Source organism: Dromiciops gliroides, chromosome 2 (genome assembly GCF_019393635.1).
Source record: "Dromiciops gliroides isolate mDroGli1 chromosome 2, mDroGli1.pri, whole genome shotgun sequence".
NCBI classification, from domain to species: Eukaryota; Metazoa; Chordata; class Mammalia; order Microbiotheria; family Microbiotheriidae; genus Dromiciops; species Dromiciops gliroides.
In genome coordinates this window covers 267438167-267726524 of record NC_057862.1, presented here as the reverse complement: position 1 = coordinate 267726524, position 288358 = coordinate 267438167, and the positions used below count along the sequence as shown (strand labels likewise).

At 37.7% G+C, this 288358-nt stretch overlaps 1 protein-coding gene and 1 pseudogene across 1 annotated transcript; one reads left to right on the top strand and one right to left on the bottom strand.

Annotated features, from left to right (window-relative positions):
* Window positions 1-76910: 76910 nt before the first annotated feature.
* On the bottom strand, window positions 76911-233430 carry LOC122738706 (annotated as a pseudogene).
* Window positions 233431-242087: 8657 nt separating this feature from the next.
* Window positions 242088-248838, top strand: BMP4 (bone morphogenetic protein 4). The gene is made up of 5 exons (XM_043986296.1): window positions 242088-242147; window positions 242267-242324; window positions 245152-245277; window positions 246410-246792; window positions 247788-248838. The coding sequence occupies exons 1-5, from the start codon at window positions 242141-242143 to the stop codon at window positions 248642-248644; spliced, it is 1431 nt and encodes a 476-aa protein (XP_043842231.1). The 5' UTR covers window positions 242088-242140; the 3' UTR covers window positions 248645-248838.
* Window positions 248839-288358: the final 39520 nt, after the last annotated feature.

The window sequence follows — 288358 nt, the reverse complement described above, 5'->3', positions numbered from 1 at the left end:
TTTCCTCTGGTTCAGGGCTATATTCTCATGGGGCATAAAATAATGCTTATTTGTAGTAATGTAAACAACACACAAACAGTTCCTATATGCAGTAGTACCATAGAAAAAAAAAAGAGATCTTTAATGACAAAGCACTGATTTTTGAGTTATAAACATTGTATTGAGGGAGTGAGGTAAATAACAGGCTCCCCTGGTCTGCTGTGGCTAGAATGCTGAGTCTGTACCCATGGCACTTTCAGGGAAATATATAACAAAACCAAAGGCCTTGTAGTTTTGGGATGATGTAGCAAACCCTGTATAGTTCCTTGGTCTACAGTTCTTGATATCTGGAGGGGAGGGAGGATATGTCAAAACTGCATCAGAGTGGATTTACCATTAAGCCAGGAGAAGAGACCCACTTAGGGAACTTTAAAATAGAGTGAGCCTCCCTTCTACCTCTCTCGTTTCATCTGCTGAGTTAGTTAATGCTAATTTGAATCTCATTTTGTAGGGATAGTGGAAATATTGATGCTCTTCTCTTCAGCAATATGGCAACTATTTATACAGAGCCTGGACTTTGGGCTGCCTCTTTTGATTTTTGTTTCTTCGCTTGATGACTGAACCAGCAATTCTGAGACCTTCCAGAAGACTAACTCAGTGCCATATTAGTTCCTGCATTCCTAAGTTGATGTTATCTATACTAAAGGAGATTATCCCAACAATTACTCTAGTAATCAGAGAAGGTGACCACCACTAGGAGGAAATGAGAAAACTCGGGCAAACAAGTTAAATGACTTGCTCAGGGTCATACAGCTAGTAAGTGTAAGTGTTTGAGACCATATTTGAACTCAGGTCTTCCTGAATCCAGACCCACCATTTTATCCAATATATCACCTACCTACAAAGGTGCTGAACAAAGATAGGTAGGTAGAAGTCACGGCAGCCTGAAATCACAGCAGGAAATAGGATGATACCAGTACTCAGGGAGCACAACAGCCAAGCAGGCATCTCGAGACACACTGTTAAGAGAGAAGGCTAGACCAACACCCAGTGTGGGTCCCAGGAAACCTTGTTAAGTCACAGCAGTTTACAGAATCAGACCCACACAGCCTAAGTCTAAGTCACAGAAGGTCAAGAGCCAGGTATCCTAGGCTTGAGTCCTAGCAGGAGAAAGGCCCAGGCAATATCTTAGGAGTAATGCACCTAGATCTTGCAGAAGGTCTGTCATCAATCAGTGCAGTTGACAAGTAGCCTAAGATTACAGTTAAGTTCAGAACCGTGCAAGAATTAAATAGAAAAGGTCAAAACCTAAGTTGAGTTACTATGAGACTGAGCAAAAATCCAGAAATTTCAATAGAGGGTAGGGACTAAATGTAGCTATCCCAGAACAAGCAGGATTGGCCTGCCCTATCTAAGAGTACAGGAAAGGACAGTCTGGCCCAAGAACAAAAGCCTAATGTATAAACTAAAGCTGGAAATATGAGTAAATGGAAGAAAATATTATACACAATGAAGAAATGCAAAGCATCTCACATGCTTTACTTCTAAAATAATGCCCTGAACTTTATTCTACTGCAACTCAGGCTTGGGATGTGTAGGTGCTGGTCTGGCATGGTGTCCTTCTGTGGGTTGAGCATAGGCTGCATACATCTGGTTCTGTCACTGGCTATGACTCAGGAAGTCTGCGTAGGGCCTGCACTGGGGTGCTGGTCCACCTATAAGGAGAAGTTTAAAAGGTAAACCCAGAAGGAATACAACTTTGTTAAAAGAAAAGAATGGTTTGAACACAAGGATTACAAGAGTACATAACAGAAATAAAGTAAAAGCTACAAAATATAATGTAATAATATGAGAGGTAAGAAGATAGAAGAAGGAGAATTAATAGTTTTGAATAGAAGGTGGTAAACTTTACCCAGGAAGTGAATAGAAATGGGGACTGGAACTATGATTTCATTGATATAGTGAGCTTCTGGATAAAGAAACTAACTTGCTCTACTTATGAACCTTCTCTGCAATTTTTACTCCTAGAGAAGTGACTTTCCCAGGAAACATAGTTGGCAAGTGTTACTAACAGTAGGAGTGGGGTTGCAGTGGACAGAGACTGAAAAAGGCCTCCTATAGAAGGCAGAGTTTGAGATGAGTCTTGAAGGAAGCCAGGATAGATAGGAATTGGGGGTGAGAAGGGAGAGCATTTCAAGCATTGTGGTCAGCTAATGAAAGACATTGAGCTGGGAAATGAAATATTATGTAGGAGGAACAGTGAGGTTAATGTCACTGGATTGTTGTAGAGATGAGTAAAGAATAGGAAGGATAGAAGAGTATAAAGGGACAAATTCAAAACAATATACTCCATGAGAAAACATGCACTATTAAAAGAATGAAAAAAGTAGATGGAGCATCTAGATGGCACTGAGGATAAATTGCTAGGCTTGAAGAACTGAGTTGAAATCTGGCCTCAGACATTTATTAGCTATATGACGCTAGGCAAGTCATGTATCCTCTGCTTCAGTCTCTACTTCTTGAGTGAGCTCCCGAACTCATGACATGATCGCTCCAAAAAACATCCAAATAACACCATAGGAAAATCCCTGGAGCAGCAAAACTCACATAAGAATGTGCTGAAATCATCTTCTAACCAAGAACAGCTCGGAAGGTCAGAAGAAGGGAGCTGCTGTGCTGATACAGGAGTTGAGCCCAACCCCACAGTCACCCTGACACAGATCCAGTCCCAGGAAGGCCTAACCAGAAAAGCAGACCCCCAGAGCCTCTGAATCAGCTGAAGCACCAGTGTCATCTGGAACTAAGCTCACAGTCTGGTGAGTTGGCTGAGCCCTGGGCAGGGGGGAGACTATAGGGGTCTATGCTGGTGCTAAGGCAGAACTTGGATTTTACACCCCTGCTGAGAACCAGGAGGTAGGCTCAAGTAGCAGTGGCCCAGGTGGGGGAGCGGCACAGGCTCATCAGAGCTAACAACCACAACACACAAAGCTGGTTGATTAGCAAGTTGGTCTGGGGTCATCTAAGGACCAGGGAACAGGCCAGGCAAGTAAAGAACCTGATTCTCCTTAAATCATACCACCTGGGACTTCTGAAGCTTGGGATACTGCTGCCTGGAAACAGTGCCCCACTTTAAGGAGCTAAAAGTCTAGTAAAAGAAAGGCAAGATGAGCAGACAGAGAAAGGTGAGGACCATAGAAAATTTCTTCAGTAACAAGGAAGACCAAGGGGCACCCTCAGAGGAAGATGTCAACATCAGGTCCCCTATATCTAAAGCTTCCAAGAAAAATATGAATTGGTCTCAGGCCATAGAGGTGCTCAAAAAGGACTTTGAAGATAAAGTTAGAGAGGTAGAGGAAAAAGTGGAAAGAGAAATGAGGGTGATGCAGGAAAGACATGAGAAAAAAGTCAACAGCTTGAAAAGTCAAATTGGCCAAATGATAAAGGAGGTACAAAAGCTCTCTGATGAAAATAATTGCCTAAGAATTAGGATTGAACAAATGGAAGCCAGTGACTTTATGAGAAACCAAGACACAGTAAAGCAAATCCAAATGAATAAAAAAATAAGAGGGCAATGTGAAATATCTTCTGGGAAAAACTGCTGACCTGGAAAATAGGTCCAGGAGCGATCATTTGAAAATTATTGGTCTACCTGAAAACCATGATCAAGGAAAAAGCTTAGACACCATCTTCCAAGATATTCTCAGGGGAAATTGCCCTGAAATTCTAGAAGAAGCTAAGATAGAAATTGAAAGAATCCTCCAATTACCTCCAGAAAGGGATCCCCAAAGGAAAACTCCTAGGAATATTATAGCCAAATTCCAGAGCTCTCAGCTCTGGAGAAAATATTGCAAGCTGCCAAAAAGAAAGAATTCAAGTACTGTGGATCCCCAGTCAGGATAGCACAAGATCTAGCAGCTTCTACATTAAAAGACCAGAGGGCATGGAATATGATATTCCAGAGGGCAAAGGAAATGGGATTACAACCAAGAATCACCTACCTAGCAAAACTCAGCATTATCTTTTAGCGAAAAAAATGGGACTTTAGTGAAAAAGAAGACTTTCAGATATTTGTGATGAAAAGACCTGAACTGAATGGCAAATTTGACTTTCAAATACAAGACCCTAGAGAACCATAAAAAATTGGAGTTGAGGGACATACCTGGGGTCGTACAGAGGGCAACTGTCTAGGCTGGGTTTTGGTTGGGATCCCCCTGGGTCCAGGGGTGATGCTTTGTCCACTGTGTCACCTAGCTAGGTGATGACATCTTTAAGGTTAAATTGAGGGTTGAAGGGAATGCACTGGGGGAGGGGAAAGGGCAGAAGTGAAATCCTACGTGAAAGTAACAGGAAAAGGCTCAAAGACCTTAAACTCATCAGAGCTGCCTCAAGGAGGGACTGCTCTGGGCAGTAAATGAGCCTAACACTCATCAGAATTGGTTCAAAGACTTCAATCTCATTAGAATTGGCTCAAGGAGGGAATAATGTACACATTCAATTGGGTGGAATAATCTCTCTAACCCTGCAGGAAAATAGGAGGGGAAGGGGATAAAGAGAGAGGGGCAAAAGAAGAAATGGCAGAGTGGGGGAGGGGACAGACAGAAGCAAATCCCTTTTGAAGAGTGATAGGATGAAAGAAGAAGGATAATAGAATAAGTATCATGGGGAAGGGATTAGGATGGAAGGGGAACAGTTAACAATAGTAATCATGAAAAAGAGAAAAGGGGGGGAAATTGTACAAAAAAATATTTATAGCAACTCTTGGTGGAGGCTAAGAATTGAGAATCAAGGGAATGTCCATCAATTGAGGAATGATGGAAAAAGCTGTGTTACATGATTGTAGTGGAATGGTCTTGTGCTACAGGAAATGACAAACAGGATGATCCCCGAAAAACCTGGAAAGACTGATGAACATCGATGTATAGTGAAGTGAGCAGAGCTGGGAGGACATTGTGTGTAGTGATAGCAGTATTGTTCAATGAGCAATTGTGAATGACTTAACTACTCTCAGCAGTGCAATGATCCAAGACAATCCCAAGGAACTAATGAGGAAGCTTACTATGCACCCCTATAGAAAGAACTGATAAAAAGAACATTTGTGGATTGTACATATATAACCTGATTGTGATTTTGTGGAGGGGGGGGAGAGGGAGGGAGGGAGAAAAATTTGGAACTCTAAATCCTATGTAAATGAATGTTGAAGACTACCCTTACATGTAACTGGAAAATAAAATAAATGTTTGTTGCTGAAAAAAAAAAAAAGATAACAAATCTGTCTCTGGGACCTGATTGTGCCCCTTGACAGAGCTTCCTGGTCTCTTAAGGGCATAAAAATTCAACCCAGAGGCCCTTTTAACTGTTGAATGTCTATAGACCACAGGAGTCATCATACTTTGTTCTGTTGACCAGATGTATGTTTCTGTATTTTTGTTGAATGTCCTTGCTGAGTCAGGCAAAGCAAATCTCCTTTTGTAACTATATAATGACTTATAAATGCCTAATTTTCCCCCAAAATCAAACCTGAATTAATAGGATGTTGGCATTAGGCCCACTCATAACAAACTGGATAAATATATCTGGGTACTATTTGCTTGGAGGAGGAGGAGGAGGAGAAGGAGGAGAATGGGAGGATGAGGAGGAATGGTCAGACAGATAAGAAGGGAACCAGAAGAGAGCAGTATCATGGAACCTTAGAGAGGAGGGCATATCCAGGAGGACATAGTGATTAACAAGAGTTAAATGCTACAGAAAATTCATGAAGGATTGGGATTCAGAAAGGTTACTAGATTATTGGATTATTGGATTAATGGATCATTGGGAGATAGAACAAAAATAGTAGAAATAAGTATAGCAAGTCCACTCCCCTGATCCCCAAGGGAAAACTTTTTTTTTTTAAACACCTACAAAGCATTGAAAGCTTTCAGATCTCCAGCCTGAGCTGTCTCTGAGATCCTGGAATAACACTCAATAGCCCAAGAAATAAGTAGCAAGATGAGCCCAAACATTCTCTCCAAAAGAGCTTGGTCATAATATAAAGTCTTAAGTCAGGAAGTGGGCTAGAAGAATGAGCAAACAAAAAAAAATTATCCCACCATAAAAAGCTAATTGGTGGGGCAGCTAGGTGGTGCAGTGGATAGAGCACTGGCCTTGGAGTCAGGAATACCTGGGTTCAAATCTGGCCTCAGACACTTAACACTTACTAGCTGTGTGACCCTGGGCAAGTCACTTAACCCCAATTGCCTCACTAAAAAAAACAAAAAAAACAAAAAACAAAACAAAACAAAAAAGCTAATTGCTGGGCAGCTAGGTGGCACAGTGGATAAAACACTGGCCCTGGATTCAAGAGGACCTGAGTTCAAATCTGGCCTCAGACACTTAACACTTACTAGCTGTGTGACCCTGGGCAAGTCACTTAACCCCCATTGCCCTGCAAAACAAAACAAAACAAACAAACAAAAAAGCTAATTGGTTACAGGAACACTCAAGACATGAACTGAAAAGAAGAAAATGACTCAAAATATCTACAAAAATCCTCCAATGATCCTCCTGTGTTTATAGGTTGGACACAAATTCAACTAGAATTGATGGAAGAGATAAAGCAAGAGGTTTGCATTTTTTGAGAGTTAAAGTTTTTGTTTTTTAAATTAATGAAATGACAGCACTAAAAGAATTTGAAAAGGAATTAACACCTTGGCACAAGAGGTATAAAACTTTGCTCAAGCAACAAACTCTGAAAATTTGAGTGGATCAGATAGAAATTAATGACTCCATGAGACACGGGAAATATTAAAATAAAGTCAAAATATTGAAAAAATAGAAGAAAAATTAAAATCCCTCATAACCAAAATAACTGACCTAGATAACATTTTTAAAAGAAAAACATTTGAGCACCATTTGATTATCTGAAAGTCATGACTAAAACCAAGTCTAAATATACTTCAGGAAGAGAAAAGAGAAAAAAAGGGGAAAAACCTAGAACTCTTAGAACACGAGGGTAAAGTAGAAATAGGAAAGATGCACTAGTTACCTACCTCCTGAAAGAAACTCCCAAATGAAAACTGCCAGGAACATGATTGCTGAAACTTGGAATTGTCAGAATAAGAAAAAATGCTATAAGCACCCAGATAGAAGAATTCAAGTAATAGGTCAGGATCACATGATTTAGTAGCAACCACTATAAAGGAAAGGAGAACTTGGAATATGATATTCTAGAGGGCAAAGGATGTAGGCTTACTTAGAGTAACCAAGAGTAATTTACCCAGAAAATAAAAAAATGAACATTTTATGAAATAGTGAACTTAAAAGCACTCCTGATTAAATGACCAGAGTTGTATTTTAGACTTTGAATTTCAGATACATGATCTAGAGAAAAAGTAAAAGAGATAAACATGAACAAATAATGATAAAGGAGAACTTAAACAAGGATAAACTGCTTATTTTCTAATATGAGGAAATGTTATGTGTTTCCTCTGAATTAAAAGATATAATTAAAAAAAAAAAAGACTAGTTCCAGTAAGGAGAGGTGGGTGATGCAGTGGACAGAGTGCCAGTCCTGGAGTCAGGAAAACCTGAGTTTAAATCTGACCTTAACTACTAACTGTGTGACCCTGGGCAAATTATATTTAACCTTGTTTGCCTCAGTTTCCTCATCTATAAAATGAGCTGGAGAAGGAAATAGCAAATAACATCTTTGCCAAGAAAACCCAAAATGAAGTCACAAAGAGTCAGAAATTACTGAAATGACTGAACAACAAGCAACAAGAAGTTCCAATAAACTAGAGTGCAAAATGTCTATAAGTTTCCACTATGTTCATATCAAGATGAATTTACCAGAACTCTGGTGCTACACATCTTGGTTTTCAAGCAATTATTTGGAAATGCGTTTCTTTGTTGAAAAAGTTGCCCAGAGCACATTTTGATTGGACTTCCAAAGCAGTCAGAGGATCAGAGTTAAAATTTTGCATAGAACATTCTTCTTTGATCAGATTGGGCCCCTTTTGGCCAGGTATCAGTTAGTCAGTCAATAAACATTATGTGCCAGGCACTGTGCTAAGTGGTGGGAATACAAAATTAGGTCAGAGGCAGTTTATGCTCTCAAGGAGTTCATAATCTAATGTGGGAGACAACATTAAAAAAAAACAACCAACGTACAAACAAGCTATATATGGGATAAACTGAAAAATTAACAGAGGGAAGACACTAGAATTAAAAGAATTGTGAGAGTCTTTTTGTACAAGGGGATTTTAGCTTGGACTTGAAAGAAGTTGGGGAAACCAGGAGACAGAAATGAGGATTAAGAACTTCTAGGCATGGGAAGCAGCCAGTGAAAATGTCTAGGATAGTGAAATGGGGTGTCTTGTTCATGGAAAAGCAAGGAGGCCAGTGGCACTGGATGGGAGAATACATGGGAGAGTGCAAGTGTGTAACAAGGCTGAAAAAGTAGGATGGGACCATCTTTTGAATGCTAAATGGGGGCAGGGGAACGGGTTATATTTGGTCCTGGATGTGATAGGTAGCCAGAGGAGTGTGTTCTGACTGTCCTGTCACTAAAAGAAATGCATGATCAAGAACTCTAGGTTTTAGTCCCTCAGTCCTTAAATTGGATGGCAGGCAGAGAGAAAAGAGTATGATTTCTTCTCTTTCCTCACTGGAAAATTAAAACCTCTTGAAATCACAAGGTAACTTGTAAGACTTTAAATATCCATCTCTGAAAGCTATTGTTCAGTCAACAATGCTTAGGGAAGAAATACAAAGCTAGCATCTTGACATCCAGTCCATAGACTCACCTAGGCCAGCATGCATATCATTTCTGTGCTTGAGTAGCTGTTATAGCTACTTCTGGGAGAGGAGAGAGAAGGGAAGAGAAATGCTCTCCTCCTATTGCTGGAAATCCAAGAGAGAGCTGTGTTTGTTTTTTTTTTTCCTTTTTGGTGAGGCAATTGGGGTTAAGTGACTTGCCCAGGGTTACACAGCTAGTAAGTGTCAAGTGTCTGAGGTCGGATTTGAACTCAGGTCCTTCTGAATCCAGGGCTGGTGCTTTATCCACTGCGCCACCTAGCTGCCCCGAGAGCTGTGCTCTATTCAAGAGTTTGCCACAAAAAAACAACAAAAAAACAACAACAACAACAACCAAAATGAGGAGATTTTCACTTCACTTATCTAGCTAACTGAGGGGATAGTTATCCTTAGCTCAATCACCAATATCTTTGATACAACATATCCACTCTCTCTTCCACCACCACTGCAAAGACCAAAGGAGTCTCTGATCAATATTTTGCCAGAAAGGTTCCAGCTCCAAAGGAGCTATGTAACCTCTCCGCCTCACTGTCCCTTCAGTTAAATATTTGATATCCCCAACAAATCAACTGAGGTGTTTGGGACACATTTATTTATATCTCCAAATCTGGTAAAAGTCTCTTTATCAGAACTGGGGGGATTCAGGGGGAGCACTCAAATCCTCTTGAGCACCTCCCCCAGTATCCTTCAATAAAGATTCTCAACAAAGTCCACGTGGCACAGCTTTTAATAATATGTTAAAGTCCCAGAAATTAATTCAGCACATCTTTTAGAAAATTCTAAAAATTTTGGTGTTTTTAAACTAATTTTAAACTAATTTATTTATTTAAAAAATTATTCAGCACTTTATAAGATTTCTAGTTTCAAATTTTTCTCCCTCCCTACATTCCCTGCCCCCTCCCCAAGAAAGCAAGCAATCTGATATAGGTTATATATGTGCAATCACATTAAACATATTTCTGCACTAGTCATGTTGTATAAGAAGAATCAGAGCAAAAAGGAAAAACCTCAAAAAAGAAAAACAAACAAACAAAAAGAAACAGTATGGTTCAATTGGCATCTAGATTCCATAGTTCTTTTTTTCTGTATTTGTAGAGCATTTTCCATCCATCATGAGTCCTTTGGAACTATCTTGGACCATTGTATTGCTGAGAAGAGTCAAGTCTATCACAGTTGATCAACACCCAATGTTGTTGATACTGTGTACAATGTTCTCCTGGTTCTGCTCATCTCACTCAGCATCAGTTTGTTTAAGTACAGTTTACTGTGTCCAAACTGAGAAGCTGCTTTGAAAGGGAATTTTCCTTGTTCCTTATCTAGTCCACTGTTATCAATTAATCTTTGACATATACCCACCACTTTGGGAAAATCAAGAGAGTTTCTGGTCATATATATACTTTAGCAAAGTAACAGAGCACATGTTTCATTGGAAGAGGCCAGGTTAAATCTAATCCAACATCCTGCTTCACTTCCAAAATCTCAATTGCAGGTATCAGTAGTAATACTAGCTGGAAGCAGTAGTAATTTGAGATCACCAATGGTCTGGGTATGTTTAGCAGAATAATTCTAAATCTGGAGGATAAATCAACAAATGAAGTTAATATGTGTTGACAAATTAACTGATCACCATTATTGATTGACAGCATCTATTGTTCCTATTATAATTGTAAATGTTGGCAATATATTGAGTACAGAATGTAACAAAAGAGCTGCTTTTCAAGGTCATAGCAAATACTAATTATGAGAGAGCACTTTATGCTACATCATTCACAGTGCTCTGTTGTAGAAATATTATGTAAATGTCACTTCAAGTGGAAGACAAAAAAAAAGCATAACCCCACCCAAGATGCACAAATTTCATAACCCTTCAGTATCCTCTCCCTCCTACCTTTCCAGTCTTCTTATACTTTACATCTCTCCATGGACTCTGTTTTAGTGACACTGGCCTCCTGGCTGTTCCACAAACAAGGCACTCCATCTCTTGACTTGGATATTTTCTCTGGTTGCGTCCCCCCCCCCCCCCCCCCCCCCCCCCCCCCCGCCCCATGAGGAAGGACATTCTCCCTCCTCAACTCCACCTACTAACTTCCCTGACTTTATGTTTCAACTGAAATCCCACCTTTTACAGGAAGCCTTTCCCAAATGATCTTAATTCTAGCACCTTTTCTTTCTTATTTCTCCTTATCCTGTATATAACTTGTTTATATGTATTTACAAGTTGTCTTCCCAATTAGATTGTGAGCTCATTGAGGACAGGGACTGTCTTTTGCTTCCTTTGGTATCTCTAGGGTTTAGCATAATACTTGGCACACAGTAGGCACTAAATAAATGATTATTGCTTGCTTGATTCTAAGTCAATTTACTACATGCCAATTGACCCCTTGCCAATACTGTGAGTATCCAGGAGTTTTAGTCCCAATTTATGGCCAGGCCAGTAGATACTCCATAGTAATTCATTGGTGGCAATAGTTCATATATTTTAAGCAGTTATTCAGTTCATATATTCTTGTAAGAAACATTAATATATGATTGAAGTCAAGGTGATTAAAAAGTAAATTCAGAAACATTAAACTCTCAAGTCCAAGTTTTATAATTCATTTCCTATCACTCCTAAATAGTGGAATATTTATTTCTAAGAGGGAATATTCTATTTAGTACTTGGGTGCTTTTCAATAACAAATCAGAAATCAGCCATATTAGATTTTTTGGGATTATTTGATGATGTTGAATTTTGTTTTCTTTAAATACTTGTTTTACACTTGGGATTACAAGGTGGTCTATTATTGAGAAATGCACAATAATCAGAAGTTCAAACCATGGAAATAGTCACAAAAAGGACATAGTCACAAAAATTCACATTCTACATTATTGGAGCCTAGTGATTTTGACTTTTATTGGCTGAACAACTCATCTTCCAAAGAGGGAAAATATGTTGATTTTAAAAGGGCAGTCAATTTTTAAGAATACACACATTCTTGCAAAGGCATAAGATCTTGTGTCTGGAATTTCTTATTTTTTCTTCTGATTGTATTTGTGCAAAAAAGGTTTTATCTCCTAACTCTCCTTCCCCACTTCCCCCCTTTAAATTCCTCCTCCTCAACCCACCCCCAGCAATAACATCTTTAGAACACTTTGTGTACATCAAGCTGACCTGAATTGCTTTCCTCATCAAAGCTGACAGGTGCTTAGAACATTCAAATTGTTTCTATTGTTCATAAAAACTTATTGCTTATGTTTCCATAACCCTGGTCTAGACTTCCTAGTACTCAGCATTTCTACTTTCTTCTAATGTATAACCATAAATTTCTGGAGAAGCAAGGATCCTTGAGTGAACTACAGTCTCACTGGTGCATGATGCTTAGACACTATGCCAGACACATAACAAAATAAGTTAATTTGCCATTGATTTGTGCTGAAAGAATTAGAGTATCATTTTCTCCAGGAAAATTTCATATTTTTAATTAGAGAAATATTTTCAACAATAATGTTTAAAGAAGTCAAATACATTTTTATATAGTTTTAAAATTTTCCTTCAAGATAAAGTTTTTTTTTTTTAGTGAGGCAATTGGGGTTAAGTGACTTGCCCAGGGTCACACAGCTAGTACGTGTTAGGTGTCTGAGGCTGGATTTGAACTCAGGTCCTCCTGAATCCAGGGCCGGTGCTCTATCCACTGCGCCACCTAGCTGCCCCCAAGATAAAGTTTTTAAAAAAGAAATCTCAAAGTTTTAAAAGAGATCTCAAAGTCAGAGATGAACTCTTCTTTAGTTTTACTCTTTGGAAATTCTCTCAGCAGCTAGTTATCCAATCTCTTAAAGCATAAACTGCCTTGACTTGTTATGTTGTTTCAAGTAAATACATTACAAGATAATGATTATATGAAATATAATTATATAACTATATAAACTGTGCAATTGAATATGAGCCAGAAATCTTCTGTGTAGCCTAGAGCCACAAAATGAGTGGAGGGAAGTTTTTTTTTATATGATTTCCCCAAATGGATAGTTTTTATAAAATAAGACTTTTTCTTTAGTATGAACTTATTGGCAAACTAATATTGTATATTAAAGGAGTTGTGATGTTTCCGTTGAAAATTAATTAAAATTAAAAATGATCTTCCTTGAAAAATATGGTTTCTTCAATCTGATCATTCCTCTATGAAGTTTACTGAAAGTGAAGCAAACTAGAATACAGAAAATGTTAATCACTTTTGATTGTGGTAGAATACAGAAACCTTTGAGAGATAGAATACAGAAACCACAAATGTTTAAGGAGACTTGTGATAGGTTAATGTAGCCCTCGTGGTGTGTCCAAACTTACAATAGAAACAAAGAATTAAGGCACTTAAAAGAGGAGTGATGTAGCATAAGGGATGCTGGACCTGCAGTCAGGTAAATATGAGTTCAGATACCACCTCTGATAATGGGCAAATCACTTGAGTTGTTTGAGAACTAACTCTATTAGCTAGATATTTCAGGGAAAATGGGGGTGTAGGTTGATATTGAATCCATAATTTTTTTTCACAGTAGATGGAATCATTGTGGTCCATGAATGTAATGGATGTAATGAATATTACTAAGCTGTAAGAAACAATGAATGTGATGAATACAGAGAAGCATGAAAAAGTCTACATGAAGTGGAGTGAAGAAGAACCAAGAAAACAATATACATGATGACTACAACAATGTAAATGGAAAGAACAAACACACACAGAAGTGTCATGGGGTGCAGAGCACCCCAGAAGTTTTCTGGGGCACATCAAGGAACCTTCTCCTTCAGAAACTAAACCAGAGGACAGATAACGCCTAGAGAGATAAGTGGAACCAAATCGGACTGAGTTAGCTTCAGATTCCCACCCTTCATTCTGGTCTCCCTTGCCCTGGGGAGATAAATTTGGGTGTGGCTGAGGCCTTTGTGTCCTGAAGAGAGATCCATAGCCACCCCTCACCCAATTCCTCCAGTAACTGCCAGTGGGGGATGGTCCTCCCTCACTAAAGGAACTTTCCACAGGCAGATGGTCTACCCCCATCAGTCCTCTATAAAAGTACCTTCCAATCTCCTGCTCGAGGAGATTGGTACCTCTGAGCCATGTGCTTTATGCCTATTTCCCCATGAGAAGTCCAAGGATTTCTTTCATGGTTTCCCTTCCCTCCCCCCTTCCCTTCCCTTGCCCATAAATAAACTACCATCTTATTCTAACTTTTTTGTGTGCAAGAGGGTGTTTCTTTAAAGAGGAATTCCTAAGAAACCCAACTCCTACCCCAAACCCATACCCCATTTTCCCCCATTACAGAAGTAAAAAATGAGTTTTGCAAAATTATAAAGAACAAGTATGGTTCTAAAGAAGAGATATTGAGAAAATGGTTCTAACCTACCTATTCACCGAGGTGTGAGGTCCATAGATATTACATAGATTCAGACTTTTTCAATGTATTGATTGGTTGGGCTAATTTTTCTTCTTCCTCTTCTTTTTTTCTTTAAAAAAGTACTATTTGTTGCAGAAATAAGTTTAATGTGATTGTACATATATAACCTATATCATATTTCTTTCTGTCTTGGGGATGGGAGAGGGAAGGAAGAAAGGGAGAAAAATTTGGAACTAAAAATGTTATAAAAACAAATGTTGAAAACTATTTACATGTTAAAATACTATTAAGATTTTTAAAAAGGACTATTTGTTTTGGGATGGCTCTTTGGGAGGGTGAAGAGAAGGGATACTTGGGAAAACTATGATGATCTAAAAAGAAAAAGACAATATGAAGTTAAAATATACTTATAGCATGATAGAAACAAATCTCTTTTTTTCTACTTTCTGTTTGATAAGAGAAAGTAGAATTGCTGAAAGAAGCATATAGCAGGAGCAGAAATAATATCAGACAGAAGATAGAATTTAGAATTGGAAAGGACTTTATAGCCTTTTATTTTATAGATGAAGAAACTGAAATCTGGAGACATTAAATGACTTATCCAAAGTTAAACAATGAATTGAGGTTGTTTGTCCTTCCTTTTGGAAGAGGACCATGACATTGGAGTGATGTCACAACTTGCAGTGAATTGCATTTAAGTGAGGGAAGATCACCAACCTCACTCTCTCCTCCAGATCCATCTGGGTCCAGTGGCAAGATATATATCAGGTTGACTGGCTCAAGATGTTTAAGGTGATTGGAGTTAAGTGATTTGCCCAGGGTCACACAGCTAGTAAGTGTCTGAGGTGAGATTTGAACTCACGTCCTCCTGACTCCAGGGCAGTGCTTTATCCACTGTACCACCTAGCTGCCCCAAATGAATTATTAACAGAGCTGAGATCCAGATCTATGTCCTCTAATTTAAAATATAGTTTCCCACAGTTGCCTCTGAAGTAAGGATGTTTTTTCTCTGTGAGCACACCCAGAACTTTTCAAGTTACATAAATCTACCTCCCCGTATGTTGCTTTTTTCATTCTTTCAAGCACAGAAGAAGAATATGTGAAATGCTGAAAATGACCCATCAGTTGCTAGCACATTCTCAGGTAGTTTATCTTTGTGTAGCCCATCTCCAGTATCACGTATTTTCAAAGCTTAATGATTAGTTAACCGTAAGAAGAAGGTTTATACTGAACTGTATTAGTCCCACTGAAAATGGACAGGAGCACATAAGGATCATATGATGATCTTGACAAACTCAGTTGACTGAGAACTGACTTAAGCTGCCCTGGTCTACATCCCCAGGCCAATGAATTGCCTGGGGCTGACCAGACTTCATCAATTCCAGCCCATGATTATTTTGTAGATCTCCCAAGCTCCCCCCTCCAGAGATTTCCAAACATTCTTTATGTACTTTTTCTTGTTATATAAAACAACTTACCTTGTGAAACTGTGAGAAACTTACTCTTCCCAAGGGCAGTCTCATAGCTCTCTTTGTTTTGGTACCTACCCCATATAAACCCCACCCCAGTTCCCTTTTTTGGGTATGCCAACACCTGCTGAATGGTACCATGAATTGCATCTCCTCTGCCCTGATTAAGGACTCTAATTTTGTTATATTGTTTGTTTTTGTTAATTTTCAGATTGACATATTGGCAGTACCACTGAGATTTGAAAACTCTGGGTCTGGCCAGTTGTAGTAGGGCATGGGATCCCAACCTGTAAGAAATCCTTAAACCTTGGACATTGAAACCAAAGAATCCACAAATGAAAAACAGCTTTGCTTTCCACCTCAGGAATGCGGTGTGGCCAAAGCACAAAGACCCTGGTATGGTGTAAAAGCTGGTAAGCATACCAAGGTCTGCAAGGAACAAAAGACAATATGCAAGTTCCATAGTTTGAGATGTGGGCCCCTTGTGCTGCATATCTTACTGACAGCAAACTCCAGGGATTGCCCCCCCCCCAGTTGTTTTGTAATTCCCTCCCAGGTATTTTGTAATACCCTCCCTAGTTGCTTTGTAATCTCCTTACTCCTAGCTTTCTTTCAACCCTTTTCTTAATCAGGGAAGAAGTCTCCTTGGTGACTCTGTCTCCCCACCATATATTCCTCTCTCCTAATAAATCTTTTTATTTTACAAGATTGGCTATGAGCCTCCGATTCTTTGGGTGAGTTAACCCTTCCAAACCAGGTGGACAATCCCTCCTTTATGACACCATTTTGACTTCAGACTCTTGGCACCAGCAGTAATCTTTTGTGTTCCAGTCTGGACTCAAACTTGGAGGCTCGGTCTAGGTGAGTAAGTCTCTCAACTCCAGAACTTGCATCTCTTTTCATGTGAGTTCCTAGAGCTCTTTAGTCAGGGGTCTGTTTATGTCTATGGATGACTTGGTAACTTTGGGTCCATTCAGACAGGTCCCCCTAAAAGGGGATGACTGCAATGTGTTGTTTTAGACCATATGTAGCCACTCTAACAGATCTCAGAAGGATGGTTGCCAGGCTCTGTTTTCAAATCATGGACCACATGATTGCTAGTACTTGGAAAATCGACAGAATTTAACTAAATCTGATACACAACACTTATGGCCACAATGGGGATCTCCTTTTTGAGTTTACAATTGATTCTGCTGACCCAAAGATTGAGGACCCTGAGTAGTATGCCATTTCCCAATGGCTCCCCCCTTCTCTGATAAGAGGCTCCCCCTCTAAAAATGACCACAGTCTTGCTCAAATTAATAGGGCTTTGAGAAGATAAAGGAGAACTTAATTTGTGCATGCTAAATTATTTAAGAATCTTTACCTCTATTGTTTATAATCTTTGTGTCTGTCCTTGTGGTGTACTATTTGTGTTAAAATGGTTTTGTGTGTGTGTGTGTATGTGTAAAAAGCATTCTTGGGTTTTTTTCCTCCCCCTTGCTGCCCAAGCCTAGGGAGGGGAGAAGAATATGGGGGCTTCTTGCCACCTTTCCCCCTCCCTACCAATTAATTTCAATAAGTCCTTTACCTTGCACTGAGTTATATAATTTCTCTTTGCCACTCAAAGAATTTTCAGAAAGGTAATTTGTACTTAGAGGCAGTTAAAGGGTGAGTACAGCTTGATTTTTTCTTTTACCTGCTTTTAAGAATTTGTTAAAACTTTAATTAGGAATTGATCTCAGGGGCAGCTAGGTGGTGCAGTGGATAAAGGCCCTCAATTCAGGAGGACCTGAGTTCAAATCCAGTTTCAGACACTTTACACTTACTATTTACACTAAACCCCATTGCCCCACAAGACAAAAACAAAACAAAACAAAACAACAACAACAAAAAGGGAATTGATCTCCAATATTAGAAATTTTAAATTCAGGTTGGCAGATCAGGTTCTATTTTAATCTGGGTAACTGTCTGGTTTCTCAGTCACCAGTTTTTATCACCATGTAAAAATTAGTTTATTGATAATAATTGTCTCATATTGAAATGTTAATAGTAGATGGGCCTTAGATAAATTGAGCATTATACCATTTGGGAATATAGATCCAGTTGTAATTGAATTTATTTTAGTTTTATTTTAACTGAAATATGTCTTCTAATAAGATGTTTTTAAAAAGTTAGGATTATTGTGATATTTGCACCGACAAAGTGTTTTAAAATTTCATGGATGTGGAAATTTGTTAAATACATGATCTTTAAACAAGTTACTTCAGTTTACTAATCTATAATGTGGATATTTGATAATTATAGATCAGTATTCTTTGGGGTTATAAATCATTATAGATTCAACTGTTAAAAGAATGATGTTGGGGACAGCTAGGTGGCGCAGTGGATAAAGCACCGGCCCTGGATTCAAGAGTACCTGAGTTCAAATTTGACCTCAGAACCTTGACACTTACTAGCTGTGTGACCCTGGGCAAGTCATTTAACCTTCATTGCCCCACAAATACAAAACAAAACAAAAACAAAACAAACAAAAACATGAATGATGCCAGGGCAGCTAGATGGCGCAGTGGATAAGCACTGGCCCTGGATTCAGGAGTACCTGAGTTCAAACCCGGCCTCAGACACTTACTAGCTGTGTGACCCTGGGCAAGTCACTTAACCCCAATTGCCTCACATACACACACAAAAAAGAATGATGCCAAAAATTGAAGCTGCTTATTTAGAAATGCAATAGATATTCACGTTTATATTGTGAATTCATAAAGAAGTGATTTCAAAGTCAGGAGCACCTGGGTTCAAGTATCCTCTCTGGGTTACTTCATCCAAATAATGAATGTGTAACCCTGAGGAAATCATTTCCCTTCTCCGTGAAAATAGCAAGAAAAATTAAAACAAGACAAAACAAAAACCCCCTGAAAACTGGAGGCTTCTTAGGCATGGGAAACTTGTTCCACTTAGCCTTCACGTTGTGTTTGACAATTTTTCTCAATAGCTCTGTTAAGTGGTTTTTCAATCTAAAGTCAGACCAATTACATAATATTGATGTATTTCACTCTAATAATGGTGTCATAGTTAAAAACAAACTTTACTATTGTCTTTTTTTTTTTTTGGTAAGCTTCACAGGTATTTCAAGTTTTCATGCTCCTAGCATTCCAATAGTATGATGGCTTTGTGTATCAAACCTTTTCATTGAAAAGTGCTTGAGTAGATTTTGTTTCATAATAGATAATTCATAATAGGGTATTCAACTGGAATTTGTTTTATTACCATCTGGTGTTTTTGTTAAAGCCTGTTTATGTTTTAACTTTTTTCTTTCCTTAATATTATTTTTTTTTCATTTCCAGGTTTACAAACTTCCATAGTATTCATCCACTTTTTAAATGTCCTAACTGCTACTATTTTTATTTTTAGGCAAATAGCATTTTCATACCAAGTGTGACTAATATCAGAGTCAACCTTAATGAGGTATCTTTTGGGGGTGGGGCATGGCAATGAGGGTTAAGTGACTTGCCCAGGATCACATAGCTAGCAAGTGTCAAGTGTCTGAGGCTGGATTTGAACTCAGGTCCTCCAGAATCCAGGGCTGGTGCTTTATCCACTGTACCACCTAGCTGCCCCCCAGATGTATCTTCTATCAACTTTTTTTTTCTTTCCTCCCTGAAAGGTATGGTTACTGTTAAAATTAATTTCTAATGAAAATGTAAAAAGATGGTATTAAAAGCATTTTGTACCTTTAAATCAAGATGACTGAGGTTAACTTTCATTACTGCTTTATGCACCTTAAAGATTCTACTCCCAATCCATTCCTTGACCTTAAAATTGCCTCTTGACATAGTAGTAAATGACCTTAGTAATGTACTGTTTGATAAACCCAAAGACTCCAGCTTCTGGGATAGGAACTCAGTATTTGACAAAAACTTCTGGGAAAACTGGAAGATAGTATGGCAGGAACATCTTATATCCAACATCTTACATCCTATACTAAAATAAGGTCAAAATGGGTACATGATTTAGACATAAAAGATGATATCATAGGTAAATCAGGAGAGGAAGGAATAGTTTACCTCTCAGATCTTTGGAAAGGACCAAACAAGAGATAGAGAATATTATGAAATGCAAAATGGATGATTTTGATTACATTAAATTAAAAAGGGTTTGTACAAACAGAAACAATGCATCCAAAATTAGAAGAGAGGCAGAAAGCTGAGAAACAATTTTTATAGCCAGTACTTCTGATAAAGGCCTCATTTCTAAAATTTATCGGGAACTAAATCAAATGTATAAGAATCCAAGTTATTCCCCAATTGAGAATTGGTCAAAGGATATGAACAGGCAGTTTTCTGATGAAGAAATCAAAGCTATCTATTGCCATGTGAAAAAATGCTCTAAAGAGAATTAGAGAAATGCAAATTAAAAACAACTCTGAGGTACCACCTGACACCTATCAGATGGCTAATATGACAAAAAAGGAAAATAATAAATGTTGGAGAAGCTGTGGAAAAATTAGAACACTAATGCATTGTTGGTGGAGCTGCAAAGTGATCCCAACCATTCTGGAGAACAATTGGAACTATACCCAAAGGGCTATAAAGCTGTGCATACCCTTTGACCCAGCAATACCACTATTAGGTCTTTTCCCCAAAGAGATCATAAAAAAGGGAAAAGAACCCACATATACAAAAATATTTATACTGCTCTTTTTGTAGTGGCAAGGAATTGAGGGGATGCCCATCAGTTGGGAAAGGCTGAACAAGTTGGGGTATATGAATGTAATGGAATACTATTGTGCTGTAAGAAATGATGAGCAGGAGGAGTTCAGAGAAATGTGGAATGACTTACATAAACTGATGCTGAGTGAGATGAGCAGAACCAGGAGAACATCGTACACAGTATCAACAACATTGGGTGTTGATCAATTGTGATAGACTTGACTCTTCTCAGCAATACAATGGTCCAAGATAGTTCCAAAGGACTCATGATGGAAAATGCTCTACAAATCCAGAAAAAAAGAATTGTGGAATCTAGATGCAGATTGAAGCATACTATTTCTATTTTTTTTCTTTTTTGAGGTTTTTCCTTTTTGCTCTAATTCTTCTTTCACAGCATGACTAATGCAGAAGTGTGTTTAATGTGATTATACATATATAACCTATATCAGATTACTTGCTATCTGGGGGAGGGGGGAGGGAGTGTAGGGAGGGAGAAAAATTTGAAACTAGAAATCTTATAAAAACAAATGTTGAAAACTATCTCTAAATGTAACTAGAAAATAATAAAATACTTTCTTTTATGATTTAAAAAAACAACTGCCTCTCATGTCCTCCAGGTACTGGTCACACTAACTACTTCCTTCCCTTCCATCTATTCATAGTAGAAAAGAAGGGGAATGGTCTTGGTGTTTTGTGTCAAAAACTTGGGGATAATTTCAGACCACTTGGGTACTACAGCAAGATTCTTAACCCAGTGGCCAGGGACCGCCCATGGTGTCTCAGAACTGTTGTTTGCAGTGGAATAAGCCCCTTCTGAACTCACATCACAAAAGTGTCTGCCAGATACTTTGCAGGATTGCTCTCTACTATGCAAATCTAATGTAACTATTTCAAAGTGTAGTACTCAGACCCTTTTATCCCTGACAAAGAAGATGGGAACCCAATTACACTCAGGATCATGATTGTTTTGAAATTGTTGACTTTATTTTAATCCCCTAACAAGACCTCCAAGAGACTGCAATAGAAAACCCAGATAATTCCTGATGCTTCCTGCCTCCAAAATGATTCTGATAAATTGACTTCTGGGCATGCTATCACCACTAATGAAGAAGTCATTGAGTCAGGACCCCTTCCTTTGGCTTCATTACAACAATCCCAACTTGAAATCCTTTCTCCAGCTTTTTAATTAGCAAAAGGAAAATGAGTGAACATTTACACAGATAGCAGGTATGCTTTTGGGGTGGCACATGGTTTTGGGATATTATAGAAGTGTCAAGGGTTCCTGATGTCCTCTGGCACTCCCATTAAGAATGGGATACAAGTCCAGACATTGCTTGACTTTTGTTGCCAGCAGCAGTGGCTATTATTAAAGTTCTAGGATACTCCAGAAAGACTCTTCCTATGTCCGGGATATTGCCCTTGCTGACCTGCAGGCCTAGCAGGCCGCTCTGAAGCCCCCAATCTCTATATGGCCATCTTCCTTTACATCTTCTGGGCCTACCATCAAATTAACAATGACCCCAGAAGAGCTTGCACCAAGGTTTCCCTTCTGTCCTACTACTGGGACTCAATCAAAACCTTTTGAGACCTTAACTGTCTTGTTTCTCAGTCATTTTCTAGGGACTAAATTCTCAATCAGTCTACCTTGCAGTTGGAAGTTTTGCAAGGTTTCCCTGCAGCCTAGGTGGAAAGGGCCCTACCAAGTCCTGCTGAACAATCCCTCTTCTGTGAAGTTGACAACTGGATATATCCCTCACCTAAAGAGGAGCTAAAATCCCCAAATTGATCTCCCAGTACCTGGAAGAAGTAGATGACAGCAAGCATAAACCACTTTCCAAGACACTGGAAATGGGCTGAGAATCCAGTGTTCCTTGCTCCAGCTTATATTAATTTAAAAACCTTTTCAACCTAAGTTCCTAGACCCTAATTGTTATTCTTTCTGTATTGTCTATACCCATGACCAAATTCTTTTTCAAAATTGGTAAATGTGTATAAAATCAACCCCCTTTATAAATGGTTAACTTTTGCAGCATACCTTGCTCCAACAAAACATTGGGTAATTGGCACTTCTTTTTTGGTCATTGATAGAATTCTAGAATTTGTCTCGACCAAAAAGAAGGAATGACAAACTCAGTTAATTGAGAACTGACTGAAGCTTCCTTGGTCTCCATTCTCAGGCCAATGAATTGCCTGGGGCTGACAAGACTTTGTCTATGATTTGGCTATGATTATTTTGTAGATCTCCCAAGCTCTTTCTCTCAAGGGCAGTCTTATAGCTCTCTCTGCTTTGGTACCCCATATAAATCTTGTCCTTAGTTCTCTTTTCTGGGAATTCCCAGCACCTGCTGAGCAGTACCATGAGTTGCAATTCCTCTGCCTTTAATTTTGTTACACTGACTGTTTTCATTAATTTTCAGATTGACAATCACTTATCTTGTCCCTGCTGATGCTACCTAAATATTTTGCTTTCCAAGCCTTGATTGTATCTGGCCTTTCCATTTTTTCTTTTCTTTTTTTTGATCAATTCTTTTTATTTTTCAAATATATAATATTTTACTTTTGCCAATTTTTAAACTTTTTTTTTGGTGGGGCAATGAGGATTAAGTGACTTGCTCAGGGTCACACAGCTAGTAAGTGTCAAGTTTCTGAGGCTGGATTTGAACTCAAGTCCTTCTGAATTCAGGGCTGGTGCTTTATCCACTGTGCCACCTAGCTGCCCCTCATTTTTTTAAGTTTTAAAAAAAGTTTTGAGTTCCAAATTCTATCCCTCCCTCTCTCCCAAAGATGGTAAGCAGCCAGATACAGCTTATAATATTCTATACCCCTTTCTCTACCTGTAAAGAGCTTCTCTATCAACATAAACATTTAAGGAACTGCTATTGTTTGTAAAATCAGGAAGAAATTTCCCTGAAACTAGGGTGCTAGGGCTCTTATCACAAAGTATTGATTTTCTTCTGGTCCAGTAAAATTGAAGAAAATCTTGATTATGTGGAACTGAGGGGAAAGATAGGAAATGGTATTCAATGTAAAGAGGGTAGATAGATAATACAGTGGATGAGATGAATTCAAATTAATATCACAATTGTCTTCTCAATTTATTCCCCACAGGGGGGAATGTAGTAATATTAAATTTTAGAGAATGTTTCGATTTTTTTGTTTTTATTATATGTTTCATGTATAACAACTAAGATTCTGAATTTCCTTAGACATGCTTTTGAGAACTCTCATTGTTTGATTTGATTATTGATTGACAAAGCTATTTTAAAGTTGTGTTAAACTCAATTTTGTAGGAAATTTTACTGGCTGATTACCAGCATCCACATGTCAACCCCTGAAAAGACTTCCAATCCATGACTACACCCAGAGGACATCCCAAGAATCATCTGAGAAAAGACTTCCAAAGACTTAATTATTTTTTACTGTTTCATCAAGGAAACACCCCATGTTTCTTGAGGAAACAAAGGGGGGAATGTGATAAAATAATGGGATTTAGCAGATACTCAAAGGCCCACCTGGAGATTAATCTAAACTGATTGAATTAAGTGAGAGTGATTGACTGCTGATTAGCCTACTTCAAATTAACTAGATTGTAATCACACCTGGCTAGCCCTTAAGAAGGTATTGTTCTCAGAAGCTAGACTTTGAACTTAACTTGAGACCCACTTTCAAGCCCAGTGACCAATGGATTTGAATGACGCTAACCAATCAGCTTGAAGCAGTGTGTAAGGACTGCCTATGCTCTGGACCAATAAATAAAAAGCTTCCACACTCAGTTCGAGGACAGTTCCTGATTGAAGCAGGCTAGTGGTGGAGGACTTGAGGAAGAACCTGACCAGGCTGGAACTCTAGGCTAGCTAGGCCTTTTCTTAACTTTCTGAACTCCATGTGAATACCTGGTGTGCTTTAATAAATGCTTAATGCCCAAAGATTGGTGCTAAAGCTTCTAATTTAAGGTGACCACAGAATTTAGATTTTAAACATCACAGAACTGAGGGGAAAGATAGGAAATGGTATTCAATGTAGAGAGGGCAGATAGATAATGCAATGGATGACCTGAATTCAAATATGCCTCAGACACTTACTAGCTATGTGTCCCTGGGAAAATCACTTAACCCTGTTTGTCTCAATTTCCTTATCTGTAAGATGAGCCAGAGAAGGGAATGGCAAATCACTACAGTATATTTGCCAAGAAAACCTCAAATGGGATCATAAAGAGGAATTGGGCATGACTGAACAACAACTCAATGTAGACCTATGCCAAAATAGTGAAATAGACAAAACTTGTCATTTACTTTATGCACCATTTCATATTCTTTTGCCTTCTGATGTGACCTTTCTTCTATGTCCTACAAGAGACAGTTGTAGTGAAATGGAAAACATACCAGATTTTGAGTCCTGATAGACCTAGACTTTGATCCTAGGCTTTTAATCCTTGGTGGTCCCTACTAGCTGTAAGATCAGGCAAATTAATATCTCTGAACCTCAGTTTTCTCAAATGTAACCTAACTGGTTGGGTTTTTTTGTTTTGTTTTGTTTTTTTGTTTTTCTAACTGGTTGTTGAGAGGATGTAATGAGATAATGTCAAGTACTTTGTAAACTTTAAGGTATACATGCATACACACTATTATTATTGTTGTTTTTACTACCTTTAGACTGTGCCAGGTCCCCCAGACCTGCCCTTCCTGGAAGAGATCTTATGGGTTGAATTTATTTCTTCATTCAGTTCCCTAAGATTCATAGGATTCAAGAGCTGAAAGAAACCTTAGAGGTCATCTGGTCCCAAACTTCTTAAACTGTGGGTCTTGGCCCCATATGTAACTGAATGTTGAGGGGTCATGAAAACTTTAGCAATGGTAAAAGGTTATGTATACCTATTTTATATGCCTATATACCTGGGATAGCATAAAAATTTCTTAGGTGAAAAGAGGTCACGAGTGGAAAAAGTTTAAGAAGTTCTATTCTAGTCTAAGCCCTTAATTTTACAGTTTATGAAATCAAGTCTCAGAGGGGATTAGTGACTTATTCAGATGTTACAAGTATTGTAATGTGTCATCATGACCCTTATTTGTTGTCTGAGACATTGGAGAAAATTTTTGCCAACATCAGTATAGATGTTATTGCCTTTTCCTAATGGTGATGGTGATGACATTAGTTTAGCTGTAGCTAGAAGTGATGGATATGACAAGGAGATGTGGGCAGCCCCGTTCTACCTTTTTAGTCTTCTTACATTTTATTCCCTTCCCTTTCCTGGACTTCATTCTCTCCAAAAACTCATCATTCTGCAAGATGAAATCAACTCAGAAACTCACACTGGTTACATGACTTCATTATACTCTCCCTGCCCCATTCCTCCCACCCAAATCTCCTACTTTTCAGCTTCTTTTTATGAGTGTGTCTTCTCCATTAGATTTCAAGCTCCTTGAAGGCAAGGACTGTCTATGCCTTCTATTGTATTCCCATTTCCTAACATGTAGTAGACACTTAATGAGTATTAATTGACTCTGACTCTCTGACCCCCGATTCCCTTCATGTATTCAATAATCTAGTGACAATGATTCTGCTGTTCTGTGCTCATGGCTTTCATCCTTTGGCTCTGTATCTTTTCACTGGCTGTTTTCCATACCTAGAATGCCCTCTTCATCTTCAACTTCTGGCTTTCTTTAGAACTCAGCCCCTTCATAACCCTAGCCTAATGATAACACTTTCCCTTAAAAATTACCTTCCCTCTACTCTGCATATATCTTATATATACATAGTAGTTTGGGCAGCTAGGTAGTACAGTGGATAAAGCACCAGCCCTGAGTCAGGAACACCTGAATTAAAATCTCATTTTGGATACTTACTAGCTGTGTGTCCCTGGGCAAGGCACTTAATCCCATTTGCCTTAAACATCTAGGGCCATCCCCACGTGTACAAAAATATTTAGTTGCTCTTTTTGTGGTGGCAAAGAATTGGAAATTGAAGGGATTCCCATCTATTGGGGAGTAGCTAAACAAGTTGTGGTTTATGAATGTAATGGAATACTATTATGTTATAAGAAATGATGAGCAGGCAGATTTCAGAGAAATGTGGAACGACTTACATGAACTGATGCTGAGTGAGATGAGCAAAACCAGGAGAACATTGTACACATTATCGACAACATTGTGTGCTGATCAACTGTGATCGACTTAACTCTTCTCAGCAATACAATGATCCAAGATAATTCCAAAGGACCTATGATGAAAATGCTCTTTACAATCCAAAAAAGGAACTGTGGAATCTGGATACAGATTGAACATACCGTTTCTACTTTTTTTTGTTTTTGTTTTTTTGAGGTTTTTCCCTTTTTTATCTTATTCTTCTTTTCATAACTAATGCAGAAATATGTTTAATATGATTGTACATATATAACCTATATCAGATTGCTTGCTGTCTTTGGGGAGGTGGGAGGGAAGGGTGTGAGAAAGAAAAATTTTGGAATGAGAAATACTTATAAAAACAAATGTTGAAAATTATCTCTACATGTAAACTAGAAAATTAATAAAATACTTTATGATAAAAAACAAACAAACAAACAAACCATCCAGGGCCATCTCTAGTTATCCTGATATATATCTTGCCACTGGACCTAGATGGCTCTGGAAGAGTGAAGTTGGTGACCTTGTACAGCTCTCCCTCACTTAAATCCAAGTCAGTGCAAGTCATGACATCACGCCGATGTCATGGTCCTCTTTTAGAAAAAAGGACAAACAACCAACAACAGCAACATAGTAGTTTGCATGTTTCTCTCCCATTAGGACATGAGCTCCCTGAATACAGGGACCATGTTTTTGCCTTCTTTGCACTCCCAAGTACTTGGCATAAAGGAAGCACCTCATTAATGCTTGTTGACTGACTGACTCAGTTCAGCTGAGCATAGGGGCAGCTTGTAAGCAGAACATGAGAAGCAGCCCAGTGGATTGACTACTTTGGCCAGTGTTAGTCAAGCACAACATGAATCAGATCTACTTAAGCCATGGGAACATCTGTTGAACCATGAAGCTATGCTCTTCAAAAAACTTTTTATGAATTTCCTAAGACAGAAAGAGTACACTGAAATCTGTAGTTCCATTAGTGTGAGTTAGCCCTGACCCCATGTACTCATGCTTGGGGAGTATGTGATCCTTTTTTCCACACACACAAGTGAAGAATATATGATTTAGTGGGAGAGTATAAGTGAGGGTTATGGTGAAATATTATGTAACTATTATGTGTTCTATTTGCTTTTTCTGGATGTATTTGGATTGAAATTGATCTGGTTGATTTGTTAATGGAAAAATACACCAGTCATCAGCTGTACTCTTGGGAGGACTGGTCACCTACAGGGATTATCGTAAGATCCTGAGAATTAGACTAGTAGAAATGTGAAAACCTCCTCTTATCCCCTACCCCAGATTCCCTTGGTACTATTTTAAGTTAAATTGACCTACATAAAAAATGCTGGGGGTAGGGAATGTGGGAGAAGGGAACACTATGATTTTTCTTGATTCTGGAATAATCCCACCTGTGATAACTTGAATTCCCATAATCCTTTCTAAGGATCAAATATCCTAGGGCTTAATGTATTCCATCCCTAATAAATGTTGCACACATATGAGGCACTTCATAAGTGTTAGAATAAAATTCATGAATCATTAATGTAATCAGTCTAAGTACATATATATATCTAACGATATAGATATATAGATGAATTCATGTGTATTTGCTAAAAGGCTCATAAATTCAAACAGAATAACCTAAATTAAAAGGGCATTTTATTACTAATAAGACAAAACAAACTGCTGATGTATCTGACCCAAAAGTAGCTCTAGACTTTTCCTGCTACCTCTTAAAATACCAGTACCCACAAAGGGTTTGTCCCAATATTTACTAAGTAAAATTTCAGTTAACCCTCAGAAAGGTAGTATAGCATAATGGAAAAAGAAATAGTTTTGGAGATAGAAAACAGAGTTCCAACTCTGTCACTTCCCCAACTATGTAGCTGGGCTAGTGGCAAGACTATGTGGCTGAGTTTGAGAAGATACAATGGAAAGAGCTTTGGGTTGAAATCTCAACTATATTCATTTGTTACCTATATGACCTTGGGGAAGTCATTAGAACTCTAATCTTTTCTTCATTTGGCCTAAGTAACCCTAAGGTTCTCTTCATACCTGCAAGTCTATGGATTTCAGTCACTTAACCTCTGTAAGCCTCAGTTTCCTCAACTATCAAATGAGAAACAATAATTATTGCAATACTCAACTCATAGGGGTTTGTAATGAAAGTCTTAAAATTCATGTGGGGTAGTGACATATCAAGGAATTTGGGACTATTAAAGTTTAAACTGGCCTACTAGCTAAAGGACAGACACACCTTGAGAAGTAAGAGAGATAAACCCATTACGTGTGGTTGCTGCCTGATCAGTGCCAGCAGACAGAGATAACTTCAGAATTCAGAACCACAACCTCTCATTCAAGCCTTTCCCCACCCCCAAAGGGAACTTTCCATTGTCAGATGGTCACCCCCTCTGTCCACCCCATATGCCATCTCTAAAAGCTTTTGCTCTCCTTCTGTTTGCTGGAGAAATGTGCCTCAGAAAATCATGTGATGTCTAAGCAATTTTCTCCCTCGGAGAGAAGTCTTTAACTTCTCTCTTGGTCTTTTTCTCTACGCACCTAACTAAAAGACTTTTTATTCTAACCAGATAGTGTACAAGAGGGTCTAATTCTTTAAAGAGGAATACCTAAGGACCCTCGCCACCTATTTCCCCTGTGTCAAAATGTTATATATTATTTTCCTAAGGTATATGCTAGGGAAAGAACACTGAACTAGAAGTTAACAGACCTGTATTCTAGTTCTCCCTCTGCCATGAACCATGGATCTTTCATTTTTCACCTCTCTGAACCTTAATGTCTTCATCAGTAGAGTAAGTGGGTTGGAGTTTAAGGTACTTTATAGGTCTAAATCCTGTGATCTTATGCTTTGATTTAAAATTAAATCCTTTGGAAATATAACTAACCCTTTCAATCTGGTGGTTCCCATTCAAGAGTTACTCTCTTAATTAGTTCTTGGTTTAGTTATTCAACAAGGAAAATATAATAGAGCAGGGAGGAGGAGATATACTAGCATAATTGGACTCCTTCTATAAAATAGACCAACCATTCTTATATCATGCCAATTCTACTCCTTCAACACAAAATAATATAAGAAGTGTAAGAAGCCTTTGAGAAGCCTAAGCAAAGTTTCATGTCAAGATTGGGCTCAATATGAATCCTATACTACAACAAAGTTGTTCCTTCAAATTCCTCTTTTCATCTTTTCTCAAGTCATTTTTTCTTACCTTGAATGCCTACTCCTCTATTTTCTTTTCAAAGTCTTTCTTATCTCAATTGAGCTAAGGCTCAATTCTCAATTCCTTCAGGAAACCTTTCCAGATCACAATAGCCTGCAGTGATCTTTTCCTCACTCTGAGTTTTTTAGCACTCATCTATCTTGTCTATATCATTCATTCTTATTATGTTTTATGTATATGTTTGTGTCTGTGTGTTATAAGGGGGTTCCTCAGTGTGACTTCAAAAAAACTCAATTTCTTTAGAATCTAATAAACACAGAAATTGAAAGACAGAAAGGGGGAGGGGGAGTCTTCACATGTAAAATAGGCATTTCCCATCCAAGGAAAAATGGGAGATGTGAATAACCTTAATTGAATAAAAAAAGACTAGCAAGACAATGAATATCCCTGTAAGTCATAGATTGAATTCTCACCTTTGTCCCTATACGCTCATTTACATAAGATTGCCCACAGACTATGGAATGAGAAAAACTGAACAAAAGTAACAACCTCAGTTAACAAGAAGTGGTTTATTAGGTGAGGGATTTTTGAGCCAAAAAGAATTTGAAAAAACCAAGGGCAGATTCCCTAGCTGAAAGAGTTCAGTTACATTCCAATTGAAGTTATTTCTAATACCAGTCAGTTCTCAAAAAAAAAAGTGAATTTTACATACGTACTTTTAAGTTTAATCTTCATTGCTTAAAATTCTCTCCAATTTTTAAAAAATCTGGACAATCAGTAAAATAATAAATCAAGGCCCTGATTATACTAATTGCTGATTTCCAAGGTGGTAAAAGCTCAACAATGAAATTTTAAACTCCAGATGTCTCCAGCACGTGCTTACTCCTAGGTAAACATTTGGGCAAAAGACTGCAGCTAATTATTGAAGACTAAGCTCAGGAAATCATTGAACTTGTGAGAAATTGTATTTAATAACTAATTTACTACCCCCACCCTCCTTTCTCTAGTTTTTTTCTTTCTTGATAAGATTAAATTAACTCCCTTTCATCTTGGTCAGTCCATCCCAAACTTTTAAAGAATTTAAAATGGTGAAGCTCATTGTGGACATGGGTGGAGACAGATCCTGAAGGCTGAGGTGGTCTGAGTAGAGGTGATTTCTCTGTCTAGGGGTGATTCCCATTGAAAGGGGTATATATTCTTTGATTCACAGTCTAAAGCTATGAATGGTCTGGCATAGCCCTTCATTTTAATATGGCCCACCCTTCTCTCCAAACTCCTTACCTGCCTTTGTTTAAACTGTATATGAACCTCTGCAATCTGCTATCCGCTGTCTTCTTCAGCATAGCTTGGATAATACCCATGCAGCATATTAAATTTTCTCCTGCTTAATAAAATCTTTTTTTAATATCACAGGCATTGTCTTTTTCTGTTTTCCTTCCCTTTTAGGAAGAAGGAGATTTAAATCTGCCAGAGATGGGAGAAGTGGCTTTCCAGTTTCCCTTTGGGGAAAGAAAGCTCTAAATTCCATTAAGAAAGCATTTGACTCAGTTTACAGACTTACATATTCTGCTAGGACTCTGGGCCTTAAGAACAATACATTTGGGGCAGCTAAGTGGTGCAGTGGATAGAGCACTGGCCCTGGAGTCAGGAGTACCTGAGTTCAAATCCAGCCTCAGACACTTAACACTTACTAGTTGTGTGACCCTGGGCAAGTCACTTACTTACACACACACACACACACACACAAAAGAACAATACATTTGAACAACTTGCAAAACCCATGCAATGGAGCTTGGGATGGGACTGGCACAAACCACTAAGTCATCTACCCAGTCCAATCTAGAAGACTGACCCATCCAACATACTGAACCGCAGAAGGGGCAAGCACAACTGAGAAACCAGTTCAGTGAAGACACTGAACCCTACAAAGAACCATGCTGTTAAAAAAGTCAGCCCAGATGAACAGTAAAGCAATTTACCATGAATAATTGTGAGGATTCCTCTGGAGAAAGAAAGGACATCAAAGCCCCCGTAGTACCAGAGTTGTGAGTTTCCTTGGTCTACACACTGTCTATGCCCATTCCTCCCCACTCAGGGACTTGGAATGTTTTTGTGTGAGAGTATGTTTCTGATTTTGGAGAAAAACTATGCCTTAGGATGACCAGATGACAGGACAGCTATATCGAGGAATTAAGGGACTATTATAGTTTAAACTGACCAGTTAGATTATCAGGACTGACACACCTAAGAAATAAGGGGAGATAAAATTCTACAGCAGGAAAGTCAATTAGTTGTGGCTACTACCTGACTGGAGCCAGGAGATAACTCCAGAGGTCAGGACCATCATTCCTAAAAATAATCTTCCTGAAACTCTCAGGAATGACAAGCATCCAAGTTTTCCTCACCCCACCCCAAAAAGGAACTTTCCATTTTCAGGTGGTCATCCCATCTATCCTTTATAAAACTTTTGCCTTCCTTCTGTTCTGGAAGGAGAATATTTGAGCCCTCCTCCCCAGGGGTAAAGTCCTTTGACTTACCCCTCAGTCACTTTCTCTAGTGCCAAATAAAAGACCATTTAAAATTCTAATTGGACTGAGAGTATAATTCTTTACATTGGAATACCAAGGACCCCACCTTTTCGCTGTGACATAACTATCCTTTATGATACTATTTGAAGACTTCCTTTGCTAAGAACTGAGTCCTATTGACTGATTAATGGGAAGCATGCTGGTGGGAGCTTATTAACACTCCCCTATTTTAAACCCTGGGAATGGTAACAACCACTCTTCTGGAGATCAGATGGCAGTGGGCTTTGGGGGTGGGTATGATGATATATTTTTAATGTTATATACAACATATTTGCTATATATGTTAAATATATATATGCTATATATGTTAAATATATATACATACATACACACACATATATACATATATATAAAATACATATAAGATAGAAAGAAAAAAGGTAGAAAGAAAGAAATTTTTGGTCTGTGCCTGATTTAGTCTTTATAAGGAACACCTATTGTAGAAACTCCTTCTACTAATGCAGATTAGCAACTCATCTGTAATTTATAATCTTGGAGTTGACTGAGGCACTGAGTGGTTAAATAGCTTTATCATCATGTAGCTACATTGTATCAGACACAAGACTTGAACCAAGGTATTTCAAACTCTAAGTTCAGGCCTACTTCATACTTGCTTATCAATATATAAGCCTTGTAGTGATATTTTCATGGAAATGTGTTATCTCTTCAAACAAGAACTTGGAATATATCTATCTCTATTTCTCTATCTCTTTGATAGCAAGGACTTCCACAGGATTCTTTTTTAGAGTTTAAGAAACTCTAAAAGGAACTCTGTTTGAAATCTAATGATTTTACATAAGAACTTTTCCTGCTTTGAGTTGCCCTAAAGATTTCATTCTCATAAGTAATAATTAAGAAGATTTAGTGCATAGGTTTTTATTCTTTAGGATTTACTCAATAAACTCCAGTGGCTCCCTATGGCCTCCTGAATGAAATAAAAAATCTCTGGCATTTAAAGCCCTTCATAGCCTAGCTTCCTCCTAACTTTCCTTTCTTTTTATACCTTATTCCCTGACATATACTGATATGCTCCAATTCTCTGTTCTGGGCATTTTCCTGTCCTCCTTGGCTTCCTTTAAGTCCCAACTAAGACTTTTTTTTTTTAAACTAGAATTCTTTTCTAGTCCTCCTTAATTCCATCTGTTAATCATCTCTTATTTATCCTGTATACAGCATTCTTTGTATATTTGTTTGCATTTTGTCTCAGACAACTTTAGATTGTAATTTTTTTGAGGGCAGGGGCTATCTTTTGCTTCTTTGTATCCTTTAGCACAGTGCCTTGGCACATAGGAGACACTTAATAAATGTTTGTTAATCGTTTGTTAAGAAAACAGTTTAATCACTCTTTAGTAGTTATATATTGATCTTGGTAGAGTATTAGGCAAAAATGGACTCTAGTTCCCTCCAAACTGAAACTGGAAACCTCAGAAATCCTTGTGGCATAAGGGTATTCAGAATTGGGCAATGATACAGAGCTTCATTGAGTTCACTAAGATCTTATAATAATTTGAACTTAAGACTTTTAGAATTCTCATTAAGGTGTAGTTATTTGAGTTAATTTCACATAGCACCATTGTAAGTAATTATTGTTCTTGTTTGTCCTTTGCTCTTGAAGAAGACCATGACACTAAGGAGGTGATGTCATGACTTGCAGTGAATTGGATTTAAGTGAGGCAGGGCTGGTGCACTTTCTCCTCCAGAGCATCTGGGTCCAGTGGCAAGATATAGATAGGATGACTGCAGATGGCCCCAGATACAGTCTTTCCCAGAATCCCAGTTTGTCTGAGTTAATGCTCATTCAGGATGTGGTAAAAATTATTTTTGGGTAAAGATTAATATTGCAGGTTTTTAGCCGACTCATTTGGGAGGGGCCACACCTGCCCACCCTGAGGTTATGTCATGTTACTGAGGTCAGAAGGAGAACTCTCCATAGGCGGTTTTTTGAAGGGGAGGCCCACTTTTATGGGTGGAAAAGATTGAATGCTCCCTGAAGGGAGGTGGAGGGTGCTTCCGGAAAGCTAGCATCTTCTAGAACAAGATCTCTCAATCTTCTCCCCTGGCACAGGTCCGAGTTCACTCTGTCTTGGGCAGCTGTTTTCCTTGGTAGCGTGAGCAAATGTAGACTGTCCAGGTGTTGGTGAGTTAATTACAGAAACCCTAATTCCTTTGAACTAGCTTAATTGAAACAGTCTGAGGATTGAATAGTTAAGTTTAGAGTAAGAGTATTTATCTGTATTTCTATTGTTCTATTTCCTTATCTTTGATTTGTATTAGTTTCACCTTTGTTGTTTAATTAATTCCCAATTAATAAAATCTGATCTTTTTGCGAATTAAAGCTTAAAGGCTCCTTTCTTATTAGCGTAGGAGAAATATCTACAAAGGGCAGTTCAGAGGGGAAGGTGAACCTGAAAGGTCCCTCATATTTCTAGGACCCCAATATTAAGGCAAGTCACCCAAATAATGCTCCATATATCAAATTTTTGGCCCTCACAGGACTAAGGCTAAGAAAGAAATGAAGCAAAAATGGCTCTTTTACCTAGTCAAAAAAAATCAATCTGGAGGGGAAGGCTCTTAGGGTTTCTGGCCAGAAGAGAAACAATTGCTATTTACAATCACTCTGAGCCATTTGAGAGCCCAAACAGTGACCAAAATAGTGTGAGATTAAAACTGGATATTAGATCATAAATCTACCCTACTTAACCTTTCCCTTAATTTATCTCCAGACTACTAAATGGAAGAAGCTTCTGGTTTTCTAGATAGAGCTTTTATTGTATGGTAGTCACCAAGGTGATGTTGATTAGAAGGATAGGAAAGTAGAAATACAATACAAATCGTCTTAAGTCTAGGCTTAGTCTATATGTCGTATAAAACTCACCAAAAGCGGAAGGCCACCTTTGGAGCGAGAGACCGAGTCAAGCGCATGCTGTTAACTGAGAGCCGGGCCGAGTCAAACTCCAGTCCACGTCTGTCTGTGCAGCGCAGCCAGGAGACCAGCGGAGCAGGAAAAAAGGCCCCACTTCCATTCTCTCCTTGCCTTTTAAGCTCGCACCCCGGAAGTTGAGTGCTCAGCAGGCAATCTGGTGTGCGTCGCAGGCGGACTGGTGTGCGTAGCTCATGCTGTTGGTCTCCTCCCCAAAAGGGTGGTCCTATCTAACCAACTGTTAAAACTTTTTACCACAATAGGTTTGGGCTGGGACCTATTGTTAGCCAATCAATGACAGCTAGAGTGATTTGGGTTTAAGGCATGGTCCATAAAAAAGGAAATCTAGCCTGTAAACCCCAAGATATCTTGCTAGGTTTCAGTAATCAAAATGTATATTCCTTTGGGCAGAGCACCTGCAGGTGAGGGTATGATTCCCTATGTGGACAAAGGGAAAGGAGGAATAGAGAGTAGGAGGCAAGAAGGGAAGGCAGGTCAAAAGTCAATGGTAACCTGAAAGAGTTAATGAAATTTCCATTGATAACTAACAAAATTGAAAATGATTTAGGCCTCAAAGTAATCGAGTATGATCCTTCTTCCACCCATATCTGGCTTCCCCACCTCAAAGGAATGAAACACTTTAGTCAAATCACCTGTTGTGATTAGGTACATAACAGTTAATAGTATTAGGTACTTAAGAGGCAGTTAATAGTATTTTTTGAATGAATAGCACAGAGCACTACTGGTTACTGCCACCACCTGGAATCAAAGTATTTCTATAAATGTATATCATTTACTAACGGCAGAAGTTTAGGGCTCCTACTACTATGATATGCTTAGATAATTTGAGCTAAAATGTTCAAATATCTGCTGTAGAGATGATTTTATTTCACATTTTTTCTATGCTTGTATCATTGCCTTATCCATTAGCAAATGTATATTCAGAAATAATAACTGCTAGTTTGCCTAAATATAAATAAGGATTTTAAAAGTTGATAAAAGGGTACAAATGGAACTGGGCATCCACTCTGATGCCTTTTTGTTGTTGACTTTTTATTTTTGTTGTCATTTGTCAACATTATTTCCTGCTCCATGTTCCAGACAAGAACTGACATGCAGTAAGTCAGGCTCCCATGATGTCTCAGTTTTAGCATCATCTTCTATCTACAGAAAATGTATGTGGGGGAATGGGTGTTGGATTTGGAAAACATTGTCCACTCTGATAATATGCTAACAGATATAGTTTACAATTACATAGGTTGTATGACACAAAACAAAAAAGGATGGGCACTGCTACCAAGTAGTTCCTATGGTGTTTAGGCATCTGAAAAATGGATGAGATTTCCTGAGTTATGTGGTGATTCCATTTCTCAAGGTGGAGGACCTTTCCAAGATTTAATTTAGGAGCTTGGAATAGAAAAATTTCATAATGGACTAGATTCACTTAGGGAGGATTTTTAATTTAAAAAAAATTATATTTTTGTGTACATTGAAATGAAGGTATAAAATCCACTCTGAAGGCTGATAAAGTCATATTAAGTACAAGGGCACCATTTACATATTGCATATGTAAATTACATAAATAAGTTGTTAGCTTTGGGCATGCCCATTTCTCCTAACATGGAGGCAATGTATATCTTTTATTTTTCCACAATGTGCCTCTATCGATTAGTTGCTTTTCTGGAACATTTGTCATGTTTAAAACTGACCAGATTGAGACAATCTCCTCTGCCACTCTCTTTATGCCTTGCTCTTTTTTTGATGCTTCTTTCTGCTGCTGTGGCTGGTAAAGAGTACAGTTTACCTATAGTAATTCTAAGAACTGAACCAGGAGGGCAGTTACCTCTCTCTTTCCTCTCTTTTACTCTGATTCTGAGATATGTGCCTGGGAGTATTTGTCTTACTCTGTTTGATTGTGCTTCTCGGTTTCAGGTACTGGTGGTGATTCTCACCAGTCCTAGAGTTCATTACCCTGAACTTGGAGCAGGATTGCTAGCAAGATGTTGTAGTCAGTTATCCCAGCAAAGAAACCTGGAGAAGTCAGGATACCCAGGATTCAGGTCTTGGGACTTGGGATTGTGATCTATAGGAACTGAATTAAGCTAAAAGCCTAATATCCTCTTCCTCTCCCCAGATAGTGAGGTGGTATGGGAATTAGGGTGTGGGAATTAAGTCTTACATGTGTTGGGAGAATAAGTTTGTGTATTTGTGATTATACTTTTGATGTAAATATTTTTTTTTGTAAAAGTTAATCTATCATATTGGTTTAATGGAACCAGGGTACAGGGGACTCCCCCTATACTTGGTAAAATTATCAGTGGGAGCTGGAGCCATTTGCAGAAAGCCTAGATACCTCAAAGGGACTAGAGAATCCTGGTGGTTATAACATATCTGGCCTTCAGGCAGTGGGGCAGGGTAATCAGTATTACAAATAAATAGCAAAATCTACAATGAAAAGCATTTAACTGTCCTAAGAACTGTATGTGTTTATTTTCAGGATGAATTAACCCAAAGGTTGTTAATCCTCTTTTAAAACTGTTTAAAATTGTTGTTGACTGGGGCAGCTAGGTGGCACAGTGGATAGAGCACAAGCCCTGGATTTGGGAGAACCTGAGTTCAAGTCTGGCCTCAGACACTTAACAATTACTAGCTGCGTGACTCTAGGCAAGTCACTTAACCCCAATTGCCTCACCAAAAAAAAAAACCACCCAAAAACCAAAAACCAAAAAATAAAAAATTGTTGTTGACTGACAAAAAGTTCTGAATTATATCAAAGACAATATGAGTCCTTTAGGAAATCCATATCAGTGGGAAAATATTTTTTGTGTCTGGTTGCCCAAGTGTGGAAAGGTTCAATATGTCAAACTGCAAAGTAATTTTTTTCAAATAATTCACTTTATTATTTTTCAAATAATTTACTAGATCACACAGTACCATTTTCTAAGTTGAATTACCAAAGGAGTAATGCATGATTCCTCTTATTATGTCTTCTTTACACAATACTCCATTGTACTGAAAGCAATATATACAACTATAGTAAAATATGGTATAGGACAAATTCATGTATTGGGATTTTTTCAGATATTCCAGGCTAGAATGAATAATTCTTCTAGATTTATAGAGCAAGGCTTCTGACACTTTTTCCAGTCATGACCCCTTTTTACCCAAGAAATTTTTACATGACCCCAGGTATATAGGGATATAAAATAGGTATACATATAAATATTTTGCTAGTGCCAAATTTTTCACAACTCCACATAGGGTTTCAACCTACAGTTTAAGAAGCTTTGTTATAGAGGAAGTGAGTCTTGCCCATGGTCCGTGACTAAGTGACCACATGCAAATACTGGTGGTTAGTGGTTGTTTTTCTCTTTTCAGCTGTCCACTTTGATGCCATTACACAATATCTAAATACCTTGATACATTCATTCTCCAGGGAGTTCTTGGTGGTAATGCATGCACCTTGTATATCCATGCATGATGGTTTCCCTTCCAACTCACAAATATTTCATTTCCAGCCTAATGCTTCAGAAGAATTGAAGAAAACATTTGTTTTTAGCAGAGTTTATTTAGAATATTCTGCGGCTAGTGTTATCTCATAGATTGGGCAAGTTCCATAAAAATAATTCTCAAACTATTTGTACTCAATTAGATGTTTATTTAAAATTTCCTTTTGGTTTAATGCTGTAAATGTATTGTTCATTTTTTACATACCAGGCTGTGTTGTTTAGTCTCAAGAGCATTCATTACTTGTTACAAATTTAACAACTGTGACATATTAAAAAACAGCATTTAGAGAAGAAATTAGGGTTGACAGGATATGACCAGATGTTTCCATGGTGTTTTGCCAAAATGTCACATAAATGCCAACAAGATTTTACTAGAGATTTTTTCACACTCCCTCTATCTCATGGGTTCTGCCTTCAAAATAATTCTACCATATTTTATCTGTGATGGCAGAAGTTTTTACATTTTATTTTTATATAGATTTCTTGAGAATGCCTAAAATATGTGAATTTTATTTTAATTGTCTAATAATGAAATCCCAAACACTCAAAACCAAAATAAAAATTGTCTTTAGAGCTAAATATGCTAAAAACATGAAATGCTAATACTTTTTGCTGCCTTATCTGTCAGTTCAATTCTTTGGGCCTTAGTTTCTTCAACTAAGAAAGGGGGTGAATAAATTATCTCTAAGCCTTTTTCAGTTCTAACAATTTAGTATTTTCTGATTGAGACCAAAAGTACTCAATGTCCAGGTCCCTACCTTGACCTGGAAGAGAGCTAAGAAAGTTATTTGACCTGTAGGCCCTCTTCACCTTTTTGGCTTAGCCTGCCAATTAGCACAGGAGAGAACTGCACAAATTCAAAGTAAACTATAAAAACAATTCATTGTTATTTCCAGATATATTAATTGATGGGTAGATCAGATCTTCTTAGAATGATTTCTGAATTGGAGGGTATTCAGCAAAGACCCACAAAGGAATAATTTTTATTCAACAACACATAAACTACAAATAAATCTTCAATGTAATTTTAAACCACTTCCTTGCAATACTTCAGACTTGGTTATTGTTCTTGTGCTGTGCCCACATTCCAACAGCACAGTCAGAGAATGGAATGTTTGGAATGTCTCCACCCTCTAAAATATTTTTGGATTAGGCTTTCCCTGAAAACTTTCTGTCAAACATCATTTGTCTAATGACTTTTATATTTGTATATGTTGTTGATCATGGACCAAATCATAGAAAACTGAGTGATTAATCACCAAGGGCCAAAGCCTATTGAATTAAGAGTATTGTTAAGCCCTTAAAAAATCTCATGGGGCAAGAAGGGTGATACTCAGAGTTATCCCCTCCTTTAGGTCTCTGCTTTGCTGAATTTACTACACACAGGAGATATTGAAGGCTGCATAATATTGTTGGCTCTTTATTCAGAGAACATTTAGTTCAGATTCTACCTCTGATACTACCTATGTGACCTTGGACAAGTCACTTCTCTAACATTTCTGTATTTTCTATCTGCAGGGATTGGCTTCTGTGGTCCTTTTTATCTCTGTAGCTATTATTTTTGCATGCTTCTTGTTTACAACCAGTCCCAAGTAAAGTCATTGTGCACAGAGACAAGGTGTGTGCATGTCTGGGCCCCCCTCTAAGAGGCCTGAAGCTTGCATTCCTTTTGGAACCACAGCAGAAGACAGGGCCATCTCCTGAAACCAGTGCAATTTCCAGTATTTGGTGATCCCAACTTGTAGTTAGTAATTACACATGGAAAATAAAGGACAAAAAGGGCCATGTAATCATGTGGAATGACCAAGAGGAGAAGCCAAGAAATAAGATAGGTTGGAGAGAGAAGCTGATTCCAGACTCCTCATTTAGAATTGTGTAGGTTTAGAGATGACAGAGGGAACAGCATCAAGCAGGGCTAAACCCTCCTATCCTATAGTAGAAAAGGTGTCTGAACCTGGCCCAGTGCAAAATTCCAATATAAAAACTGAGATTAAGTATAATCCTAAAAGGTAAAAAATGGATTTTTGATAGAATAGATGACTTTCCAGGTTCCTAATGAGAACAGTGTAGGGTAGAATCTTTAAAATGTAAACCAAAAGGTAAATACATCAGATAAACGAAGATGAAGTGCTAGCATTCCAATAGGAGAAGAGACAAGTGTTCTTTCCTATTGTTTTCTACTTCCCTTGTAATCTTGCTTACATTAGTTTTGTTTGTGCAAAAGCTTTTTAATTTTATGTAATCATTTTCTTTTAATCAAGTTTTCTTGTACAAAAGGACAAATATGGTAATGTTTTACATAATCATACATGTATAAGTCATATCTGATTGCCACCTCAGGGAGGAGGAAGGAGAGGGAAGGAAAGAAGGATAAAAATTGGAACCCCAAACTATAAATAAATGTTTATTATTTTTAAAAATCCTATTGTTTTCAAGGGCAACAGAAGGAGTAAGAAAGACAAACAGGGCTTGGTTGTTGTATGGCTTTGCTTTCTTGATCTTAAGAGAGGACAGAAAAGCATGAGGAAAAGGAATAATCTAGGGAAAATGTGGAAGGGGAAAAACTTCTTTCTCATGTAATAACGCTTTGCTCTTGCCCATCTATCTGGTGGTGAGGTCTGTTATATTTCACCCTTCCTCCATTGTTATCCAGTACCCTTAGGGCGATTAGGGAAATCTTTGTCTCTACCTTTAGTTATAGACCTTGCTGATTGTTTTTCTGCACCTTAGGGGTCAAAATACCCTAGTTCTATTGAACTACTAAGCATCAGATTTGCTTTTATTGTGGATTACTTACTTCAAAGGTATAATGAGCAGAGCAAACATAAATTGTTGCCAGTACCCTGGGGATTAATCCTCCCCTACACTACCTCAATCTCTGAGTAGGGGAGGGGGATTAAGTTTACAGCTAATTCAATTCTTATATATTCCCATATTCAAGTACAAAGTGCTCTCTCCCCTACTTGTGTCCTGGGATCCTAGCTTCTCAGGGCTTCTTTCTTGGGCTGTCTATAACATCTAATAGTGGAATTTAAAGTGGAATCTTTCAGAACTTTCCAGGTAACTTTCTATTTTCCATAGCAGCTCTGCTTGGTTTGGACTCCAGGGAACACTATACTTTTCTCAGGATAAAATGATCATTAGAAATGTCATCTATCATGCTGACTGACAATTTCTATCAGTGGCTCAGCTTAGTTTTAACTCTGTAACATCATGCTCTTACACATCATACTTCCTGTACTTCCCCTGCCCCTTTTATCTTCCTTTTGTTTTTTGTCTCCCACCCATTAAACTGTAAGCTCCTTAAGGGCTACAATAAGGGAGATTGGTAAAGGCTTTTTGTAGAAATAAGATTCTTAACAGGGACTTGAAGGAAGGCCTCCTAGTTAGGAGGCAGAGATCTCCAGGCATTGAAGACAGCCAATGAAAATGCATGGATTTAGAAGATGGAGTATCTTGTGTAAAGAGCCAGGAGGCCAGTGTCACACTGATTGTAGGGAGAATGTATAGGTAGGAGAGGGGCAGCTAGGTGGCACAGTGGATAAAGCACTGGTCCTGGATTCAAGAGGACCTGAGTTCAAATCCAGCCTCAGACACTTGACACTTACTAGCTGTGTGATCCTGGGCAAGTCACATAACCCTCACTGCCCCACCCCCCAAAGAATGTATAGGTTATGAAGAGCATTAAATGCCAAATAGATATTTAACATTCAATGCAATAAGGAACCACTGGAGTTTACTGAGTATGAGAGTACTTTAAATAGACTGTTTTGATAGTTAAAGAAAAGACGGATTCAAAAGGGGAGAAATTTGAGAAAAATGGACTAATCTGAAACTACTAATTAAAAAAAGAGGTGATGAGGGTCTTCATTAGGGTGGTAGTGTCAGAAGAGAGAGGGAGGTGTATACTAGAAATATTAGGAGAGTGACAGTGAGGTGGTACAGTGGATAGAGCATGGTCATGGAGTCAGAAAGCTCTGAGTTCAAATCCAGTCTCAGACACTAGCTGTATGACCCTGGGCAAGTCACCTCACTTCTCAGTCTGTTTTCTTAATTGCAAAATGGACATGGTAATAATAATAGTGCCTACCACTCAGGGATGTGGTGAGGATCAAATAATGTTTGTAAAATGCTTAGCATAGTGCCTAGCACATAATAGGCACTATATAAATGCTAGCTATTATTATAAGTAAAATTAATAGTAACTGCCAAAAGTTTGGATATGAGAGTGAGGAAGTGAAAAGTCAAAGATAACACCTAGGTTGTAAGCCCTTTATAAGTAACAGCAAAGTAAGTTCGTGCCTTTTATAAGTAACAGAAAAGTTAGGAAGATTGGAGGGCTTTGGGAGTGGGAGTGGGGGGTATGTGAACATAAAATTTTAATTTTGTATGTGTTGAGTTTAAGATGCATAAGTTTAAGATGGCTAATAAACTGTTTGAGACACCAGATTGAAGGTTAGGAGAGAGATTAAATCTGGATAAATGGATCTTAAAATCATCAGCATAGAGAAGATAATAAAATAATATCAATATTTCATATATCTACTCTGAAAGATATAGTACTAGGGGTAGCTAGATGGTGCAGCAGATAGAGCACTGGCCCTGGATTCAGGAGTACCTGAGTTCAAATCCTGTCTCACACACTTAACATTTACTAGCTGTGTGACCCTGGGCAAGTCACTTAACCCCAATTGCCTCACTAAAAAAAGAAAGAAAGAAAGATATAGCACTGAAATACCTAAATGAAAATCTTATTGAATTATGAGAACTAGCAAAAGCATAATAGTTGGGACTGTAACGATTGGAATAACGCCACCTGCTGGATACTTACTGTAGAAGAGTTCTGCCCATGAAGGGAAGGTCTTTGAGGGCAAGACCAGGAGTCTTTTCTTCAGGAGTCAGGAAGTGACGCGGACTAGTGGGAGGAGGAAGGAAGAGACTGGCGCTGACTCGGGCTCTTTCCTCTGGACTCTGGCGGCGAAGGGAGCTAGAAATGTGCTCTCCCTTTAATAGATAGGAATCTAGGCCTTTTTCTCTCTCTTTACCAAATTCTTATTCTCCTTAATAAATGCTTAAAAGTCTAACTCTTGCTAAAGCTTATAATTTATTGGCGACCACTCATTAGATATTTTAGACAGACTAGCTAGAATTTTAGCCCTTAACAGATGGCTGACCACGAAGAGGAAAGCTAACCCTCAGTCTTCTGATCTTCTGGTTGGGTAAGAAATTTCCCCTCCCTCTCCCTTTAACTGCTAAGTACTGGCGTACTGGCTGTGTTTTCCTTTAAATTTTTTCGAATGGACCTTTTAAACTCCCTAATTACCCTATTTTTGATTTTAGTCTGTTTAACCAGACAAATGGGAGATAAGATCATGTTAATGCTTTGTTTTTGTGGATTTTCTATTTTTCTTTTTCTTTTTGTTAAAAGAGCCAGCAACTTACTCACACAAGGAAATATCTCTCCCTCTCCCAACCATGCTTTTTCAGAGAAACCTGAAGAGATTCCTGCAGCTTTTCCCAGTTCTAACACTAATTGTTGCTTTAATTTTGCATGCCTGGAGGCAATGACCCACCCTCTAGAAGCTTTTAATCCCCTAGCACCTGGAGGCCAAGTGGGGGAAGAGGAATCCAGGCCTGAGTTCAAAATCAAGTCTGATTCTAATTGCTCTGGTCCCTCCCCTCCTCTCCAAACCCCACCCTCTACTCCTCCCATGGCCAAGCCCACTGCTTCCCTGGCCCGGGAAGTCCAAAGATCTAATGCGCATGCTCAACTTTCTCTAACTGCATTTGCAGCTTCAGGCTCACCCCTTCCCCAGCCTGGCTGTGCTTCTGAGACAACTTTAGAAAACCCTTTAAATTCCAGATATGCTCGTTTTGTTCATAATTTTGCTAACCTGCTTTTGTCTTTAATTAGTAATCTTATAAAGCATTTGTATGGTGAAAAGGCTGACAGACAATATAGAGGGGTTAAAGAAGAAAAACTTAAGCCGAATAAGAATGACAATCATCAACATAGTTCAAGACTCCGCTTCTTTTGCCATGGAAGGGTATATATTTTACAGAAATGTAGAAGTAAGCAGCAAGGTATTGATATGAGTATTGGGGATTTTAGATATCGGAATCAAAAGTGTTCTAAATTCACTCAGATTATTAATAGTATCAGTTCAGAGGTTACATAGGATTTCTATGCTATTACATATACATTTTGAAATTAATGGTATGGGTTTATTTTCATAGAGATTTTCATGCTTTTGAGATTGTGTCTTATACCTAGTTTCTAAAACAAGGAGAATATTTGTAAAAGCTTTTTATAGTCATGTGATCAAGTTTATATTTTATAATACTCTTATTGATATTAAGTTCATATTCATTTAGATTTCCTTAGTTTGAATTTCATTGTCTTTTATTGTTCCACCTGTATCTTCTTCTATTCATTCATCTATCTAATTTTGAAACATGGTTTTGATTTCATAATACAATGTTAATTCTAGGAGTATTGTGCTCCCATATTCTGAGTTATTTGTTTTTGTTATTTTTTCTCAACTGATTATTTGATCAAACTCTTTAAAGCATTTCCCTAGCAAATTGTTTGCCATGGCAAGTGTAAATTGATTCTAGAAGTATTATTTTTGATAAGCATATTCCAAAAAAAAAAAAAAAAGAGGGGAACATTTGTAAAAGTTGTCTTTGAGATTGTGTTGTGCTTTAACTTGTATTTAAATATGTTCAGATTTTTCAAAAAAGTAATTGTATGCTAAGTAAAAAAAAAGGTATTATTTGAAATTGTTGCATAATTATATATTATATTCTGAGTCAAGATGTATTCACATTTTTTGCAATCATTTATTATCCTCAATTTTTAAATCCATATGAGACTTGGATTATGGGAACTTATCATTTAAGACATTAATTGCCTTTATTCTGAGTTATCAGATGCCAGTTGGCCAAGGTGCCATCCAATCACAAGAGGAATACATGCAAGAGCAGACACTGAACTGTCACATGAGGGGAGACATGCATGAAGTCAAGGTATGGCTGAGAGAACGGCTTTTGACAAATGTTGAGGTTGGATTCTCTTGGTTTAATATTTTATTTTATTTTTCCCCACAATATTGTACAGATGGCTGGAAGTATTCATCCCACCCATCTCACTCCTACACCTGGCTTCTATGCTCCCTCCTATATGCCTGATGCCATGGACATCTTAATCCCATGGATCTGATTAAGTCTGACTCAGTTTCCTCCAATATGTTCGGTGGCATGGACGTATATTCCATCCACCTATTTTAAGCCTGGCATACTGTATGGGCAGTACATATTGCTCAAGTGTGGGAATGCTCATATCCCATCATTTCTCTGTTCTTTTATGGTAACCCCCATAATTATCTCAGGTGTCATGATAAATAACAGTGTTCAATTTGGCCTTGACACCTGTTACCAATTATATTAGATTTTCTAATTTCTCATAATGGCATGAGGATAATTAGGCAGATGATGCAAAAAGTGATGAAACAAAGATAAAAATTATTTTTAAAAATTAATATCGCAGCAATTGTCTTCTCAATTACTCTCCATAAGGGGGGACTATAATAATAATGTAATTTTAAAGAATGGTTCAATTTTTGTTTTATTGTATGTTTCACGTGTTAACAACTAAGATTCTGTATTCCCTTAGACATGTTTTTGAGAACTTTCATTGTTTGATTTGATTATTGACAAAGCTATTTTAAAGTTGTGTTAAGCTCAATTTTGTAGGAAGTTTTCCTGGCTGATTACCAGCATCTACACCTCAACCCCTGAAAAGACTTCCATTCCACGACTACACCTAGAGGACATCTGAGAAAAGACTTTCAGAGACTTTAAATGAACAATTTTGATTTGTTGTTTTTGTTGGTTTTTTTTCTCTTTCTGTTATAATATACACCATCTGTAACATGTATTCTCTGCAGAGGCCCTCCCTTTGCAAGACTAATGTCAAAGCGTCGGTTCATGAGGACAAAAAAAAAATCGCCCCTCTGGACAAAACCTTCCTCTCTTCCTTTTCTATATTGTTGTTCACATATTATTAGTTAGCAATAGTTATTATATTGTTTTTACTGTTCCGTCAAGGAAACATTTTGTTTCTTGAGGAACAACAGGGGGGACTGTAACGATTGGAATAACGCCACCTGCTGGATACTTACTGTAGAAGAGTTCTGCCCATGAAGGGAAGGTCTTTGAGGGCAAGACCAGGAGTCTTTTCTTCAGGAGTCAGGAAGTGACGCGGACTAGTGGGAGGAGGAAGGAAGAGACTGGCGCTGACTCGGGCTCTTTCCTCTGGACTCTGGCGGCGAAGGGAGCTAGAAATGTGCTCTCCCTTTAATAGATAGGAATCTAGGCCTTTTTCTCTCTCTTTACCAAATTCTTATTCTCCTTAATAAATGCTTAAAAGTCTAACTCTTGCTAAAGCTTATAATTTATTGGCGACCACTCATTAGATATTTTAGACAGACTAGCTAGAATTTTAGCCCTTAACAGAACCTTAAATGTGTCCTTTTTAGACCTAAACAAATTTAACAACAACAAAAAAGATAAACCAGGAAGAAGTTAAGAACCTGAATAAAACTTTTGAAAAATTAGACATGATAAGCCTCTGGTCATTAGTGAATAGTAATAAAAAAGGAACATATGTATTTTTTAGCCTTGAATGGTAAATACTATGTGCCAGACACTGTGCTAAGTGCTAGAGAAACAAAGAATTGTATAAGACATTCCTTGAGGGAACTCAAGGAGCTCACAATCTAATCTGGGAAAACAAAATATAAAAGAAGTTGAAAATGGGGTGGAGGGAGGCGAGAGATTATGGGAGCAAGATGAATTCCTATAGCTGGGGGGGGGGTGGGAAATGGTCTGAGGAGGTGTAAGTTTCTAAATTGCCTTTTTTTTTTTTTTTTTTTTTTGACTGGGCAATGAGGGTTAATTGACTTGCCAGGGTCACACAGTCTAAGTTGCTTTTGTCTTGCAAAATGATGAGTTTCTGGACATTATACTATCCAAGAAACCAATCAGGTATGAAATGCAGAAGATTAGGAAAGAACTCTCCTTCTGTCCTTTTCAATCAGAGGGAAGAAGAGGCTTCAGGGGGAAGGGATGCTGAGAAAGTGGGAGTTTCAGAGTTAATTTCATCTTGCAAAATGATGAGTTCCTGGAGAGCATGAAATCCATGAAATTCAGGGTGGGAAATGATGAGGTGAGTTCACTGGTTGCTCTCTTCAAACAACATCTAGGAATTCCTAGATATTCATTACCCCACCCTCTACAACCAGAGGGAAGGAAGGAGTGCTGAGATGTCAGGTTTGGAGTTGATTTTATCTTGAAGAATGATCATAAAATCCAGAAAATCATGTGGGAAATGATGAAATATTGATTAAAAAATGGGATATGGCAAAGAGTTACAGCAACAACCAGGCTAATTTTATACCAAGAATGCAGGGTAGGGGCAGCGAGGTGGCACAGTGGATAGAGCACCAGCCCTGGATTCAGGAGGACCTGAGTTCAAATCCGGCCTCAGACATTTTACACACTTACTAGCTGTGTGACCCTGGGCAAGCCTCACCAAAAAAAAAAGGAAAAAAAAAAGAATGCAGGGTTAGTTCAATATTGGGAAAAATATAAACAGCTAGATGGTACAGTGGATAGAGTGTTGACTCTGGAATCAGGAAAACTCCTCTACCTAAGTTCAAATCTGATGTCAGACTAGCTATGTGACCCTGGACAAGCCATCCTGTTTGTCTCAGTTTCTTCATCTGTAAAATGAGCTGGAGAAGGAAATGCCAAACTATTCCAGTGTCTTTTCCAAGAAAATCCCAAATGGGGCTGCAAAGAGTGGGATACGACTGAAATGACTGAACGACAATGAAAAAAACATAATAGCCTATATGAAGAACAAAAACAATAGAAGTCACGAAGTAATTAGATCAAGAAAAATCTTCTGACAAAATATAACACCAATTTATAGTTTTTTTTAAAGCATTAAAAAAGCACAGGATTAAATGGATATTTCCTTAATATGGGAAATAGTATCTACTCAAAACCATGGTAGACACCAAATGCTTTTACAATAAAATTGGGTTAAAGCAAGGATGTTTATTGTTACTGCTTTTGTTTGTTATAGTTGTCAAAAAGCCAGCTATCAAAAAAAAACAAGATAGGGGCAGCTAGGTGGCACAGTGGATAGAGCACTGGCCCTGGAGTCAGGAGTACCTGAGTTCAAATACGGCCTCAGACACTTAACACTTACTAGCTGTGTGACCCTGGGCAAGTCACTTAACCCCAACTGCCTCACTAAAAAAACAAAACAAAACAAAACAAAAAAAAACAAGATAAAGAAACTGAGGAAATAAGCATAAGCAAAGAAAAAACAAAACAATTTCCTTCTGCAACACATACAACACAATACAAAGAATACTTAGAGAATTCTACAGTCAACTAAAAAAATTGAAACATGAGACTTGGAATGAGACCTCCTGCTGGGAGGGACATTGTGAGCTCTGGCCTAAAAAGAAACCATGTGAGTTTGGCATCAGGAAGTGATGTCTGCTGCCCGTGGGTCCTGTCAATCAGTGTTACCAGCCAATTAGTTTGGAGCTGTGTGTGTGGATGGCCCTGTTTCTGGTTTCACAGGAGGCTTCTGGGAGAAGCTGCTTAGGAGTGAGGTCCTTTCGTTTCTGGACTTTCGTGTGGTGGGGGACTTCATGTAGGCTGCTAGGAAAGGAAGTTTTTTTGTCTCTGGCAATACCAAATAGATCTAAACTAGGATTTCCCATGCTATAAGGAATCTGTTCTCAATCTCTCTCGCTCTTCACTAACTTCTTCTTTTTTTTTTTTTCAGCAACAAACATTTATTTTTATTTTCCAGTTACATGTAAGGGTAGTCTTCAACATTCATTTCCATAAGATCTAGAGCTCCAAATTTTTCTCCCTCCCTCCCTCCCTTTCCTCCCCCCTCCACAAGATCACAATCAGGTTATATATGTACAATCCACAAGTGTTCTTTTTATCAGTTCTTTCTATAGGGGTGCATAGTAAGCTTCCTCATTAGTTCCTTGGGATTGTCCTGGATCATTGCACTGCTGAGAGTAGTTGTCATTCACAATTGCTTATTGAACAATACTGCTGTCGCTATGCACAATGTCCTCCCAGCTCTGCTCACTTCACTATACATCGATGTTCATCAGTCTTTCCAGGTTTTTCCTGTTTGTCATTTCCTGTAGCACAAGAACATTCCACTACAATCATATAACACAGCTTTTTCCATCATTCCTCAATTGATGGACATTCCCTTGATTCTCAATTCTTAGCCTCCACCAAGAGTTGCTATAAATATTTTTTGTACAATTTCTCCCCCCTTTTCTCTTTTCATGATTACTATAGTTAACTGTTTCCCTTCCATCCTATTCCCTTCCCCATGATATTTATTCTATTATCCATCTTCTTTCATCCTATCAGTCTTCAAAAGGGATTTACTTCTGTCTGTCCCCTCCCCCACTCTGCCCTTCCTTCCTTTGCCCCTCTCTCTTTATCCCCTTCCCCTCCTATTTTCCTGCAGGGTTAGAGAGATTACTCCACCCAATTGAGTGTGTACATTATTTCCTCCTTGAGCCAATTCTAATGAGATTGAGGTCTTTGAGCCAATTCTGATGAGTGTTAGTCTCATTTACTGCCCAGATTAAACAGATTACTACACCCAGTTGGGTGTGTCTATTAGTCCCTCCTTGAGGCAGCTCTGATGAGTTTAAGGTCTTTGTACCTTTTCTGATGAGTGTAAAATTCATTTACTGCCCTGCTCCTCTCCTATCTCTTCCCCCACTCCATAAGCCTTTTCCTGTTTCTTTCATGTAGGATTTCACCTCTACCCTTCCCCCTCCCCCAGTGCATTCCCTTCACCCCTCAATTTAACCCTAAAGATGTCATCACCTAGCTAAGTGACACAGTGGACAAAGCATCACCCCTGGACCCAGGGGGATCCCAGCCAAAATCTGGCCTCAAAAATAAGACAGTCCCCCACTGTACAACCCCAGGTATGTCCCCCAGCTCCAATTTTTTATGGTTCTCTAGGGTCTTGTATTTGAAAGTCAAATTTGCCATTCAGTTCAAGTATTTTCATTACAAATATCTGAAAGTCTTCTTTTCCATTAAAGTCCCATTTTTTCTACTGAAAGACGATGTTGAGTTTTGCTGGGTAGGTGATTCTTGGTTGTAATCCCATTTCCTTTGCCCTTTGGAATCATATTCCATGCCCTCTGGTCCTTTAATGTAGAAGCTGCTAGATCTTGTGCTATCCTGACTGGGGCTCCACAGTACTTGAATTCTTTCTTTTTGGCAGCTTGCAATATTTTCTCCTTGACCTGAGAGCTCTGGAATTTGGCTATAATATTCCTAGGAATTTTCCTTTTGGGATCTCTTTCTGGAGGTGATCAGCAGATTCTTTCAATTTCTATTTTAGCTTCTTCTTCTAGAATTTCAGGGCAATTTTCCCTGAGAATATCTTGGAAGATGGTGTCTAAGCTCTTTCCTTGATCATGATTTTCAGATAGACCAATAATTTTCAAATGATCTCTCCTGGACCTATTTTCCAGGTCAGCAGTTTTTCCCAGAAGATATTTCACATTGCCCTCTATTTTTTTATTCATTTGGATTTGCTTTATTGTGTCTTGGTTTCTCATAAAATCACTGGCTTCCATTTGTTCAGCCCTAATTCTTAGGCAATTGTTTTCATCAGAGAGCTTTTGTACCTCCTTTACCATTAGGCCAATTTGACTTTTCAAGCTGTTGACTTTTTTCTCATGTCTTTCCTGCATCACCCTCATTTCTCTTTCCATTTTTTCCTCTACCTCTCTAATTTTATCTTCAAAGTCTTTTGGCCTGAGACCAATTCGTATTTTTCTTTTTTTTGTTTTTGTTTTTGTTTTTTTTTGTTTGTTTTTTAAGTGAGACAATTGGGATTAATTGACTTGCCCAGGGTCACACAGCTAGTAAGTGTTAAGTGTCTGAGGCCGGATTTGAACTCAGGTACTCCTGAATCCAGGGCCGGTGCTTTATCCATTGCGCCACCTAGCCGCCCCCGTATTTTTCTTGGAAGCTTTAGGTATAGGGGCCCTGATGTTGACATCTTCCTCTGAGGGTGCCCCTTGGTCTTCCTTGTTACTGAAGAAACTTTCTATGATCCTCACCTTTCTCTGTCTGCTCATCTTGCCTTTCTTTTACTAGACTTTTATCTCCTTAAAGTGGGGCACTGTTTCCAGGCTGCAGTATCCTAAGCTTCAGAAGTCCCAGGTGGTATGATTTAAGAGAATCAGGTTCTTCACTTGCCTGGCCTGTTCTCTGGTCCTTAGATGGCCCCAGACCAACTTGCTTTGTGTGTTGTGGTTGTTAGCTCTGATGAGCCTGTGCCGCTCCCCCACCTGGGCCACTGCTACTTGAGCCTACCTCCTGGTTCTCAGCAGGGGTGTAAAATCCAAGTTCTGCCTTAGCACCAGCATAGAGCCCTGTAGTCTCCCCCCTGCCCAGGGCTCAGCCCACTCACCAGACTGTGAACTTAGTTCCAGATGACACTGGTGCTTCAGCTGATTCAGAGGCTCTGGGGGTCTGCTTTTCTGGTGAGGCCTTCCTGGGACTGGATCTGTGTCAGGGTGACTGTGGGGTTGGGCTTGACTCCTATATTAGCACAGCAGCTCCCTCCTTCTGACCTTCCAACTCATTCTTGGTTAGAAGATGATTTCAGCACATTCTTCTGTGAGTTTTGCTGCTCCAGGCATTTTTTTATGGCTTTATTTGGATGTTTTTTGGAGCTATCCTGTCATGAGTTCTCTTCACTAATTTCTAATGCATTTTAAATAAATACTCAAAAGGCTAAACTCTCACTAATGCTTCTAATTTAAGGTGACCATTCATTAGATTTTAGACATCACAGCTAGAATTTTAGGCCGTCACAAACAATAACTTCATTGAAGTAGCAGAGTACAAAATAAAGCACATATTCATTAGCATTTTTGACATACCAACAACATCTAGCTGGAAACTATTAAAAACCCCCAACTCCATTAAAAATAATAGTGTCTACCAAGAAAAACAGGAATTATTTGAATTCATCTATAAAAGTCTCAAATGAGAATACTTTTTTTTGCTTTCTAAATGCTTATTTATTTATTTATTTTTCATAAAAGTATTTTATTTTCCAGTTACATGTAGAGATAGTTTTCAACATTTGTTTTTATAAGGTCTGTATCTCAGAGATCATAAAAAAGGGAAAAGGACCCACATGTATAAAAATATTTATAGCTGCTCTTTTTTGTGGTGGCAAAGAATCGGAAACCGAGGGGATGCCCATCAATTGGAGAATGGCTAAACAAGTTGTGGTAGATGAATGTAATGGAATACTGTTATGCTGTAAGAAATGATGTGCAGGCAGATTTCAGAGAAACCTGGAAGGACTTACATGAACTGATGCTGAGTGAGATGAACAGAACCAGGAGAACATTGTACACAATATCAACAACATTATGTGCTCAACTGTGATAGACTTGATTCTTCTCAGCAAAACAATGGTTCAAGATAGTTCCAAAGGACTCATGATCAAAAATGCTCTCCAAATCCAGAAAAAAGAAAAAAAAATGTGAAATATAGATGCAAATTGAAGTATACTATTTCTATTGTTTTCGTTGTTGCTGTTTTTCTTTTTTGAGGTTTTTCTTTTTTGCTCTGATTCTTCCTTCACAGTATGACTAATGCAGAAATATGTTTAATGTGATTGTACATATATAACCTATATCAGATTACTTGCTGTCTAAGGAAGGCAGGAGGGAAGGGAGTGAGAAAAAAAAATTTGAAACTAGAAACCTTATAAAAACAAATGTTGAAAACTATCTCTACATGTAACTGGAAAATAAAATACTTTTATGAAAAATAAATAAATAAATAAGCATTTAGAAAGCAAAAAAAAGTATTCTCATTTGAGACTTTTATAGATGAATTCAAATAATTCCTGTTTTTCTTGGTAGACACTATTATTTTTAATGGAGTTGGGGGTTTTTAATAGTTTCCAGCTAGATGTTGTTGGTATGTCAAAAATGCTAATGAATATGTGCTTTATTTTGTACTCTGCTACTTCAATGAAGTTATTGTTTGTGACGGCCTAAAATTCTAGCTGTGATGTCTAAAATCTAATGAATGGTCACCTTAAATTAGAAGCATTAGTGAGAGTTTAGCCTTTTGAGTATTTATTTAAAATGCATTAGAAATTAGTGAAGAGAACTCATGACAGGATAGCTCCAAAAAACATTCAAATAAAGCCATAAAAAAATGCCTGGAGCAGCAAAACTCACAGAAGAATGTGCTGAAATCATCTTCTAACCAAGAATGCATTGTTGGGTATTGTGGGGTATGCACAGTTTTATAGCCCTTTGGGCATAATTCCAAATTGCTCTCCAGAATGGTTGGATCAGTTCACAGCTCCACCAACAATGCATTAATGTTCTAATTTTTCAACAGCTTCTCCAAACCTTTTTTGTCATATTAGCCAATCTGCTAGGGGTCAGGTGGTACCTCAGAGTTGTTCTAATTTGCATTTCTCTAATCAATAGTGATTTAGAGAATCTTTTCATATGGTAATAGATAGCTTTGATTTCTTCATCAGAAAACTGCCTGTTCATATCCTTTGACCATTTCTCAGTTTGGAAATGACTTGGATTCTTATAAATTTGATTTAGTTCCTGATATATTTTAGAAATGAGGCCTTTATCAGAAATACTGGCTATAAAAGTAGTTTCCAGCTTTCTGCTTCCCTTCTAATTTTGGATATATTGCTTCTCTTTGTACATACACTGTTTTTTAAAAAAAAAGTATTTTATTTTTTCCCCATTACATGTAGAGATAGTTCTCAACTTTTGTTTATACAAGCTTTTCAATTTCAGATTTTATTCCCTCCCTCCCCAACCTCCCTCCTCCCCTAGACAGCAGGTAATCTGATATAGGTTATATATACACACACACATAATAATGTTAAACATATTTCTGTATTAGTCATGTTATAAGAGAAAAATCAGAGCAATGATGAAAAACCTCAAAATAGAAAAAACAACAGCACCAAAAACAAAAGAAATAGTATGGTTCGTTCAGCATCTATACTCCACATTTCTTTTTTTCCCCCCTGTATTTGGAGATCCTCTTCTATCATGAGTTCCCTGGAACTCTTCTGTACCATTGCATTGGTGAGAAGAATATAGTCCATCACAGTAGATCAACACATAATGTTGATGATACTGTTGTACATACACTTTTTAATTTAATGTAATCAAAATCATCCATTTTGCATTTCATAATACTCTCTATCTCTTGTTTGGTCATAAACTGTTCTCCTGAGAGGTAAATTATTCCTTTCTCTCTATGGTATCACCTTTTATGTCTAAATCATATACCCATTTTGACCTTATTTTAGTACAAGGTGTAGGATGTTGGTCTATGCCTAGTTTCTGCCATACTATCTTCCAGTTTTCCCAGCAGTTTTTGTCAAATACTGAGTTCCTATCCCAGAAGCTGGAGTCTTTGGGTTTATCAAATAGTACATTACTAAAGCCATTTACTACTGTGTCTCCTGTTCCTAACCTATTCCATTGATCCTCCACTCTATTTCTTAGCCAGTCCCAAATAGTTTTGATAACTGCTACTTTATAATAAAACTTCAGATTTGGTACAGCTAACCTGTACCAAATGCACCTCCCTGTGCATTTCTTTTTCATTAGTTCCTTAGATATTCTTGACCTTTTGTTTTTCCAGATAAGCAATTGATATTTTTCCAATTATTTAGATATGATTTGATTTGTGTGAAAATTGTTTTGTAATTGTGTTCATAAAGTTCCTGGGTTTGTCTTGGCAAGTAGACTCCCAAGTATTTTCAAATGAGAATACTTACAGAATGGAAAGCTATTAATTGTGTGGTAAAAATTATTTGTGGTAAAGATTAATATCGGAAGTTTTAGCTGAATCATTTGAGAGATTGCGCATGCTACTGAAGCGGCTTTTGAAGGGGAGGAAAATGCGAGGAACTTCCTGGACGCCAATTTAAAAGTGAGGGCGGGAACGGAAGTTTGCTCTCTCTGGCGGTTGACTTAGCCATGGCGGCGCTCTGGTGAGAGGAGTTCGGAAGCATGTGTTTGGTGTTCAGTCTTTGGGTGTGCTGGTTCGCAGCCTGGTGGGAAGTTTGGGATTTGGTGAGTTTTATAAAGGAAAATTCTAAATTCCTTTAAACCAGCTTAATCTCTGGGATCAAATAGACTAAGCTTAGATCTAAAACTATTCATCTGTATTTCTACTTCCTTATTTCCCTAATTGGTTTCACCTTTGTTGTCTAATTAATTCCCAAGCAATAAAAACTGATTTCTCACAGATTAAAGCTCAGAGGCTCCTTTTCTTATTGGCCTGGGAGGTATATATATATGTGAAAGGGAAAGTTTAAAGGGGGAGATTAATGCTCCATATTTTGACTCTCACAATTGCTTATCAGTTGCTATGCTAATATGATAAAAATGGCCATACAATCTAAATTAATTTATAGATTTGGCTCTATACTATATCAATCAAACCACTAACTTTATAGAACAAGACAAAGTTATAGCAAAATTCATTTGGTGGTACAAACGATCAAGAATATAAAGGGAAATAATTTTTGAAGTGTGGGAAGTAAGACAGATTTCAAACTATACTATGAATTCTACTACAAAAATCATTTGGCAAGGGGTTAAACAATACAGAAGTTAATCAGTGAAACTGGTTTCCTAGAAGGAAACAAATATAATAGCTGAGTGTTCAACAAATCCAAGGACATTAAATACTTGGCTAAGGACTCTATTTCACAAAAAATAATGGAAAAACTAGAAAGCAGTCTGGGAAAAAGAAACATCTCATATAATTTGAATACATGAACTAAATATAAAAGATCATATCATAAACAAATTAGAGGAAAGAAAATACCTTTAAGAACTATGAATGAGGGCAGCTAGCTGGCCCAATAGATAGAGCACTGGCCCAATTGATAGAGCACTGGTTTAGGAGAACCTGAGTTCAAATCTGGCTTCAGACACTTACTAGCTGTGTGACCCTGGGCAAATCATTTAAGTCTGATTGCCCCGCCCCCCTAAAAAAAGAGTTATGGGTGAAGGAAAAGTTTTTTGATTAAACAAGAAATCAAGATAATAAAAAAAAAATAGACCACTTTGACCATATAAAATAGAAAAGCTTTTGAACAAACAAAATTCATGCATTTATAATTATAATATGAAATGGAAATATTTGCAGCATATTTCTCCAATAAAAGCAAGCTGTATAAAGGTAATTGATATGAATATGTAGGAACAAGAGCCATTCCCCAATAGAAAAATGGTAAAAGGATATAGACTATGTTTAAAAGCTATGCAAGCTATCAACAAACCAATATAAACATTCTCCAAATCAATAAAAAGAGAGGTGAAAACTTAAAACAATTCTGATATTTGACTTCACATACATCAGATTGTAAAGAAGACACAAAAAAAGAAAATGACAATTGTTGTAGAGGCTTTATTGTTATAGTTTTAAAGTATTCCCAAAATTTGAAAAAATCTCTCAAGAATCACTAAACTACTGATCTTGACCTAGTGATACTAGTCATATGCCCCAAAGTTGCCAAAGGCAGAAGGAAAGAACCCATATGTACAAAAATAATTATAAAAATATAACATAGGGGCAGCTAGGTGGTGCAATGGATAAAGCACCGGCCCTGGATTCAGGAGGACCTGAGTTCAAATCCAGTCTCAGACACTTGACACAGTCTAGCTGTGTGACCCTGGGCAGGTCACTTAACCCTTATTGCCCCACAAAACAAAACCAAAACCAAAATATAACGTATATTTTTTTGGTTAAGGCAAAGAATTAGAAATAGAATGGACACACCCCTCAAATTGAGAATAGTGGAACAAATTATGGTTTAGGAAGGTCATTATGCCATAAGAAATGATGATTGAGGGGGCAGCTAGGTGGCACAATGGGTAAAGCACCAGCCCTGGATTCAGGAGGATCTGAGTTCAAGTTTGGCCTCAGATGCTTGACACTTACTAGCTTTGTAACCCTGGGCAAGTCACTTAGCCCTCATTGTGCTGAAAAAAAGAAAGAAGCAAAGAACGAAAGGAAGGAAGGAAGAAAGAAAGAAAGAAAAAGAAAGAAATGATGAATAGGAAGAACTCAGAGAAACCTGAAGAAACTTGTATGAATTGATGTAGAATGAAGTGAATTTTCTGATGGTGATGTGGAATTAAGTGAAGACTTTATAATATGACAATAATGTAAAGGAAAACAACTTTAACAGACAAGAATACTAATTGATAAAATGATTAATTATAACTACAAAGTATTAATGATAAAGCATGTCTAACAATTTGACCCATTGTTGGTTCTAATTCCCACTGCTCTTTCACTAATGTCCAAGGCAATTAGGGACCTGATTCAGTCCTTGGTAATCTTTGCCTCTACTGAGAGATGTTAAGCTCCTTTAAAACAAACAAACAAACAAATACCCCTCTACCCTCCATGAAAAAACATCAGGAACATTTGCTGAAAATTGAGGTTTGGCTCATGACTAGGATCTCTCCAAAAGGAAGTTGAAAACTGTTCAGTGTATAATATGAATGAAGTGTGGGGTGGTTATTTATTTATTCAATACCAAAAAAAAAAAATCCAACCATATAGTCATAAGCACAGTTCAAAAAAGGATATAGTAACTAATAACAACTATTCTGCTCTTCCAGAAAGTTAATACCTAAAAGAACAAGACATGATGCAGTTTGTGAGACTGCTGAAGTGATTTTACATTTCACATTGACTCAGCATTGTCCAAACAGTTCCTTCCAGGTCCATTTCTTCTGGTAAGCCAGACCAAGGCTTTTGCTCATTCTCTAGTCATTGTTTCATTCTCTTCAAAAAAGTGCTATAAAATAGTATATATATATATATGTATATATATATATATATATATATATATATATATATATAGAGAGAGAGAGAGAGAGAGAGAGAGAGAGAGAAGTTGTATAAATAAATTCACTAGATTAATCAACTTCTGGTTGGCTTGTCAAAACTGTAGTGACCAAATTTTAATTGGGGAGTGTTAGCTAGGTGGTTCGCCACAATACTGGGGCAAGGAAGGAGACCAAGAGCCTCCATCAAAAACAGAACAGGATTTATTAACAAGAATGAACTTAAAACACAAGCAAGATCAGTAGAATTAAGGGAAAAGAAAAAAATGGGGGAAGGGAAATGATATGACCTGAATAACACCACTGCCCAGGGATCAGCTGAGAACACACGGCTGTGTCCTGTCACTTTCCAGCTTCAAGCTAGAATGGTGAAACTCCTCCCTTCTTCTTCCCAGCAGACCCCAGGCTGACCACACACAGCCCCAAGCCAATTGACTGGCAGCCCTGACTGAGAATCACATGACTGCCCTCACTGAGCTTCCAGTGTGGAGCACTGTGACATTTGTGGAGGTGCTGCGCCTGAGCTCCAGGTCAGTGCACGCTCTGGGGTTTTTAAAATTCTAGCCAAAAGATCGGGTCATAAAACCTCAAATAACAATTAATTCTTTACAGTTGCCTCCTGTGCTGACAGAGGACCCAGAATCCCCGGTCTTTCTGAAATTATATGGTAGCCTCCAGGGCTGGACATGTCCATCTTAGGACCATCTACACTCAAGAAAGAAACAAGAAACTGAAGAAACAACTAGAGTTAATGTCAAGCTTGCTTTAAGCAAGACATGCAATTTAACTGATATGGTAGAGAATAAGGTAAGGAAAGGGTAACAGGCCCCTTTCCTCCTTTTTTTTTTTTTTGAAGTGACAAAAGCTCTTTTATTTCCTTCTCTCGAAGAGGCACCCTAGTGTGCAGCTAAATGGGTGCCCAGAAAGGGGGCTCACAGGCCCTGTTTTCTACCCTAGTCCCTAATGCGAATGGACCTTCCCCTTTTTCATCACTGGTGGGGTTACAATCTATGCACAAAAACTAGCTAATTGGAACGCAGTATTCCCACCCCTCTTCCTTGTATGGGCATGACTCAGGAGTGGACCTTATACTTCCTTATATGGACAGAACTCTGGAGAGGACCTAATTGAGACCAGGGCTCCTTGAACCACGTGACCTTGCTAACCTGAGGGGGAAGAGGGGATCTGAGACCTCCATCCTACAAACAGGTCAGGAGGAGTATGACTGACTTGTTATATCCACATTGAGAGGAGACAACTACCCATTTCTCACAATCCCTCCTCTTTATTTTTGACTATTTGGCTCCTCTCATTCTATTTATTGAATATCTCCTCTGCCTTTTGGTCTAAATCTGTGAATTCTATGCTATCTAGGCAGATTAGAGCATCAGATGACCCTTTTTGCCCCTCTGGGCTGTGTTTCTTTCTTGATTTAGACTCAGATTTGGAGAAATGCTCAGATGCCATGGTAAAGGGGGTGACCAGCCACACCAACCCACAAGTCTTAGCCCAGTTAGGTCTTCCACCACAATACCACCATAGGTCAGCTCAGGGGAGGATCAAGCATGAAAAATGTTTGGACACAACTCATTTTGGCTTCCTGGTTGGCACTCCTGTCACCTACGGACTCTAACAGCCTGGCACCCTGGTTGGTGGGCCTGGCACCTTGGCACACCTGGTACCTATGGATTTTAACCGCCTGGCACCATGGCACACCCAAAACCAAGAAAGAGCTGCTGTCCTTTTTCCAAATCCCTGCAACTCTCACCCTTTGCCAACCCCTTCTGGTATAATTGAAGGAGACACCAGAACCCCTCCAGGCTAAAATCTGGACTTAGAGTATGGGCAGCTGGTCTTCCCAAAGCACTGACCCATTCCATCCGAGCATTTGAATTTCCAAACCCAGTCTCTGTCTCCACTGTCTGTCTCACATCCTTAACTTCACTGGCCTGTTGGGTTTCCTAATTTCCTTTCTAGACTTGAAGAGGTTATTTCTGGAGTCTTAAAAGGATAGGGGATGTAGGATCCATGAGATTTTCCTATGGGATCAGTTCCTCCTTCAGATGCCCATATAAAAAAATCCTTTTTGCTCCTCCACTACTTGTTTGCCTGAGCAGCTCCCACTACCCCAAAATGTTACCTCCCTTCCCGCTTTTTGTACCAGGCTTGGTATATTGTACATTAAAGTCTTTTTAAACTTCACCCTCAGTCGATCAGATTCCTTATTAACAGTCCATTGCTCATGTTTTGGCTCTGGTTTTTCTTCTGGAAAACGTGCCCCTTTTACTCGAGAGTAGTGAGTCCAGTTTTGCCCCTCAGTCCTCAGTGCAATGTCAGTGAAAAGTAATGCCAGTAACGGCTCTTCCCAATCAGGTTCCAGGTTCTTATCAATACCCAGTCTCCAGGCTTAAATTGCTGAGCTGGAAACTCAAGGAGTCTGGGCCAGAAGTCCCTTCTGTTGGAGTAAAGAAACAGAAGCAGAGAGGCCAGAAATATCTGAGAAATATGCTTTTCGTTTCTATTATTGGGAACTCTGTTTCCCTTCTCAAGTAAGGATCACATATACATTTAAGGCTTGGCATACCCGATTTTCATTACACCCAAATTTATGCAAAAAGACTGAACCTCCCTTGAGGGGAACCCCAGCCCATATTAGGCAACAATATTTTATCATTCTCTTCTTGCATTTTCCTCTATACTTCTCAAGCTTATCCCAAATATCTAATTTGTCTCCCAAAGTGCTGTCTTTGGGAATTTTAGGGAGGTGTACTTTCTTTTTTTTTTAATGTATAAGGTATTTTATTTTTTCCGTTACATGTAAAGATAGTTCTCAACTTTTGTTTATACAAGCTTTACAATTTCAGATTTTTCTCCCTCCCTCCCCTCCCTCCCCCCCCTCCCCTAGACAGCAGGCAATCTGATATAGGTTATATCTATATATCTATATAGATATAGATATAGATATAGATATAGATATAGATATAGATATAGATATATACAGGGAGGTGTACTTTCTTGCTTTTCTGTATCACTAGACATGGCATTCCTCATCTTTAATGAACCCTTTGAATTCTTGGCCCTTTCCTCCTTCTTAAGGGAGAGGTTTGGTAATCTTGAAAGGTCTTCTATTTTTTAACTGATGCAATACCCTAACCTCATTCTGCTATTATGAAGCAAGAAGGGAAGGACCAACTTAGGGTTTGTCAAGTCATCTCAAGCATAATTTTTTTTTTTGAGAGGAAGAATTTCCAAAGGGGAAAAGAATAAAAAGTGAGTGGGGGAAAAAAGGAAATAAAAGAGGGTAAATGAAACATACACAGAAGAGAAAAGAAGGAAGTTGAGAAAGAAACACATCAGAGCAGTTTTGTTATTCTGTTAATTTTAATACACACCTTAAAAACTATATAAATAGAAGTTCTCAGTTTCATATAGCAAAAAAAAATAGATTGTTAGAAGGAGTAGTTTTTTTTTTTTGCAGGACAGTGCAAATGATAGTGAAGCAATATTTTTCAAATATATCATTAACTGGATTACAATATTAGGTAAGATATAGAGTACTGTTTTAATTAAAATACCAATTACCACAGAATTTTAAGACTTATGCTATAGCTTCCATAAAGTTAATAAAACAAAATAAAATAAAAATAAAATTTTATTTACATTAGAAAAAAATCCATTGAAGAAATGTCTCTGTTCTCCAGTGCTCTTACCTGGGCTTACTTACCTCCATTCATTTGTCATCCTTCACATAGGTCTTTATTCTTGGTAGTACAATTTTCAAAGCCCTTTATAATCCTTCATTAATTTTTTCACGGAACACACCCACAACATGAGGTAGGTACAATTGTCTCCATTTTATAGGCAAGGAAATTGAGACAATATTTGAGCTACTTTTGAGAGTCAGTCACACAATGAGTCAGTTAATTAAACTGAATCAGAGGGGCAGCTAGATGGCACAGTGGATAAGCACCGGCCCTGGATTCAGGAGTACCTGAGTTCAAATCCGGCCTCAGACACTTACTAGCTGTGTGACCCTGGGCAAGTCACTTAACCCCAATTGCCTCACCAAAAAAAAAAAAAAAAAGATGATGCATTTTAAACTGAATCAGAACTGAGTTTCTGGGAATACCTTATGGACCATCAAAATGGAGTGGTTCTAAGGTCTTCAAAACCTTAGCAAAGGGATTAGAGGAAAAGTGAGATTCTTCATGATGGTCACTAATCTACTTTATGCTCTCTTGCTATCTGGCTTACATTTTACCTTATTAGAATATGTTCCTAAGAAGGTAATATGGAGTTTCTTCAGAGCACCCATATGAGTTTGATGGAACTATATTGTGAAACTGAAGAAGTCCTGAGGTATGAAAACATAAGGCTTTTAAGTTTTAAAATATTAGTCCATACACACATGTACATGTACACATAGTCATTATTGTCCCACTCCCCAACTCATTATACATTCAAATTATTTTCTGCTTTGGATAACCTGTGAAATTTACCAAGGTTCCTGCTTTTTGTGGCTCTCAATAATACAAATAGCAATAGAGAGAGAAAGTTTTAACAATTTTTAAAAACAATTTTGTGAACAATTTTATTTTAAGCCATTGATTTATAAACTTAAAAGCTTAATAAACTAGCAGAGAATGACACTTTTTAATCTCAAGAGACAAGTTTCAAAGGGTATTAGAGAATGTCATAAAATTTTATTTTTATACTCTTTTTCTTTAAAAGCCACAAATGTGATGTTTCTATGATACTTCATCAAAAGAGTGTCATCTAGATTTACAGACTGTCAAATAAATGGCCAGCTGATAATTGGCATGAAGCCCAGAAAATTCCCATGTTCTCAATCAAATTAAAATGTAATTGAGAAATGTTTAACAAAATAAATAAAAATACAACATAGATAATGTTAATTTGTGGTTATTGAAGGCAATAGGCAGCCTTCAGGCATAGATCCATTTCTACTTGACTTTGACACCACTGATTTATAGATTCTCAGCCACAAAGTAGGAAGGAAATGGTTAAAAGTTAAATGAAGAAACAAAGGACAGTTAAAATTTTATTGAGTTTTAATCTCTTATGCCACCCACCACACATATAAATCTCATATGTGTTCTGCATTTCTCACTCAATGATAAATTCTGGGTGCAGAATTATCTTATGTATCTAAAAATAATGTTTACTTAGGAAAAGGTGAAAAATCCTTAGGTAAAGCACAAAATACTTTTTCAAGTGACTTTTTCTTGTTGGTCATATATTTTCTAATCCTGAAATAATAGCATTAGTTTATCTTGATCACTATTTACCACAGGTAAATAACCCTGTTGTTCTGACTTTATCATGGATCTAGTCCATGCAGAATATACAATTAACCTACCAAGACATTGAGAGATTGTGATGCTTTTCATCTACCACTCTACATTGCAAGAGGATGACTTCAAATTAAAGGAGCAAGGAAAAATTACCTTTCAGATTTATGGATGGGAAAAAAGTTCATGATTGAACAAGGGATGAAGAGGATAACAGAAGAAAATTTAGACAATTTTGATTACATAAAATTTTAAAAATATATAAATAGAGTGATAGAGAAATGAGGAATTCCAGAAATAATTATACAAGACTTTCCCTCAACTACAAGATAGGAAAGGCATGTTTGGAATAAAATTAGAATATTGAAAGGAAAAGGAGAAAGATTTTTACCTAAGAATTATATTCCGCAAGGTTAAGTAGAGTCCTGTACAGAAAAAAAAGAACTATTAACAAAATTGATGACTTTCAAGCATGCCTGTTGATAAAACCAAAGCCTGACAGAGTATTTGAAAGGGAAACACCAAAGACAAAAGAAACTTCAATTAGTAAACAAATATGAAGGAAGCAATTGTATCTTGAAGGGGAGAGTTGAAACTCCTGTCCCTTTGGATTCCTACCAAATGTAAGGGAATAAAGAGAGATAAGTTAGGAGCTTAGATGAAAGAAAAAAAAGGAGGGAAGAGGGGGAATGAAAGGGGGAGGAAGAAAGAAAAAAGAGAAAGGAAGAAAAGAAAGGAAGAAAAGAGAAAAAGGAAAAAAAGAGAAAAAGAAAGACACACAGAGATAGCTGGAGGTTGCATTGGAGAACTTGGTTTTTGCTTTGTTGTTTGTCCTTTGTTCTTGAAGAGGACCATGACATCAGGGAGGTAATGTCATGACTTGCAGTGAATTGGATTTAAGTGAGGGAGGGCTGTGCAAGGTCACCAACCTCACTCTCTCTTCCAGAACCACCTGGGTCAAGTGGCAAGATATATATCAGGATGACTGGACATGGCCCTGGATTAAGTGACTTGTATAGGGTCACACAAGTCATGAGGCTCATCTAAATGACATTAATTCAATGACATATTCTCTTTAGTATGTGAAACTTCTGCAATGTGCAAGGCTTCTAAAAATAAAATCCATGTGTGTGTTTTAATTTTATTGTAGAGGCTAAAGATAATCACTCATCAGAATACTCAACACTGAGGACCTACAACACTTCCTGACCTAGCTACTATGATATGCCTGGGTTCATGTCTTTGGAGGCCTGTCTTCTAAATAGGTTGAGTAGGCTCCTTATTCTTATATTCATTGACTCATCACTTGTGCCCTCAAGTCCTGGGAAAAGTTGTTCATTAGAAAAGAAGGAGAAATTTTTTAAAATGGTACCCTGTGTACACACATGAATCAGGTGTGGAACAGGTCAAAATAAGCATAATATACAATACATAATTATAAGAATAGAATTTAGTATATTATAACTACTGTTGCAATCTACTAGAAGGTTAAGCCTCACCAAAACATGACACAGCAGCTAGGTGGTGCAGTGCCAGGACTGGAGTCAGGAAGACTTTACTTCTGGAATTAAAATTTGGCCTCAGACATTTACTGTATCACCTTGAGCAAACCACTTATTCCTGTTTGCCTCATTTTCCTTATCTGTAAAATGAGTTGGAGAAGGAAATGGTGAACCAGTCTTTTCCAAGAAAACCCCAAATGGGGTCATGAAGAGTTGAGTACTACTGAAAATAACTGAACAATACATAGCACAGTTTGATAGTTATATTAATTAGTCATTTCACTTTTGCAATGGAAATTGTCCAAACACATAAGTAGCCTTGACCTGATGCTATTTCAAACCATGCAGTAAATATGCTGTTGACCATTGTTTTTTGGAGGGAATTGCCTGACCTTGCTAATCAAACATATTGCTATTGTAATTTCTCCATTTGAGAATGGAATTTCTCCCTTTCAATGCTTACAAAATCAATGCTAAAAGAAGAAAACACAAGAGAGAGGTAAGGGTAGCTAAGGGTTCTGGAACAAGCTGAGTCTCTACTCCATACTTAGAGCAATAGCCTCTGCTGCCATTAGTCATAAAGAATTCCATCTTGTCACTTTGAAGGTTACATCCAAGAGGGTTGTCATACAAAATGTAACGATTGGAATGACGCCACCTGCTGGAGACTTACTGTAGAAGAGTTCTGCCCATGAAGCGAAGGTCTTTGAAGGCAAGACCAGGAGTCAGGAAGTGATGCGGGCTAGTGGGAGGAGGAAGGAAGAGACTGATGCTCGCTCTCGCGCTCTTTCCTTTGGACTCTGGTGGAGAGCGGAGCTAGAAATGTGCTCTCCCTTTAATAGATAGGAATCTAGGCCTTTTTCTCTCTCTTTACCAAATTCTTATTCTCCTTAATAAATGCTTAAAAGTTTAACTCTTGCTAAAGCTTATAATTTATTGGCGACCACTCATTAGATATTTTAGACAGTTTAGCTAGAATTTTAGCCCTTAACAGATGCTTCATGGGCAGAACTCTTCTACAGTAAGTCTCCAGCAGGTGGCGTCATTCCAATCGTTACAAAAAACAGCCTCTTCTATCAGATGTGGTAGAATTATTATAATTGGTGTCAATATCATTAGTTCTTTGACTTAGTGGTCAATTAGAAGATTCTCCACTCTACATGATGGGAAGCTGACACCATCTTACCCCCTAACTCCAAAGGTCTCGCTTAGTCCAACAAGAATGGACAGGGAATGGTGATGGTAGTGGTACATAAATTGAAGGAAATATTACATATGTAATTCTGTGGAGCTTTTACAAAGAAATATTTACTTCAAAAGGTATAATTACAGATAGCCATACTTACTTCCCCTAACATGTGGGAAGCATAATTCCCCTTCCTTCCTATTTCACCTCAGTTTCTTGCAAAAAGGGAGAGGAGTTGGTTCATAGAACCAAATTTTCCTTGATTTCCCTAGAGCATAGTCCTAGTTCTTAGTCCAAAACCTTCCTTGCACTTGAGTCCCAGGCACCCTGGCCCCTTGGGGCTGCAGTCCTGGCTCTAAAGTCAGCATGACTCAAAATCTGAAACTGAGGACGAACAATACAGACCCATTTCTCTGAGCTAGGGATAAAAGGGAGGTAATGAGGGGAAGGAAAAGGCTTTTCACTGGTTTAGTGAAGCAGACAGGTATCATTGAAAAGAGGGAAACCGGCTCAGTCCCTCCAGTTTTAAAGACTCAAGGAATCAATTAAAGGAGGTTACCTCTACCCAATAATAGGGGACACAGTGGGTTCTATGTTAACAAACTAGGCATGTGCAAACTGTGCTACACCTAAATTTAACCAAAGATTATATAACTTTCTGAAAACTTGAGGCTCTCATCTATTGTGGGTACCCTGGGCAGATCTGAACTGTTTGTCTTTTGGTGCAGTTATCCCAGAAACATGGATAAAATACTTAAGGAAATTCTGAGTTCATAGGATTAAAGGCAAAAAGGCGCTTAAATAGAATACTTCAAAGGATTGAAATGTTGCAATTCCCAATGAATTTCTAAACCCTGATCAGCCTGTTTGGATCACAAGGAAGTTTAATACAAATGAATAGGAGATCTTTGGAATTTCAAATGTTCTTAGTTGCTTACCAGCTGTTACTAAGAAGTAATTTCTCTGTGTCAAGATGCAGTGGTGTTCATTTTTCCACTCCTCTGCTTTGTTCCCTGGTTTCCTATTTGCTAGTTTCCCAAAGGTGCTAAGAGGATGACGACCGTGATGAAATCTCTTTGAGTTCCTGAAAGACTTCATTTTAGATGAAATTCCTTGGAATTTTTAGGGTTTGATACTTTTCTTTGTATCCATTTTCTTAGTTATGCCTATGTCACTTGAGGACTCTAAATGCACCTTTCTACCGAAGAATTCTAGTGGCAGTGGACTACTCAGAGCTAAAGCCAGAACTCTTTTGGTGATTCTATTCCAAAAGGAAGATTTTGACAATACAAAGGGGAAAAAAAGTGAAGATAGTACTTCTTTTGACAAGTGTACAGAAGCCCCATAGCTTCCTCAGTAGTAAGGGTTTGAGCCTGAATTTTCTCATTAGTTGTTTTTTACTCAGGTTTGTTTGTTTTTACTATCCTTTCCATATAGAGGTTTAGGTGAAATGGGGTATATTCTGACATTAAGCCATACTTGCACAAATTTTACACTCATGTAGATATTAAAAATGTTTTCATTTTCAAAACATATTATGAAATGGTGATATACATTACATTATAAATTACATATAACTATGTTACCTTATTACAGAATATTATAATGAAAAAGGATAAATATGAAGACAGAGAAATAAGTAAGACTGTATGTGTAGTGACTATCTACAGGAAGAATAGTTAGCATTTATATAGCAAGTTAAGGCTTACAAAGTACTAGAAATATTATCCTATTTATCTCTCTACTATTTCTTATAACAATCCTGTAAGGTAGAAAAAAAAAGAAAAGATGGAAAAAGAGGAGAAGGAGAAAAAGGAGAAGGAGGAGGACAATGATGAGGAGAAGGAAGGGAAGAAAAGTGGAAGGAAGAGAAGGAATGAAAGAAGGAAAGGAAGAAGGGCAGGGAAAAGCAGGAAGAGGGGAGGGAAAGGAGGGAAAAAGGGGAGAGAGAGAGAGAAAAGGGGAAGAAGAAAAGAAGTAGGGAAGAAGGAAGAGGAGGGAGGAAAGGACAGAGGAGAGAGATGTGAAGAAAAGAGACAGATTATAGTGTGTGTGTGTATGCATGAGAGAGGGAAAAAGACAGAGAGACAGAAAGTGGTAGAAAGTGGTCAAAAGTGATTGAATTCTGAATAGACCTGTAAAGGGGAAACAGAACAAAAAAATCTTATGATGGCCTTAATGCCTCTAGACCATATCCCATGCCTGTACTTTCAGGGAAACATCCTATTACAGGTAGGCCTCAGACCTGGGATGCTCATCTCCTGCTACAATTCTCCTGAATGGGGGGTTAATGTTACTTGATTGTCAACCAAGCTGTTCCTCCAGGATATAGGTTTATTTGTGGTCATTATATGCCCCCCCTGGCATCTTGAGCAGAGATGCCATTTTCTGTGCCAGGATGGTTTCCTGAGGACCTAACCACTTCTTGCCTCAGCCCCTACATCAATTATGGTCAGTGCACCTTGGGTTTTACAGATCCTCACGTATCCCTATATTAGAACTCTCTGAACCCTCTCCCTCCTGAGGAAAGGTATAGGTCAAAAAGGGGGTCTTGGGATGATTTCCTGTGGTGGATCCATAAAACTGCAGCCCTTGCCATTCCCTTGGTGGGGTACCCAGAACATGAAGTGATCCTGACTAATCTGACCTTAGCAATTGTAAAGACTTCTAACTAAATTGATTCGGACCTTGAGGATGTGTTTTTTAAATTATTGTGGCTAAACTGTACTTTCTGAAATTATTGGTACTTATATATTAGTGGCTATTGCACTTGTTTTGGCAATAAGAATTTATTATTAATTAATATAATACATACTAGTAAAGAATTGACCATGTGGCAGTTAGCACAGGCAGAAGAAAAGCTCCAGATCCAATTTGTCTCTTAGAGAGACAGAATGTGGTCTCAAGGCCTAAGAGGAAGAGTGTGCACCAAGAAACTGCATTCTTAGCCATGACTTTGAGCCAAGATGGTGACCCTCAAGTGATTAAGACTTTTTATCCTCTTTTGATAGAGGTGGATCATTATACATTGATCAAAGTTAATTGGTTAGCATTATTCAATTCCATTGGTTGATATGACTTAAGTGTGGTCCAAATTAAAATGAGCTCTACAGATGACATAAAGGGGAAGTGTGCAAAAGACCTGAAGAGCAAAGAGCAAAGTCTAGGTGTAGTATAATCCCATCAGTCCTTCAATGAGTTAGACAAAAGAATCTATCTCCATTTCTTCTGTTTTCTTGGACTGCCCCAAACAAGATTTGGGGTAGGGGGGGAGAGAAGGGATCTGTGGGTCCCCAAGAAATTCATTATTAATAATTATTCATAATAACTCATTATTAATAATTATCCACAATAACGCATTAGTATGAACAATTCATAATAATTAATTCATAATAATTATTTTCTCACAAAGACTTCTAAGAGTCCCTGGATTCTTTGGCCAATGTACTTGCTACCAAAGGTGGGGTATGCAAGGTTCAGACTACTTAGTGCTGCATGATACATGGCAGACACAATCAATTGTTCTCCAGTTCTCCATCCTGGACTTCATGGTTGTTTTCACTACTTGCTTCTTTTATACCTATAATTTTGATCATTGCATGCATCTTGCTGTGTAGACCTTGTATTTATAATACTGTCACTTCTCTAGTTTCTTCTAGGATCAAAGCTTTCACTGAAGTGACAGTACCCTTGCAACTCTTGGACCAGGCCCACAAAACCTTTTGCTCCCTCTCTCCTTGACAGGGACATCTCTACATCCCATTTTTTAGCCTTGAAGAAGCTACAGGAGATAGACCTTCGCCCCTTTCTCCCCAGAAATAACAGAGGGGGCAAATGTAGTGGAACCCCAAGAATTCCAAAAGATTCCAACCCCCTGGGCCAAGGGAAAAAACAGCTCTGTCTTCCACCTCAGGAATTAGGTGTGACAGAGCAGGACCCTGGTATACTGATAAGCAATACCAAGGTCTGCTAGATGATATGCAAGATATGGATGCCCCTTCTAGTTATCTGGTCCTTTTTGCATTTCATCTTGCTTTGTAATTCCTTCCTCTTTCTTTGTTTTGTAAAGTTAGGAAAGACCAGGTCTTCCTTCTCTTACTCCAGTGGGACAGTCACCATAGTGATCTTCCCCCAGGCCATATTCCTCTCTCCTAATAAATCTTTTTATTTTACCGGAAAACAAATAAACAACACCCCCACCCCCCCCAAAAAAATCTTATGGTTGTTTATAAATTCTTTTGTTTCTGCCTTGTTAAAGGCTAGGGAGAGTTTGTGCAAGAGTTTGTCTCATTTTATGTTTATTTGATTGTTTTTGCTGGCAGTTAAAAACACACATTATGATTAACAATTGTACGTTAACAAGCAACCTGAAATGGGTATTCTTGATGTTCCTTATATTGTATATCTTTATGTCTTTATGAATGCATACTAGTAACAGTACCTTCATACTGTAATGACCTATGATTTCATTGCTAGGGGTACTCCCTCCAAATATACAGCTGAGAATCTCTCCATGTGGTCTTTGAGAGGTTCCATGGCCCCAGAATTTATCACCTTGCCAATTTAGCTAGCCTTGACTTTAGACAACAAACTGCTCTTCTTTAAGGTTTTCCAACTTCACAAAAACTGTTTATAATTTACAGACATAGCCTTTGAGAACTTGCAGCCACTTCCATCCTATAATTACACATCAGAAAAGGATTCTAGAAAAGTACACACATGCATGTAGTTATGAATCCATATCATATTTTAAAATATTTTAAAATGATAGAATTATCATGTCATTTTGCCATTTGAGGATCCCTGGTTTTGAACAAGATAGTGGATTCAATGAAATGTACTATGAGGAAATCTATTTAAATTATACATTTAATTTAATAATTTAAATTATAAAAGTAACATTTTGTTTTATTTGGTTCTATTTAGAAGAGATAAAAGTTTTGAACTTTTTTTTTAGTGAGGCAATTGGGGTTAAGTGATTTGCCCAGGGTCACACAGCTAGTAAATGTTAAGTGTCTAAGGCCAGATTTGAACTCAGGTACTTCTGACTCCAGGGCCGGTGCTCTATCCACTGTGCCACCTAGCTGCCCTGAGTTTCGAACTTTTAAAGAAATTATGTGTTAAAATGAAGCAAAGAAAAATGTAGTAATAAATGCATTAGGAGTAACTGGAACCTGATAATTCTAATGAATATGCATGTAATGGAATATTATTACACAAAAAGAAACAACAAATGTGGGGAATTCAAAGAAACATGGGAACACTTGTATGAGCTGATACTGAGTGAACAGAAAGAAGGAAAAATGTACATGACTACATAGTGAACCATTTTCTAGTTATAATCACCACTATTTGTCCCCCAAGAAGAGATAGGGAAATGCACCTTCTACCTTGAAAAGCTACTGTGGTTTAGCTCTTTTAAGAAAATTGTTTAAAAGGGATATCTCATGAAGGATATTGTGTTTGTGTGTGTGTGGGGGGTTGCATTTGAAAATGACTATAAAAAGGGCATCAAATAAATGTTGATTTTAATAAATAAATTATGCAAGCCTAAAAAATCCTGCAATATAGAGGTACTTGGAGAAAAGAGAGAAAGTATAGGACTTTACAACTCTGGAGAATAGTACAAGTGGTTTAGGCTGGGTGACTGGAAAATTTTATTTGAAATAGTATGGTAAGTGAAAAGCTGCAAAATATTGAGGTAATTCACTTCCATATTGTAAATGAGTTGGGCAAAACCCAAAGCTTACAAAAGTTATTCATCGTAAGGAATTCATAGAAATGTTGAGAAACTTCTATGAACTGAAATAATTTGGCAATGATTAATGTTATAAACTCCATTCTCTATCCCCTACTGCCTTCTCCCTTATTCCCACCCCCTTTAAACCAAACCTCCTCAACAATGAAATCTAAAGCTACCCATTCTTTTCGCAGTGCTCTCTTGAATGTGTACTCCACAGGAAACAAACATTTCTATCTTAACTCTTTTCCTTTCCCACTCCTTTCCAGAACTGGCTGCATTTTTTTTTACTCATTCCTCTGCCAACTAACTCACTGATTAAGGTTGGGGAGTTGGAATACTCCCTGCTCTCCACTGACCCTTCCAACTTCTCAGCCTCTCCTTCTTTGAGGTTCAATCAGTATATCTTTCACTGATAGCTTTTGTCCGCTAACCTTCAGGATACTCCTCTTCTTTCTTCAAAGTGTTCTGTGCCTGATGCAGTTTTTCTTCCCCCAACTCCTTGCCCTCATACTAGGGAACTTCAATATACATATTCCCTCAAACACTCTAACTTTCTAGTTCCTCAGTGTTCTCATTCCCCATGACCTATTCCTCCATCCCACCTCAGTTACACACAGAAATGATCACGGGGCAGGTAGGTGGTGCAGTGGATAGAACACTGGCCCTGGAGTCAGGAGTACCTGAGTTCAAGTCTGGCCTCAGACACTTAACACTTACTAGCTGTGTGACCCTGGGCAAGTCACTTAACCCCATTTGCCTCACTAAAAAAAAAAAAAGAAATGATCACACTCTTTGATCTTGACACCACCCACAAATGCTCCACATCCACGTTTATGAACACTTTTTCCAACCTTCAATCCTGCTTTTCATCCTCACTATGTCCTTTAATTCCTTGACCTCTTACTTCTTTCCCAGGTCATCACCCCTCTTTTAACTACACTTTCCTCCTTTCCACATCTTGACCACTTGGTGAAATACTAGTTCAACTCTATGCAGCTTTCTTCTCTTGAACCTCTTGCCCCTTTAACCTGTTGCTGAACTTTCCCTGCCAAGCTTCATTCCTGGATTACTCCTAACATCTGTTGCTTTCCCTCCTACTCACATATTGTCAAATGAAACTGGAACACATCACAAAACTTTTCTGTTTGGATCCAGTACAAATTTATATAAGAGAATCTCAACTGGGCCCTCACTTTAGCAGGGCAATCTTTTTTTAACCCTTTTAACTTTCCCTGATTGATTCACTATTACATTCACCATAAAAATTCTTCCAAACATTTTCACTCTTCTTTAAACTCCCCATAAGTAACCTCCCTCACCCCTCCCTCCTCAGCTGAGAATCTTGCCTCATATTTCACTGAAAAAATTGAGGCCATTCCTCAAGACTTTTCTCTTTTCCTTTCCTCCTCAACTAATATCTCCCAAGTGCTTTCTGCCATTTTCTCCACCTTCACTCTTTACTCACATAATGAGGTAAACTTTTTTCTTGCCAAGACAAACTCCTCTATATACATAAGTGATCACATTTTACCTCGTCTTTCCCAGCAGATTACTCCCTCTATCACCTCTGCTCTGACTTATCTTTGATATTTCCTTGTCTATTGGCTGCTTCCTTACTTACTATAAAAACGTTCAAAACAAAATAAAAAACTTGATCCATTCATCCCCAGTAGGTATCATCTCATATCTCTCCTTCCTTTTGTATCTATGTTCCCTGAGAAGGTCATCTACAATAGGTGCCTCCACTTCCTTTCATCTCGCTCTCTTCTTAACTCTACACCTAACTTTAGAACTCTTCATCAAAGATCTCTTGATTGCCAAATTGCCTTTTCCTTATCCTTTTCTTATCCTTCTTGACTTCCCTTTGAATTACAACTATCACCCTTGTCTCTTTGATACTCTCTTCTTTGTATTGGGTTTTTGTTTGTTTGTTTTTAACAATACTCTTTCATGGTTTTCTTCCTTAAAAAGTCTTCTCAATCTCCTTTACCAGATCTTCAACCAGATCAAATATGCTAACCATAGGTGTCTCACAGGATTCTGTTCTGGGTCCTCTATACTATTTCTGTGGTGATCTCATTAGCCTCCCATCAATTCAATTGTTATTTCTATACTAATGATTCTCAAATCTATTCATCCAGTCCTAACTTCTCTGCTGACCTCCAGTCTCACATCTCCAACAGCCTACTGGATAACTCAAACTGGATGTCCTGTAGATGTCTTAAACTCATCATGTTCAAAGTGCAATTCATTATCTTTCCCCACAAACCCTCTCTTCTTTCTAACTTTCCTATTTCTGTTGAAGGTACCTTTATCCTCCTGTCACCCAGGCTGGCAACCTAGGTGTCATTCTTAACTTCTTACTCTCACCCCCATTTACCTAATCTCTTGCAAGGCCTGCTGATTTTCCCTGCCTAACATCTCTTGTATATGCCCCTCTTCTCTCTTCTGACACTGTCACCATCTTGTTGCCGGTTCTTATCACCTCATACCTGAACTATTACAACAGCCTGATGGTTGATCTCTGTGCCATATTTCTCTTCTCGCTCCAATCAATTCAGCTGTCAAATTGTTCTTTCTAAAGTGGAGGTCTGACTATGCCACCCCCTTCATGATAAACATCAAGGGTTCTCTATCACCTCCTGTGTTTGGCATTCAAAACCTTTCATAACCTGCCCCTTCTTTAGTCTTACATCTTATATCCCCTAAAGTTTCTCCCACATGAAACTCCATCTCTGAACTCTAAGAATGTCTCCTGGCTCTCTCCCATGCCTGGACTGCTCTCATCTGTGTTCCTTCTCTTACCTGTTTTCCTTTAAGTCCCAACTAAAATCCCACCTTCCAGAGGAAGCCTCTCCTGATCCCCCTTAATTCTAGTTCTTTCCTCTGTTAATTATCTTTAATTGTTCCTGTATATAAATTGTTTGTTCATAGCTGTTTGTATCTCCATTATTAGACTGAGTTCCTTTAAAACAGAGACTGGGGTTTTTTTTTTTTGCCTTTCTTTGTATTCCTAGTGTTTGCCTGACAGTAATTGGCACTTAAGAAATGTTGATTGACTGATACAGAGAGATGAACATGCAAGTTAAAGAACCTAAGTCTTGTAACAGCTAAATTTACACAGTTATTTAATTGGGACTTTATAATTTTTTCTTTTAATCTTTGTTCTAACTGAAGGAGAGGACATGACATTTTGTACTTTGTGAATTAAAAAAAAGTAAATGTCTAAATAGAGGCAGTTAAATGATGCAGTGGTTCAGTCTCTGGGCCTGGAGTCAGGAAGACCTGAGTTCAAATCAGTCCTCAGACACTTTCTAGCTGTGTGACCCATGGCAAGTCACAACTTCTGTTTTTCAATTTCCTTAACTGTAAAATGTAGGTAGAATCTACATCCCAAGGTTGTTGTGAGGATCAAATATCTATAAAGTGCCTAGCATAGTGCCTGACACATAGTAGGTGATTAATGCTTATTTCTTTCTTTTTCTTTCTTTCTTTCTTTTTTATATGTTATAGGTATGTTATATATAATTATGTTAAAACTTGCCAGTTCCTGAATATATCCCATGTGTTCCTGCCCTGGTACTTTCATTCATGCTGTTCCGTCTTCCTGAAATGCTCTTTCTCATCATCAAGTGATCAACAAGAATTTATCCTTATATGTATTTGTTTAACATGACTATTGAGTGACAGTTCCGTTACAACCTCAGTTTTCCATGAATGTAAAATGTAAAAGAACCTCTTGGCCCTGTGCTACCCTAAAGAGACATACTTTCTCAGTTGTGATAGCAGCCTGTCTTCATGCACAATTTGGAGAAAATTAAAAATGTTCACAGTAGTTGCCCTGAAATTTGCACTTTCTGATATCAGAAATGTCACACATGCTTTATTTTAAGGTTTATTTATTTTTCAACTGGCATTTGGTTTTGAGCAAAGATAATTCTTGTTGCCCAAGTAAATTGATGTTTATTGACTTGATATGCTTTAAATGACACTAAAACTTCAGCACAGAAATTCTTTTAAAAAGTTTTATTGATATGTTTTATTTTATTTTCTCATTAGAAACATTTATGGAATGCTTCCTCTCCGTAAAAAAGTCTCATTCTGCACCTTATATCCATCACCTCTGTCAAGGATAACATATTTCATCATCCTTTCTCAGAAATGGTTATCATGTTGATCATATTTCTTACAGCTTTCAAAGTTGGGGTTTTTTATAGTGTTGTTATCATTATAGAAATTGTTCTCCTGGTTCTGATAATTTTATTCATCATTTTATAAAAGTTCTCAAAATTGTTAACTTTTGTAATATTGATCTTATAGTATGACTTGTGCTTCTACTTCACTGTATCTTTCTATGTCTTTTGGGGGGAATTATCATGGATTTTAATAGTCAAAACAATGAAATTTCATACATATATTCACATGAATATATGCCTCTCTAAGAAAAGTGCAAGGGCAGAGAAAAAATTTTAGTTGAGAAATATCCAGATAAGTAGCCTTCTAGGAATCAGCATGCTGGACTAATATTTTGGTCTTTTGACCTCAACACCATCAGTCTTCATTTTCTGTTTCTCCCCCTCAGTAATTGCACTGATCTTTTCCCACCATTGATCAAGCTCTGCCTTGTCATTTGTTTCTTTGAAGCATCTGGTTTTCTGACCTTCTGACATCTTGATGCCATACTGGAATGCAGCTTTAGGCAAAGACTCATTGTTCATACACTCACTATACTCTTCTTGGGTGTCAAAGACCCATTACCCTGATGGTCCCTTCTTGCTACCTTGGTCCATTTTGATATAATTCATCTTCTAATCACTGTTCATATCCATGCCATCCATCATGGCTGTGCACAACTATTGGACATGCTAAAGAAATCTCCCAGCTACTTCTTATTGTCTGGTTTCTTCAGTGATTTGCCACTTTCCCCAATCACTAGAATCAGCAAACATTTCATTGATGGACTTTATCAACTCCTTGGCAGATTCTGGACCTTTGTTAATATCAATGGGCTTGTCATCCACTTCGGGTTTCTCAGAGTAGTTGTGTCACTTCTTTTCTTCCTTTTCCTGATCCCACTCTCTTTTTTGGTCTTTCTTCTGGTCCCATTCTCTTTCTCTCTCCCATTCTTAGTCCCTGTCCCAATCTTGGTCCCTTTCATGATATTGCTCCCATTATTTTTCCCTTGGAATCTTAGTTGTTGATGGTACATAATCTCCAATGTCTTCAAAAATGTTCATGTCACTCTCCGGAGGTTTCTTCTCATCCAGTTTTCTTTTACCTTTTTTCCTTATCTTCTTATTCTTGGTGCCCTGTCAAAAGTAGGAAAGGATCTGTGTCAGCTTGCTGATGATGATATCGTTTGTGGTCAGGGTGGTCTGGGCTTCCATGGTGAGACAATCAGCTTTGCTCTGTGTAGTAGGGATATATGTGTCTGCATACCTATTCAGATCTAGCTCATAGGTCATACAACCTGGCAAAAATAGCTCATTTCATTCATGAGCTTTGTTCTTGAAGAACATTTGGTAAACATTGTGGCCCAAATGTGTCTTAAATTCAATATTATTCTCAGGGTATTCATCTTTCTTTGTTTCCTCCTGAGGTTTCTCCATCATCTCTTCCTCTTTCTCTTTGCTGGCAATCTCAGTTCAAACTTTATGGAGAAAGGCAAAATCCAAGCCTTTCACCAAATTAATATGTTCCAAGTCACCACTAAGAACTTGGACTTTTGGATCAGCTGTCACCTCTTTTTGTCAGCCTCAGCAGTGGGTCCCACAGCCCTGTAATTAGCAGTAGTACTGATCTCTCTCTCTCTCTCTCTCTCTCTCTCTCTCTCTCTCTCTCTCTCTCTCGCTCTCTTTTTTGGTGAGACAATTGGGGTTAAGTGACTTGCTTGCTCAGGGTCACATAGCTATTAAGTGCCAAGTGTCTGAGGCCGAATTTGAACTCAGGTCCTCCTGATTCCAGGGCTGGTGCTCTATCCACTGTGCCACCTAGCTTCCCCAGTAGTACTGATCAATTCTGTTTTCTTATAATCCTTGTTCACACCATCTCTCCACTCTTTGACATGCCCCTGATACTTTTCTGCTAGCTCCCTTTCATGATTAATTTCTTGTCAATGGAGTTTGGCATAGTAGACTTCCTTTTTCTTCCTTCATGCTGCTGGATCTTCATCCTCATCCTTGTCCTCCCTTGGCATCTCATGATGGTGAGATTTGGATGGTGGGGCAGATGTTGGTGTAGCTCTCGGTGTCATAAAAAGCTTACTAAAGTCTTTCTATGTCTTTTTGAAATAATTTATTTCTTCATTTCTTATAACACATTATGTTCATATACCACAACTTATTCAGTCATTTTAAAATTGATGGGTATCCCATAAGTTGTTTTTTTTTGCTACCACAAACATAGCTGCTATAAATATTCAGCATAGAAATTCCAGCTTTTTAGGGTAATTTGCTATTAATGAGTAATTCACAAAATGATCAAGTGTAGTACTTTTCTGGGTTGTACAGATAGGATAAAAAGTTCTTCTTTTCCATTGCCATTCCCACCACCATAATTATTTCTTTGTTACCTATTTTCTGTATTATTACAACAGCCTTCTAACTCATCCAACCTATGTTTCACTGAGATTAATTTTCCTAGTTCTGGTTAAAACTTCTTTATAAAGCTATTATATGGTATCAATATTTCTGCTATTCATTTCTCTCTTTGACTGTCAATTACTTATTTAAATAGTTCAGGATTGAGTTGTTTCAATTTGTTCTCATTAATATTGTTTCTTCTTGCCTTTTACTAATCTTAATCTCAACTCTAAGAAATTGATGATCAGACTGTGTGCCGACAGTGGATTCAAGAATAACATCCACATAAATAACTCATTTTTCCTACCCATAAAATATAGTCCATTTTGTTTTTTTTACTGATACTATTTTTATGCTCACCATATTTAGTCCCTAGTAATATCTCTCTTTATCCTCATTTTCCTCACTTTTTCATTGAAGTCACCAAGTATTAGAATGTTTACTTGATACCAAGAATCTATATGTGATGCAGATATGAAACAAAATACAAACTCTTTTCTTAAGGAGCATATAAGGTTAGCGGTGAGGTGAAAGAAGGGGACAAGAATGACATATTTGTGCTAGAATATGATAGGTACAAAGGGAAAGGTCCATAGTGGCTATGAGAATCTTGATGAGAGAGAGATCACTTTTAACTGGGAAAGATTAGGGAAGACTCCATAGAAAAAGTGGCACCTGAGTTGAGCCTTGAAGGAAGGAGTTAATTTGTAGTTTGACAATTGGTTTTGGATTAAATGTATACTTGGTGGTACTGTAAAGCATTAACGCACAGCACATGGCTCATTGCTCTGCTTTCTGTAACCTACAGCTAAGCAATCTGACATTTAATTACCTAATTATCAGCTACAGAGTATAGTACATCATTCTGTCACCAGGTGGCCAATAGGGAATGAGAGTGAGGGGAGGAAATTAATTCCTGATATGGGCACAAGCACAGGGACAGTAGAGTACAACGTGATTATGGGGGTCAATGAGTAGTCCAATTTTGTTGAAATGTAGAATAAGTAAAAGGAGTATTTAAGCTAATGTTGGAAATGTAGTCAACAAGGTCTTGAGAACTGAGATAAGTAATTTGTATTTTGTTCACTAATCAGTAGGAGCCATTGAAAGTTTTTGAGTAGAAGAATGAGGTAATGAGATGTGATCACTTCTTTAGGAAGATTACATGGGCAATAGGATGGATAAAAGAGGGAAGAGATTAAAAGCAGGAAGCTAGGTGGGATGGCAATCTAAACAAGGGTAGTTGTAGTGGGAATGAGAAGGAAAGATCAGATTTGAGCAATACTTCAGATGTAAAATTAATAGGACTTGATGGGGGTGGACTATGAATAAGAGAGGAAGTATCAAAAGTGACTGAATTTTTGAGGCTTAGTGTCTGGGAGAATAGTATGCCATTAAAAGAATTAGAGAAGCTAGGAGTAGGCAGAGATTTCCAGAGGAAGATAATTCAATTTGGAACAATGTTGAATTTGAGGTACCCCAGCAGGTAGTTGGAAACTTAGACTGAAAAGAGTCAAGGATTGTGAAGAGGTACATTTGGAAATTATCTTTATGTAGATAGATAATTGAAACCATGAGAGTAGATGAAATCACCAAGGGAGAGAGTTTAGAGGACAAGAAGCCAACAAAAAAAGCATTCAGAGAAGTACAAAGAAACTAATGAGACTAAGGTGGCAAATACAGATAGGAAAGAAGACAAGAAAGGTGGACCATCAAGAAGAAAGGGATAATAAATAAGGCCAAATGCTGCCAGTTTGATTGACAAGAACCCTTCCCTCAGAATAAGAAGGCAGGACATAGATAAAATGTCTGAGAAGCACTTAAGTGCAACTTCTGAACACAAAGGAATTTGACTGATTTCTATGTTCATCCTTATCTAACTTACTCGTGATTAGTATATTCAAAGGTTCCTAAGGTAAGATTATCTTGCTTTGGCACATTTGCAAAGAACTTCAGTTCTTCAGATTCAGCCTGTGGTTTTAGGGAGGATTGCAAAATTTCATTTCCCAATACAAAAAGAAAGTAAGAAAGGAAAAGAAAAGAAAAGATTATAACCCAGATTATTACATTTTCTTGAATTGTGTGTGTGTGTGTGTGTGTGTGTGTGTGTGTGTACACCACTGATGGCCTATAATCATTATGGAATTCTAGATAAAAACAGAATTTTATGGAGCTATACCTCCATTCCTTGAATAGTCTTGTAAAGAGGTCGGCATTTTTATTAGAGTGGTGGTGATGGAAGCCAGAATGCAGGGGGGTGAAAAGTGAATGGATATGAAGAAGTGAAAGTAACAAGTACAAATTATTCTTTCTAGAGTTTAGTAATGAAAGAGATAGAATGATACCTTGATGTGGATAACAGAGACAAGAAAAGGTTTTTATAGGATGGGGAAATGTATGCATATTTGTAGGTTAAGGGAAAAGAACCAGTAGATTGGAAGAGATAGGATATTCATGAGAGTGTATTATTATTATTTTTTCTTTGTTTTGTTTTTTTTTGGTGAGGCAATTGGGGTTAAGTGACTTGCCAAGGGTCACACAGCTAGTAAGTGTCAAGTGTCTGAGGTCAGATTTGAACTCAGGAACTCCTGAATCCAGGGCTGGTGCTTTATCCATTGCGCCATCTAGCTGCCCCCATGAGAGTGTATTATTGATAGAGTAAGGTCATGAAAGAGAAAGGAAGATATTAGGTAAAAGACAAGAGATCCTGGTAAGAAGGATGGTCATATTTTCTTTTCAGAATTGAATAAAAAAGGACAAAATTACTGAATGTATTTATGATAGTGTCTGAGGAGAGTTAAGGGAGCTCATGCTAATCCAAATCTTTTCAGGTGGTAGGGATGAAGTCATCTGAAGAGAGTGAGGGAAGAGGTAGAATTCATTAGTTAAGGAAAAGACTGAAATCACTACCATGGAAAATGTCATAGGCAATGGGAGTTAAAAAGGATTTCTCAGTAACAATGTAAACTCAATTGAATTTCAATAAGACAAAGATATAGTGGATCCAGTTAGCATAATAGCATTCTATTAGTGCTTTGCCTCTTGGGAGTAGGAACAGAAGACATGGAGGAATTACTCAAGTGTGAGAGTTACTAAGACAGGAGAAGTGAAGGATATAATAGAAGCAACATTCACTCCATGTAAATGAGACTAATTTTCCCCTGAAAGCCAAAGCAAGACTTGCTTCCTGGTCACCTGTGTTTAAAAGTCCAGTTCATGCATGATGAGTTGGATACTTTTCAGACTTTATGGACTTACTGACTGGATCCAAATCATAGGGAGAAAGTAGAGCTGTGTCCAACCGAATGAACATTTTCATCTCTGTGGCATATTCTTTCCATTCTACTCCTAAGTAAACTTTGTGTTAAATGTTAAGTATTCTATGGATATTTCTTTCTTTATTCCAGGACTGAATGTAAACCATCAGATCAATTTGAGTTGTTCAGTCCAGAATATTTGGCATAACTAGCAAAATCAGTTCATAACGACCTCATGATTAACCTTGTGATTTGAAGTGTGGAAAGAACAATTTAGAGGAAGGGAATCCTCAGGATACTGGGTAGCCTCTTAGGAAAACCTTGCATCCTTTGACCCTATTTTTTCTGGCCACACACTTCAGGTCCTCTCTGTGGTTCAAGGAAGATTACACTCCCTGACCAGGAGGATGAAAAAGTAAGTTCTCCTTGCACATTCAGCAATTAGATGAGATGGATATGAATGTACTCTACCTTTAAAAAAGCATATTGTAAAGATGATCAATGCTATTTGTTAAATTTTGACAACTTTATATTGAAATAATTAGGATCTTCAGGTCAACCAGCTAGAGCTAAGCCTGTTCTGAATACTGTTCATTTTAGGATTGTCTAAGAAAGATGTTGAAAGACTTTTTGGGGACTCTGTATGACATTCAGAAAGCCATTAAGGACTGTGCCAACATAGACTTTTCTTCAGATTCTGATGCTATGAGAAAGGCACTGGAAATGGGAATGTTTGAGCCTCTCTAGGATTCCCCAATACTTAATTAATTGGGGCTAGACAAATGTGCCCTGACTGATTTGCTGAGGACACAAAGTATTATAGGGGGAAGAGTGTAATGGTAGTAAACAAATGAACCATTACTTCTAGGCTGTACCTGACTCAGGCCAATTTAGTTTGGCTTCATATTGATTTATTTGGGTAATATCAGACTTTATAATAATTATCAGTTTAGATCTGCTATTAGAGAAAATGAGATATTCATAGGTAATTTGACAGTTAACAAAAGGAGATTTACTTATCCATAACAAGAGAGGAATATTTAACAAGGATATTAATCAAGGACAACCTTGAGTTGATTTGTTTCAGTGAGGTTCCCTTGCCTCTAAGTTTCCCATGGTGGTATGCCAGCCAAACATGGCTGTTTGTCCTGAGGCAACCATGAAATCAAGTTTATAAAGCTTTAGTCCCCTTTAGTCTTTTTTTTTTTTCTTTTTTTTTTTTTTTTTTTTGGTGAGGCAATTGGGGTTAAGTGACTTGTCCAGGGTCACACAGCTAGTAAGTGTCAAGTGTCTGAGGTCAGATTTGAACTCAGGTAGGTCCTTCTGAATCTAGGGCCAGTGCTCTATCCACTGTGCCACCTAGCTGCCCCAGTCCCCTTAGTCTTGAGGATAGTTTCAATAACTTTTAAGATAAGCAAGATAAAACAAAACCTACCCTAACTTTTGGGGCAGGGTGTGGCATTAGAATATTGTTTTCACAACACTCCCCAATCCTGATTTGAGAAACCTTGGGGTACTTCTAGTGGACCTCATTTTGGGCTCAGTACTCAAGTATTTAGTGCTTTGGAATGATGTAGCAAGCATTGGAGATTTTGTTGTATCCTTTCCCATAGCAGGGGGATGGAGATGCTTCAATTAAAGGAGAAAGAGCTTCCACTCTCATTCTGGTATATATGTCTTGCTTACTTTCTCAGTCTCTTTTATCTTTGTCTCAGTCTTTGTCTTTGTTTCTATCTACCACCCTCCCCTCTGTCTCTCTGTCTCTCTGTCTCACTGTCTTATTCCTTCCATCTTTCCCTCCTTTCTGTCTCTTTTCCTGTTTCTCTGTCTCTGCTTTGCTTCTGACTCTCTCTCTTCCTCCTCCCTCTCTCTCTGTATTTGTCTCTGTCTCATCCTCCTTTTCTTCCCTCTTGTCTCTTTTTTGTCTCTCTGTTTTTCTCTTTGTTTCTCTCTATGCCTCTTTCTGTCTGTGTATTTCCCTTCCAGGGAGAGTTCTTCTTTCACTCCAGTAAGAATGGTGACTCCTTGCACATGGCTGCATGTACTGGGCTAGAAGAGAATTAAATTTAGTTCTCAAGTCTCTGGCTTCCTTTTTTGCTTTGTTTTTCTTTCCCTGAGCTTAGGTGAGTGAACAAAGATCCTGAGATTGTGTCTCTAGCTTTGTCAGCCTTGTGAGTTCAAGAGATTGGGGACTCTTGGGTCCCTTAGTCAGGTCTGATAGGTAGCAGGAGTTTCTACATAAGAGAAGATGAGTATCAAAATGAAGAGGAGCCCAAACTATATCTTGGATCACCAAACTGTCTGTAATTGTCTATATTATCCCATGTGGCCATTTCTGATCTCACAAGTGTGGTAGATCATTCAGGGGCAGTGATTCAGGGGCCTCTAGACAAACAACAGACCTTGATAGAGGAGGTCATCAAGGTAAACCTGAACTTGGAACAGTTGGGGTTGTAATATAGGCCTCAGGGAGTGGGAAGGAGTTTTACCTCCAACAGAGAGGGCAGTGACTCAGACACCAGCATGGAGAGTAGCACAGGCAGGTCCAGTATAACCCTTTGCTTATCATACTCTGGAATTGATCAGACCCTTCTGCATTGCTGCCACTTGGACCCTCTTCTCAGAGAGTCTGGGTGACTAAGTGGTGGAATTGTTGCTATCTTAAGCTATCTAATGACAGCCGAGGTGAAAATATTTCTGCATAACTATTCAACCCTCACAGAGACCTCTAATGGAACAAAATTTTGGTATTCTCTCATTGGGTTCTGAGGGAGAGGAATATTCTGGTTGGTGTGTTAGAGAATACTGAATGAATAGTGACATAATGAAATTTTGGTGCTGACTGAAGTCCCGACCTGTGGTGTGGCTTGGCCCTTTGGCCCCAGGGAATACATTGTGAATTGGTCCTGAAGTCAGCTCTACTACAAGGGCTGAATTCCTTCAGGAGGCTTATTATCTTTTTTGGGTTCTCCGTTTCTATCTCTGTCTCTGTCTCAGTCTCTCTCTCATATCTGTACTGAGCTCCTTCTTTTTTTTTAATCACTTCTTTTTATTTTTTGTGAGGCAATTGGGGTTAAGTGACTTGCCCAGGGTCACACAGCTAGTAAGTGTCAAGTGTCTGAGGTCGGATTTGAACTCAGCTCCTCCTGAGTCCAGGGCTAATGCTCTATTCACTGTGCCACCTAGCTGCCCTTTTTAATCACTTCTTATGCTTCTCTCAAGTGTCTGAGGATGAGGGTATCCAATAACAGCTATAAGGACATTCAAGTGTTAAGGGGTCCCCTAGAACTGAGGCATCAAATACATTGAGACCAGAACTAGATTAATATGTAATTGGGAAATATTTAACAAAATAAATAAGAAATATAATAAAATACATGTAACATTAGTATTTTTCTAACTCAATATGTGGCCCACGGGGAAACTTCTGTCTGGTTTAATGGCCCTTGTTTCTATTTGAGTTTAATGCTACTATCCTGGGAAGACTTTTAGACCCTTGCTACTCAGGGATAGGATGTGACAAGAGCAACATCTATTTCATGTAACCTAGGCTAGTTTCTTCCCCCCCAAAAGCTATGAATCTATCCTTAAGACTTAATTGGTTTAGGATCTCATTTCAATCTAATCCTGGTTTAGCATGGCTCAGACATGGCCCCAAACAAAGTTTAAAGGGACAAAAGGTTCAAAGATGGAAGACACTGAAACACTAACTTTTAGGTCAAGACTGGAATGAATGGGAAGAGAGGTCACAACAATGTTGGTAGATAAGCAGAATAGGGAAGGATTGATTGACTGAGGTCATGATGAGAAAGAAGGGGGTTATATACAAGTACCAAGGTGGAAGAAGTGGTAGGTTAGGACATTGTGATCAGGGAAGAGCCAAATAATTATAGTCATTTTCGTACTTTTCCTTCTACCTCTATTTAATTATAAGATTCTTTAGGGCAGGTAACTTATTTTGCCTGTCTTTGTATCTGCCACTTGACACTAAGCACATTTGCCCAGTATACAGTAGCCCCACAAATTCTTGTTTAAATACTTGATTTGAGTCAACAACTCAAAGAACAACAAACTTAAAGAAATTTTTGATCCCTTAGGCTATGGAAAACCATATGGAAGACTACATCAAAATGGCCATGGAGTCCTCTCAAATCACTAACCCTTCATCTTGTTTTTAAAAAAACAAAAGTGATCCTCCTCTCTCTTTGTGTTGTGCTTCAGAGCACTTTATAACTATTCAATTTTTATTGTTGAGGGGTTTCAGTTGTGTCCAACTCTTCATTGGACCCCATTTGGGGTTTTCTTGGCAAGGGTACTGGAATGGTTTGCCATTTCTCCCACTCATTTTACAGATGAGGAAACTGAGGCAAACAGGGTTGCAAATCTGAGGCCAGATTTGAACTCTGGGAGATGAGTTTTCCTGATTCCAAGCCCAGTGCTCCATCTACTGCATTACCTAGATGCCCTCCAATTGTTTAATTATGTACTGGCTATTGACAACTGTCATGGCTCTAATTTTTGTATACCAAATGCTCATCTGACCAATGAGGAAGCCAGTGACAATCTGCCCTACAAAGAACTCCTTTGCTTGTCTTTATTACTCCCTATTCAGCCAGTTTAACTAGATATTTTTCTCTTTTGCAATTAACTTAATTCAAACTTTTAATTTAATACTTTTAATAAAATATCTTCAAATGTAACCTCCTTCATGTAGTCCCTGATTGTGTAAGATATGTGATCTTTCCCCTTTTTTAGCTTACATAACACTTTGAGCCTCTCTTTTGAGGCTGTATCACATTCACCCCCTTCATAGATGAGGGACCATTTTTTATTCATTTTGTATCTCCTGAAGCACCTGGTATACTGTACCATGTAGTAGGCACTCAAACATTTGCCAAATTGAATTAGATTAATAAAATAATATGAATTCACCATTAAGAAATTCAAATATTCATTAGACTTCAAGGGCTCCTTCTATCTCTGAGATTCTCTGATTCTATGAAACCAATAGCCAAGAAAGTCCAAATATGTGCAATGGTAGGCACTCAATCCTCATTTTGTACATGAAGAAATTGAGACTAAGAGATATTAAATGATTTGCCCAAAGTCACAATGCTAGTAAATATTTGAGACAAGATTCATGTCTTCATTAGGCAGCCAGGTGGCATAGTGGATAGAGCAATGGACCTGGAATCAGGAAAATGTACCTACAGATTTGGCCTCAGATGATTATTAGTTGTGTGACCCTGGGCAAGCCACTTAACCTCTGTTTGTCTCAGTTTCATTGATTGTAAAATGAGGACAATAACAGCACTTACTTCTTAGAATTGATGTGAAGGTCAAATAAGATAATATTTGTAAAGTGCTTAGTATAAGTGCCTGGCACATAGTAGGTACTATAGAAACACTTATGGCTTTCTCTTCCCCCTTCCTAACTGCAAGTCATATAATTCATCAACTGGACCATCCAGCTACCCCTGAATTGTTTGTGAAAATCCCACTCAAAGTATATGAAAATCTCACAGTCAGAACTTTTCACTTTGCTTGTGCAGAAAGTCTAAGGAGAATCAAAGATAAGGAAAAACCTCAGGGGCCATTTAGTCCAACCCCCTAATTTTGCACACGAGGTAAGTGAGGTCTAGGAAAGTTGGGAGACTTGTTTAAGGTCACACATAGTAAGCAGCAGAAATGGGCATTAAACCCAACTCCTTTGCCTCCCGAGTCAGAGCCCTTTCCACGTTGTCAGGATGTACTGGTGTTCTGTCATTTCAATTTCTGCTCTTTCAAATCAGGAAATGTGATTACTTAATCTGACATTCATTTGCCATTCAAGTTTCCTGAACAACAAAGACTTGGTATGAACTCCCAAGTTATTACCATAGCTAGCAAAGCCAATGAAATGCCAGTAAAAGTGTTTTAAAAACATTTTAAAAATCTGTAAAAAATTTATACCACTGTCATGTAAACAATGTTGTCATAATATGAGTTACAACTTAAGAGCTGATGAGTCAAAGAGGTTGAAGCAAGCTTTGTTTTGAGTACAGGATTTTTCTGAATGGGTTGGTGGAGTTTCTCTGGGTCCCACAAGAGGAAAGAAATACCCAATAGACACTTGGTCCTTATTTGCAGCTATTTTGTTCTCAGAAAGATAGATTAATAGTTGCTATTCTGGTGGTCAAACTTTGAGTAACCTGTCATGCAATGGTTTCTTGTGATTCCCTTTCATTTAGTGAGTTTGTTAATGGAATACAGAACTCTAATTCAGAACTTTAATAATATAAATGAATCCTTGAAAATTTTCAAAACAATTGATCCCTGTTATAGTTTCTTCTCTGGGAAATTGGAAAGAAATTGGTGTAGAATGTTTAGTTTAGGAACTATGTAGATGTATGTAGATGATTTTAAAACATTATAGGACCCTGACCAAGTTGGCCAAACTTGTGGGCATCCTGAGGCAGATGTTTTTTGGATGTCTAAAACAGCTTAATTGCCATCCACCTAGATCATTTAAAGATTCTTGAGAACCTTCTAATATTTCCATGTGCAGTGGTTCTGGGGATTTCACTGAGGACAAGAAGGGAAAAAACCATTTACCAAAATGGATTGGTTTGGATAGACAATTTGCACAAATCTCATGGGCCCAGGCTGAACAAATAGAACCTCCCTTGCAGGTGGAATTCACTCTGTGCAGACTGGAGAGGTGTGGATGACCTTGGAACCAGAATAAAATGCAGAGGAGATGGCCGAGCTGGTTGATTTTACTAGGGTCTGGTTGGTAGGAAAAGCAAAATCCTTGCCAGACTGAGAGTTTATTTTAAGTGTAACTAAAAGGAACTAAGTACCAGTTACCATAAGCAAGGGTGATCTTTATCTTCTTTTTTTGGTCTGTGGGAATGGGAAGGAATCTTGAAAGATTCCAGCAGCTGCAGGCCTCCATAAAGAGAAACTCTCCCGCACATTTCTTAAGTGTCTTGGATTTTTCCACACTACCTTGCATTAGAAAAAATTAAGGAGAGAAGTTTAATACACATCTAAGTGTATTAACACCAAGTAGATGTTATAAAGTAGCCAACATTTAATAGTCAGCATTTTCTCCCCAGAAAATGTTTATGTGTACTAGGCAGTGATTGTTTTGCTAAGGCTCTGTGCTACCCTCCTTTACTTGTTTTTTCTTGTAAAAAATTCTGCCAGGGCACCTGTAAGCCTTCACTTTGAGAGATGGTTAATGTGTTAATTACCCAGAACCCAAAAATGTAAACTGTAAACAAACGAGAACTGCATTTACAATCAATCAGTTTTATGACCCTTCTGATGGTGAAAATATCAACACCGTTTACTCTGGGAGGCCTCACAACATTTCAAAACATCTGGGTTCTTAAGTTTCATTTGAAACCAAAGAAGATATGATTCATTATCAGAGCCTGTGTACTAAAGATCACTACCTCTGATAGCTGGCCTATCTTTGGATTTCTTCCCCCCTAAAGAAAATAATCTATATATCTATATATATCTTTAAATTGCAAAATTGTCCTGGAGGGTTTTAAAATGATCTATCATTTAGGAATTCCTGACTCCCTTCAAAATAATGAATTAGAATTGCTTTCTTTCTATAAATTATAACCAGTCTCTTTTTTTCTCTCTCTCCTCTCTTCCTCCTTTCTCTCTCTCTCTCTCTCTCTCTCTCTCTCTCTCTCTCTCTCTCTCCTCCCCCCTCCCCCTCCCTCTCTCCTTCCCCTCCCTGCCCCCCCTCTCCTTCCCTCCCCCCTTATCTCTATCCCTTCCTCTCTCCACCCTCTTTCTTCATTTCTCACTCCTCTTTCTATCCCCTTTCCTCAACATACTAGGAAGATCTAGGCCTAGACTGGCAGCTGTCAGGCTTGGCCCTTTTGTTAGCATGTGTTCTTTAGTAAATCATTCAATCCCACTTTACCTCGGTTTGTCTGCCTGAAAAATGGAGGGAAAATTATTTATCCACATTAGTTATTAGACTACTTTGTCATCATTAGATCCCAAAATATCAATGAAAAGCATAATTATAACAAAATGTGGTGAGATAAATGTTTACAGCAATCTGTGGTTTCTTTTCAAAGTCAATATTGCTGATCCTTTTGAATGAAAACTTCTGGCTCCACATGCAAAGTAACTAGCTTTGGTACCTAAAAAATATGATTTGTGACGGTATCAACAAAGACCAAAGGATCTCTAAAACCTGCTTATTTTGCAGAATTCTTTTCAAAATTCATTTTGCCAATATATTGCAATATAGGTACATGAAATCTGCATTCTGAGATTATTAACCATCTCACAGGATTTGTCAGTAAAATCTCAAAAACAGTTTGCCCCAAGTACCTTTCCCTTCATTATTATACTGGGAAAAATCAAAACCATGTGCTTTTCATTCATTTGCATGTTACTCATCAAAATGTGTATGTTATACATGAGTGTGTCATGCCAGTAATTTCCAAATTTTATGTAGCAAAGCCTAACATTTTATAAAAAATAATTCTTTACTTACCCCTCTTTTTATGACATAAACTATGCAATTAATTTTTCTTAGCTTGCATTTTATTCAAATAAAATTAATAATTTATTATAATTTTATAATACAAATTATTGGCATAAAATAAAATAGTGTGCATATGCATGTTTCATTATTGATAAAGATCCCTTTACCATTTTAATATTTTAACATAAAAAGAGAAGCCATATAATATTAGTAGTGTGCTAGATGGACTTATTTTTTGGTCTAAAGTTTTTCAAAATGTGTCATTTCTGATACTGCTACTCATAATCAAAATTGGTATTTGTAAGTTATAACAGAGACAGAAATAAAATGTTAAGTAGTAAAATTTCTCTGTTTAATAACTTTTATTTCCTGTAGTCAAAAAATACAAAAAAATTCAGTTCCAAATGCTTATTTAAAATACTATCATAAAACTAAATATTTATTTGTCTATGAGAAATGGGTTTCTTATCTAGTTTGTATAGAAATTGCTAGATCTTTAAAATGAGATGAGAATTGTATCTGTAGACTGTTTAAGTAACAAAAGACCTATTTTCTTCTATTTTATTAGCAAGTCAGTTATTTTTTGAGTAACAAAATATAATTTTATGAATTTTTTTTGTTGTGAGAAAATGGGTAATTATCTCCTCTCAATGAGGATATAACAGTCATTCATACTCCTCCTGACCTGTTTTTAAGAGAAAGGTCTCAGATCCTCTCCTCCCCCTCTGGCTAACAAAATCACATGTTTCAAGGAGCCCTGGTCTCAATAAGGTCCACTCCTGAGTGGTGTCCATATAAGGAAGAATTGATTAGGAATGGGAATACTGTGTTCTGATTAGCTAGTTTTTGAGTAATCAGACCAATGATGAAAAAGGGGAGGGTCCATTCATTTTAGGGACTAGGGTTTAAAAGAGGGCCTGCAAGCCCCCATTCTTGGCACCCACTAGCTGCATACTAGGGTGCCCCTTTCTCACAAGAAGGAAATAAATGAGCCTTTGTCACATTGCTGCTGAGTTCCCGAGAATTATTGGAAAGAGGATTGTTTTCCCTCACAATTTGAAGGCCCTTATATCTATAAGGAGCTGCAGGGTACCCTCCATGTTCCAGCACTCTTAGACAGGATCAGTAGTTGGGCAATTGTTGGAGCCTAGAAGCCCCCTCCCCCCCCCCCCGACCCCTGCCCTCCCAACTCCTGAGCCCAAGGAACTCAGCAAAGACATTGCAAATGCAGGGTGGAGCATGCTCACAAAGGGGGTAAGAATATATCAGAACAGGGGAGAAACTCAGATCCTAAAGGGGAGGAAAGGGCTGTTGAGTACTCCTTGGGTGGTTGTCCCAGGGAAAAAGGCATTGGGTGTACCAAGTGGTTTGAGTCCATAGGCATCTGATTGATGGAGCTATAGGGAAGGTGATTCCCAAGAATTCAAAGGGTTCATTAGAGACTGTGTAAAAGGAACTAAGTAAGATGGGGAATGCCACCTCTAGTGATACAGAAAAAGAAGAAAGTATATCTCCAGAAATTCCCAAAGACAGCCCTTTGGGAGACAAATTAGAAAGCTGAGATAAACTTGAGAGGGTATAGAGGAAATGCAAAAAGAGAATGATGAAATATTGTTGCCTAATATAGGCTGGGGTTCCCCTCAAGGGAGGTTCAGTCCTTTGGCCTAAATTTGGGTCTAGTGACAATCGGGTATAGTCAAGCCTTAAATGTATATGTAATATAAAAACCTCCAAAATCAAGAAGAAAGGGAATATGCTAAATCATGGCTGTCTGACACTAGTCTGTTTCCCCTATGGAATAAAGAAACTAAGGACATGGAGAATAGTTCAAAGTGGAATCCATTAGAGTACTTGACCCCTCCCCCCTATGCTCCCCCCACCCCAGTGATGGGAGCATCTGGAATACAAGAGGGGGGAGAGGGCCTTGAGTTCTATGGCATCCTCTGGAGCCTTTTCTAAACCACATGGAACTCTCCAGAGAGAGCTCTGCCAACTTCATAAGGATCCCTCTGGGATCAAAAGTAGAGGAACCCAGTGTCAGTCAATAAGAAAGATTGTCCCCATTAAGGGAAGTTCCATTAGGAGGGGTGAAATAGGTTATGTAGATGCTCCATTAACCAGCCTAGATATAAAACTTTAAGAAGGGACACCTAGGTGGCACAGTGGATAGAGCACTAGCCTTGGATTCAGGAGGCCATGAGTTCAAATCCAGCCTCAGACACTTAACAATTACTAGCTGTGTGACTCTGGGCAAGTCACCTTAACCCCAATTGCCTCACCAAAAAAAGAAGAAAGAAAGAAAGAAAGAAAGAAAGAAAGAAAGAAAGAAAGAAAGAAAGAAAGAAAAGAAAGAAAGCAAAGAAAAGAAAAAAAAGAGGAAACTTTAAGAAAGAATTGAGACCCTTATTGGAAGACCTCATTGGATTAGCAGAGCAGTTTGATCAATTTCTAGGTCCCAGTGTATATACCTGTAAGGAGTTAATGGCAATTATGAGCATCTATTTTCTGGGGAGGAAAGACAATAAATCAAAAGGGGCGGTAATGGAAAATTGGGAAAGGTGCTATGCACCTGGCCCTGGGAGTATCCCAGCTGATCAGAAATTCCCAAATGTAATCACTAGAATCATATGTGGGACTTAAGGGAATTGATAATACAGGGAATAAAAGAGTCAGTCCCTAAGAATCCAAATCTCAATAAAGCCTTTGAAATACAGCAAGGGAGGGATGAGTCCCCTTCTGTGTTTTTATAGAGACTGAGAGATCAGATAAGACAGTATGGAGGTATGGGACCCTGAAAGTCAACTAGCACAAGGAATGTTTAAATTAAACTTTGTAACCAAAGTCCTAGCCAGATATTAATAAGAAATTACAAAAAGTCAAGGGATGGAGTGAGAAGCCATTGGAGGAACTATTGAGGGTAGCACAAAAGGTGTTTGTAAGGAAGAGGAGAAACAGAAGCAAAAAGCTAGGATTATGATGTCTACCATGACTGAAATCATGAAATCATGCAAAAGCAGGAAATGAGTAGGGAAGCTAGCCATCCCCCAGGGGGATTTCCCAGGAGGTATCAAGGGAACTGTGACCAGTATGGGAGAAATAGTTCAAGGGAAGCAGGGCAGGGAAGCCCATGGAGGAGGGGCACTGAGAGAAAACCCCCTCATCTGCTTCATGTGTGGAAAAATTGGACACATGCAGAGGAACTGCCTAAGTAGTGAAGAGGAGGCCAAAGTGCTCTCCTTGATGAATTTGATGACTAGGGAAGTCAGGGGTTCTTTATTCTGGGCCCCTGCCCAGAACCCTTGATAAACGTAAGGGTGGTGCCAAGAGGGGAGGAGGTGGTTTTTCTGATACATACAGGGGCCACCCAATCCTCTTTAGCAGTCATTTCACCTGGAATGACTCTGACACAAGAGAAATTAATGATAGTGGCATTAAAAGGGGAAACCTTGGGGGCAGCTAAATGGTGCAGTGATAAAGCACCTGCTCTGGATTCAGGAGGACCTGAGTTCAAATCCGGCTCAGGACACTTGACACTTACTGGCTGTGTGACCCTGGGCAAGTCACTTTATCCTCATTGCCCTGCAAAAAAAAAAGGGGGGGGGAACCCTCCTGTGCCAGACTGGAATATAACAATAAAGAAATTTATGGGAGACTTCTGTACATCCCTGAAGCAGGGGTGAATCTCTTTGGGATAGATTTGATAGTAGAGATGGGAGTAAATCTTGAAACAAAATTGTGACTAGGCTATTAACTTTGAGGGAGGAAGACTAGAAGGATTTTCAATCTTCAATTCAATCTTCCATTGGGCAAGTGAGGGTAACAGGAGGAAGCTGCAGATTACCCCCATTAAGATTAATCTAAAAGATCCTTCCAAAGTAGTGAGGGTCTGGCAATATCCAATCTCACTTGAGGGAAGGAAAGGGTTGACCCCTGTAATAGGACTCATATGAAATGGTCTGTTAAAGCCATGTATGTCTCAATTCAATACCCCAATATTGCCCACTTGAAAATCAGATGGCTCCTATAGGTTGGTACAAGATTTAAGAGCTGTAAATAAAATAGTAGAAACCAAACACCCTGTAGTCCCAGACCCCTATACCCTACTGAGTAAAATCCCCTTTGAGAGTGAATGGTTTAGTGTAGTGGACTTGAAGGACACATTCTGGTCTTGCCCTCTAGATCCTGAAAGCAGGGATCTATTTGCATTTGAATGGGAAGATCCCCAGACTGGGAGAAAACAGCAGCTCAGGTGGATTGTACTCTGGCAAGGTCCCGAAACTTGTTTGGCCAGATTTTAGAAGAGTTACTCCAGGAGTTGAATTTATCCAGAGTCATAACTGAACTCCAATATCCTGATGATCTATTGATTGCTGGGTAGTAAAGGATGGAGGTAGAATATAGACTCAGGTAATGGGACCCACTTTACGGCTCAAACCCCTGCAATCAATAATGAGAGCTTTAGAAATAAGATGGGATTTTCACACTCCCTCCTCAGGGAAGGTAGAAAAGAATGAACCCAAATGTTAAAAAGCAAATATCTAAATTAATGCTTGAAACCAAGCTTCCATGGACTAAATAAATTTCATTAGCCCTAATTAAGATAAGAACCACCCCTAGGAAGGATTGTAAAAATATCCCCATATGAGATGTTATTTGGGTATCCTTACTTGGGAAGGGAAACAGAGTTCCCAAGAATAGAATGAAAGACATGTTTCTCAGAGAATATATGTCTGGCCTCTCTGCCTCTGTTTCTTTACTCTGACAGAAGGGACTTCTAGCCCAGACTCCTCCTCATCAAGTTTCCAGCTGACCCAATTTAAGGCCTGGAGACTGGGTATTGATAAGAGCCAGAAGAGCAACAGTTGGAATCTGATTGGGGAAGGGCCATTCCTGGTGTTACTTATCACTGACACTGCAGTGAGGATTGAGGGAGTAAAACCAGACTCATTACTCTCAATAAAAGGGATACCTTTTTCAGAAGAAAAAATTAGAGCCAAAGCATGAGCAGTAGACGGTGAATAAGGAATCTGATGAACTGAAGTTGAAGTTTAAAAGACTGTAATGAACACTGTTCATTGGAGTCAAGGAAGGGGGAGGTGGGTAGGATTCATAGGGTGGGTTGGGATTAATACTGTACTGTTTATCTATTATGATACACATAATTGCCTGATGGCATGCTATTAGGGAATGGGAGGACTTTAGTTTAAGGGTACCCATTGGAGATAATAGAGTAGAGGGTCAATATACCAAGCCTGGTACAAAAAAGGGGAACGAACTGTAACAATTGGAATGACGCCACCTGCTGGAGACTTACTGTAGAAGAGTTCTGCCCATGAAGCGAAGGTCTTTGAGGGCAAGACCAGGAGGTCTTTTCTTTGGCGTCAGGAAGTGACGCGGGCTAGTGGGAGGAGAAAGGAAGAGACTGGCACTCGGTCTCACACTTTTTCCTGAGGACTCCGGTGGAGAAGGGAGCTAGAAATGTGCTCTCCCTTTAATAGATAGGAATCTAGGCCTTTCTCTCTCTCTTTACCAAATTCTTATTCTCCTTAATAAACGCTTAAAAGTCTAACTCTTGCTAAAGCTTATAATTTATTGGCGACCACTCATTAGATATTTTAGACAGTTTAGCTAGAATTTTAGCCCTTAACAGGACGTAATATTTTGGGGTAGTGGGAGCTGCTCAGGCAAACAAGCAGTGGAGAAGCAAAGAGGAATGAGGACTTGTCCCTTGCCTGCTGGAAGGCACATGCACTCCTTTTTTTTACTACTCATCGGGGACCAGAATGGTGAATGGGTACTGTTATGCCCTTGAATCCATTCCAGTGCACCGCATCATTTTAAAATTTAATTTAATTTAAAAAAATTTTAGACTTTTATTTTCCAAATTACAAGTAAAAGCAAATTTTGACATTGATTTTTAAAAAATCTTTGTGTTCCAACTTCTCCTCCTCCCTCCCCTCCCACATTCCCACCCCAAGGACTCAAAAAACTCAACATAAATTATACATAAGTACTCATGGCAAATAATTCTACCTTATCTAGGTTGTGAGTACGAACAGATAAAAACAAAACTTCAGATTAAGGAATTGTTAAAAAATATATATATTTCAGTCTGCTTTCAGATAGCATCAGTTCTTTCTTTGTAGATGTACTGCAATTTTCCTAGGTTCTTCAGAGTTATATTGGATCATTGCCTTGCTGAAAATAACCATGTGCTTCCCAGCAGATCATCTTACAGTAATACTGTTATTTTGTATATCGTACATTTCTCTCTGATTCAGTTCATGTGGGTCTTTCCAGGTTTTTCTGATAGCATCCTGTTCATCACAATTTCTAAATAGGACCTTGAAGCTGACAGAGAATTTTTTTCACAATAGCCCAGCAGAGTAGGTATCATACATTTTGACCTTGTAGTCAATCAAGGTAACTATTTCCCTCCATCCCATTCCCTTCCAATGATATTTATTCCATTGTCTACCTGATTTTGCCCTAATCCTCCTCATAAGTGTTTTGCTACTGACTGCCCTCTCCCCCAATCTACCCTCCCTTCATTCACTCTTCCCTCCTTATCTTCTTCCCTTCCTACTTTCCCAAAGGGTTAAATAGATTACTCTTCCCTATTGGATGTGTGTGTTATTCCCTCCTTGCCTCAGATGAGGAAATCAACCACAGGGTTCCTACATCCAAAGCTTCCAAGAAAAATATGATCTGGTCTCAGGCCATGGAAGCTCTCAAAAGGGACTTTGAGAAGAAACAGGAGAGATAGAAGGAAGATATATAGAGAGGGAAAGAATTAGGATCGAACAAATGGAAGCTAGTGACCTATGGGAAACCAAGACATGGTAAAGCAAATCCCAATTGAATGAAAAAATAGAGGGAAAACAGCGACCTGGAAAATAAAGCCAGGAGATATCATTTGAAAATCATTGGACTACCTGAAAACCATGACCAAATAAGAGCTTAGACACCATCCTCCAAGAGAGTGTGAGGGAAAATTGCCCTGATATTCTAGAAGCAGAAGCTAAAATAGAAATTGAAAGAATCCACCAATCACCTCCTGAAGAGATCCCAAAAGGAAAAACCTCCAGGAATATTATAGCCAAATTCTAGAACTCCCAGGTTAAGGAGAAAATATTGCAAGCAGCCGAGAAAAAGAAATTCAAATACTGTGGAACTCCAATAATGATAAAGCAAGGTCTAGCAGCTTCTACATTAAAGGACTGAAGGGCAAGGAATATGATATTCCAGAGGGCAAAGGAACTGAGACTATGGCCAAAAATCACGTACACAGCAAAGCTGAACATAATTTTCAGGGGAAAAATGGAATTTTAATGACAAAGAGGACTTTCAGGCATTTGTGATGAAAAGACTTGAACTGAATAGAAAATTTGACTTTCAAATACAAGACCCTGGAGAATCATAAAAAGGTAAACAGGAAAAAGAATCATGAGGGACATTAAAAGATTAAACAGTCATACATGAGAAAATAATACTTCGAACTCATAAGAACTTTTTCAGAAGGAATACACAGAGGACACAGGTCTGAAATGAATATGAAGGGATGGTATTTGTAAAGCATTTATTTTTTGTATATCCTTGTTCTTTGTGGAGCAAACAAGGTGAGTCGTCTGGTGTCTGGGGCCGGATTTGGACTCTGGGCCTCTTGGGCCCTCGGCTGGTGCTTTGTCCACTGTGCCATCTAGCTAACCCATGATGACATCTTTAAAATAAGGGGGAGAGGTAGGAGGAATAGACTGGGGGAGGGGGAGGGGAGAAGGGGAATGGGGAGAAGTAGCTCATAGGAAGGAAACAAGAAAAAAGCCTATGGAGGGGAGGGGAAGAGGGGGAGTGAGTGAACTTCACTCAAAGAGGGAATAACATACATACTCAAGTGGGTATAGTAATATATTTTTTGCCCTGAGGAAAAGTGAGAGGAGAAGGATATGGGGGATGGGGAAAAGAGGGGAAGGAGGGAAGGGAAGTTTGGGGGAGGGAGCAGTAAAAAGCAAAACACTTTAGAGGAAGGTGAAGATGTTCTTCATAACACCATATGTATGACATATATTGAATCACTTGATTTTATAGGGAGAGTTGATGAGGAGGGAGGAGAAAAATTTATAAAACAGAATTAGCTCAGTGCACTGCATCATCACAAAAAGGAGTGTGTCAGTCTAAACAGTAGAATCTGATATTTGTAAGGTTGCCCTGTGTAACCATGATCTTGTGGTATAGCAGACGATTAGAGATTATGAGAGATACATGTGCCCAGAACCAATTTATAACACTAAGGGAAGTATCTAGGGAGATGAGTATCAAAAAGAACGATGTGGGGGGTGGCTAGGTGGTGCAGTGGATAAAGCACCAGCCCTGGATTCAGGAGTACCTGAGTTCAAATCTGGCCTCAGACACTTCACACTTACTAGCTGTGTGACCCTGGGCAAGTCATTTAACCCCCATTGCCCTGCCCAAAAAACAAAACAAAAAACAAAATCAAAAAAGAAATTAAAAAAAAAAAAAAAGAACGATGTGACCCAAGCAGCAAAACTCATAGAAGAATGTGCTGAAATCATCTTCTAGCTAAGAATGGCTTGGAAGGTCAGAAGGAGGGAGCTGCTGTGCTGAGACAGGAGTCAAGCCCAACCCCACAGTCGCCCTGACACAGATCCAGTCCCAGGAAGGCCTCACCAGAGAAGGAGACACCCAGAGCCTCTGAATCAGCTGAAGCACCAGTGTCACGTGAAACTAAGTTCACAGTTTGGTGAGAGGGCTGAGCCCTGGGCAGGGAGGAGACTACAGGGGTCTAGACTGGTGCTGAGGTAGAACTTGGGTTTTACACCCCTGCTGGGAACCAGGAGGCAGGCTTAAGTAGCAGTGGCCCAGGTGAGGGAGGGGCACAGGCTCATCAGAGCTAACAACCACAACACACAAAGCTGGTTGATTAGCAAGTTGGTCTGGGGTCATCTAAGGACCAGGGAACAGGCCAGGCAAGTGAAGAACCTGATCCTCCTTAATTCATACCACCTGGGACTTCTTAAGCTTGGGATACTGCAGTCTGGAAACAGTGCCCCACTTTAAGGAGCTAAAGAAAATTTAGTAAAAGAAGGCAAGATGAGCTGACAGAGAAAGGTGAGGACCATAGAAAGTTTCTTCAGTAACAAGGAAGACCAAGGGGCACCCTCAGAGAAAGATGTCAACATCAGGGCCCTTATACCTAAAGCTTCCAAGAAAAATACGAATTGGTCTCAGGCCATAGAGGGGCTCAAAAAGGACTTTGAAGATAAAGTTAGAGAGGTAGAGGAAAAAATGGAAAGAGAAATGAGGGAGATGCAGGAAAGACATGAGAAAAAAATCAACAGCTTGAAAAGTCAAATTGGCCAAATGGAAAAGGAGGTACAAAAGTTCTCTGATGAAAATAATTGCCTAAGAATTAGGATTGAACAAATGGAAGCTAGTAACTTTATGAGAAACCAAGACACAATAAAGCAAATCTGGGAAAAACTGCTGACCTGGAAAATAGGTCCAGGAGAGATCATTTGAAAATTGTTGGTCTACCTGAAAACCATGATCAAGGAAAGAGCTTAGACACCATCTTCCAAGATATCCTTAGGGAAAATTGCCCTGAAATTCTAGAAGAAGAAGCTAAAATAGAAATTGAAAGAATCCGCCAATCACCTCCAGAAAGATACCCCAAAAGGAAAGCTCCTAGGAATATTATAGCCAAATTCCAGAGCTTTCAGGTCAAGGAGAAAATATTGCAAGCTGCCCAAAAAGAAAGAATTCAAGTACTCTGGAGCCCCAGTCAGGATAGCACAAGATCTAGCAGCTTCTACATTAAAGGACCAGAGGGCATGGAATATGATATTCCAAAGGGCAAAGGAAATGGGATTACAACTAAGAATCACCTACCCAGCAAAACTCAGCATAATCTTTCAGTGGAAAAAATGGGACTTTAATGAAAAAGACTTTCAGATATTTGTGATGAAAAGACTTGAACTGAATGTCAAATTTGACTTTCAAATACAAGACCCTGGGGGAACTAGGTGGCGCAGTGTATAGAGCACCAGCCCTGGATTCAGGAGGACCTGAGTTCAAATCCAGGCTCGGACACTTGACACTTACTAGCTGTGTGACCCCCAGGCAAGTCACTTAACCCCAATTGCCTCACTAAAAACAAAAAACAAAACAAAACAAAACAAAAAAAAACCAAATACAAGACCCTAGAGAACCATAAAAAATTGGAGCTGGGGGACATACCTGGGGTTGTACAGTGGGCGACTATCTTGTGTCTGAGGCCAGGTTTTGGCTGGGATCCCCCTAGGTTCAGGGGTGATGCTTTGTCCACTGTGTCACTTAGCTAGGTGATGACATCTTTAGGGTTAAATTGAGGGGTGAAGGGAATTCACTGGGGGAGGGGGAAGGGCAGAAGTGAAATCCTACATGAAAGAAACAGGAAAAGGCTTATGGAGTGGGGGAAGAGATGGGAGAGGAGCAGGGTAGTAAATGAATTTTACACTCATCAGACTTTTTTTACTAGCTGTGTGACCCTGGGCAGGTCACTTAACCCCAATTGCCTCACTAAAAAAGAAAAAAAAAGAATTGGCTCAAGGAGGGAATAATGTACACACTCAATTGGGTGGAGTAATTTCTCTAACCCTGCAGGAAAATAGGAGGGGAAGGGGATAAAGAGAGAGGGGCAAAAGAAGGAAGGGGCAGAGTGAGGGAGGGGACAGACAGAATCAAATCCCTTTTGAAGAGGGATAGGATGAAAGAAGATGGATAATAGAATAAATATCATGGGGAAGGGAATAGGATGGAAGGGAAACAGTTAACGATAGTAATCATGAAAAAGAGAAAAGGGGGGAAAATTGTACAAAAAATATTTATAGCAACTCTTGGTGGAGGCTAAGAATTGAGAATCAAGGGAATGTCCATCAATTGAGGAATGATGGAAAAAGCTGTCTTATATGATTGTAGTGGAATGTTCTTGTGCCACAGGAAATGACAAACAGGATGATCCCCGAAAAACCTGGAAAGACTAATGAATATCAATGTATAGTGAAGTGAGCAGAGCTGGGAGGACATTGTGTGTAGTGATAGCAGTATTGTTCAATGAGCAATTGTGAATGACTTAACTACTCTCAGCAGTGCAATGATCCAGGACAATCCCAAGGAACTAATGAGGAAGCTTACTATGCACCCCTATAGAAAGAACTGATAAAAAGAACACTTATGGATTATACATATATAACCTGATTGCGATCTTGTGGAGGGGGGAGGAAAGGGAGGGAGAGAGGGAGAAAAAATTTGGAACTCTAAATCCTATGAAAATGAATGTTGAAAACTACCCTTACATGTAACTGGAAAATAAAATAAATGTTTGTTGCTAAAAAAAAAAAAAGAACAATGTGTACCAAATAGACTGACCTTTGTAACATATGGATTTGGTATATGGGCATCAGAAGGAAGAACAGACTCTGTGGGAAGAATAGGAATATCCTTTGAAAATCCCATGGACTCTATATCCCTCTATCCTTTTAAGACTCCAGAAATAACCTGAGTCCAGGGGGGAATTATGTAACCCTGAAACTCCTGAGTTACAGGCCAGTGAAGTTAAGGAGATTCACATGTTTAGATGGAATAGGTCAGTGCTTTGGGAAGATTGCCCATACTCTAAGCCTAGGATTTTAGCCTAGATGGGTTCGTGTGTCTCCTTCAATTATACCAGAAACGGTTTGGCAAAGGATGAGAGTTGCAGGGACTTGGAGCTACTCTTCCCTGTAAGAAAAAGGACAGCAGAAAAGATCATACCCACCTTTGTTGGAGTCCCAGGAAACCATCCCACCTCTCTCCCAAATGGGTGAGAGAAGGTTTTCTGTTCTTGGGTAATATGAGTTGTGTGCAAACATGGGAAGTAACCGAGAAACAACTAAGTAGATTTTTCATTCTTGATCTTCCCCCGAGCCAACTCTAACTGGGCTGGGACTTGTGGGACGGTGCGGCTGGCCACCCCCTTTACATTTGCATCTGAGCATTTTTCTGAATCCAAGTCTAAATCAAGAAAGAAACATAGCCCAGAGGGGCAAAAAGGGTCATCTGATGCTTCAATCTACCTAGCTAACATAGGAGTCCCATGGGGTGTGCCAGAATCTCTCCTATGGTGGGTAACCATAATTAAAAATGTAGATTGGAATCAGCAGAGGTTCATCAATTACACTAGGGATGTGGTACAACTGGCTGCAACTAGCAAAATGGCTTGGGAAAACAGAATAGCCCTTAGCAGAAAAAGTGGGACTGTGTGTCATCCTGGGCAGCCAATGCTGCACCTTTATCCCAAATAATACCACCCCTGATGGTTCAATAACTAGAGCCTTGAAAGGCTTAAGTACACTGCTGAGGAATTAGCAGAAAATTCAGGGGTTGACACCACCTGGATGGGATGGATGGAATCCTGGTTTGGGAAGTAAAAGGTTCCACTGCCTCAATCCTCACCACTCTCATTAAAGTGGCAGGAGTTTTATGCTGCAACCTTCCCTTCCTTTGAGGGTTAAATCAGAGGCTAATAGAGACTTCTCTCATAATGGTTACTCCATTTGGGAAAGTAAAGGCAAACACTCAAATGCTAATATTCACAGATTTAGACCAAGAGGCAGAGGAGATATTCAATAAATGGAATGAAAGGAGCCCAATAGTCAAAAATAAAGAGGAGGGATTGTGAGAAAATGGGTAATTGTCTACTCTCAATGGGGATATGTAAACAGTCAATCATACTCCTCCTGACCTGTTTTTAAGAGAAAGGTCTCAAGATCCTCTCCTCCCCCTCTGGCTAACAAAATCACATGGTTCAAGGAGCCCTGGTCTCAATAAGGTCCACTACTGAGTGGTGTCCATATAAGGAAGAATAAGGTCCACTCCTGAGTTATGCCCATATAAGGAAGAATTTGATTAGGGTTGGGAATACTTTTGTTCCAATTAGCTAGTTTTTGCCCATAGATTGTAACCCTGAGTAATCAGACCAATAATGAAAAAAGGGAGGGTCCATTCATTTTAGGGACTACGGTTTAAAACAGGGCCTGCAAGCTACCATTCTTGGCACCCACTAGCTGCACACTAGGGTGCCCCTTTTCTCATGAGGAGGAAATAAATGAACCTTTGTCCACATAGCTGCTGAGTTCCTGAGAATTATTGGAAAGAGGATTGTTTTCCCTCACAATTATCTATAGACAACATTTTCATAAATGCTTCCACTTTATCTTCCTAGATCCTAGTAAAATTTAAGAACCTTAAATTGATTTATTTAGAGTACTTTGGTTTTCAAAAATATTTACCAAATATTCAGCCTTATTATGAAATGAATTTATTTCATCTTTATTTTTGTCACTAAGAAAAATGTTAATTTCTTCTTTTGACTCAAATATGCCTCAAACTATTTTGGCATGAGAAAACAAGTGTGCTTTACAATAATATACTAAAGTTATTGTGCTCTGTCACAGAATTTTGCAAAAGCCTTCCTTCTAATGGATTAAAAAAAAGGTGATTGCTCTTGTAACAACTTGAAAAATCAATATATAGCTCCCCAATCATATCTTTTTTTCCCCTTTGTCTCAGACTCTTTAATAAAGAAATCATGTATCTGCTGGTTTAAATTCTTATTAAGTATCCAGGTCTGCTCTATAGTTGTTGGTTTTTTTTAATTATAAAAGTATTTATTATTTTCCAGTTACATGTAGAGATAGTGTTCAATATTTGTTTTTATAAGATTTCTAGTTTCAAATTTTTCTCCCTCCCTCTCCTCCCTTTCCCCTCCCCAAGACAGAAAGTAATCTGATATAGGTTATATGTATACAATCACATTAAACATATTTCTGCAATAGTCATGCTGTGAAAGAAGAATCAGAGCAAAAAGAAAAAACCTCAGAAAAGAAAAACAACAGCACCAAAACCAAGAGATAGTTTCTTTTGTTTTTGGTGCTATTGTTTTTCTTTTGGCTCTGATTCTTCTTTGGGCAAGTCAAGGTCTTTCTTGATCTCGATTTCCTTATTAGTAAAATAAGGGCATAATATTATATGTACTCTGTTTTTCGTTCATACTCCAAAACTACTGTCCTTGAAATTAAAGTAACATTTAACTACATTTGTAGCTACATTTCATTTACAATGAAAATAGAAAGGACAGTTAGGTGGCATAGGGGCAGCTAGGTGGTGCAGTGGATAAAGCACTGGTCTTGGATTCAGGAGGACCTGAGTTCAAATTCAGCCTCAGATGCTTGACACGTACTATGTGACCCTGGGCAAGTCATTTAACCCTCATTGCCCACCCCCACCCCCCCACCAAAAAAAAAAAAAGAGAAGGAAAAAAAGACAAATTTTAGTTTCTTAATTAAGTGTAAAGGTCTTTGGACTTATGGGAAATTCTCTTCCCCACCATAGTATTTACAGATGGAACTATTCAAAGTCACTTTGTTCCACCAAGCATTATTTTAACCATATAAATAGCTTCAGGTATCACCCCAATTTTTTCCCCTATGGAAGGAGGCTTTTTATACTCAGCAGTTATATAAGCAAATTTATACAAGGAATCCTTTTGATGTCACAGACATGGCTTTTGAAATCTTTTAGTTTTGTCTATTAAAATATTTAATTTTCTCTGGATAAATTCTATTAACTTGCCAGGATGTTCTAAAGGTACACTTTCAAGTTGTTATTTCGATTTGTTAAGATTGTCTTCAACTAGGAGCACCTAGGTGGCACAGTGGATAGAGCACCGGCCCTGGAGTCAGGAGTACCTGAGTTCCAATCCAGCCTCAGACACTTAACACTTACTAGCTGTGTGACCCTGGGCAAGTCACTTAACCCCAATTGCCTCGCTAAAAAAATTTTTTTTTAAATTGTCTTTAAAAAAAAGATTGTCTTCAACTAGAGCTAAGATGGGTAACTTGGAATTTATGTGTCAGAGAAGCTTAGATCGTGAGCAAATCATGTCTCCTCTCTGGGCCTCTATTAATTCATCTCTAAAATGAGAGAGTTGGATTAAAGGATTTCACAGGTCCCTTATAACAGTAACATTGTAGGTTTTAAAAAGATAATTCAATTCTTTTCTTTTTCAAATAAGAGTTAAAGGGACTGGCAGAGAATAGGGTTGATCCAGGTTGAGAAAGCTACAGGGACTAATGGATATTTTAAGGAGAGATTACAACTGAGACATGTTGTTGAGATGATGAGAAAACTGAGGACCCAGAGGTAATGTGTGATTTGTCCAGGGTCAGTTAACGAATGCCAGAGTTGAACCCCAGTCTTCTTGACTTTCAGGAAAAGGCTCTATCCACTATATCACACTGATATTAATATTGATGTAATACAAATATACTTGCTATCAATAATGTTTTATAACTATATAATATTGCACATAATGACTTAGCTTTTTGTAGGTAGCTTTTCCTTATAAAGATGAACTATGAACTTTTTGGTCACTTGCTATTGTGAGATTTAAAATTGGATATTAGATCATAAATCTCCCCTACTTAACTTTTCCCTTAATTTATCTCCCAGACTAGTAAATGGAAGAAGCTTCTGGTTTTCTAGATAGAGCCTTTATTGTATATAAGGTGTTGTTGATTAGAAGGATAGGAAAATAGAAATACAGTACAAATCGTCTTAAATCTAGGCTTAGTCTATATTCCTTATAAAAACTCACCAAACCAAAAAGGCCACCTTTGGAGTGAGGGAGACCGTCTGTGCCGCGCCGCCAGGAGTCCCGCCAAGCAGGCAAAAAGGCCTACTCTCGTTCTCTCCACCCCGGAAGTCAAAAAACCCGGCAGGCAGTCTGACATGCGCAGCAGGCGGACTGTACCTGGCAGGCAGTCTGACATGCGCAGCAGGCGGACTGTTCATCTCCTCCCCAAAAGGGTGGTCCTTGAAAAACTGGCGTCTTTCAGTTATCCTAACCGACTGTTAAAAACTTTCATATTTTACCACACTATGAAAGTATGATACTGTAGGATAAGTGACCCAAACATTTCCAGAAAAAAATTCCACTTGAGGTATGTATTTCTAAAATTTCATTTTTCTGACCTATTTCCTCTAAATAGTTCAAAAGGTTCAAGTGAACAAACTCAATTCAACAAACATTTATTAGCTATATGCCTTCCTATATTAGTCATAGTAGTAGTAGTCGCAGCAGAGAAGAAGAGTTATAATCATAGTAGTAATAGTTATAGTGGCAGTGACAGCAGTCATAGCAGTAGCATTATTGGTAGTGTTAAGGGCTAAAATTCTAGCTAGTCTGTCTAAAATATCTAATGAGTGGTCGCCAATAATTATAAGCTTTAGCAAGAGTTAGACTTTTAAGCATTTATTAAGGAAAAGAAGAATTTGGTAAAGAGAGAGAGAAAGGCCTAGATTCCTATCTATTAAGGGAGAGCACATTTCTAGCTCCGCTCTCCACCAGAGTCCAAAGGAAAGAGCGTGAGAGCGAGCGCCAGTCTCTTCCTTCCTCTCCCACAATCCCGCGTCACTTCCTGACGCCCGGTCCTTGCCCTCAAAGACCTTCGCTTCATGGGCAGAACAGAACAGTAAGTATCCAGCAGGTGGCGTCATTCCAATCGTTACAGTAGTAGCCATAGTAGTAGTAACAGTAATAGTAAGCAGGAAGGGTAATAGCAGTTATAATAGTAGCAGTTTTAGTAGTAGTATTCTTCATATTTATTTGTTTTGAGGTTTGTGAAGACCCTTCTTCCATCCCCTCAGCCACTTGTATCTCTTCTCATTTTTTTCTGTTAAACACAAAAAGGATTTCCTGTTATTCTGCCTCTCTTATTTACCACCTACTCTCTTAATCTATAATCAGACTTCCAACCTACCACTCAAATGAAACTACTCTACTCAAGGTTACTAATAATCTCTCAATTGCCAAATCCAATGATCTTTTCTTATTTTTCATCTTACTTTTTTTTTTTTGCTGGGCAATTGGGGTTAAGTGACTTGCCCAGGGTCACACAGCTAGTAAGTGTCCAGTGTCTGAGGCCAGATTTTAACTCAGGTCCTCCTGAATCCAGGGCCTGTGCTCTATCCACTCCTCCACCTAGCTGCCCCCATTTTTCATCTTCCTTAACTACTACTAGCATGACCATCTTCTCTTCCTGAAGACTGTTTACTTCCTTAGCTTCTTTGACATTACTCTTTTTTGGTTTTCCCTCCTACCAATGTGTATTTCAATCTCTAGTGTTCATCATCTGCCCCATAAGCTTAGGTGTCTTTGAAGGCACTGTCCTGAGCTCCCTTCTCCTTTCTACACTCTTTCCCTAGGTGGTCTCATCATCTCCCATGAGTCAATTATAATCTCTAAGAAGAGGTCTCTCAAAGCTATATACACATCTCGAATCTTTTTTCTAAAATCCACTCTTGCATTTCCAACTATCTACCTAGTTTCCCATATCTGGATGGCCTATCAGTATCTCGAATTCAATGTGTCCAGAACTCCTTGTCTTTCTCTTGAACTCTGACCTGCATCAAGATTTCCATATAATCGTCTACCACTTCCTGGTCAACCAGATTCACAACATTGGGGCTGTCTCAGACTCCTCTATCTTGCTTACTACCTCTATTCAACCAGTTACCAATTATTATGTATTCTGTCCCCTAATATTCTTTTATACATTCCTTCTTTTCACTTATACATTCTAGGTTCAGGTCTCTCATCACTTTACATTTTGACCCACCATAATAACCTCCTAAATTATCTCTTTGCTTCCAAACTTTTCTCATAATCTTTCATGAATCTGTCAAAATAATCTTCCATATGCAAAAGTCCTGATTATGTCACTCCCTTGCTCAAAGCCTTCAGTAGATTCCTACTCAGTCTAATATGTTTGACATACTTATTTTGTATTTTGTGTTACTCCACCTAATGGCATTGTTCCAGTAAAACCATGCTAGTTATTAGCTGAACTCAGCATCCCATCTCTGACCTCTGTGAATTTGAATAACTCATCCCCCATATCTGCAATATACTCCTATGCACCTTAGCCTCCTCCTATTAGAATCCTTAAGTTCCTTCAATATTCAGTTTAGGTGTAACTTTTGACTTGAAATTGTACTTAGTCACATAGTTATTAATATTCTTTCCCTCCCCATTTTACCTTGTATTTATTTATGTGTATATTATATCAGCTTCAATAGCTTCTACACAGACTATGATTGCTATTACTGAATCTTTAAGAGAAAATAGAATCTTGAATGGCAGTTTTAACTATGGTTTTATAGTTGCTTGTCATAGTTGGAAAGAGAATGAGTGAGAAATAGAGAGATAGGGCTATAAGAATTCAATTCTTGAGGGTCTGAATTCAACTTTTTTTTAGAAAAACATTATGAAGAGAATTTTTGAGAGATTTGGGTGGCTATTCTGAGAGACTGAATTCTGATATTGTATATCCATAATTGAAACAGGAGCAATAAATAACTGGTTAGAGGTAACCCTGTTGTCATCTTTTTCACAGCTGACCTATTATAATTATTTGCCATTATTTTACAATACAAACAAGAAATAAGTGTTAAGGGAGAGTGTGAACCTTCCTCTCTTGTGAACTAGTCAAAAGAGGGAAGAACACAAGAATAGAAATATATTTCACTCAGCAGGAAAATAGGGGAGAAGGGAAAAGAAGAAATGAGAGGAAGGGGTAAAGTAAGGGAAGGATTTTTTTTTTATTGTTTTTAGTTATGTCTGACTCTTCATGACCCCATTTGGGGTTTTCTTGGCAGAGATACTAGAGTCATTTTCCATTTCCTTCTCCAGCTCATTTTATAGATGAGGAATCTAGGGCACACAGGGCTGTGACTTGCTCAGGGTCACACAGCTAGTAAGTGTCTAAGGCTGGATTTGAACTCAGGTAGATGAGTCTTCTTGACTCCAGGCCTGACACTCTATCCATTGTACCACTTAAGCAAAACAAACTCTAAGGATATTAAAAAATATTTTATAGCTCTGTTTGAGATGGCAAAGAATGGGACTCTGAGAGTGTGTCCATCAGTCCAAAAGTAGATAAACAAATGATCGTATATAAAGGTTATAGGATAATATGCTATAAGAAATGATGAAAGAGATGATGTCAGAGATACCTGAAAAGACATGTGAACTGATATAGAGTGAAGTGAACAGAAGCAGAACAATTGATACAATGACAACAATTTGGTAAAGACAGACAAATTTGAAAAGAATTTGAAATTCCTGTTAAGACCAGTTATGATTCCAGAGGACTGTAAGGGCCAAATTTAGTAAGGGAAGAGTTAATTGGGTGGCTTGCCTTAATATTGAGGTAAGAAAAGAAACAGCCTCTTTCAAAAACAAACTAGGTTTATTAATGGGAACAAATTTAAAACAAAATTGAATCACACAAGTGAGATTAATAGAACTAGAAACAATGTATAAATCTCTGGGGTAAAAAGGCTCCAGGCACCCAAACCTGCCTCCAACCAAGAGCTAGCTCTGCCTAAAAACCCCCCACAAATTCACCAATACCTGAAATCTGTAGCTCTAAGGAGAATTAGTTGTGTAGTCTCTTCTGTTTTTGTCCAAAAGTCAAACACCAGCACCTCCTCTAATTGTCTGCCTTCCTTCCTTCCACATTTTCCCCAGAACCCTCTTTAACTGACTCTTCTTCTAAACCCCTAACTGCCTCCAACTGAATCTAACTGACTCCCCCACCAGAAGGGGAGGGGCGGTTCTTAGCCATGCTGAGTCTCCAATTGGCTCAGTATACCCACATGGGCTGTCCCCATTATAATTTTGCCAGGCCCATGTGGGTGTGGGAAAGGCTAGTTACTTAGTTTCAATAAATGTTCCCTATGGTCAGAGTTCCTCTTTGTTCAATTATCTTCCAAAGTATACACCCATCTTCTCTTAGGCTTTTAAGCTTACTTTTTTTTTTTCAGTCTGACCATAATAAAGCAAAGATAGACTTATGAATACCCCAAATCACAATTAATTCCTTAAATCCCCGACTTTGCTTCGTTAAGAAACATGGGGTATTTCCTTGATGAAACAATAAAAAATAACAGAATATCATAACCTATGCTAATAAACAATATGCTAATAACAATATAGGAAAGGGAGAAAGGGAAAATATTGTCCAGAGGGGCAGTCCCTCATGGACTCGTGCTTTGACAATGTCTACAGACGGAAAGCATTTGCAGAAGATACATATTACAGATGATTTATATAGTAACAGAAGGAAAAAACAAAAATGTTCATTTAAAGTCCTTGAAATCTTGTCTTTGTTGAATGTTAAGATGCCATCAGGGAGACTGGATTCTGGTTGTCTCTGTATGCTTTTATTTCTTTAGCTGTTAAACTGCTGGATTTCCACCAATCTTTAGTATAACATTGTCAGTGATCAAGTTAAACAGTGAGAGTTCTTCAAAATATAACTCATATAGAACAAATTTAAACTTGCCACATACAGCATATTACATTCCCTGCTGTGGAGGACATTTATACCCATATGAAATACAGAGTTGAGGCAGGTATGATATCAATAACGTTTTTTACCACCATGTGTCTGGATCAAGGCCAAATTTAGTAATGTGTCCATGATGACACCTGAAAATGTTATGGGAAGGTTACCATACCACATCTTGTGGTTTCGTAGACATCCAGTAATTGTGCTAGGTCCCAGGTGGATGGATTTTGACCATGCCACCAGATGGAGTGAAGAAGCAGAGTCAAGTTAAACCAGGTACATGTATTGGAACTTCCTTCACACCAGGCCATTTTAGGAAGGAGAGAGGAAGAAACTGAACTATGTCCAGCAACTGTGCTCTACATAGCCACTATCATCAGCAAACTATGGAGTTCCTGAATGTATTTGGATAAGGAATCCCACCTCCAGGTTTCACTGAATGGCTATTCTTTCAGCCTCCATCAGGGCATCTTACATGTACCTATTTCTCCTCCTGTTGTACATATATTCTCTTTAGGACCTGCATCGTGGAATTGAGCTATAGCTGTTAAGCTCAGTGTAAGAGCAACAGTCTCTGAAATGGTAAGTTTCCATAATTCATAAATCTCATATTAATTTCACCAAAGACAATGTGATGGTAAAAATGTATGTTATGATGCATAACTCAGGATATACTTGTAATATATATAATAATCCCAAACCAGGGATTAGGTGATGCAGAAGATAAAACACTAGCCCTGGATTCAGGAGGACCTGAGTTCAAATCTGGCTTTAGGCACTTGACACTAGCTGTGTGACCCTGGGCAAGTCACTTAACCCTTACTGCCCTGCCTCCCCCCAAAAAAAATCCCAAACCATACCCAGAGTATATATATATATATATATACACACACATATATATATAAATGAATATAAATGGCTGATAATATTAAACATTATTACAGAATCATCATTAAGCAAGTAAAACCACATCATCTTGTCCATGAATTCTCTATCTAGTATAATAAAAAATAACAGATACTTGAAGTGATAAACAATTTATCAAAAAGGAAATAAAACATTAGCAAGACTCAATATGTTCATTAATTGCCTTGCAAATCAAGCAATAACTTTCAATAACCCTTTCTAGAAGTCAGAACCATGTGTTCTTGGTGAAGAAGTTCTTTACCTGTAGGCAGAAAAGCTTATATTGCTAGAATTTGGGGTACACCACATTTTTTAAACTGGTTCCCCAATTCTCTGCATGCCAAAGTGGCAGGGGTTTCTGAATTATCACTCATTCTTCTAATGCTGTTATAATGATTGTTATGGTAGAAAATATGGAGTTCTTTAGCGTTGGCTTTGTCTGTGCCATAAATTTGCCATAGGGTTTATCCAGCTGATGAATGATTACATTCAGCTGGTTATGTTTTGCAAAGCCTACAATTGCATCGTTCCCAGCACAAGTACCAACTTTTTTCAAACCAGCAACATATTCTTCAAAGGGAATACCTTTTTCTATAAAAAGCTCAAAAATCTTCTTTATGACTGAACATATAATTAGCAGTTTCTTGTCTGTATTTGATATGGTTTTTCAAATGATCTTCTAACTGGTCTCCGAAGGCTCTAAAAAGACAATTTCCATCTTCTAATACCTTACGGAGTTTGAGTCCCAGGGTTTGCAATTGAGCGATAATATTTGTAAATTGAACTGTCTATTACCTCTAGGCTCCATTTGATTTCTTTGCTCTTTAGCAGCTGGTTGTTTTATCTGAAATTACTTTACCTACAAATGGTGCTGGTTTTACATGGGAACAATGAATCCAAGATTCTTTTCTCCAATTTTAATAGCAGTAGGAGTTGTCAATAATACTTGAAAAGGGGGGCAGCTAGGTGGCGCAGTGGATAGAGCACCGGCCCTGGATTCAGGAGTACCTGAGTTCAAATCTGGCCTCAGACACTTAACACTTACTAGCTGTGTGACCCTGGGCAAGTCACTTAACCCCAATTGCCTCACTAAAAAAAAAAATAATAATAATACTTGAAAAGGTCCCTCCCAAGTGGGTTGGGTCCCACTGGTCCACTGAAATTCTTAATATATACATCGTCTCCAGAACTTAAAATCATGCAAGGAAAAATCTAAAGGACTAGCTTGTACAGTGACTCCTGCCTCATGGAGTTCACGTAGCCTAGTCTGTAGTTCCTGCATATAAGAAGCAACAGAAGTATCACCAAAGCATGCCTACAGCATGGCATTACACCAAATGCATATCTTGAGTCAGTATAGATGTAGTGCTCTTCTCTTTGGCTATGTTACAGGCTTGCATGAAAGGCGCAACTTCAGCAGCTAAAATGTGAAGGCAGAGAAGCTGCCAAGATAATATCATAATCAGAAAACTACAGCAGCCCAGTGTAACGGGTGCTTTCTTTCACAAAAGAAGAACCATCTGAATAGAGCACAATATCAGGGTTCTATAAAGGTTTATCCAAAAGATCATCATGGGGTTTCTCAGCCATATCAACTAAAGAGGCACAGCCATGCAACAGCTCCCCCGAGAGTGGCAAGTTAGGAAGCAGTGTTGCTGGATTAAGGACTATACAGCATTTTGAAGTGATACTCTTATGACCTAACAGGGTTACTTAATACTTAGCCAGCCTGTTATCTGAAAAGGCTTGTGTTCTATGGTGTAGTAAGAGAATCTCTACTTTGTGAGGACATTGTATTGTAAGAGGATTACCTAGGACCAAATCAGAGGCTTTTTCTCTAAAAAGGGCTGTAACTGTCACTGCCCTGAGGCAAAGTGGTGCCCCAGAGGCCACAGAATCTAGTTGGTTGGAATAATAAGCTATTGGGCACTAGATAGGTCCTAAGGATTGAGTCAGGACCCCAGAAGCCATTCCCTTCTGTTCATGTACAAAAAGAGTAAAGACTTACTGTAGTCTGAGAGTTCTAGCACAGGTGCTGATAATAAAGCCTACTTCAGTTCTTTTAGAGTTGAAAGATGTTGGGGTTCTAGCTGCAAAGGCTCTGGAACATTTTTTTTCATTAAAGATATCAGGGGTTTAGTGAGCTCCCTGAAAGAACCCTGTAGCCCCCAAAATGGCTCTTAACTGTTTCTTAGTAGTGGGGGAAGAAAGTTGTTGAATAACCTGGACTCAGGAGAGATACAGCGAATTCCAGCAGCCAGAATGAAGCCTAAATATTGTACTTGAGGTAAGCACCATTGTACCTTTGACTTAGAGACCTTGTGGCCTCTCTTGTGTAGTTCTAATAATAAGTGGCAGCTGTCTTCCAGACATATTTCAGCATCAGGGAGGCTAAAAGTAAATCATCAACATACCACACTAAAGTGGAGCCTTTAAAAGTAATGGAAGCCAGGTCCTGCTGTAAAATTTGAGAAAACAATGTAGGACTATCTACAAATTCCTGTCAGAGGATAGTCCAGGTCCACTGCGTGTTTTTCCAAGTAAAGGCAAATAAATATTGGAAGTCTCATGCACTGGTATAGAGGAAAAAGCAGAGCAGAGGTCTACTATTGTGAAGCATGTAGCTTCACATGGGATTGAAGAAACTATGGCAGCAGAATTAGGGACTATGGCATGTCTAGGTATAACATAATTGTTAATCTCTCTAAGATCCTGTACAAAACGATAAACAGGTTTGCCATCTGGCCCAGGCTTGGGTTTTTTAACTGGAAAAATGGGAGTATTACATGGAGAATGATGGCATGGAACAATAATACCCTGGGTTTTCAGAGTCTCGATTATAGGGGTAATTTCTCTGTGGCTTCTTTAGACAATGGATACTGTGGAATGGATGGAGGTGGTCCCCCTTTTACTTTAATAGTAACAGGTAGAGCAGATTTAAGGAGCCCCACTTCAGTAGAGGAAGAAGCCCATAGGGACTCAGGAATATCAGAGGGGATCTTGGATGTATCCACCACTGTTCCTTGAGCATCTGCAATTAAAATTGGTAAAAAATGAACAGTATCCTCTGGCAACTGTAGGGAGACAGCCCCTTCTGGAGCACAAGATATGGTTGCTCTAAGTTGACAAAGGAGATCATGACCTAATAGATTTACAGGGGCATCAGGCATAAGTAAAAATGAATGTTCTACTGTTAAAGGCCCCATAGATACCATGCAAGGGTTTAATTCTGCCACTCTTTGGGCTTTTCCTGAGACTTCTACCATATTTAAAGGTCCAATAGCATTGCATCCAGGGTCTGGTTTACGCACTAAGACTGATGAGGCTCCTGTGTCTAATAAACAATCATAATAAGTGTCCCCAACCTTAAGGGTCACATGGGGTTTGTTACTCTGGGGAGGTGAAACAAAAATACAATAAGATTGGACATAAGCAGAATATTAACTTGTAAACAACAGAATCATGAGAAACCACAAAACACAAACTATCAAGAAATTCTAAAAAATGAATAATGAAATAAATTATTCCATTTCTGGATGTAATTTTTTAAAAGAGAGAAAAGAGAAAGACTGACTTACAAGTCAACAATTAGGAGTCATCAAGAGATGAAAAACTATACAAGAAGTAAGCAAAATTTAAAGAGAATACTCTCTCACCACTGTGAACCTCATAAATCCTTTCCACCTAAAACAGTATTTTGTGAAATAGAATTGCAGTGTGGAAATTTTCATAAGTGGGAAGGAGAGAAGTAGAGGATAGAGGAAGAATGTATGATGTCTATTATGATCAACACGGGTGAACAGAAAAGTCATGATAATAGCTAGAGTTTTGCAGAAAAGGAGGATGTGAGAGAATGGTAAGATGGTAAAAGGAAGAGGTTGAAATTGAGGGAATGAAAGGGGAGGTTGGAACTCAATAAAGGCATGTCTTTTACTAAAAATCACTCCCATGGGATAAGAGGTTTATTCTGGGGATAAGAAAGGGGCCTTAAAATGGATTTAATCTAGAAGATATAGGACTCTGGGAGATAACCTACTCAGATAGAGTGTTGTACATTAATGAAAAAAACCTACTGCCTCAGGAGAAGGGAATTGTAGCCTGTTAGTATTGTAAAACATGGAATCGGGGGGAGAGAGATTGGACCTTCTACAGTACGGCTAATGATTATGGGAAAGACAAGAAATAGAATTGGACCACACAATTTGTATGCAGACTAGTATGTGTGTTTTTAACAAATGAATAAATATTTATTAAGCACTTTCTATGTGTCAAGGATTCTGTTTAGTGCTGTGGATACAAATAAAAGCAACAACCACAACCACAGTCCCTGCTCTCAAAGAGCTAGTAGTTTAATAAGTGAGGGAACAGGTAGGAAACAATGTACACATATGATGATAAAATGGAAGTAATTTCAAGGGAAAGGCATAGCCTTAATGTAGTACTCGGGGAGAGGGAGAGAAGAAAATAATTAGTTCTTTTTGGACATGTTACTTAATTCAAGATGTCTAATACATGATTGGAGATTGGAGATTAGAGATTGGAGGTTAGAAGAGAGGTTAGGGTTGGATAAATAGATCTGAGAATCATCAGCATAAACATAATAATTGTATACACTGGGGCTGATGAGATCACCAAGTGGAATAGTATAGAGGGGGATAAAAGAGAACCCAGGATAGAATCCTAGAAGATATTCAAGGTCTATAGGCGTGAACCAAATAGATACAGCAGAGAATGAAAAGGGGGTAATCATACAGGTGAGAAGAAGGAGCAGGAGAAATCAATGCAGAACAATCTAGGGAGAAGAAAGCAGCAAGAAGAGGGTGTCCAGTGAAGGTTTTAAACAGTTTTCAAAGGCTAAAGAGAGATAAAGAAGTTTGAGGACTGAGAAAAGGGTCCTTAAATTAGGCAATTAAGAGATCATTAGTAATTTTGGAGAGAACAGTTTCTGTTAATAATGAGGTTAAAAGCCAGAATGTAAAGAGTTGAAAGAATGAGAGAAAAGGAAGTGGAAGCACTTGTAGACCTTCTTAAGAGTTTGGTCACAAATGAGAGGAGATATATGAGACAACAGCTAACAGGGATAGGTAGATTGAGTGAAAAGTGCTTGTTTTTTGTATTTGGAGAATAGGTTGTGCAGAAGGGAAGCAACGAGTAGATTGGGAATGATTAAAAATTAGTGAGAAAATAGGGATGATAGAGGGAGCAATCTTCTGGAGAAGAAGAAATACAATAGGATCCTTTGTGCAAAGAGAATGACCACATCTTCATGTGAGAAAGGGGTGAAAGAAGAGATAGTGGTGGAAGGCATCTGAGTGAGGTGAGATGAGGAGGAGGAGGGGAGAAGAGGAAACTTGGTGAATGACTCCAATTTTTCAGTGAAATATGAGGAAAGATTTTCAACTGAAAGGGTGGGGGGAATGGGACCCATGGGAGGTTTGAGGAGGGATGAAAAGGCATGGAAATGACACAGTGGTGAGTGGAATAGTAAGTCAATTAGGGAGGTATAAATGGATCACATTACTATAATGAAGGCCCAGTTGAGATTCTGTTACATAAATTTGTGGTGTACCTAGATAGTTTTTTCCCTCCTATTTCTTTCAGCAGCACATAAGTAGGAACAAAGGCAACATAGGATGGGAGTAATATAAGGCTGAAATTTAGCAAGGAAAGATTGGAAATAGGATAAAGGGTCACAGGGATGAGGACAGTATAGAATTGAACTGATTGACTAAAGAGTAAAGATGGGGAAAGGAGGAAAATATAGCCTGGGAAAGAACTGAGGGTGTAGGGACTGGAGGTCATGGTGAGGACAAAGAACAATGTTTGGGGTTGCAAAGAAGGGAGAGATAGATTGACAACAGATTGTGATGAAACACAGCTTTTATCCACATTGCTCCTTTTATGAATTGATACTTCTAAGAATGAGGCATAATAAAAAAAAAAGAGACAATGGAGCAAGAGCTATAAAGGTGATAACATAGAAATTGGTTAGAAGACTGAGTTCTAAACTACTACTTCAAGAAGCTTTAGCCCCATAAGAGATTATGAAGATAAGAGATTATAGAAGGAAAAAAGCAAGGGTATATACCATGAATCAGGAAATAAAAGTTCAGAGTAGACAGGAAGGGAAGAGAATTATTAAGACTACAAAGCAAAGAAATTCAACTTAGAAAAAAAGTGCAAAAAAGAAGCAAAGTAATTTGGGGGAAGAAAAAGAGAAGATTTTGGACTGACCAATGAAATTAGAAGAAATAAAAGAAGGGGGAAAGATGGAAAAAATTGATAACTAAAAAAGGAAAGAAATCAATTGTAAGTAAAAAAAAAACCCAAACTAAGGAAAGAGGCTAAAAAAGGAACAGGGATGGGGTAATATGGATTAGAGAGGTTATAGGAATTTGGTTATAATAAAGAATCATAGGATTTTACTTGGAAGAGGAATGGGGAAGAAGCTTTTTTAAAAAAAACAAACACCAATACTAGAGATGAAAAAGGAGAAAAACATAGACCTCTCATAACATTAAATAGATTAAACAATCCAATAAAAAGAAAGAATGTGATAGAATTGATAAGAAAACAAAACCCTATAATCCATTGCTTACAGGAAATTAATCTTTAACAAAGATATATTGAGAATAAAAAATGAGAGGTTGGAACAACATTTACTATGTATGAGTTATATACTATTTGTGGTGTTTTCCATAGAAATTACAATCATGCTATTAGACAAATCAAAATTAAAAATTCATGATGTCAGTAGGAAATCATATTATACCAAAAGGAAACATAAACCATGAACTAATATCATTATTAAATTTATATGAACCAAAAGGCAGTGTTTAAATTTTTATAGGAAAAAATAATTGAAATAGAAAAAGACATAGATAATAACACAATAATAGTAGGATTTATTGTTTCTCACCTTAGAACAGGACAAAAATAACAAAAAGATAAAAGGGATAATATGGAACTGAAAAAAAACTTTTGAGGCTAAAATATTTCTGACACCTCCTGAATGGGACTTTTACAGGATATACATATTACTTAGCACCACATGGCAGTTTTTCAAAAAGGGCTATGTGTTGAAGCACAGAATAATGGCAAATAAAATGTGAAAAAACACCATAAAAAAGCAAAAATGACAATTGATTCATGGAGCATGAGCAAAAGACAGCCCTAAATAGGGGCAGCTAGGTGGCGCAGTGGATAGAGCACCGGCCCTGGAGCCAGGAGTGCCTGAGTTCAAATCCGGCCTCAGACACTTAACAATTACTAGCTGTGTGATCCTGGGCAAGTCACTTAACCCCAATTGCCTCACTAAAAAAAAAAACAAAACAAAAAAACAGCCCTAAATGTAGATTTCATGAAGTCCTAAGCAAAATTTGATCAAATAATAAATCATAAAATTAATTATATGGAAGACAAAGAAAATTATGTTACAACAAACCAAACTTTCTGAGACTCTTCTAAACTAGTTCTCAGATAAAAAATTATATTCTTTTAAAAAGTATTAATGAAACAGAAAAAAATACTGATGAATGAATTACAGTTTTTAAAATTAGAAAAACAAAAAGTAAATTGACCTTAATGAACACAAAAGAGAAAATCTTGAAAATTACAGGAGAAAAGTAAATTGTAAACTGGTAAACAAGAGTAAAAATTGATAAACAAAAAAGTTCTTTAAAAAAACTAACAAAATCAATAAATGATTAGCAAAACTTATTTTATTGATCACCAAATTAATAAAGCTAAAATGAACTTAAAGAAATCAATTCAGTCTATTCACTGAAAAGTCAAATAGAGAAGCAGAAAATTAAATACTTTGGCCACATAATGACCCTGATGTTGGAAAAGATCAAAGGCAAAAGGAAAAGGGGACAGCAGAGAATGAGATAGGTAGCACCACGAAAACAATGATCATAAACTTGGACAGATTTCGAGAGACAGTGGAGGATGGAAAGACCTATGGTCCATTGGGTTATGATGAGTTAGACACAACTGAACAACAAAAATGAATAAGGTAAAAATTATAGCAGAACCAGATGAAATAAAAAGAATGATCAAAACATGTTTCTGTTAGCCAATAAATATTTATTAAGTACTTATGATGTGCTAGTTATTGTGTTAACCATTGGAGGTATAAAGAAAGTATAAAACATAATCCTTATCCTTAAGATTTAACTTTTTTTAAAATAAATTTTTATTAATATCTTTTATTTTTTACATCTTCAGAATTTCTCCCAGAATTCTTCCTCCCTCTCAGAGATCCATAACATAAAACAGATAATATTATTAAAGAAGAAAAAGAGACTTTAAAAATGAACAAAACTGACCAATACCTGGAAAAAAATCTGAAAGTATGTGCATCATACCTATAGACCTCCTACTTCTAAAAAGAAAGTTGTCTTCTTGTTTTTGTAATTTTGCAAGATTTACTTTTTTGTGTAGTTTCATTGGAATACAGACCTAATACTGATATTGCTGTGTCAAAGGGTATATGCATTTTAAAAGCCTTTTGAGTATAGTTCTAAGTTGCTCTCCAGAATGGTTGGATCAGTTCACAACTTCACCAACAATGCTTTGGTATCTCAAATTTTCCACATCCCTACCAATATTTGTCATTTTCCTTTTCTGTCATATTAGCCAATCTGAGAGATTGTTTCAGAGCTGTTTCAGTTTGCATTCCCTAACCAATAGTGATTTAGAGTATTTTTTTTTTTTTAGTGAGGCAATTGGGGTTAAGTGACTTGCCCAAGGTCACACAGCTAGTAAATGTTAAGTGTCTGAGGCCGGATTTGAACTCAGGTACTCCTGATTCCAGGGCTGGTGCTCTATCCACTGCACCACCTAGCTGCCCCTAGAGTATTTTTATATGACTATAGATAGCTCTTATCCTTTGATCATTTATCAACTGAAAAATGACTTGTATTCTTATAAATTTGATCCATTTTCTCTATATTTGAGAAATGAGGCCTTTATCAGAGAAACTTACGGTAATTTTTTTTCACAGTTATTATTACTAACTGTGCACTTCCCCCCACCCTCTATTTATCTTGTCTCTCTCCTTGTCCTTCCTCAGAAATGTTTTGCTGTTTTTAAATAGCTAAATACTCTGGAGGCAGAGCCAAGGTAGCAGAGAGAAACCAGCAAATTGCCTGATCTCTCACAAATTTCCCTTGGAAACATTAAATTAAGCCTCTAAAAGGATTCTGGAACTACAGAACCTACAAAAAAGATGGATGGAGTGAAACAATCTTCTGGCTTAAGATAACCTAGAGGACTTCAGGAAAGGTCTTTCTCACCCAGGTAAAGGGGGGGGGGTGCAGCTCAGTGCAGGGCATGTCTGGGCAAGCAAACGGAAGGCTCTGAGCCACAGCACAGATCAGCAGCTAAGGATCCTCAGTCTTACCTCAGCAAGCTAGTGGCATAGCAGGCCAGTTATGAGGTCTCCAGCTTCAATGCAGAAAGCAATTTGCCTGCTAAGGTATACACTACACAATAGGCACAACTAGGCTTGGCCACACCAGTGCAGTGAGCAATCTGAAAGCAGTTGAGGCCTCAGAGCAGAAAGTCAGTGATCGGGCCCTTGGTCCCAGCAAAGGAAGCTTGGGACAATGCACCCTGTACCCCAGGAGAAGAGCTCACCTTTAAAAGGTGGAAAATAGGCTAAAATATTAATAAGAAACAGAAAAGAACCATCACCGTAGAAAACTATTACGGTAATAGGGAAGACCAAAACAAAAAACTCAGAAGAGAACAACAACGTCAAAATACCTACATTAGAAATGTCAAAGGGTAAGAGGGAATTGGTCTCAAGACCAAAAAGCCTCCTTGGAAGAGCCCAAAAAGGATTTTATAAATCAGAGAAGCAAAAAAAAAATTGAGAAAAGAAATGAAAGTTATGCAAGAGAGAATCAATAGCTTATAAAAAGAAGGACAAAAATTGATGGACAGCCATCTGACCTGGTGTCCAGTAAAGCCCACAGGGCTTTTTGGCTCAGCTGAAGTGGAGGGGAAGGGGCACCAGCCCGTCCCACACAGAAAAAACCCTTGAGGGCCTAAGGCTTTTTAATCTCAGCCCAAAGGCAGGGTCCCCAAATCAAAATAAATTTCCACACTGTGAATGGGATGAACTCTCTCATAAAATGGAAGTCGATAGGGCAGTTAGGTGGCACAGTGGATAAAGCACTGGCCCTGCATTCAGAAGAACCTAAGTTCAAATCTAGCCTCAGACACTTGACACTTACCAGCTGTGTGACCCTGTGCAAGTCATAAGTCACTTAACCCTCATTGCCCCACAAAAAAAAAGGAAGTGGTTAGTAGAGTCAATTAAAAACCAGAATCCTACAATATGTTGTTACAAGAAACACATTTGAATCAGAGAGATATACACAGAATAAAGGGTAAAAGACAAACAGAATATATATTACACTTCAGCTGAAGTAATAAAAAGCAGGGCTAGCAATTCTTATCTCAAAGTAAAAGCAAAAATAGACCTAATTAAGAGAGATAATGAAAGAAGCTACATCTTGCTAAGAGATACAATAGACAATTAATATCAATACTAAACATGTGTGAACCAAGTGGTACCGTGTCTAAATTCTTAGAAAAGAAGTTGTGAGTTCAGGAAGAAATAGACAACAAAACTATGTTGGTGGGGGCCCTCAATCTCCTCTTCTCAAAACTAGATAAATCTAATGATAAAATAAAAAGAAAGAAGTTAAGGAGCGAATAGAATTTTAGAAAATTGAATGGAGAAGATTGAATGGGGATAGAAATGAATATACCTTTTTCTTTCTTTCTTCTTCTTCTTCTTTTTTTTTTTTTGGGCAGGCAATGAGGGTTAAGTGACTTTCCCAGGGTCACACAGCTAGTAAGTGTCAAGTGTCTGGGGCAGGATTTGAACTCAGGTCCTCCTGAATCCAGGGCCAGTGCTTTATCCACTGAGCCACCTAGCTGCCTCCGAATATACCTTTTTTCTTAGCAGTACATGGCACATACACAAAAACTGACCATGTATGAGGATATAAAAACCTCACAGTCAAATGCAGAAAGACAGGAATAACTAAATGCTTCCTTTTCAGATCATGGCACAGTAAAAACTGTGTGTAATAAAGGGACCATGGAAAGATAGACCAAAAATTAATTGGAAACTAAATAATTTCATCCTAAAGAACAAATCAAAGAAATAATCAATAATTTCATCAAAGGGAATGACAATAATGAGACAATATGCCAAAATTTATGGGATGCAGTCAAAGCAGTTCTTAGGGGAAATTTACTTTTCTAAATGTCTACATGAATAAAATAGAGAAAAAGGAGATCAATGAATTGGGCATGCAACTAAAAAAAAAACCTAGAAAAAGAATAAATAAAAAATCCTCAATTAAATACCAAATTAGAAATTCTGAAAAAGAAAGGAGATATTAATAAAATTAAAAGTAAGAAAACTATAGAATTAATAAATAAAATGAAGAGCTAGTTCTATGAAAAAACCAATAAAATAAATAAACCTTTGGTTAATTTGATTTTTAAAAAAAGAAAGAAAAAAGCAAATTACCAGCATAAAACATGAAAAGGGTGAATTCACCATCAATGAAGAAGAAATTAAAGCAATTTTAGGAGCTATTTTGCCCAATGTATGCCAATAAATTTGACAATCTAAATGAAATGGATGAATATTAACAAGAATACAAATTGTGCAGATTAACAGAAGAGGAAATAAAATCTTTAAATAAGCTAATTTTAGAAAAAAGACATTGAGCAAGCCATCAATGAACTCCCTAAGAAAAAATCTGCAGGACCAGATGGATTTACAATGGAATTCTACCAAACATTTAAAGAACTATTAATTCCAATACTATATAAACTATTTGGAAAAATAGGTGAAGAAAAATCTTACCAAATTCCTTTTATGAGATATTTGTCTCATGGCACTGATACCTCAATTTCCCTAATGATTATTGATACAAAAATTCTAAATAGAATATTAGCAAAGAGATTGCAATAATTTATGACTAGGTAGAATTTATACCAGGAATTCAGGGCTGGTTCAATATTAGAAAAACTATCAACAGAAATCATATGATTATCTCAATACATTTAGAGAAAGCTTTTGACAAAATACAGCACCCATTACTATTTAAAAAAAAATATTAGAGAGCATAGGAATAAATGGAGCGTTCCTTAAGATTATAAATATCTATCTAAAACCATCAGCAAGCATTATATGTAATGGGGATAAGTTAGAAGCATTCCCAATAAGATCATGGGTGAAACGAGGATGTCCATTATCACCACTATTATTCAATATTGTACTAGAAATGTTACCCTTATCAATATGAGAAAAAAATAAATTAAAGGAATTGGAATAGGTAAGGAAGAAACAAAACTATCATTCTTTGTAGATGATATTATGGTATGCTTGGAGAATCCTAAAGAAACAACTAAAAAACTATTTGAAACAATTAACAACTTTAGCAAAATTGCATGATGTAAAATAAATATCCTAAATGATCATCATTTCTATACATTACCAACAAAGGCCAACAGCAAGATATAGAAAGCAAATAACTGTAGACAACATAAAATATTTGGGAATCTTCCTGCCAAGGCAAACCCAGGAACTATGTGAACACAATTACAAAGCAGTTTTCACGCAAATAAAATCAGATCTCAACAAATGGAAAAATATAAATTGCTCATGGGTACACTGATCTAATATAATAAAAATGACAATTCTGTCTAAATTAATTTACTTAATCAGTACAATAACCACTCAAAGTACCAAAAAGTACTTCATAGAGCTAGAAAAAACAAGAACAAAATTCATATGGAAGAACAAAAAGTCAAGAATGTCCAGGGAATTAATGAAAAAAATGCAGAGGAAGGTGGCCTAGCTGTACTAGATCTAAAACTATATTATAAAGTATCAACTATCAAAAACATTTGGTACTGGCTAAGAAATAGAGTGGTGGATCAGTGGAATAGGTTAGGCACAAAAAACACAGTAGCAAACAAATATAGCAATATCCTATTTGATAAATCCAAAGACTCTAGCTTCCAGGATAAGAACTCACTATTTGACAAAAACTGCTGGGAAAACTAGGAAATAGTATGACAGAAACTCTGCATATACCAACACCTTACACCATATACCAAAATAAAGTCAAAATGGGTACAAGATCTAGACATAAAGGGTGACACCATAGGCAAATTAGAAAAGGAAGGAATAGTTAACTTGTCAGAACTGTGGAGAGGGGAAGAATATATGACTTAAGATAAGATAGAGAACATCATGAAATGTATAATGGATCATTTTGATTACATCAAATTAAAAGTTGTTGCACAAATAAAACTGATGCAAACAAGATTAGAAGGAAAGCAGAAATCTGGGAAAGAATATTTACAGCTAGTGTTTCTGATAAAGGCCTCATATCTAAAATATATAGAGAACAAAATCAAATATATAAGAATATAAGTAATTTCCCAATTGAGATATGGTCAAGGGATATGAACAGGCAGTTTTCAGGAGAAGAAATCAAAGCTATTTATTGCCATATAAAAAAAAATGTTCTCAATCGCTATTGATTAGAGAAATGCAAATTAAAACTACTTTGAGGTACCACCTCATACCTATCCAATTGGCTAATATGACAAAAAAGGAAAATGATGAATATTGGGGAAGATGTGGGAAAATTGGAACACTAATGCACTGTTGGTGGAGCGGTGAACTGATCCAACCATTTTGGAAAGCCATTTGGAACCATGCCCAAATGGCTTTAAAACTGTGCATACCCTTTGACCCAGAAATACCACTATTAGGTCTATATCTCAAAGAGATCATAAGAAAGGGAAAAGGACCAACATGTACAAAAATATTCATAGGTGCTCTTTTTGTAGTAGCAAAGAATTGGAAATTCAGGGAATGCCTATCATTTGGGGAATGGTTGAACAAGTTGTGGTAGATGAATGTAATGGAATACTATTGTGTTTTAAGAAATGATAAGCAGATGGATTTCAGAAAAACCTTGAAAGACTTACATGAATTGATGCTGAGTGAAATGAGCAGAACCAAGAGAACATTGTACACAGTATCAACAACATTTTGTGATGATCAGCTGTTATAAACTTAACTCTTCTCAGCAATACAATGATCCAAGACAATGCCAAAAGAGTTATGGTGGAAAATGCTCTCCACATTCAGAAAAAGAACTATGGAGTCTGAATGCAGACTGAAGCAAACTATTTTCACTTTTACTGTTGCTTTTTTGTTATTGTTCTTATTTATTCTATCTTGTATTTTTTCTTCCTTTTGCTCTGATTAATGTGGAAATATATTTAAAATTATTGCAATGTATAACTATATCAAATTACTTGCTGTCCTCAGGAGGGGGGAGGGAAGGAAGGGTAGGAGAAAAATGTGGAAGTCAAAAAATATCTTTACATGTAATTTAGAAAAATTAAAAATAATAATAAAATGAAAGAGAAAATAAGTTATTTGGATGGGAATTCAGGAGAACTCAAACAAGGCCCTGCCTTTACTCCACCATTTTTGCTCAACTTCCATATTACTTTTTTCTAAAGAAATTCTTTTTCTCTTTTCATTCTCTTCTCTTTCTCTCAATGCTCTTTAATTCATAGTCCTTTATGTTTCTTTATTCTTTATTCTTTCTTTAGCTCTTTATATTCTCATTGGAATCAAAGCTTCTAAGGTACTTATTTTGGGCTCCCTTTTCTAAAAAATTTCTAGAGAAGGAAGTGATGGAGTCTAAATACAGATAAAAACACACTACTTTCATTTAAAAAAATGTTTTCCCTTTTGGTCTGTTTATTCTTTCATAATATAAAACTCTGTTTTATGTGATTAAGCATCTATAACCTATATAAAATTGCTTAACATTTTAGGGATGAGACAGGGAGAAAAATTTGGAACTCAAAATTAAAAAAAAATGAATGTTAAAAAGTTTCTATTTTGCCTTACTCTTTAAAATATTAGTTCTTACAGGAGGTAGAGGTTTTAGAATTATTGCCTGATGGTAAAATTTTTTCTCTGTTCTTGATTGTATGGTTCATTACATTACTATATTCTGTCCTCCCCAAGATAATTTCCTCCCTAAGGAGGAAATTTTCCATGGAATCTTCTTCTGGACCCTTGCTCTTCCTACCCTTTCTGGTCTCAATTGCCCCCCCCCCCCAAACTCTATTTCCTCTTTTCCTGATCTTTTCCATGGAGTCATAACTCTGTCTCTGTCTGTCTCTCTCTCTGTCTCTGTCTGTCTCTCTCTCTCTCTCTCTTAGGTAGTTATATTTTTAAGGACCAAATAACCACAGATTATGCTCATTGTATATCCTTGTTAAGGATTATTTCTCTCCACTCATGGGAGTATTCTTTTTTGAGTTCCCTTCCCACCATTGAATTAAGATTTTTATCTTCCTATCCCATTTTGCTCATTTTCCCATAGCTTCTCTTCTTTCTCAGACACTATGCGAATTATTTTCCCATTGTTGTTTCCCATTGATGTTATTAGGGTACATCATCCATTTCTCTCCTTATTTTCTTCATTCCCCTCTCACCTTCTTTGCACCTGTGATAAAATAATGGGATTTCGCAGTCACCCAGGGGCCCCACCTGAAGACTGATTTAGAATTGTTTGAATTGGGTGAGACTGAGAAACTGACTAAATACCTACTTAAGAATGATTAAATCGGGGCAGCTAGGTGATGCAGTGGATAGAACACTGGCCCTGGAGTCAGGAGTACCTGAGTTCAAATCTGGTTTCAGACACTTACCACTTACTAGCTTTGTGACCCTGGGCAAGTCACTTAACCCCAATTGCCTCACTAAAAAAAAAAAAAAAAAGAATGATTAAATTGAGACCATGCCTGGTTGGCCCTGAGGCTGTGGACTACTGACCTCAGCAGGAGATGATCCTCAACTAATCAGCTTGAAGGACCTCCCCTTTTGGGGAAGGAGATAGGAAGTAGAAGGTGAGGTTCACTTGCTGAATAGGCATCTTTTCATTCAGAACTGGCTTGGTGGCAGGAGACAAAGAACAGGAGGGGTCTCCTTTCTGTCCAGGACTTCGGCATGGTGAGGGACTTCATGTGGACCACTAGGAAAAGCAAGAGTTTCTCTCTGACTTGTGGAAATTTATTGTGATTTGGGGACCCTACCTTTAGGCTGAGATTAGAAAGCCTTAGGCCCTCAGGGTCTCTCCCCCTCCTCCTCAGCTTCAGCTGAGCGAAAAAGCCCCGTGGGCTATACAAGATGCCAGGTCAGACAGCTGGGGGGGGGGAAGCCCCCAGCTCCCTCTGACCTGAGAGGAGCTATCTGAAAGATAACCTGTGCTGAGGCATGTGAAGTGGGAGTGCGCCCCCCCCCCAAACCAGCCGCAGCCCTGGCTGGCGGATTAGCTTGGTCTGTGGGGGTGAAGGAAGCCCCAAGACTTGAGTAGAGAGAAGAAAAGGTATATATAGACCTGGGAGTTAGACAGGAAAAAAAAAAGCAAGGACAGACGAGGAGAGGGGCTGACTAGGAGAGGACGGACTAGAAAGACTAGAGGGGAGCGTGGACAAGGACAGAGGAGAATTGGGTTTGGAAAAGGAGAGACAGAGTTGACAAGGTTACAGGCCTTAATACAAACCAGGGAAAGTGTAACGTGCTCTGAGGCTGGAGGCGGCTAAGGCCCTTATTGTATTCAAGAAGTTCAAAGCGCAGCAGGTGGGAAAGAGACGCAGTGGAAAGAGACCTCAGGAAAGCAGTCAGGTTGTACATTTTATTTCCCTGTATTCTTAATTTTAAATAGTATCTCATAAATAAACTCTGCTTTGATTATTTGGTTAAGAGGCTTCTTAATCTTTAGTCTATCAGTTTGGGAGCAGTGTGGTGGAACTTTATAAACAGCCCACATTAAATTAACAGCAGTCAGATAGCTAATAGTCAAAAGTCCCCAGATTAGTCCTCTAGTCAGATTAGCTCCCCAAATTAGGCTAGTCAGTCAAAAATATTTAACAGACTATACCAACTCTCTCTTCACTAACTTCTAATATACTTTAATAAATCCTTAAAAGCTTAAACTCTTGCTAAATTTATCAGTGATTTTAGCCAGCTTCCCCCCAAAAACTGGGGGGACAGGTTAGGACCCACATTTAGATTTTAAACATCACACACCCTTTCATTTTTGTTTGGTCTTATAAAAATATTGATTTATGTATAGCTAGGGTTCTTTGAAATTTAGTATATTATAGTTCAAGCCTGTTTCTTCATCATCACTTCCTTGATTTATTTAAACACCACATTTCTTCTTGCTCCTTTGTGTACTTTTAAAAATGACTCTCTTGATTTTCTCACTGTTGTTTTTATTGTTGTTTTAACCCCATAGGTATGTTTCTCTTTCTAAGTTTTCTCCCTTTTCATGGGGTAATTAATTTTCTTCCTTGTGCCTTCCTCAGATGTTATATTGGTTTAATTTTCCTTTGTTTCTGTTGTCTGAGATGACAATTTGATCACGTCTCTTTTCTTTTTTTGTAAGAATGTTTCAAATTTTTTATTGTACATTCCATTTCCCTACTCCCCTCAATGTTTAGTTTCAAGTATGCAGGGTACGCAATTTTGTGTTGCATTTTGAGATGTTTAGCTATTCAGAATGCATTATACCATTTCCTTTTGTGGTTTCTGGTGGTTAGAGGAGAATCTTGTGTTACATAAAACTTCTTTCCCCTTATATTTGCAGGTCTTTCTTCTAGTAGAATTTATTATTTGTTGTTGAAATTTCTACATTTAATCATCATGTTTCTTGGAATTTGCAGCATAATTATTTGCAGTCCGGTTGAAGAGATGATCTGTGGATCTTTTCAATTGGCAGTTTATTTTTTACATTCAAGAGTTCTGAGCAGATTTCTTGTATTTCTTCTTGCATTATAATATTTAAGGCTTTTAAACTATTATGTTCTTTTGGAAAAACTGATTCTTAAATTGTGTCTACACATTGATTTTCCAAGATTTTGCTTGTATAGTACTTCGGTTCTTTTAACATTATAGCTTTTTTTCTTTTATTCTCTCAGATTTTCCTTTCCTTCTATATTTCTAATTTATTGTTCCCCCTTTTTTTCCTTTGGAAGTATTTACCATAGTAGATTTTAGTTTTCTGTAATGTCAATTATTTCTGTTGCATAGGTCATAAATTCTGCTCTTGCAATTTTTATTTCTTTATTGAATAATTGAGGAACACCCTGCTATGAATCTGTGTTCTCCCAGGAACACAGAGGATCTTCTGCCTCATCAAGTATTGATTCATTTTGCTTTGCAATACAAAATTTATTCAGATATGTTTTGACTCATTTAGATGTACTGCAGTTCTTTCTTTTTGTTGTTAATTTCTTTCCTGTTGTTTTATCTGTTTGTGCCCAAGTTTCTTAATTGACTTTTCTTCCTCCCAATATGTTTAGTAATTTCAGACTTTTTTCCCCCTCATGATATAGGACCAAGAATTTCCTTACATAACTTCTCTGACTCTGACATAGCTTCCTCCCCTCATGTAACTTAAATAGTTCCAACTTTTCTGATTCATGTTTCTGGTCTGGGGACATAAAAGGTTCTACTCTTCTGCAGTCAGGGCATCTCAGATTTGGTGGATACCCCAAATCATGTGAATATCTTGATGACTGATTAGATGTGTTTCCAGATGGAGACAATGGGGGCTGTGTCCAGAGAAACTAATGCCTTGTTACATATTCTAGCTGTTATTTCCTCATACCTCCTCCTTTGTTATAGATTTAGTGACTTAAAAATGCCTCATTTCATCCTAATGTTGAACCTGAACTAAGAATTTAGAACCATTTCTATAATAGTTCATATTCTTCTATTGCTCACTTTCTGACTCCTTTCCTTTTTTTTTTAGTGAGGCAATTGGGTTTAAGTGACTTGCCCAAGGTCACACAGCTAGTAAGTGTCAAGTGTCTAAGGCCGGATTTGAACTCAGGTACTCCTGACTCCAGGGCTGGTGCTCCATCCACTGTACCACCCAGCTGCCCCCTGACTCCTTTCCTTTTAATGGTAGTTTCTCAAAATGGCTGGATCTCAAAGCTGTTTCTGCTACAGCTCTCTCTCTCTCTCTCTCTCTCTCTCTCTCTCTCTCTGGCAGACTTGAGTTTTGTTGCTTGTTTCCAAACAATGGTGGAATGATGGCATGGGCCAAAAGAAGGGCAAAGACTGCAGTAACAAGGGGAATACTGATTGGATATCTGAACATAAGCCTATACTGTGCAGGCCTTCATGACTGAGAATATGGTGAAAATAATAGCTCTTCACAGAACTAGAAAAGCTCATGTGAGGGGAAAGTTTGACATGGGATGTGGAAAAGCAGATAAGTTCTGTTTTATACATGTGGAGACTGAACTGCCTATGAGAAGCGAAAGAAAAAGTATTTATTAAACATCTATGATGACTTAGGCCCAGTGCTAAGTGCTTTACAAATATCTCATTTGATGGCAAAGTTAAAAATTTGATGACTGGAGGTTAGGAGAAAAGTTAGGGCTGAGTAAATAGATCTGAATAAATAAAATAAATATCATCTCCATAGAGGTAATAATTGATCTGCTGGGAGATGATGAGATCACCAAGTAAGCAGTATAGATAGAGAAAAGGAGAGAGCTTGCCCTCAGGCCACACCTAGCATTAGTTGATATGACCTAAAGGAAAATGCATCAAAGAGTCTGAGAAGGAGCAGTTAGAAGGTGAGAAGAACTGAGCAAGAACTATGTTATAAAAGAGAGTATTCAGGAGGGGATGTCACCTAGTTGAATGAAGAAATTAATGATAGGAAATGGTAAGAAATTAAAGATAGGAAAAGAGACAAAAATATTCCTGTTTTCTCATGACACAATGGTTTATTTAAAATATCCTAGGGAACCAGCAATTCATAGATTCAGTAAAGTTTCAGGCTACAAAATTACCCCACAAAGTCAACAGAATTTCTACATAATAATGATAAAATCCAAGAGGCAATAAATAATATAAATGGAATCAAATTTGAAATAACCTAAAAATTCATAAGATACTGGGTTATCAATCTTTCAGAATATGCTCAATACCTATAAAGAAACAGTTGCAAAATGCTTCTTTTTTTCGGCAACAAACATTTATTTTATTTTCCAGTTACATGTAAGGGTACTTTTCTTTTCTTTTTTTTTTTTTTAGGCAATGGGGGTTAAGTGACTTGCCCAGAGTCACACAGCTAGTAAGTGTCAAGTGTCTGAGGCCGGATTTGAACTCAGGTACTCCTGAATCCAGGGCCGGTGCTTTAACCATTGCGCCATCTAGCTGCCCCAAGGGTACTTTTCAACATTCATTTTCATAAGATTTAGAGTTCCAAATTTTTCTCCCTCCCACTGTACAACCCCAGGTATGACCCTAGCTCCAATTCTTTATGGTTCTCTAAGGTCTTGTATTTGAAAGTCAAATTTGCCATTCAGTTCAGGTCTTTTCATCACAAATATCTGAAAGCCTCCTTTTTCACTAAAGTCCCATTTTTTTCCTCTGACAGATTATGATGAGTTTTGCTGGGTAGGTGATTCTTGGTTGTAATCCCATTTCCTTTGCCCTTTGGAATATCATATTCCATACCCTCCAGTCCTTTAATGTAGAAGCTGATGGATTTTGTGCTATCCTGACTGGGGTTTCACAGTACTTGAATTCTTTCTTTTTGGCAGCTCGAAATATTTTCTCCTTGACCTGAGAGCTCTGGAATTTGGCTATAATATTCCTAGGAGTTTTCCTTTTGGGATCTCTTTCTGGAGGTTATCGGCAGATTCTTTCAATTTCTTCTAGAGTTTTAGGGCAATTTTCCCTGAGGATATCTTGGAAGATGGTGTCTAAGCTGTTCCTTGATCATGGTTTTCAGGTAGAACAATAATTTTCAAATGATCTCTCCTGGACCTATTTTCCAGGTCGGCAGTTTTTCCCAGAAGATATTTCACATTGCCCTCTATTTTTTTATTCATTTGGATTTGCTTTATTGTGTCTTGGTTTCTCATAAAGTCATTGGCTTCCATTTGTTCAATCCTCACTCTTAGGAAATTATTTTCATCAGAGAGCTTTTGTATTTCCTTTTCCATTTGGCCAATTTGACTTTTCAAGCTGTTGACTTTTTTCTCATGTCTTTCCTGCATCCCCCTCATTTCTCTTTCCATTTTTTCCTCTACCTCTCTAACTTTATCTTCAAAGTCCTTTTTGAGCACCTCTATGGCCTGAGACCAATTCATATTTTTCTTGGAAGCTTTAGATATAGGGGCCCTGATGTTGACAACTTCCTCTGAGGGTGCCCCTTGGTCTTCCTTGTTACTGAAGAAACTTTCTATGGTTCTCACCTTTCTCTGTCTGCTCATCTTGCCTTTCTTTTACTTGACTTTTAGCTCCTTAAAGTGGGGCACTGTTTCCAGGCTGCAGTATCCTGAGCTTCAGAAGTCCCAGGTGGTATGATTTAAGGAGAATCAGGTTCTTCACTTGCCTGGCCTGTTCTCTGGTCCTTAGATGACCCCAGACCAACTTGCTTTGTGTGTTGTGGTTGTTAGCTCTGATGAGGCTGTGCCCCTCCCCCACCTGGGCCACTGCTACTCAAGCCTACCTCCTGGTTCTCAGCAGGGGTGTAAAATCTAAGTTCTGCCTTAGCACCAGCATACAGCCCTGTAGTCTCCCCCCTGCCCAGGGCTCAGCCCACTCACCAGACTGTGAGCTTAGTTCCAGATGACACTGGCACTTCAGCTGATTCAGAGGCTCTGGGGGTCTGCTTTTCTGGTGAGGCCTTCCTGGGACTGGATCTGTGTCAGGGTGACTGTGGGGTTGGACACAGCAGCTCCCTCCTTCTGACCTTCCAAGCTGTTCTTGGTTAGAAGATGATTTCAGGGGGCAGCTAGGTGGCGCAGTGGATAAAGCACCGGCCCTGGATTCAGGAGTTCCTGAGTTCAAATCCGGCCTCAGACACTTGACACTTACTAGCTGTGTGACCCTGGGCAAGTCACTTAACCCCCATTGCCCCGCAAAAAAAAAAAAAAAAAAAAGAAGATGATTTCAGCACATTCTTCTGTGAGTTGTGCTGCTCCTGGCATTTTCCTATGGCATTATTTGGATGTTTTTTGGAGCAATCCTGTCATGAGTTCAGGAGCTCACTCTAAATCTCACTCTCAGGTGGTGCTTGCAAAATGCTTCTTAAAAGAAATTAATAACAACTTAAATGGCTTGAAAATTAGTGGTACTAATATAATAAAAGTGGCAATTCAACTAAAGTTAATTTATACTTACATAAAGGACAGAGTTGTCAAGAATTTGAGAGAAAAGAGAACTTGGTTTCTGACTTCTAGAGAGAAGAATAATCTTATTCCTTTAACAAAATTCCCAGAGCAGAGGCAAGAAAGAAAAAAAGCATGAATTTGCCTGAGCTCTCCTAAGTTTCTTCTCCAAACAACTTTAAATAACATCTCAAGGTACTAGATCTCAAACTGTATTATAAAGTGGTAATTATCAAAATAATCTAGTACTGATTAAGAAATAAAGAAGTGAATCAGTGGAATAGAATTGATACAAATTACACTATAGTAAATGATTATAATAATCCAGTATATGATAAACCCAAAGATCCAAGCTTCTGGAACAAAAACCCATTATTTGACAAAAACTGTTGGGAAAACTAGAAAACATTATGGCAGGAACTAAGTGTAGACCAACAACTTGCACCATATACTAAAATAAAGTCAAAATGGATACATGATTTACACATAAAGAGCGATACCATGAGCAAATTAAGAGAGCATGGAATAGTTCATCTGTAAGATTTATAGACAGGGGAAGCATTTAGGACCAAAGAAGATCTAGAGAGCAATACAAACTGTAAAATAGATAACTTTGATTATATAAAATTAAAAGGCTTTTGCACAAACAAAACCAATACAATCATAATTATAAGGAAAACAGAAAATGGGGAAAGAATTTTTGAAACAACTGTTTCTGATAAAGACCTCATTTCTTATGTTTATATATGTGTATATACATAAATATATATATGAGATTTTTATAAATTTGATTTGATTTGACTCAGTCATATACATGAATGAATGAATATATATCTATACCTATACCTATACATACACATACACACATACATACATATATATATATAAACTGAGTCAAATTTATAAAAATGCAAGTCATTCCCCAATTCATAAATGATCAAAGGATATGAACAGGCAGTTTTAAGCCAAAGAAATCAAAGCTATCTATAGTCATATGAAAAAATGCTCTAAATCACTATTGATTAGAGAAATGCAAATTAAAATAATTCTGAGGTATCACTTCACACCTATCAGAGTGGCAAATATTAAAACAAAGGAAAATGTTGGATATTGGAGGGGATGTGGGAAAACTAGGATGCTAATCCACTGTTGGTAGAGTTGTGAACAGATCCAACTACTTTGGAGAGCAATTTGGAACTATGCCCTAAGGGCTATAAAACTCTGCATACGTGCCCTTTGATTCAGCAGTACCACTGCTAGGTTTATATCCCAAAGATATCCTCAAAAAGAGAAAAAGACCTATTTGTACAAAAATATTTATAGCAGCTCTTTCTGTGGTGGCTAAGAATTGGAAATTGTAAGGGGCTAAAAGTCTAGCTATACTATCTAAAATCTAATGAGTGGTTGCCAATAAATTACAAGCTTTAGCAAGAGTATTTAAGTGTTTAAGTATTTATGAAAGAGCATTAGGAAAGATAAAAATCTAACTATTTTTAAGAGACCCCATCATCTGACCCACCATGGCGAGGTCAGGAACCAAAAGAGGAAAAAGCCCTCTCCCAGTGTCCACTTCCTACTTCGTATCCTCCTCCCTGAAATGGGAGGCTCCTCAAGTTAATTGGCTGGTAGCCTTGATAGACAGTACCCATGAGCAAATGTCACTTCCTGATGCCAAGGACCTTGACTGCAAGGCTTGCCCTCAGAGGCCTTCTCCTCATGGCGGAGCTTTCCTACAGTAAGTCTCCAGCAGGTGGCATCATTCCAATCATTACAAAATCAAAGGAATGCCCATAAATTGGGGAATGGCTAAACAAGCTGTAGTATATGATTGTGACAAAATATTATTGTGCTATAAGAAATAACAAACACGATGATTTCAGAAAGTCTTAGAAAGATTTCTATGAACTGCAGTATAGTGAAATGAGGAGAAAGCACAGTGGAAGCACTATTTTTTGTTTGTTTTTGTTTTTATTTTTTGGTGAGGCAATTGCAGTTAAAGAAAGCAATATTTTTTGATGAATAACTGTGAATTACTTATTATTGTGAATTATTCTCAAGGTGTTGACTTTTTTATTCACGAGTTTCCTGCATCTCTCTTATTTCTCTTTTCATTTTTTCCTCTACCTCTATTTTCAAAGTCCTTTCTGAGCTCTTCTATGAACTGAGACTAATTCATATAGTTCTTGGAAATTTAGGATGTAGGAGCTCTGACTTTGCTATCCTCTTCTGAGGGTGCACCTTGATCTTCCTTGTCACCATAGAAACTTTCTAGGGTCAGCATTTTTTTTCTGTCTGCTCATTTTCCTAGCCTATTTCAGTGGGGCCATGAGGGCCCCAGCTTGCTCAGTATCACACAGCTAGCAAGTGTCAAGTGTCTGAGGCTGGATTTGAACTCAGGTCCTCCTGAATTCAGGGCCGGTGCTTTATCTGCTGCACCATCTAGCTGCTCCCCCTAGCCTATTTCTTTACTTTTAACTCCACCTTAAAGTGGGATACTGTTTCCAGAATACAATTGACCCACGTTTCAGGGGGTCCAAGGTGGTATGATTTAAGGAGAACCATGTTCACCACTCTCCTGGCCTGTGCTCTGGTCTGCAAAGCTGTGCATTGATTATATAGATGAGAATATATACTAGACAATAAACATAGTGAAAGAGCTCAATCCAGAAAGTGAAACCAAGATCTTACTGAAAGGGGAAACTTGTTCTTTACTACTACAAAAAGTGCTGCTATAAATATTTTGATGCATATGGAGCCCTTTTTGTCATTGACTCCTTGATGGATATTTCTAACAGTGGAATTTCTGGGTCAAAGGTTATAAACATTTTAGTCATTTTGTTTGCATAATTCCATATCGTTTTCTTGGTAATGAATAAAACAAAAAAGTAAAGAATAATTAAGGGAGATAATGAAAAAATTGAAAAGGGGACTTAGTAGCACTAGATATCAAACCACATTTTGCAAAACAACAACCATAAAGTTCACAACTATTTGGTATTACGTAAATAATTTTAAATATATCAGTGGTACAGATTAAGTAATTATGATTCAGAACCAACCAAATATATTTATATAATGTCAAACACAGAGACATCAAATGTTGTGGTATCATTTTTCTATATGATTAAATCTTCTGGAAAAATTGTAGTCAGTCAGAAATTAAGTTTAGACTAATATCTCAAACCACAAACCATAATATGCTCTGGATGAATTCATGAGCTAAATATAAGGAGTCATATCATAAATTAGTGAGGAATGGAAGGAGATTATTTAACGAACTATGAATAGGAGGAGAGTTTTGAGATGAGCATTTGAAGAATGGACAATTTTGATTATATAAAAAATTGAAAATAATTTGCACAAAAATGATCAATGCAGTTGTAAATTAGAAGGGGAATAGTTAATGGGGAAAATTCTGCAGCATACTTCTCTGATAAAGGTCTTATGTTCAAGATATATAGGGAATCAGGTCAGCTAGGTGGCATAGTGGATTCATCGGCCCTGGATTCAGGAGGACCTGAGTTCAAATCTGGCCTTAGACACTTAACACTTACTAGCTGTGTGACCTTGGGCAAGTCACTTAACCCCAAATGCCTCACCAAAAAAAAAAAAAAGATATAATCAAAGATGATAAGATATTTAGGTGTTAACAAGGTATTAGTAACCTGTATGCTCTTAGGAAATGTGAATACCTTTCTCTAACAGAACTAGAGAAACCTGGAAATTGAATACCAAACAAATTGACCATGCCTTTAGAGTTTAACTAGCTAAACTCTGTAAATGGTTCAGAGATGAATAGTTCCAGCAGTCTGAGAGTTGGAGAAAATAAAAAAGATATATATAGTGAATATAGAGAAGAATGGAGAGATCTTCTTGAACAAAAGCAGAATGAAGTAAGCAGAGCCAAGAAAACAACATGTGCAATGACTTTTCTTGAATTGTTTCAGACATGTCCAACAACTCTTCAGCACCCTTTTTGTGGTGTTGTGGGGGTTTTTTTGGCAAAGATATTGGAGTAGTTTCTCATTTCCTTCTCCAGTTCATTTTACAGATGAGGAAACTGAGACAAACAGGGTTATGTGACCTGCCTATGGCCATACAGCCTAGTAAGTGTTTGAGGGCCAGATTGGAACGTAATGAAGGTGAGCCTTCTTGATTCCAAACCCAGGGCTCTATCCAACATGCCACCTACCTGCCCCAGGCACAATAACTATAACATTGTGAATGTAAAGAATAACCATACACACACACACACACACACACACACACACACACACACACACACACACACCAGAAGTTAATGTTGCAAAGTTATAAGGAATAAGAATGGTTTTAAAGGAAGAAATTTGAGAAGACATTCCTCTTTGGAGAGGTAGAGGTCCATAAGTTTTGCGCATATTTTCAACCTTTTTTTTAATGTATTGATCAGTTATGCTGATTTTTCTTCTGCTTTTCCTTTTCCTTTTTTTGTTCTTAAAAGTACTATTTGTTATATAGGTTGGATTTATGGGAGAAGGAGAGGAAAAGGAAGAGATACTTGGGGGAAACTATGTCGATGAAAAAAAAAAGACCTTAATAAAATCTCATTTTTTAAAAACTGGGGGAAGAACTCAGTTCTTTCCTTCTTCTCCTTCCTCAAATCAGTCAAGGGTCATGGCATCTAGCAGAGTAGCCCCCCAGAGTATTTCCTTTATAAATCAGACCATTTTCTTTCTGATAACATCTACAAGGTTCACTGCTTGTTTACCGATATCTGTTATCTGTGTCTATTATGACTATAGTAGTGATAGGAATAATTTGGATATTGCATCCCTAGAACACTGGTTCCTAAAATTTTTCATAGACCACACTGTTGGAATTCATGCATATTCATTTTTTCTACTTTTAAGCAAAACTAGGTAACTTGTCTTTTTGTGGTATGACTTCAGACAAAGACCCTTATAAGTTATAAATACATAAGATATAGTTTGTGACAGCCTAGAATTTCTGAGTAATAAACTCTGAGTGCTTAGTCCCTCCTTGGATATTTTCTGATTTTATTTGCCTTTTAACTAAGGAATCTTTTCAAACTTCCTTTTGGATTGCTTTATGTTTTACAGGTGTTCATAAGGGAATTTTTCTGATGTTCTTTTGCAGCAAGGACTTACTAGTTTTTTGTTTGGATCTCTGGTTGAAATTCTCTGTTTTGGATGGATCCCTGGAGAAATTTTGGATTCCTTATGTGTTGCAGGGTCCTTTTTACTTTATTTATTTTTTTTGCGGGGCAATGAAGGTAAAGTGACTTGCCCAGGGTCACACAGCTAGTAAGTGTCAAGTGGCTAAGGCCGGATTTGAACTCAGGTCCTCCTGAATCCAGGGCTGCCCCCAGCGGTCCCTTTTTTTTTTTTTTTTTTAGCAGCCACCAAGTCCATAATACTCATGGGGAGAGCCTCTATATTTGAGGAGCTTTGTAAGGACTTGCCCACTGTGGGGGAAAAGCTGGATTTTCCTTTTCCCTCCTTCTTCCCTTTCACCTTCTTCTTCCTCTTTTTTCCTCTTTCCTTTATAGTCTTTAGATTGGGGAAGCCTTTTGCAAACACCAAAATAGGTGGGAAGCTATGATAACTTTGTAAACTGATGTGTGCTTTAAATATTATGCAATAATGATTTTGGAAGTGATTCTAATTCCCAGGTCCCCTAGCTATGGTAGGCTTATATACTTGTGGAAAAATGAAAATTTCCAGATTGTTTGTGAATTGTGCTACATGGACTTTACCAAAAAAATCCAGATATATTCACTGAAGACAGCAAATATTTAAGTAGAAAGTGTAGTGTATGTATGTGTGTGGGGGGGGTTCATTAGGTTTCCCCCATAGTTGGCTGATGTAGTCATTGATATAATCATAAATGACAAGGTGTTAATTCCTTAACAAGGTGTTAAGACTCTGTGATTCATTTACAATGTGTGAACACCTTTCTCTGATGGAATTAAAGAGAGCCTGGCAATTGGATTAGCAAACAAATTGGCCATGCCCCTGGGGGCTTTAAATAGTTAAGCCCTGGACTCAGTAGGAGAGTTAGAATTCCAGAGTTGGAAATAGTTGAAGGGAGAACCAGTAGTTAGGTAAGAACTCAGCTCTTTACATATGGGGAGGAAAGGGGATTTTTCTCTCTTCCTCAACTCTCTACTGGTCATGACATCTAGCAAAAAGGGTCATACAAATATACTGAACAATTACTGTAGCAGAAGGATTAACAAAAGGTAAATATGCTAAGAAACCTGGGAAGACTTTAAGAACTGATACAGAGTAAAATGAGAAGAACTAGGAAAAGAGTTTAGACAGTAACTATAATCACGTAAAGGAATGTTCTTAGACAATGTATGGTTCTTCCCTATGATGTGAACCTTAATGGTTTGAATTACCATTTATGGATTTATTAATCCTAAATTTACCCAAACCATTTTTGAATCATTGAAGTTCCTTGAGTTCCAGGCTTCACTTTTCATGAGCCCATTAAGATTATATAGGATTTGGAGATGAAAGGCATCTCAGAGGTCATCTAGTCTAACATCTTGTTTTCCACATGAGGAAATGAAAGCCTAGAGAATTGAAAGAATTTTCCTAAGGTCAATCAAATAGTAAATAGCAGAGCTGAGATCTGAACTTTTGGTTCTCTAACCTCTCATACATTTTTTTTTTTACTTTCCATTGCGCTACATATTAAATGTCTTTTTCTTCTGTTCCCTAGTGCTTATTGCCCTTGCTATATACTGTATATTAAATGGTACCTGACTAAAATAACTGTTGGTTCTTTGTATTAATGGCTGTTTTCTTTCTAAGAAACTAAACAGTCATCTCAACATTCTTTTTTTTTTTTCAGGGCAATGAGGGTTAAGTGACTTGCCCAGGGTCACACAGCTAGTGAGTGTCAAGTGTCTGAGGTCAAATTTGAACTCAGGTCCTTCTGAATCCAAGGCCCATGCATTATACACTGCACTACCTAGCTACCCCCAACATTCTTGATCTTGGATACAGCTTTCTTTAATTGTTATTTTTCTGAGACTCTCAAAAATATTTCTTCTTCTATAATTCTGTTATGGGGGTTTGATGAATACTTAGATCACCTAAGATAGTATCACTCTTGTGGAGGATGCTCAGGGACTTGTTTATGGGGGATTGGAGAACTGGTGCATGTATGGACAGTATGTGAACCAAGTGTTTGGAAGCAGCCTTTGTCCATGGGCTGCATAACCAGAATGGCCTTCATTTTGTCATGGGGTGCAGAGCACCCCAGAAGTTCTCTGGGGCACACCAAGGAATCTTCTCCTTGAGAAACTAAACCAGAGGACAGATAACGCCTAGAGAGATAAACTGAACCAAACCGAACTGAGCTAGCTTCGGATTCCTACCCTTCATTCTGGTCTCCCTTACCCTGGGGAGATAAATTTGGGTGTGGCTTTGGCCTTTGTGTTCTGAAGAGGGATCCTTAGCCACCCTTCACCCAATTCCCCCAGCTACCACCAGTGGGGATGGTCCTCTCTCACTAAAGGAACTTTTCACGGGCAGATGGTCCACCCCCATCAGTCCTCTATAAAAGTACCTTCCAGTCTCCTGTTCGAGGAGATTTGGTACCTCTGAGCCATGTGTTTTATGCCAAATCTCCCCATGAAAAATCCAAGGATTTCTTTCACGGTTTCCCTCCCCCCACCCTTCCCTTCCCTTGTTCCTCAATAAACTATCACCTTATTCTAACTATGTTTTGTGTGCAAGAGGGTGTAATTCTTTAAAGAGGAATTCCTAAGAACCCCAACCTGTACCCCATTTCCCACCATAACAATTTTTTAAAACTCACCAACTGAGAATTGTCAGGACTTTTTCTTGTATTTATAACTGAGGGTGAAAGAGTGATTCCTTCACTCATAGAAGGTGACAATATGAGGTCAAGTGGAGAAAGGCCTAAAGGCTTAGTCTATGTTTTCCTGAAAAATGAGCCAGGGGTTCTGGCCTTTTCCTTTAAACCTTTCCATTCTAGGTGCAGAACGTAGTCACTTATCCAATATGGAAGTGATAGCCATAGAAAGCTGGGAATCCAAAAGTCCAGGTCAATCCAGCAGCAAAGCTTTGAGAATCAAAGGTCTGGAAAATAGCCTACCTGAATTTTGGACTTGAAGTTGATGGACCTAATGCAGTATAAGAATTGCGCTAAATTGTGGGCCTCAACCCCTCCCTTCCCTAGAGGTCGAGATGGTATAGGTGGGGGGTAAATGATGCCTACAAATGTTGGAGAAATGTTTATGTATTAATTCTTGCTTTATCTTTGAAGTAAACATGCCTTTGTAAAAGCTAATTCTATGTTAAGTGGCTTAATAGAACTGGGGTGCTAGTCATAGGGATCCTAAAATAAAAGGAACACAGTTGATGGAGTCTTAAGCTAATGACAATGAAGAGAAACTTGCCAACATCCTTAGGGTACCAAAGAATCTGGGAGCAATAAAATTGCAGCAAGTTTGACTGGGAGAATGAGGCCAGAGTAACCATATTACAGTTCTTTCTACCATAATATTATTGTTCCCAGTTATATTGATTACACTTTATAAATCTTGGACCAAACACAACAAAAAAACCTGATCACTCCTTAGCATATTACTAAGCCATTGTTAGGGATATTCAAACAACTCATGGAAAAGAAAGATATTGTAGAACTGAATAAGTACAAATATTGCCTGAATTTTCAGAAGTGGGAAGAGAATCTAGTCTGTCAAGTGAATTTGACTTTAGTTCCTAGAAAAATTCTAGAACAGATCATTAAAGAGTTGGTTAATGAATATCTAGTAACAGAATTAATAATTACAAATAACCACCATGGATTCATCAAGGACAGGTCAAGCCAGATTAATCTTATTTTCCAAGGAATGTGATTATAGCAACAGTGACTTGGGGCACCCCTGATTATATCGCTCTTCTTTTTCTGTACTGAAGCAATTACCATAGAATTGGACATGTGCTCTAGTCTTCTGCTGATGGATATGATCTGTGCCAAGATGACACTCCTAATTGTTTCTATATGACTGAAGAGTTGCAGTCAAAAGAACCCTTCCTCACTCCACCCTATGGGCTATATATAAGAACTGTAGAAATATCTGTGATTCTGAAAACTCCCTTCCTTTTAGATTTCTAACAGGTGGGTGAGTAGGAGATTCCCCTCCCACCCAGTACCAATGACAGCTTGTAGTAAAAACATAAGGAAATCTGAAATGAATTTCAAGTTCCTGGTTGCCTTCTTCTATCATTTTGTTTCTTTACACAGATCAGTGACTAGAGATCCTGAAAACTGCACATTTCCAATCCTATGATTACTGGGTGGTTCATGATTTCCTGGGTTCAGGATTTGAGCTTCAGCTGATCAGAGGTGGGAGGACTTTCTTAATAAGTCACTTCTTAGAGAAAACTACCACAAGGATCATTACATATCTGAAGGACTAAAAAATCTATACCCTGGCTAGCCAAGGTGTCTGGATCTTGGTATAGACAGAGGAGGTCCAGATTGAAAGTAAAATATCTGTTTGGCAGTCCCATAAAGTTTGTTAATTTGGAGGAGGGGGATATTATGAGTCTAATAGCTAAGTTATTATTTTGTTTCCTATATTTGATCTTCAAGTCTTTTGTGTCTTAAGCATTTTCTATGGTAGAGGAAATAAAAAAACTGTTCTATACTTGATACCCATATTATACAATGAGTACTCTTTCTTGAAAGAACTCCACTGATCACATTTTGAAGAGATCCTACAAATGAATCATCATTAAGTTTTGTTTTAGAGATTTCCCTGGAGTTATTCAAAGGTGATAGCAGAACTCAAGAATGAACCTGGCTTTTTGTTGTTTTCCATTTTTATCAATGACATAGGCAAAAGAATAGATGATACACTAATCAAATTTTCAGCTAACACATGGCTTCAAGGATTAGGACAGTCAAGATCCAAAAAGATCTAGGTATGCTAGAGCATTGGACTGACTCTAATAAAACAAAATTTAATATGGATAACTGTTATGTCTTATGCTTGGGTTAAGAAAATCAACTCATCAATTATTACCTTTTGGTTGATTTCCCTGTCTTAAGTTTTTCCCTACTCCAGTCCATCCTCCATTCAACTTCTTAAAGGGCAGTTCTGAACATGTCACTCCCATATTCAGTAAACTCCAGTAGCTCCCTATCATGTTCAGGTTCCATAAACTCCTCCATCTGGCATTCAAAGCCCTTCACAATCTTGCCCCTCTTGCCTTTTCTATCTTCTTATGCCTTACTCTCCTCCTCTACCCCAAATTAGTCTTCAATCCAGTGATAGTGGCTTCCTTGATGTTTCATGAACAAAAGACTCCATTTCCTGACTGGGTATTTTCATGAATTTTCCCTCCTCATCTGGTTTCCTTGATTTCCATCAAGTCTGAGTTTCTATAGCAGTTCTACAATTCTTTTTTTTTTTTGTGGGGCAATGGGGGTTAAGTGACTTACCCAGGATCACACAGCTAGTAAATGTCAAGTGTCTGAGACTGGATTTGAACTCAGGTCCTCCTGAATCCAGGGCCGGTGCTTTATCCACTGTGCCACCTAGCTGCCCCCTACAATTCTATATTCTACAAGCCTTTCTCACTCTCCCTTAATGTTGTCTTCTTCCTGCTATTCATCATCTCCAACTTATGCTATAGATATCTTTTTGTACATAGTTGTTTGCATATTGTCTCCCACATTAGACTCTCAGCTCCTGATATAAGCCAGTCATTGCCAACAAGGAGCTGAGAGTCTAACGTGGGAGGAACTTTAAACATACTTATTGACTAGCTGATTTAATGAACAACTTCAATATGAGTTAGCAATATAGAATGAGGCAGGCAAAAAAAACCCCCAACAACCCCAAAACATACTTGATCTTATACTATTAAGAAATTATACTTATACATTAAGAAAGCCATAGCTTTCAGAAATAAGGTTATGGAAATAAAAAATAAGATCCAGGTGTACTCTGAACTTGGTCAGATAACATCTAGAATATTGCTCTCTATTGGGTAGCAGAGTTTAAGTATATTAAGTATATATATATACACACACACACACACACATATATATATATATATATATATATATGTAGGGGAAGGGAAACCAGAGAAGAGAAACCTGGATATCAAGGACCTTGAATCATACAGAGTAGTGATGGTTAGCCTGAAAAAAAGAAAATTCAGGGGAAGTCTTGATAGCGATATTCAAACATCTGAGAGATTGTGTAGAAAGATTGCATTTGTTCTCTTTGGTCTCAAAAAGGAATGTGAAAAAGTATGGAAGTTATAAAAGGCAAATTAGAGTTCATGAAAGGAAAAACTTCATAAAAATCAGAGGTATTCAAAAGAAGAGTGGATTGTCTCCAGATAATAGTGATTTACTCCTCCTTGGAGGTCTTCAAGTAGAGGGAATACTTATACTTTTGGGGGTATGTTATGTTGGAGATACCTTTTAAGTTTTGATAGATTAGGTGGCTACATAAAATCCTTTATAACTCTAAAATTACCTTGTTCTGTGATTTTATGATTGGAAGAGCTGTTCAGAAAGATTAACAATGAAAAGTATGATTTGTATCAGGTTTTTAAATTAGGCTCAAGCTAGTCATTACTTCCAATCCATTTGCTCAATTTCTCTTCCTTTGGGTAACTTAGTCTCATTTCCCAAAGGATGTGTACCCCTACCAAAAACTAACCAAAGTGTTTATTTGTGGATAGACTGTCTTATGTGAGAATACAAAAATTAAATCAGTTTGTGTGTTTGTGTGTGTGTGTGTGTATTTGTAGAAGGCATATGCTTTTAAAGAAAAAGCTGGGACACATACTTCCTTATATTGTATGGAGAGATGACTATCATTCCTAGTGAAATACCCTTAATAAGTATAGATCCCATCACCAGTCATGAAGGAAAAATGCCAACTAGTTTACTTTTTCTGTATCAGTCTTTAAGGAAAACATTCACTACAAATGTCATTACTTCTACCCATCCAATGAAATCACTCATATTCTAACTTAAGAAGTGTTTTGTATATAAAAGCAAGCAAGTTCGCCAAATATTCTCTGTCTTCTGTTACTTCAGAGACAAGCAACTACAATTATCAAAGAGAAAGAAGATTGTTTTAATGACTTGTACCTAATAGGCACTATAGATGTTTGTTGAACAAATTGGAATTCTTTAGTCTGGAAAGGAAGACGCTTCTATAATACAATGCATTGTGGGTGTTTTAGAAATATGAATCAGTACAGACTTGAAATACAAGCCCAGTGCCCATTGCTTAGCACAGTGCTAGGCACATAGTAAGTACTTAATAAATGTTGATTTATTGATTATAATAGATTCCCAAAAGGCTTAAGTTGCAAGTTATTATGGTAACTGAGGATATTTCAAGTTAAAACTCTAATATAGTTTTTGACATATGTATCAAGTCCTGTGTTTGACATAGGATTTAAATTTAGTTTTTATTATCTGATTAAGATAAAATTTGGGAAGTCACTATTTTATACATACATATGTAATACATACATATGCTAGCATAGTCATGTTTGTGTATACATATGTAGATATCTACTGACCTGTATAGATATCTATGTTAATATTTTCACATAAACATTTATTTTTTCACTTACCTAATTAAGTTTCAGAAACAGGACTTGAACCTAGGTCCTCATAACTGCAAGACAAGTGCTCCCTCTCCACTATGCAACACTGTCTTTTATATATAGTTATAAAAATATCAAATGTAACAGAGACTAAATTCTTCTCATGGAAACTTTGATAATACTTAACAAAACTTAACAAAATTGAACCATTTCTGAAGAACTTTTTTATATCTCTGCTCAATAATGACATCTTGAAGTAGTGAGTAGCCATGCTGCAATAAATTACTCCTAAACCCTTATCTGTGTGCTTCCCTTTTAAACAAATTAGCCAAGATGATACCTTTAACTTTTAATTATGAAAAATTCACTACACAGAAGGGAATATAAGAATGATCATTGTATATCAGTATGTCCATAAACCTCACTCTACTATCAATGAACAAAGTATTTGTGGAGAAGAGTAGACACATGCTTTTGGTCGACACCTGGTAAAAAGTCCTGGAGTCTGTACACTAGATTCAAACTGGTTTCCTATTTCATCATACAAACTCTCTTTCCTTTTCTCTCCTCCCCTCCCCTCTCCTCTCCCTCCTTTTTCTTTCCCGTGACCAAGACTAGTTACGTATGTTATTATAGCCTTTGAATACCTCAGCAACTTGTTCTAGGCTAACTGCACCTACTTTTTCATATTTTACTGTTCTCTTTACTAGTCTCTGTAGTTGACTGTGCACTCAAGTTACAAACTCAAAGGTTCTTTGCCCCTCCCCAAAAGTCAAATTGTATCCCTCCTTCCTCGCTCCTCTCTCCCCAATACCATTAATTTTCTTTTTTTGGTGGGGCAATGAGGGTTAAGTGACTTGCCCAGGATCACACAGCTAGTAAGTACTTGTCAAGTGTTTGAGGCCAGATTTGAACTCAGGTCCTGAATCCAGGGCTGGTACTTTACCCACTGCACCACCTAGCTACCCCGACCATTAACTCTTTTTTTGTTTATTTGTTTGTGTTTTTGTTTTGCAGGGCAGTGAAGTTTAAGTGACTTGCCCAGGGTCACACAGCTAGTGTCAAGTGTCTGAGGCTGGATTTGAACTCAGGTCCTCCTGAATCCAAGGCCAGTGCTTTATCCACTGTGCCACCTAGCTGCCCCAACCATTAACTCTTAATCACAAAACATTTACTACGGAGAATGCAAACCCAGAATAATTGTAACAGTCTACTCTTTTTTTTTTTTTTGGCGGGCAATGGGGGTTAAGTGACTTGCCCAGGGTCACACAGCTAGTGAGTGTCTGAGGACAGATTTGAACTCAGGTACTCCTGAATCCAAGGCCGGTGCTTTATCCACTGCACCACCTAGCCACCCCCAACAGTCTACTCTTAAACAATATAAATCCACTTAGAAGAGTTGGTACAAACATAAATAATCTCAGCCAGAAAACACATGCATAGGGAAACTCATGTATCCAGAGCAACTTGTGACTATACTTAAGACCTTGATATTCTTGGTCTCTGTTAGGTGGGGTCAACTCACCACTGACTTTTACTCAAATTATTCCTTAGTTAGGCTTTAAGGCACTGTTATACTCTTTTAAGAGAAGCAGTATCCTGAAGCCTTCAGAATGATTTGAATCAGTTAACTTGGTTGGACTCTGAGGAGTTTCTTTCTCTCAAATCATAAGTGGAAGTAAAGGGGGAAGGCATGTTCTGTCCAGGAGCATCCCACAAAGATCATCCCAGCACCCAGAGACTAAAAGAGGACTGAAGCTTTGCTTAAGGGAAATATAAGATCCTACACCCAAACTGGGGCACCATGACTTCATGCAGGGAGTGTAAACAGGTACCCACTGACAGCTTAGTCACTCACTACCCAGATCTGTGTCACACAAAATGGGCTGAGGAGGAAATCTCAACCTAGGAGTGGTGTTCCAGTATAGGAAGAGGTCAAGGGCCCTAGACTGTATAATGAGCAAGGAACAATTTCAGAGACAAGCAGCAGCTGTGTGGCTCTGCTCGCAGGAGCAGAGCTGGGCCTCTGCCCCAGTCTCCAGTCCACTCTGATGCTTACAGCAAAATAACTTGGGCAGGAATCCCAGACCAAAGGGAAGTCTTTGGTTCTGTCATTCTGAAGCTTCAAAGTTTGCCAGCTAGCTGATAATGGCTGAGATCAGTGGAACTTCCAATCAGGGACAGGTCTATAGGAATGTTACTCTGACCTATACTTGGGTCATGAACTTGGTAAACTCAAGACAGGAGGGCAATGATAAGACTTTGCCCTGGATGAGACCAAAATGTAGAGAGCCTCATCCTGAGGTGTACCTGAGACTCTAAACAAACATAATATTCACCGCCCCTCCCCCCCCAAGAAAACAATAGAAGGACTGAAGAGGAAACAAGTTCAGGCCAGATATTCCTCCTCAGAAAAGCACAGGTTCCAGTCAACAAAGGGTTGGCTGGAATAATAAGCAAAAAAACCCAAAAAAGAATCCCACCATAAAAAAATTACTATAGTGACAAGGAAACCCAAGATGTGAATTCAAAAGAGAAGAATGTTTAAAAAAAAAACAAACTATAGGCAAAGACTGGAAAAAAAAAAAAAAGCTGGACACAAGTCCAGTCAGAATATCTGGAAGAGATAAAGAACTAAGAGAAAAAGCTAAAACTATTTTAAAAATCAAATTAAAGTATTATAGGAAAAAATGAGAAAAGAAATAAGTGCTATGGAAGAAATATTTGGAGAGAAATAACAGCTTGAAAGAAGATAAAACCTTACCTAAGAATAAGTTATCTAAAAATTAAAATTAGAATTGACCAAGGGGAAACAATAGATTACATGAGACAATTAGAAATAATAAAACTAAGTCAAAGGACTGGAAAAAAATAGAAGAAAATTTAAAGAAAACAAAAGGCAAAAATAAGTAACCTGGGGGCAGCTAGGTGGCGCAGTGGATAGAGCACCGGCCCTGGAGTCAGGAGTACCTGAGTTCAAATCTGGCCTCAGATACTTAACATACACTTACTAGCTGTGTAACCCTGGGCAAGTCACTTAACCCCAATTGCCTCACTAAAAAAAAAAAAAAATAAGTAACCTGGAAAACAAATCAAGGAAAGATAACATGAGAATCATCGTATGACCTGAATGAAAGCTTTGACCAAAAGCCGAAAAGGACCTAGATATCCAAACTTCAAAAAATTATAAAGTGAAACTACCCATATTTCTTAGACTGGAAATACAAAGTTGGAAAATAAAGAACCCATGCAATGTTCTGAAAGAAACCACAAAATGAAAATTCTTTGGAGTATAACAGCTAAAATCTAAATCTTTTGCGTCAAAGAAAAAATACTGCAAGTAGCCAGAAAGGAAGAATTCAAATATTGAATTGAACAGGCAGGAGCACACACAATTTGGCAGCCATAGTAATAAAGAAATGGAGAGATTTGAATACAATATTCCAGAAGCAAAAGACCTAGGCTTACAATGATAAATAGCTTACCCAGAAAAACTAAGTATAATATTATAGTAAAGAAATAGAACTTAATAAAATAGAGAACTTCTAAGCATTCCTGATGAAAAGACCAGAGCTAGGTAGGAATTTTGACATATAAACAGAAGAGTCAAAAAAAGCATAAATGAGGAAAAACTGTTTATATTTTAACATAGGGAGATGATACATGTATCTCTTCAGAACTTTATCATCAGGGATCATAGAGGAAGCTTAATTAGACAGAGGACCTGGGAGTGGTTTTGTTATGTCTTGATTGCTCTTAAGAAAGGGTAAGGGAAGGGAAAATGAATATACTGGGTTGGGAAGAGAAGAAAGAAGGAGGAAGGGGAAATTATCTCACATAATTGGGGTGTGGAAAAAGAAGCTCACACAAACAAGGATGAGGGGTTTAGGGGTAGGTATTGAGCAATACTTGAACCTTACTCTTATCTGAACTAGTCAAAGGAGGGAATAATGCACACACAAAAAACATTTCGCTCAACAGGGAAACAAGAAGGAAAGGAGAGGTGAAAAATGGAAGAATAAGAGGAAGAGTAGATTAAAGGAGAGATTAGTTTTAAGTAAAACAAACTCTTGAAGAGGGGTTGGAAAACAAAGAAGAAAAAGTATGAGAACAGGATGGAGCAGAAATATAAACCATAACAATAACATTTGAATAGGATGAACTCACAATAAATCAGTAAACATTTATTAAATGTCTATTATGTGCCGGCACTGTGCTAAGTGCTGGGGATATAAAAAAGAGGAAAAAGATAGTACCTGCCATTAAGAAGCTTACTTACAAAAATGCAAGCAAATATATACATGGTAAGCTATGTACAGGATAAATAAGAAATAATCAGCAGAGGGAAGGCACTGGAATTAAGCAGGGTTGGAGAAGGCATCTAGTAAAATATAGGATTTTAGGTAGGGAGTGAGGGAAAAAAGGGGACAGATCTGAGGTATGAGGAAGCATGGGAGCATGGGAGATAGCCAGGGAAATGGAGCTGAGAGACAGAAAAATAGCAGGAATAGCAATCATTATCTTTGACCAAGCAACAGCATAAATGGACCTATTAAAAGAGAACCAGAAAACTACATTTTGCTGAAAAGTATCTTAGATAATGAATTAATATCAATACTAAATATATGCACCAAGTGGCATAGAATCTAGTCAAATGAGTTATAATGTGAAATACTAATAAAACTAATAGTGGAAAACCTCACTTTATACTTCTTAAATGAATATAATGAAAGAAAGAAAGAAAGAAAGAAAGAAAGAAAGAAAGAAAGAAAGAAAGAAAGAAAGAAAGAAAGAAAGAAAGAAAAAGAAAGAAACATGAAGCACCTGAACAAAATTTTAGAAATGTTAGAGAAGATAGAGAATAGTTAGTGGGAATAATAGAGAAGTATACATATTTCTCCACTATGCATGACATGTTTACAAAAATTGACCATATATTAGGACATAAAAACAACCAAATGGGGGCAGCTAGGTGGCGCAATGGATAAGGCACTAGCCTTGGATTCAGGAGGACCTGAGTTCAAACCCAGCCTCAGAAACTTACTTGCTGTGTGACCCTGGGCAAGTCACTTAAACCCCATTGCCCTGCAAAACAAAAACAAAACAACCAAATGCTGAAAAGCAGAAATATTAAATCCAAATGAACCCAAACTCCTTTCTATCAAAATAGGTACTATCAAACTTCTTCTATGACACAGATATGGTCTTGATACCTAAGCCAGGGACAGTTAAAACAGAAAGAAAATTATGGATTAATATCCTTAATGAATATTGAAGCAAAAATTTTAAATAAAACATTAACAAAGCAACATATCACAAATTTTAAATAAAATATTAACAGTTTCATATCACTAATATAGGACTGGATTTCTATTCTAGAAATGCAGGGCTGTTAGGTAAATTGTGAATATCATTAACTACATCAATAAAAGCAAAAATTATATGCTTATATCAATAGGTGGAAAAAAATTTCTAAAGATACTACAGGAGGGGGGTGGAACCAAGGTGGCAGAGAAAAGGCATGAAGTGCTCAGAGCTCCTGACACAATTACTCCAAAAGATTCCAAACACAGCCATAAGACAACCCCTGAAGCAACAGAACCCACAAAAAGATAGGCTGAGATTATTTTCCAGCTTATATTAATACCTTGCTGTTCACTTCTACATTTTTGCAAAATATGTCCCCGTTTATGGCAGTAGAAGCAGATTCTTTAAATATGATGGTGATTGTCTTGTACATTTTTATTCAGCTTAAGTTTCTCTTGTTTCCCTTTATTTTCTCTGTTGGTCCTTTCATAATACAAATGCTTTATAAGGTTACTAATTAAAGACAAAAGCAGGTTAACAAAATGATTATGAACAAAATGAGGATATCTGGAATTTAAAGGGTTTTCTAAGGTTGGTTTGGGGGAATTACAACTTGGCTGGGGTAGGGCTAAGCCTGGTTGCTCTGGTAAGGGAGTAGAATCTGGGAGTGCAGGTAATTTGGAAAAATAAAATTCTAAATAAATAAAAAAGGAAAAAAAAGAAAAGTCAAGGACTCGCTTGAGCTCTCCCAAATTCCTCTCCAAATAACCTTAAATAGTGCTTCAAGACAAATTCTGAAGCTACAGAACCCACAGGGGGACAGGGTGAAGCATTTTTCTAGCCTATAACAACTTAGAAAGTCTGTAGAAAAGATCTGGTACACCACATTGAGAGTGAAGCACAGTCCAGTGGAGGTGAAGACTGGGCCCTAGCAAACCACCAGCAGGCCCTTGAATCAACAGCAGCAGTTGTGACTTTCAGTGTTTTCAGTCCACAGATGGTAAGGGAATCAGACAATTGAGTCAGAAGGAGATTACAAGGGTTCCTTTACTGGCACTGGGGACAGCTGATTTGGGTTTTAGGTTGCAGTTCCAAAATGAAAAGGAGCACTAGCACACCAGAGTTTGCCTCCAAAAGGGAGTGGGGACCCTTGTCACAGTTTCATGGCAGAAAAGAGTACCTGTGTTCACTCACAGACCAGAGCATAGGTCAGGAAGGTTGTAAGCACACCTCTCCTTAGATCAAACCACCTTGGAAGAACTGAAGACTTACAGACTTCTAGAACTAGCTCTGAAAATAGCTGCATGAAAACTCCCCAAAGCTTGGTTTCTTGCTTTACCCCAAGGGCAGAGCCAATTTAACATATCAAGTTGAGTCAAGTAATAGGCTAGAAAAAAGAACGAACAACAAAAAAGGAATTTGGCCATAGAAAATTACTATGGTGACAGAGAAGATAGCACAATCTGAGAAGAAGACAACAAAGTCAAAACAGCTCCATCCAAAGCCCCACAAAGAAAAATGTGACTTGTTCTCAGGCCCAAAAAGAATTGCTGGAAGAGCCCAAAAAGGATGGTAAAAATCAAATAAGAGAGGTAGAGGGAGAAAATGGGGAAAGAAATGACAGTGATACAAGAAAATAATGATAAAAGAGTTGACATATAGTAAAGGAAGCACAAAAAAATACTGGAAAAAAAACCACTTTAAAAACCAGAATAGGCTAAATGATAAAAGAGACATAAAAATCCACTAAAGAGAAGAATGCCTTAAACATCAGAAATGGTCAAATAGAAAAAGACACATAAAAATCCACTAAAGAGAAGAACTCCTTAAAAAGTAGAATTGGCCAAATTGAAAAGGAGGTACAAAAACTCACTGAAGAAAATAATTTCCTAAAAATTAGAATTGGGCAAATGAAAGCTTCCAGGTAGTCAATTAATTCTTAAATTATTTTTTGGGGGGCAGCTAGGTGGCACAGTGGATAAAGCACTGGCCCTGGATTCAGGAGTACCTGAGTTCAAATCCGGCCTCAGACACTTGACACTTACTAGCTATGTGACCCTGGGCAAGTTACTTAACCCCCATTGCCCTGCAAAAATATATTTTTTTTTCATGAGACATCAAGAAGCATAATAAAACAAAATCAAAAGAATGAAAAAATAGAAGAAAATGTGAAATATCTCTTTAGAAAAATAGCTGACTTAAAAATAGATCAAAGAGAGATAATTTAAGAATTATTGACTACCTGAAAGTTAGGATAAAGAAAAAAGAGCCTCAACATTATCTTTCAAGAAATTATCAAAGAAAACTTCCCTGATATTCTAGAACCAGATAGTAAAATAGAAATTGAAAGAATTCTCCAATCACTTCCTTAAAGAGATTACAAAGTAAAAACTCCTAGTATTATTGCTAAATTCCAGAGTTCCTAGGTCAAGAAAAAAATACTTCAAGCAGCCAGAAAGAAACCATTCAAATATCATGGAGCCAGTCAGGATAACACAAGATTTAGTAGTTTCTGTGCTAAATTATTTGAGGCTGGAATATGATATCCTGGAAGGCAAGGGAGCTAGGATTACAACCAAGAATTACCTACCCACCAAATCTGAGTATAAATCATTAGGAGAAAAAATGGATATTCAATAAAATAAAGGACTTTTAAGCATTCCTGATGAAAAGACCAGAACTGAATAGAAAATTTGATTTTCAAATATAAGACTCAAGAGAAGCATAAAAAAGTAAATAGGAAAGAGAAATCATAAGGGATTCAATAAGGTTAAACTGTCTACATTTCTTCATGGGTAGATAATACTTGTAACTCTTAAGACTTTCTCATTGTTTCAAGACAATTCCAAAGAATTAATGATGGAAAATGCTCTCCACATCCAGAAAAAGAACAATGGAATCTGAATGAAGATTGAACCATATTATTTTCACTTTTTTTTTCTTTCTTGAGGATTTTCCCTTTTGTTTTGACTCTTCTTTCACAACATGACTAATGTGGAAATACATTTAAGATGATTGTACATATAACCTAGATCAGATTGTCTTGTGGAGGGGGGAGTGAAGGGAGAAAAATTTGAAACTCAAAATCTTATAAAATTTAATGTTGAAAACTACCTTTACATGTTATTGGCAAAAATAAAATACTATTAAGATTGAAAAAGGAAGACTTTCTCATTGTTAGGGCAGTTAAAAGAAGTATTCATAGAGGACACAGGTATGAGTTGAATATGAAGGGATGATATCTAAAAAATAAAATTAAGGGGTGAGAAAGAAATGCAATGGAAGAATTGGAAAGGGAGAGGTAGAATGAGGTAAATTACCTCACATAAAAAGGGAACAAAACACCTTTTACAGTGAAGGAGAAGATGAGAGGAATAGAAGCAAGAGTTTGAACCTTACTCTCATTGGAATTGGCTCAAAGAGGGAATAACACACACTCAGTTGGGTATAGAAATTCATCTTATTCTACAGGAAAATAGAAAGGGAAGGGAATTAGAAAAGAAGGTGAGGGCTGATAGAAGGGAGGGTGGATTGGGGGAGGTGGTAGTCAGGAGCAAAATACCTTTGAGGCTGGATAGGATAAAAGGAGAGAGAGAGAGAATAAATGGGATGTGGGGGTGGAATATGATGGAGCCAAATATACAATTAATAAGCATAATTTTAAAAAATTGTTACAGCAAGTGTTGCTGATAAAGGCATATAAATGTGTGTGTATATATACATATATATACATATACATACACACATATATAAATGAAGTCAAACTTATAAAAAATAGAGGCATTCCCCTATTGATAAATGGTCAAAGGATATGAACAGGCAGTTTTCACACAAAGTAATCAAAGCTATCCAAAGTCATAAAAAATGCTTTAAATCACTATTAATTAGAGCAATGCCCATTAAAACAACTCCACACCTATCAGATAGGCTAATATGACAGAAAAGTAAAACAACACATATTGGAGGGGATATAGGAAAATTGCAACACTAATGCATTGCTGGTAGAGTATACTGATCCAACTGTTTTAGTGAGCAATTTGGAACTATACCCAAGGGGCTATAAAATCAGGCATACCTTTTGATCCAGCAATATCATTACTAGGTCTGTTGCCCAAAGAGATAAAAAAGGAAAAGTATATATATATATATATATATGTATATATAAAAACATTTGTAGCAGCTCTTTTAGTGGTGGCAAAGAATTAGAAATTAAGGGGATGTTCATCAATTGGGGAATGGCTGACCAAATTGTGGTATATGATTAATGGAATAATATTGTTCTTTAAAAATGATGAGCAGAATACTCTCAGAAAAACCTGGAAAGACTTACCATGAACTGATGTAAAGTGAAATGAGCAGAACCAGGAGAATGTACACAGTAACAGCAATATTGTATGATGAACAACCATGCATGATTTAGCTATTCTCAGTAACACAATGATCCATGGTAATTTTGAAGAACTTATGAAGAAAAATGCTATTCATCTCCAGAGGAAGAACTAATGGAATCTAAATGCAGACTGAAGCATACTTTTAACATTTTTCTTTCACATTTCTCACAACATGACTGATATGGAAATATGTTTTGTTTGACTATACATGTATAACCAACAAGGGGGTAGGGAAAGGAGGAAGGGAGAAAATTTAGAACTCAAAATTTTTTAAATGTTAAATTTTTTTTCACAGACCTGGAGAAAATATTAAATAAGAAAAATAAAGATACTGCATCTATTTGTGTTAAAAAATTTTAAAAGGACTAAATGGAGATTTCCTTTGTATGATAAATTTTTTTTTTGGTGAGGCAATTGGGGTTAAGTGACTTGCCCAGGGTCACACAGCTAGTAAGTGTTAAGTGTCTGAGGCCGGATTTGAACTCAGGTACTCCTGAATCCAGGGCTGGTGCTCTATCCACTGCGCTGCCTAGCTGCCCCTTGTAAGATAAATTAAGTCTATCTTAACCCAAATGCTGATATTATCTCTAATGGCAATAAACTAGAGGCCTTTTGAATAAAATCTGGGGTAAAGTCATCCTTTGTCACCATTACTATTCAATGTAGTGTTAGAAATTCTAGCTATGAAAATAAGACAAGAAAAAGAAATTAATAGAATCGGTACAGGCAAAGATGACTTAGAAGGTTGGGAAGAAAGGTCTGTTGTACTTGGGTGAGAGTGGAGTGCAGCACAGCTCAGGCCACACCAGCATAGATCCAACCTCAGCACAGACCTAGCCCAAGCAAACCAGGTGTAGGCCTCAGGGGCCTCTGAATCAGCAGCAGAGCTCAGCCCACAGATGGTAAGAGAATCAAACAACTCCAGAAGTAGGTTTCAGGGGTCTTTTTGCTAGCACTGAGGCAATACTCTGTTGTTTTGCCCATACTCGGATCTAGGTAACAGTCTTGGGTGGCAGTCCCAGGTCGGGGAGGAGCACGAGCACACAAGCACTTGCAGCCATAGTGGAGCAGGCTTCATAGTTCCAGGGCAGAAAATCTGACCTTTGGTTGCTTGCAGACCAGAACACAGGGCAGGAGAGTGGTAAACATAACTTTCCTTAAATCATACCACCTTGGAAGAACTAAGGACTTACAGATTCCTAGAAGTATCTCAGAGAATAGCTGCTCAAGCCCCCCTGAAGCTCGAGACAGTGTGTCCTCCCTAGAGTAGTGCTACACTTTAACAAAGAGTTCAAAGTCAAAAAATGGGCTGGGAAAATGAGCAAACATAAAAAAAAAGCTGACCCTAGAAAGTTTCTGTGGTGACAAGAAAGATCAAAATACACCCTTAGAAGATGATAACAAAGTCAAAGCTTCTACATTCAAAACTTCCAAGAAAAATATGAATTGTCTGAGGCCATAGGAGGGCTCAAAAAGGAATTTTAAAATAAAGTAAGAGAAGTAGAGGGGAAAATGGAAATAAAAATAAAAATGATGCAAGAAAATCATGAGAAAAAGTCAAGAGCTTGGTAAAGGAGACACAAAAATACTGAATAAAATAACACCTTAAAAACTGACTTGGGGAGAGGGGGCATCTAGGTGGTGCAGTGCATAAACCACTGGCCCTGAATTCAAGAGGATCAGAGTTCAAATCCAGCCTGGGACACTTTACAATTACTAGCTGTGTGACCCTGGGCAAGTCACTCATTGCACAACAAAAAACAAAAACAAAACCCCCAAAACAAAAACAAACAAACAAAAAAATAATAAAACAACAGACTGGGCCAAATGGTAAAAGAGGTACAAAAAGCCAATGAGGAAAAGAATGCCTCAAAAAGCCAAACTGACCAAATGGAAAAGGAGGTACAAAAGCTCTCTAAAGAAAATAATTCTTTAAAAATTAGGATTGAGCAAATGAAAGTTAATGACTTTATGAGAAATAAAAAAACAATAAAGCAAAACCAAAAGAATGAAAAATAGAAGGCAATGTGAAATATCTCACTGGAAAAATAACTGACTTGGAAAATAGATCCAGAAAAGATAATTTGAAAATTATTGGACTACCTGAAAGCCATGATCAAAAAAAGAATCTGGACATCATCTTTCAATATTCTAGAACCAGAAGGTAAAATAGAAATTGAAAGAATATACCAATCACCTCTTGAAAGAGATTCCAAAATGAAAAATTCCAGGAATATTATAACCAAATTCCAGAGCTCTCAGGTCAAGGAGGAAATATTGTAAGCAGCCAGAAAGAAACAACTCAAGTACTGTGGAACCACAGTCAGGATAACACAAGATCTAGCAGCTTCTACATTAAAGGATCAGAGGTTTTGGAACATGATATTCCAGAGGGCAAAGGAACTGGGATTACAACCAAGAATCACCTAACCAGAAAAACTGAGCAAAGCTTTAGGGGGAAAATGGGAATTCAATAAAAGAGAGGACTTTTAGGCATTCCTTTTTTTTTTTTTTTAGTGCTTTACTCTCTTTATTTATTTTATTTTCCAATTAAATGTAAGGGTACTTTTCAACATTCATTTTCATAAGATTTAGAGTTCCAAATTTTTCTCCCTCCCTTCCTCCCTTTCCTCCCCCCTCCAAAAGATTGCAACCAGGTTATATATGTACAATCCACAAGTGTTCTTTTTATCAGTTCTTTCCATAGGGGTGCATAGTAAGCTTCCTCATTAGTTCCTTGGGATTGTCTTGGATCATTGCATTGCTGAGAGTAGTTAAGTCATTCACAATTGCTCATTGAACAATACTGCTGTCACTATGCACAATGTCCTCCCAGCTCTGCTCACTTCACTATACATTGATGTTCATTAGTCTTTCCAGGTTTTTCTGGGACCATCCTGTTTGTCATTTCCTGTAGCACAAGACCATTCCACTACAATCATATAGCACAGCATTTTCCATCATTCCTCAATTGATGGACATTCCCTTGATTCTCAATTCTTAGCCTCCACCAAGAGTTGCTATAAATATTTCTTGTGCAATTCCCCCCCCCCTTTTCTCTTTTTCATGATTACTATCATTAACTGTTTCCCTTCCATCCTATTCCCTTCCCCTTGATATTTATTCTATTATCCATCTTCTTTCATCCTATCACTTTTCAAAGGTATTTGCTTCTGTCTGTCCACTCCTCCACTCTGCCCTTCCTTCTTTTGCCCCACTCTCTTTATCCCCTTCCCCTCCTATTTCCTGCAGGGTTAGAGAGATTACTTCACCCAATTGAGTGTGTATATTATTCCCTCCTTGAGCCAATTCTAATGAGATTGAGGTCTTTGAGCCAATTCTGATGAGTGTTAGGCTCATTTACTGCCCAGATTAAATAGATTAATCCACCCAGTTGGGTGTATCTGTTAGTCCCTCCTTGAGGCAGCTCTGATGAATTTAAGGTCTTTGAGCCTTTTCTGATGAGTGTAAAATTCATTTACTGCCCTGCTCCTCTCCCATCTCTTCCCCTACTCCATAAGCCTTTTCCTGTTTCTTTCATGTAGGATTTAACCTCTGCCCTTCTCCCTTCCCCAGTGAATTCCCTTCACCCCTCAATTTAACCCTAAAGATGTCATCACCTAGCTAAGTGACACAGTGGACAAAGCATCACCCCTGGACCCAGGGGAATCCCAGCCAAAACCTGGCCTCAAAAATAAGACAGTCCCCCACTGTATGACCCCAGGTATGTCTCTCAGCTCCAATTTTTTATGGTTCTCTAGGGTCTTGTATTTGAAAGTCAAATTTGCCATTCAGTTCAGGTCTTTTCATCACAAATAGCTGAAAGTCTTCTTTTTTCATTAAAGTCCCATTTTTTCTACTGAAAGACTATGCTGAGTTTAATGCTGGGTAGGTGATTCTTGGTTGTAATCCCATTTCCTTTGCCCTTTGGAATATCATATTCCATGCCCTCCAGTCCTTTAAAGTAGGAGCTGCTGGATTTTGTGCTATCCTGACTGGGGTTCCACAGTACTTGAATTCTTTCTTTTTGGCAGCTTGAAATATTTTCTCCTTGACCTGAGAGCTCTGGAATTTGGCTATAATATTCCTAGGAGTTTTCCTTTTGGGATCTCTTTCTGGAGGTGATCGGCAGATTCTTTCAATTTCTATTTTAGCTTCTTCTTCTAGAATTTCAGGGCAATTTTCCCTGAGGATATCTTGGAAGATGGTGTCTAAGCTCTTTCCTTGATCAGATAGACCAATAATTTTCAAATTATCTCTCCTGGACCTATTTTCCAGGTCAGCAGTTTTTCCCAGAAGATATTTCACATTGCCCTCTATTTTTTTTATTCATTTGGATTTGCTTTATTGTGTCTTGGTTTCTCATAAAGTCACTGGCTTCCATTTGTTCAATCCTAATTCTTAGGCATTATTTTCATCAGAGAGCTTTTGTACCTCCTTTTCCATTTGGCCCAATTTGACTTTTCAAGCTGTGACTTTTTTCTTGTGTCTTTCCTGCATCACCCCTCCATTTCTCTTTCCACTTTTTCCTCTACCTCTCTAACTTTATCTTCAAAGTCCTTTTTGAGCACCTCTATGGCCTGAGACCCAATTCATATTTTTCTTGGAAGCTTTAGATATAGGGGCCCTGATGTTGACAACTTCCTTGAGGGTGCCCCTTGGTCTTCCTTGTTACTGAAGAAACTTTCTATGGTTCTCACCTTTCTCTGTCTGCTCATCTTGCCTTTCTTTTACTTGACTTTTAGCTCCTTAAAGTGGGGCACTGTTTCCAGGCTGCAGTATCCTGAGCTTCAGAAGTCCCAGGTGGTATGATTTAAGGAGAATCAGGTTCTTTACTCACCTGGCCTGTTCCCTGATCCTAGATGACCCCAGACCAACTTGCTAATCAACCAGCTTTGTGTGTTATAGTTGTTAGCTCAGATGAGCTTGTGCCCCTCTCCCACCTGGGCCACTGCTACTCAAGCCTACCTCCTGGTTCTCAGCAGGGGTGTAAAATCCAACTTCTGCCTTAGCACCAGCATAGACCCCTGTAGTCTCCCCCCTGCCCAGGGCTCAGCCCACTCACCAGACTGTGAGCTTAGTTCCAGATGACACTGGTGCTTCAGCTGATTCAGAGGCTCTGGGGGTCTGCTTCTCTGGTGAGGCCTTCCTGGGACTGGATCTGTGACAGAGGGACTGTGGGATTGGGGGCTCGACTCCTGTCTCAGCACAGCAGCTCCCTTCTTCTGACCTTCCAACTCATTCTTGGTTAGAAGATGATTTCAGCACATTCTTCTGTGAGTTTTGCTCCTCTGGGCATTTTCCTGTGGTGTTATTTGGATGTTTTTTGGAGCAATCATGTCATGAGTTCAGGAGCTCACTGCCTTTCCCAGGCATTCTTGATGAAAAAATCTGAGTTGAACAGAAAATATGACTTTCAAATATAAGAACTTAGAGAAGCATAAAGGTAACAGGAAAAAGACAAGAGGCACAGAGTAGTGAGTTTGAAATATGAAGGGATGAATCTCTTAAAAAAAATAAAGTAAGGGTGATAGGAATGCACTGGGAAAGAAGAAAGGGAGAGTGGAAGGGGGTAAAGTAATAACTAAGTGTCTGAATTCAGACACTTAGTTGTGTGATCCTGGGCAAGTCACTTACTCTGTTTTTTTGTTAGTTCCTCATTCTAAAGTTTTTTGTCTGTTTTCTTTCATAACCTGACTAATGTGGAAATGTTTGGCATGACTGCACATGTATAACATATTACATTGCTTGAGTTCTTAAGGGGTGTGGGGAGGAAGGGAGGAAGAGAATTTGGAACACAAAGGTTTAAAATAGATGTGAAAATTTGTCCCACAAAAAATTTTTTTAAATAATTTAAAAATGCTTTAAAGATATCATCCCTTCATATTCAACTCACACCTGTGCCCTCTGTCTAAGTATACTCTACCCAGCTGCCCTAATAATGAGAAAGTTCTTATGAATTACAAGTATCATTTTTCCATGTAGGAATGTAAACAGTTTTATCTTTTAATATCCCTTATGATTCGTTTACCTTTTTATGCTTCTCCAAGGGTCTTGAATTTGAAAGTCAAGTTTTCTGTTCAACTTAGGTCTTTTCATCAAGAATGCCTGAAAGTCCTTTCTTTTATTGAATTCCCATTTTTTCAGTTTTGCTGGGTAGGTGATTCTTGGTTGTAATCCCAGTTCCTTTGCCCTCTGTAATATCATATTTCAAGCCCTATGATCCTTTAATGTAGAAGCTACTAGATCTTGTGTTATCCTGACTGTGGCTCCACAATATTTGAAGTGTTTCTTTTTGGCTGCTTGCAATATTTTCCCCTTGACCTGAGAGCTCTGGAATTTGACTATAATATTCCTGGAAGTTTTCATTTTGGGATCTCTTTCTGGAGGTGATCAGTGGATTCTTTGAATTTCTATTTTACCTTCTGGTTCTAGAATATCAGGACAGTTTCCCCTGACTATTTCTTGGAAGATTATGTCTGTTTTTTTTTTTTATCATGGTTTTCAGGTAGTCCAATTATTTTCAAATTGTCTCTCCTGGATCTATTTTCCAGATCCTTTGTTTTTTCCAATGAAATATTTCACATTGCCTTCTATTTTTCCATTATTTTGGTTTTGCTTTTCTGTGTCTTGATTTCTTATAAAATCATTGGCTTCCATTTTCTCAATCCTAATTTTTAAGGACTTATTGTCTTCAGAAAGCTTTTGTGCCTCCTTTTCCATTTGGACAATTTGGCTTTTCAAACTGTTGACTTTTTTCCATGACTTCCCTGCATGTGTCTCATTTCTCTTTCCATTTTTTCCTCTACCTCTCTTACTTCATTTTCAAAGTCCTTTTTGAGCCCTTCTATGGCCTGAAAGCAATTCATATTTTTCTTGGAAGCTTTGGATGTAGCAGCTTTTACTTTGTTATCTTCTTTTGATCTTCCGTATCACCAAAAAAGCTTTCTAGGGTCAGCATTTTTTTAATGTCTGCTCATTTTTGCCAGCCTATTTCTTGACTTTTAACTCCTTCTTAAAGTTGGGCACTGCTTCCAGGATGCACTGTCCCATGCTTCAGGGGGTCCCAGGTGGTACAATTTAAGGAGAGGCACCTTCTACACTCCCCTGGTTTGTGCTCTGGTTTGTAATTAACCACAGGCCTGCTTGCTCTTTAACCCAGGATACAATTCAGTTTCATTGTGGTTACAAGCTTGGGCATGCCTGGGCCCCTCCCCTCCCCCTTGGTCTGCCAACCAAGACTGCTTCCTGATTCCAAATATGGGCAAAATAACAGAGTTCCACCTCAGTGCCAGCAGAGACCCCTTCAATCTTCCCCTGGCTAACCACTTGACCTTCTCACTGGTCTGTGAACTGAATTCCAGAAGTAGCCACTACTGCAGCTGATTCAGAAGCCTGTTTCCCAGGTCTGGGCTCCACTCTCACCCCATTACATCAGACATTTCCTGCTGACCCTCTAAGCCATCTTTGGCTGGAGAATGATCTCACATCATCCTTTTGTGGGTTCTGCTGCTTCGGGAATTGTCCTATGCCATTATTTGAAGATATTTGGACAGATCATGAGGAGAACTCAGGAAGGTCACTGCCTTTCCTCCACTGTCTTGGCTCCATCTGCTTCCTACCTCTTGACAGAAAAGTGATTAACTGGAGGTATAGAATGAAACAGAAGGGCAACCAGATGATGTAGTGGATAGAGCACTTGGCCCTGAAGTTGGGAGGACCTGAGTTCGACTCTCATCTTGGATACTTAGTAGCTATGACCCTGGGAAAGTCACTTAAACCCCAATTGCCTTAAACATCTAGGGCCATTTCCAGTTGTCCTGATATTTATCTTGCCACTGGACCTACATGGCTCTGGAGGAGTCAGGTTGGTGACCTTGCATAGCCTTCTCTCTCTTAAATCTAATTCAGTACAAGTCATGACATCATCCTGATGTCATGGTCCTCTTCAGGAACAAGGGACAAACAACAAGAATGAAATAGACATTTTCAAATATACATAATTTATATCTTTGTTTTTTGAGATTAAATTTATTTGCTACAAGGGAGGGCTTTTTATTTTTTCTCTTAATGTGGGAAACTAGGGAAAATTTTCAGATAATTATAATAATGTGAAAAGAAAGAAAGAAAAGAGCATAAATGATTAATTAAAACCCAACAGAAAAGAACTGAAAGAAGTTTAGAAGGGGATATGCTGCAGGCTGATGTTGGAACAACTATGGTAAAGTTGGAATATACCAAAAGTATAGGCCACACACCTACACACACACACACACACACACACACACACAGAGTATATCTGTGTGTAGCCTCTCTCTCTTTATATATATACATACATGTGCATATATATGTGTATTGTGCCTGTACATAGAAGAAATTTATAGTTTAATATACAACCCCCTTCATTTTTATTTGTACATTGAAATGTTTGTGTTTGTTAATGTTCATTAATTTCACAATAAAAAAGAAATTAAATATAAACATATACAAGACATTCTGGAGATCATGCCATAATGGGAATGAGTGTGAGGAAGTTCAAGCACTCTGCCAGACCAGTGAGGAAGATGTTTTGGGTCAGGGGGTAGCTAGGTGGCTCAGTGGATAAAGCACTGGTCCTGGATTCAGGAGGACCTGAGTTCAAATCCAGCCTCAGACACTTGACACTTACTAGCTGTGTGACTGTGAGCAAGTCACTTAACCCTCATTGCCCTACCAAAAAGACCAAAAAAAAGATATTTTGGGTCAAGGAGGTCTTTTGTTTTTGTTTTTGTTTTTTTTTGCAGGGCAATGAGGGTTAAGTGACTTGCCCAGGGTCACACAGCTAGTTAAGTGTCTGAGGCTGGATTTGAACTCAGGTCCTCCTGAATCCAAGGCCAGTGCTTTATCCACTGTGCCACCTAGCTGCCCCCAAGGAGGTCTTTTGTATGTTTATAGAGAAAGGCTCATTTACTCTCATATGCTACTTTTTTTCTGGAGAGAGAAATCTTGTACCTACATCTTCACATATGTAAAAATTGCTTCTTAGTGATGTCCTGAGCTAGGCAGAAATTTAAACTTCCTCATATAACTTCCATTTACATTTTTTCCCTTTAACCCTAAAGGTACAGGTCATGGAATTTTCCTCCTAGGAATCAAATGTTGTAATTCTATGCAAGGTAGGTTTTGTTTTATTTTTAAACTCATTATAACTACCAGGTGGAAGAAGAAGGAGAGAAGCTGGGTAGAATGTAACTAGTAAGTGGGTGAAGGAGTCCTAGATTAGAAGAGGATAGACATAAGACAGAAAGGCAAGGGCAGCTAGGTGGCACAGTGGATAGAGCACAGGCCCTGGAGTCAGGAGTACCTGAGTTCAAATCCGGCCTCAGACACTTAATACTTACTGGGCAAGTCACTTAACCCCAATTGCCTCACTTAAAAAAAAAAAAGACAGAAAGGCAAGAAGTATATCTTGTCATCCCCAAAATCATGTGGGATTATTGCTTCAAGATTTCCTTAAACCATCTATTACATTACATATATTACAGATAGTGTATTTTTGTGCTTTGTTTTCATGATTATGTTTTTACCAAGCTAAAATTGTTGATGAAATTCTTAGTAGTATCATTTTGGGGATATTTTTTCAAGTTGGCATATTAAAAAGTCTAAGAAAAGAGTACCATTTTCTCCTTTTTAGGGAGTTTACTTGATAATCAAATTAGCCTGAGGGGAAATAGGAAAATCACAGCATTGCCCTATCTGGGCTCCTGAGAAAAGCTCACACAATAGACTGTGGTTAATTTTATACAAGCAACTCATGGACTTCTCTCCTAAGATATTTCTTATTGATGGAATCTTTCTTCATAGGCTGTATAAAATGCATAAATCTATTGAGCTAGATGTCTACCCAGAATAATATTTCAAAAGTAAAGGCTCTCAAATGCCTATTTGCTCACATATATGTGTATGTATATGTGTTAAAATAATAACAATATTTATAATAACCCTTTGCAATTCTAGACTCTTTCATCTGTTGATCTTGGAATGTTTTATAAACATTAATTAATTCCAACAACACTCCTCTGAGGTAGGTAAAAATTGTTATTATCCACTTTACAGATGAAGCAACTGAGGCAGATAAATGACTTGCCCAAGGCCAGCCAACAGCTGTGGGAGGGCTGAGATTAAAAGTTTGGAGTTCCTAGAGATATATATTAGAACAGTCAAAACAATCATATAACACACACGTCCCATGGGCAAGTGGAAGGGAATCTTTTGTCCTCGGAAAGAAGTATCTACTATTTTGAAAAAGTTGAGAGCATACTTTCTTTTGCCTTTGGGACTTAACTAAGCCAAAGCATCTGTTTGCTTTATTAGTTCCTATTGGTTTATCCTTCACTTTGCTCTCATAGTCACTGATGCTCAGAGAGAAAGTCTGAGCTGTGTAAACATTTCTAGATCTAGAAAATAAATGGATTTCTGTTTGTACAACTGGAGAGTTTGTAAACCTTAAAGCTCTATATAAATAAAAGTTATTATTGTTGTTATTATTATGATTACTATGTATGCTACGATATGAAAATTCTGATTTGTTTGCTTATTTACTTTTATGCTTTGTCATATTTTCAATGCATGTAATTTAGCCTGACTCCTCCACTGGCACAAAACAAGAAAATAAACAGAATATTTCCTGACACCAATATATTTCCAACTGTGCTGCCAGCATAGTGCCAAAGAGCTTAGAGAAGAATGTTAAATTAATTAAATTCCACTCTAACACTATTCCTGTTTAGAGTTATGAAGCTCTTAGGAGCTGCATTCAGACCTGAGACTGTCATAATTCTGATTTTAGTAAAGACAGACTATCTCCCATGTCCTAAGCATTAGGATCTGCTATAGAGACCCAAGCCAGAATAGAACTGGACACTCCAGGAGAGTGTGGAACTGTTGACCTGAAATGAAATGAAACTCATTGCAGAGATCTGCTATATATTGCAGCCCTGTCACTGGTCCAGGTCAAGTGACAAGATGACTTCACTCTTGAGTCAGAAAGTTGGATGAGGAAAAAAATATTATATTTTTATTTTCACTAACTGCTAATTGAAATTTGGTATTTTCTTCCATTATTTAAAAATATTTTTCTTAAAAGGGGTCCATGGGCTTCACCAGACTGCCAAAGGCATCCGTGATGCAAAAAAATCCCTATGAGTCCCTGCTCCAAGGGCACTGGGTGGACTGCTCTCAAGAACAAGATAATAAGCCATGGTATACTTGGCACTAAAACCAGATTAAGACAATCAATGCAAAAAAGACTTCTTCTGTCCTTAGAATTCTAGCTAAGAACCTGATTTTTTTAGAAAGGTTCATTACATAAATTAGATAAATAAAACCAAATTTTAATCATATTACAATAATCTTAAAATCATATTTCTCTTGGAGAAATGTGAACTGCTTTATAAAAGTCAGCAGGTGATTATACAGGAATCTAAACCCACCTGACCTGCTTGTTTTGTTTGAATTCTTTTATAATTACTGTAGTTGAGATTCCCTTCCATTCTCCTGAACTTTCACCTCTGTCCATACCCTCTCCAGACCCTCTAGCTCCCACCATTCTATTATAGTCTATATGTATCTGTTAAAAAACAAAACCTATATTTATTGTTGATTGTGGATAGGCACACTGCCTTACATAGTAGGCATTGCAAAATAGAGATCAATTTATTGTCATATCATGTATACACATGACAAATTAAAAAATAATAACACATAATGCTTTAAGGTTTACAAAGCAATTGCCTACATCATCTCATTGGGTCCTCACAACAAAAAAATAGGTGGCATTATCTCTGTAGATGAGATAGAGATAGATGAGATAAGAAAGGAGAACCAGGTGAGAAAAATGAGACCCAGAAAAGTTAAGTGATTGATATACTCAGTATCACACAGCTAGTAAATATCTGAGGAGGGCATTAGAATCATTTGTGAATGACAGAAATTCACAAATCCACCAAGCCCCCAAATACAAGAGTATGTAGTTTCACACATATTAATATATGTGTGTGTGTGTGTGTGTGTGTATATAATTACATTTGTGTATTTATGTGTACACACATATAATCATGGTCTGCAGGTTTATCTTGTTGCTGTTCAGTCATTTCAGTTATGTCTGACCCAGGGTTTTCTTGGCGAAGATACTGTAGTACTTTGCCATTTCCTTATTCAGCTCATTTTACTGATAAGGAACTGAGGTAAATAGGGTTAAGTGACTTGCTCAGGGCCACATACCTAGTAAATGTCTGAGTCCAGATTTGACCTGAGGAAGGTGATCTTCCTGACCACAGGCCTGGCACTCTATCCACTCTACTACCTGGCTGCCCCTCTACATGTATATACGAGTTTATATAGACATATGTTATATATGCATTTGACAGAAGACCTGTATTCAAGTCCTGTCTCCTGGCATATGCTTATGATGACTAAGATAGGCAGGTTATTTAAGACTATTTGATTTGGTGGAGCTTTTGCCCTTGAAACTTTCTACACTGCAGGTAAACCAGCAAAGCAACAACAAAAGAGATAGAAGAAAAGGATAAGTGAGGGGAGATGACTAAGTATTAAAATAGGGAATTAAGTTAAAATAGGGTTGTTAGATGGCTATATTGAGAACACCCCAAGTGCTTAGGCCCTCTATATTGCTTAAGAATGCTTGAGACCCACCAAAATCACATCAGACATTTTCTAAAATGAAAAATTTTGGCTGCTTAGGACTGAAAAAAATAACAAAAATCTAGAATCCTGGGACTGAACTAAAACTACATAATTTATCAGAGTAGGAAATTCTTCAACACACTAACAAGTCTGACTTCTTTCTGACTTTCCAAGTCATAGATTTATGCTTCTGTTAGAGTTTGACCTGCCAATTAGAGGGAAGAAAAAACTAATATTCATTTCTTATTACCATATAAATACTTTTGAAAAGTGGTAAGTGGAGGACAGTGTTAGTAGTGGGACCTGAATGTCATCCTTTTCAGGATAGCATGGCCATACACCTGCTTTAAATACAAAGTCATCTATGTAAAGCCCAGAGAACAAAATGGTGTGCAGCCTAGGCTGAACTTGCATGTTGATGCTTAACAAAATAATCATTAAAGAACAGAAAACTCCTTTTAATCCTGCCCCATAGGACAACATGTGAATGCTAGCATATTTGAACTGCTTCACATTCCTTCTTGCCTACTTTTGAGAACATACTACATTTTAAAACTTGTTAGGTTCTTTCATGTTTTATTTGACCCTATGTAATTGCATTCCTGAAGGAATAACAGGCTCTCCCAGTGATTTATACCCTGTATTAAATGTCAGATTTGAAGAGACACAGTTAACAGTTTGGTTTAACCTTCTGCCTTCTCTCTCAAAGTTCAAAATTGAAGTAGGACCATGTAGTTCTAAAGATTTTTAGAGAGTGGTATTTGAGGATGGGGGAAGAGATAAAAAATGAACTGAAGGAAGAGTAATAATTGAAGAAAATTTCTTAGTGTTCATCCAGTCCACCTAAAGGCTGTCACCAGTTGAAACTATAAAGACTAGCTTTTCTTATTGCAATTTGTAATGTCAATTCTACCACAGCACAGTTATGAAGGCTGTAAATCAGCACCACATTCTGGAATTGCTGGGATTTTGCTTCATGTTGCCTCCTACTGCTCTAGCCGTGGGGACTCCCACAATAGCCCATCAAATGTGTTTTCCCCTCTGCACAAATTGATGAGCTGTGGGTTTGGTATCCACTACAGTGAGACTAAGAAAAAGAAATCTCTGTTCTTGTAATTTAGTTACTTTCTTTTGTTTTCAGGCACTTTGCTCCTATGATATTTGAGTTGAAAATACTTGATTTCCCTTTGTATATTTATTTATAACATATTTAACAACTGTTTAATCACCTGTTCTGAGCTAATTATAAGGAAAACAGTTAAATAAACTTGATGTAATGGCATAATACCTTATGGGTGCATCTGTGCATATATAAGTCTGAATCCGTATTTAAATTTTGAAGTAAAAGCAGTCATATCATGGCTTAGTATATAACTGAAGTAGTCATTATTTCCTGCAGAGACTCCTTTTAGTTGGTCCTTCCTTTGCAAAGAGGACCAATGACATCAGGAGGGTGATGTCTTGACTTGCAAGTGAATTGGATTTAAGTGAAATAAGACTATACAAACTCATCAACCTTGCTCTCTCCTCCAGGGTCATTTGATGACTGGAGATGGTCCCAGATGCAATGGGAGATCCTGGTCTCTTAAGCTAAGGTCCTTTCAAGGTCTGTTTGTCTGAGACAATACCCGTTCAGTGATTTAAGGTTAGATGAGAATTAAGGCAAAAGATGGCCTATTTTAACTTCACAAAAGAAACAGTCTGGGAGGGGAAGACCCTTAAGGTTTCTGACTGGAACAGAAACAACTGCTATTTATACTCATTTTGTGCCATGAAAACTCAAACAATGAGCAAGTGAGACTTGGACTGGGACCTATTATTGGCCAACCAATGAGAGCCAGAGTGATTTGGGTTTAAAGCCATAGTCAAGTAGCTCCATTTGAATCCCAATGGGCTTTATCAAAGCCTGGTTTTCCAGAGCTCTATTTCAAGAAATCATAAATGAAATCACATAGGACAAAAGAATTAATTGTCCCAGTTTTTAAAAAATAGAATAAATAGAGAAGAGAAAAAAATCTAGCCCCCAAACCATAAGATATTTGTGAGGTTTCAGCAATTAAAATTGATATTCCTTTGGCAGGACACCCACAAGTAAAAGTATGTGGACAGAGGGAAGGAGGGAGGGAAGAAGGAAGGAAAGAAGGAAGGAAGGAAGGAAGGAAGGAAGGAAGGAAGGAAGGAAGGAAGGAAGGAAGGAAGGAAGGAAGGAAGGAAGGAAGGAAGGAAGGAAAGAAGAGAGGGTCACAGGGACAGGTGGTAGTCCTTAAAGAATTACACTCTCACATATAGTCCAATTAGAATTAAAGTGGACTTTCATTTGGTGCTAGAGAAAGTGACTGAGTGGAAGCTCAAAGACTTCATCCCTCAGGGAGGAGGGCTTAGAAACATTCTCCTCCTAGAACAGATGGAAGGCTAAAGCTTTTATAGAGGATAGATGAAGTGATCACTTGAAAACTGGAAAGTTCCTTTTTGGGGTGAGGTGGGGAAAGCTTGGATGCTTGTGATATTCCTGAGAGTCGAAGGGTTTTTTTTTTAAATGATGGTCCTGACTTTGGGGGTTATCTCTGTTTCCTAGCTCTAGTCAGGTAGTAGCCATACCTAATTGACTTTCCTACTATAAAAATTTATTTCCCCTTACTTCTTAGATATGTCTGTCCAGATATCTAGTTGGTCAACCTAAACGTTAATAGTCCCTTGATTGCTCGATATGTTTGTTTTGTTATCTGGTCATCTTTGGTTTTGCTTCTCACAGGAGAAACTCCTTCTGATTTATCCTAATCCCCATGTCAAAAGGAAGGAAGGAAGGAAGGAAGGAAGGAAGGAAGGAAGGAAGGAAGGAAGGAAGGAAGGAAGGAAGGAAGGAAGGAAGGAAGGAAGAAAGGAAGGAAGGAAGGAAAGAAGAAAGGAAGCAAAGGAAGGGAGGGAGGAAGCAAGGGAGGTAGTGTTACCCAACTGGAACTGGCCAGTTGGGTCCCTCATAGGGCAGCTACTACTACTCACAGATTGTTTTTGTCCTTTATTCTTGAAGAGGACTAATGACATCAGGATATATGGAGGCATTATGATATAGAGGAACAAGCACAAGACTTTATTTATTTATTTATTTTCCCGTTACATGTAAAGATAGTTCTCAACTTTTGTTTATACAAGCTTTACAATTTCAGATTTTTCTCCCTCCCTCCCCTCCCTCCCCGCTCCCCTAGACAGCAGGTAATCTGATATAGGTTACATATATATACACATAATAACATTAATCCTATTTCTGCATTAGTCATGTTATAAGAGAAAAATCAGAGCAATGATGAAAAACCTCAAAATAGAAAAAACAACAGCACCAAAAACAAAAGAATCAGTATGGCCCACTCAGCATCTATACTCCACATTTCTTTTTTTTTTTTCTTTCCTGGATTTGGAGATCCTCTTCTATCATGAGTTCCCTGGAACTCTTCTGTACCATTGCATTGGTGAGAAGAATATAGTCCATCACAGTAGATCAGCACTCAGTGTTGATGATACTGTGTACAATGTTCTTCTGGTTCTGCTCATCTCACTCATCATCAGCCCACGCAAGACCCTCCAGGTTTCTCTGAACTCCTCCTGCTCATCATTTCTTACAGTACAATAGTATTCCATTGTATTCATATTCCACAACTTGTCCAGCCATGCCCCAATTAATGGACATCCCCTCAACTTCCAATTCCTTGCCACCACATAAAGAGCAGCTATAAATATTTTTGTACATGTGGGTCCCTTTCCCCTTTCCATGATTTCTTTGGGGAAAAGACCCAAAAGTGGCATTCCTGGGTCAAAGGGTATGGACAGCTTTATCGCCCTTTGGGCATAATTCCAAATTGCTCTCCAGAATGGTTGGATCAGTTCACAGTTCCACCAACAATGCATTAGTGTTCCAATTTTCCCATAGCTTCTCCAACATTTATTATTTTCCTTTTTTGTAACTTTAGCCAATCTGATAGGTGTCAGGTGGTACCTCAGAGTTGTTTTAATTTGCATCTCTCTAATCAATAGTGATTTAGAGCATTTTTTCATATGGGAATAGATAGCTTTGGTTTCTTCATCAGAAAACTGCCTGTTCATATCCTTTGACCATTTCTCAATTGGGGAATGACTTGGATTCTTATAAATTTGATTTAATTCCCTATATATTTTAGAGATGAGGCCTTTATCAGAAGTACTGGCCACAAAAATTGTTTGCCAGCTTTCTGCCTCCCTTCTAATTTTGGATGCATTGCTTCTGTTTGTACAAAAATTTTTTTTAATTTAATGTAATCAAAATCATCCATTTTGCATTTTATAATATACTCTATCTCTTGTTTGGTCATAAACTGTTTTCCTTTCCAAAGATCTGATAGGTAGACTATTCCTTTCTCTCCTAATTTACCTATGGTATCACCTCTTATGTCTAAATTGTGTATCCATTTTGACCTTATTTTAGTATAAGGTATAAGATGTTGGTCTATGCCTAATTTCTGCCATACTATCTTCCAGTTTTCCCAGCAGTTTTTGTCAAATACTGAGTTCCTATCCCAGAAGCTGGAGTCTTTGGGTTTATCAAACACTATATTACTAGTGTCATTTACTACTGCATTTCCTGAGCCTAGCCTATTCCATTGATCTACCACTCTATTTTTTAGCCAGTACCAGATAGTTTTGATGACTGCCGCTTTATAGTAAAGCTCCAGGTTTGGTACCGCTAACCCACCTTCCTGTGGATTTTTTTTTCATTATTTCCCTGGATATTCTTGATTTTTTGTTTTTCTAGATGAATTTTATTATTATTTTTTCTAGCTCTATAAAATAATTTTGAGGTAGTCTGATTGGTATGGCACTGAATAAGTAAATTAATTTAGGCAGTATTGTCATTTTTACTATATTAGCTCTGCCTATCCATGAGCAAATTGATATCTTTCCAATTATTTAGATCTGATTTGATTTGTGTGAAGAGTGTTTGGTAGTTGTGTTCATAGAGTTCCTGAGTTTGTCTTGGCAAGTAGACTCCCAAGTATTTTTTATTATCTACTGTTACTTTAAATGGAATTTCTCTTCCTATCTCTTGCTGCTGGACTTTGTTGGTCATGTATAGAAATGCTGATGATTTATGTGGATTTATTTTATATCCTGCTACTTTGCTAAAGTTGTTCATTGTTTCAAGTAATTTTTGAGTTGATTCTCTAGGATTCTTTAAGTATACCATCATATCATCTGCAAAGAGTGATAGTTTTGTTTCCTCCTTGCCTATTCTAATTCCTTTAATTCCTTCTCTTCTCTGATTGCTAAAGCTAACATTTCTAGGACAATATTAAATAATAGGGGTGATAATGGACATCCCTGTTTCACCCCTGATCTTATTGGGAAGGCCTCTAATTTATCTCCATTGCATATAATACTTGCTGATGGCTTTAGGTAGATACTGTTTATTATTCTAAGGAAAGCTCCCCCTATTCCTAAACTCTCTAGTGTTTTTATTAGGAATGGGTGCTGTATTTCATCAAAAGCTTTCTCTGCATCTATTGAGATAATCATATGATTTTGGTTGGTTTTCTTATTGATGTGGTTGATTATGTTAATAGTTTTCCTAATGTTGAACCAGCCCAAGTACAAGACTTTTAAGTCACTTCAATACTACTTATCACCTATTTCTTACTTATGCCTTAGGATCATCCTTTCAGTGACCCAAGTTCCCAATCCCCAAACTTGCTTCCAGCTCACAATGATCATGCACTTATGTCCACTGCCTGATAGGCATTTCTTAGAAGCTGCCACTAAGGTTTATGTCATCACAAAAAAGAATCAGCCACAGGGCAGCAATTTCATTCAGCAGTTCACTTGTAGCAACCCACAATTGGTTCCATTTCCACCAACAGCTCTGGAGAGGTGTTTCCCATCATCCTAGTTTTCTACAATCAAATCCAGGCCACTGATAAGCAAACTTCTTCACTGAAAAGTCAAGTCAACCATTCCTGATAACTGTATTAGATTTTTCAGAACACTGAGGAAATGTTCTCACTCTCAGTGAGACCAATAAAAACAGCTCTGGGTCTTCTGAATAAGGAGCAGCACTCTTGCTACTACTTTTCACATCTGAAATGGCCTGGGATTCAGAGTTAGATTAGGCAGTCTATTTTGATATAGAAATAACTGTAGGATATGTGTGTACGTGTGTGAATATGTGTTTAAGGAAAATAAAAACAAAACACCAAAAAAAATGATGAAGACAAGAAATTAAAATAAATTATTCTTACTCTTCAAGACACCTGTATTTTCTAGTAGTCTCAGTAACTTTGTTAACTTTATATTAAGAAAATTAATTGTCTCATGGCAGAAGCAAAGGTAATCAGTGTTGCAAGGACAGATTTATTTAGGTAGCTAGTATCTAGTGTCTGGTTTCTCCAGTTTAGGGGAGACTGTGATTTCCACCATTGTGGAAAATTAGAAAAGGGCTTTATTTGCTGTGGTTAAGTGATCAATCTTTCACTCTCCTCCCCCAACCAAAAAGGAGTTTGGTATAAGAATCATATCTATCTCTTACAATCAGATATTTGTAATCTAGAGGTTTAATGTTCTTTTAGGGTTTCAGAATAAAAACCACTTAGTTTTTAAAAATATATTTTATTTTTTCCCAATTACATGTAGAGACAATTTTTTCCCTTCCATTTTCACCTCCCCTTTCCCTAACATGGTATGCAATTTGATAAAGGCTATGTATATGCAATCATGTAAAATATGTTCATAATAATTGTGTTGTGAAAGAAGAAACACTATAAGTAAAAATAAAGTGAAAAATAGTATTCTTCAATCTGCATTCAGACACTTTCATTCAGCTCTTTCTCTGGAGGTAGATGACATTTTTCAGCATAAGTCCTTTGGAAGTGTCTTGGATCATTGCATTGTGAAGAAAAGCTAAGTCATTCACAGTTGGTCATTATACAATGTTGCTGTTACTATGTACAGTGTTCTCCTGCTCACTTCACTTTGCAAAAGCCACTTTCCTCTGGTCACTCCAAAGGGAAATAAAATAAGCTTACTTTCAGCCAGTTTAGCCCCCTCTTACATATTGTTGATGGCACAAAAATGATAATGGTGTCAATTGTATTTTTTAGGAAAAACAGTAAAAACAAGGATTGGGAAAATTATACTTTTAGTGTGGATGATGGAATACACAAGAGTCTTCAACTCAGGAGTGAAATAAAATCTCAGTTTAACCAAAGAGAGAATGATCTTACCAGGTAAGTACAATCTGAGAAGTCTCTGGAGTAGTAGAGTCAAGGGAGTAAAAGAACATTTTGGGAGTTGGGAAGTTTTCCCCACATATCAGAAGTTCTGAGTGCTCCTTAGCTATTCAAAAGTTTGTACCTTCTTTTTTTTTTTTTAGTGAGGCAATTGGGGTTAAGTGACTTGCCCAGGGTCACACAGCTACTAAGTGTTAAGTGTATGAGGCCGGATTTAAACTCAGGTACTCCTGACTCCAGGGCCGGTGCTCTATCCACTGCGCCACCTAGCTGCCCCTGTACCTTCTTTTTTTACCCCAATTTTATCACACATAACTTCTTCACAGTCTCTCTCTCTCTCTCTTTTTTTTGGTGAGGCAATTGGGGTTCAGTGACTTGCCCAGGGTCACACAGCTAGTAAATGCTAAGTGTCTGAGGCCGGATTTGAACTCAGGTCCTCCTGACTCCAGGGCCAGTGCTCTATCCACCACGCCACCTAGCTGCCCCCTATCCACAGTCTCTCTTAACTCTCTCTCACATATGACATACACAGCATCACATTCCCAGAGTTTTCCCAATCAGGAGTTACATCTTTTCCCACATATGCTACATACAGCACTATAGCCTGTCACTCAAGGTAATATCTAATGTGCCTTTGGTGGAAGTAAGGTTGCATCAATAAACTATGAGCATGGGGTGGCTAGATGGCACAGTGGACAAAGCACTGGCTCTGAATTCAGAAGGACCTGAGTTCAAATATGGCCTCAGACATTTGACACTTACCAGCTGTGTGACTCTGGGCAAGTCACTTAATCCTCATTGCCCTGCAAAAAAACAAACAAAAAAACCCCAACAAACTATGAACAGTTTTTTTAAGGCATGTATTTTAATAAAGATTGCTACAGTTAAAACCAGAAAGATTTGATTTCAAGCTTGACCTTTGTTACCATGGGTAAGTCACTTAAACTTGCTGAACCTCAGGTTTAGAGATTTATAATCTCTAAGATTATAAATCAGAGGAGAGTTGGGATCTACATTGGTGGAAGGACTTCTCATACCAAGAAAATCAAAGATATTTGAATTATAAACATATTGTTAAATATGACTACTGGACATATTTCAAAATATATGTTAAAACCTACCTTCTACATTCATCATGTTCTCTGGAAAAAAACAAAAAGCTTTCCTTCCACAAATCACAAAATTATTTCCCTTAGAGAAAACTTCAGAATTTCCTTAAACTTCAGAATTTATATTTTCCTCTGTTCCAAATGTAGAACAGGATTAACTGTGGTAAAATGGCAGACACATACTAGGGATAATTAGAAATGGGCCACACCTGGCCTGCCCTGAGTGATATATGCTGCTGATGTCAGCAGAGGAACCATTCTCCACAGGCAGTTTGAAGGATTTCCCTTTTGGGGGAGGGAGAGTAATGCTCGCTGAGGGAAGCTCAGTCCTTTCTGGTCAGTGAGCTGCTGGGAGCAGACAAGAGAGAGGTTTTTCCTGGTGTTTTGTCCTGTGGGCCCTGGCTGCATAGCTATTTCCCATTGAAACTATGGACCCCAGGTGGTGAGTTAATAAAATGAGCTGGTTCTTTGAATTAGCTGAGTTGGAAGCAAGTTTGGGGATTGTATAGGCTTTTGTTAGAATCAGGGGGATTATCCATTTTCCTTTTCTTTATTACCTTATCTTTAACTTTATTAATTTCACCATTGCTGTGTATTTTATTCCCATTAATAAAACCGGATTTGTTTGTGGAAAAGAGGCTGTTAAGCTCCTTTTTTATTGGCCTGGGAGAAATAACTGAAAAAGGCAGTTTGGAGGGGAAGAAACTTTGGACCTAGAGGTCCCTAATTATTTTCTGAACCCCAATATTATGGTGAGCCACCCAATTAACTCTCCCCATATTAAATTTGGCTCCCACAAAGCTAAGATTTAATGTTCACATTAAAAAGTGTATTTCATTACATTTTCAAGAAAAGTCTGCCATAGGTTGTGGGTGAATAGAAAAATATTTTTGAGGATATTGTCCTCAAAACTACAAACATTTTTACTGTCTGTTCCTTATACCTGTAATTCTCTCCCTCTTCCTTTCCTGGTTTTCTTCAAGTCCTGGCCAAAATCTGACTTTGTACAAGAAACCTTTCCTGATTCCCCTTAAAATCTTCCCTCTATTGATTATCTCCAACTTAGCTTCCATATATCTTCTTTGTGAATAGTTGTTTGTATGTTGTCTCCCCAGTTAGACTGTGAGCGTCTTAAGAATAGGAATGGAAGTTCTGGAGCCAAGATGGCGGAGTGAGGAAACAACCCACTGCAGCTCTCCCAGATTTCCCCTCTAAACTGACATAACCATGGCCTCTGAACTATCTTAGCAACAGGAAAAGAGCCTACCAGCCCCGCAGGACAGGTCTGTCTTACCTGGGTGGGAGAGAAGTGAAGTCCAAGAGCAGCAGCAATAGCAACAGCCTCTGGGCACATAGCAGGGGCCCGCAACAGACTTCTGAGCCCACTGAACAGTAGTGAAGCCCTGTCCAAGCAAGTCAACAACAGATTTCCACCCCTGTGACCTCCCAACAAAGAGACTATATCAAGGGCAAAAAAGTCCCAGGGATTCAGCAGATCACAACAAAATTAAACTTCCAGGGCCTGCTACCAGAGTTCCTGGTTACCATAACAACCCAGCAGCAAGATATCATCCCTGGGTCAGATGATCAACAAGATCACTCCTCCAGGGCAAACTACCAAAAAGACTTTGTTACTTTCACAACTCAGTAAGTGGCTGTCACAAAAATGAGTAAAAAAATAATGAAAAAAAGTTTGACTATTGACAGCTGCTTCAGTGATATGAAATATCAAGGCACAAACATAGAGGAGGAGAGTGACAAAATGGCTACAGATGAACCTTCAAAGAGAAGTGCACATTGGTCTCAGGCCCAAAATAAATTCCTGGAAGAGCTTAAAAAGGACTTTGAAAGTTGAATTAGAGAAGTTGAGGAAAGATTGTAAATGATGCAGGAGAACCATGAAAAAAGAAATACACTGAGGAAAATAACTCCCTAAAAATAGATTTAGCCAAATGGAAAGGGAATTTATGAAAAGTCAATGAAGAAAATAAGTCTTTTTTGTGTGTGAGGCAATTGGGGTTAAGTGACTTGCCCAGGGTCACACAGCTAGTAAGTGTGTCAAGTGACTGAGGTCAGATTTGAACTCATGTCCTCCTGAATCCAGGACCAGTGCTCTATTCACTGCACCACCCAGCTGCCCCAGAAAATAATTCTTTAAAAATTAAAACTGAAGAAATGGAAACTAATGACTCTATAAGACAACAAGATGTAGTAAAACAAAATCAGAAAAACAAAAATAAAAAAGAAAGAAAAGAAAATGTAAAATTTATAATTGAAAAAGCAACTAACCTAGAGAGTAAATCCAGGAGAGATAATATAAGAATTATTGGACTACCTGAAAGCCATGATAAAGAAAAGGCCTGGACAATATCTTTCAAGAAATTATCAAGGAAAATTTCCCTGAAATATTAGAACTAGGGGGCAAAATAGAAATTGAAAGAATCCACCAATCACCAGCTGAAAGAGATACCAAAATGAAAACTCTCCGGAACATCATAGCCAAATTTCAAAACTCACAAATAAAAGAAAAAGTATTACAAGCAACCAAAAAGAAACAATTCAAATATGATGGAGCTACACTCAGAATTTTTCTTATTTTATTTTATTTTTTTTAGTGAGGCAATTGGGGTTAAGTGACTTGCCCAGGGTCACACAGCCAGTAAGTGTTAAGTGTCTGAGGCCAGATTTGAACTCAGGTACTCCTGACTCCAGGGCTGGTGCTCTATCCACTGCGCCACCTAGCTGCCCCTACACTCAGAATTACACAGGATTTGGCCACTTCTACATTAAAGATTATCAGGGCTTGGGATATAATATACCAGAAGGCAAAGGAATTAGGTTTTCAACCAAGAATTACATATTTAGCAAAATTGAATATAATATTTCAGGGGGGAAAATGGACATTTAACAAAATAGAGGGATTTAAAACATTTTTGATTAAAAGGCCAGAGGTGAATAGGAAATTTGACTTCCAAATACAAGGTTCAAGTGAAACATAAAAAGGTAAAAAAAGAAACAAGAGAGAAAAACTGTAAAAAATTTAATAAGGTTACTGTTTCTAGTTCTGTATGATAAGATAATATTTATAAGTCTCAATAACTTTATTGTAAAAGCAATTATTAATGCAAAGTAATATTTAAGCTATGATAATATTTGTAAGTCTTAAAAACTGTAATATAGGAATGATTAGAAAGAATATATGTAGACAGAGCATGTGATATACATATAGTTAAAAAAAGATAAAGAAGGAAACTATAGCTTGCTGAAAGGTACCATAGACAATGAAGTCATATCAATACTTAACATATATGCACCAAATGGTATAGCATCTAAATTTTTGAAGGAGAAGTTGAATGAGTTACAGGAGGAAATAGATAATAAAAGTATCTTAGTGGGGAACCTTAACATTCCCCTCTCAGAACTGGATAAATCTAACCAAAAAATAAATAAATAAGAAAGAAGTTAAGGAAATTAATAAAATTCTTGAAAAATTAGATATGATAGATCTCTAGAGAAAATTGAATGGAAATATAAAGCAATATACCTTGCTCTCAACAGTACATGGGACTTACACAAAAATTGACCAGGTATTAGGGCATAAAAACCTAACATCAGATGCAGAAAAGCAGAAATAATAAACATATCCTTTTCAGATCATAATGCAATAAAAATTACATTCAATAATGGACAATTATTTGGAATTTGGAATTAATTGGAAATTAAATAATCTGATCGTAAGAAACAAGTGGGTCAAAGAACAAACATAGAAACAATTTGTGATTTCATTTAAGAAAATAACAATGATGAGACAACACATCAAAATTTATGAGATGCAGCTAAAGCAGTTCTTAGGGGAAAATTTTTATCCCTAACCACTTACATCAGTCAAAGATTTGGGCATACAACTAAAACAACCTAGAAAATGAACAAATTAAAAATCATCAATTAAAATTGGAAATACTGAAAATCAAAGAAGAGATTAATAAAACTGAAAGTAAAAAACCCATAGAATTAATAAATAAAACTAAAAGCTGGTTTTATGAAAAAAACACAATAAAATAGATAAACCATTTATTAATTTGATCAAAAAAAGAAAAGAAGAAAACCAAATTACTAATATCAAAAATTAAAGGGGTGAAATCACCACCAATGAAGAGGAAATTAATACAATTATTAGGAATTATTTCACCCAATTATATACCAATAAATTTGACCATCTAAATGAAATGGATGAATATCTACAAAAATATAAATTACCCAGACTAACAGAAGAAGAAATAAAATATTAAAATAGCCCAATTTTCGAAAAAGAAATCAATCAAGTCATCAATGAACTTTCTAAGAAAAAATTCCCAGGACCAGGTGGATTCACAAGTGAATTCCACCAAACTTTTAAAGAACAATTAATCTCAATACTACATAAATTATTTGAAAAATTAAGTGAAGGAGTCCTACCAGACTCCTTTTATGAGACAAATATGGTACTGATACCCAAAACAGGGAAAGAAAATTATAGACCAATTTCACTTATTAGTGCAAAATATTTAAATAAAATACTAGCAAAAAAAATTACAGAAATATATCACAAGGATCATACACTATGATGAGGTGGGATTTATACCAGGAATGCAAGGCTGGTTCAATATTAGGAAAACTGTCAGCATAATTGACCATATCAATAACAAAAGCAACAGAAATCATATGATTATCTCAACAGATGCAGAAAAGGCCTTTGACAAAATGCAGCACCCATTAAAGAACATAGGAATAAAAGGAACTTGCTTTAAAATGATAAGTACTATTTATCTAAGACCATCAGCCAGCATTATCTGTAATACTGATAACCTAAAAGTCTTCCCAATACAATCAGGGGTGAAGAAAGGTTGCCCATTATCATATCTATTATTTAATATTATATTAGAAATATTATCTATAGCAATAAGAGAAGAAAAAGAAATTAAAGGAATTAGAATAGGTAATGAGCAAACAAAACTACCATTCTTTGTAGATGATATGATATTGTACTTAGAAAATCCATGAGAATCAACTAAAAAGCTTCTTGAAATTATTAACAACTTTAGCAGGGTTGCAGGACACAAAATAAATCATCATAAATTATCAGAATTTCTATATATTACTAATAAATTCTAGCAACAGTAGTTAGAGAAATTCCATTTAAAATAACTATGGCTTGGGAGTCTACCTTCCAAGACAAACACAGAAACTATATAACCAGAACTACAAAACACTTTTCACAAAAATAAAGTCATATTTAAATAATTGGAAAAATATTAATTGGTCATAGGTAGGCAGAGATAAAAATGACAGTCCTGCCTAAGTTTATTTATTTATTTAGTACTATACCAACAAAAATATTTTATAGAGCTAAAAAATAATAAAAAATTCATCTGGAAAAACAAAAGTTCAAGGATATCATTGGAATCAATGAAAAAAAAATACAAAATAAGGTGGTCTAGCAGTACCAGATCTCAAACTGTACTATAAAGTGGTAATTATCAAAACAATCTGGTACTGGATAAGAAATACAGAGGTAGATCAGTGGAATAGAATAGATAGAAACAATACTATAGAAAATGACTATGGTTATCTAATATATGATAAACCCAAATATCCAAGCTTTTGGAACAAAAACTCCATATTTAACAAAAAATGCTGAAAAAACTGGAAAACAGTATGGCAGAAATTAGGTATAGACCAACATCTCACACCGTATACTAAAATAAGGTCAAAATGGGTACATGATTTACAAATAAAGAATGATACCATAAGAAAATGAAAGAAGTATAGAATTGTCTATATGTCAGATTTATGGACAATGGAAGAATTTAGGACCAAAGAAGATATAGAAAATAAATGTAAAATAGATAATTTTGATTATATAAAATTAAAAAGGTTTTGCAAAAACAAAAGTAATGTAACCAGTATTACAAGGGAAGCAGAAAACTGGGAAAGAATTTTTGAGACAAATGTCTCTGATAAAGGCCTCATTTCTCAAATATATAAAAAACTATGTCAAATTTTTAAAAATACAAGTGATTTGATATTTAATAAATGGTCAAAGGATTTGAACAGGCAGTCTGCAGACAAAGAAATCAAAGTTATCAACAATCACATAAAAATCCTCTAGATCATTATTGATCAGAGAAATGCAAATTAAAACAACTTTGAGGTATCACCTTATACCTATTAGAATGGCAAATATAATAAGAATGGAAAATATTGGTCATTAGAGGAACTGTAGGAAAACTGGGGTGCTAATTCACTGTTGGTGGAGTTGTGAAAAGATTCAACCATTCTGGAGAGCAATTTGGAACTATGCCAAAGGGCTATAGAATTGTGCATACCCTTCGATCCAGCAATACTACTACTTGGTTTATATCCCCAAAACATCCCCCCAAAGAGAAAAAGACTTATTTGTACAAAAAATATTTATAGCAGCTCTTTTTGTGGTAGCTAAAAATTGAAAATCAAAGAAATACCTATTAATTGGGGAATGGCTAAACAAACTGTAGTATATGATGGTTACTGAATATTACTATGCAGTAAGAAATGACAAACAGGATGACTTCAAAAAGCTTGGAAAGACATGTATGAAATGATGTGTTGGGAAGTGAGCAGAACCAAGAGAACACTGTACACAGACATCAGTATTGTTTTATGAAGAATTGTGAATGTCTTGACTATTGTCAACAATACAATAATCCAAGACAATCCCCAAAAGAATATTGATGAAACATGCTATCCACCTCCAAAGAAAGAACTGATATTGATGGAACAGTCTGAAGCATGATATTTTTCACATTCCTTTATTCAGTGCCTGGTCTGTAAGTAAGCATAGGTCACTTATTCTTTAACCTGGAAGCAGAAATCTGATTGAAATCTGATTCTCTATGGTTGGAAGCTTGGCGTGCCTGTGCCCCTTCTCCACTGGGCTGCTGCCATTCAAGTCTGCTTAATGGTTCAGAATATGGGAGCTCTGCCTTAGCTCCAGCAGAGACTGCAGCTATTTCCCCCTGGCCAGCCACTGGACCCCCTCACCGGTCCATGAGTGGAGTTTCAGAAGAAGCTGCTGAAGATTCAGAGGCTCTGGAGGTATGACCTGTCTGGGGCTGGATCTCCACTGAGCGTTGAGCTCCTCTCTCACCCTGAACAGCAGATGATCCCAGTCATCTAATTAAGCCATCTTTGACTGGAAAATAGTTTCACTCTGTTCTTTTGTGGGTTATGCTGCTCCAGGAGTTGTCTTATGGCATTATTTTTGGATGTATGTGGACGGATTTGCCAAGAGCTTGGGAGAGACAACATTTCCTCCACCATCTTGGCTCTGCCCCCCTCAATTGGGTATAGTAATCTATCTTACCCTGAAGGAAATGATGACGGGAAGGGGATCGGGGTGTGTATGATAGAATGGAGGGCAGATTTGGGGAGGGGCAGTCAGAAGCAAAACACTTTTATTTTTTTGGGGGGGAAACATGTTGAGGGTTTTTTTTCCTCCAAATTACATGTAAAAGTAAATTTTAACATCAAATTTTTTAAAACTATGTGTTACAACTTCTCTTCTTCCCTCCCTTCCCACCCCCCACCCCAAGCACTCAAGCAATTCAATATGAATTATACATGAGTAGTCATGGAAAACATTTCTACATTAGCTAGGTTGTGAGAGAAAACAGATAAAAACTTCAGAGTAAGTAATTGTCAAAAAAATGTGTTTCAGCCTGTTTTCAGATGCCATCAGTTCTTTCTCTGTAGATGGATTGCAATTTTCATAAGTTCTTCAGAGTTGTATTGGATCATTGCCTTGCTGAAAATAACCATGTGCTTCCCAGCAGATCATGTTACACTGATGCTATTATTTTGTATACAGTACATTTCTCTATGCTTCAGTTCATGTGGGTCTTTCCAGGTTTTTCTGATAGCATCATGTTCATCATAACTTTTGTATACTTTAAACTTGACAAAGAATTTTCTTCACAATAGCCCAGCAGAGCAGGTATCATACATTTTGACCTTGTAGTCAATCATCATAACTATTTCCCTCCATCCTATTCCCTTCCAATGATATTTACGCTGTTGTCTATTTTATTTTGCCCTAATCCTCCTCAAAAGTGTTTTGCTACTGACTGCCCCCTCCCCTGCTCTACCCTCCCTTGATTCACCTTCCCTCATCTTCTTCCCCTCCTACTTTCCTGTATGGTTAAATAGATTACTCCTCCCAATTGGATGTGTATGTTATTCCCTCCTTGAGCCCACTCTGATGAGGTTAAGGTCTTTGAACTAATTCTGTTTTCTAAATTTTTCTTCCTCCCTCCTTAATCCTCCCTATGAAATCAAGCAATTCAATATAAGTCATACATGTGGTGTTATGCAGAACATCTTCATCTTCCTTGAAAGTGTTTTGCTTTTTACAGCTCCCTCCCCCAAATTTCCCTTCCCCCCATCTCCTTCCCCTCCCACTTTTCCTCAGGGCAAAAATACATTACTAAACCCACTTGAGTATGTATGTTATTCCCTCTTTGAACCAATTCTGATGATAGTAAGGTTCACTCACTCTGCCACTCCTTTCCCCTCTTTGCCTCCCCTCCATAAGCTTTTTTCTTGTTTCCTTCATGTGAGCTACCTATCCCCAGTCCACCTATCCTCTTCCCCCTCCCCCAATCTATTCCTCCTACCCCTCAATCCTATTTTAAAGATGTCATCATGGGTTAACCAGGTGGCACAGTGAATAAAGCACCAGCCCTGGGCCCAGGAGGCCCTGAGCACAAATCCAGCCCCAGACATAAGAGAACCCACCCTGTTTGCTCCACAAAGAACAAGGATACACAATAAATGCTTTACAAATACCATCCCTTCATATTCAGTTCAGACCTGTGTCTTCTGTGAAGTCCTTACTGAAAAAGTTCTTATGATTTGGAAGTATAATTTTCTCATGTATGAATATAAACAGTTTAACCTTTTAATGCACTTCATGATTTCTTTTTCCTGTTTACCTTTTTATGATTCTCCAGGTTCTTGTATTTGAAAGTCAAATTTTCCATTCAGTTCAGGTCTTTTCACCACAAATGCCTGAAAGTCCTCTTTTTCATTGAAGTCCCATTTTTTCCTCTGAAAGATTACATTCAATTTTGCTGGGTAGGTAATTCTTGACTGTAGTCCCAGTTCCTTTGCCCTCTGGAATGTCATATTCCATTCTCTCCAGTCCTTTGATGTAGATGCTGCTAGATCTTTTTTTAGCCTTATTTAAGCTCCAAAGTATTTGAATTCCTTTTTTCTAGCTGCTTACAATATTTTCTCCTTGACCTAGAGGCTCTGGAATTTTGATATAATATTCCTGGAGGTTTTCCTTTTCGGATCTCTTTCAGGAGGTGATTGGTAGATTCTTTCAATTTCTATTTTACCTTCTGCTTCTAGAATATCAGGGCAATTTCCCCTGACAATCTCTTGGAGGATGGTGTCCAAATTCTTATTTTGGTCATGGTTTTCAGGTAGTCCAATGATTTTCAAATTATCTCTCCTGGATTTATTTTCCAGGTCAGCTCTTTTTCCAAGGAAATATTTCACATTGCCCTCTATTTTTTCATTCATTTGGATTTGCTTTATTGTGTCTTGGTTTCTTATAAAGTCACTAGCTTCCATTTGTTCAATCCTAATTCTTAGGCAATTATTTTCATCAGACAGCTTTTTTATCTCCTTTTCCATTTGGCTTTTCAAACAGTAGACTTTTTTCTCATTACTTTCCTTCATTGCTCTCATTTCTCTTTCCATTCTTTCCTCCATTTCTCTAAATTTTCCTTCTATTTCTCCTACTTTCTTTTCAAAGTCACTTTTGAGAGCTTCCATGGTCTGAGACAAATTCATATTTTTTTTTTGGAAACTTTGGATGTAGGGGCCCTGAGGTTGTTATCCTCTTCTGAAGGTGCACCTTGATCTTCCTTGTCACTGAAGAAACTTTCTATATTTCTCAACTTTCTTTGCTTGCTCATCTTGCCTTCTTTTACTTGTCTTTTAACTACCCCTGGGGAGCTCCACTTCTAGGCTACACTGCTGTCCCCAGATTCAGAGGTTCCCAGATGTTTTGGTTTGAGGGAGGGCAGGTTCTTCTCTTGCCTGGTCTGTTCTCTGGTCTGAAGATAACCTCAAGCCAACTTGCTATTTAACGAACCAGCAGAGCACTGTGGTGGTTCTAGCAAAACACTTTTGAGGAGGGATAGGGTGAAAGAAGATAGAAAATAAGGTAAATGTCATGGGGAGGGAATAGGATGGAGGGAAATACAGTCATCAATAGTAATTGTGAAAAAAAAATTGGAGCAAGCTTGTCTGACAGGTCTCATTTCTCAAACACATAAAGAATTGAATCAAATTTGTTAAAATAAGAGCCATTCCCCAACTGATAGATGATAAAAAATATATGAAGTTTTCAAATGAAATAATTAAAGCTACCTATAGCCATATTAAAAATGCTCTAAATCACTATTGATTGGAGAGATGCAGGTCAGAACAATTCTGGGGTACTACCTCATACCTTTTGAATTGGATAATAGGACAGCAGAGGAAAATGACAAATGTTGTAGGGGATATGTGGAAAATGAGACATTAATGCACTCTTGGTGATGTAAACTGATTCAAACATTCTGTAGAGCGATTTGGAACTATGGCCAAAGGGCTATAAAACCATGTAGACTCTTTGACCTAGTAATACTACTACTAGGTCAGTATCCAAAAAGAGAAAAAACAAAAAGTTGAATTAGAAACTGAGGAGATACCCATCAATTGGGGAATGGCTGAACAAATTGTGGAATGAGATTATGATGGAACACTATTGTGCTATAAGAAATGATGAGCAGGATGTTATTAGAAAAATCTGCAAAGATTTACATGAGCTGATGCAAAGTGATATGTATTTTATATAAAGTAACAGAAATATTATAAGATGATCAGCTGTGAATGACTTAGCTATTTTCAGCAATACAATGATCCAAGACAACTCTGAAGGACTTATGAAAAATGCAATCCATCTCCAGAGAAAGAACTGATGGTATCTGAATACAGATTGAATCATATTTTTTTAATGTTCCTTTTTCTAAGTGTTGTTTTTTTAATCTGTTTTCTTTCACAACCTGACTAATGTGGAAATGTTTTCCATGACTACACATGTATAACTTATATTGAATTGCTTGTGTTCTTGGCGAGGGGGGGGGGAGGGAGGGAGGAAGAGAAAATGGAACACAAAGTTTAAAAAATTGACATTAAAATTGTTTTTATATGTAATTTGAGAAAAAATAAAATTCTAAATAAATGGAAAAAAGTAAAGAGGTAGGATGCCTTCCAATAAAAGGAGGCATTTCTACAGAAAAACTTAATGTCACAATTAAATCTCAAAACTCTATTTCATCTGTGTAAGGCAGAGGGCATTTCCCTTTGGTATACTTTTGTTGTATTTCCTTTACAAGTAAGAACAGTTCCTTTGAGATATATTTTGCTTATTTTTATGCTTAGAAGCTAAAATTTGTTGTATTACAAATAGCCATTATAAGTGTATCAAGGCTATTATATGTAGCACATGCTGTCATGTGTGGAAGGGTAGACAAAATAGGCATCTCTACCTTTTTCTCCTCCCATATAGGTGGAACAGAATGGTAAAGAATAATGATGAGGTCAGTGGGACCCAAGATGACTTCATTCCCTGGTCCTGCTCCAGTTTCCTGAAGCTGGATCAGAGGATTTTAACTTCATGACCAATGCCTTCTCTTTGCCAAGATAGTCAAGAAAATTATAATCCACACATAAAACAAAAAGTGCATATGTTACTCTGATAATTATCAGGTGAAGGTGTTCTTATTTTAGTGCTTTTATTCCTCTATTCTCTTGGTCCTCTAACTCTTCAAGAAGAATAATCTTAAACATCACTTCATCTACCACATGATTGCCTTAGGTTCAGTGGTGGCCCTTCAGCAGAGGTGGTATTGTTGACTGATATGCTCCTGTGGATCACACTTGAAAAGGCCTAGAACTGGCTAAGGATGAGCTCTGTGAATTATATTGATCCATCAAGCTCAGAAGTACCTATCTCAACTTGGACATTATTTGTAATGGGTTCTGTGTCTGCATAGATCTGATGACATTAGATACATGAGAGTCATGTCACAAACCTAAGAACAATCTCTGCAATGTAATTTTTTTTCTCTTCTCAAGTCCTATAGCACCTATCTCTATCAAGTCTCTGTACTTGTTGCTCCCTGTTGAAGAAGAACTCAAAAAGTTTTCTTCTTTATTATTAGAGATAGTATTACAGACAAAATTAGCCTAGGGATTTTTTATCCATCACCCTCAAATATCTCACCAATAGTTTATAAACATGCATGACATAACATCTGGCCTTGTTCCTTTGAAGTTATCCACTGCCTTGGCAACTTAAATTACCTGCCAGACTCATCACTTTATCTGGATCAGGAATCTTCCAGTGTCCCAGGTGCACTTTTGTCTATCCTACCCACATCTCCCAGGACTGTTTTCCTGGGAGACATCATTCATGTCAGAGAAAATGCCAATTTGGGGCCTGTGATACTAGTAAATGAAAGGGAAATTCCCCTGCCTTACTCAGATGAAATAGATACTTCACATTTAATTGTGACATTCGGTCTCTCTATAGAAACACCTCCTTTGATTAGAAGGCATCCTACCTCTTTAAGCAATACCTCATCCTCAGAGGACCAGTGTGGAATTTGTAAAAATACCTCCCTACTGTCAATTGCTCAGGTATATATTTCTGTAGTCAAAATTCTCAGGCAGGATTAGAAAAATTTCCTAAATTTTCTTACCTGCCTTACTATTAGTGACTTTAATTGTACATTCTTCTAGTCCTTTCACCTTTCTACCCAATGTCCTTTTCTTAAATTATAGGTCTTCTCTTAGGAGACCTCTATGTTTTTACAACTGCAAAAGTAAGATGGTACCCTTCAATTTCCTCAGCTTCCATCTTTTTTAGAGTTTGCTCCATGTGTGCCAATATAAAAACATAAATACTAATGCAATTAATAAATATAAAGTATTATGGCAACAACAGTTTAAAAGACTAATATACTATAATTAGGCAATATAGTAGTATAATAAAAGATATGAGTTTAATTCATGAAAACATTACCAATAACTTTTCATGTATCAATATATGACAATTAAACATACATTTAGACTCTGAAGAAATATATCATATTAATAAATTCAGAATTCACATTATATTATGATGAAGTCTTTCAATAAATGAAAAAAATTACATTAAAAAAGTTCCTGACTGGCACGGCTAGGTGGCACAGTGGATAAAGCACCGGCCCTGGATTCAGGAGTTCCTGAGTTCAAATCCGGCCTCAGACACTTGACACTTACTGGCTGTGTGACCCTGGGCAAGTCACTTAACCCCCATTGCCCCGCAAAACAAACAAAAAACAACAAAAAAAAATTAAAGAAAAAAAAAGTTCCTGATTATAAGGGCTATAAAATTGTCTATAGCCTTTGATTCAGCAATACCACTGCTAGGTTTATTTATTTATTTATTTTCTCAATTACGTAAAGATATTTTTTGAGTTCCAAATTTTCCTCCCACCCTCCCTTCCCTCCCCCTCCCAAAGTCAGTAAACAATTTGATATAGGTTATGTATTACAATAATGTTAAACATATTTCTAAATTAACCAAAATGAAAAGAAAAAAATGCAAGAAAAAATAAAGAACAATAACAAAAAAGCAACAAAAAAAGCAAAAGTAGTATGTTTCAATCTGCATTCAGACTCCACAGTTCTTTTTCTGAATGTGAAGAGCATTTTCCACTATAAGTCTTTTGGCATTTTCTTGGAGCCAAAGTCCATCCCAATTGATCATCACAAAATGCTGTTGATACCATGTACAATGTTCTCTTGGTTCTGCTCATTTCACTCAGCATCAATTCATGTAAGTCTTTACAGGTTTTTCTGAATTCCATCTGCTTATCATTTCTTACAGTGCAATACTGTTCCATTACATTCATATACCACAATTTGTTCAGCCATTCCCAATCAATGAGCATCCCCTGAATTTCCAATTATTTGTTACCACAAAAAGAGCAGCTATAAATATTTGTGTACATGTGGGTCCTTTTCCCTTTTCCATGAACTCTTAGGGATAAAGACCTAGTAGTGGTGTTGCTGGGTCAAAGGGTGTTCACAGTTTTAAAGCCTTTTGGGCACAGTTCCAAATTGTTCTCCAGAATGGTTCAATCAGTTCACAACTCCACCAATAGTAAATTAGTGTTCCAATTGTCCCACATCTTCTCCAACATTTATCATTCTCCTTTTCTGTCATATTACCCAATTGGATAGGTGTGAGGTGGTACCTCAAAATAGTTTAAATTTGCATTTCTCTAATCAATAGTGATTGAAGGGGCAGAGCCAAGATGGCAGAGGAAAAGCAGTAACTTCTCAGAGCTCCCCACATGATCACACCAAAAACCTAGTAATGCCATAAGACAATTCCTGGAGCAGCAGGACCCACAAAAGGACAGCATGTGATCATTTTCCAGTCAAAGATGACTTAGAAGGTCAGCAGGAAAGGTCTATTGTACTGGGGTGAGAGCAAAGCACAGCCCCGCTGCCTCACTTGCAACTTCAGCCCCAGATGGTGCCAGAGAAAGAGACCCCTGTAGCCTCTGAATCAGCTGCAGCACCGGCATCTTCTGGAACTAAGCTCATGGTCTAGTGAGAGGTCTGAGCAGTTGTCTGGGGTGGGGGGGGAGTGGGGAAATTACAGGATTCTCTGCTGGTGCTGAGGTGGAACTCAATTGCTTTACTCAGCAGTCTTGAGTGGTGGCCCAGGTGGGAGAGGGGTGAAGGCTCACCAGAGCTAGCAACCACAGTGAAACAATTTTGTTTCTAAGTTAAAGAGCAAGTAAGCCTGGGGTTATTTACAGACCAGAGCACAGGTCAGGTGAGTGCAGAACATGACTCTCCTTAAATCATACCACATGGTACCCCCTGAAGCTTGGGACAGTGTGTCCTGGAAGCAGTGCCCCACTTTAAGAAGGAGTCAAAAAATCAAGAAATAGGCTAGCAAAATGAACAGACAGTAAAAGATGCAGACCATAGAAAGTTTCTTTGGTGACAAGGAAGACCAAAATACACTTTCAGAAGAAGATAACAAAGTCAAAGCTCCTACATCCAAAGCTTCCAAGAAAAATTTTAATTGGTCTCAGGCCATAGAAGTCCTCAAAAATAACTTTGAAGATAAAGTAAGAAAGGTAGAAGGAAAAGTCAAAGATGTAGAGGAAAAAAATTGAAAGAGAAATGAGAGTGATGCTGGAAAGTCATAAAAAAAAAGTCAACAGCTTGAAAAGCCAAATGGAAAAGCTCTCTGAAGAAAATAATTGCTTAAGAATTAGGATTGAGGGGATCTTAGGGCAAAGCCAAGATGGTAGAGGAGAGGCTGTGACTCCTCCAAGCTCCAGATAAACCTGTCCACTCATGCCCAAATAATGTGGTAAAAAACAAAAAACAACCCAGAGCAGCCTAATGCACATAAAAACAGAGTAAGAGGGGCAGCTAGGTGGTGCGGTGGATAGAGCACTAGCCCTGGATTCAGGAGGACCTGAGTTCAAATCCGGCCTCAGACCTTGAAACTTACTAGCTATGTGATGCTGGGCAAGTCACTTAACCCCAGTTGTCTCACCAAAAAAAATAAAAATAAAAAAAAAAGAACAGAGTGAGACTATTTCTCAGCAAATGAGGGCAATTCTGATCAACTATTGATCAGGCAGGCTGAACAGCTCAGTGAGCAGTCCAAATCCACCCAGGAACAGACAGTGCTTCCAGCACCCATCAGAGGCTCCAATCACGGACTGGTGAGGGGGTTCAGGGGTAGGCTGGGATCAAGTGGAGGCAGTCTCCGCTGGAATTGGGGCAAAGCACCCTGGGTCTGAACCAGTGGGCTGAATTGAGTGGTGGTGGCCCAGTGGAGGCAGGACACAGGCATGCCAAGCTTCCAAAATAGAGAATCGGAGTTCAATCAAATTTCTGTTTCCTGGTCAAAGAGAAAGTGGTCTTGGTCATTCACAGGCCAGGCAGGCTGAGAAGAAGCCCCATCACCCCCTGGGCCATGCTGTAGCTTGAACAGTGTATCCTGGAAGCAGCACTACACTTTAAGAAGGAGTTAAAAGCCAAGAAATAGTCAACCAGGATGAGTAGGCAGAGAAAGCAACAGACCATCAAAAACTTCTCACCCTCAGAAGAAGAAGATAATAACAGGGTCAAAGCTCCAACATTCAAAGCTTCCAAGAAAAATATTGAATTGGTCTCAGGCCATGGAAATATTCAAAAAGAACTTTAAAGAGAAAGTAGGAGAGATAGAAGGAAGATTTAGAGAAATGGAGGAAAGAATGGAAAGAGAAATGAGAGCAATGCAGGAAAGTCATGAGAAAAAAGTCAACAGTTTGAAAAGCCAAATGGGAAAAGAAATAGAAAAGCTCTCTCAAGAAAATAATTGCCTAAGAATTAGGATTGAACAAATGGAAGCTAATGACCTTATGAGAAATGAAGACACAGTAAAGCAAATCCAACTGAATAAAAAAATAGGAGATATGAAATATCTCCTTGGTAAAACAGCTAACCTGGAAAACAGATCCAGGAGAGATAATTTGAAAATCATTGGACTACCTGAAAACCATGACCAAAATAAGAGCTTAAACACCATCCTCCAAGAGATTGTCAGGAGAAATTGCCCTGATATTCTGGAAACAGAAGGTGAAATAGAAATTGAAAGAATCCACCCATCACCTCCTGAAAGAGATCCAAAAAAGAAAACCTCCAGGAATATTATATCCAAATTCCAGAGCCTCTAGGTCAAGGAGAAAATATTGCAATCAGCTAGAAAAAAGGAATTCAAATACTTTGGAGCTTAAATAAGGCTAAAACAAGATCTAGCAGCATCTACATTAAAGTACCGGAGGGCATGGAATATGACATTCCAGAGGGCAAAGGAACTGGGACTACAGTCAAGAATCACCTACCCAGCAAAATTGAATATAATCTTTCAGAGGAAAAAAATGGGACTTTAATGAAAAAGAGGACTTTCAGGCATTTGTGGTGAAAAGACCTAAACTGAATGGAAAATTTGACTTTCAAATACAAGACCCTGGAGAAGCATAAAAAGGTAAACAGGAAAAATACTTCATGAGGGATATTAAAAGATCAAATGGTTTACATTCCTACATGAGAAGATAATACTTCAAACTCATAAGAACTATCTCAGTAAGGAATTCACAGAAGACACAGGTCTGAACTGAATATGAAGGGATGATATCTGTAAAGCATTTATGTTTTGTTCTTTGTGGGGCAGACAGGGTGGGGTGTCTTATGTCTGGGGCTGGGGGAAGGAGTTGGGGAGCGAGTGAACCTTAATATCGTCAGAATTGGCTCAAAGAGGGAATAAAATACATACTCAAGCAGGTATAGTAATATATTTTTGCCCTGAGGGAGGGGAGGGAGATAAGGGGGGAGGGACCTGGCCCACCCTGAGGTTACATATGCTACTGAGCTCAGAAAGGCAGCTTTTGAAGGACCTCCCCTTTTGGGGGAGGAGAGATCGAATGCTCCCTGAAGGGAGGCAGGCTACTTCTGGAACACTTGGCATTTTCCGGAACTCGACCTTTTTTCCTTCTGGGCCCTTGCACTAGCGGCGCATGTTTGTGCTCTCAGTATGGCAACTGCAATCCGGGTGGCGAGTGAGCAACCTTAGACTGGCAGGCTGTTCAGGTGTTTGGTGAGTTTAATTACAGAAAACTCTAATAGGCTAAGTTTAGAATTAAGAGCATTTCTCTGTATTTCTATTTTCCTATTTCCTTATCTTTGATTTTTTATTAGTTTCACCTTTGTTGTTTAATTAATTCCCAAGTAATAAAATCTGATCCTTTTGTGAACTAAAGCTTAGTGGCTCTTTTCTTATTGGCCTGGGAGAAATATCTAAAAGGGCAGTTCAGAGGGGAGGGAGAACCTAAAAGGACCCTCATATTTCTGGGACCCCAATATTAAGGCAAGTCACCCAAATTATGCTCCATATATCAAATTTGGGCCCTCACACTGCCTCAGGGAGGAGGGGGAAGGAAAGGAAGGATAGAATTTGGAACTCAAAACTTTAAATAAAAATGTTTATTATCATTTTTAAATTTAAAAAAATAAAATTATTATCTTATTTGAATCTCATTTTAAAAAAATGTTCCTGGATACAACAAGGAAGAAACAAAATTATCTGTATTTTTAAAAATAATCTTCTCATGAAGGAAAAAAAGAAAAGAATTTAAATAAAATGTTTTACAGAATGGGAAGTCAAAATCTGCTTCTGAAACAGAAATGGGGGGGGAGGGGCGCTGTGGAACTGCCAGAAACTTTGTAAATAAAAAAAATGCTCAAGATTCAGACTGTTTGCCAGAAGCATCATCTATTCAAATGCAAAGGGTTAGGTGAAAAATGAACAGAAGAAGAAGGCCTTAAGATTCACTATTTTAAAAAATCATTCTGAAAAAAAAAATCCTACACACACACACACACACACACACACACACATTAGCTTATAACTAGAAAATGTAAACCAAACTATAGGTAGAAAAGTTACTATTTTTACTCATTCCAGGCCAGCAAAAGCATAAATAAACTGAAAACATTGAGTCTTATGGAATTGAATGGTAGAGATTTCAGTATCCATTCAATAAAAGTCTGAGGTTACTTGAGTTAAAAAGGTATGCTTAAGTAGTATCATTCAGAAACAATTCTTTAGAATTTACTGAAGAACCACAGAAAAAGAGAAAAAAATTCTAATTTTTTTTAAGCTGGCAAAACCTCCACAATTTCTTGCAAATAAGTTTCCAGAAATTATATACTTACACTGCTACATGTAACACAGCCTACCCTGGCCTTCAATGACTCAAAGTCAAGGCATGTCACATTTCACTTCTCCCTCAGAGTTCTCCAGTATCCTTAAGGGAGTTAGGGGGTATATATGCTCTCTCCCTATGGCTCCAGCCCCTACTAATGGTGTTCCCTCAGTTGTAGAGGTGGTCCCCTGAATTCCAATTCCATTTAACCACTAGCATTTGGATTCACTTTAACAAGGAATTTTTTACTCATAGATATAAACACAAATATTCAAACTTACTACTCCAATACATGGAAAACATAATCTCTCTTACTACTATCATCTCAGTCTTTGGGGAAAGGGAAGGGGAAGGGATTAGGTTCATGATTTAGCTTACTCAGTTCCTATAGAGCACAGTCTCAATTTAAAGTCCAAACCCACACCCCCATGCTCTTGAACCCAAGGCATATTGGCTTCTCTGAGTTTCCCTGCTGGGCTGGCTACTGCACTATCCTGCCTATAATTCTGGCTCCAAGGACACAGTAGCTGGATCTCCAGAGTCTGGTAGAGATCCCTACCTGTGTCTGAAATTGAGAACGACAAATAAAAACAACAAAAAAGACAAACACCTTCAGGCCAATTTCTCAGTGCCAGAGAGAGCTGGGGGAAGAAGTCCTTCTACTCCCAGCAGTTCAGTTCATGGGCCCACCCTGTGTATGAACTGGAATCATCACCCTCTGTATGCAGCTCTCTGAATACATCAAGGAATATGCATGGAGGAAGACTGGCCAGAAAGAGTCTGAGAAGTGGAAAGAGAACAATTGTCTCAATCTTAGCAGTTTTAAAGACACTGCCTATTGCAGTTATGCAGTCAGTCAAAGGAGTTATGTACTGAAATGGTAGGAGAGGAAGAGAGCCTCCATCTTAGAATAGCTAGGAATATTCCAAAGGGCAGTAGGTAGCACAATAGATAGAGTACTTAGTCTGAAGTTAGGAAAACCTGAGTTCAAATCTGGCTTCAGAAATTAACTATCTGCGTGACCCTGAGCAAGTTGCAAAAACCTCTATTTGCCTCAGTTTCCTTAACTTACCTCTCAGGGTTGTTGTGAAGATTAAATGAAACAATATTTGTAAAAAATAGTTAGGGGGCATCTAGGTGGCACAGTAGGACAGCTAGGTGGCACAGTGGATAGAGCACTGGCCCTGGAGTCATGAGTACCTGAGTTCAAATCCAGCCTCAGACACATAACACTTACTAGCTGTGTGACCCTGGGCAAGTCACTTAACCCCAATTGCCTCACTAAAAAAAAAAAGGAAAAAAAAAGATAGCACAGTGCCTGACATATAGTTGGAACTATATAAATCTTTACTCCTCCCCTTCTTCCCTTCCTCCCTCACACAAATAGTTAATAATATGAGCAAAATAGATTTTGCTTTCCTAAAACTCAGAGCTTAGGAAATTATGTCCCATGAGTCAAATCCAGCCTGCCACGTGTTTTCATACTGCCCACAAGCTAATAATGTTTTTTTACATTTGTAAATCAACAGTACAAAAATATATGGTGGGCTGAATTTGGTTTATGGACTAGAGATTGCCAATCTCTGTTCTAGTACATACTGTGTGAGCTCATCTTTTTTTTCTTTTCCTTTTTTTATTTTAGGTAGACACAAACTTCCTAACTTACTGTGAAATGAGTCCAAACAGTTTGCTGAGATCCTTTTGGCATCAGCTCCAAGTACTTAATCTTTTTTGGAAGAACCCTACATCTGTTTAGTACCCAAAATCTTTTTTTTGTTGTTAAGTTTACATGTTTATTATCATTAGGAGTGAGTTAGGAACTCCATTTGGATTTTTCTTTGTATAGGCAGGGATCTTTTAGGGGAAATTTCCTGTGCTCTATGATACAGGGACCAAGGGAATATTTTTATTTGGACCTCCAGTGATATTATTTTATTTGTGAAAGACATTTCTTGGCCAGTCAGTAAAGGTACATGAGATAACCCACTAAAGAGAAATAAACTCTGCTTGCCTGCTCCTTCCACCAATATCCCTCCATTGTCACAGAAAGCCAAAAGTCCAAAGCTTACTCTGGCTAGAAAAACAGCATGCTGTGCTCTAACAAAGGTCCACCAGAGAACTGAGGAACAGAAAATACTGGTGAAGGATTCCAGCATGTATATGTGGCTCTAATAGGCCTGAAAACAAAGTACTGAAAGGCATCCAGCTGTGTTCAGTTCTGTTCCCACAGAAGTTACCTAGGGCAGGGGCTGAGGCTAATAAAATATGAATTGGCCAATGGAAGAGACAGATGTGAAGTCCAAGCCCTGGGAGAACAATTATAAAAAGAGGAGTCAGAAAGTGAGCAATAATAGACTATAAGAAAAAGAAGATTAAAATTACCAAGGGTCTTAGGAGGAAGAAAATTTAGAATAAAACCTTGAGCACAAATAGAAAAAACAACAGGGAAGATAACAGAAGGAAATATGGCTTCCAGATCATAAAAAATGAAACCAGGCATTTAAGAATAAATATTGGAGAAAAAAAAGAAAAAAAAAAGAATAAATATTGAAGGGGCAGCTAGGTGACGCAGTGGATAGAGCACCAGCCCTGGAGTCAGGAGGACCTGAGTTCAAATCTGGCCTCAGACACTTTACACTTACCAGCTGTGTGACCTTGGGCAAGTCACTTAACCCCAATTGCCTCATCTCCCAGAAAGAAAGAAAGAAAGAAAGAAACAAACAAACAAACAAACAAACAAACAAACAAACAAACAAAGAAGAAGAAACATTGGAAAACAAAAAAATGAGAGAGATGACCTTGTGGATTCCCAAGATTGCATGGAATGACAACAAGATGTTTCTGAGTGTTTTTAAGAGAGAAATAAGAATAGTGATAGCAGAATTATAGCCTGAAGAAATAAGAAGCAGAATAGAAAACTTGAATCCACAACAGCAAATTCCACTAAAGCAATAAAAGATTGAACTGGTTAGGATGCAAATACACAGAATTAAAGACAATTTGGAAAAGGAAAAGCAATAATAATGTTCTCTTTACAGAACAAAACTTAATTCAGAAAATAATTAGATACAAGTGGAGGAAAATATAAACCTCTCACAACTTTAAGTGTGAATGAATAACAATATAATAAAATGAAAGAATATAATAGATTGGATATTTTTTAAAAACTCATAATCTTTTGCTTAAACACAAACCTAAAACCAGACATTTACAGAATAAAAATGAAGCCTCAAAACAAAATTTACTATAAATAAGCTGAATTCAGTAAAACAGGAATTGCAATCATGCTATCAGGCAAAGCAAAAACAATAATTCATAACCCAAAAGGAAATAAACTGCATTACGGCAAGAGGAACCATAGACAACAAGTCAATATCAAAATTGACCTTATATATTCCATATTGTGAGAAACTGGTACAGGCCTTCTCAAAATAAGTCTTTTCAGAGGCAACTTTGGTATGACAAAAGCCTTTATTGCGTTCTCATGAGAAGGGCACCCAGAGTAAAACCAATTAGTGAGTGGGAGTGCTAAGGGTGCTCAGACTGTATTTATCCTGAGCCCAACACAGTAAGTCCCTCCCCTGAGTCATTATAGGTTGCTAGGCTCAGGTTCACAATCTTCCCGGAAGAGTTCTAACTAAATTCTCCTTGATATGTTACCCCTCCCATCCACATACACCTTCATGCAACCCACGATCAAAAATGGGGTGGAGATTTTAGGCATGGGAGGAGAAGTTAATATTTATAAGTCTATTAGGCAAACGCAGTAGTGACTAGGGTTGAACTTTTATCTACTTTTACTAGGATACCATCAAGAGCCAGCTCAAACTGATTCCTATCTCTAACCCTGAAAAACTTCCTTTTCCTTTTCTCGTGTTGGCCTAGTTTACTAGACAATATTCCCTTGCTGTTCCTTATATGGACATACTTTTCTGAGAAGAGTCCATTATTGTAGCAAATTGTTACCATATCTCACAATATGAATTCATCAAGGAAATATTACCTGAATTATAAGATGACACAAACAGCAATACAAGAGTAGCATGAGATTTCAATGTCCTCTTTTCCAATTTTGGGGAAAAAACACAGATAAACAAAAGGAAAAATAGAGAATTGAAGACTTTGTGGGAGAAACTAGAGGTAAAAGACTTGTGATGTTTTCTAAATGGGACTGTTAAAGAACACATGCATGTATGAAACACATATGTTTATATGTATATGTACATGTATAACTATGTATGAAGTATATAGTTTAGTCCCACAAAATGTGTATGTATATATTCATACACATATATAGAAAAAGTGGGGCAGAAAGGTACTCCCTTATATAGAGAGAGGGAAAGAGAGAGAGAGAGGGAGGGAGGAGGGCAGCTAGGTGGCACAATGGATAGAGTACTGGGTCTAGAGTTAGGAACACTCATCTTCCTGAGTTTAAATATGGCCTCAGACAGTTAACAGCTGAATGACCCTGGACAAGTCACTTAACTCTGCCTCAGTTTTCTCATTTATAAAATGAGCTGAAGAAGGAAATGGCAAATCACTCTAGTATCTTTGCCAAGAAAATCCCAAATCAGGTCACAAAGATTTGGTCACTACTGAAATGATTGAACAACAACAAATATGCACATATATCTATAGACATATATATGTATGCATATATAGACATAGAGACATATTTTTCAGCACTGCATGGAACATTTATAACAACTGACCATGCATTAGGGCACAGAGATATTACAAATAAAAGCAAAAGGAATTAATTGTAAATATTTTAAAAATTGTAATGCAAAATAATTAGTTCAGGGAGTACAATCAAAAGACACAAACCTAAATGGAGACTTTACAAAGAAATCATAAATAATAGTGGATCAATGGACAAATGACAGAAATAATTAATAATAGTGTGAAAGAAAATTATAATGATGAAACAATATGGCAAAATTTCTGGAATACAAAAACAAATCTCATAAGAAAAATTACATCCCTAAAAACATATATAACAAAATTGAAAAGGAGAGGATTGATGAATTGAATGTGCATTTAAAAAATTTAGATGCCAAAAAATAACCAAGCATCAAACAAGTAAAAAAAGAGTTGTGAAAAGTTATCATAGAAATAAACTGGAAACTAAAAAAAGTAAAGAAGTGATAAGTAAATCTAATAGTTCTTTGAAAAGACCAACAAAATCGATAAACCTTTAACCAATATGATTAAAAAGAAGAGAGCAAAAATCAAGTCAACAAAATAGCAAATGGAAAAGATGAAATCATGATAAAACAAGAAGAAACATAAATATTAGAATATACTATGCTACCAAATTTGAAAATTCCAAAGAAATAGAGAAATTATTTTTTAAAATATAAAATAGCTAAATCAGATTGAGACAAAATAGAGATATTAAAGTATTCAACCCCAGAAAAAGAAATAGAAATAAATATGAAAGAATTACTAAAGAAGGAAGGGACATTGAGAACTTCTGGTCATGATAGAGTCTGAGGAGAATTTTATCAATCTTTTAAAGAACAATTTGTACCAATCCATAGAAAAAAATCTTTGACACAGTATAATATTTATTAATGTTAATCCTCTAAAAAGTATAAGCAAATAGGATTTTTAAATATTTTTAATTATCTACCTAAAACCAAAAGCAGACATCATATTCCTTCCTTCCTTCTTCCTTTCCTTCTTCTCCTTCCTCCCTCCATCTCTCGCTTCCATCCTTCCTTCTTCCTTTCTGTCCTTCCTTCCCTCCTTCCCTCTTTCTCTTTTTCTTTGTTTCTTTTTTTGGTTGCATTATGGAGGAGGGAATTGTAGGCAATAACCAAGGCAAAACAAAGAAAGGATATCAAAACATTTTGAAAATATACATACATAAAATATACAAAACATTTGAAAAATACACATAAGCAAGTTCAGGAGGAAGCACAGACAAGCAGGTTGGTTTTGAATGTAACATGGAGAATTTTTATATACTTAAAGGTAAGTAAGCAATATGAAATGTAGATTCAAGGTTTTATGAAGATCCTCTTTTTGTCTTCTGCTGTATATGTGGAATGCTTTTCTAATATATGTTATTTTTTAAAATAAGTAAAACTAGAACCAGCACAATCAATAAATATGAAATGGAAGAGATCTGCCTACAAAAAAAAGGGGAAAAAAAGAAAAAAGAAAACAAGGAAAGACCTCCTGAAAGACCTGGCAGTTAACTAGGAAGGTTGTTATTGATTCCCCTACTATATATTTTAGTATTCTTGAAATTAGAAGAACAGTCAGAAGACCAATAAAAACAAAACAAAACAGCTGCTAGTCATTGCTATGATGGGGGAGGGGAAGGAAACAAGTTTTTATTAAGTAGCTACTAAGTTCCAAGAATATTACAAATATTTCATTTGATCCTCACAACAACCTTATGAAGTAGATATTATTCATTCCCATTTGACAGTTAAGAAAACTGAAACATACAGAAATTAAGTGGCTTTCCTATCATCACAACTGTTAGTAACTTCATTGAAGGTGATTTGAAATGCCACTGAGAGGGGAACCATCTTTGTCAGGGGCAAAGCAACACAAAAGCCAAACTACTATAAGTTGGAAAACAGACAATTTTTACTGATAGAACACTTTTAAATTTAAGGCTATGTTGAAACTGTTGTCTGAAGAAGTCCAAGTAAGCTTACAAGTGAGCATTTCCATCAGATTGTCAAATATCCACTCCAAAATGTTTTGGACATTTTTTTTTCTTTCTTCTAGTGGTCCAGGAAGCCTTTGTCTCATTTAGAAAACGATAAACTCTCTCAAGGGAGTAACTGAGTGGCCCAGGGCAGAGTCAGGAAGATTCTTCTTCCTGAGTTCAATTCAGGACTCAGACATTTATTAGCTGTGTGACCGTGAGCAAGTCACTTAACCCTGTTTGTCTCAGTTTCCTCATCAGTAAAAAGAGCTAAAGAAGGAAATGACAAACCAGTCCAGTATCTTTGCCAAGAAAACTCCAAATGGGGTCACAAAGAGTTGGACCTGACTGAAAAACAATTGAACAAGAACTGAGCTCTCTTAAATATATTGATTGATATACAGAGGAGCATAATTTTTTGGAACTTCAGAAATACCAAAATCAAGATGGATTAGTGTAGCTTGACCTAGTACCATGCACATATGGCAGAACCTAAGGGCCAGTACTCATCCAAGGTTCTTGGTCTAGAGGTGTCAGAGGGAAGCAATGAATCGATTCTATGGACTGGCAGACAACCTTCCTTTAACCCTTGAGGAGAGAACTTTTTGGGCTAGGTCTTGAAGCAGAGACATTCCAGGAAGAGGGAGAAGCAGTACATTTTGGAGAAGATTAGATTTCAATAACAAGGGCAGCTAGGTGGTTCAGTGGATCTCTATCACCGGTCCTGGAGTCAAGAGGACCTGAGTTCAAATCCGGCTTCAGGCACTTGACACTTACTTAGCTGTGTGACCCTGGGCAAGTCACTTAACCCCGATTGCCTCATCAAAAGAAAAAAAGAAAGAAAGAAAGAAAGAAAGAAAGAAAGAAAGAAAGAAAGAAAGAAAGGAAGGAAGGAAGGAAGGAAGGAAGGAAGGAAGGAAGGAAGGAAGGAAGGAAGGAAGGAAGGAAGGAAGGAAGGAAGGAAGGAAGGAAGGAAGGAAGAAAGAAAGGAAGAAAGGAAGAAAGGAAGGAAGGAAGGAAGAAAGAAAGAAAGAAAGAAAGAAAGAAAGAAAGAAAGAAAGAAAGAGAAAGAAAGAAAGAAAGAAAGAAAGAAAGAAAGAAAGAAAGAAAGAAAGAAAGAAAGAAAGAAAGAAAGAAAGAAAGAAAGAGGAGATTTCAATAAAAAGAGGTTTTTGTGTGCTGGGACTTTAAGCAAGGAGGCAAAGAGAGGGAGGCTCTAAACCTGGAGTTGGCGATAAAGTCATAGGATGCTATCAAGGGTCCCACTCTTTAAACTCAATGTAGTGGGGGGTTTTTCTGGTTTTCTTCCATACATCAAGAAAGACTAAAAAAATTATTCTATATATAGATAAAGCATGATTCAGTAGCCTGTAGATTCATCTGATTTAAGATCAATTGAAAGCTATAGGCATCAAAATTTTTTTAAAAATTGATTGTTGGTCAAAGGTACACTTAATAGCCATTTTGATAAAGTGTTAACAAATTAAAGAATATGTGTTAAAAATCTTATGAACACAATGAAAAAATAATGTAAAGAAATGACTGAAGCAAAAGGAGTATATTTTGCATTTTAAGGCATAAAAAGTTAAATTTATTTCATGGCAATAAATTAATTTTATTTTACTTTGTCCTAGTGTTCTAATATGTACAGCAATGTGTAGAAACAATATCTAGTCTTTTTGACGTGCTATTTAAAATGGTGGCACATATTTATGTATGTATGAATGTATTACATACATATACATACCTACATGTGTATTATACATACAAACACCTTATATATTTGTGAGGGAGTTTAGTTCATTGTCTAGAAGCTGAAGTTGGCTCAGTGTTCTAGGGAGAAAAAGTGAAGTTCCTAGATGTTCTGGGACAAGAGATGCTGATTTGCATATGGCAGAGCAATTGCTCATTATTCAGCTATGATTGGCAGCTGAGGAAAAGGAATAGCTCTATACCAGCCACTTATTTTTGAGAGGAAGGAAGAGAAGACAAAAGATACTTCTCTGCATTGCACCTATTTTGCTGAGAGGTGGAGAAAAAGGAGACTATTGACAAAGAGGCAGAGTTGGAAAGGCTTTTGCCAGAATTAAGATAAGGGTCCTTGCCTTTTACTAAGAGTATAACATTTTCAACCAGAAGCATGAGATAAGTCTAAAGCTGGAAGAGACAAATACTTAAGGTGCTGTATTGGAGCAAGCTCAATTGAATAATGAGCCAGCTTAGAAGCAGAGCTTCAGAAAAGCCCAGTCAATTCATCCAGATGAAAGGATATGCCTGACAAGGTGTTAGTGCAGCAAATTATGGATTTGCACAGATTAGGAACTGTGGTGAATATTTGTTAAAGCAAATTTATAACATTTACATTGCATTTTAAGGTTTAAAAGGTACTTTAAAATATTATATAATTTTATCCTCTAAATAACCCAGGAAGGTAGGAGCTATTACCATCTCTATGTTACAGATGAGGAAACTGAGGTGCTTAAGTGACTTGTCCTAGGTTATACATTGTGGTTAAGCCTTTCCGAATTTGAGGCAGCTAGGTACAGTAGCTATAGCACTGGGCTTGAAGTCAGAATAGACCTGAGTTCAAATATGACCTCAGACAGTTACTAGCTGTGTGACCTGGGAAAATCACTCAACCTCTTATTGTTTCAGTTTCTTCACCTGTAAAATGAGGATAATAATATTTGAGAGTTATTGTGAGGATCAAATAAGATAATATCTTTAAAGCACTCAGTACAGTACCTGGCACATAATAGGTGCTTAATAAATGCTTATTGACTTCCTGTCTCCAGATCTAGTGCTCTAACCATACCACCTGTTATATAAAATTTTATAGTTACAGAGTTGTAGTTGTCCTGGACTACATATTCCCTGTTCATGTAATTTACTAAGTTGGGACTTTAATCATAATCTACTTTCAAGGACACTATGTACAAGACACACACACACACACACACACACACACAGAGGCAGAGACACAGAGAGACGTGGAAAGACGAGAGAGATTGAAAGACAGAAAGATGAAGTTTTCCTTGTCAAATGGAGTCTTTTGGCTTGCTATGGTCTATGAAGGAAAAAAGAATTTCATTTTTTAAAGGGAAAACATTGCATTTTCTCCCCCTTGTGGAGGAGAGATCCTTGTGAAAGAGAGAGTGTGCATAAACAGTGTCCTATTGAACTGGAGATCTTTAGACTGACAGTTCAAGTTCTGGTTTTACTCTGATTTGGTGATTTGAACAAGCAAATTGAGAGATTGTCAGAAATGGGAACAAGGCTAAAGGCAATAATCTAGATTCATGAGCCTTCTATTACACCTGCTGTCAGATGGAACTTACCTGGCTTCAAAGTGAGAAGCAGATCAGATTGTGTTGAGTTTTCCCCTTTGAGAGATTTCATGAATATGGGGAAGTGGGAAGAGGTTGATACCAAAGGTTTCTATTTCTAAAAAGTTAATTTAGGGGGCAACTAGGTGGTGCAGTGGATAAAGTACAGGCCCTGGATTCAGAAGGACCTGAATTCAAATTTGACCTGAAACACTTAACACTTATTAGCTTTGTGACCCTGGGCAAATCACTTAACCCTCATTGCCCTGTGGTGGTGGTGGGGGGAAGTTAATTTACATTTCCTGTTTTAATTAATATTACAGCTAGCTTAATTAAAGATTTATTCTACCATAACTGTTTTGATTTGAAAGCTTTAATATTTGTGTTTGAGGAATTGCAAAAGAGAGAGGAACAATGTCAGGCTATCTTTCCTCTCCTTGGTTCCTAATCACGTGTTGCTGAAAGCACAAAACCATACTGATTGGATCTACTGTAAATTTATGTTATCTAATTTCAACTGGGTACTCAGAGAGGTAAGGTTATTATTCCACTCTCCATAAATTGATTTGCAATTTCTCTTTTTGTAAAAGATCTTTCAGCTGTTTCCAAACTTTCTATTGTCCCATCATACCACCCACAGTTTGGCCTCTTGCAACATTCTTTCACCAGACAATTTGGGACTACCTTACCAGAGCATAATATTATTTGTCTCATTCTGGAGAATATTCTTATTCTCATTCTAAATTTAGCTAAGAATAACATTAACTTTTCTAACTGTCACTTCATATATTTGGCTCATAATGATTTTGCATTCTACTAAGACCTCTCTCTCTCTCTTTTTTTTTTTTTTTTGGTGACATGGGGATGAAATCTGTTTTCCAGCAATTGTATAACTTTGCACTTATCCCTATTTAATTTCATCTAGTTGGATTCAGTTTATGACTGTAGGCCATTAAAATGGTTTTGTACACTGGCTTCATCACCTAATGCTATAGCTCTATTCCCCCAAGATTCACGATATTAGCAAATTGGACAAGTGTGCCAGTAGTGCCAGTACCTAAACCACTGATGTAAAAAACAAAAACAAAAGCAAAAAATACTATTGAAATAACATTTAGCCAAAAGATCTTTGTCTCATTACACTCAAACCTTTAAAGATGATATTGATCCATTTAGGTCTTCTCTTTGGTTTCATCATTTAGTGAAATCCGGATCTTAAGCTGTGGGTTATGTAACTGAATGTGGGGGTTGCAAAAAATTTGACAACAGCAAAAGGTAATATATACCTATATACCTGGGGTCAGAAGTGGAAATAGTTTAAGAAGCCCTGTTCTAGCATATATTTTTCTATTTTATGCACAAGCATAGCATAAAAGTGTGCCATTTACTGAAATTTACATAGGCCACTTACAGTAGTCTCCCGAGCTACCAGTCTCATTACACTGTTAAAAAAAAAAAAAGAAACAAATTTAGCCTAACATAAGACAATAGGGTACAGTGGAAAGAGTGGTGGACCTAGGTTCTGATCCTAAACAACTCTGCTATTTACTACCTATATGACCTTCAGCAAGTTACAACTTCTCTGAAACTCAGTTCATTAGTAAAATGAGAGAGTTGGAAGATACGCTAAGGTTCATCCTAGCTCTATATAATCTTAACTTTAAAAAAAATCTAACCATGCTTAGTGAAAAATGTTTTCATTTCTAAGTGCTCATTAACCATTCACTTAATAATGCATTCTAGAATTTTGTTAAGAATAGGAGTTGAGTTCACTCATTTATATTTTGCCAACTCTACCCTCTTCAATTTTTTTTCTTTCTTTCTTTTTTTTTTTTTTGCAGGCAACGGGGGTTAAGTGACTTGCCCAGGGTCACACAGCTAGTAAGTGTCAAGTGTCTGAGGCCGGATTTGAACTCAGGTACTCCTGAATCCAGGGCCGGTGCTTAACCACTGCACCATCTAGCTGCCCCCCCTCTTCAATTTTTTAAAAATTGTAATGACATCCTCTCTTATCCTTTCCTGCAGCACCCCCAAAATTCTCTAGGACTTTTCAAGATAACCATTAATATAATTCAGAATACAAGTAAGAGAACAATATAAAGAGTACAAAAATGTAAATGAAAATACTTTATAATGGGGAAAAAAACCCAGTGAAGTCTCCAGAAAAGAGATAATAAAACATATCTCCTTCCTTAAAGCAGAGAGGTGAGTGACTTCTTTGTTGTTATTCAGTTGTTTCAGTCATCATTTCTGACTCTTCATGACCCCATTTGGGGTTTACTTGGCAAAGATACTGGGGTGTTTTGCCATCTCCTTCTCCAGCTCACTTTACAGATGAAGATAAGCCAAGTGACGTGCTCAGGGTCAAACAGCTAGGAAGTGTCTGAAGCCATATTTGAACTCAGGAAAATAAGCCTTCCTAACTTTAGGCCTGACACTCTATCCGCTGTGCCCCTAGCTGTCTAAAGGGACTTCTAGGTGGAATATTTTATACACTATCAAATGAGGCCTGTGAATCAGATATTTTTGCTTATTTTTCTTTTCACAAGGAGGGGTTTATTTTTAATGGAGGATGAGAATTAATGGTGACAAAAACAAAATGCATCAATAAACCTAATTTTATTTATTTAAAAAGAAACAAAGATGAAATCACATCAACCACTTCTATCAGTTACAATTGTATGTAAGTCATCTGGGCTTGGTCATTAAATAAAGCCTAACCACTTACTCACCTTGGGTTTTTATTCACTTTTAAATACTAGGGTCATTAGCCTTAAAAGGGAAAATAAAAAGCAACAGAGGGAAATGGCTAAACAAATTGTGGTACATAAATTTAATGGAATATTATTTGCTATAAGAAATGACAAATATAATGAAAATGTAGAAAAAGAAAGACTGAGTGAAGTAATCAAGCCAACAAAACACTATACATAATAACTATAATAATATAAGTAAAAAGAATGGACACACAAAAAAGAATGTTGTGCATCTTATTCTGTATACCAAGATTAATTCAAAATGGGCACATGATTTAGACATAAAGGGAAGCAAATAAGAAAAGCATAGAAAATATCACCTATTAGATCTATGGACAAGGAAAGAGTTTATCACCAAAAAGATAGAGAGGATCCCAGAAAGTATGATAGATAATTGATTCTTCTTGTTGTTCAATCATTTTCAGTCATGTCTGACTTTGTGACTCTATTTGGGGTTTTCTTGGCAAAGACAATGGAGTGGTTTGCCATTTCCTTCTCCAGATTATTTTATAGATGAGGAAACTGAGTCATTTGCTCAGGGTCACATAGCCAATATAGTGTAGAATGCTGTATTTAGACTCAGGTCCTCCTGGCTCCAGGCCTGATACTCTATCCAAAGCACATAGCTGCTCTGTAAATCCTAATTTTGATTATATGAAATGAAAAAGGATTTGTACAAACAAAACCAATTCAGTCAAAATTAGAAGGAAAGCAAGAAACTGGGAAGGAATTTTTATAGCAGTTTTCCCCAATAACCTAAATTCTCAAATATAAAGGGAGCCATATAAACCTATGATCCATTTCTCAATTGATAAATGGTCAAAGGATATAAACAGGTAGTTTTCAGAAGAAAAAATCAAAGCTATCAATAGTCACATGAAAAAGTTATCTAAATCACTATTCATTAGAGAAACGCAAATTAAAACAACTCTAAGGTACCACCTCACTCCTATCAAATTAGCTAGCATGATAGAACAGGAAAATGACAAATGCTGGATGAGATGTGGAAAATAGGGATACTAATGCACTGTTGGATAAATTGAGAACTGGTCTAACCATTTTGGAAAACAATTTGTAAGGCCAAGGGGCTATAAAATTTTGTATATCCCTTAATTCAGCAATACTACTACTACATCTGTATCTCAAAGAGATCAAAGAAAAATGAAAAGACCTATAAGTACAAAAAATATTTATGGGATCTCTTTTTTATGGTTGTAAAGAATTGGAAATTGAGGGGGTAGAGCTAAGATGGGGGAGGAAAGGCAGTGAATTCCATGAGCTCTCCCCAAGACCCCTTCAAATACCTTCATATAATGCCATGACAACTCCTAGAAAAGCAGAACCTACAAAAGGACAGGGTGAAGTAATTTTCCAATCAAAGACAATTTAGAAGGTCATCAGGAGAGGTCTGTTATACCAGGGTGAGAGTAGAGAATTCTGATCAGCCCCAGCCCCAGCCCCAGCATAGACACAGACAGCCACAGCAAACCAGGAGCAGGCTTTGGGGGCCTCTGAATCAGTTGCAGCAGTAACTGCTTCTAGAACTCAGCCCACAGATGATAAGGGGGTCAAACAATTGGCCAGAAGGAGATTACAAGGATCTCTTTGCCAGCACTGAGGCAGGAACCCATTGTTTTGCCCATAATTGGATCCAGGTCATAGTCTTGGGTGGTGGTCCCAGGTGGAGGAAAAGCACAAGCACACAAGAGCTTGTAGCCACAGTGGAACAGGATTCTGTTCATAGTTCCAGGGCAGAAAAGCAGCCTACTTCCAGGTTGCTTGCAGACCAGAGCACAGGCCAGGAGAGTAGTAAACATACCTCTCCTTAAATCATACCACCTTGGAAGAACAAAGGACTTACACATTCCTAGAAGTATTTCAGAAAACAGCTGCACAAACTCCTTGAAGCTGGGGACAGTGCACCCTCCACCCTGGAAGCAGTGCCTGCTTTAACAGAATTCAAAGTCAAGAAATAGGCTGGGAAAGTGAGGAAACAGAAAAAATGCTGTCCCTAGAAAGTTTTTATGGTGACAAGGAAGATCAAAATACACCCTCAGAAGAAGATAACAAAGTCAAAGCCGCTACATCCAAGGCTTCCAAGAAAAATACGAATTGGTCTAAGGTCATAGAAGGACTCAAAAGGGAGAGAAGTAGAGGGGAAAATGGAAAGAGAAATGAAAGTAATGCAAGAAAATGATGAAAAAAAGTCAACAGCTTGGTAAAGGAGACACAAAAAAATACTGAAGAAAATAACTTAAAAAACAGACTAGGCCAAATGGTAAAAGAGGTACAAAAAGCCAATGAGGAAAAGAGTGTCTCAAAAAGTCAAATTGGCCAAATGGAAAAGGAGGTACAAAAGCTCTCTGCAGAAAATAACTCCTTAAAAATTAGGACTGAGCAAATAGAAGCTAATGACCTTATGAGAAATCTAAAAACAATAAAGCAAAACTAAAGGAATGAAAAAATACAAGGCAATGTGAAATATCTCATTGAAAAAACAACTGACTTGGAAAATAGATCCAGGAGAGAGTATTTGAAAATTATTGGACTACCTGAAAGTCGTGATAAAAAAATAACCTAGGCATCATCTTCTAAGAAATTATCAGGGAAATTTGCCCTGATATTCTAGAACCAGAAAGTAAAATAGAAATTGAAAGAATCCACCAATCACCTCCTGAAATAGATCCCAAAATGAAAACTTCCAGGAATATTATAGTCAAATTCCAGAGCTCTCAGGTCAAGGAGAAAATATTGCAGGCAACCTGAAAGAAATAATTCAAGTATTGTGGAGCCACAGTTAGGATAACTGTAAAGAATTAATTGTTATTTGAGGTTTTTATGCCTTGGCGCACACTGGCCTGGGGCTCCGCAAACTGCACAGTGCTCCACCCACTTGTTGTAGCTGTTGCCAGGGCTCTGGCACCTCACATCATCACCACTCACTGACACCTACATGGGCCTGGCAAAATTATAATGATTGGAAGCCTAGTGAGGGCAGTCATGTGACTGTCAGAGTGGCCATCCCATTGGCTGGGGCTGTGTGGGGTATTTCTAGGTTTGGGGGAGGAGAATTGGGCATTCTAGGTGGAAGCTGGAAAGCAACAGGCATTCTGCTGCATATTTTCAGCTGATTCCTGGGCGGTGGTAATTTTTCAGGTATTATAATTTCCCTTTCCCCATTTTATTTCCTTTCCCTTGATCCTACTGCTCCTTTTTGTGTTTTGTTTTGTTTTTTTAAGTTCGTTCTTGTTAAAATAAATCTTGTTCTGTTTTGAGGGAGGTTGCCAGTCTCCTTCCTTGCCCCAATATTGTGGTGAGCCACTTAACTAGCACTCCCCAATTAAAAATTGGTCCCCACAGTTTTTGGCAAGCCAGCCAGGAGTTGATTAACCTAGTGAATTTCTTTAACCCACCCCTCTCCCCCTTATTTGGCCATGAGCCAACTAACCTGGGGGACCTTCTTGCCCCTCCCCCACTGCCCCCTTAGGCAATCTGCCTTGCTCTTAAAAAAAAACCTTAGCGTTTATCTTGCTGGTCAGAGAAAAGCCGGTTCATTTTGAATTGCACCATGATTGAACATTTGGCTCCCCACTTGTATATTCTAATTGGCATATTTTGGGACTGCATATTGTCCCGATTTAAACTGTTGGCCTGCTCAATACTTATTCATGGCATTGCTGGTTTCCTCCTCACAAACACAGTAAAAAATCTTTGGAACAATGGTATGGGAGAGTTTATCTTTCCCACTGAGCACAGATACAATATTACTGGAAGCATTACAACTAAATTAGAACTTTACTATACCACTATCATTATAACTCAAATGGCTATAAATCGTTATTGTCATTATTGCAATGTGGTATTTTTTCCAAAAAAGCTGTAAAGAGAGGAAGGGATATGACCATAGTAGACCACGTGTTCAGAGGGATACCAGTACAGGTCCCTCTATTGGAGATGACCTGAGTTCAGAAAGAGATTTAGACCAGTCTTTAGATTCAGATCAACAGAAACTGCTCCCCCTAGTGAATGTTACAGCCCACAGAGGAGCACAGCGTAAAATATATAGCCCATTCAGTCCAAAGGATCTGTGTGCATGGAAGAAACTTATATTTAGGTTTGATCAGAATCCAAAGTCAGTAATTTCTCAGTTAAGGTCTATATTTAATACCCACAACCCACTTGGGCCAATGTCACTTGTCTAATGGAAATTATACTATCCCCAAGTGAAATTGCCAATATTGTCACAGCAGAAAATTCCTTGGTGGCCTCTGCGGAAGCATTAACAGAGTGGCCTCACCAGGAACCAAACTGGGATTATAACGATCCACAGCAATTCCAAGAATCAAAAAATGCCAGGGAAACACTACTGAAAGGAATGGAATCCTGTTCTAAGAAATCTGACAACTGGCAAAAATTTTGAAAACTCGCTCAGGAGCCTAATGAACAACCTAATAGATTTTATGATAGACTTTGTGAAGCTGCTAGGCAATTTACAAGACTGGACCCACTAGACTCAAAAGATTCCTATATTGTATGTAATACATTTGTATACCAATCATTGCCAGAAAAACATAATTTTTATTATGACACAGTGTCCAGGCTGGAAAGATATGGCTGTAGAAAGGCTTAAAGAAATTGCCACCTATATCTTTGAGGCGAATGAAGATAATGCGGCTAAGCAACACATTCTGGCACCAGCACTTTCAGGTCAGGCATTTAAAGGTCAGGTCAAAACCCCTAAGGTGTGTCAGTACTGTGAAAAACAAGGACACTCATTGAGAGAATGTAGAATTAGAAAGAAAGAACTCAGGTGGGCAGTAACTGAGGGTCTGGAATATTTTTTCAGGAGAAACTTGAATAATTATGGAAATTTTTACCAGAAAGGAAACAACCAAGATAATTACAGACCTTATTACAACCAGAATAAGTATATTTGTAGACCCTATCAGGGAGGTACAGAAGGACAGAATCAGAATCAGGGTAACTATAGAATCCTTCAGAGGAAGACACAGGACTGACGGTGTCCAGGGGAAGAGTGGAAAATAAATACAGAAAGCTTTACTTTTCCAGATCCTGAATTTTTGAACCCTCTTGTACCAATCCATTCACCTCCCCAGAGAAACAAACCCCATGTGACCCTCAAAGTTGGGGACACGTATTATGATTGTCTGTTAGATACAGGAGCCTCTAAATCAGTCTTAGTGCGTAAACCAGACCCTGGATGCAATGCTATTGGATCTTTAAATGTCGTAGGAGTCTCAGGTAAGGCCCAAAGAGTGGCAGAATTAACCCCTTGCATGGTATCTATGGGGCCTTTAACTGTGGAACATTCATTTTTACTTAAGCCCGATACCCCTGTAAATTTATTCGGTCGTGATCTCCTTTGTAAACTTAGAGCAACTATATCTTGTGCTCCAGATAGGGCTGTCTCTCTGTGGTTGTCAGAGGATACTGTTCATTTATTACCAATTTTGATTGCAGATGCTCAAGGAGCAGTATGGGATATATCCAAAAGTCCCTCTGACATTTCTGAGTCCCTATGGGCCTCATCCTCTACTGAAGTGGGACTCCTTAAATCTGCTATGTCTGTTACTATTAAAGTAAAAGGGGGACCAGCTCCATCCATTCCACAGTATACATTGTCTAAAGAAGCTATAGAAGGGATCACCCCTATAACTGAGGCTCTGAGAAGTCAGGATATTATTGTTCCATGCCATCATTTTCCATGTAATACTCCCATTTTGCCACTTAAAAACCCCAAACCTGGCCCAGATGGCAAACCTGTTTATCATTTTGTACAAGATCTTAGAGCTATTAACAATTATGTTATTCCTAGACATGCTATAGTCCCTAATCCTGTCACCATAGTTTCTTCAATCCCATGTGAGGCTACATGCTTCACAGTGGTAGACCTCTGCTCTGCCTTTTTCTCTATACCAGTGCATGAGGACTTCCAGTATTTATTTGCCTTTACCTAGAAAAATACACAGTGGACCTGGACAAATCCCACATTGTGGACAGCCCTACATTATTTTCTCAAATTTTACAACAGGACCTGGCCTCTATTACTTTTAAAGGTTCCACTTTAGTGCAGTATGTAGATGATTTACTTTTAGCCTCCCCTGATGCTGACACCTGTCAGGAAGACAGCTGCCATTTATTATTAGAACTATACAAGAGAGGCCACAAGGTCTCTAAGTCAAAGGTGCAATGGTGTTTACCTCAGGTACAATATTTGGGCTTCATTCTGGCTGTTGGAACTCGCTCTGTCTCTCCTAAGCGAGTCTAGGCTATTCAACAACTCTCTACTCCCTCTACTAAGAAGCAGTTAAGGGCCATTCTGGGAGCAGCTGGGTATTGCAGACAATGGATACCCTCTTTTGGTAAAATTACTAAGCCTCTTATAACTCTAACCAAAAATTCTGTCCCAGAACCTTTATAGCTGGATTCCCAACATCTCTCAGCTATAACAGAATTGAAGTGGGCATTGTTATCAGCACTAGGACTCCCAGATTACAGTAAGCCTTTTACTCTTTTAGTGCATGAACAGAAGGGAGTGGTTTCTGGGGTCCTGACTCAATCATTAGGACCTGTCCAGTGTCCAATAGCTTATTATTCTAGCCAGCTAGATTCTGTGCCCTCTAGGGTGCCACCCTGCCTCAGGGCAGTGGCAGCTACAGCCCTTTTGGTAGAAAAAGCCTCTGATTTGGTCCTAGGGAATCCTCTTACAATACAATGTCCCCACGAAGTAGAGGCCCTCTTACTACGCCATAGAACACAAATCTTTTCAGATCAAAGGCTGGCTAAGTATGAAGTAACCCTGCTAGGTCATGAAAATATCAATTTAAAATGCTGTACAGCAACACTGCTCCCTAACTTACCACTCTTGAGGGAGCTGTTGCATGACTGTGCCTCTTTAGTTGATATGGCTGAGAAACCCCTTGATGACCTTTTGTATACACCTTTAGAGAACCCGGATATTGTCCTCTATATGGACGGTTCTTCGTTTATGAAAGATGGCACCCATTTCACTGGGGCTGCTATAGTTTCTGATTATGATATTATCTGGGCAGCTTCTCTGCCTTCACATTTTAGTGCACAAGCTGCTGAACTTGTGGCTCTTACACAAGCCTGTAACATAGCCAAAAGGAAGAGTGCTACCATTTATACCGACTCCAGATATGCCTTTGGTGTATGCCATGCTGTAGGCATGCTTTGGCTACAGAGGGGCTTTCTAACATCCTCTGGCAAAGCTATTGCTAAAGGAGACCTTATCAAGGACCTCCTATCTGCCCTGAAACTTCCCTCTGCTCTAGCAATTGTACATTGCCCTGCCCACACAGGGAATAGTGATCCTGTTTCAACGGGGAATGCATGAGCTGATTCAGCAGCTAACCTCGCTGCTTTAGAAGCCCCTGAACATATATTTAACCTCTCACCTTCTGAGGATGTTTCTCTCCACCTAACTTATGATGATTCTGAAGTAGAAAGGTGTAAAAAGAGATTCAAGGCTAAACAGATCAATGGAGTCTGGATGTCTTCAGAGGGAAAACCACTTCTCCCCCAGAAATTCTATCACCAGGTATGCCTCTCTATTCACAAGAAAGGGCACTTTGGCACACAAGGCATTGTGGACTCAGTTAGAAGAACCTGGTTATCACCAGGTATAACTAACATAGCATCTTGAATCTGCTTGGACTGCTCCACATGTCAGTCTTACATTCAACATGCTTTCCGTGCTAAAGCATATGGAGGGCACCCTTTGGCATATACACCTTTTGACCATCTACAAATTGACTTTATTTCTATGCCCAAAGCAGGACAATATAAATTTTGCCTTGTTATTGTTGACCAGCTCACTCGATGGGTGGAGGCTTTTCCTGCCCCACGAGCAACTGTTGGCTTTGTGGCCAAAGCTCTCCTTAAAGAAATTGTTCCTTGCTTTGGGCCACCAGCATAAATTTACTCTGATCGAGGTACACATTTTACAGATTCTATTCTCTCCCAGAGTTATTCTTTCTTGGGAGTAACTCCTAGATTTCATACTCCTTACCACCCTCAAAGCTCAGGCCAAGTTGAACGTATGAATAAAGAGCTTAAGAGCATGATTGGCAAATTATGTACTGAAACCCATTTAAAATGGCCTGATGTTCTACCCATGGCATTATTCTATCTGTGCAGTAGACCAAGAGGTGAACTCCACATATCTCCTTATGAGATGCTTTTTGGTCACCCTCCTATCCAAGCTAAAACTTTTTCCCCAGTCTATACATCATCAGTGGGAGGTGATACTTCTGTTGCTTCCTATATACAGGAACTACAAACTAGGCTATGTGAACTCCATGAAGCAGGAGTTGCTGTACAAGCTGGTCCTTTAGACTTTTCCTTGCATGATTTAAGTCCTGGAGACAATGTATATATTAAGAATTTTCAGTGGACCAGTGGGACCCAGTCCACTTGGGAGGGACCTTTTCAGGTATTATTGACAACTCCTACTGCTATTAAAATTGGAGAAAAAGAATCTTGGATTCATTGTTCCCACATGAAGCCCACACCATTTGTGGGTAAAGTAATTTCAGATAAAACTCAACCAGCTGCTAAAGAGAAAAGAAACCAAACGCAGCTCAGGGGTAATAGACAGTTCCAATTTGCAAGTATTATGACTCAAGTGCAAACCCTGGGACTCAAACTCCGTAAGGTATCAGGAGATAGAAATTGTCTTTTCAGAGCCCTCAGAGACCAGTTAGAAGGTCATTCCAAAAACCATCTCAAACACAGACAAGAAACTGCTAATTATATGCTCAGTCATAAAGAAGACTTTAGGTCTTTTATAGAAACAGATATTCCCTTTGAAGAATATGTTGCTGATTTGAAAAAAGCTGGTATTTGTGCTGGGAACGATGCCATTTTAGCCTTTGCCAAACATAACCAACTGAATGTAATCATTCACCAGTTGAATGAACCTCTATGGCAAATTTGTGGCACAGACAAAGTCGATGCTAAAGAACTCCATATTTTCTACCATAACGGTCATTATGACAGCATTAGAAGAATCAATGATGATTCAGAAACCCCTGCCACTTTGGCATGCAGAGAATTGGGGGACCAATTTAAAAAATGTGGTGTACCCCAAATTCTATCATTATAAGCTTTTACCTTGGGGGCAGCTAGGTGGCACAGTGGCCCTGGATTCAGGAGTACCTGAGTTCAAATCTGGCCTCAGACACTTGACACTTACTAGCTGTGTGACCCTGGGCAAGTCACTTAACCCCCATTGCCCCGCCAAAAAAAAAAAAAAAGCTTTTACCTTAAACAAGCTTTTCCTCCTACAGGTGAAGAACTTCTCCACCAAGAGCACATGGCTCTGACTTCTAGAAAGGGTTATTGAATCTTACTGCTTGATTTATAAGGCAATTAATGAACATATTGAGTGTCACTGATGTTTTATTTCCTTTTGATAAATTGTTTATCATTTCAAGTATCTGTTATTGTCATTGTACTAGATAGAGAATTCATGGACAAGATGATGTGGTTTACTTACTTAATGAAGATTCTGTAATAATGTTTAATAATATCAGCCATTTACATTCATTTATCATTTGTATGTCATTGTCACTATGTACACTCTGGGTATGGTTTGGGAATATATATATATTTCAAGTATATCCTAAGTTATGCAGTGCAGCACGCATTTTTACCATCAAATTGTCTTTGGTGAAATTAATATGAGATTTAACATTTATGGAAACTTACCATTTCAGAGACTAATTGCTCTTACAATGAGCTTAATGGAGATGGTTCAACTCCATGTTGCAGGTCCTGGAGAGAATATATGTACAACAGGAGGAGAGACAAGTAATGTAAGATACCCTGATGGAGACTGAGAGAACAGCCAAATACATTCAGGAAGTCCATAGTTTGCTTATGAGAGCAGCTATGTAGAGCACAATTGCTGGACATAGTTCAGTTTCTTCTTCTCTCCAAAAATGTTCTGGTGTCATGTTAGCTCTAATGCACGAACCTTGTTTAACTTAACTTTGCTTCTTCACTCAATCTGGTGGCATGGTCAGAATCCATCCACCTGAGGCCTAGCACAATTATTAGATGTCTATGCACCACGAGATGTGGCATGGTAACCTTTCCATAACATTTTCAGGTGTCATCATGGACACATAACTAAATTTGGCCTTGATCCAGACATATAGTGGTAAAAAGTGTTAGTAATGTCATAAATGTCTCAGTTTTGTATTGCATATGGATATAAGTATCCTCCAAAGAGGGAACTCCAATATGCTGTATATATATCAAGTTTAAACTTGTTTCGTATATTTTGAAGAACTTTCATTGTTTAATTTGAATATTTTTGGACAATGCTATGCTAAAGATTAATGAAAATCCAGCAGTTCCAGGGACAACCAGAATCCAGAGACAGCCAGAATCCAGACCAGAGTCCAGTTCCCCTGATGACATCTCAACCCTCCTTCTAAGACAAGATTTTAAGGACTTTAAATGGACATTTTTGGTTTTTGGTTTTCCTTCTGTTACTATATACATCACCTGTAATATGTATTTTCCCTTTCCTATATTGTTATTAGTATATTGTTTGTTAGCATTGGTTATGATATTCTGTTATTTATTTATTTATTTATTGTTTATTATTTATTGTTCCGTCAAGGAAACATCCCATGTTTCTTGATGAAACAAAGGGGGGAATGTAAAGAATTAATTGTTATTTGAGGTTTTTATGCCTCAGCACGCACTGGCCTGGGGCTCCGCAAACCGCACGGTGCTCCACCCACTGGTTGTAGCCGTTGCCATGGCACTGGCACCTCACGTCATCACCACTCGCCGATGCCTACATGGGCCTGGCAAAATTATAATGATTGGAAGCCTAGTGAGGGCAGTCATGTGACTGTCAGAGCAGCCATCCTATTGGCTGGGGCTGTGTGGGGTTTTTCTGGGATTGGGGGAGGAGAATTGGGCATTCTAGTTGGACGCTGGAATGACAGGAGGTCTGCTTGTGTATTCTCAGCTGATTTCTGGGTGGTGGTATCTTTTGAGGTTGTATAATTTCCCTTTCCCCATTTAATTTCCTTTCCCTCGATCCTACTGCTCCTGTTTGTGTGGGTTTTTTTTAAGTTCGTTCTTGTTAAAATAAATCCTGTTCTGTTTTAAGGGAGGCTGCCAGTCTCCTTCCTTATCCCAATATTGTGGTGAGCTGCTTAGCTAATACTCCCCAGTTTAAAATTGGTCCCCACATAACATAAGATTTAGTAGCTTCTACATTAAAGGATTATAGGGCTTGGCATATGATATTGCAGAGCGCAAAGGAACTGGAATTACAACCAAGAATCACCTACCCAGAAAAACTGAGTATAATCCTTCAGGGGGGAAAATGGGACTTCAATGAAAGAGAGGACTTTTAGGCATTCTTGATGAAAAAACCTGAGTTGAATAGAAAATTTGACTTTCAAATAAAAGACTCTAGAGAAGCATGAAAAGGTAAACAGGAAAAAGAAATCATAAGGGATATTAAAAGGTTAAAATATTTACATTCCTACATGGGAAGATGATACTTGTAACTCATAAGAATTTTCTCATTATTAGGAGGGCTGGATGGATTATATTTAGACAGAGTGCACAGGTGTGAGTTGAATATAAAGGGTTGAATCTTTAAAAAAAATAAAATTAAGGGGTGAGGGAGGAAAGGGAAAGGGAGAGGTGGAAGGGGTAAAGTATCTCATATTTTACAAAAAGCAAGAAAAAGCTTATACAGTGGAGGGGAAGATGGGGGAGGTACTGGGGAGTGAGTGAACCTTATTCTCATCAGAATTGACTCATAAAGGAATAACATACACACTCAATTGGGTATAGTAATCTATCTTACCCTGTAGGAAAGTAAAAAGGGAAGGGGATAAGGTGGGGGCTGGGAAGAGGTGATAGAAGGGAGGGCATATTAGAGGAGGGGGCAGTCAGAAGGAAAATACCTTTGAGGAGGGACAGAGTGAAAGGTGATAGAGAATAGAGTAAATAACATGGGGAGGGAGTAGGATGGAGAGAAATTCAGTTAGCAATAGTAACTGTGAAATGATGAGCAGGATGCTCTCAGAAAAACCTGGAAAGACATACATGAGCAGATGCAAAGTGAGATATACTGTATACAAAGTAACAGCAATTTTGTAAGATGATCAGCTGTGAATGACTTGGCTATTCTCAGCAATGTAAGGCTCCAAGACAACTCTGAAGGACTTATGAAAAATGTAATCCATCTCCTGAGAAAGAAGTGATGGTGTCTGAATACAGACTGAAGCATAACTTTTTTGTTTCTTTTTCTTAGGGGTTTTTGTTTTTTGGTCTGTTTTCTTTCACAACCTGACTGATGTGGAAATGTTTTGTGTGACTACATGCGTATAACATATTGAAATTGTAAAGTTGCTATCTAGTTATACTGTCTAAGAATCTAATGAGTGGTCACCAATAAATTAGAAGCTTTAGCAAGATTTTAGACTTAAGTATTTATTAAAGAGCATTAGGATCTAATGGTAAAAATCTAACTATTTCTAAGAGACCCCATCATCCGACCTGCCATGGCAAGATCAGGAACAAAAAGGACCCAATGCTTCCTTCTTTCTCCCAGAAGCCTCTTCTCCCAACCAGAAACATCAAATGTCACTTCCTGACACCAAGGAACTGACCTTCCAAGCCACATGCCTTGCCCTCAGATGCCTTCTCCTCATGGCAGAGCTTTCCTACAGTAACTCTCCAGCAGGTGGAGTCACTCCAATTGTTACAAAATGCTTGTGTTCTCAAGGAGGTAGAGGGTGGGGAGGGAAGGAGGAAGAGAATTTGGACCACAAAGTTTTAAAAATGGATGGTAAAATTGTTTTTACATGGAATTGGGGGAAAATAAAATTCTAAAGAAATAAAAAAAAAAAAAGAACTGGAATTTGAGGGGATGCCCATCAATTTGTGAATGTCTGAACAAGTTGTGGTATATGATTGTAATGAAGTGCTATCATACAATAAGAAGTAAGAAAATGATTTAAGAAAAACCTAGGAATACCTATATGAATTGATGCAGAGTGAAGTGAGCAGAAATAGGAGATTATAGTAACAGCAATATTACAGTAATGATCAACTGTGAAAGACTTAGCTACTGTTATCAATACAATTGTCCAACATGATTCTATAGGCCTCATGATGAAAAATTCTCTTCACCTTCAAAGCAAGAACTGATAAACTCTGAGAGCAAATTGAAATATATTTTTTACTTCATTTCTCTTTTTTTTTTTTGTAATACAGCTGGGTTTTGTATCATTTTCCATATAAATAATTGATATCATAATGCTTGCTTTCTTAATAGGTGGGGGAGGAGTTGGAGTCAAGGAGAGAATTTAGAACTCAAATTTTTAAAAAAAGAATATTAAAATTTTTAAAAGTAACATATTAGAAAAAAAAAGAAGGTTGTAAAATGGCAAAGCACAAACATGACTCTAAAGCAGAGATATGAAAAAACACTCTCATCCTTCCTCTTTGCTGTGGTAGGAGGTCCACAGGTGTGGTATATTGTACCTAAGCCAGAACTTTTTCAGTGTTTTACTGATTTTTTTCCTCTTCCTTTCCCCTTTTTTTCTTTAAAATATGATTTTATATTGAATGACTTTCTGGGATCAGAGAGGGGAAGTTATACTGGAGAAATTTTGGTGATATACACCAATAAAAATTATACACATTAACATAAACAATTATAAACAAAATGAGTTCATTTCCATTGATGTCTATTATCATTCCATCTATTCAAATTAGTGGTGCTCTCTCTTTGATCTTTCTCTTGTTTCAGATATTTCTATACTTCAATAGGTTCATGATCTCATTTATATGGGAACTCTTTAGAACTGTGCAAATTACATTACACATTGATGTGGGAACTCCATAAAACTGTGAAAATTCATGAGTTCTCAACCTGTATAATTTTTGTAATTGGTAGTGAAAGAAAAAGTGTACACAAGGAAATGACATAACATGGAAAAGGTCTTAGAGGGACAAAAGGGACTTGGTATACTTCTCTGCCACTGGAAAAGGAAACTAGGATGTTAAGGTCAGAGAAATATGAAAAGAAAGGAATCAAGGAGATAACATTCAATTGAAACAGGGTTTCGCTCTAAGCCTGACCTACACTTCTGCATCTGCACATTGTGAGCTGGCTATGATGAAAAGAGATTAGAGATCTTTGTCAGTAATAGAACAGAAAACCACTGGCATTCAGGAGTCCCAGTTCATGCTACTCCTCAAGTTCCGTTCCATGTAGTTAGGGAGAGTGGTTGTTGGCCACTAAACAAAATCAAACTGCATCCTCTCTAGAACTTTTGAGTGTTGAACAATTTATGTAGTGTCTAGGAATTTCTGGAATCTAAAAGAGGGTCAGATAGACCAATGAAATAAATGTTTGTGTTGTTCATTGTTTGTATTGATTCTATGCCAAGAATAAAACCATGGTATACACACAACTATGTTTATCTGCTTCAATGTTTATCTGCTCAATTGTGCCAAGGTCATATGACAAGGGTTCTATGAAATATAGCAAGTTTTTAAAGTGTGCATATATGGCATTTTTAAGGGAACACAGCATTGTTTATTCTGTGAAATGTAGCAAGTTAAGGGGTTTGATATAAGTGGGAGCTTAAGAGCTGATACTGATTGGGTAAATCTAAAATGATCTACATTTCCTAGAGCAGGGCTTCTTAAACTTTTTCCATTCATGAACCCTTTTCTCCTGATAATTTTTTACAAGACCCTGGGTATATAAGTATATAAAAATAGGTATACATAACATTTTTTTTTAAGTGAGGCAATTGGGGTTAAGTGACTTGCACAGGGTCACACAGCTAGTAAGTGTTAAGTGTCTGAGGCCGGATTTGAACTCAGGTATTCCTGACTCCAGGGCCGGTGCTCTATCCACTGCACCATCTAGCTGCCCCCATAACATTTTACTATTGCTAAATTTTCCATAGCCCCCACATCATGGCATTGTGATCCACAGTTTAAGAAGCTTTGCCCTAAGTGGCAAGTCATTATTTCCCCAAAAGAGAGAAAGATCGCTAAAGAAAAGGACATTCATTCTCTGACCTCCACAGGGCAATGGTTTCTAAACTTTTTTGATCAAACACCTTACTAGGAAAAACTTTCATTTTGTACGTGTCATATTATACTAATATATTAGGTACATTATAAAATGTACAAAGAAACAAAAAGTTCTTAAAGATGATATAAAGGACATGTATATTTTTAAATATAATTTCACTGAGAATCATGTTATTGAATATCTTTCATTATTTATTTGGTTTAATATTGTCATTCAGTTTAATGGGTTTAATGGCTGTTATACCTGAAGAAAATGTCACATAAAGATTTATCTATGTCTACTTATCTATCTATGCATCTATCTATATATTTATCCACATAGCTATAAAGATGTACATTTTTATATCTATGTATAAGACATAAAGACACATAGATCTAAATTTATGATGTGGATTGTTAGCTGCACTTATAAAATAGTGGTCCTCATTTTTCAATCTCATTGTCTAATTATGCAGTTTTTTGTTGAAATTCAGCTAGAAAATTTCCATGTTCATTGATGTCAATAAGTTATTCTTATAAACTAATCTGAAGATTTTACAGTTTTATAATTTAATTTATTTTATTTTATTCAGAACTTAAGATATAAAACAAGCATTCCATAATATCGTATAATAGAAAAAAGATGATCACACACAAAATTACAATTTTTTATGTGCAACTTTCTATTTCTTTTAAATATATAATAAAGTTATATTACTTTCTTTCCCCTCTTTTTCCTTTCTACCCTCATCCCCCCACCAAAAATATTGCTACCATTATTATTACCACAAATATGTATGTGTATGCAAAACCATTCTACACATACTTCTGCTTATTAGCTCTTTCTCTGGATTCAGATAACATCTTCCTTCATAAGTCCTTTGTAATTAATTTGGCTATTTATAATAGTCAAAATGACTCTGTCATTCAAAGTTGTTCTTAAAACAATATTGTTGGGGGCGGCTTGGTGGCGCAGTGGATAGAGCACCGGCCCTGGATTCAGGAGTTCCTGAGTTCAAATCTGGCCTCAGACACTTGACACTTACTGGCTGTGTGACCCTGGGCAAGTCACTTAACCCCCATTGCCCCACCAAAAAAAACCCAACCCACAATATTGTTGTTTCTGTATACTATGTTCTCTTGGTTCTGCTAATTTTTCTCTTCATTATTTAATGCAAGTCTACCCATGTTTTTCTAAAATAATCAAGCTCATCATTTCTTATAATATAGTAGTATTCCATTATGATCATATACCACAACTTGTTCAGCCATTCCCCAACTGATGGGCATCCCCCCAGCTTTCCAGTTCTTTGCCACCACAAAGAGAGCTTCTATAAATATTTTAGAACATGTAGGTTCTTTTCCTGTTTCCCTAATCACCTTGTGAAACAGACCTAGTAGCAATATTTCTGAATCAAAGGGTATAAGTAGTTTAATAACTCTTTGGGAATAATCCCAAAGTTCCCTCAACAGTGAATTAGTATCCCAAATTTTCCATGTTTCCTCCAACATTTGTCACTTTCTCCTTTGATTATTTTAACCAATCTGATTGATAATGATATCTCAAAGTTGCTTTTGCATTTCTCTAATCAATAATTATTTAGATCATTTTTTCACATGATTATACATTGTTTTCATTTCTTCATATGGAAAACTGCCTGTCCATATACTTTGACCATTTATCAATTGGGGAATAAGTCCTATTCTTATAGATCTGATAATATCCTTTATATATTTGTGATATGAGACCTTTATCTGAGTAACTGTCTATAAATTCAACCCCCACCACCCAATTTTCTTCTTCTGATCTTGGCTGCATTTATTTTATTTGTACAAAACCCTTTTAATTTAATGTAATTGGAATTATCTATTTTATGCATCATACTGCTCTCTATCTCTTGTTTATTTATAAATTGTTCTCCTATCCATAAGTCTGATAAGTAATATGTTCCATGTTATGCCAAATCAGACAGCACCTAAAAAGCAGAGACATTACCTTACCAACCAAGGTCCATTTGGTCAAAGCTATGGTTTTTCCAGTAGCAGTATATAACTGTGAGAGTTGGACTATAAGGAAAGCTGAGAGCTGTGGAACTGACACTTTCAAATTGTGGTGCTAGAGAAGACTTTTGAGAATCCTTGAGACTTCAAGGAGGTCAAGTCAGTCAATACTTAGAGAAATTAGTTCGGGCTGTTCACTTGAAGGTCAAATACTGAAGCTGAAGCTTAAATACACACACATATGCATACACATATGTCCATATATGTACATTTATATCTTCTCATTATATATGTATGCATATATATACATACATATATAATGAGAAGACAGGACTCATTGGAAGAGACTTTGATGTTGGGAAAGATTGAAGGCAAAAGAAAAAGGGGATGGCAGAGGGTGAGATGGATAGATGTTATGGAAATGATGAACATGAACTTGGACAGACACCAAGAGATAGTGAAGGACAGAAGGACCTCTTATGCTATTGTTCATGGGGTCATGAAGAGTTGGGCACGGCTGAATGACCAAACAACAACATTGCTCAAATATCTCCAGAAAAAAGTTTAAATTTCTTAGCATGTGATTCAGTCTCAACATAGCCCTAACCTATACCCTACTAATCTTTACCATAAACTTCCATCTGCCAGAAAAACTAGATTCCTTTGTCCCTTGTCAGGATGAAGGTAGAAGTCCCTATCCCAATTAAGGTAAACACAGAAGGCCTAAACTTATGGATTCAATTAAATAATAAATTAAAGGTATAAACTAGGTACAAATAAGTCCTTAATTAACTTTGGAGGAATGAAATGTTTTGTATGGGAGTAGATGATGATAACTGGGAAATCCTGAACTTCAGAGCTGAGTATCAAGCCAGATCAAATTCCTTCAAGCCACTCTAGCAGGGAAGCAACTCCAGCCAAGCCTTTGAAAGGGAATCCCTTGGGTACAGAGAAGAAAGTCTTTGTCTCCTACCTACTTTTAGGCAATTTGTGTGTGCTTGGAAGATGTATCAAAGCCATCAAAGAGGTCCTACTGGCAACTGGGGCAATAGCAGTATCCATAGAGTAGCAGTAGCTGATGGAAGCATCTGTATTTGGAGCTGAGAGACATATGGATAGCAAATTAGACATACCAGAAGAAAGGCAACTTTAGAAATCTGTAAAGGAACCTCAGAACCCTACAGAGAGATACATCTTAAGGGAACTTTATGAGTCCTTCACAAAGGTTAAAAAGGGTTTCTAATAACAAGAAACTATGAGTTACCTTTGGCCACATGTGTTATCTACTTGCACTTCAAGTTTGTACCCACTTTTCCCACTACCTCTGTGTGTATTTGTAAGAGAATGTACCCTAGACTTTTTTTTTTTTTGCTGGGCAATGGGGGTTAAGTGACTTGCCCAGGGTCACACAGCTAGTAAGTCAAGTGTCTAAGGCCGGATTTGAACTCAGGTACTCCTGAATCCAAGGCCGGTGCTTTATCCACTGCGCCACCTAGCCGCCCCATACCCTAGACTTTTGAGGGATTTTTCTCAATATAATATCTTGGTAAATGTTGTTGTTCAGTTATCTCAGTTGTGCCCAACTCTTTGTGACTTCATTTGAGGTTTTCTTGGCAAAGATACTGGAGTGCTTTGTAATTTCCTTCTCTGGTTCATTTTACAAATGAGGAAACTGAGACAAACAAGTTTAAGTGACTTGCCCAGGGTCACACAGCTAGTAAGTGTCAGAGGCAAGATTTGAATTTCAGTCTTCCTAACCCCAGGCCTGGCACTCTACCTACTATGCCACCTAGTTGCCCAACTTGGTAAATACTTTTTCCTAAAAGTAAATTTGAGGGACTTAGGGTCAAAATGACTACCTGAACATAGGCAGACCATAAGTCCCACATACCTACTCCAGCCAAAACCTGAAACTTGCACCAGACTGAATAATGAACAAGAAAGTCAACAAGAAGCCCATTGGAAATAGGAAAGAACTCTTCCAGCAAAGCCAGTACTAGTTCATTCAAATAAGCCAGCAATCTATGTGTGACCAGAATTGAGCCAAAGACACATGTAGACTGTGTCCAGAGAAGAAGTAGAAAAAAGGATGTCTAATCCTAAGAAACCCCAGGGTAGTCAGAAAAAGAAAATATTGGAAACCCTGAGGAGAAGCAGCAGACCAGGACAGCCAAGGTTCTCAAGGTCTCAGAGGTGCCTGAATTATTCTGTTCTAAGATGCCATAAAGAGTCCTTAAGATTCAACACTATGAGCCTTAAAGATCCAGGGAAGTGGAAATCTTCCTCCCCAATCCCTTCCCCACCCCACCCCCCCCAGCACAGGAGGAGGTCAGCACAGGAAGCTGGGTCAACCATCCTACCAAAACGCACAGCAAGCAATTAAGCCTGCCCCTGGAACAAAGCCTTATTTCAGGAACCAAAGCTGAAGAGATAAGGAAATTAAAGAAAAACTCCCATCATTTTTCCCATATAAAAAATAAATCAATTTATTCAAGCTATTAGTAAAGAGAAATCAATGAAGTTATAATATACATCAACATAGAAGCACAATGAACTGGAAACAAAGTAGATTCCCATGCATTGGGGAAGGCTAAACAAATTTTGGTACATGAATGAAATAAACAGATAAATCAGCAAGAAAAACAGTAACAACTGAAGGAAATATGGCCTCCAGATCTAGTGAAAAAGTTTGTTGCAAAACAAAGGAAAATGATCTACCACTCAAAGAAACAGAAAAACCTGTGGAATTTAAGAAAATGGAACCACAGCACACTTCCTGAATGGTTTGAAAAAGAAATGAGAATTATGAGAGCAGAATTTATCTTCTCCACAGCAAAAATAAGGGGCAGAATAGGAAAACTGGAATCTGCAATGGCAAGTCTCATTAAAGAGACAAAAGAGAGAATTTTCAATGGGAATACAAATATACAGAGGCAAAGAATAAGTTAGAAGTGAAACAGAAAACAACATTAAAAGACAATATGCTCATTAGACAAGTAAAACATACTGATTTCAAAGACAGAATGCAGAGTCATAGACCATAGGTCTCCCAAAAGAACATGATAGAACAACAACAGCAACAACAACAAAACAAACCCAGAAAACAACTTCACACCATAATAAAGGAAATAATAGAAGAAAATGAAATTCTAATTGAAAGATTTCACAGATTACCTCCAGCAAAAAAAAAAAAACAAAGCTGCAAACTTAAAAACACATAATGTTTACATTTAACATTCAACTCAGAAATAACATGATAACATTGCTTTAAATTCAAAGGAATGACTATTCAGAAACCACTAGAAATGGTAGGAGGGAATGGAATAATGTGTTCTAAAGATCAATGGAACTCAGGATGCAATTGAGGGTAACCCACCCTGCAAATCTGAACTTAACTATACAGGAAAAAAGATGGATTTTCAACAAAGAAGAGTCAGAAACATTTCTAGAAAGAAATTCAGGATGGAAGAAATTAGTTTCTTCTCTAACATCCCTAACAACTGAGATACAGGAACAGTGAATAAATGCAGCATGCAAGGATGGCAATAGCAACAGTGACAAAAGAGAGACCAGTAAGAAATATCTTTCTAAAAAGACCAGTAAGAGATATTTTTCTAAATGTACACAAGACAGTGGTGAAGGTGGAAATCTGGTAGAGGTAACAGTGAAGAGGCAGATAGAGAGCATTATAACCTGGCAACACTGCTTACAGGTTAATGACAAGGTGGAAAGATATATGAAGCGGGGAGAGAGGACAGGGATAGAGAAGAGTTTGTGAAATGTTGGAGTCAAATCAAGGGTTAGAAATGAGGGGAATGAGTGACCTCTGTGATCTCAGAAAGAAAAGCACCCTCTAGGGATTATGTGAGAAGGGGGAAATTTTGAAAGGGGTGCCAGTGGAGAAAGGCAGTCCCGGAACCAAAGGATGGTTGAATAAAACACACACACACACACACACATATGCATGCACGCACACTGTGAGATATAGAAATACATTAAACTCAAAAAGAAAATAGGCAGGGGCAGCTAGGCGGCACAATGGATAAAACACAGGCCTTGGATTCAGGAGGACCTGAGTTCAAATCCAGCCTCAGACACTTGACACTTACTAGTTGTGTGACCCTGGGCAAGTCACTTAACCCTCATTGCCCCACAAAAAAAAAAAAAGAAAAGAAAATAGGTAGGGAGAAGGAGAAGGAAGATGGGCTAGGGAGCAAAATGAACCTATAGTAAGGGACTAGAGTAGAATCTGTTATGCTTTAGATGAAGTAAAAAAATAAAGTTGGGATAAACAATTATAATTTCAGATAAGGTTATAGTGAAAATAGGCAAAAAGAGGTAAGCATGGAAACTAAATTAAGCTTAAAGGAACCAGTGGTAATGCATGGATATTAATATTTCATATATGTACAGAATAACATAACATCTAAATTAAAGGAAAGATTAATAATCCCTGTTCACCAATCTTCTTTAGCTCATTCTATTTCCTGTATCTGATATCTACTTCTTTCTATATTATCCCCACTGATAAAAACCTATCTATGCTTTTAAACCATTATGCCAACTTTTCCACAAAGTCTTCCATATTACGCCCTCCTTCCTTCTCTTACCTTAAATAACAAAACCCACCCCTTCCCATTACCAGATAGTTGATATCATTTTCTTCCTGTGAAGCTCAACTAGAACTTTGTCTGAACATCTTTTTATGTTCTTATGAAGAATTATTTGTGTATGTCATTTCCCTCTACTAGAATATAAATTCTATGAGGATAGAGACATTGTTTTATTTAATTTTTCTATCTCCCCAGTGTCTAACAGAGTACTGCACCCATTATAGCCATGAATTGTGCAGAGCTGGAGTAAAGAAAAAGAAGTGAATAGCAAGAAAAAGATTAAAGCTCTGGACTGACATAATTTGAGCTGAGTTAAGCATGTCTAAGGCAATGAATTAAGTGTTGAACTACAAGTCAAGAGATATGGATTTGAGTTCTCAAACTAATAGTTGTATGACTCTGACCATGTTTAACACTCACCATGACACCATGTGGAAGCTTCAATTTCCCCACCAGTAAAATGGGTATGATATAATTTGCACAATCTCAATGAATTGTTGTAAGGAAAATGTTTTATAAGTCTTGGCTCACTATATAAATGTAAGTTATTGTTATGAGTTCATGGAATTATAGAATTCAATTTAATTAAATTAATTTAATTCAATTGAATAAGCACTTTCTATATTCAAGGAACTGTGCCAGAAAATAGGGACATAAAGATAAAAGTGGAAAATGGTTGCTTGCCACAAAGAGCTTACATTCTACTGGCAGACACAGACTATAAATGAAAAACAAATACAAAATAATTTGAGGAGAAAGAGACAGAGACAGAAGGAGAGAGAGAGAGAGATTAAGAACTAGGGGGATTAGGAAAGTCTTCCTATAGAAAGTGATACATTAGTGACTGGTGGCAGAATCTAGAGAGATAACAATGTAGCACATTCCAAGCAGGGGAGACCACAGTCACAGAGGCAGGAAATGAGATGCAGTTTGGAAAAAACAAGTAGCCTAGGTTGGCAAGATCACAGGAGCCATGTAGAGGAATAGCATGCAAAAAACCTGGGAAGGCTTTAAATGTCAAAGCGGAGAATCATACTTTATTCTAATGTATAATGTTCTTATATAGTAGAAGTGCTAAGGTCAGCCTAGTGCATCAGGAAAATTACTGTAGCAGCTATGTGAAAGATTAATAGGAGAGACACTTAATAAATTTGAATGGATTGAATGAATTAATTAGGAAAGAAACAGTAAGCAGCAAGACCAAATAGAATGCTATTTTAATATTAATTCAAAAGATGATAATGACCAAAACTAGGGTAGTGGCTGTGTGAATAGAGAGAAGGGGCCAGAAATGAGAGATGTTGTGGAGGCAGAATTAACTTTGTTGTTCATTCATATACAACTCTTAGCGACCCCATTTGTGGATTTTTTGGCAAAGATAGTAGAGTGGTTTGCTATTTCCTTTTCCAGATAATTTTTCAGATGAGGAAACTGAGGCAAACAGGGTTAAGTGACTTGCCCAGGGTCATACAGTTAATAAGTATCTAAGGCTGGATTTGGACCCAAGTCTTCCTGACTCTAGGCCCAGCACCCTACCCAGTGCACCACCTAGTTCTCCCTAACAATATCTGAGAAGTGGGAAGTTAAAGAAAAAAATGGTAACAAAAATTGTATTATACTGCGTTTGTCTTTTGATTATAAGCTTTCAAAGGGTTGATCTTTGATTCAGTCCAAATCAATTTTATTTGTATTCTGCTCTATAAAAGCAAACAGAGTAAATGAAGGCCCACAAATGGTCTTGAGATGGGAAAAAGAGGAAAAGAATTGAATTTGTTTTCCTCAACAGTTTGATGACTCTGGAATCTCTTCATGATGAAGAGGCTTCATGATGGCATGCTTGCACAGATTATGGAAAATAGATGATTCTCTCCAGCTTTCCCAGTCACCAAAGCAGGGTACTTACTCCCATGCTTTTTATCATGATGTTTTCAGAAATATTGTTGAATTCCTTCACGGAGGATGAAACAGTATCAAGGTCAGCCACCACACTGACAGTAAATTATTTAACTTCAAAAAGTCTATAAACCAAGAATAAAGTGAAGAGAGAGTTGGTGCATAATTTTTCATTCATAGGAGATTGTGTACTCAGTACAACCTCAGGGGGAGATGAAATAGAGTATGAATTAATTCTCTGCCACTTGTACTAATTTTGGCCTGACAATTAACACCAAGTAAACAAAAGTTCTCCACTAGCCACCATTGTACCAGTTACACATGGAACCACCTACAGCAAATGGAGAAATTTTGAATGATGTGGATAAATTCACTTACCTTGGCTGTATACTCTCCAGGAATGTCCATATAGATGGTGAGGTTGGTGTACACATTGCCAGAGGTAGCTCAGAGTTTGGGAGATTCTGAAGGGAAGTATGGGAAAAAAGAGATATTAGGTTGCCTACCAAACTGGAGGTCTACAGAACCATTGTGTTGAACTCATGGTTGTATGCCTTTGAAACCTGGCTGGTATACCAGTGCCATAATAGGAAACTGAATCACTTCCATTTGAATTGTCTTAAGAAGATTCTGAAGATCACCTAGCAAGATAAGGTACTGGGCACTGAGATCTTTCCTGGAGTTGAACTGCCAAGCAAACAAACCCTATTGCAGAGAGAACCACTCTGATGGATTGGCTGTGTTGTTCAAAAGCCAAAAATAAGTTTGCCTAAAAGACTATTTTATGGTGAACTCACACAAGGTAAGTGTTCACACAGAGATCAGAAGAAGTGTTCCAAGAACACTTTCAAGGTCTCTTCAGAATTGTCTTCGATCATTGCATTGCTGAAACTAACAAACAAACAAAAAATTATGCTTTAATCTGTATTCAGAAACCATCGGTTCTCTCTGTAGATGAACGTTGCATTTTCATAGACTTTCAGCTGAAAATAAGCAAGTCATTCACAGCAGATCATCTTACAGTATTGCTGTTATTTTGTATATATTTCATGTTGTATCAGCTAATGTAGGTCTTTCCAGGTTTTTCTGATAACATCCTGTTTATCTTTTTCATATAGTAAACGACATTTACTTTAAAGAGAGATTTCCTTACAATAAACCCATGAGGTTGATTCTTGCAACAACAGTAATAGATAACATCTATGTAGTACCTTATATCTGACAAAGAATTTTCTTCACAATAGCCCAGCAAAATTAATACCATATATACATACATACATATATATATATATATATATATATATATATATATATATATATATATTTAGTGAGGCAATTGGGATTAAGTGACTTGCCCAAGTCACACAGCTAGTAAGTGTTAAGTGTCTGAAGCCGGATTTGAACTCAGGTACTCCTGAATCCAGGGCCAGTGCTCTATCCACTGTGCCACCTAGCTGCCCCTTAATACCATATATTTTATTATTATCATCAATCAATCCTCATCATCAATCAATCCCCATCCTCATCCAATCATCATCAATCCATTAATCAATCATTCAATCAATCCATCCATCCATCAATCATCATCATATCTTACATTGCTCTTTCCTCTTTGTTTCCCTCCATTTTATTCCCTCCCCATGATATTCATTCTATTTTCTATCTTCTTTCACCCTATCCCTCCTCAAGTGTTTTGCTTCTGACTGTCCTTCCTGAAATCTGCCCTCCCTTCTTTCACCCTTCTCCCTTTATTCCCTTCCCCTCCTACTTTCCTGCAATGTTAGATAGATTACTTTGCCCAATTGAATGTGTATGTTATTCCCTCTTTGAGCCAATTCTGATGAAAGAAAGGCTTACTCATGCCCCTGTACTACCTCCATCTTCTCCACTCCATAAGCTTTTTCTTGTTTCTTGGTATGTGAGATACTTTACCCCATTCCACCTCTCCCTTTCCCTTTCTCCCAATGCATTCCTCTCTCACCTCTCAAGGTCTCTAGAACTTTGGAACTTTGGAATCAATTGGGAGATGCAGGAGATAATGTCACAGGACTTCCCAGTATAGCATGGCTGTATCAAAGAAGGTGCTGTACTCTATGGGTCAAGCAGAATTGCAGTAGCTCAAAGGAAATGTGAGATGTGCAAATTTAGATATATCTCCACTCAAAATGTTCATATGGTGCCCAACCTGTGGTAGAGCTTATATTGGTCAAGACACACTGTACCTTGACCCCAACACAGTGATATTATTTTGGTCCTTTTAGAGAATGAAAGACAATAACCAACCAACCAACAAAAGTATAACACTAATTTTAATAGCCTCTCCTATAGAGGCTGTTTACTGTTACTATAACTTTAAGAGCATGATGGAATGTGGAAGATTTGGTATTTAGACTGGAAGTTTTGAGAGACTATGAAGAAAGAAATAATGGAGGGGCAGCTAGATGGCGCAGTGGATAAAGCACCGGCCCTGGAGTCAGGAGTACCTGAGTTCAAATCCGGCCTCAGACACTTAACACTAGCTGTGTGACCCTGGGCAAGTCACTTAACCCCAATTGCCTCACTAAAAAAAAAAAAAAAGTCTAAAAAAAAAGAAAGAAAGAATGGAGATAATTTGAGAACTATGGAGAAGATAAAGAAAAAGAGACCGAGGGAAAATTTATGTGAGAAATTTTTATCTCATGTTGTAAAGAAATATTATGGGGGTAGCTAGGTGGCGCAGTGGATAGAGCACCGGCCCTGGAGTCAGGAGTATCTGAGTTCAAATCTGGCCTCAGACACTTAACACTTACTAGCTGTGTGACCCTGGGCAAGTCACTTAACCCCAATTGCCTCACTAAAAATATATATATATATATATATATATTATGAAGACTATTTCATGAATAATGAATGTAGTAAGAATGTGTTAAAAGCTGTGATGTGAGAAAAATTAGAGGAGACAGAAGAAAAATAAAGACAACTTTTCTGCTGGAACTGTTTTAACCTTTATCTTGTAAAAGAGAAATCTTGGGAAAAGATGTTTCATTTATATCTTGAGTGTATTGAACATTGCTACTATGTTTCAGAAGAGATGAGAAGTCATCTAAAATTACAGTGATCATTGGAAGTGACACTGGTCTTTCTTATAGCTATAGCATTTCAAATTTTCTATAGGTAGCAAGGATTTTGTCCTTGTAGGTGGCTTAAAGAGAGGCAAAATAGACATCTCTAGCTTCCCCCCCCCCCATATCTTCCAACTCTTTCTACAAGGGAAAATTTAATTCCTGCTAATAGGGGAAGCAGAAGGTTTAGGCCAGAGAACACCATTCTGCTCTCCACAGAGGGAAGGGTTACTGTACTAGAGGTATATATTCCTGCTCCCTTAAATATTGTTCATTTGGGGGTTATGATTTGATTTGAGCTAACTTTTTATTACTTTGTCATTTGGGGGGATGGTAGGAGGACATCAAGCTCTATATACAAGGTTTCCTTGCCTAATACCAGATCCACAATGAACACATCTAGCAAACAGCAAGGAAACCCAGTCATCCAAATCATAACAAAATAGAAATCAAGGTATACATCAGATAATATATACCAGACAACAATAGAGTGGAAGGGCTCTCCCTTTGGGAGTGAGTTAATTCAGCTCAACCATTAGGGAAACTCTCTGATGTCTCTAGAGTAGCAAACTGGGAATGGGGACATGATAGAGACTGTCAGCTCTTGGGCCAGCTACTTCCATCTTTCCTCTCAAAGCTGGAAGCCTAAAGAGACTTGATGTCTGAAGAAGACTTGAAGTTTGAACTGTTGCTTGAAGAGTACCAAAAGGGACTGGCATAGAACTGAAACCTTCATCTGTCTCCAACTTCTACCCCACCCCTCACATAGGGCAGGGCATTCATCCCCACCAATAAAGAAAGAGAGTCCCATACTAATGGGCTTTGGGACAGGGGGTTGTACTTTTCCCCTTTATTTCTTTTTCTTCTTAAAAACAAAGCAGAGGAGGTGGCAGCTAGGTGGTGCAGTGGATGAAGCACTGGCCTTGGATTCAGGAGGACCTGAGTTCAAATCTGGCCTCAGACACTTGACACTTACTAGCTGTGTGACCCTGGGCAAGTCACTTAAGCCTCATTGCTCTGCCAAAAAAAAACCCCAAACCAACCAAACAAACAAAAACAAAACAGAGGATAGATAAGAGATTCATATCTTTAAAAAAAGTGCACCTGTGAATCATTTTTCTGTCAGATTTCTGGGCAGAGGAAGAATTTAGGACCAAAGAAGATACAGAGAGCAAAACAAAATGTAAAAGAGATCATTTTGACTATATAATATTAAACTTTTTGCACAAACAAAATTAATGTAACCAAGATTACAAGGGAAGCAGAAAACTGGGAAAGATTTTTTTGCAACAATTATCTCTGATAAAGGCCTCATTTCTCAAATATAAAGAGAACTGAGTCAAATTTATAAAAAGACAAGTCATTCCCCAATTGATAAATGGTCAACAGGCAGTTTTCAGACAAAGAAATCAAAGCTATTTATAATCACATGAAAAAAATGCTCTAGATTACTATTGATCAGAGAAATGCAAATTAAAACAACTCTGAGGTATCACCTCACACATATCAGAGTGGCAAGTACAACATAAAAGGAAAACATGGAATGTTATAGGGGATGTGGGAAAGCTGGGACACTAATCCACTGTTGGTGGAGTTGTGAACTGATCCAACCATGCTGGTTTATAGATCCAAAGGGCTACAAAACTGTGCATACCTTTTGATCCAGCAATATTACTGTTAGGTTTATATCCCAAAGACATTCCCAAAAAGAGAAAAAGACATATTTGTACAAAAATATTTATTGAAGCTCTTTTTGTGGTGGCTAAGAATTGGAAATCAAAGGAATATCCATCAATTGGGGAATGGCTAAACAAGCTGCAGTATATGATAGTGATGGAATATTATTGTGCCTTAAGAAATGACAATCAGGATGATTTCAGAAAGACTTGTATGACCTGATGTATAGTGAAGTGAGCAGAACCAGGAGAACATTGTGCACAGAGACAACAATATTGTCTGATGAAGAACTGTGAATGACAACTATTCTCATTAATACAATGATCCAAGACAATCCCAAAGAAGTAATGATGAAGCATACTATCCATCTCCAAAGAAAGAACTGATATTGATGGAACACAGACTGAAGTATGGTATTTTTCACTTTCATTTTTTTCTTTTATTCAAGTTTTATTGTACAAAATGACTAATATGGCAACGTTTTCCATAGTTACACATATATAACCCACATCGGATTGCTTACCACCTCAATGAGGGGGGAGGGGAGAGAGGGAAGGAGGGATAAAATTTAGAACTCAAAACTTTAAATAAAAATGTTTATTTTTTTTTTAAAGGTACCTATGACCTGCGAAAGATCTGTTAATTGGGAGTGATCATTGGGAAGTTAAGCAAAGGGGAAACAATTCTGATGTGTATGTAAACATTTTTTCTAATTATAAAAGTATTTTATTATTTTCTAATAGAGATAGTTGTCAACATTTGTTTTCATAATATTTCTAGTTCCAAATTTTTCTCCTTCCCTTCCCTCCCCCCTCCCCAAGACAGCAAGCAATCTGATATAGTTTATATATGTGAGATTTAAAATTGGATATTAGATCATAAATCTCCCCTACTTAACCTTTCCCTTAATTTATCTCCCAAACTAGTAAATGGAAGCAGCTTTTGGTTTTCTAGATAGACTAATGCCAATGGTAGAACATCAGGCCATTTCAAATGGGTTTCAGTACATAATTTGCCAATCATACTCTTAAGCTCTTTATTCATACGTTCGACTTGGCCTGAACTTTGTGGATGGTAGGGCGTAAACTCTAATCAGTGAAATGTGTGCCTTTGTCAGAATCGATGCGGGCTGGTGGGCCAAAACGAGGTACTATCTCTTCAACTTAATATGCAACGCACTATTATATTAATTCCCTTCAACTATCTCTTTAAGAAGAATTTTGGCAACAAAGGCAGCTGTGGCTCGGGGGCTGGGAAAGGCCTCCACCCACCGAGTGAGCTGATCAACTATAACAAGGCAAAATTTATAATGTCCTGCTTTTGGCATAGTAATATAATCAATTTGTAAGTGCTCAAAAGGTGTATATGCTAGAGGACGCCCTCCATAAGCTTTGGCCTTAAAAGCATACTGATTATAAGACTGACATGTGGAGCAGCCCGAGCAGATTCGAGATGCTGTATTAGTCACACCTGGTGCTATCCAGGTTCTCTTAATAGAGTCTACAATGCCTTGTGTACCAAAATGGCCTTTTCTGTGAACAGAGAGGCATACCTGGTGGTAGAATTTCCGGGGAAGAAATGGCTTACCTTCCGGAGACACCCAGATGCCATTGATCTGTTTCGCCTTAAATTTCTTTTTCCACTTTTCTATTTCAGAATCGTCATAGGTTAGGTTGGAAGGAATATCCTCAGAAGGTGAAAGGTTAAATACATGTTCAGGAGCTTCTAATGCAGCAAGCTTGGCTGCAGAATCGGCTCGTGCATTTCCCTTTGAAACAGGGTCACTTCGTAGTCGCCAAACTGTGAGATTTAAAATTGGATATTAGATCATAAATCTCCCCTACTTAACCTTTCCCTTAATTTATCTCCCAAACTAGTAAATGGAAGCAGCTTTTGGTTTTCTAGATAGACTAATGCCAATGGTAGAACATCAGGCCATTTCAAATGGGTTTCAGTACATAATTTGCCAATCATACTCTTAAGCTCTTTATTCATACGTTCGACTTGGCCTGAACTTTGTGGATGGTAGGGCGTAAACTCTAATCAGTGAAATGTGTGCCTTTGTCAGAATCGATGCGGGCTGGTGGGCCAAAACGAGGTACTATCTCTTCAACTTAATATGCAACGCACTATTATATTAATTCCCTTCAACTATCTCTTTAAGAAGAATTTTGGCAACAAAGGCAGCTGTGGCTCGGGGGCTGGGAAAGGCCTCCACCCACCGAGTGAGCTGATCAACTATAACAAGGCAAAATTTATAATGTCCTGCTTTTGGCATAGTAATATAATCAATTTGTAAGTGCTCAAAAGGTGTATATGCTAGAGGACGCCCTCCATAAGCTTTGGCCTTAAAAGCATACTGATTATAAGACTGACATGTGGAGCAGCCCGAGCAGATTCGAGATGCTGTATTAGTCACATATATGTACAATCACATTAAACATATTTCTACATTTAGTCATGTTGTGAATAGAAGAATCAGAACACAAGAGAAAAACCTCAAAAAAGGAAAAAAACCAGCCAAAAAGTAGGAACAGTGTGGTTCAATCTACATTCAGAATCCACAGTTCTTTTTTCTAGATGTAGAGAGCATTTTCCATCATGAGTCCTTTGGAATTATCTTGGATCATTGTATTGCTGAGAATAGTTAAGTCTATCACAGTTTATCATCACACAATGTTATTGATACTGTGTACAATGTTCTCCTGGTTCTGCTCATTTTACTCAGCATCAGTTCATGGAAGTCTTTCCAGGTTTTTCTGAAATAGCTTTATATTTGGTACAGCTAGCCCACCTTCCTGTACATTTTTTTCCATTAGTTCCCTTGATGTTCTTGACCTTTTGTTCTTCCAGATTAATTTTGTTATTATTTTTTCTACAAATAATAATTTTATTAATATAAAATAATTTATAAAATCTATAAAATAAAGTTTAGGTAGTCTGATTGGTATGGCACTGTATAAGTACATTAATTTAGGTAGAATTGTAAACGTTTTTTAAAATTAGACTTCTAGTCCTGCACTTTGAGTCACTTTTCAATCCTACTTGTTCTTTAAGAACTCCAGACTGTCACCCCCAAAATTAATGGCTTACTTCTGTATATCTGTGGGAGAGGGTCAAGGAGTTTAAGGCAGTATTGAGATCATTGTGGATGGCATTGTATACACTGTAATCTGTGATTTCATATATATTCACACAAATAAAAGCAGTATGGGTTAAGGGGATGGAGAGCACACCTGGCTCAGAATCAGGAAAACCTTATTTAAAGTTTAGCTTCCGACTTATCCTGGCACTGTAAACCTGGGCATGTTATGTAATTTCTCAGTGCTCCAGGAAACATGATGACTACAAATTATAAAAGTCACCTCTCTGAATTAATAGAGTTACCTTACTGGGAGCTCCCTACACCAGTTAAATCCCAGGCCTGGACATACACATACTTAGACAAATATGTGCATGTATATATAATACACATACATATAGATGTATATAGATGTCTATATACATAAACACATAAGCAAAGGCCTTTTCTTTTTCTTTTCTTTTTTTTTTTTTTGCAGGGCAATAAGGGTTAAGTGACTTGCCCAGAGTCACACAGCAAGTAAGTGTCAAGTGTCTAAAACCAGATTTAAACTTGGGTCTTCCTAAATCCAGGGCTGGTGCTTTATCCATTGCACCACCTAGCTGCCCCCTGCAAAGGCCTTTTAATAGACATGGTGGGGAAAGTTTTTTACGCTTCAGACTATTAGAAGTGACCCTTCTAGAAAACTGTTCACAGCTTGTTTCTCAGCATTTAGAAATCTTTTAACAATTTAAAGACAGCAAACTAATCCAACTGCTCCTTTCTACATAATTTGATTTTAGAAGTGTTTCATTATCTCTAATTACTCAGGATAAATTATGATTACTCAGTGTTTAATAATCAGTTTGAGTAGCAGTTACTCTAAACTTAAGGGAAGGCCAGACTCCCATGGGTATTTCTTGTGAGCAAGCAGACTAGTCTGTGCATGCTTTCTAGTACCACTGAACTTGGTCCCCAGGTGAGCTCCACAAGCTATATTAGAATGGAAAAAGGAGATTCAGAAACTCTGGGGTTTAGAATTAAGGCTGCTTTAGGAGGTTAGCTTGCAGGATTAAAGGATGTGGGCGGGCTCTCACTTGGAAAAAGGGAGGAGAAAAACAAGGAGAAGCAAGAAGGGGAGGAGAGGCTAGAAGAGGAGAAGGAGGGGTGGACCCAAGTGTGAAAAAGGAAAGAAGGGCAGGGCTGCAGAGAGAAAGAGAGGAAGAAAAGGATAAAAGAGGGAAGAAAAGGAGGGAGAGAAGCGTAGAGAAGACGGCAAATGTTGGGTATGCAAGACCATTTTACTCTATCAAGAATTGATTCTGCTTGCGTGGTGATTGTTTATCTCACTGATAAGATGATAATTAAAGGCTTTTTAAAGACTCTGCCTTTGGTTTCTGGACAGGTTTACTACAACCTTTCAGACAGAACTCCTCAAGATTCTGCTACTCTGAAAAGACACGGTAAGCAATAATAGGCTAGGGATATAGCAGGCACCAGGAAAAAGACTTCAATGAGGCTTCTAAGAAAGGGAGTGGGAGGAAGTGAGAGAGGGAAGGAGGGAGAGAGAGGGGTGGGGGTAGGTTGTGGGGAAGTTTTGTTCATTTCTTATTCCTCCCCACACAAGACTAAAGAAAATAAAAATGAAATGTTTAAATAAGGGATGATGACTCCAGCATATAATGAACTTGTAGCTGCAGAGTACACTTCTGTCCTATAGTTATAAGAAGAAACAGAATGAAACAGAATGGGGGAGATGAAACTCTTTGTAGGGGTTGCTAAATATTGCTTCCTGGAACCCAAAGCAAAGTATCTTTGCTCTGGGCTGTGGAAACTGCCTTCTCAATTGTGTTAGAGGAGTCACTGGAGAGAAAAGAGAGCTGAGAGTTCTGTAGTCCTCATGTAGGGTAGGGAATGTGGGCACACCTTATAGGGAACACCGATTCTGTAGTTTGAGACTGGAGCCATCTAGAGAGTTCTGAGCATGTCCATTTGAGAGCAGAGGAGAGCAAAGGAGAGAAGGAATTCTTTTGTGAAATTGGGAAGCAAGACAAAGATAGTGTCAGGAGATGAGTCTGCCACTGTCCTGGTAAATTCTTCTGAAACGAATGTGAGACTTAAAGCAGCAGGGATCACTCAGTAGTTCCCTCCATTCTTAAACTAGAAAATGTATGTTAGTGGGAGGCTCCTTACCCAAAGGAGCCACAGAGCAGTTGGGTTTTTTTCTTTTCTTTCCGTTGAACATCTGGGACTTAGAGGAGTTAGTTTTTCAAAAAGTAAACAAGGCGCTTGATTTCTGAAACTTCCCCTGAAAAATATCCTCCTACCACCACCAAAGAAAGGAAAGAGTGAGTTAAAGGAGTTTCCTAACTACATACACATATTTATTTTTAAAATATGATTAGACCTTATTATTGTTATAAAACACATACACACACGCACACACACACACACATCTTCCAGTGCTCCTGTAGTCAGATTTACTAGTGTTTTCAGAGAGGCGTTGCCTTGGAAAATATTTTTCTATTGCATAGTCTAATGCAGAGAATTTTGGCAAATTAGCAAAACATTTTTTTCTATTCTTCTCTACTCCTGTCCATTAGGATGATCTTGTCTACTCAGTCGAGTTATTCTAAGGGGCTTTTCAAGAATCTAGACTTCATAGGGAATTAGTTGCTCTATCCCTTTCCACTATTTATACTGAACCCCACTTTATCCAGGGAAAGTAAAGAAACCAAAAGGACAATAAAAGATTACTTATTCCTTTGGGTGTCTGCTTCTAAACTGATGATTAAAACTAGGTTCAATCCTCCAGAGAGCAATAAGAGTTTCAGTAAATCCGTTTCTTGGGTTGGAGTTCAGGGAGAGTGAATTGTTTGTTGTGAGATTCCAAGTTATCTGGAGCTATTTTCCTTTGCTCCAAAAATTCTGTTTCACCTAAGTGGCTCATGAAAGGAAAAAAAAAATGTTTTTTAAAAGGGAAGCAAACAGACTAAATTAGAGGGATCATGGAAGAGTTGAAGAAAAGGAAGCCAATAGGGAAACTGACAGAGAAAAGGAGAAAGTGAGTAGTACCACTGAATTGTTTGCGATGGAGCGGGTAGGGATTTATTTTTGTAAATGTTTTATTTGTAGATGTTTGCAGGAGAGAAATTTTTCACACCAAAAGCTGTTTCACTATTATTTAATTATTTGACCAGATGGGATTTATGCTGTACAATGAAGTTAGAGTATGAAAAGTCACCGATCAAGAATTGAAAAAGTTAAGAAACATTTCTGAAGGGGTGTGTTTTTCTGGGGGTTATGTCTAATTTAAAACTGGCTGGTGGTCCTGAATATAAACCTGGACATTGATGGGTTTTTTGTGAAAGTCAGTTTTACTGACTTTTTTGGATTCGGGGTACTCTTTTGCCAAGTTCAAATGAAGGAGGTGCCCTTAAACTATTTATTTAAGAATCCTTGTAATAAAAGAAAGTTGAGAAAATGGCTATTTCCCTTTTTAGTCTTCATATTCCCTGTCGACACTCCCAAGGGTCGATCAGAAACCTTTAGCTTGAAGCAGGGTGGTCTCTGAACTTGATGTCTGCTGTTGTTTGTGGTGATTTTTCTTTGGAAAGCAGTATTTGACTGTAACAGGTTTTCAGGAGGAAGTAGTTGCTGTGTGTATGTTCCTCCCTGTTTTCTTTTTTTAAAGAAACAACTAGCGCAGATCTTGTGATATAGATGACTTATGTCAATTGCGTCCAATAAAAGACGCAAGAATTCCAGAATTCCCTTGAGCTTCTTGTTAAAAGGCACAGACATAGAAGTGGGTTCACATTTAAGTGGCACCTCTGAACCTTTGGCCGGAGATTTTTCACACATCCTTCATACAATCTGCAGGTAGAGAGGATAGTCTCCCCCTTTCCCTTTCCTCCCAAGTAGCTTTTTCTCATCATTGCTTGAATTAGCTGGATTCTTAGCGCTTTGAACTGGAAGTTTCCCCTGGACTGCTCGAATTTAGTATACCCAGTGGACCCAGCTAAGCACCCAGCCACCGGCTAGGTTCCCGGAGTCGCTGGAGGCGCTGCGATAGACTATGGGGTGGGAAGGTGTACAGGGAGTGGAAGGGGCGGAGAGTGGGAAGGATAAGGGGGTGGGGGGAGGAAAGAATGACCCTTTTGCCTCCCGGGGAGGGACGAGAGTCTCAGCTCGAGGGGCGGAGACTAGCTTCACGTGACTTTGAGGGGCTGGAAGAAAAACAGATCCTGTCTGGTTGGGAGTCTCATTATATTCAAATATTCATTTTAGGAGCCATTGCATAGTGCCATCCCGAGCAGTGCACAGCCGTAGCTCCCCTGAGCTTTTCAAGAAAGTTTGTTCAAAGATTGGCTGTCAAGAATCATGGACTGTTTTTATATGCCTTGTTTTCTGTCAGTGAGTAGACGCCTCTTTTTTTTTTTTTTAACTCCCCCCATTAATTTATGCCCCAGCTTCTTTCTTTCTCCCCACTCTCCCTTTCTTCAGTGTAATAATCTCTATCTCTGATATGCATTATTATCGTCCCTAATTTCTTCGCAGCCTTACGCTCTTCAGCTCCAAATGCAATTTAAGTTGCCTTCAAATCTGGTACTTTTCTAAGAAGGGAAGCGCAAGTGGTAGGGAAGGGAAATGGGGGGGGGGGGCGAGGAGGGAGGAAGGAAAACCGAGCAGTTAGCCTTATATTTATCTCTCCTTAATTTTTCTCCTCTTTGTGGAAAGCCCATCATTTCTCTGTGTGTTCAGAGTGGTTTGTCAAAGCAGTTCGAAGGGGCTGGGGAGGAGCCCTGTGCTCAGTCCTCTGAAGAGTTTTATCGGGAAGCGATTAAGCCCTTTTTTCTGGTCTCTTAAAAACACTTAAGCCTCAAAATAAACAAACAAGGCTTCTAGTTCGCTCCAAAGCTGTTTTCTCTGTTGGTGGAACTCTTTTGCCGCATCCTTTGATTCCACCCCTCACTCTCTAAGCCTACCACTCCCCTCAAACCCAGTCTTAATCAGCGGGTTGTTCTGTTGCTGGGGGGGGGGGAGAGGGAAGGGGGGGGCGGAGGAAGAAGAGAGAAGAGGGAAGGGGAGGGTCGGAGGAGAAAGGGAGGCCGGTGGCATTTCTCACACACACACACACACACACACATACACACACACACACACACACACACACACACACACACACACACACACACACACCCCTCCAAACCCTTCAATGTTAACTGTTTATCCTTGGGCAAGCCAAGTTGAGATCATGGCTAAGATAGCAACTGGGATAAAAAAAGATTAACAGAATGGAGGCTATTCGATTTAGGGTTATTTGACTGTAAACAAGTCAGAACAAGTAATTACAGGGCAATTCCTGCGTTCAGACCATGCATGGCTGCAGCTGATCCGGAGTAGGGGGAAGGAGAGACACAGACTTTATCTTTGGACTGGTTATTAATCTTGGCCGCCATTTATGGGCATATATGTATACACAAGTACACATTTTCATCTTTATTTATTTTATTAATTTAACCCTCCACCCTTTACCCCTCCCTAGAGACACCATGATTCCTGGTAACCGAATGCTGATGGTCGTTTTATTATGCCAAGTCCTGCTAGGAGGCGTGAGCCATGCTAGTTTGATACCTGAGACGGGGAAGAAAAAAGTCGCCGAAATTCAGGGCCACTCGGGAGGACGCCGCCCTGGGCAGAACCATGAGCTCTTGCGGGACTTTGAGGCTACGCTGCTGCAGATGTTTGGGCTTCGTAGGCGGCCCCAGCCTAGCAAGGGCGCTGTCATCCCCGATTACATGCGGGATCTCTACCGGTTGCAGTCTGGAGAGGAGGAGGTGGAGAAAGAGCAAATCCAGAACATCAGCCTGGAATACCCAGAGCGTCCTACCAGCCGGGCCAATACCGTGAGGTGTTTCCATCACGAAGGTCAGTCTGAATGCCCTATGCCTAGAGATGGAGAAAAGAAATTATGCTCACTTAGTTAAGAGGAGGGAGGGAAAAACAAGAGAAAAAGTATGTATGTGAACATTTAAATAAAAGCCCCCAACTAGAGTCGACTTTACCTGTGCTACTGTCTAGTTTAAGTGTAAGATAATAATGGAATACTAGAATACTTCTCTAGACACTGAGAGAGGAAGGAGGTTGAGGGCATTGGAAGTGGGGAAAGAGAGAATGTCATCATTGGAAAAAGTTGTCTGACTCCCCTATTATTTATCTTTCCTCTCCCTGCCCCCCCTTTTCAAAATTATCTCTGTCATCTTTTCAAGCAGTTTTCTTTTTTAAAGTACCGACTAAATGCAACACTACAGCTGCATATTTGTAAAGTTTGTTCAATAGGGGCCTTGTAATCCTATCTGAATGGTTTCCTAGTGGATGTTTCCTTTCCAGAGTAAATCTCAAGTTATTAATCCACCAACATCATTACAGCATTGGAATTTATTTTCCCCTCTGTAACATGATCAACAAGGCTTGCTCTGTGTTTCTTAAATCGATGGGGAAATGTTTAGCAGTACTGGAAAATTGAAGCAGAGTGGTGGTTTGTGTATATTTCCTTTCACCTCTTGCTGTATCTTCCCCACTTGAAAAAACACTTGAAAAACAAATGAGCAAATGCTAAAGCATGGACACAAAGCCAAGATGTTTTTAAAGGAGAGTCTGACCATGTTGGAGTAAGGGGCTGACACATGGAAATTATTAGAAATATAAAGGAAGATGGGAATTTCTTTCTGTTTTTGGTGCTTGATAGTTGTGTTTTTGCCTATTTGAGAGTTGCTGGTTTAAACTAAACACCTAAATTTATGTCCCTAAAATTCAAAGTTCAACCCTTTAGTTGTATTTTGATTTTTCTCTTGATTTCCCCCTCTCTCAAGAAATAAAAACAGTTAATGAACTCTGTTTTCCTTTTCCCCTTCTGTGCCTAGAACATCTGGAGAGCATCCCAGGGACCAGAGAAAATCCTGCTTTTCGTTTTCTCTTTAACCTCAGCAGCATTCCGGAGAATGAGGTTATCTCTTCTGCAGAGCTTCGACTATATAGGGAACAAGTTGATCAGAGTCCTGATTGGGAGCTGGGTTTCCATAGGATCAATATTTATGAAGTCATGAAGCCCCCAGCAGTGACCATGCCAGACAACCTCATTACTCGACTACTAGACACCAGACTTGTCCATCACAATGTGACTCAGTGGGAAAGTTTTGATGTAAGCCCTGCAGTCCTTCGATGGACTCAGGAAAAACAGCCCAACCATGGGCTAGCTATTGAGGTAACTCACCTCCACCAGAGACAGACCCATCAGGGTCAGCATGTCAGGATTAGCCGATCTTTACCTCAAGGGGGCGGGGATTGGGCCCAATTCCGGCCCCTCCTGGTCACTTTCGGCCATGATGGTCGGGGACATAGTTTGATCCGTCACCAAAGAGCCAAACGCAGTCCAAAGTACCATCCACAGCGGCCCCGAAAAAAGAGCAAGAACTGCAGGCGACATCCCCTCTATGTGGACTTCAGTGATGTAGGCTGGAATGACTGGATCGTGGCTCCCCCAGGTTATCATGCCTTCTACTGCCAGGGGGACTGCCCCTTCCCTCTCACTGACCACCTCAATTCCACCAACCATGCCATCGTTCAGACCCTGGTCAACTCAGTCAATTCTAGCATCCCCAAAGCTTGCTGTGTGCCCACAGAGTTGAGTGCTATTTCCATGCTGTACCTAGACGAATATGACAAGGTTGTACTTAAAAACTATCAGGAGATGGTGGTAGAAGGATGTGGGTGTCGCTGAGACTTGGGCAGCTTTCGGTGGGAAGGGGAGAGGATACACACATGCACAAACACACACTCCCCCTCACCCTCCCACCCAACCACTTACCCACACAGACTGTTCCCTTATAGCTGGACTTTTTATCTTTTTTTAAAAAGAAAAGCAACACCCTAAACATTCACCTTGACCTTATTTATGACTTTACGTGCAAATGTTTTGACCATATTGATCATATATTTTGACAAAATATATTTATAACTATGTATTAAAATAAAATGTCATTATTTTAAAGGTAAACTTTATTAATTTTTTCAGTAAACCTGCCTCCCTCTTTTTTCCTGCCCCATATGTTTGGGATAGGGTTTGTGTAATTTGTGTAAGACCAAAGTAGTAGGGTAGAAGAAGGGTGAAGAAAATCTTGTGTTAGGGGAAATGAATTGTGAAAGGGCAATGAATTGTTTGGCTCTGAGAGAAAAGGGAATTATTTTTATTAATGAAATTAATAATTATGACATTTATATAGTGCTTTATTTACTCTTTATAAAGCACTTTTCTCACAACACTGGGAGATAGTAGTGCAAAAATAGTACCCCAATTTTAAAGGTGAGGAAACAGACTCAGTGAAGTTGTCTGAAGTCACACAGCAACCCTTTCAAGAACCCCTGGTGGAGTTTGAACCCAGACTTTCTGACTCAAGTTCAGTATTTTTTCTACTACATTATAATCACCTAGTTAGAAAATTTTCTTTTCTAAAAAAAATTTTTTTTAAACATGCAACTTTCTTTTATATCTTTTTCTTTCCTCACTTAATTTGTTTGACATCCCTGGGAGAAATATTGGGACAGAAGGAGATAAAACATCTAGAACTCTGTTTTTTCTTTATATAGCTCTTAGCTTTGTTCAGTCAGGAAATCTTTTTCATACTTTGTAAAGCAGTAACAAGTCCTAAATACATTTTTGCATTTTAATGAACATATCAACACCTGTAATTTCTGTTAATTTACTTAAAGGTCTTTTCCATGAGAGAAAGAGGACTTCCTTCAAGGAGACATACTACTGTGAGATTGTTAGAGAGGCAAAACTGTAGGGAGTTAGGGAAAGTTTCTCCCCATGATAGTATTCATAGCATTTTAGAAGCATACAGTACTAGATTGTGAAGAAGTTACTTAAGTCTTGAAGATATGGTTCCTGTCCCTTTTATGACACCACAGCATGTTTCCTACTATTCTTGATTGTGGCATTCTTAAAATGAATTCTCATTGATTAATTTTTCATAAGATTGGGGCAGGTAAGTGGTGCAGTGGATAGAGCACTGGCCCTGGAGTCATGAGGACCTGAGTTCAAATCCAACCTCAGACACTTGACACTTACTAGCTGTGTGACCCTGGGCAAGTCACTTAACCCCAATTGCCTCATCAAAAAAAAAAAATTTTTATAAGATCATAGGCCATTTTTAGAAAAAATGGGCATTGTAAAATCAAATAATTATAATACCCTAAATCCAAAAACATTGGGAACCTTTTTTTTAAGTGGAGAATTGCTTTAGCAATCCTCCCTACCAGATCTCTTGTTTCCCTTTTGGCTCAAGGAGATTCTAGGAAAAGCCAGATAATCAAAACTGTTACATCCTCTTCCCTCCTCAATCCTTTAAAACTTAATTGGAGCTGGTTTAGCAGTTTAGCAGATCATAAAATCATAAAAATCAAGGAGCAGATAGCAGAAGTAACAGGTATTAATATATTAAGTACAAAAATGGATCTAGGCCTTGTTATTGTTTTTCCAAGTGTGAAAAAGTTTTCCTTCCTGAATTAGGAGAGCTTGGTATAGGGTTGAAGATTAGCTAGTTACACCCCTGGTAAAACTTTTTAAAAAGCAAAGGTTGTTTGTTGACCCTGGAGGTGGTAAAGATACATTAAAGTCAAAAAGCAGCTTTTTCTTTATTACCTGTGCCATAGCATTTTACTTGCCCAGTAGAAAACATTTGTTTACAGCAGGGAGCAAGAGTGGAAATGTCAGGCAAAAAGCAGCTTCAAAAAGTATGACCTCTGGCAGCAGAGAAAAGAGCTGACTATGAATTCGACAGAACTAGCTTTGGTAGTTGAGAGTTGACTTAGAGGAAGCATATCCAGGGAGCTCAGTAGAGGAACTCACCAAGCAGAGACCTTACAGAAGTACTTGAGTTGTTTTGCCAATACATATACCTTATAGCCATTTCTTTTGGAATAAGTTAACATATCTTTCCTTGTTTTCTCTGCCTCTAGAGTAAGTGATTATATTAACTAAGCTGGGGGAGTGAAGGATTCTCTTCTGCCCTCCCTACTATATGTAGATTTCCTAAAACAGAACATGCTACATGTCAGACATCCTACTAAGTGCTCTACAAACATCTCATTTGATCCTCACAACAACCCTTTGAGATAGGTGCTATTAGCCCCATTTTAACATTGAGGAAACTGAAGCAAACAGATTAAGTGACTTGCCCAGGGTCACAGTTATTAAATGTCTCAGGCCAGATTTGGTCTTCCTGACTCCAGGTCTTCTGCTCCATCCACTTCGCCATCTAGCTGCCAGAAATAATTATAGCAACAGATTTGGCACTAAGGCCTCTCTGGTTTGTTCAAAGGGAAAACTAAATTTGACCATAATAGAGGACTAGCTTAGTGCCTTTGGCACTAATTAGGAAGAATAAAGGATTAGAGTGCTGGACTTGAAGCCAAAGAAGGCTTGAGTTCTAATGCAGCCTCAGATATTTACGGGCCTAAGCAAGCCACTTAACATCTTAACACTTAAATCCTTGTTAGCCTCAGTTTCCTCAATCATAAAATTGGGATAATAATAGCACACATTTGCCAGGATTGCTGTGAAGATCAAATGAGATAATATTTGCAAAATGCTTAGCACAGTTCCTGACATAAAGTAGGTGCTTTAAAATGTTTCCTTCTTTTCTCCATTAGGTATTTCTCCTCAGCTAAGAGCTGGACTAACTCCAGGAATTATTTTCAGTAGACAAATGTGAAAAAAGATATCCAATCACCCATCCTATCACCAATAACCCATTCGGCTACTGGAATTTAAAACTTAACTGCATTTCTTTTGTGTGTATCTTTATGTAGCCAAGGTTATGTTTTGGGAGTAAGTTATGGGGTTTATTTGTGTATAGGGAGTGGAGGATCGAAATGAAGAGGGAAGTGCACAGGGGAGTAGTTTTGTATGGTCATGGTACAGAGTTGTGTGATGATGGGTATCGATTCCAAATGAGTGAATATTTCTTAAATTTGTATATAGTTATATGTATCTACCATATGTGGTGTATTTATGGCATATATATATATATATATATATACTTACCCATCCATGTGATCTTAAGGGGAAAAATGGGGAAGTATGATTTATTTTTGTTTGAAATTATTGAAGCCTTGCAATTCTCCAAAAGGAGCTGCTTAGTTGAAACCAATAAAACTAGAAATGGAAAGGTTGCCAAAGCCTCAGCTCCCTGCAGAGTGCAGGTGGAGACAACAGAGAGCCCCACTCAATACAGCATTAGGGTTCTCTCAAAAAATCTCTGCAAAGCCATTTTACCCCTCCCCCTTTTCTTTAATAAGAATGGAGCTTGAATAAATGTTTTAAGGAAAGCTGAACACTAGTTTTCAATCAGTTCCATTGTCTGATTTCCAACACCTTTCTGAAATTTACATGTCGCTGAAAAAGTCTGGCTTTTCCCTTTAGTGCTTGAACTAATCTGAGGGCCCAGCTATGTTTAAGGGTCAGTCATATTGTAGCCTCCCCACTCCCCCTTCCCATTCTTCACTGGCTTGTTTTCAGTAATGGATAATGTTCATTTGTTCAGCCAAATATTTGGTATGGGGAATTTGCCGTGAAATTCTGTGAATAGTTAAGAAAATAGTCCCAACGCCGCAAACGTCAGCATGAAAACCAAACTGCTAGTGTGTTTTTAACCCTTTGAAGACGAACCAATGTACAATGCAAGGCAAGGTACGGCGTTGGTTGGACTCTGGTATTTTTCAGGGTGTCCCTGTTGCAGCCTGTGCACTGAGGATGATTGGATGATGGTTCCATCTTGGAGTATTGGGGTTGATTTCAGGTGCCTTTTCTCCTATTCTGTGATCATTTCCTTCGATCGTTTCCTTTTTACAGACGGCAATTCAGAGAGAAAATGCGGGGGTGACGGAGGTAAATCCTAAGAACCGGCCCCTTCATATCTTTATAATAGTCAAGACCAGAGCACAGAAACTTGCTTTGTGGTCCCGTCTCCCCAAACCTTCAACTTGAAAGTGCTTAAGAAGAAGGGGGGGGCGGGGAGGAGAACGAGAAGAAAACGACCCAACCATCCGGTCGTTGTATATAGTGCGCTAAACCCCAGCCAGGTGACCCGCTGACTTTGTTTTCTGTCCTGACTATAACTTCATTCCTTTCCTCCTAGCCCCCGGCTAACGTCACACTGAGAGTGACACAAAGGAGCCGACCCTCGCATCCCTCCGGCTAGAGCAACTTCAAGATCTCGCAGGCTCCCCTCCGCCCCCTTCCTTCCCCGCCCCGCGCCCGCCGGGTTTCCTTTTCCTGTGGCTGAGGCCCCAGGAGAGGAGGACTGGCCGGGAAGGCGCGGAGTCTGCGCCGAGGACGACGACGGGAGGCCGCCGGGAGGCGCTCGAGCCACTTTGTGGAGGAGGAACTCTCGAGGGGAGGGGGCGGCGCTGGGTCTCTCGGGAGGGCGGTTTAAGGAAGGAAAGGACGAGTGCGTTCGGTGAGAGTTGCTGCTGCTCTAGTCTAATTAATACTGGGTTGGGGAGAGTATAGGGGAAGTTGTTAAGAGAATGTGGTGTTCTTGGCAGTAGGAGGAACAGGACTTCCTCCCCAGGGGTGGGAGAAATACCACAAGGAATGGTTGAGAGGCAGAGTTGGAGGGAGTCTGGGGGAGACTCTCCCCAGGACATGTGCGCCTTCTACACCCCGTCCCCTTCTGGGCTTCCAGAGTAGGTTAAATGGAATTTGCTATTTTAGTCGCAAGTTCCAGAGATCAGAGCTCACACTCTTCGTAAATAATAACATGTTACTTAGGCTGCAAAGATTATACCTCCAAGCCTTTCACCCGGTTTTCTGGGAATCATTGAATTAAGGTAATTTTCTAATTAAATGAACATAAGAGTTTCACACTGCACTTGGTTTATTTTATTCTATGTGTGCCTCTCCACTTTGAATTGTGAAGAGGTGGAGTTAGTCTGTGGCTTCACATTTCATGTTAATCAGAGTCATTTGTACATTTTAGGAGAATAATTTTCTCTGGGGTTGGTGGACAGTGTTAATTAAATACGAGTGCAAGCATTTTCATGTTTACAAACATGAAAGCGGTTTTCAAATGAAAATGTGACAAAGGTGTAATCCATTGGGATTTTGAGAACTTTCATTCCATTCTACAACAATAACTAGCATGAGTACAGAGGACCCATAATGATCTCAAAATCATAACCGTGATCACTATCTGAGAAAGGAGCTAGTTTAAGGAAAACATTGGGTTTCAGTGCCTGGCAAAGCAGTGGATCAGAGAAACTGAAAACAGCAAAAAGCTGTTTACAAGGATGTAAGTCTGTTCAGGGAGAGAATAAGGAAACCCCCAATATATTATTTTTTGCAAGTCACTTCATAGATTATCTAAAGAAACCTCCAATCCTTTCCTACCATTTGCAGTCCATGTATGAAAAAATAATTTTATAATTGTATTGCCATTTATTTAGTCAACAAACCCTTAATATGTGCCAAACATTGAGGATACAAAGAAAGGCAAAAATATAGTCCTTACCCTCAAGGAGCTCACATTCGATTGGGTAGGGGGCGGGGAAGGAGGGGGGACCAACATGTAAAACCGCACATAGTAGATATATGTAGTGTAGAGTCTGAGGATAAGATTAACACAGAGAGGCAACTGCGCCTATATGTAGTTTAAATGGAAATTGCCAGGATCCCCATGCCAAGACCACCCCTCTCTTTTTACTATTAGGAGACACCCTGTTTTCCAGATTTAAGGCCCAGCAAGCAAGCTGTGCCTTCAACTTGGCATAACAACAATCCTTTGCTCTCACCCTCTGGATGAATTTGACCACAGCAAAATGCTAGCCCAAGGTGACCCCTGAGCTCAGACAAACACCTTTAGGAACCATGCTCTGATCATGAAGCCCTACTGTGCATCAGGCTTGTTTCTTTGTTACTGTTACATTCATTGTCATGGTTACTGTTCATTGCGTAGCCACTGTTGTATGTATTAAGGTCTGGCCTCACTAAAGTGGGTCTAATTTCTCTCTTCCACTGAAATAAATAAAGCTTTTTGTTTATGACCACTGTTAGCTCTTTGTTTTTATTTTATTTTATTTTATTTCTTAGAGTTAGTGGTTGTGATAACTCATGTGAGCTCTTTGGTATTTTCAGGGTTAATAGTGGTTGCATAACCTCTGTGACTCTTTGACCATTTATTTTCATATATGATGTCTTACAAGGAAGGATCTAGCATTGGGGGAAGGCATAGGAATGGGAACTAAAGAGGCCTCATAAGTGTTGAAGTCAGGAGATGGAGGTAAACAGGAAGAGCATTCTAGGATTCGGTAACAACCAGTGTCCTTTTTGTGAAATAGCAAGTGAGCCAGTGTTACTGGTTTACCTAGACCTAAGTAAAGTAAGAAGACTGAAAAGGTAGAAAGGTCCCAACCTGAAAAGGACTTTAATGTTAAACAGAATTATATATTCAGTCTTGGAAGTAATAGGGAGCTGCTGGCATTTGTTGAATAGAAGGAGTGACATGGTTAGACCTCTGCTTTAGGAAATTCAGTTTGGCAGCTAAATGGATGATTTATTAGAGTGGAGAAAGACAGGTTAGATAGAAATCTATTGCTGTAGCCCAAGCAAGTGTTAATGGAGGGCTGAACTCTGGTTGTGGTTTTAAGAGTTAAGAGGGTATGCATACTAGAGATAGTGTGGATGTAGAAATGATATAATTTGGTAATAGATTGAATGTGTATAGTGAGTGAAAATAATGAATTGGAGATGACACTGAAATTTCAAGCCTGGCAAATTGGTAGAAAGAGAACCAGGGTAAAGCAATGTCACAAAAACCTCGAATGTAGAAAATAAAAAAGATCATTGGCAGTCTTATAGAGAATAATGGAGTCATCTCTGATAGCTACAGAGGAAAATTTTAACCCTTGAAAAGGAATCACTCTTGAACTTTTCTTTCCAGAGTTCAGAAAGGAGGTGGGATTTGTCTTCTCCCCATCAGCAATAGTATCTCACAGCAAAGAAAGTCAACCAGTAGGAAATGTGGTGTCCCAGAGAAAATAGGCCTTCCGGTCTAGCTTCTAATTTTAGTTCAGCTTCAGAGAGTAAGCAGGTTCAGGAACCTACACAAAATGACTTGCTCAGTAATTACACTGTGTCTAGGAAGAACAGCATGAAGATACCATGAGAAAATTACATCAGGGTCCTGTAATGGCTGAAGTGTGAATTAAGTGGTCACACATGTTCTCTTTGTATATGTCTACCAGTATAGCTTTGTATAGCTACCAGTTGGATGTTGTAAGCCAATTCTCATATCTTGGCTCTATTGTCAGTGACAATTTGTCACTTGATTCTGAGATCAATCAGAGGATTGGGAAAGCTACTTCAAACATGTCTAAGCTTGCCAAGCGTGTCTGGGCAAACAGTAAACTGACAAGATGAACTAAATTTGCCATCTATAGAGCATGCACCCTGAGTACCTTACTGTATGGCAGTGAAACATGGACTACATATACTAGACAAGAGAAGAAGCTTAACAGCTTCCACATGTACTGCCTTCAGTGCATCCTTGGCATATCTTGGTCAGATAGGATCACCAACACAGAAGTGCTCCAACATGAGCAACTTCCTAGCATCTACACGCTACCGAAACAAAGATGACTGCGCTGCATCGGTCATGTGCACTGCATGCAAGACGGGTGCATTCCTAAAGACCTACTCTATGGCGAGTTAGCCTCAGGCCAAAGACCTGCTGGACGCCCCCAGCTTCACTACAGAGATGTATGCAAGCGAGACTTGAGGGCTCTGGGAATAGACATGGGCAGTTGGGAGGAAATGGCCAAGGACCGTGCCGGATGGAGTTCAGTACTCAGGAGCAGCTTATGCGCAGCTGAGATGGGCCTCCAAGCTCTGGAGGAAGAAAAACGAATGAGACGCAGGAACCAATGGGCAATAGAGAGCGCAGTTTTCTGATGTCCTTGTTTCGACAGGAGCTGAGGCTCCCCTATCGGATTGCACAGCCACACTGTGGCCTGTGGCTCTTCAAGGCGCTGATCCATGGTCTTCTGCGACTGGCGGAAGCCTACTACTCTTCCCACTGATGCTGAGTGTATTTGTGGGAGAGTGTGTCCAAGGTTCACTGGGGGAATGTTTTGATAATAGTACTTCATATCCTAACATTTCTGTAAATGCCTTTGCTTTTTTTTTTTTTAGCTAATTGTATCAAGTGATTGACTATTAAAGGTGAATGGAAAACACATGAGCTATAGTTTTAGGAATATAGACAGAGTAACTTCGAACATGGTTGCTCTTCAGACCCAGGGACCACACATGCAAATGTAAATTGGGGGAGAGAAGCCCCACAGGAAATTCTGCATAGTAGTAGAAGTAAACTTGGAATTTCTATCCTTTGTGGTTGAACCATTATTGGTCAAAAATGGATTTTGGGTTGCATATTCTTTTCTTTTTTTGGTCAGTTTTTGAGATATTAAAATTGTTATTGTTTTTGAAAATTTAATAATAAACATTTTTATTTAAAGTTTTGAGTTCCAAATTCCTTCCCTCTCCTCTCCCCACCCTGAGGCAGTAAGCAATTATGTCAAACATTACCATATTAGTCATTTTGTATAAGAAAAGGAATAAAAGGAAAAATGAAAGTGAAAATAGCATGCTTCAGTCTGTAGTCAATCAATGTCAGTTCTTTCTTTGGAGGTATGCTTCATCATTACTTATTTGGGATTGTCTTGAATCACTGTGTTGCTGAGAATACTTAAGTCATTCACAGTCCTTCATCAAACAATATTGCTGTCACTGTGCACAATGTTCTCTTGGTTCTGCTCACTTCACTATCCATCAGTTCATACAAGTCTTTCCAGGCCTTTCTGAAATCATCCTGCTTGTCATTTTTTACAGCACAGTAATATTCCATCACAATCATATCCCACAGCTTGCTGAGCCATTGCCCAATTGATGGGTATTCCTATGATTTCTAATTCTTAGCCACCACAAAAAGAGCTGCTAGGAATATTTTTGTACAAATAGGCCTTTTTTTTTTTCTTTTTTTTGAGATGACTTTGGGATATAAACCTAGCAGTAGATGAAAGGGAATGCACAGTTTTATAGCCCTTAGGGCATAGTTCCAAATTGTTCTCCAGAATGATTGGATCAGTTCATAACTCCACCATCAGTGGATTATCAAGAGTCCCAGTTTTTCCACAGTCCCTCCAACATCCAATATTTTCCATTTTTGTTATATTTGCCACTCTGATAGGTATGAGCTGATACCTCAGAGTTGTCTTAATTTTTATTTCTCTGATCAATAGTGATCTAGAGCATTTTTGTTTTTGCAGGGCAGTGGGGGTTATGTGACTTGCCCAGGGTCACACAGCTAGTAAGTGTCAAGTGTCTGAGGCTGGATTTGAACTCCTGAATCCAGGGCTGGTGCTTTATCGACTGTGCCACCTAGCTGCCCCCTAGAGAATTTTTTTATATGACTATAGATAGCTTTGATTTCTTTATTGGACAACTGCCTTTTCATATCCTTGGACCATTTATCAATTGGGGAAATACTTGTACTTTTTATAAATTTGACTCAGTTCTCTATATATTTGAGAAATTAGGCCTTTATCAGAGATAACTGTTGCAAAAATTCTTTCCCAGTTTTCTGCTTTCTTTATAATCTTGGTTACATTACTTTTGTTTGTACAAAAGACTTTTAATTTATATAATCAAAATTATCTATTTTATATTTTGTATTGCTTTTGATATCTTATTTGATCCTATCTTGATATCTCCCTCTGTCCATAAATCTGATAAACTATTCCATGCTCTCTTAAATTGCTTATGGTATCATCCTTTATGTGTAAATCATGTACCCATTTTGACCTTATTTTAGTATATGGTGTGAATGTTAGTTTATACCCAGTTTCTGCCATACTATTTTCCAGTTTTCCTAGCAGTTTCTGTCAAATAATGTTCCAAAAGTTTGGATCTTTGGGTTTATCATATACTACATTATTATAGTCATTTAATATAGTGTAATTTGTACCTATTCTATTCCATTAATCCATCTCTCTATTTCTTTTTTTTTTTTTTTTTTTTTTGGTGAGGCAATTGGGGTTAAGTGACTTGCCCAGGGTCACACAGCTAGTAAGTGTTAAGTGTCTGAGGCCGGATTTGAACTCAGGTTCTTCTGAACCCAGGGCTGGTGCTCTATCCACTGCGCCACCTAGCTGCCCCCATCTCTCTATTTCTTAGCTAGTTTTGTTTAGATTGTTTTGATAATTACTGCTTTATAACACAGTTTGAGATCTGGTGATGCATTTTTTCATTGATTCATATCCTTGAGCTTTTGTTTTTCCAAATGGATTTCATGATTATTTTTTCCAGATCTATGAAATATTTTAGATAGTTTGATTGTTATAACACTAAATAAATAAATTAGCTTAGGTAGGATTGTCATTTTTATTATATTGGCTCTGTCTAGCCATGAGCAATTAATATTTTTCCAATTGTTTAGATCTGACTTTATTTCTGTAAAAAGTGTTTTGTAGTTCTGGTCATATAGTTCCTGGGTTTGTCTTGGCAGGTAGACTCCCAAATATTTTATATTGGCCACAATTATTTTCAATGGAATTTCTCTTTCTATCTGCTGTTGCTGGACTTTATTGGTAATATATAGAAATGCTGATGAAATCATCAGAAATCTGTGGGTTTATTTTGCATCTTGCAACTTTTCTAAAGTTATTACTAATTTCATGTAGCTTTTTAGTTGATTCTTTAGGATTTTCTAAATATAATACCATATCACCTGCAAAGAGTGATAGTTTTGTTTCCTCATTACCTATTCTAATTCCTTTAATTTTCTTTTCTTCTCTTATTGCTATAAATAACATTTCCAGTACAATATTGAATAATAGAATTGATAATCAGCATCCTTGCTTCACCCCTAATTGTATTGAGAAGGCTTTTAGCTTATCCTTATTACAGATTGCTGATTGTTTTAGATAAATATTACTTATCATTTAAAGGTAAACTCCATTTATTCCTATGCTCTCTAATGTGGTTTTTTTTGTGTTTTTTTTGTTTTTAGTGAGGCAATTGGGGTTAAGTGACTTGCCTAGGGTCACACAGCTCTAATGTTTTTAATAAGAATGGTTGCTATATTTTATCAAAAGCTTTTTCTGTATCTATTGAAATAATCATGATTTCTCTTGGTTTTGTTATTGATATAGTCAATTATGCTGATAGTTTTTCTAATGTTTCCTGCATTACTGGGATAAGTCCCACCTGGTCATAGTGTATGGTGCTTGTGATGTATTGCTATAATCTCTTTGCTAGTATTTTATTTACTATTTTTGCATTAATATTCATTAGGGAAATTGGTCTATAATTTTCTTTCTCTATTTTGGCTCTTCTTGATTTGGGTATCAGCACCATATTTGTCTTATAAAAGGAGTTTGCTAGGACTCCTTCACTTATTTTACCAAATAGTTTATATAGTATTGGTATTGTTTTTTAAAAGTTTGGTAGAATTAACTTGTGTATCCATCTGGTTCTGGGGATTTTTTCTTAGGGAGTTCATTGATGGCTTTTTAAATTTCTTTTTCTAATGTTGGATTATTTAAGTATTTTATTTCTTCTTTTGATCTGAGTAATTTATATTTTTGTAGATATTCATTCTTCATTTAGATTGTCAAATTTATTGATTTATTGGCAAAATAGTTCCTAACAGTTGTCTTAATTTCTTCTTCATTGGTGGTGAGTTCACCCCTTTCATCTTTGATACTAATAACTTGGTTTTCTTCTTTACTTTTTAAAAAATCAAATTAACCACAATTTTAATCTATTTTCTATATTTTATCTATTTTATTTATCTATGGTTTATATATTTTATTGGTTTTTCCATAAAAACAGCTTCTAGTTTTATTTATTAATTCAATGGTTTTCTTTTCAATTTTATAATCTCTCCTTTGATTTTCAGGATTTCCAATTTGTTTTTTAACTGACAATTTTTAATTTGCATGCCCAGTTCATTGATCTGCTTTTTCTATATTTTGTTGATGTAAGTAGTTAGGGATATAAATTTTCCCCTTTTATGCTTTGCATAAATTTGGTATGTTGTCTCATCATTGTAATTTTCTTTAATGAAATAATTGATTGTAATTTGTTCTTTGATCCACTTGTTTTTTATGATCAGATTATTAAATTTCTGATTAATTTTTAATCTCTCAATTCTCCATTATTGAATCTAATTTTTATGGCATTATGATCTGAAAAGGATGTGTTTACTATTTCTGATTTTCTGCATTTGGTTGTGAGGTTTTTATGTCCTAATACATGGTCAATTTTTGTGTAGGTCCCATGTACTGCTGAGAAAAAGGTATATTCCTTTCTAATCCCATTTAATTGTCTCCAGAAATCTATCATATCTACCTTTTCGAAAATTTATTTCATTTCCCTAACTTCTTATTTATTTTTTGGTTAGATTTATCCAATTCTGAGAGGGGAAGGTTAACATCCCCTACTACTATAGTTTTATTATCTATTTTCTCCTGTAACTCCTTCAACTTCTCTTTCAAAAATTTAGATGCTATACAATTTGGTGCATATATGCTAAGTATTGATATGACTTCATTGTCTATGGTACCTTTCAGCAAGATATAGTTTCCTTCTTTATCTCTTTTAATTGGATCTGTTTTTGCTTTTGCTTTGTTTGAAATCATCATTGCTACCCCTGCTTTCTTTGCCTCAGCTGAAGCACAATAGATTCTGTTCCAGCCCCTTACCATTACCCTGTATGTATCTCTCTGCTTCAAATGTGTTTCTTGTAAACAACATATTGTAGGATTTTGTTTTTTAATTCGTTTTGCTATCCTCTTCTGTTTAATGCGTTAGTTTATCCCATTCACACTTACAGTTATGATAACCAACTGTTTATTTCCTTCCATACTATTTTTCACTTGCTCCCCATCCCCAACCCTATCTTCTCTGCCATTATAATGCTTCTTTCATGCCTCTTTTTTTGTGGGATAACTTACCCAATTCAATTCCCCTCTCCTTCCACACAATTTCTTTCTTATCCCTTTGTTTTGTTTTTTGGGGTGTTGTCCCATCAATGTCACCTTATAACCACACCCTCTGTCTACATATAATCCTCCTAATTGCTCTTATACTAAAGTTAAGACTTAAAAATATTATCTTATCATATAGAAATATAAACTGTTTAATCTTATTGAATTTCTTACATTTTTTCTTGTTTCTTTTTTATCTTATTATGTTTCCCTTGAGTCTTGTATTTGGAGGTCAAATTTTTTATCCATCTATGGCCTTTTAATCAGAAATGCTTGAAAGTCCTCTATTTCATTAGATGTCCATTTTCCCCTGAAAGATTATATTCAATTTTTCTGGGTAGGTGATTCTTCATTGTAAACCTAACTCCTTTGCTATATGGAAGCTTCCAGATCCTGTGTAATTCTGACTGTAGCTCCACAATATTTGAATTGTTTCTTTTTGGCTGTTTCCAATACTTTATGCTTGATCTGTGAGCTTTGAAATTTGACTATGATATTCTTGAAAGTTTTCATTTTGGGATCTCCTTCAGGTGGTGACCATTGGATTCTTTCAATTTCTATTTTGCCCTCTGGTTCAAATATAGCAGGGCAGGTTTTTTTTGTTTTGTTTTTTTTTATCATGGCTTTCAGGTAGTCCAATAATTCTTACATTATCTCTCCTGGATCTATTTTCTAGGTCAGTTGTTTTTCCAATGAGAAATTCACATTTTCTTCTTCTTCTTCTTTTTACTTTTTTGATTTTGTTTTATTGCATCTTGGTGTATCATAGTCATTAGTTTTCATTTGTTCAATTCTAATTTTTAAGGAACTGTTTTTTTCAGTGACCTTTTGTACTTTTCCATTTGTCTAATTCTGATTTTTAGGGAGTTATTTTCCTCAGTAAATTTTTGTATATCTTTTTCCATGCTATTGGCTACTTTTTCATGATTCTCTTGTGTTACACTAATTTCTTTTCCCAATTTTTCTTCTATTTCTCTAATTTGCTTTTTAAAGCAATGAATGTTTGTTAGTTTGTTTTGTGGGGCAATGAGGGTTAAGTGACTTGCCCAGGGTCACACAGCTAGTAAGTGTCAAGTGTCTGAGGCCAGATTTGAACTCAGGTTCTCTTAAATCTAGGGATGGTGCTTTATCCACTGTGCCACCTAGCTGCCCCCTAAAGCAATGAATGTTGAAAACTATCTTTATATGTAACTGAAAAAAATGCTATTAAGAAAAAAAGAATATCATCCTCAGAATTTTCTGAAGCAATGCACAATTTTGGTGTCCAATTTATACATGACATTATTATACTTTTTGTAACATATGGAATAAATGCCCTATACACAGATAGCTTACACTTAAGTAATAAATACTATTGGAATGTGACATTTTATCATCTGCATAATATTTTGAACATGAGATGCTTAATAAATGTTTTTTGGATAAATTAATTTTGGAATATGGGAGAGTAAAATTTCTAATTTATCTATTAGTTTTTCATAGTTTTTAATCCTGGGAAGACGTTTAAACATTTCAACATAAATACTTTAGTTATGTTCTTAGGACTTCCCTGTGGAGCTGTTAATACTAAAGCCCTTTTAAAAGAATGGCTTATATATTTTTGCTTTCTTTTCATTTGAGAATATCTTAAAATTAAGTGCAGAAAAAGAATATGTCAATTTAATCTTGTACCCTTGAAATGAAACTGCATGAGGGGAAATTTCTAAACACACATAGCTCAATCACAGTGTATCTGGTATAAAATACTTGTTTTGCTTTGTTAATTTAAAAATTTAATATATATCATGTGGATAAATTGTTAATGATATGATATACTATTATAGTTTGCCAACAATGTTCCAATGTTATAAAAACATACAATTAAGCATTATTTCTACCCATTGAGCTGCATTTCCAGTGTTCAAATATATATTAGGCAATTAAGTTGGCATCTTCCCATTTGAATTGTTATAATTATTTTTATATTTGGGAATTATCTTTCTATGTAATTACAAATGATAACAAAAATATCTTTAACATTATAGTATAATTTTCTTGTTACAGGTGCTCAATCACTCAACAGCTTACTTATTCAGGAGTGTTGCACTATATAGACAGACTTAGTTGTGTACCTCAAAATAGGGGTACTCTCATATTTCACTAAATTAACATTAACTCTTCTTTCTCATTTGTGCAAATTATCATCTTGCTTCAAATGTATATAAAATACAAATCTGTAACATATATTTTTTCTTGGATATGGGGGGGGTGAGAAATAGTGAGGAGTCAAGGATGACTCTTAGGTTTAGAGCCTGAGGCATTGGGAGGATCATGGTATCTTTAACAGTAAAGGAATTTTAGAGAAAGGGAAGGTTTAAAGGAGTTATAAATTCAGTTTTGGAAATGTTGAATTCAAGATGTCTACTGGATATCTAGTTTGAGATATCTGAGAAGCAGTAAGAGATGCAATATTGGGGGTCAACAAAGAAGTTAGAGAGTAGGATAGGTAGATTTGAGAATCATCAGTTTAGAAAATATAATTAAGTAATTTCATATGGAAAAGAGAGAAGAATGATGTAATAAGTATTATTTTTTTGTGTGAGGCAATTGGGGTTAAGTGACTTGCCCAAGGTCACACAGCTAGTAAGTGTTAAGTGTCTGAGGCCAGATTTGAACTCAGGTCCTCCTGAATCCAGGGCTGGTGCTCTATCCACTGCACCACCTAGCTGCCCCTTGTAATAAGTATTATTAATTACTTATGAGTAATAAATTATATAATAGAATAAAATAATGTAAAAATATTAAGAAAACACATAATTAGAAAAAAAGGAGTTAGCTAGTCAGGACATTAGATAGCAGCTGGTCAGGTAGCACATTGTCAACTTAATTCCTCTACTGGTACTGGTTGTTAAAAGACAGGCTTTTACCATGTTGAGTGGATCATTTATGGATAATTTGAAAGGACACAGTCAAGAATTGAATGATGAAAAAGTATGAATACTTATAATAAGGGCAATTTTGAAATTGACCGAAGGCATCACAATCTTCAATAGGAATTCTGAGGAAAGCAGAAAGAGTGGATGAGATTCCCAATGCCCAGAAAAATCTCTATCTCCTTTGTATATTTTTAAAAGGGTAATGATAATTAGCACACTAATATGTGGAAAATATTTCCTCAATGGATATGTGATTTCACTTATGTGACTACTTCTTCTAATGGTACAGATTATAACCATCTATCCCTTTCCTTCAACTCTTGTTCAGATCTTCTCACAAAACACCCACAAGAAGTCCATTTTAAATCTTATTCTAGGTTTCTTAATATGCGAATGCACATGAAACATACAATCCTTGCTCTTGCTACCTCCTTTTATGGTGGTATATTTCTCTGTTTACATCTTTTATTTATTTATTTATTTATTTGTTTGTTTGTTTGTTTGTTTGTTTGTTTGTTTATTTGTTTATTTTGGTGAGGCAGTTGGAGTTAAGTGACTTGCCCAGTGTCACACAGCTAGTAAGTGTCAAGTGTCTGATGCTGGATTTGAACTCAGGTCCTCCTGAATCCAGGGCCAGTGCTCTATCCACTGTGCCACCTAGCTGCCCCTGTTTATATCTTTTATACTACTTCTGGAGAATCAGTATAAATTCTGTGCTTCCAAGTCTGTTATCATGCCTAAAACATTATCTCACAAGTACTATTGGCAATGAGTTTCACTTTCACATATCAACAATAATAATATAAAACATATGTTTTTTGTAGGCTGTGCAAATTTTCATTTAAAAGGATGAAAAAGGCCTTGATTAAACAAATCCAAATATTTAATAATAATAATAATAATGATAACAATACTAATATAGCATTATGGTTTTCAAAGCATTTTCTACATATTATCTCACTGGATCCCCACAATAACCCTGTAAGGTTGGTGCCATCATACAGCCCATTTTATAGATGAAGAAACTGAGGCAGAGAGGAGTTTCATGATTTGCCTGGCGTCACATAGCTAGGCACATGTCTGAAACAGGTTCAAATTCAGGTCTTTCTGACTCTTAAATCCCATACTCTATCCGTTGCACAACCTAGTTGACTCTGTGGCAATATACTGCAACCTATTTATGCCTAGTATTTGTCTCTCAGTTGCCCTTTTAGTGTCTTTAAACTTGAATTCTTCAGACTGGTGATCTAACAGTTAGTGCAGTCTAAAAGTGGAATGGGATGCCTTGAGAAGTAGTGACTTCCCCATAACTAGAGATATTCCACCAAAGTATGGATGTCCTCTTGTTTGATATTATACTGGAGATTCTTTTGGGGTATGGGTTGGATTAATTGGCTACTGAGATACCTTCTACCTCTAAAATTCTGATTCTATGATTCACATCATAGTGTAACCAGGATACTTGTGTTTACACATGGGCCTGTGAGGCCAAGAAGTGTTTCATTTTTTACTTTGTATCTGCAGCCCATAATACAGTGCATGGCATATATTATAGGAGGTACTTAATAAATACTTGGTGATTGATTAATGGTTTCAATGGGAAGCTTGGATTCATTTAAAATACTGTAAAACATCTGTTCTCTTTGTCCTGAACATTAACTTAACTGTTAGCACTCTGAAAAATTTTAAAATAATACAAAACCAAATTTCTCTATAAGAAAATGAAGTACTATGTAGCAATTAACTTGGCTTTATTGTATTGCAGCCAGATAAACCTGTTTTCATCATGTCACATCAGAGTGATGATCCTTGTAATATAATTTTCTGTGTCAGGGCAGTCCAGTGATTAAGGGTCATCATTGAAACCCAACAAAACACTGATGTGCCACAAAATTCAATAAAAAACAAATTTACTTAACATAAACTATGAAACAAGATATAATTACTAATTGAAATAGATAGTGGTCCCCTCTTTTTCTTCATTTTCCATGGTCACAATAGAAAAATATCTCTTGAATGGAAGTAACAGTTCTGTTAAACCAACTACCCATAAGTTGGGCTTTTTATGCCTTTTATGTTTTTAAATGGAAACCTGCTCAGATGTAAACTACGTAGCTGTACTTATACATTCCTTTGCAAAGACCAGCCCTATCTATGATTATATGCATTTCATTTCTTTAAGGCTGAATCAATAAAAATTTTATGATTCTGAATTTATTATCATGATTAGAAAATTGTCTCACATACATATTTTGTTGACGATGGATTTCACTTTCACATATCAAAGATAATAAATCATCATAGATCAAAGATAATAAGCCATCATAGAAAAAACCAAAAATAACTACAAAGAAATTAAATACATGTAATTACAGATAAGACTGGTCTTTGCAAAAATATGTAAGTACAGGTATATAGTTTTCTTGCAATTTCAATTAGCTAAGGATATTTAGGGTAGAAATTTGTTCTTGTAAAACTAAGGAGTTAAGTGACTTGCCCAGTGTCACACAGCTAGTAAGTGTCAAGTGTCTGATGCTGGATTTATGTGTAACTAAAAGCTTTTTGTACTACTTATTCCTTTTTTGTATGATTTTGGGGGGAATGAAATAAATAAATTACATTAAATGAACAAAATCAAGAAAATCAAACAAAAGGGAAATGAGGTGTTAGGTATTTAATTTGAAATATTTATTTTAAATTTAATGGTAATTTACAAAATACATTGAACTTGTACAAATTAGAGTTGGTGCAATAACTTGTATTTAGGCACAGCTACAGTTTTCAAATAAAATTTTAGGTGATTAGCAAATTTGGGGCTAGGTGGAGAAATCTAGGTAGGCAGCTGCCCTGATTAGAGTACAACACATAGAGGATGCAATGAGGCATGTTTTTAAATACTTCTTGAAACACCAAATCTTTATGCCTTCCATGGTGTGTAGATCTTTATTTTGTAATGTTTGGGGCCACCATATAGTGCAGTGGAAAGTGTTAGATTTAGAGACAGAGAATATGAGTTCAGATCCCAGCTTTGTCATTTGATACTTATGTGATCTGGAACAAGATATTTATCCTTTCTGGGACTTAGTTTCCTAACTAGTAAAATAAAGAGGTTGGATTAGATAAACTCTAAACTCCCTTCCTATTCTAGTTCTGCTCAAGACCACAGGAATCAGTAGCATTTTTTTTTTCTAATTCAATATCCAAAGTTCTGTAGTTCATACCTTTTCTTGCTTCTTCTTTATCCTCCATATTAAATACTTTCAAATTATGAGGTTTTAATCATGTATCTTTTGGAATATTGCCATATTATGTTTAGATGGAGGCAACCATGAACCTGATGCATTATGTAACTTGATGTATCACCAGATAAATTCAGAACAAGTATTTTTACAGAATGTTTGACTTCTCTCCCATCTCATAAAGTTTGAAGGAGAAGGTTCAAAAGAAAATGTGAAGATAGGGAAAAAATGATATCACCAAGAAACCAGTCTGGCTTCCCTCACTTGCCCAGGGTCACACGGCTAGTATGTGTCAAGTGTCTGAGGTCACATTTGAACTCAGGTCCTCCTGAATCCAGGGCTGGGGCTTTACCCACTGCACCACGCAGCTGCCCCCTCCACCTCGGTCTCATATTTGAATGAAAATCAAGGTAACTCCTACTGATGAAAATTATCGATCAATCAATAAACATTTATTAAGTGTGCCTACAATGTGCCAGGCACTGTGTTAAATCTTGGGGGTTCAAAGAGGCAAAAGACAGTTTCTTCTCTCCAGGAGCTTATAATCTAATGGGGGAGATAACATGTAGACAAATATATACAAAGCAAGCAATAGGATAAAGAGGAAATAACAGAGGGAAGACAGAGACATTAAGACGGTTGGAAAGCTTACTGTAGAAGGTGGAATTTTAGTTGGGATTTAAAGGTCAGTAAGCAGAGGAGAGGAGGTAGAGTGTTCCTGATATTGGGGACAGCCAGAGAAAATCCTTGGGGCCAGGAGATGGAGTACTTTGGACATTGAACAGCAAGGTCTAAGAAAACTGGAAAAGTAGGAGAGGGATAGATTATAAAGGGCTTTGAATGCCAAACAGAGGATTTTATATTTGTTCCCGGAAGCAATAGGAAGCCACTGGAGTTTGAGTGTGTGTGTGTGTGTGTGTGTGTGTGTGTGTGTGTGTGTGTGTGTGTGAGAGAGAGAGAGAGAGACAGACAGACAGACAGACAGACTGACTGACTGACTGACTGACTGACTGACTGACTGATAGACAGACAGACATGATCAGACCTGCACTTTAAGAAAATCACTTTAGGGGCAGCTAGGTGGCGCAGTGGATAAAACACCGGCCCTGGAGTCAGGAGTACCTGAGTTCAAATCCGGCTTCAGACACTTAACACTTACTAGCTGCCTCACTAAAAAAAAGAAAAGAAAAAAAAGAAAATCATTTTAGTGACTGAATGGAAAATGGGTTGGCGTGTGGAGACACTTGAGGCAGGTAGACCCATCAGTAGACTATTGCAATAATCATGTGAGGTAATGAAGGCCTGAACTAGAGGGGTAGCAGTGTCAGAGGAGAGAAGGTGGTGTATTTGAGAGATGTTGCATAGGTGAAATTGACAGGCCTTGGTAATAGTTTGGATATGGAGAGTGCAGGTTGATTCCTAGGTTGTGAGACTGAGGAACTGGAAGGATGGTGTTGCTCTCTACAATAATGGGGGAGATATGAGGGAGAGAGGGTTGCGGGGGAAAGATTATAAATTCTGTACTGGACCTATTGAGTTTCAGATGTCTATTGGACATTCAATTCAAGATATAGGAAAGGTAATTGAAGATGCTAGATTGAAGATAAACAGAGATTGGGGCAGGAAAGATAGATTTGAGAATCATCAATGGTAATTAAATTCATGAAAGTTGATGTGGTAACCAAGTGAAGAGAGAGAAAAGAAGGGGGCCAAGCACAGAACCCTGAGGGGCACCTATGGTTAAAAGGTATGAGCTGGAGAAGCAGTCAGATATATAGAAAGAAATCCAGAACAGAATGGTGCCTTGAAAATTTAGAAGAGAAGAGACAATTAAGTTAGAGAGAGTGATCAATAGTGTCAAAGGCTGCAGAGAAGTCAAGGAGAATGAAGAATGAGAAAAACATTAAATCTGACAAGTAAGAAAGACATCAGTCATTCTGGAGTGAGCAGTTTTAGTGGAACGATAAAATTGGAAGTCATATTGTAAGGAGTTTAAAAGAGATTGAAAGGAGAGAAAGTGGAAGCACCTATATTAATGTCACATGACAGCACCCTATTGGGTTACTTAGACACCAGTGCGGTATCATTTCTTGGTATAGTACCACATGCAATTAGGACATGTAGTAAATACCTTTGATAAAGTGTGAGAAGTGAGGGGATCAGAAAGGAAGAATAGAGTATGATGAATTTTCATGTCTGAACAAGAACTATATAAACTGAGCCCAATGTGAAAGGTAATCTCAGCTGTGAAGGGGAAATATATGAAAAGCATCACCTTTTGGCAGGCCCTGATGGAGAAGACACCAGCAGCAGAGGGGAGGAAGAACTCTCACTCCAGAGACTTGATACTTCCTAATTATTAAGGAACTTTCAGACCTTCTACATGTAGCACTCTCGATCATAGCCCTGATCATTTCCCCCTAATTATGGCTCTGATGAAGTTCTTTGAAGAAAGGGCTTTGGAGTTCTTAGAATTGGCACATCTTAACTTGCTACACAATACTTCAGGGGTCTTTGATTTTGTTGTTGTAGGTATAACCCTTCTTGGACAAAGATTACAACCATTTAATAATGACAAGTGTAGTTTGTGAGTTGTGGGCCAAAACATTCCTCATCCTATGGCTAATCTGTTAGTGAAACTTTGTAAATTTAGCTTGGCTGGTTCTTAGACATGTAGTCAGATTGGAGTGGGAGTAGGGAGGGAGTATACTTACAGTGTTGGAGGTCCTGCCAGAGCTTGTGCTGTGTTGATCTAGCCTTTGAGAACCCAGGTATTTGCTGAAGGACCGAATAGAGTTCCAAAGCAGTCATGTGTAAATAAACCATATTTTAAAGGGACTAGGAAAACTTGCTCTTTCAAAGAGTTAAAGTTAAAAGTTTAAAAAAAGCTAGAAGGCGTCTTTTTTTAAATAATATATTCTCATCTTTTCATTTTATTTATTATTTTTTTGGTGGGGCAATTGGGGTTAAGTGACTTGCCCAGGGTCACACAGCTAGTAAGTGTTAAGTGTCTGAGGTCAGATTTGAACTAAGGTCCTCCTGAATCCAGGGCCAGTGCTCTATCCACTGTGCCACCTAGCTGCCCCTAGAAGGCATCTTAAGGACCATCTCTTCCAATTGTTACATGTGAGAGGAGAAAGATGTGATCCCTATCCTCCAATTTAGCTGATGTAGTAACAATATTTAATCATAGATATGAAGTTTTAATGTGGTAACAGTGTGTTAAACTAACTGTAAAATTGTAGCCATCATTTATAAGATACTGAGTCAGAGGAGAACAATTGTCTGAACAAACAAATCTGTGAAGCCCCAATGGGTATTAAATCGCTAAGTCTGGTGAGTTCCCAAGGAGCCCAGGCTGGGAACTCTGTTTCAATTTGGTGAAGGTCTTGGCAAACCGCTAAGGAAGGCAACTAGTTCAGAACCTTAGAGATTTGAGTAAAAAGGAGAGTATTTAAGCTATACACCTCAGAAGAAATCAATTGGGTGTTGTATCTAGATATGGTAGGCAACTTATACCCTTGAAATTAAAGGGGTATAAGATTAAAACGCCTGTGGTGGATCACTCTTCAAAGAGACAATTATGTGAGTATTCCCTATGTTTTTAAGAGCTGTACTTTGAAGATAATTGTGTTAAACTGCCTTCTCCTGATGTATAGTGAAGAGAGCAGCATCAAGAGAACATTGTGCACAGAGACAGCAATGTTGTTTGATGAAGTTGTGAAAGACTTAACTATTCTCAACAATACAATGATCCAAGACAATGCCAAAGTACTATCAATGAAACATACTATCCACCCCCAAAGAAAGAAATGACTTCATTTTTTTCTTTTATTCAAGTTTTCTTATACAAAATGACTAATATGGTAATGTTTTACATAATTGCACATGTATAACCTATATCTGATTTCTTACCACCTCAGGGAGGGGGGAGGAGTGGAAGGGAAGGAGGGATAAAAATTAGAACCCAAAACTATAAATTAAAAAGTTTATTATTAAAAAAAGAAAATTCTAATAATTTAATTCAAGATGATTAACTTGTTAGAGGTAAAGGAATTTCTGGCCCAGTTTAAAGATAACCATTAGCCAGCTATAAATTCCTTTCTCTTCTCTATGTTGGGTTTTGTTTTGTTTTTTTAAATCAATTTATAACTTGGTCTGATATAGTTTTTCTCCTGTTATTTATTTATTTATTTATTTATTTATTTATTTATTTATTCATTTATTTATTTTGCGGGGCAATGGGGGTTAAGTGATTTGCCCAGGGTCACACAGCTATTATGTGTCAAGTGTCTGAGGCCAGATTTGAACTCAGGTCCTCCTGAATCCAGGCCCAGTGCTTTATCCACTGGGCCACCTAGCTGCCCCCATACTCCTGTTATTTTTCAACATGTTAACTTCCTCTCTCCATTAGTCTACTATAAATTTTATAAGCACGTATTTGGAATATAAATTTTAACTGTATCTTTCTTTTTTCTCTGATATAATTGGAAACTATATAAACCTTGGGAAAACTTTATTTTGCAATCAGTGATAAATTTTAAATATCCTGAATCTATGCTGAGCATAATAAAGACAGGTTCTTAAAATGTCTCTCATGTGTTGATAAGTATGATTGGCAGCATTACCTAGAAATGAATCCTTGAATATTTCCATATTGGGGCTGAGTGGTGGCAGGAGGAACTTCCTACATTCAAGCAGTTAGCATTTTACAGGAAGGGGAACACAATCCCCAGCATGATGGAGCATAATCTTTTGGAGTTTTGACCTCGTCAATTGTGGTGGACCCACCAAGGCAGTGTCACTCAAGCCTGTAGGAATGGCACCCAGCACTGGAGTGGTCAGGTCCTGGCAGGAGCAGTAACACTCATAGTATTCCTGCCAAGCACAGGAGAGTAATGGCAGCACAGGGGTGAAGCAGTCCTAAGCATGAAACATAGGGGGACAAAGTTAGACCTGCCATGAAAAGCAGATTCCAGAAGTAATATATTATTAAGGCCTGTAGCAACATTATTTCTCAGCATAGGACATAGTACTAAGACCCCTAGTAGTGGTACTTGGCCTACATGGAAGGGGTGGTGAAGGAGGGTAGCTATTGATGGTGACAGAGCTGGCAGTTGATGAAGATGTGAGTCTTGGTGGTGGTAGCTAGTAGGCACAGACACAGACCTTAATAGCGCTGGAAATCAGGGTGGCTGCCAAGCACAGTGGCAGAGCAATGACAGAGGAATGATTAATGGCATCTTCAATGGCAAAAGGCTAACTTATGGTTGTCTATTGCTTACTCTAATAAGGAACTGATTGGCCCCTCTACATTGCTGCCAATACAAATCCCCAAGGAAGACTTAGAAGACTAAGAGGGGGGCATTGTTGGGAAGGAGATTGCTTTCTAGAAACAAGGGGGAGGTGAAAGTGTCTACCTAGTTCCCAAAACAGGGGGGAATCCCTCAGAGATCTTTCATGTGGCAAAGATTTTGTAATTCTTCTATCCTGTCTCCTGGGTCTCCTAGGGGAGTGTTGATCCTGGGCAATTATCCCTTACCTGTGATGAGGATCAGTAACTACGCAGGAAGTATGATCATCTTTGTAGCCCCAATGTTCCTGGTGCTGCTCTTGTACCGTGAACTGTAAAAATTTGGCAACACCCACTAATCATTTAGATCTAGGACAGGGTCCTTCTTAGAATTCCTTCAAGGAGCTCTGAAATTGTTTGCTTTGTTTTCACTGTGTTTCTGTTTTAGTTTTTCTTTTCCTCCTTTAGCACTGACTATTTTAGACTTCTTGCATATCAGAGGTAAGGGTTGACCAAGATGAGAATCTCAGGTACAGGAACATCACCTAGCTGAGTCAATTAGATGTTTCCTCAGTGCTTTTCTTTTTTGTCCTCCTGCTACAGCTAAGTCAATGTTGTTAACTGATGAATAACCTCAGAACATCACATTTTATTCCAATATTAAACCTAAACTGACTAAGTACAATCCTAAGTCAGGCCAGCACAAAGCAGGAATAAAGTGTAAAAATATTGTAAAGATAAGAAAGAGCAAGGTTTGCAGGACTTTCAGTGCTAAATAGAGTATTTTACATTTGATTTTAAAGCTGATAGGGAGCCAATGAAGTTTATTTTGTGTGTGTGTGTGTGTGCGCGCACACATGTGCACAAACTCAACATATCCAAAATTTTCCTATTACTGTAAAAGATACTATTTTCACCCAATTGCCTAGTTAATCATTAGACTATGAGAACAGAGATGGTCTTTTGCCTTTATATCTGTAGCACTTAGCACAGGTCATTGTTCATGATTTCTATAAATGCTATTTTAAAATGTCTTAGCAGAGATATATATTTGAGGGCATGAGACATTTCTAGACATTTCTTTTTTTTCAAACAGAGCCATGCTTCCTTTAGAAAAATGCTAAATGAATATTTTTTTTACATTGGAATAAAATGTGGTGTTCTAGGTAATTCTTTTGAGAGTTGTAATAAAGAAAAACAGGTGAGCAAAACCAACAAAATGACCTTGTCTGACAGTGAATACAATATTTCACTTCAATAGATCCCTCCATTTCTACCATGAGTTAAACAATGTGCATCATCATCAAAGGTACCAAGATTGTACCTTTCATTTTCTTTTTTTTAAAATAATTTTTATTGATATCTTTTGTTCTACATTGCCTAAATTGCCCCTGGTTTTACTCTACCTGCTCCCTCTCAGAAAACCACATAATAGTTTTTTTCTTATTTAGTAGTTTTAATCAAGATTAAAATAGATGAAAACTACTAAATCCTACAACTAAGAGGACTTAAGTCATATTAGAATTTAAAATAAAAGTATTTAAAATAGATTAAAGTAGTTACCACCAAGATTAAAACTACTAGAGATCTCAGGAGGGAGAAATCTCAGTTAAAAACCTGGAGCACAAACAGATAAGACAACAAGGAAAATACAGACGGGAAGATGGCTACTGAGACATTTAAAATGCTTCTTACATCTATAAATAAATATTGCAAAACAAAGGAAATTGAGTCAATATCTGATGAAAGACAAAGTCCTGTAGGTGATGGCGGATTTACCCTAGGGACTGAACCTCAAAAATATCAGGCCCCTCCCATATAGGGAAATTCACTTTTTAGCAACCTCATTTCCTGTTCCAAGTGTCTGGAGGTTAAGGGACTGGCATTTAGTTGGTGCCATTGCCCTTTCCTTCAGGCCCATTTCATTCCTCATATGCTGGTGTCCTACCACAGTTCATTCTATTCTTTAATTCTCTGACTGAGTGCTGCTCCAGGCAGAGCATAGCTCCTCCTCTAAACCTCCTCTTTTTTCACAAGTGGCTGGGCAGAGTTGAGATATGTAGCTTATTGCTGTAGCAGCAGGAGAATAATTATTGAGTAGGTTCCATAGCCAGCAATAAATAAGCTAGTGAGTCTGATCCTGTGTCCATCCAGAGGATAGAGGCTAGTGGTGAGGGGTGCTGAGTAAGCTTGTTAGGGAAGAACATTCTCCATTGTTAATTCTTAGTTTCTTGGCCTGAGACAGCAATGAATGTTCTACCTTTGCTGCAGATTCCTTCCTTCCTTCCTTCCTTCCTTCCTTCCTTCCTTCCTTCCTTCCTTCCTTCCTTCCTTCCTTCCTTCCTTCCTTCCTTCCTTCCTTCCTTCCTTCCTTCCTTCCTTCCTTCCTTCCTTCCTTCCTTTCTTCCTGCTTGCCTTTCTTAATTAAAAAATATGAGACATAGTTTCTGGGTAATTTAATAATTTTTATTAATAGGCCAGCAGATTATAAATAAAAGGATGGTCATATGGCCATATCTCTCAGACCAAAGACCCCTAATGGCAATGGAGTCCTAGTTCATTTACCCTTCTAACTGTAGCTGGTCTATCACATTGCAATCAAATCTAATTGGTTAACAACAATCAAATTTAATTGATTGACATGACTGGAGATGAGTTGTGATAAAATGAAGTCCAGGGATACATTACTTAAATGACATCAGAGAAGTTATGTGGACCCTCACCCCAAATAGTTTCTATCTAGGTATGGTTTAATCTCATCAATAAAATCCTTTAGCTATCCAGACAAAAGAATCTGTCTCTAACCAACATTCCTCTGTAAGCCTGAGTTTGGTTTGACTCAGAGGAATCTTACTTTCAAGGAGAACTTGTCTTTGGATTGGGGGTGGTGGAATAAGGACTAACAAAGAAGGGGAGAACACTGGATACCTTATGATATAGATTATTAATAATTATTTCTCCCATTTCTTCCTTCCTTCCTTCCTTCAAATTAGTGGTGATTAGAGAAATTTTCTAATGTCCCAATCCTTTTAGCTATGTGACCTATTAATCTGGGCCCTTCATTTTCTTCTTTTTTTGTTCTTCTTTATCTCCCCCCTCTCTCTTCTTTCTTTTGCCTTATTCATTCATTCATTCATTCATTCATTCATTCATTCATTCATTCATTCATTTATCCATCCACCCATCCATCCATCCATTATTCATTTATTTATTGCTTAATAGGTTTTTTTTGTTTGTTTTTTGTGGAGCAATGAGGGTTAAGTGACTTGCCCAGGGTCATACAGCAAGTGTCTGAGGCCAGATTTGAACTCAGGCCCTCCTGAATCCAAGGCCTGAGTTCTCTATCCACTGCACCACCTAGCTGCCCCTTGAAGTTGTTTTTTTGTTTTTCCCAACTACATGTAAAGATAGTTTTTGACATTCTTTTTTTAAGATTTTGCATTCCAAATTTTTCTCCCTCTTTTCCTTCCCTTTCTCCTCTCCAAGACAGCAAGCAATCTGATATAGGATATAAAATACAATCATGTTAAACATTTCCACATTAGTCATGTTGTGAAAGAAAAATCAGAACAAAAGGGGAAAACCATGAAAAAGGGGAAAAAAAAACAAAAAAGGGGGGATAGTATGCCCCCATCTGCTTTCAGACTCCACAGTTCTTTCTCTGGATATGGATAGCATTTTCCTGAGTCTTTTGGAATTGTCTTGGATCATTGTATTGCTTGAGAAGACCTAAGTCTATCATAGTTGATCATTACACAATGTTGCTATTACTGTGTATAATGTTCTTCTAGTTCTGCTCACTTCACCTAGCATCAGTTCATGTAAGTCTTTCCAGGTGTTTCTGTAACCAGCCATTCCCCAATTGGTGGGCATTCCCTTAATTTCCAATTTTCTTTTTGCCACCACAACAGGAGATGCTATAAATATTTTTGCACACATGGGTCATTTCCCCTTTTTTATGATCTCTTTGGGATACAGACCTAGTATTGATATTGCTGGGTCAAAGGGTATGCACAGTTTTATAGCCATTTAGGCATTGTTCCAAATTGCTGTCCAGAATGGTTAGATCAGTTCACAACTCCACTAATAATGCATCAGTGTTCCAATTTTCCCATATCTTCTCCAACATTTATCATTTTCCTTTTTTGTCAAATTATCCAATCTGATAGGTGTGAGGTATTTTTAATTTTTCATCTCTCTAATCAATACTGGTTTTTTCATATGACTATAGTGTAATGATTGTAATGACGCCACCTGCTGGAGACTTACTGTAGAAAAGCTCCTCCATGAAAGGAAGGTCTTTGAGGGCAAGGCCATGCGGCTTTTCTTTGGCATCAGGAAGTGACATTTACTGGTGGGAGGAGGAAGGGGGAGCCAGGCGCTCTGTCTCGCTCTTTTCCTGGGGACGCTGGTGGAGAAGGGAGCTAGAAATGCGCTCTCCCTTTAATAGATAGGAATCTAGGCCTTTTCTTCTCTCTTTACCAAATTCTTATTCTCCTTAATAAATGCTTAAAAGTCTAACTCTTGCTAAAGCTTATAATTTATTGGCGACCACTCATTAGATCTTTTAGACAGACTAGCTAGAATTTTAGCCTTTAACAATAGATAGCTTTAATTTCTTTGAAAATGACTTATTCATATCCTTTTGCCATTTATCAATCGGGGAAAGACTTGTTTTCTTATAATTTTGGCTCAGTTCTCTATATATTTGAGAAATGAGCTCTTTATCAAAGACACTTGCTATAAAGATTGTTTCTCAGATTTCTGCTATCCTTTTAATCTTCGTTTCATATGTTTTGTTTGTGCAAGAAACCCTTTTAATTTAATGTAATCAAACTTATCCATTTTGTATTTCATAATGTTCTCTATCTCTTGTTTTGTGATAAATTCTTCCCCTCTCCATAGATTGAGAGCTAGTAAGTGTCAAGGGTCTGAGGACAGATTTGAACTCAGGTCCTCCTGAATCCAGGGTCAGTGCTGATATAGTTTTAAATCTTAGAGTTAGGCCACCTTCCTTTTGTATTTCTTCATTAATACCATTTATATTCTTTGACCTTTTGCTCTTCCAGATGAATTTTGTTATTATTTTTTCTAGCTCTATAAAATAATTTTTTTGGTAGTTTGATTGGTATGGCACTGAATAAGTAAATTGATTTAGATAGACTTGTCATTTTTATTATATTATCCTAACCTACCAATGAGCAATTGATATTTTTCCAATTGTTTAGCTCTTATTTTGTTTCTGTGAAGTGTTTTAAAATTATGTTATTATATATTATATATAGTTTCTGGATTTGTCTAGGCAGGTGCACTCCCAAATTGTCTACAGTTATTTTAAATGGAATTTCTCTTTCTATCTCTTTCTGCTGGCTTTTGTTGGTAGTGTATAGAAATGCTGGTGATTTATGTGGGTTTATTTTATGTCCTGTAACTTTGCTAAAGTTATTGTTTCAAGTAGGGTTTTTTTGTTGATTCCATCTGCAAAGAGTGATAGTTTTGTTTCTTCCTTGCCTATTCTCTAATTCCTTCAATTTCTTTTCTTCTCTTATTGCTAAGGCTGATGTTCCTAGTACAATATTGAATAATAATGGTGATAATGGCCATCCTTGTTTCACCCCTGATCTTATTGGGAACTCTCCTAAATTATCCCACTTACTTATAACACTTGCTGATAGTGTTAGATAGATACTGCTTATCATTTTAAGGAAAGACCAATTTATTCCTATGCTCTCTAGGGGTGTGTGTGTGTGTGTGTGTGTGTGTGTGTGTTTTGTGGGGCAAGTGAGGGTTAAGTGACTTGCCCAGGGTCACACAGCTGGTAAGTGTCAAGTGTCTGAGGCCAAATTTGAACTCAGGTCCTCCTGAATCCAGGGCTGTTGACTTATCCACTGTGCCACCTAATTGCCCCCTCTAGTGTTTTTAATAGGAATGGGTGCTATATTTTGTCAAAAAAATTTTCTACATTTATTGAGATAATAATATGATTTTGGTTAGTTTTGTTATTGATGTGGTCAATTATGTTGATTTTTTTTTATAATATTGAACCAGCTCTTCATTCCTGATGTAAGTCACATTTGTTCATACTGTATTATCCTGATGATAAATTGCTGTAATTGTATTGCTAATATTTTATTTAGAATTCTTGCATCAATATTCATCAGGGAAATTGATCTATCATTTTCTTTTTTTGTTTTGGCTCCTCCTGGTTTAGGTATCAGCACCATATTTGTGTCATAAATGGAATTTGGTAACACTCCTTCACCTATTTTCCCAAACAGTTTATATAGTATTGGAATTAATTGTTCTTTAAATGTTTGGCAGAATTCACTTGTAAATCCATCTGGCCTTTCAGATTTTTCTTAGGGAGTTCATTCATGGCTTGTTAAATTTCTTTTTCTAAAATGGGGTTATTCAAGTATTTTATTTCCTCTTCTGTTAATCTGGGCAATTTATGTTTTTGTAAATATCAATTCATTTCATTTAGATTGCCAGTGTCAAATTTACTGGCATACAGTTGGGGAAAATAGCTCCTAATTATTGATTTAATTTTCCCTTCATTGGTGGTACATTCATCCTTTTCATTTTTGATACTGGTAATTTGGTTTTCTTCTTTCTTTGTTTTTAATCAAATTAACCAAAGGCTTATCTATTTTATTATTATTTTAAAATAAAGACAACTCAGTTTTGTTTATTAATTCAATAGTTTTCTTACTTTCAATTTTTATTAATCTCTCCTTTGCTTTTCAGAACTTCCAGTTTGGTATTTAATTGAGGATTTTTCATTTGTTCTTTTTTATAGCTTTTTTAGTTGCATGCCCAATTTATTGATCTTCACTTCCTCTGTTTTATTCATGTAGGCATTTAGAGATTTAAAATTGACTCTATGAATTGCTTGGCAGCATCTCATTGTTGCCATTCTATTTGATGAAATTATTGATTGTTTCTATGATTTGTTGTTTGACCCAGTCTTTCTTTAAGATGAGATTTAGTTTCCAATTTTTTCTTTTCCTATTTTTCCATGGCCATTTATTTCACATAATTTTTATTGTATCATGATCTGAAAAGGATGGGCTTACTATTTCTAACTTTCTGCATTTGACTGTGAGGTTTTTATGCCCTAATACATGGTCAGATCTTTTGTAGGTGCCATGTATTGCTGAGAAAAAAGGTACATTCATTTTTATCTCCATTCAATTTTCTCCAGAGGTCTATCATATCTAACTTTTCTAAAATTCTATTCACCTCCTTCTTTCCTATTTGTTTTGCAGTTGGATTTATCTAGTTCTGGGAGGGGGAGGTTGAGGTCTACCATTAGTATAATTTTGCTGTCAATTTCTTCCTATAACTCACTTCACTTTTCCTCTAAGAAAATACATGTTTAGTTTTGATGTTACTTTATTCATTGTCTGTGGTACCTTTCAGCAAGATATAGTTTCCTTCCTTATCTCTTTTAAATAGATCTATTTTTGCTTTTGTTTTGTCTGAGATAAGGATTGCTACCTCTGCCTTTTTTTTTAACTTTAGCTAAAGCATAATAGATTTTGCTCCAGCCTTTTACCTTTACTCTCTATGTATCTTTCTGCTTTGAATGTGTTTCTTATAAACAACATATTGTAAGATTCTGGTTTTTAATCCACTCTGCCATCCATTTCTGTTTTATGGGAGAGTTCAAATCCTTTTTGAGACCTTCCAAGAAGGCTTTTTGGTCTTGAGAAAAATTTATCTTTCCCTTTGAGGCTTTGAATGTAGGCATTTTGATAGTGTTGTCCTCTTGTGAGTTTGTGTTTTGGTCTTCTCCATCACTATAGTAGCTTTTATATGGTCAGGATTCTTTACTGTTTCTTACTCATATTTTAGCCTATTTCATGACTTTTGAAGTTGAACTCTGCTCCTCAGGCACAGGGGGCATTGTCCTAAGCTTCTTGTGCTTGAGGCCAGGGGCATGTTCATTGGCTTTCTACACTGCATCCTCAGGGACTCATGGTTTGCTTACTGTGCTAGGGACATCCAGTCTAGTTGTACCCATTGTGCGGGAGTTTCTCCAGCTAACAGTTTGCCTTCTGCTTTGAGGCTGGAGGCCTTACAACTGGCCTTCTGTGCCACTAGTCTTCCTGTGCCAGGACCATGGGGCCTTGGCTGCTGATCTGTGCTGTGGATAAGAGCCTCCCAGGGGCTTGCCCAGACACTTTCTATACCAGTCTGTGATCCTCTTTTGTCTTAGTAAGACAGATATTTCCTAAAGTCTTACTAAGTTATCTTAAGTGAGATGATTATTTCACTCCATCTTTTTGTAGGTTCTGTAGATCCAGAATCCATTTAGAGGCTTGATTTAACATTATTTTTGAGGGAAACTAGGGAGAGCTCAGGCAACTTCCTGGCTTCTTACCATCATCTTCATTTTTTATTTCTTTCTTTTCTTTTTCTTCTTTTTTTTTGTCCTTCATTTTAAAAGAAGATATAGATCACAGTTGTGATCTATCTTGACAATAGGAGTATGGCATCTGACTCAACTTAGGTCTGATTTTTTTCTACCTAGGATAATTATATAAGTCATAAAGAATCACTTTCATGCACAAGAGGAATAATTTTGGCAAATCTGATAAAAGTTTATGTATGTTTTCAAACCTATTGAGGCTCCTAGTTAACTGTATAGCATTTTTGTTCCAGAAAAAAGGAATTGGCATAAAAATTTTAAAACAAAGTTTAAGGGAAAAAATAATTCCCAAAACTATGATTTAAGAACCTTTTTTTTCACAAGAAGGATGCCCATGACTGAATAGAAAAGAATTTTGTTTTCCAAAGCTTTGACTTTAAATCAAAAGATGTTTTGGATAGTTCTTATTGATTATTGAAGCTGCTGGGAGTTAAAGTTTTACTTATTTAGCTTTATTCCAATTTAATAATAATAGAGATTTCATGTATATTCTTAAATAGAATTTCCTCTAAAATTTGATACTGTTTCAAAAAGACCATATTTATGCCACCATTAAGTTTGATAACAACTCTCCTCCAAGTATTTACAACAATAAAAAAATAATATCAATAAATTTCACTTTCTCCCATTTAGCTAAAAATTAATTTTCTAGCCTCATTACCTGGTATTTGTAAAACAAAACAAAAAAGAAGCAAAATACAGTATCCACAAATAAAATACAATACCTGGGGGCAGCTAGGTGGCGCAGTGGATAGAGCACCGGCCCTGGAGTCAGGAGTTCCTGAGTTCAAATCCGGCCTCAGACACTTAACACTTAACTAGCTGTGTGACCCTGGGCAAGTCACTTAACCCCAATTGCCTCACTAAAAAAAAAAAAAAATACAATACCTGAAGTAACATCTCTGTAATTTTGTGTTTATCAAATTTACAAATGACACAAACCTCAAAGGGATAGTTAAAACTGGGCTACATAGAATAAGATGCAGTTTAATAATGGAATAGTTAAGGGATAAATGTAAAATCCTTTACTTGGATTAAAAAATAATACTCATGATATATGATCAGCAAGATGGAGGTTTAGACATTTTCTCAGATTCATATTTCTCAGGTATCTCCAAAATGGGAATTAAGCACAAAAGTAGTTTCAACTTTTTTCATGGTCTAGGATACCAGGAATCCAAAAGAAGGTTTTTAAAAATTCAAGAATTAATGCCCTCCTTGAGTTTGCTCAGTGTCCCTCTTCTATGCTCCTTGTAGCAAATCTGCACAATCTGAACTGATTCACTGAATAATGACAGAATGCAACCCCATACTCTGATCTCTGCTCTCTCCCTTCCCCCACCTTTTCCCAATTCCATGTAGATCTGAGTTCCACATTGTGGAAGTTTGCTGGGGTCTTAATGGACAGCATCATGACAGAATTCTGCAAAAGCCCTCTGCAGGAAAGTTGAGGAACAAAGGGAACAGGGAACATGTATGGACTTGAAATAGAGCTCAACCTCACATTCCAATTGTTATTCCCTCCTCACAGAGCCCTGGAAGTCTAAAATCAAAACAACAGAAATCAACCTTGGTGGCAGTAGCACCAGCGTGGTGACACTCTATGCTATTGAGACAGACTGTGCACACATGCATGTATGTACACATATGTGTATGTATTTTCTGTGTGTGTGTATTGTGTTTGCAACACTATGTGGTAAGAACCAGAATGGTAGATACTTGACTTTTCTGGACAGAATATTACTATTTTAAGTATTTTAAACTAGCTAAAATAAAACACATTCAACTTATAAGATACTTATATTAACTTCATATGATCATAATGTTCTTTTTTATAAGTTAGTTAATAACATTTCAGGATTGTTCAAAGAAAACACCAATGTATTACTGCTTCAAACTGTCCAATCTATTCCTGAGTACTCCACTAAACCTAAAAGAGAGAGCCCAACATTGAGGTAGGGAGTTCTGTTCCCCCAAAAGTGCTGTGGGACAGAGAAATACTCTGGTGAATTATGAATTATCCAGTGTGGAAGGAGGTTAAGACACTGGCATTCAAACCCAGGGAAACTACCATCAGAGGGGAGATAGTTAGAAGTGGGCAATAGGGGAAAATAAGAGGAGAAAATAGATGAAAGCTACCAAAGAACTCATGAGGAAAGAAACTCAGACCTCCAGCATAGATGAAAAAGTTTTTCATATCCTCATTTATAAAATGTTTCATATATATGAAAGCCCCATTTTATAAATAAGGATATGAAAATTCCTCTAGCTCTAATCCCATACATTTTCTCTTTTTTGTGCCTAAACTCCAAGGAGAAGGTCATATATTATGTACTTCCACTTCCTTTCCTCTTCTCTTCTCAACTATAGTCTGGCTTCTAACTTCATCATTCAACCAAAATTATTCTCTAGAATGATTGTATCAGTTCATAACTCCATCAACAATTCATTGGTGTATCTATTTTCCTTCATCCCTTCTAGCATTTGTCACGTCTGATAATGTGTGAGGTGGTAACTCAGAGTTGTTTTAATTTGAATTTCTCCAATCAATAGTTATTTGGAACATTTTTTCATATAACTGTAGCTTTGATTTCTTCTTCCAAAAACTGTCTATTTGGGGGCAGCTAGATGGCACAGTGGATAAAGAACCAACCCTGGATTTAGGAGGACCTGAGTTCAAATCTGGCCTCAGATACTTGACACTTACTAGCTGTGTGACCCTGGGCAAGTCACTTAACCCTCATTGCCTCACAAAAAAAAAATTCAGATACTATTTGTTCATATCCTTTGACCCTATATCAACTGTAGGATGGCACTTAATTTTATAAATTTGACTCGGTTCTCTATATATTTGAGAAAAGAGGCCTTTATCAGAAAAATTTGCTGTAAATGTTTTTGATATTACTTCATGTCTATGGTACATGTGATCAAAATGTAGTTTCCCTGATTATCTCTTTTAATAAGGTCTGTTTTTACTTTTACTTTGTCTGAAATCATGATTGTTACCCTGCCTTTTTTACTTCAGCTGAAGCAGAATAGATTCTGCTCCAGTCCCTTATTTTAAATCTATGTGTATCCTTCTCTTTCAAATGTGACTCTTGTAAACAACATATTGTTGGAATCTGGTTTCTAATGTAGTCTGATATCTGCTTCTGTTTTATGGGTAAGCTTATACCATTCACATGTATATTTCTTTCCATCCTAATTTTCTTCTCTTTATCCTTCTCTTTCTTTTTATCCTGTCCCTTCTATTTCTTTTTTTCTTTTTTTTTTTGTGTGTGAGGAAATTGGAGTTAAGTGACTTGCCCAGGGTCACACAGAAAGTAAGTGTCATGTGTCTGAGTCTGGATTTGAACTCAGGTCCTCCTTACTCCAGGGATGGCACTCTATCCGCTGTACCACCTAGCTGCCCCTCCTGTCCCTTCTCAAAAGTCTACTTTGCTTCTAACCTTGCCTCCCTTGATCTTCCCTGCCCTTTATCATTTTTCTTATCCCCATACCCCTCCCCTTTGATTTCCTTGTTGAGAAAGATAGATTTTTATACCCCACTGAATGTATAAATATTGAACTGAGTGTGTGTAGATTATATATATATGTGTGTGTGTGTGTATGTATGTATGTGTATATATGTGTGTGTATATATATATAATATTATGTATATACACAGAGACATACCTCATTTTATTGCACTTTGCTTTGTTGCACTCTGAAGATATTGTATTTTTTACAAATTGAAGATTTATGGCAACCATGCATCAAGCAAGTCTATTAGTACCATTTTCCCAACAACATTCATTCATATTAAGTCTCTGTATCATATTTTGGTAATTCTCGCAATATTTCAAAGTTTTTCATTATTATATCTATTATGGTGACCTTTGTAATTTGTAATCTTTGTAATTGTTTTGGTGCACCCATATAAGACTGCAAACTTAATTGATAAATATTTTGTGTAGTCTGACTGCTCCCCTTACCTGCTATTATTACCCATCTCTCTCCCTTTCCTTGGGCTTCCCTATTCTCTGAGATACTGAAATTAGACCAGTTTTAACAACTCTGGCTTCAAGTGTTCAAGTAAAAGGAAGAGTCAATCCATGTGGCAAACTTCATTGTTGCCTTATTCTAAGAAATTGCCACATAACAGTTCAGCCTTCTGCAACCACCACCCATATCAACATCTAGGTAACACTATCTATCAACAAAAAGATTATGACTAGCTGAAGACTCAAATGATAATTAGCTTTTTGTTTAACAATAAAGTATTTTTTAAAATTGAGGTATGTATGTTTCTAGACGCAATATTATTGCACACTTAATAGACCATAGTACAGTATAAATATAACTTTTATTTGTATTGGGAAATAAAAAATTCATATGACTTGTTTTATTAAGATATTTGCTTTATTGCAGTGGTCTAGAACTGAATCCACAACAGCTCTGAGGCATGTTTATACACTCACACATGAATTTTGATGAGAGGGAGGTTCAAGCGTTGCCCACCACCCATGCCATTTCTCCCTCCACTATTAAAGATCTTCTTTGCACACTTCTTTCATGTGATATAATTTTACTTATTCCCCCTCTCCCCCTTTCTCACCCTTTATTTTTTTGACATCATCCCAACATCATCAACTCATACCCATACCCTCTGCCTAGGTAGACTTGCTAGTAACTGTCCCAATAATGACAAAGTTCTTAGGAATTACATGTATTATCTTCCCATATAGGGTTGTAAGCAGTTAAACTTTATTGAGTCTCATTGTTTCTCTTTCATGTTTGCCTTTTCACTTCTCTTTTTTTTCTGAGCAAAATAAGTTTATTAGCAGTGAAACTATAACTGTTTTTAAAATTTTTCTAATAATAAACATTTTTATTTATCCCTCCTTGCCTCCCTCCCTTCCTCATCCCCTGAGGTGGTAAGCAATCATATGTGAGTTGTACATGTGCAATTATGTAAAATATTAACATATCAGTCATTTTGTACAAGAAAACTTGAATAAAAGAAAAAAATGAAAGAAAGTGAAAATAGCATGCTCTGGTCTGGTTTCAATTAATATCAGTTCTTTCTTTGGAGGTGGATAGTATGCTTCATCATTAATCCTTTGGGATTATCTTGGATCATTGTACTGTTGAGAATAGTTAAGTCATTCACAATTCTTCATCAAACAACATTGCTAGGGGCAGCTAGGTGGCACAGTGGATAAAGCACTGGCCCTGTATTCAGGAGGACCTGAGTTCAAATCCAGCCTCAGACACTTGACACATATTAGCTGTGTGACCCTGGGTAAGTCACTTAACCCCAATTGCCTTACCAAAAAAAACACAAACCATTGTACAATGTTCTCTTGGTTCTGCTCACTTCACTATCCATCAGTTCATACAAGGCCTTTCCAGTCCTTTCTGAAATCATCCTGCTTGTCATTTCTTATAGAAAAATAATATTCCATCACAATCCTATACCACAATTTGCTTAATCATTGCCCAATTGATGGGTATTCCTTTGATTTTTAATTCTTAGCCACCACAAAAACTGCTTCTATAAATATTTTTGTACAAATAGGACTTTTTTCCCTTTTTGGGGGATGACTTTGAGATATAAAACTAGCAGTGGTATTGCTGGATGAAAGAGTATGCACAGTTTTATAGTCCTTAGGGCGTGGTTCCAAATTGTTCTCCAAAATGGTTGGATCAGTTCACAACTCCACCACCAGTGGATTAGCATCCCAGTTTTCCCATATCCCTGACAACATCCAACATTTTTCTTTTTTGCTATACTCTGTAACTTTTTGTGACACTCTGTTAAGTGTAAAGTGATACCACAAGAGTTGTTTTTTTGTTTGTTTTGGGTTTTTTTTTGGCAGGGCAATGAGGGTTAAGTGATTTGCCCAGGGTCACACAGCTAGTAAGTGTTAAGTGTCTGAGGCCAGATTTGAACTCAGGTCCTCCTGAATCCAGAGCTGGTGCTTTATCCACTGTGCCACCTAGCTACCCATCAAGAGTTGTTTTAATTTGCATTTCTCTGATCAATAGTCATCTAGAGCAATTTTTTCATATGATTATAGATAGCTTTGATTTCTTTTTCCGAAAACTGCCTGTTCAAATCCTTTATCCATTTATCAATCGGGGAATGACTTGTATTTTTATAAATTTGACTCAGTTCTCTATATAATATTATTTTTCTATAAAAATATAAATTTGAGAAATGAGGCCTTTATCAGAGATACTTGTTTCAAAAATCCTTTCCCAGTTTTCTGATTCCCTTGTAATCTTGGTTACATTAGTTTTGTTCGTGAAAAACTTTTAAATTTTATATAATCAAAATGATCTATTTTACCCTTTGTTTTGCTCTTTATATCTTCTTTGGTCCTAAATTCTTCCTCTGTCCATAAATTTGACAGATAAAAAATTCCATGCTCTCTTACTTTGCTTATGGTATCACTCTTTATATATAAATAATTTACCCATTTTGACCTTATTTTAGTATATTGTGTGAGATGTTGGT

Bases quoted from the DNA above. Each gene is read 5' to 3' on its own strand.
- BMP4 (XM_043986296.1), top strand. The intron at 245,278-246,409 runs GTGAGTAGACGC...ACCCCTCCCTAG, and splicing joins ATATGCCTTGTTTTCTGTCA to AGACACCATGATTCCTGGTA. The intron at 246,793-247,787 runs GTCAGTCTGAAT...TTCTGTGCCTAG, and splicing joins GAGGTGTTTCCATCACGAAG to AACATCTGGAGAGCATCCCA.